Raw genomic sequence first — 288358 nt, 5'->3', positions numbered from 1 at the left:
AGATGAATATTCAGGTTTGTGATACTCCAATGCAGAAACAATGTAAGTAATAGAATCACAATTTTTTATTTTTTGACAAAAACACACCTGAAAACTTATTTGAGCTGACCTGAAGCCTTGACAAATTTTAGAAGACTTTAGCTAGCTGAATTCTCCTCTACAAAACTTGTCCATTTTACAAATGACTATTTAGGAAAGAAGTAACTCCTGTCTGACTCTGATGATACTCACTGAACATAATTTCATTGCAAAACCTACATCATGCACTTCTAACGGTCTGAGTGCTTATATATATACATACACACACATTTCATATATATATATAAATATAAACAGAAGAACCATATTCAAGAACAATATTTGTCACACAGAAAAAGCAACAAGCATTAACTTTTGGGCCTGACTAGTTTTCAAACATGCACGTACCACCAAGAGCACGTGTCAGAACATGCTCTGCTCTATATATGACCGATTCAAAGTAAAGACTCTTGGCATCTGACCCAATGTTGTCAGTCTAATCCAAAGTCTATTAAAAGCACGCTGCCCACCTTGAGCGGTGCTTAGCATTTTTGGAAAGCCTCACCAAGTACCTTCAGCTCCCAAAGGAACAACTGGGCTCTAAGAATAAGACTGCTCCCACTCCTACTACTTTAGTAGTTTCTTAATTTAGGTTTATTTTTTGCTTCTCAAAGAAGAAAAGCTCTTCTGTTCTTTTTACGTTCTATGCTTTTGCTCTAACATACATGTCTTTACAACACCTTCTCAGTATCAGTAGTTTTCCTGGTAAGAATTATTGTATCAGCTCCTTCAGTCTGTGGACAAATTATCATTCTAGATCAGGAAGGGAAAAAAAAGGTTAAAAAAAAAAAAAAAGGTGGCATTTTGTCAGAAAATGCATCTTTTATTACTTTCTCATTTTTCCCCTTTGCTATTACAGTTAGGATTGAATATACATTAAGAATTAAAAATGAAATGAACCCAGTAAAACATTCAGCAATGAACAGAGAGCAAGCTCAGACAAAAAGAAAGCTTCACTAGTTCTTTCTCTGTCTTGCTTCCTTTTTCAATTTTTTAATAAGTGAAATCTCCTGGAATAGTTTTTATGACTCTTGTAAGGCTTCTTTAATGGTCCTTTTGCATGATAAAAATGTACAGTTAAAAACTCTAAGTTCATTCATATTTTCTTCTCTGGTACTGGCACAATCAGCTTTATAATCCAGATGATACCTTTTCTGTGGACCATAATTAGCTGCTTAAAAATTTCCTAAGCTGTTAATTTCATTTCTTGTATCAAAGATTATTTGCAGAAGACATGCCTTGTCTCTTCCAGGTAGGAATACTGAAAGAGACTACCCGCTGTTTCAGTTATTAAATTCACAGAAAATTGCTTATATTTGAACACTCGGTTATAGACAACTCGCACAGCCATTCTCCTCATCTGGAGGTAGCTGCTTCCCCAGCATCACATCTCACGTGGGTTTTGCCACACCATTTCACAGCTGTTTTTTGTACAACCTTCCAAATGCTAATGGTCCCAGAGGTGAAAAAGCTGTTTTAAGACTCTATTTTAAGGAGAGAGGGGAGAAATAAATAAATAAATAAATAAATCCCTACAGCACAGCAGCGTAGGTCTACATCGGAAACTGAAAGAGAAGGTATTTAGACAAAGGCTGGCTGCTCCCCTACTGTTGAGGGGCTCTCTCTGTTACAGGGAGTTGCACACAAGACAAAAGATGCAAAACTACACAAATTTAAGTTAGGGAATAACAAGATCAAAGTAATTGACTTAAGTCACTAACCATCCTTCCATAACAAGGCTCTGACCAGGCCAGGGCCATAGTCACATCTAGATAGAGTTGTACTTGCCTCCTATCAGACTGGGGAAGGCAATGCTTGCACCTGATGTTTTTGCTCAAAACTCAAAAAATCTTTTGCTTACTTAGTTGGAAGTTGAGGGGCTTGGCTTTGCTTTAAGAACAGAATTGAAATGCTTTTGGTAGGCCTTGGAGAGCTCCACAGATTGCTACTAGATGCAGAATGAGTTTCTTAGAATAACAAATAGTGTTATTTCAGCACCTTACTTGGACTTTTATCTTTTCCTTGCATTGCACTCACTGTACCTTCACCGTCTTTCTCATTAGAGCCCATTTCTTTTTTTTTCATTCTTGTCTTTCCTTACACTGTTTGCACTTCTTTATTCTTGTTCCCTATCCATGTATCAAAACTATTCTGTTGAAGAGCAAACGTCAGAGTGAAGTTTTCTGGGCATCGAATGTGCTTTTTGATGCTCAAAGTGCAGCACAAAGAATTAAGATTAAAAGCACTGAGTGATACAGTAGAGATTAGAGAGACCAGAGAATGCTAAAGACACACAAAGAGTGCAGGAAAGCTAAAATCACTTCAAACATTAATAGACTTTTGTGCCATATTCTACAAAAAATGTTCCGTAACTTAAGCTTGAATCTTTTATTCTTTTTTTTTTTTTTATTCTATTTCAAGCAGTTCTCTGATAAGATGAACATCCAAACTTGTTAAAAATTAATGTTGTTATAGAGATATGGATAACACACACATAGATATGTATGTATATATATTTTCAGGAATATAATACACTGTGAAGACTTCTGTTAAACCAATAGTTAGTGCCTGAAAAACACAATCATGAAAGTCTTCGTGCACAGGACTATTGCGGAGGGACACAGAGATCATCCTGGAAACATGATGGGACTATAAATATCCTTTTCCCTCACATTTCTTTTCCAAATAGAAGAAATTTTATACACTATAACCACTAGTAGATGATATAACACAAAGGGATACACAGTAAGATGTCTCCTTAAGGAAGATAAAGCAGAAGATTCCCCCCCACCCCACCCTTTTGGGTGGGGATTTCTTTATAAGCTTTGTTTAGAAACACCTGGAGAACACCTAATTGTGAGCTATCTCCATTAAGTATATTGTAACTAGGAAGTACCTCATGGGCAGTGCTTGGAACTCAAAATCCAAGTAAAGGAAGAGGAAAAGAAAACTTAGATTATACTTTATTATTATTATTATTATTATAAATAGCTTGAAGTTCTTAATTTTCTAGGTAAACCAATGCTCTACCCTCACAGTGCAATTATCATTCACTGGAGTTTTAAAACAATTCCTCTTTTTGTTGCAGATGCCACAGGATCTAAGAAATAACCAGGACAGTACCATAATATTCATTGGTATGGCTTATAAATCTTAGCATTTTTTAAGAAAAAAAAGGGGGGGGAAGAGATATACTTTACAGGTGAACACTGATCTATGCTCTCAATGAGTTTAAAAAGAATAACTAGAAATAATACAGAGGTTGTTTGGATCACCAGGCTACCTAGCAAAATGTACCTTTCCACCCCAACCCACTGCAGCAGGCTAACTCCCTTTGAGCAAGTGCCGTCATTAATCCCACACAGTTCTCATAATATATACAACCTTGCCACTACTAAGAGTTGCTCCCAGATTTCCTTTGCTTAGATACAAAGAGAGACAGCTGTTCTCACCAGGCGAATATCAAGGTGGCAGTTTCCCTAGCAACAATAGCTTAAGAACGCCCCCCTTAATCATGCAAATTCTCAGCAATTCAGAACAAGTGCAGGAGAATAGGTTTAGTCTGAGCTGCATCACTAGAAGAACATAGCTCATATAGTTGCATGAATTCAGTAGTTCACTACCCTTACTGTGGGGAGGGGATAGGGGTTAACTGAGAGCCCAGTCCTCCAGCTTGACTGATGCCTTTTGTTTTCTTTTTAAATAGCCTACAAGAAACCCCACTTAGTAATGATCAGCATTCAGGAGATTAGTTCATTAGACTATCTGTCAAATGTTTGACCTTTGGTCAATGAAAAAAATAATACACTGAAGAATTTGCAAGATTCAGATAAAAACAAGTTTTCATAAAGCACTAAGCATGTATGAATTGAAACTGATTCATGAGGTTAAATACACCTACTGAGACTGTTTCACATGTGGCTGTACTCTGTTGATTTATTTGCAAGAGTTATTTGATAGTTCTTTCAAAAATGAATGATGTGGCAATGAGAATCTTGATGTTATGATGAAATCAAATATAGAACACGCTAAAGTTCAACCACCATCAGCTTTCTTTGCCAACTGAAACTTGATTTAGTGGCATAGGAAGGACACAGTTTCCACAGACTTGTTAGCAAATTTAGACTAAGTTTGGAGCAAACACAGCAGTTTACCCCATGTCAGGGCAACCTCTGACGACCTAAGAGAGGACAGAACCTAGCTGAATGCTCTGGAGGAACTCCTATAAGCTCAGTTCTTCTGGCAGCCTTCTGGTTCACCAGAGGCTTCATACTGAGACCACCAATTCGGGACAAGAGTGACCTTCCTCTGACCAATTCACAGCCATTTTGTGATAAGATCAGAAAAATCTTTGATCTTTCCTAGAAGCAAGGGTAAAATCCCTTCTAATCACTTTTGCTTTACAATGCCACTCACACCCAGACACCATGGAGGAAAGAAATAATATGAAATCAGAAAACAAGGTGAAAGTTCTCATGACAAAATCAATAAATAAATAAATAAAGTACCACAGTTCTCCTTCTTAAACCAAGCACAGCAAGGCAGAAAGCAAACAGTTGCCAAATACAAGCAAGTCCTCATAGCACCAAAATTTGCAGCTCCCCTCCTAATCAACAGAAATTTACATCCAAGAGAATCACACACACAAAGGTGTTTTCAGGCCTTGGTAAGTCAAAGAAAACACCTTAGCAAGGATCTCATTTTTGAGTAGAGGCCTCCCATGGTCTTCTATGCTTGTGTCAGCTAGGTGGGGTAGTATCTGGTAGTCACAGAAGGCAGAGATAACAAGCAACATATTCCAGTTTGCTTAAACATGCAGGGAGTATGAGGCAGTGAAGAATTCACTTAATTATGTCATTTTGCACTTGTGAATATGTTACAAATAAAATTTGGATTATATAACAAAAACATTAGGGATGACACGTAAGAAAGTAATGGCAGGGAAGGCATGTAAATGCAACCCAAGGTTTCATTGCTTATGCAGTTCTAACCGTCGTCTGCCTTGTTTTTCCAGTTATTTTCATCAGGACCATTAATCCAAACAGAAAATAACACAGGATGCTGCTTCCTGTGGCTACATTTTCTCTCATTACCTTAAGAAGGAGAACTGTATAGTTTTTAACCTCAGGGGAATCAGAATTGTTATACAATCATTTTGAGAACAGCACATGAATAATGGGCTGAAATAGAAAACATCATACAGTCTCCCATTTAACAACAAGCAGGCCTACTAGTCCAAAGCCAAAAGTCTTAATGCAGTTCCCTAGCAGTTTTAAAATGAACAAAAAAGAGACAACCTACTCACCCACCAGAACACCTCTCCCCAGCATGAGACCCAAAGCCACTTCTATTTTTTTTTCCTCCCTACATCCCTTTTTTGTCTTATTTTTTTCTCTTCTCATACTCAACAGTAACTGCAAACGAGAACAAACACTTAAAAAACCAACCCCTGCCTCTTTTCCAACTTTTAAATGAGTTGAACTTCCTCTTTGCCATTAATGCCAGCTGCACTAATGCTGTGGGATGAAGCATGGTTTTCTTTCCAGGGAGTTGGATAATCCTCTTTGTCCCTGCAGAGATCTCAACCTGCTGTTGCAAATGGCTATAAAACACACCTTTGTGCAATTACACCGTTAGGTGCCTTCCTACTACCATCATTGTCTTCTAAGGCTGGAGGAAAGTTCAAGAACCCTGCCTGTTTCAAGTTTTCACATCCCTTAAGGAAGTCTTATCTTCAAGAGAGCAAGCTGTGGAGGATACATTTTTTCACCCTTCTTGAAACTAAAATAAAAATAGATCAGTTTTATTATTTTTTTAAATGAAGTCTAGGGCCACTGCTCAGGCATATTCCTTGAGCTGCAGGTGAGAGGTGGGAAGGCACAAGATAATACAGAGGGTTGAGCCACAGGGTACTGAAAGAAATTATGAGGACAGCTACTTCGTATACAACACTCCTCAGGCAGAGATGGGTTAGCGGGATGGCTGGTTACAATAGAAACATTGTTCTTTTTTTGTTTTTCTTCTGAAGTATGCACAACCCCTCCAGTCTTTGAGTTCACCCACACACCTGGGAGCTCACTGGGAAAGTTTCTGCTTTGCTCTGAAGAGGAAGGCAAGTGAGGGCTGCCTGGCTCCAGCTCTCACAATGCAGATGAGGCTTTGTACCCCTCCAAGTCCAGCAGCATCTACATGATGAACATCTCCTCCAGCAATCAGTGATCTCCCTCCAAAGCTCCATGAAGTAACCTAAAATGTATATGTGTGCAAATACAAGTCAGCAGCAAGTTGTCCTCAAAGCCTCCACAAACAGCATGGCGTCTTCAGCCATCAGCTCTCCCATCATGCACAGAAACAAACGGCAAATCGCACGGCTTCGGAAGAAGAAAAATAGCAAGGGCTCCCTTGGCAGCAATAACTAACTAAATAAATAAATGTTTTGTGATTTAGTTCTAATGCCTGGGTTATTAATTAGTATTTCACTGCAGTCAGAGACATGAGGTATCCAGTGAGGGGGTGTTGCTGCTGAGATGCCATGGGCTGCAGGCTGGCAGCAGCTCTCCTGGGGGGGGCTGAAATGGGGACAGAAAGAGGGGGGGTCCTGCTACAGGGGTGCCCTGCCACAGCCACTGCTATCCAAAATCACGCTGTCCAAAAGCACAGCCTGCTTGGTGGAGAAGTCCTGCAGGCCTCAGCACTGCTCCACAGCACGCAGGCCCTGCCCACGATGGCTTGCCCAGGTGACTGGGCTGGGCCTGGTGCCTGCCACCATTCCCTCAGCCACAGCACACCGCAAATGGCCTCAGTTCTCTGAAACCTGCCCTTTCACCCTATTCAGAGGCAGGTTTAGCTGAGGGAGAATATTTGCGAGAACCTCCTTTATGAACATAGGAGCAGGAAGGTTTTATTGCATGTGTGCTAAATGGGAGCCCTGGCCCACCCCTGTGATCACTGCAGTCGCAGGGTTCCTGTCATGAACCAGGTATTTTGGAGCATGACCATATCAAAGAAGGTGGCTGCTTTCATTTAAATAGCAGACAATGTTTATATCTTCAATTTACAGAACTCCTAAGTATTTTAAAAAGTTTATTTGCCTTGAAAAGATTCAAATACTTCTTTTCCAGATCACATCCTAATGAAGAATGTAATAGGTATACAAAGGTGCTGTTAATAGTAACCTTACTTCTCCACTTCTTTTCTGTGTAAAAGAACAGAAATTCTGGAAGGCTGGGCAAGGAAAATGCCCTTTGCCTGCAGTAAGGACACTTAACCTCTCTGCGGATTATTTCTAAACTTGTGTCTAGTGATCTGCTCTGAAAATGAGCATTACTTAATACAATTTTGCAGGTAATTGGAGGAGACAAACCTTTCCCATTTTTTGCTTTTCCTTCTCCAAGAGCTGAGCATGTGTCTGCTTTTATCAGCCACCTCACCCCAACAAGCAGCCCACAGAGACGTGGCTAGGCCGAAGGTGAAGCCTCTGGGGAAACTCATACCTGCTCTTTCCCTTCCTCTAACAACTTGTATTTCTTTTGCTATTGAGCTCTTCACTTTCAGTGTCTCTTTCTTCATCAGATCTACCTTCATAAGCTTTTATATCCTATCAGGATGGAAGGAAAGAAAATACAACAAAATCAGCTTTTCAGGCTCATCTAAGCCTATGTTCAAGTGCGTGCCTTTCCGCTAAGTGCTACGTGCTGTATTTTTGAATATCTGACTGGAGTTTGGCCTGAAGCTGGGTTAAGCTTCTAGGGAGAGAGTGCAAATGAGTAAGAACACTTTTCTGGAAAGGAAAAATGAAAAAAAAAAAAAAAACTCCCAATAGGAAGAGAGGTGGGCAGACTGCTATGGCAGGGCTGTCCCTGGCATGGACATTTGCAGCAGGGCCCTCCCAAGGACAGATCCAGAAATCACCCAATCACCCTCGGTCAGTAATGTATAATATATCAGGGCAGACGTGACATGACTAGTGTTAACTCAGGCCACTAAAAGGAGAAAATATATATATTCACTTTTTTTTTTTTTTTTTTTTTTTTTTTTTCCCCAAATCTGTTGGAGCTAGAGGTTCTACCTAATTTTAATTAATAAATTTTCTAAATAGTTAAAAACAGAGCACAGAAATGAGATTACCTGAAACATGGCTGGCATTCTGTTGCAATCATTTCTTAAGTGATATGTGGAATACTCAAGGTCCAATCTCTTCTACCGTAACGGAGCCTGTATTTGAATCTGGTTCTTCAGCAATCTTTTGTTCCTGAATATTTTGGGAGGATTCACCCTTTCTGACCAGAGGTTCCACTCCATACTGATGAATGCCCAGAAAAATAGCTGCAGGAAAGGAGTGTTCTTCCTTCAGAAATTGTTCACACCAAGAGAATTGCTGTCTTTCTCTTTACTTCTCACTGCCTCTAACAAGGTGAATAAGGGATAACAAAAGTTTAAATATCTGGAGATCAGCCTCTGATGTTCTCATTTTATTTTCACAATATTCTTTGATTTAAAAAAAAAATAATAAATTAGAAAGGTGGGAAAAAAAAAAAAAAAAAAGAATGGAAAAAACTTCACCTATCTCAGCTCTTCAAATTTCATGCGTCAATAGAAGCTTCACAGAAGACCTTTCATTTTCAGAAAAATACAAATTAATGTTCAAATCTTTCATTTCCTTTGTTGGGACAGATGAAATGACATTTTGTCAGTTACATATGCAAATAGGTGCAATGAATTGTTTGAATTCGTGATCATCTTGAGAGTAAGTGCTACTGACATTGAACTTGCAATACGGTATTAAAAAAAAAAAAAAACAAAAAAAAAACTCTGGGGTAGCAAAAGCATTTTTTTTTTTCCTTCACGTACAAGCTGTGCCTTTGATCCCAGCAGACAACCTAATAGTATATAGAAAAAGGAAAAAAAAAGCTTTAAAATTTTTTACTCAGACCAATGGTGTTAAGACAGAAAGAAAAGGGCTCACTTAGAAACTTGTGTATTAAATTCACAAGTCTAAAGGCAAACATGCCTTTAGCTTCATACTGAGCAGAACGTGCTCTTGGTTCTTTGGCATTTATCACACATTTGACAGTGAAAGAACTACTGAATCACAATTAGGGAGAAGATTTCCCAAGGTCCAGACATTTTAAGCATTTTTTTCTCAACTCAATGCTTATTCAAACTTTATTAAGAATTTTAGATAGGGCTTTTCCTCTAAAGTGGGTCACAGAATGTCTGAGGGTCTGAAAACCTCTTGGTACCAGAATACCAAAGGTTAGAGCCAACTCTTCTATTTCCCTGAGCATTTCCGTTGTCCCCTAATCATAAACCTGTCATTCAACACACGGATATTAGAGTGTGGAAAAACTGAAGCTAAAGGTCAGATCTAGCAGATGAAATGTCTGCTAGCAAGGTGCATTTTGTGGAATTGGATTCCTTCTCAAGTGTCATGATGTAGATTAGGAGTAAACCCCTTGAAATCAAGAGACTAAGAGCAGCCTCCAGTTGATGTTGGTAGGATTTGGTTCCACTGCCTCTGTGCATGGAGACAGGACCACGGTGAGCAATTCAAAGGTTGAAAAAATAGATTATTTTATTATTCAACAAGATGTAAACATTAATTCCTGCCTGAATGCTTTAATCTTTCTCTATAAAAGCCTCTTTGTAGGACTTTCATGACTCAGTTACTTGCTTATAGTGTTAACTAGGCAATGTATTTTCACCAGTGGCATAGCTGAAGCAATATATTTAACACCTTCCATGTAGACTTGTGATACCGTGATTGGTAACATTTCTAGAATGTGATATTGCATAGTCTTTAGATTTCATCCTTCACTGCATATGCTACTTCTCAAACTGAGTAAAGGAAAAATGCTCAGATCAAGCTAGTGAGATCTGTGATTCACATAAATTCGCTTTTATGGGCATTCTGCCAAAGATGTATCTGCAGTCGGGTGATGCAAATAGCTGACTCAGTACAAACTGAAACTTTGCGAAGTTTTTCTTAGAATTAAAATATTGTGGGAACAAAGAAGTAACAGATACTGGACTGAAGACTGGGTTTAGCTTCATTTAACCTAACTTCATCAATTTGCAAGTTTTGAGCTTAAATTACTCATACTTGCTTCCTTTATAGTCAATGTGAAAGACTTCTCCCAGGAATAAGATAGAAATAAACCATAAAGAGTTGTTATAAGATAGAAAAGTGATCTGTTAAAATGCTTGACTACCTGCCTCCTGAGCAGGGTAAGGCTTGGACAATGAGTCCCCATCTAATGAATTCAGTGTATTATGTTCTTTTACAGTGATTTACAACAGGAGTTGTTTTTTCTTTCACCTTTCCTGGCATAAATCTGGATTAAGTTCATTTAAATCATTGACAGAACAGCAATTGCTACAATTGAGTACTTTTTGATAGTTAATAAATAATTTTCAAAATGAAAATACGTTAAATGGCACCACATCTAACACAAGAGAACTTACAACTTTAGATTTTGAATACTTAACTGTTTTACCTGGGGGAAAACAACAACAACAACAAACAAACAAACACGTTTCAGATAAATTTAAGTATGTTTAGTATATGCAAATATTGATTAGAGATGAAAATCAGAATTTCTATTCAGCAGGGAATTATGAAAAGCTAGTATTTTTTCACATTCTAGTCAAAACTGCTGAAGCAGCAGCATACTTTCACAGATGCCACATCTTTATTAAGAATTTAATTTAATTAACAGTTTTAATTAAAAATTCCACTGTTTGGCTAACTGAATGTGAGATAGCTGGAATTATGAAAAATGATACCAATAAATAATTTTAGAAGGCAATAAGGCTTCCATGGAACATGCACCGAGAAATTTCTAGGCAATCTCTGTAATTGGGGCACTCTTTCCCAGTGCATTATAGCGACTGTTATTACACATCCTCCTAGGTACCCTCTTCCACAGGAGATAGATCTACAAAATTCCCAGGGAAAAAAAAAAAAAAAAAAAAAAAAAAAAAAAAAAAAAGTTAATTACAACAATTACAACTTTGGCACGGAGAAATAGTGATCATTTTTTTTTTAATGCATTTAGACAATTATAATTGGGGGTAGTTTCGAGACTGATTTTTGATAAGTGAGGCTCTGTCTAACCCTGTCAAACTTGTGACATACTCAGCATGCCAATGACCAGCTTAACCTTCCAAATTTATTCATAGCATTACATCGTACATCAAAATACTTCTTCCTAGAAGTATTTTTCCCACTCATTTCTTGCACAAAATTCTCCGTGGATAAAATTCCTTTTCCAACAATGTGTATAGTGTGGTTTCAACAAATGAAAAACAAACAAAAAACTTTTTTTTTCTGCTATTGGCATCACACTTCTCTCTCACCTCCTATGCTCTTGAACTCATGGCTTGACTGACTACTAATTTATTTATTTTTTTTACATTATACACAGTCTATACTTTTCTCAATGAAATGTGACCTACTTATTGAGTGTCCCATCTTATCCATCTAACAGTGAGTTATGTTTGTTGTGACAGATAGTGCAGTTTGGAACTGTCAGTCATGTGTGTAGTGGGAGAAAGAATTTTGGAGGAAAGTCTTCACCTGCATTTACCAGTGGTAAAACTCAAACTGCTTATGGAAGCATAAGTAGAGTTTGATCACAGCATGTCATTTGGGTCAAATTCCATTACCAATATTCATATAGAAGATTATTCCTCTGCAAGAAGCTCCTGTGAGATCAAATTAGATCTTTTAATATTGATATTACAAGTTTGAATATAACTATTTCTTTGAGGTAATGCACAGAAGAGTGAAAGACAGAAACTTTCCTCTTCCGTAGGCAGGTACCTTCTAGGATGGGAAGAAAAGCTTTGTTTTGATTAATCCAGGTGGATGGAGACCAGTAGTAGGAGCCGTGAAGAAAGGTTATGTTATCTCCAGTATTGCCAACTCTTTGATTGCAGGTTTCAAGCTTCTGAAATCACAATATATGTTTCAAAATTGCATATGCTGATTTCAGTATTTGTTTTGTTGTATTTCAGATTCACTTGCTTTACACGTTGAAAATTCTGTTCATAGGATAAGATTAAAAACCTACAGCTTTTAAATTGTCCAAAATTGTCCTATCTGTTATCTTCAGCATATGCTGCAGAAGCTTTCTTATCATTGGAAAGAGTGAGGAAAATAAACTGGCACTGTGAAACAGTGAGGGAGAATTAGTATATCCTGCAGGGTCATTTTCTTCAGTTAATATCTTTTATTATGCCAGCAGAGTGATTCTTTTGCATACTTTACTTTCATTAAAGCTGGGCAATCTACAGTGCAATGCTGCAACACTGGTTTTCTTACAATTAAGAACAAAACCACTGTCACTCTGCATAAGGGATTGGAGCTGTCCCAGAGGCTCCCTGACTGTGTCCTTGTAGGGTCTGGGTGTGCTGGCCACGATAGCACAGGAGCCTGGAGTCTCAGCTGCAAAGGAGTCACAAACTTGCAAGTCTTCAATAGAGTTTACAGAAACTTCAGTAAAAGTATACCTGTATAAACAGTTGAAGTTTGTCCAATTAATAAATTACTCCCTAAAACAATAAAAAATAAAAATAAAGTAAAATAAAATAAAATAAAATAAAATAAAATAAAATAAAATAAAATAAAATAAAATAAAATAAAATATTAAAATATTACAGTATTTTTGTTTTCAAAATAAAATAACATCAAATAAAATTACCTCACTGTAATTTGTACTGGCAAAGACCTCTGCACTGATCTCTACTCCCTGGTAGAGAATATGTGCTATTTGTCTACATGGTGATGTAGGTGGACAAACAAAAGTAGAGTGTGATTAACTGTGTTCTGAGTAGATCTTGAAGACCCTTAATGATAAAATGAAAGTACTGGGTTGGAAACTTCTGAAATTTGAAGATCTTCACAATTTACCCTGAGACTGAATCTAAATTTAGCAGCATTGCTTTGAGAAAAATTATGTCATTACCTGTATTTCTCCTTCAAAGGTATACTTGTCTTGCTAATGTAAATGAATCCCTCATGCCCTGTTTCTTGGAAAACATATTCTCCTGAGTTACAGAACTCTGTCTGCCTCCCAAAATAGTTATTTTCTTTCTTTTTTACACTGAATAGATAATATACATCATCAAAGCAAATTGCCTTTTCATTGAATAAGAATACTGAATCATCAAAATGAGGCACCATAGTGATGTGTGTCATTAAAACAAAGGCTGTTGACAGACAAGGTCAAAGAAAAGCTTCCATATTAAAAGTCAGCTGCCTTTACGAGAAGCTACTTTTCATATTTGGCCATATATACACATTATATCTCCTGGTAGAACTTTTGGACAGACAGGAAAAATGTAGGGTAAATTCTCAGTAAGAGGATAAGAAATATGTAGAGGTAACTCATATTCCTATGATGTGTATTTTTCCACTTCCAAAAGTGCAACCTACACTCATGTAGTATAGATGTTGGTGGCTATGCTTATTATATTTTCATTGACATCCTATTTGTAATGAGACCACGTATTTTTTTTTTCATAGAATTTGATTCAGCTTAGCTTCCAAATACATTTTGTCAATATTAATGTTCAGAGTATATTGCCATCGTTACTTAATGTATTACAAGCTCTTGAAAGAAAACCTATTATTCTTCATGAAGAAAAATTTCCAATGGGGAAATTGTATCCCAACTCTAAATATGGGAGATGGACAGTCATATGATATGGGAAATACATCCTCCCATAATTGTCCCATAATTTCAGTAATGATTCTGTTTCATTTTCTTTCCGATATTTTTCTTTTTCTTTACCCGAATTTATTTTTGATTTCAGTCTATGTTTCTATGTTAATATGTACATGTATGTGCTTGTAAAAGGCAACTGTTGATTCAATAAATATTCACATAGATGAACAAACATGTCAAACAATAAACTGTCATTTGTAATTCAAAATTGTATTGAAATTAAGAATAGATGCATCAGTAGCATGTTCAATTTTGATGTAACATTTCTTTAAAATGTTTTTAAAATCTTATCATGGTAAAAAAAAAAAAATAAAAATGTGGGGGTTTAGAACAGATTTGTTTCTTATTAACTGGACTATAATTTATTATTATTATTATTATTGACCACTGTTCAATTTGAATGGAATTTATCAAGCCAGGGATAATATGCTTTGGCTTCTGCACAAGACTTAAGGTTGTCTATGTACAGCCATGGTGCAAATGGGGTAACAAAAGACAATCAACTTTTGAAGCTGGAAAGGTCTGAAAATTGTGTTTCAAATACATCTCAAGAATCTCTCTGAAGCAAGCACCATACAACTACGTTATGAGAAGCAATTTTGAAAATGTATCCTCGTTGATTAGTAGTGTTACAGAACATGAGAATTCATTATAAAAGAATCTCTTTACCTTGCATATGCAGATCTTTGTCAGTACTGAAAATTTGTGAAGACATACAGAAAAATCTAAAGGTGATTAAAGCCTGACTAGAAGCAATATAAGTAGCCCTTCTTGAAAATGATTTTCTTTTACTACAAATCATTCATATCAGAATGGAGAAGATGGCTTATGAGAAATCTTGACATGAAAAGTCATGCTACTCTGCACATTTCTCCATAAAGAAAATAAAGATCAAGCAATGCAATTAACTCTCTTGCGAATGCAGTTAAATCATTTGATTTAAAGGTGGAATCCTCTGCTGGTTCCTGATGGATCGATAGTTAACAACATGACACCAGTATGATTTAGAAAGATTATGCTTCCAAATAATTATGTCCCGTGTACTAGTGAATGGTTAAAAAAAGGATCAAGATATAGTAGTGTGCTTGATGTTTATAAATATTTCAAATGAGAACAAAACAGATTGTGGTCCTGAATCTTCAAAATAAAGATACTTATTAACCTTTAAGTAACTGGCAATGTTTTTGTTTTGTTTTGTTTTGTTTTGTTTTTTCAAAGCTTTGTTGCTGATTTTTTATTTTTATTTTGTTTTTACTTTACCACTTTCATATCAAAGCTTTTAAAGACTATCAGACTATTATTACCCCCTTCAGGAACTGAACTCTAAGACCACCATGTAGCTATTTACTGTCATTCAAAATCTCAGGTGCTACAATCTACAAAAGCTTCATAACGAAGGTTGAATCCCATTTCTGTAACAGTCATGATTAGAAAATTGAAGGATGATTTACACAGGTGGCCCAGCATGCCACTCTCGTCAGGTCTGATCTGAAAGATTTGGGCTGTATGAGCAGCTTCCTGTCCTTGGGCTTATGAGGAATCCTTCACTCCATTGACATTAGGACATGATTTTGAGACGGGAACTGTGTGATGCCTAATCAGCTTGGAATGAAGTGCTGAGGTTTGACTGTACCCATCTGGGTATATATGCAGCCTTGAAACTCCTGTTGAATCTGGCACAGGAAAGACTGTCTGGTTTATAAATGTAAATGGCATGGTAATGTTAATCAGTCAAGAAAAAGCTTGGGTGTTTCTAGTGTTCTGTGTTTTAATAGGGTAAGATATTTCATTCACTGCAGAAAGAAAGAAACAGGCAGCAAGAACATATGGAATTAATCTGAATTTTTGCAGCATCATTCACCATATAGATGTTAGTTTGTCACAAGTCAAGTCTCTCTCATCAGTGCACGTGCACTCAGAAAAGCCTCCTGGCAGCTTCCTGGGGCACTGTTAGCCTCAGTTATAGGGGAAACCACTACTCTTCACCACTGTTTATTTCCTAATAAAGTAAAACTGTAGTTTTATCATTTCCTCTTTCTCCCCTGGTCAATTTTAATTCCAGATTGTATTCACTGTCTGTTTGTTTTCATGTATTATTAATATCTTCTTTCATTTGCCATCACAAAGATAGACAAGTATATATGGTACATTAATCAAAACAAATAAACAGAAAGAAGTACCCAAGCTCATCTTTGTTTACTTATTAAAAATACAGAATGAGAACTGACTGTGAATGAGATTTGCCTGTTGGTATAAGAGTAGTGACAAAAATAAATAAATAAATAAGAAGAAAAAAAAAAAAAAGAGACAAGAAAAGGATTTGCTGCATGTGCAGAAAGTAACACTCCTGTGAATCACAGAGGCTGTGTAGGACTGCACCTGAGGAGATTTTATATCACAATCTTTGATCGTTTGATTTCTGAGCTTTCGTTTTCTTCAAGGATTTCTACAGAAAGCAAAACAAAACTCTAAAATTTGCCAAAGGCCATTTTCTTTTATTATTCATAAGTGGTAGATATTACTAACGATGGCTTCATAAAGTGAAAAAGTTTTCTGAGTCCCATCTGTGTAGTAACGTTTTATGAGAGATATATTACACGCATTTACCTGGTATTGAAAAAACTGCAACATAACCTTAAAATTCACTTATCAGCGGTGCGGTGGGTGGGGAGGGGGGAGAGAGAGAGAAAAAAAAAAAAAAATAGCCATAATAAGCAGCATTTGGGAGGAAGGGAAAAGGGAGGCTGGGAGGAAATGTATAGACATCCCTGTCAAGGGGATACTCATTATACACATGCTCCATCTTAATTCAAGTCATCTAGCACAACTCCATCACATATATCCACAAGGGCCAAGAAATACGTATTCTGCTCGCCTTGGTTTATATCCAGAACAAATCTATTTCACAGAGCTAAGTGTTGCTGGCTGGTCTGGGAATATTTGTTAAATGACTATAATGTGATACAGTTAAGTTATTTACCACTTGTGACTGGTGAGAAAATTGAGGCTTTTCATAATATTACGTTTCTACAGAAAAAGAAAAAAATATATATGAAAATAAATTCTTTAGGTCTTCTTTGACGTTCTGTATTTTTCATAGGGTAAAAAAGATGCATTAGCATACCTTTAATGTCATCCGGAAGGGTATGAAGGCTAAGTTACTCATGTGGGAGTGGCTATACAAATATTGATAGCTGCCAATGACCAGCTAACAACACTGGTAAACCATCCATGACCAAATCTTTCCAGAAGGGTCAGAAAACCTGCTTGTTCATGTAATTTATAGCAAAATGTTTTGCTTTCCCTTCAGCTAATCTTCTGTGTCAGAATCTGATCCAGTCTTTATTAATGCAAGATCTCTCCTCAGCCTTACTATTTGTTGGCCTCTACATTTCACCAGAAAAAAAATAAGGTAAACAAATAAACAACAATAAAAATAATTTAACTCCCCATAGACATGAGAGTACTAAACCACATTATTTCACAGGATACTGCCAGACCCTAAGCATCCACTGCATACCGTCATGAACATTTAACACCATATTAGTACCTCACCTTTCCAGCTAGTAATATTTTTAGGCCTGATGTGTACACTTAGTGCTTTACTGGTATTGTTACGTGAATAAAGGCATGCATCAATACACCAATGTCTGCTTAGGCCTTACCACCCCCGTTTTACCCTCGCTCAATGCCTGCTCACATAGTTTGTTTCAATTCACCAAAGCAGAAGAGGTGGTAGCAGGTTAAACACTTCTCTAACAAAATGGTTTCCTCTCCTGCAGAATATTGTCTTCGACAATATTGCTGTAGTTATGCAGCTTACCCCAGGCAACTGTTAGTATGGTTTTATGCAAATGTCAAAAAATCAAAAATCACACTTAATCCCACAGTCATCATGCCACATTGGGAAACAGCAGCCTTTTTTTTTTTTTTTTCTTGTTTTTAATGGAAGATTTAAAAGTACTGAATATTTTATCTTATTTATCTGATAATTCACATTTCATCCAGAGAATTTAAGCAGCCGAGATGAAACCAGGGATGTGTCATAAAACAGAATGACATTTTCCCCACTTGCTTCATTTAGGACAGTATATCTGGTACCTCCAACTGCTGCAGCGATCACAGAAGTACTGAAAGCCAGCTTTTACCATCTGTAGGTTGCTGTCACCTTCCCCTTCAGGACACGGGACTGAGCCCAGACCGCAGCAAGGCTGCTGCAGGTGGAGGGGAGCAGTGGTGCCTGGCTCACCCCGACCTGCGAAACCTTCAGGGAAGAGATGTGCAAGATCACTGTGAGGTTTGAAAGGCCACTTTAAAACATTTGAGGCATGCCGAGTACCTGGGTACAAAAAGTGGAATTACTCGTTGTGTTTGGTTAATCAAGCAAAAGCTTTGCTGCAATCTAACACTGTCAGAGGCAGGAATAGTGGTCGGCAAAGGCAGATGGGCAGGAAGAAATCACAGGTTTCACCTTTTGAGATAAATTGATTTAGAACAGCAGCAGGCTTAAACTATGATGTTAGTTGTTATGGAGAACTACAGCTAAGCAACCTTTTAATAGAAGATACTGGTATTTTTGACAGAGATCTCCTAGGCTGGTTTGCTCTTACAAAACTACGTGTGATGGCTTCACACGAGTTGACCAAAGCAGGAGAGTAAAGTCAAAAACTGAGAGAATAAAACAGGTCAAGTGTTCGTGCCTTGACTGAGAAACAGTGCTTTAATGAGAGAGAACTTTACCAAAGCTCCTGTTTTCTCAATCTGACACTGAAAACAACAGCAGCCTGGCAGCCTGGAAAAGCTTTGAGAGCCAAGTGGAGAAAGCTTAAGGGTCATTTCAAGTCTTCTCTGCAGGGAGTGCCAAGGGAATGATTGAATTGCATAACTGGCTGAGCTGAAATGAAAGACGGTTCTTTTGATGAAGAATGCTTTCTGTTGGTTCCCCTATGGGTGACTTGCCCTGCAGAAGTAAGTTGTACATTCTCCGTTCTCTGCTGAAAGTCATTGACGTGAAAAATCAGCTTTATGTCAGTGATATTCAGAACAAAACTTTTTTTTTTCTTTCCGCAAATTGGTGAAAAAATTAAGTAGATGTTGCAACATGAGGCTCCAAAAGGCTAGAAAATACATGGACCACAAACAAGCTTTATGAATGATCCATTTCTTCTATTTTGGAGCTTCATACAAGTGAGCTAATCTTGAAGACTTTTTATGCCAGGAATCTGTTTGCAAAATGGATAAGAGAAAATCATTGTCTTCAGCTTGAGCAGTTTACCGTGTCCCAATTTAATATCTTCAATCTATTGGTTAAAAACAGTTCTATCCATCTAGACCTCTCACCTATTTACATTCTAAAGATTCCTTCTAAAAGTTAATGTTTCTGCTTCAATTTACCTTTGGCTGTGCGAAAGAACTGAAATGCTCACAGTGATGGAGTTCAAGCATGAAGAGAGCGAAGGGAAACAAATAGATGAGACATGGGAACATAGAGCAAATACCTAGATTCACATGATATCTTGCATTTTCACCAAAAAAAAATAAAAAATAAATGCACACAGAGGCTAGCCATAACATGATTAAAAGTTCAGCACAAAAAACAAACAAACAAACAAACAAAAAAAAAAAAAAAAAAAAAAAAAACACCATCCTCGGAAGACAGAAACACCAAGATTCAGGTAGCCAGCCCACCCTCACTTTGGTAGCCATGCTGGACACACAGCGATACCATCGGTAATGATATTCTTGTCTTTCTTTTCTACCGAGTCTTCAAGCACACACATAAAGGAGCCACAAAACTCACTTCAGGCTGTGTAGTGAAGGCCTAGAGCGCTTTGCTGATGTTTCAGTGAAGTTTGCAGAAATGGAAAAGAGGAGGATTTTAGGAGGGAGGTTGTTTCTGTGAGGAAGGCAGCTGAAGGAGCACAAAATAACTGTGCAAAGATGAGTAAATCACTGAAACTAAGTTTTGAAAGATGGCCTCCGATTACATATTCTATATTGCATGTGTTCCCAGCTTGATCTCTCTGGTCATATTTCAGAAAAACGGAGCAAGTGAAGCAGATTAAAATTATTCCCAGAGCCCTTGGAAACGCTAAGCACTCTCAAAAATCTTGCCATAGACCTTCTGAGCTGGCAATTTGAATTAGAGCATATTTTTGCCATTGATGTCCAAATATTGTGCCTGAGACTCTAACAGCAAAAGTGAATAATGCAACATGCCCCCGCCCACTGCACCTTTCCTGAATGATATGAGGGATGGTGCCATCCCAAATTGCTGTAAAACTGTCAGAAAGATGATGAAAAAAATAACAATTCTGCATTTGGAGTTAGATTACAAATTGCACAAGGTCTGCAGCCACAGATTAGAGTGAGTAGCTGTTAATTTTATGAGCCCTGTCCCTTGTGTTCACTGACTGAAGCAGAAGCCCGCATGAAATACAGTGTGTGCACAAGGCACCAGGTATTTACTGCTGACAGTAATGCTGACAGGAAAGACTTCGGAAACTTTGCAGGCTCTGAGTGCTTCTCTGAAACATTAAACTACTTCAGTAGAAAGTAATACATAATATACCCCAAGGAATTTCTCTTGATATGAACACTGGTAGCTTCAAATTTTTGTTTCAGTAAAACTGTTGGTTAAGTCAAACGTAACTAGTTGTATTTGCTTTGGCTTTTTTACGTAAGAGGATGCTGCTAAACCTTAGTTAATACTAACTGATTGACCAGCTAATGCTGTTAATACAGCTGGCAGCTGGGATGCAGGTCTGCTATGATTTGGGGTTTAGTATAAAACACTGAACAAGGTTGGAAATGAACTAGATGATTAATGCTGTTTCTCTGGACTGAACATTATAGAAAAAAAAAAAAAAAGGGGGGGGGTAATAGAAAGAGAAAATGGAAAAAGAAAGGAAAAAGGAGAAGAGAAAAAGCGAAGGGAGAAAAGGGGAAAGGAGAAAGGGGAAGGGGAAAGTGGAAAATAAAAAAAAAATAAAAAAGAAAAAGAAAAAGAAGAAAAAAGGGTCAAGGGGTAAAGGGGAAAGAAGGAAAAGGGGAAAAAGTTAAAGGGAAAAGGAAAAAAGGAAAAGGGGAAAGGGAAAAGAAAAAAAGGAAAATCGGAAAGGGAAAAGGAAACAAAGGAAATGGGGAAAGGGAAAAGGAAAAAGAGGAAAGTGAGAAAGGGGAAAATGAATTGTGAAAAATGAAAAAAAAAAAAAAAAAAAAAAAAGAGAGAGAGAGGGAGAGAAGGGAAAAAGGAAAAGAGGAAAAGGAAAGGGAAAAAAAAATAAAAAGAAAAGGGGAAAAGGAAAAAAAATGAAAATGAAAACGAAAAGGAAAAGGGAAAAAGGAAAAGGGAAGAAGGACACAACAACGCCCCCCAGTAATTCACAGGAAGGCCCCGGTTGTCACCCGCTTCGTCCCCCCGGGGCTCTCCCCGCAGCCCGCCCAGCCCCGGCCCCTCCCGGCGGCCGCCAGGGGGCGGCGCAGCCCCGGCAAGCGGTGGCTTGGGGCGGGCGGCGGGGGCGGCTCCGGCTCCGGCTCCGGGCCCGACCCCGCTCGGGACTTCCCCCGGGCCTTGGCTCGGGCGTCTCCCTTTCGGCCAGGCCCAGAGCCGCGGTCGCTAATCCTATTAGCAGCCTCCGCCTTTATTACCTGTAATTAACTGCGGCCGTTTACGGCGTGAAGCGTGTGAGACAATAAGAGCTGGAAACTGGTTAAATCCTGCCTTACATCTACTGCCTTTGACAAGGGGGAAAGCATTTGTGCTTTGCGTGTGTTTTTTTTCCCCTTTTCATACATTTCAGACTCATTTCAGACTCTTAAATGTATTTAACAAAGCGTTACATAAACATGCTGAGAACCCCCTGAGCCCCAGGCCAGACAGCTAATGAGGACGGTTTTGTTTCTTACTTCCTTTGACTTCACGAGGGACTTGGAGATGAATCCAAACAGCACGGGCAGACACCACATCTATCAGAAATTTCTCAATATTCATGAGCGTTTGCTTACATGGCTCCAGCCTGCAGATTGCTTATTAGCTTTGCTGACATAAATACAGTTATGGTGGGGTTTGTTTTTGTTGGTGGTTTTCTGATTTTTTTTTTTTTTTTTTTTTTTAAAGTGAATAGCCTGGGTGGAAAAACAACAGTATAATTAAAACAAAACAGGACATGTAAGTGTTGTAAACAAAAGGACTGGTGATCTTCTTCATACAAATCTTCACTGAGCTGCCATCTGTTCATTATAACAAGCTTATACTTCTTGAGTATCCACCGTCATTTTAATTTCTGTGTAACACTGAATAAAACAAAGGGAAATTAATTTCTGCATCTCCATGAAGTTCTTTCCTCACAGAAATATCTTTCTACCCCCATTCTGCCTGTCTCAGCCCCCATGGGGTTGAGGTGCAGACTTCCAGTGGGACAGCCTCCTCCAAGCCTGAGTTGTCCCCATCCCCTAAACTCACCACAGCTCTACCCAGCATCAGCACTAAGCAAAACCCTAACTCAGAGCAGCTTCATCCCCTTCCATGCCAAATATTGCCTTGCTCCTCCTGTTCGTACCCTTGGTCTAGACTCAGAGAAGCTTTCACTGAACTGTCTCAGACCGTCCTCTGTCTTCGGCCTCAGTTGAGTAGCCAAACTGTCTCGCCTCCTCTTTCTGTTCTATGTCTGGGATTTTGGTTCCACACCTAGGTGTCGTCCTAATCCTACCTTGTAGTCCCTGTCACTCACTACAGCTCTGCCTGGCTCTGCAGCTGCCGTGCGACTACAGCCCAAGATCACCTCAACCACATCTCTGATCACAGGACTGCTGCCTGCTTCCAAAGGAATACAGCCGTGGTGCAGTCTGAAACTGGACCTCAGCTCTTAATGCTGTCCCAATTTAGTCACCCAGAAGCATCACCCAGCCTCACCCCGTTTCCACCTGGATCCCCAACTTCACCCGCTAACTGCAGCCAAAACAACCATCCTTATAACTGCAGCCTTTTTTATCATCCACTTTGCTTTCACATTACCAAAGCCTTTGGGTCATAGCCAAATGCTTTAATGTTATGCTTTAATTTAAGGCTTTAATTCCAGCATTACTGTGGAACAATATTCTGTAATCTCTATATTTCTCTGACCTCAGTTACTTACAGGAGTTAAAGCTTATAAAATGTGATACAATTTCTTTTTAGCTGATGATCTCTGACTGGAGCAGGTGGGAGGTCATGGTCTGAGTCTTTTTTCACATGGTTTACTGTTGATAAAATTGGATGCTTTTTAAATCAGAAGCAGCAGTTAATAGACACAGGCACTGTATTACATCCCTAGTACTGTGCCTATATACCTATATTATCTGTAGGTAAGATAAAAGGCTAGTATCTGAGAGTTGTTCAACAGCCATGAGATCTCTTTTATCCCTAGAAAAATAGGATGCAGACTGAATTAGAATAATCATGGTTAAAGGACTCTTCTACTTTTTAAGACAAGGTCAAGATACAACTTGTCAATGCAAGGAGTGCACAATAGGCTTGACTGCAAATCGGAAATTTACTAATAAACAGATAATTACAATGAAAATTCCTTGAAGATCAGGTTAAGACTCCCCATGACAGTAACTGTTCCTAATTAAATTGAACAAGTTGAATGCATTTTACAATGACAGTAAGAAAAATAAGAATCTTATCTTATATCCAGGAACTATCCCGGGCTGTGCAAGATGTCAGAGAAAGGAAAGCACAAGGTTTGCTGCATAGCAAACAAGAGGGTTCCTCGTCCTTCAGTTTTGGTGTGGGTCATTCTGCTCCCGTTGAAAAAATATTACATAGAAAGATTCCTCTGGGCAGTGGGTCAACACTGCAGGCCTGTCTTTGCTCTCAACAACCCAGAAGAAAGGATTTATTTGATGTTTGGAAGCCAAGGATTGAGAAAACCTGCTGCCCGAGGTCTTCTTTCTTCCATAGGCACTGAATAACCTTTTGGATATCTTCAGCTGAATGAATCTTGCTTGAAGTAACAATTAAATTATGCAGCTGCTGTCCCGTTGGAGGCTGGCTTTATATCTCGTGTCCCTTGTGCAGATTTGCAGTGAATGTCTTACCGCAGGTGTTTTTCCAGGCTGAGAAGACGTTAGAGGCAGCCAACCTCCCGTGACCCAGCCTCAGAGGCCCCGTGTTTTTGCACTGTTTTCAAAGGGCTTTGTAGTAGGGAACCACATGGAAATGTTTGGCTTACCAGTCTACTTCCAGTTCCTCCCTAAGGAGCTCAGTGGAAGGATAGAAATTCTCCTCAGCAAGCCAGGAGAAAATAACTGAAAAGCAAAAGACTCCGAGGAATAAGAGGTTGCTTTCTGTGAACTAAAACTTCTTTGGAAATTTTGGAAAGTGTGGGTAGACTTGGCTCAGGCTGCTTTTTTCTTTGGAGAACAAGAAATTCAGCCACTTCCACACCTGGGAAATTGAGCTGTTGGTGTCTGGCTGAAGAGGCCAGAGGGGAATTTGCTTAGTGGCAAAACCTGGTGACTACTGACTGTTAACGTTCCTCTAAAATGAGCCCACAGTACAGTTCCTAAGGCTCACACATTAAATAACAGAGCTTACACCACATTATACTGCAGAAATTGGAGGAAGGAGATTTTTTTTTTTTTTTTCTTAACAAGATAGACTCCTTCACAAGCAAACGACCATCAGATATATAAAAGAGACAAGGGGTACAGAAACATAGGTGACAAAGTGCAGAAGGTGACTGACTCTTTGGGAACAAGGTGCACCGGCTGTGATAACGTATCCCATCAGAGAGACAGGCTTCAGGTTGAACACGTCGCCCAGTTTGATATAGATGTGGTGAAGGGCACACTACCGACTGCCTTCTAAAAGGAGAGCATGTGCTTGGAAGAGCCAGGCTCTAACGGCAGGTCTAAAGACAAATCCTTGCTAAGCACAAGAAGCTTCTGTTAAGTTGATCACAGACGCATTTGCCACGTGATGTAAAATTTCCTGGACAGTAAATATAATTCTAAAAGTTTCACACGTCACTGTGAGAGTGGGGAAGCGATGATAAGCGTTTGGGCCTCTGCTAAGGGGCCCTGCTTTCCCTGAAAGCCCCGATTCCCGACCATCTGTGGATCTCTGTCCACTGAATATCTTGGAGGAAAATGGAGAGTGTTCTATGCTCCTGGTGCAAAGTCCTGCTTGGAACTAGGCAAAAGAGAACATGAAGAAAAGATGTGTAAATTATCAAGTAAATGCATCGACACTAAAAACCATTCTGCCAATGCCGTTTGTCACTTTACACTGAATTTAATTACAGTTAAGAATTTAATTACGATTTTTCTGTTATCCCACTATCTGGTTTTCCCACTTCTTATTTTTTTACTTGACTGATCGTTTTGTTGTTGCACTGATGTTCTCTTTATACTCTGGACTTCAAACAGCTTCATGCCCTAGGGATGATAAATACTTTTAGGCTTGATTACATGTAATGATGGATGCCTCCGTTGCAGGTAGAGGAGGTGGGGAGGGCGATCTCTTACTGTGCCCGTTGCCTTCCTCTGCCAAGCAGGTTTCCTAATGGCAGCTGCCTGACCAGCGCTCACACCTACCTGATCCTTGAACAGTGAAATGTTATTAATTAATGACTTGTTTTCCGATAGTGACTTCTACCATATATTTTGCACACCACAGAGATCTGGCGCGAGTGGATTAACTATCATTTCAGAAGAGACCTGAGTGCCATCTGTTTTTCCTGGCACCAGTGTTACTTGGGAGGTTAGAAAGGTTGAGTACCAAATATTTTCTGGTCCACTTTTCTCTAAATCATTGTCAAAGAAAAAATGATAAGTTTTGAAACACTCTGCTGCCTTATTTCTCTCTTAGAGCACACACGCAGAGGTTACATGTACTTTTCCACACCATGATCTTACGCATTTTTTTCTGTTGTCTGACAAAATCCGTATGTTCCAGGCTCAGACCATCTGTCATTCTCGATTCTTTTGCACAAAAGTTTTTGATGCATTTCTCTCCTGATTGATTTCTTCTATAATTTCACAAGGGGGCATTTGACAGAAGGAGTTTTCACACCCCACCACTCCAAGGTAATGTGCATTCACAAGGCTCCTCTGCAACAAAAGACTGGATGAATAGCTAGCCTTCAGGTCTTAAGCAGAGCTCTTTTCTTTTCACTTTTCTTCTCTTTTCCCCCTCAAGAACTCCAATAAAAGTATTTGTTTGCACCCCTGGAAAGCAGTACAGCAGCAAAGGAGTTGTTTGCTACAACTCAGAATTAGTAGTCCCTTGCCGAAACCAAGTTAAAGTTAAATTAAAATTTTAATTAAAAGTTAAACAACAGTGTTTAAAACTACAACCCTCATCTTCACAAGGCTTTGAAAGGACTAGACTCAAGTGGACTAGCTAACAAATATTGTAGATGCTGGAGACCTTTTACAACAGAGCCGTGGGATGCATGATGGCATAAGCCTTTAAGTACCAAGTCTCATGTTTGCTCTTACTCCTTGAACAGAGACTTATTAATGACTTTCTCTTTGCTGGCTGACAAGCAACAGCAATGGAAGTTCAGGGCATGTTTCAAATGGGAAGAAGATTGTAGAAGTTTGTTTTGTTTTCTAGTAAGTGTTATGGTTTAAAATAACTATTTCTTTTTCTGTATGTTGGTAAAATCATAAAAAGGTTCCAGCACTCGAAGTTAATTGATTGTATTAAAAATTAATGAACTGTGTTGCTGCTAACTTTACCAGCTACTTATGACACAGTCCTTCATCAAAGTTGTTCTCTGCAGAATGTTGCAGAATGTTCTAAGGCTAGAACAAGGAAGGGTTGAAGGGTTTGCATTTCTGTAGAACACAACAATGACAAAATCAAACCCAAGATGATATTTCCAGGGAAAAAGAATGATTATTGGGAAAAAAAATTAAAAATAAAAAAAGATATTAACAAAATGTTCCATAAAGAAAGACACCACCAGTACTGGGGATCTTGAAATCCAAGTGCTTCTCTATGGAAACTTCTTGGTTAGGCTTTCTCCCATGTTCCAGCATACAGAGAAAAGAGTTTGCAATAAAAGTCTAATGGGTGAAATGAAGCATGGCAGGTGCAGGGCAGCCAGCCCTAATCTGCATTGGAAGTGGAGACTTAGGAACACATAACCAGGATTTCCAAAATCTGCAATTTCATGCCTAAACTAAAACTCTCTGCTGGAATAGTCATTCATGGAGGGAGAACAGGACTTTTTTTTTTCCTTCTTGTTTTCCAAATCATACTTTTTTCCCCACCACAATTTTTCTGTGATTTTCAGTTAGTCAGAATCTAAGATATGAATCTAATTTGGAGGGAAAACATTTAACAAACCCTTCAGTCAGGGTTTTATCATAGGAAACACACTCATAAAAACACCCGAGAGTATGCATTCCTTTCCTGCTGACTACCAGAAAAAGAAGAACCCTGCCTCTAATGCTATAAAAACCAACACCAAGCCTAAATCCTAAAACTAAAACCTTTTTCAAAAGAGGTGTTTTTGAAAAGGAAGTTGAAGTCATATTATGATCCAAATCCAAACTTCTCCAAAGTCAGAACTTAATGTCTACCTTCAGGTCCATTACACAGCAGTAGCGTGTGAAGCCAAGATGTGGAAATCCATCTGCAACTCGCTGAAACAGAAGCCATGAATATGGACAAAGTGGATCTGATGTTTCCATGCAAGCCTACCTCTAGTTTCCATGGGTAGCAATTTTGCAGACCCAAGTAATGGAGAGCCTGATTGTACCTCTCCAGAGCAATTGCTGCTAAGAGCAATTGACTGAACCCCACTGTCTCCACATTGTCGTATTTTGCTCTGATTTTCTGCAGCTGCTCTGTAAAAAGTGTGTTTCAGTGTCATCAGCCTCTGAAAAAGGCTGGGCTCTGTGCAGTGCTTGCCAATACTGTCTGACAGCTGCTGTTCACGGGTCTTCAAGTAAACAATGCTCCATATCTGTAATTCTTGACAGCCTGCTCTGCTGCCTTGTACAAAGAGTTGGTCTTTTTTCTCTTGACTGTAATATATATATATACACACACACGCACACACACTATTAAACAAATAATTCTCTTGTGTATTCTGCTTCACATTATTCACATTTTGAGGGAATCCAATTCTGTATTTGTTTTCTTGAGCTGTAGCTTCTCTAACTAAAAGGGATTCGTGGTGTCCCTGGGAAGCTTCAGTATTCAGCATTGCTGGACACATATTTTAGGTAAAAGCAACATTTTATTCAATATTGTTTTTCCCTATTAGGACATTTAAACAGTGGGGGTTTTGTTTGTTTCTTCTTAATTTTCAGGCAAGTGTTTCCTAAATGTTTGTCCCATTACAGGAGTAATTGCTCTATAAACACACATTTGGGGAGAACTTGGTACCTGGCATCAGGTCAAGCAGCAGGGAAGAAATTGATTTATTAGAAGTTTGAAAATTATAATGATTTCATACTTTTATCTCACCAAGATTTCTTAGGGAGAGGAAAATCCATTCTGCTAATCCACTTTTAGTTGCTCGCAGCATTTAACATGCACAGCTTGCAGAGTCTATGGCACACATTAGGAACACCAGCTCATAACTGACATCCCGGATGGGTGCAATTTCTGTTTCTTCATCATTCCAGCATTATTTATTTTTTAAACCATTAATAAATGTGTTCAGTTTTTCTTTCAAGAATTATGATCTTGTTTTTCTTCACTGGAGGCTTACCCTTGGTTTCTGCTGTGTTGTCTTAGATGGCTCACTGTGATCTGCACCCAAAACTGGTGCTGGTGTAATGGATAGGCAGAACATGAACTATACCTCACCCAGGTCTCCACTTTCTATTGCAAAAAGAAAATCTATCAGAAAGAGATATGAGGAGTTCTAGGAAAGAATGAGGGTAAGGCAAAAACTTTTTTTTCCTCTCTCTCTTTTTTTTTTTTTTTTTCCCCAAATATGATATGATACTCTTAAATCAGGACTATTCTCACTACTTGCAGAAATCGCTCTAAGCTTGCCCTCAGACCCATTTGCAGAGGTTCTGAGAAGTCATGATTTTACTGATCTCAGCGAAAGCTGTATTTTTCATCTAAAACCAAAACAAAATATACACACAGTCCTTAACTTACTGTGATAGTGTATTAAAGGTCATGGGCAGTTAAAGAATTGTTCCAGGAAAAATATTATGGATGCTACTTTGTAAGGAGACAGGGAGACTTTCCATAGATTTAGTTTCTGATAATGCCAGAGATGATCTGCATTTACTTGGACAAACCACTTAGAACAAATTTCATGAGTTATTAGGCATGTTAAGATGCTGATAAGTGCCTAATGGGATTTTTGAAGGAACCCAAGTGAGACAAAAATATATCCTGCCATGGTCTAATTTCCTAATTTTTCAAAGTAGTGAAAAAAAGAGGTTAGGAGTACCATCAACTACGCACTGTTCAGCCTGTCTGTGCAAATTTACCTAACAACATTTATTAATAAATAAATAAATGCATTTCTGAGCTGTTTTAATGCTGATAACTGAGAAGTGTTGCTTCAGTGCATAGTTTGCATTGCTCCTAACCTCATGTAGCCTTATGTATCATCTGAGTCTTGGTATTTTCTTGCAGTGAATATGCATGGGATTTTTCATGCAATAGCAATAATCAAATAACAGCCTCTTATAAAATAAATTATATTGTATTTGTTCATTACTCATCTTAGCTTCAGTCTCTGCAGAAGAGAAATTCTTGACTCTGAAAGATGATCTCCAAAAGAGAATTAATAGTCCTTAAATCTTTCATTTTGACCTTCTGTGATTTCTAGCAAGAAAGAACATGGAATATGAACACAGCATAAACCTTCCCAGACCAAAAAGAAATAACATGTGACTAATTAAGGAACACTAAAAATTATGTTAGTAACATTTCAAAATTACAGTCCATTAATTTCTGTTAGAACTACGTATTTCCATGTTAAATAAATGAAATCCTCATAATTAACATTATTTCAGTACAGGAGGACTTATAATATATCATGCATGATTATATGTCTGATTAGTTCTGTGTGACATTAACAGTTCAGAGGATAATTTATGATTTTCTCTATCAAAAAGGAAACCAAACTAGTATATATAGGGAATTGTTGAAAGTAAACTCATGATCTGAATTTGAAACAATCTACATTATTTATTGGGAATAATGAAGGAAGGAAGGAAGTTTTTGGTTGTTTCTCTACTAGCAGTTGAATTTCCATTGGTTTATCTCTATGTCCCCCAAACTAAAGCTGGCTGGATCTCTCTCTGAACCTAACTTATTATTCCTAAATTCCTCCAGTTGTATGCCAGTGATATGCTGTTCATTTTAATGCAGCAGAATGGAAAATCCTGTTATTTTTAGGTACATTTCTCTAGTGCTACCACCACCAAGATATCCAAGTTCCTCAGTAGTCCCAGAGATGTTAAAATTAAAACATAAAATAAATTATGGACTTTATATACCAGGAAGTTTGTACCATACATAGGATGATTGTTATGCACTGTGAGAGCTCAGGAACAGCCAGATGCAACTCTTCAGTGAAGTGTAGAAGACTTAACTAATGTCAGATAGGAGGTACCTTGACTGTACAACTTTGAGGTTTTCTTCTAAATCAAAGAGAATTTTTGAAAAAGGTTCATCACTAACAAATCAGTAATACAACACACACACAGAAAGTCCCAGTGAAAGAACTAGGCTGACTATTTGCTGAAGGAAGTACTTCTCCAAGGCCATCCTTCTCTCCTCAGTTGCTCTCTTATACGTGGGTCCCATCTCACAGTAACCAGTTTTCTGATATGGACAGACCTGCTCTGTAAGTTGCTAGCACTGATTCATTTTTTTTTTTTGTTCATCTTCATTAAAATTAATAAAAAAACATGCGCTAACAATATTATCTCCACTTCAGACATGGGCTTTAGCTTTGCAGCTCTAACTGGAGCTAATAGGGTTTGTACTGTTTTAGCCTTCCTGTACTGGAGGGTCAAATAGTGGCATGTACACAGGGAACAGACCTGAGTTCAAGTTTAATCATAAGTATTTACCTCTGGTTTAATTAACAGGGTCCAGTTCTGGGCTCCCAGAAATGCCTTCAGCAAAATTATTTTCTCTGACATCAAATTCTGCTGTTGATCCCTGTGAACTGACTTTTTAGTATGTTCACCACATGCGGAGCCATACCCAAGCCAGAGCAGCAGGACACAGCAGAGGAAAGATTTGTAAATGCCCGAAGAAAGTATCTGGTCTTCCTATTATTTTTATCCACTAACATTTTGCTTATTACTTCTGTTTGTTGCAGACTGAATGGCTTTAAACAACTTTAAGGGGATTTTATAGTGTTCCATGAATGTACAGTGACATATTTAAGACCCACTAATTCCCTTTTATATAACCTGCACCGTGCAAACAATGGAACTGCACTTCAGTATAAAATCTTTGAATAGGACCAAGATGCCATTTCTGTGCTGAGAGCTTCCTTTCCTATGGTTATGGGCATTTATACTTTTTTTTTTTTTTTTTTTTTTTTTTTTATTAAGCTTCAGACTAAGCTCTAACCAGCCTATCTCAAAGATATTAAATCAGATAATTCAGCTTTGCAATTTATGCTCAATTACGTGGGTACCCAAAGAACATCCACATCTGTGTTCTCTCTCTCAAAGAGAATTCCAGAGAAGCTGGAGACCTAAAAGCTCCAGAATTTTATTCAGGTAATATAAAATCTATCTGGAAAAACTACATAAGTTGTATTTTGCTCTAAATTGTCTGAAGGTTTAAGGCCAGTGCTTTTGAAGAAAATATATCAGAAAGCGTTGTTAAGGAAGTCTTGAAATTTTTACCTGGTGTCCTCCCAGAGGAATAAGATACAAGTACATGCAGAATTTCAAGACAACGTATTGGGAACATGGAGAAGAATAGAATGTAATAAAATCTTAAAATTCAGTATACAGTCAAAGAGTCTGTGCTTCAAGTAATATTCAAGTAATCATCATTACCTAATGGTTCCACCAGAACAGCAAAGCATCCACAAGGTTTGAAATTGCAAAGTCATGAGAAAAAGATTTTAACCTAAAAGTGTACACATTTCTGCATCTTCAAGTCAGCAGGAAGAACAAAACTAATTTATGTTTACAATCACTCAGTTTGATTAAAAAGTCATACTTCAACAACTCTAAAGATGCATTTTCTGAACATCCTCCTTTCCATTCAATTAATTCCAAATGATATTTGTCCAGAAAATGTAGAGCATGTTTAACGGCAATAGAGATAATGCTAAAGCAAGCAATCCGTGGTTAAAACTTGGTCTCACTTCTGTCAGCATTCTTGCAAGAACATTACACCTTGGTTTCCTCATTAATATTGTTCTGCATTAGCCTAATGTAAAACTAAGTAATGTGTCAGGCAGCAGAAATGAGCATGCAAACATAAAGCATTTTACATATGGTAGATTTGAAATGACCTTCTGCGTTTCACTTACCATAAAATCAGTGATTTTCAGCACTAAGACTTAGCCGTGTTCTTAAATGGTGAGCATCATCTGGAAAAATGACTGTTCTTAGAGTCAGAACACACAGGAACAGGGACTGGGGCTGAGAGTAAGGACACTAGGACACTGGTTCTATTTCCACTCGTGCCAGTGATTTATTTCGTGGTTAAATCACATCAACTCAGCCATGACCAACATCACATTTTGCCACTAATGCTAGGAGAACAGGTGTGGATCTCTTCTGTCTCAGTTTCCCAGGCTGCTAAAACAGAGTAAATGGTACTTAAGCTTTATTTGAAAAAATGGGGGTTAAAACTATATGAAGTTCTGTGCAAAGTTATTGAGAAGTGGGTATTCTCAGCAAAACCAAAGGGCAGCACTGTACTGGGTCCACCACAAGCACATGAATGTGTTGGATTGCCTTCACGCTAAAAATGTATGCTTCATGTCTGTGACTCTCTGACAAAGAACCAAGACCAATAAGACTTGAAGGATGTAGATGGGTGATTCTGATCCATTTTCCATATTTTCCTCAGGACATTCTGTTGGCCATAAGACAGTCAAAAGGCTGTCCTCAAATTTCAAGCACTGCTAGCACAGAGTACTTCAGTCTGGGGAGCATCCTCCATGAACACTTCCCAGGTCGACAGTCAGTCGGGGTGAGGACAGCCCCTGACAAGGAAGAAGCTGTGATAGCACTTCAGAAAGGAAAACATGGAGAGGAAGAGGGTGTCTGTAGCTGCTGAGAGTAGTTCTACCACCTCTCAACAATGCAGGAGATGAACAGAGAGTTTAGCCTAAGGAGTGGCTCTTAACACCTATTTATTCCAGTGCTTCACCACCCTTCCCCTTAGAAAGGGTTTCTTGACATCCTGCAGAGTATTGATCGCCTTTCCAACATTTCCAGGGTTTAGCTAAAAATGGAACACCATAAAAAAATACCCATTTTAATTTAAACTGCACCCTTGAGCCTTTTTCCTGGGCAAGGGCTAGGCAGGACTTTTACTGCCCACATGAGCAGTTTCCAGTCTCCTACAAGGATGCTAAAAAACATGCAAATAATTAAACAGTGCAATTGAGCATTTAATATCACACCTGCAAAGTTTGTTAGCCATGAAAATTTATAGTTTAATAATGTAATATGGGTTCAGTCTAATGTGTAAAATACAGCACTGCAATGGAAACAACTGTAAATTTTCGTAGGCAACAAACTTTGCAGGTGGGGTATTTCATGCTCAGTTGCACCAGTTAATTATTTCCATGATTGTTGTGATCCCAACAGAAGATCATGAAACAGACCATCTCTAAAAATGAAATTATTATGTTTAAGATCATGAAACTGTAACCTCTAGTGGTCCCATTACGGCTAACAATGTACTTTAGGAATATGACAGAAATCCCAGTAGAATCGAAGTAAATTGCTTTCAGATTTTGATGTCAACAAAAAATATGAATTCATGTCCAGAAGGAAGATTGTAAAAGGAGGAAAAGGATACTCGAGGTTGATGTTCAGCTCAATTTACATGATTCCAGGTCATAAATCACTGTATCTACCGGCTTCATCTTATTAAGCTTTGTTTCCCTCTTTAATTTTGGTGAAACCTCTTATTCTGGTGTAGACTTACTAGGGGTTTTAGCTCTAGCCTCTCCTCTGACAAACCCCAAGTACACCCAGCATGCCATAAAATAGTTTGTATAAGAAAGAAAATGATTGATTCAAAGGCCATTGAAATCAATAGAAGTTTTTCCATTGGCTTGAATCATTTTTGGATCAGGCCTCACTATTTTCAGGATCAGAATCTGGCTTCTTCCACAGTGAAAACATTTATCAGAGTGCAATTTTTCATCTCTGTGTTCAAGCGGCGACTGGTCTGGAATCTGAACTTTGATATCTGCTCCGACAGAAGAGCAAGCCCTGCCAACACCTTCGGTTTACAAATCACTGTCAAGCTGTCAAACCAATCAGGAATTCAAAACACCTAAGACCTTTTAAATGCTGCCAGTGTTCTGTCATGAAATATATTTAAATATTATGAAGCTTTCAGATTCAATGTCATTTCTCATAGTGAAGTGTTACAAGGAATTTCTAATTAGTGTATTCTATTATTCTTCATTTACTGAAACTACAAAAGCCACCATCTTTTAAACCCAACTCTATTATTCTGATTCTAGCTAGAAAAGAAAGGCTTTTACCATGGTGACCATGACAGTTTGCAGACCTTTAGATAAGACCTGATGCCAGGGCTTTCCCTTATGGACTGAAAAGCTAACTAGCTTTCTCAAATGGGTCTTTGAAGTGGATGAGAGAATATTAGCAAGCCACAAAAATGTACCTGCTTCTGTACCTAAGGATAAACACAGATGAGAGGAAATCCATATCACTTAGGATCAAGGATCCTGGTAAAACAGATTTTGGTCTGATCCTGCTAGAGACTGTGCAAAGCTTCTGTACACCTGCACTGCCCAAAGCTCTCGGAAGGATGCAGAAACCCGTAACAGTGATCAGAGCCACCTAACCACGAGCACAAATAAAAACTAAGGCGAGCTTTGTAATGGGGGGGGGGGGGAGGTTTCTGTGCACCCACGGCTCTGTGAGGAAGCATTTGGTTGCTGAATCCTCACAGAGCAGTTGGAGAAAGGATCTATATTTATGAAGAAGGACATTGGGGCCTCTGCTATCATGGATGGTAAGGTGCTGAAAGGGCGTGAGAGTCAACAAAGAAAAGGAGTTTGAAACCATGATACTGGTGACAGAGAGGTATTCCTGATTTAGACAAGAGTCAACAAAATGCCAGTCCACAGGGGAACCAGGTGGGGGAACAGTGTCACTTAAATGACATGCAGAGCTGATCGCTTCTGGCCTTCTGGTTTCTGTAAGAACAGAATTAAGCTCACGTTCTGCTACAAGTAAATATGAACGGCAAGTCCAGGCATACTAGAACATACTATTTTACATGGATAATGAACACTTGGGTAACCTAAGCAAATCTTATCTCAATACATTTCATGTAGACAAAAGTGAAGCCCTAACTCAAATTTTACTTTTAGTTAGTCGTGTTCTCATCAGCTTCAACATTTGAAGAGGTATTTGTCTGAGTAGCAACTAAGCAAAAGCCAGCAGGAGCTAAGGAAATAGAAAATAAAACAAATTGCCTTAGTAAAGTCAAGGTGAATGTTTGCCCCTTAGAGCTGTCCACTGGTGTCTATTTGTCTAACATAGTGTGTAGTGTTAGCCATTATATTTGCTGCCACATTCAGCTCCAATGGTAATTGCATTTCAGGGTTTGGTGATATAGTATGATCCATGATGTATCCTTGGTGATATACTGTGATCCAGGATTATAGATGAAACACCTTGTAGAAAGCACTTCGGCAAGTGCTCAACTTTAAAACCTGGAGGTTTTTCATCAGGAAGTTGGGCTGGAGTTTACAGCTGTGTAGTACACATGGACATGCAGTGGTACATAGCTTCGGGAAGGTCTACAAAAATCCAGAGGTAGGTAAGTCTGATACTTCAGAGATGAAACACTAACACCACTGAAGTCATTAGGAATTTTACGATTGGTTATACTTGGACCAAGACTGCACCCCTAACTCTTTTGCAGCTTTTGAAAATATCAGAAATGAGGGTATCACAGGATATTATGAAAGGAGATTTATGAGAGTCACAAAATAATCATCCATGTCAATTAAGTCGTTTCCCCTGGAAATTTCTTGACTGATTCTGCAATAATAAATCTTGCATATGGAGGGAAATTGGCACTCTCTCCAGCAGAACTATCCTGATGTGTCATTGCTGGACCTCAAAGAAACAAAGGACGTGTAAAATATCTGCCTGGTGATCCATGCTGATGTCATTTTTCTAGGTTATGTCAGAGGTCAGCGTTTCACAGGCTCTGTTATGTTCATCAAAGACATTTCTGAGGATTGAACTTTTTTTTTTTTTTTTTTTTTTAAGAAAAATGGGAAAAGCTGTTTCTCAGTTGTTCTCATTCCCTCTCTTCACTCTGAACTTTTGAAGTTCTAATAATGGAACAAAATTTGTAATTACCATCAAGTTAGTTAGTACGTGCTGATTTCTGAAAAGCTACTGGGATGGCCTGACAGCAGCAGAGCACTGATCAGTGGTTCACACCAGAATTAAACTGAGGTCTCCCAGCACCAACTATGCTGTAATTACTCCAGCCATCAAGCCTGTCAATGCTTTTAATGTCCTGAATTGAGAAAGACAATCAAGTCTCATTGTCACCTCTATTTTAGTTAAGGTTAAGACTGTAGAGAAGTTTTTTTTTTTTAATTATTTTTTTCCCTCTGGTTTGTCAAAAAAAGTCTGTTTTTAACATTTCTAACTGTGCTAAAGCAAGGAAGATTTTCTGTTCACTCTCATTCGGGGATTAGAGTAAGGATAGATTTTTCTAGAAACCCATCAAAACACTCAGTTGCCCAAAACTGTATGAGATAAAATAAGTCATCCTATTCACTTTTTCTTGAATCGCAGGCTGGAGGTTTTAATTCAGTTAAAACTTCCATTATCTCCTCCTGGCTGTACCTCCTGCTGTCTTGTGTTGTTCCACTTTTACTATGGATTTTCTCCAATACAAAAAAAAAATAAAAATAAAAAAATAAAAAATTGATACAAAATGCAATATTTTTTTTAAAGTAGAAGACTTTGCCTCTACCACCAAAGCAGCAAATGGAAGAAAGTCACAGTAATGTCTATACTTGACAGGAAAAGTTTGTCAATATTTTTTTGTACTGAACTTTAGTGGAAGAAAGTATTACCAAAGTTTTACAGAAACACGTCCCAAAATATCCTTAAAACCTCTTAGAAAAAAAATCGTTATTCTTTGTTTTCTTTGTGCTAATTTCTTCCTTCCCTCCCCCCTCCCCCCCCCCCCCCGCCCCCCCTTTTTTAACAATTTCTGACATGGCATAGTTGCAACAATACAAAATGTAATAGGGATATATGCAAATCATTTCACTGTGGCACAACACATCAGAGAGGACATAATTGCCGTTCCTTAGTTTTATAAAAATAATGAAAAGATAATAATAATAAAGTCACCAATGGGCTGTTCCTACTTGGTGGAAATGTTTATCTTTTATCCAGGTCTGCACTTCCCAGCCATATTGCTATGAAACAGCTTGACATTACAATTGGAGATGGGGAAAAATCAATCAATCAATCAATAAAGCTAAATACTTAATGCAGCAATAGTTTACAATATTTTTCATTAGTCCACCACCTCTTCTCTGTTGCTTGCATTCGTCTGATCCCCCAGTAACAGACACAGGCTGCTCATCTTACTTTGAGGTAGACTCTTCCAAAATGTCAAGCTGCTCAATTTTAATAAAGTAGCCCATCATAGCTTTTTTTCCACTATCCTAGGGTGTATGGAAAAGGAAAAGTAGGGTAACTACTTGAACATGGCTGCCAAGATCTAAAGGGGATATTGTAATCACTGAGTTATTCATTGAGCTCCAGCAAAGATCTGTTTCTGAATGTTGTTTCAGGACCTTAAAGTTATTTCTGAAGAAAAGCTTAGAGTGCTGTACTATGAGCCTTTTTTTTTTTTTTTCCTGCTTTAATAAATTACTATTTTACACACATACATGGAAACAAAACACATTTGAGCAAAAAGTCCATGATTGATTTTAACAGCTGTGCCCCATAGCAGTGAACTGAACCCGGTGATTTTATTAGTGGAGATACTGGACAATCATTTTTTATATGATGTGATCATGTCTACAGCCTTCCTGCATTATTTGAATATCAAACACATTCTGAGAAACCAGGCCCTGCAGAGCCTAATTATAAATGAATCCCGGCTCCACAAGAGATGCTCTATGCCCTGTACAGATAAATAGGGAGCTGCCTTTCTGCAGTAGCAGAGTGCACAACCTGAGGATGACACTTGCTGCTAATGAAACAGAATATGCTGGCTCCAAGCCTTCCTCCTGCTACGCAAGTGAACAAAGACATAATAAGGCACAAGGAAATTCTGCGCTCATTGCAAGATGCCAGGGGCACTTCTAGCTGGGATAAGGAGTGTATCGTAAATAAAGATGCCCAGTGGGACTACCTATTTCCACTTTTCTGTCAATGGGCATGCCTGTATTCTTCCTGCCTCTTCTTATGGTTTCCACACCAAAAATTGCCAACTAAGCTGAGGATACTGAAGAGCTGACCTTAAAATTTGCTAGAGATTGAAAGGTTAAATTTTACGTCCTTTTTCATATTTGGAACTGCATTTCATAGCAGCTGAGTGAGGAGAAAATGCAAGCATGATGTAATTTTAATTATTTCTGGTAATTAGAAAGAGAGAGCACAAATGAAGCTACATAACATCCTTTATTTAATGTCTTCGAAGACAAAGACTGTGCTTCTGGTCTCTTTCTAGTACTGTAGCATCTGTGCTTCAGATGAGAAATCCTTAAAATAGCTTATCACATTATGCTCCCCCCAATTCAGAGTGATGAAGGGCATGATTATACTGTATGCAACAAAACTGCGTATTTCAGATATACATCCCACTCCTCCTTAACCTGCAACATGTCTCTCTGAAATCAATGGAACCGGCTAGCAGTTCCTGCAGGGCCATCCCTGGGGGGGAGATCATTCAGTCCCCACCACATTTTGGGCTACTGGGATTAATTCTTCCAAAGTTACCTTTCCAAGTAAGGAGATGAAATCCTGATTAAGACACTGCAACACATTATGAGAGAGCGAATTAGACAGACGTCTGTAGTTCTGGGTATATTAAAATTTGTACCATCTCAATTAATTTGATCAAAACACTTAAGAAGTTACTAATGCAGAAACTACAAGTTTAAAACGGGGGTGATTGATTGTCCCAAAGCTTCCCACTTACTACGAGGTTTTGGCAAAAGTATTTTTGTTCCAGAATCGCAACAGTTACATTGGAGACAGCTAAACAGAAGGTGAAGATTACCTTAAGCAAGTATTACGTAGATTAAAAGGGGGGGAGTTATTTGCTTTAGATTAATAGCATGAGTCATTGTCCTTCTTAGCTATTCAGTTTTGACTCATTGCAGAGCAGAGGTCAGCTGAGGCAGCCAGTGAGCAGCAAACAAACCAACATCCGCTGTTTATGTAATAATTAATCTGAAAAGTGACAAAGCAGGCTAACAGGCTTACAATATGATGCTGGTTTCATTTGAAAAAAAAAAAGAAAAAAAAAAAAAAAAAAAAAAGTATTTTTAAGCAGGATTTATTCACCACCCCCCAAAGACTCATCTTAAAATAAACACTGTGAGTGAACAACGTAAGCAGTCTTACACTGTGATGGGAAAGTCTGTGGCTATCAGAGACCACATTCCCACCTTGCTGCAGAGCCACCCAGCACAATTTTGGCTTTCAGTGAGGACAGGAGACCTCTTCACATCCGCTTGCAGAGCACAAGTGGGAAACCTACCACAGTTGACCCTTGCAAAGCCATTCATGCTGAAAGCCAATTATAACCATTTAGATATTGCATTGCTATGACAGCTGATGAATTAAAAAGGACTTCCTTTACTGCCTCACCAGTAATTAGCTTGTGCCAAAGGAAAAAAAAAAAAAGAAAAAAAAAAAGGAAAGAAAGAAAAAAAAAAAAAAAGATGAAAAAGCTGGTACCAGGGTATGCTGAGCAGTTGCTTACAGGAGGATGATAGTGAAGGCAGACTTATCCTTGCCTCAGTATCTTCCCAGAAGTACTATCAGTAGCCACACCAGCTTTTCTCTACCAAAAACTTTAACTTCTCCTTCTGTAAAGCAGGTCTGCACCCAGCCCATATTATGCAAATCATCAGCATTGCAAAACTTAATAAATTGAAACAATATATTCTAAGTAGCTAAAAAAAAAAAAAAAAAAAAAAAAGACATACATGACACATTTTGTTAGCTATTCTATCTTTTTTAATTAAAAAACTTAATTGTCAAAACTATTGAACTTGCATTCTGCAGGATGCACTCAGTGATACTCAGATTTATGATGCCTTTCACACAGCATTTAGCTTTGCACCTATTGCAGAGGATAGGTGGCTTTGGCTGTAAAGCATCTTCCATCCTGAAAGACTCGCACTTAATCAGCTACTTAAATATCACCGCCTCTCAGATGAAATGAAGTCTGTGCTCAACAAGCATAAAGCAACACAACAATTTACAGCCCAGTTCTACAACAGATTTACACATAAATAAAATAAATGGGATCTGCAGGAGTGCAACCCTGGCTTCTCAAGATGATTTGGAAGCTTAGAGGGTCTTTACGTACATTCTAATATAATTTTTTTTGTGAAATAAAACAGATTATTTTTTAACTTCCACGTTGCTAAACAAACAAGATGGGGGACAGATGCAGTATTGACTTTACCATAGGCATGAAGGTAAAAAATGCAGATACATCCATCCATTAGGATTTTATATTGCAGTACCTATTTCAAGTTAGCCATTTTGCAGTCTTCGGTCATAGCCATCAAACCTGGCAAAAAAGTTACAGCCTTCAGAATTTCAGATGTTCCTCAGAGATGTTGCACATAAGAGAAGATAAGACTACAGCCTAACTAGCTCAGGAAACACAAGCAAGTATCTGAGAGAAAGTGGTGTGGGCAGACCTGGCTAGGGCAGCCCTCACAGGATGGATCCAGGAGCAAGGGGAGCAGCAGGGGCCACTGACTGTAAATTTTTCCTTGCATTAAATTACAAGTAAAGGTCCCAAAAGGATCAGACACACTTTTTTTTCTCCCCTTCCCAGGTACCTCTTTCGTGCCTGGTTGCTCCTAAACTCGCATTGCTGATCTTGTTGTGTAGTTCTTTTTAAAAGTTCTTCAGCATCCGCCATCTGACTCAGGCAATGCAACTTCTTGAGAAGAAAGAGAAAGCTGGATAGTTTAAGCAAAGGAAATCACTGGGGATAACCCCATCTCCTGCCAGCACAGACAGTACCAGAGCCAAGTACTCCTTCAGAAAAAGAAAAAAAAAAAAAAAATAGGGGTTAGAGGAGAGTGAAAATCCAATCACATCTTAAAGAAGCCTCACTCCTGCTGAGGATGTTACAGCTATGAAGACCAAGAGTCTTGAATTTTATTTTTTAAAAAACAGTTTGAGTTTTGCAGGATAAAATCCACAATTCTGAAGGAAATAAGTGAAGTACTATGGAAGGTTTTGTGTTTTTTTAATATATTATTTTTATTAATAAAAAGAAAAAAGCACAGGAATTGGTGCTAGACAGAGAAGCAACTTTGGGTGAGTCCTCTCACTGAATTGTGGGAGTAGCAATTGGACAGTAATTGCTAATGCTGCTAATTAATGTTTGCAACGGTTTTATCAGTATCTGAAACAAAAACAATAATGAGGTTAAAAGTTTTATTTACCAGGATTTTATTATTTCTGAACATAAAACATGAGACATTAGACCAAATTGGTTGTTAGCAGTTTATAGGGCCATGTAAGGATTTCAGGTGCTCATATAATCAAGACTTAAAATGGTAGCATCTTTTTTTTTTTTTTTTTTTTTTTTTTTTTTTTTTTTTTTTTTTTTCCAGCAGGATGTGAGCAATTAAATAGAAGAATTAATGTTCTTTTTGTGATTGCCAACAAAATTGCCTTCAGCCTGGTGGAATTCAGCCTCCTGCTGCCTTGTGAGGCAGGCTGCAGCCCCAGCCACCTCCACCCCAAGGAAGAAGCCATGAAGTGGGCACCCAATGCCTCATCAAGCTTCCCAAGGACCTTCTTCAGAAGCTGTTAATTAAACATTTGAAGAGTCTGACCTTCAGGGCTGAATCAGGGAGCAATCTGCATGCATCAAATACAAATCAGCTGAGGTTCTGATCTCTGCAAAGCTGGTGGCAGGTTTATGATGTATAGACGTGCCACATGTGCTTGTAGCATGGTATAGTTTTATTCATAATTTTTGTATGTGTTAGTGCCAATAGTAAGACAATAACCCTTATGTACTGTGTAGTATTCATGTTCTCTTTGAACAGATGAGAAAAATAAATATTTCTAGTTGTCACTGTATGCTTCTTAAAACCTCTGCACACAGCAGAAATGGTCACAGAGTTTCTGTACAGACTTCTTCCCAAACTCACACTTCTTTTACTATTCTTAACTTTTTTTACTGTTTACTCTTTATCATTTTTCCAAGTCTTTAAAGTACTAATTAATTTATTTATTTGTTTTCCCAGTAGAAGGTGTAATGCTGCAATGCACCTAGAGGGCTGTTCCAGCATTACAGTTCTCTGCCTCAAACTCCACATCGAGCCAGTGCCAGGGTCCAGCAATAACCTGCTAGAGTGACCAAGAAGGTCAGTCTGGTGGACACAACTTCAGTTATAATGAAAAACAAACAAACAAACAAAACAAAACAAAACAAAAAAAAAAACTTTTTTTTTTTTTTTGTGAAGCAGCAAGGCAAGCCAGCTGTTTCCAGAAAGGACCCTGTGATTCAGACCATAGTGGTGGGATTGCTGCCATTGCCTCCTGTGGACTTTTATGCAGATTCCCCAGTTTATGTCAAACAAAAGTCAGGGTGTTCTTCCATCTGCAAACAGTGTGATCATTGCCTGGAGCAATGCGATGATAAACAATGCAAAACTTTGTGTTTCTGTCACAACCTAGTCCCCAGGGGATAGATTGCCATCTCATACATCCAGGTGGCTCCACTGAAGCTGGCTTTACCTCCTCCACGGCCAGCCAGAAGACTGGCAGGAGCGCACCTCACCTGGAGGGTACAAATCCTGCCTGATTGTGTATCTTATCTCTCCAGAGCAGATGCTTTTCTTTATCTCTGTTTGCACAATTTTCAGTATGACAGGGACCTGTTCCTGGTCAGGACCTTGAAGCACAACAACAATAGTCCAAGTATAGCACAGGATGGAAAGAAAGAGAATATATACAACCAACTTTGGGGTCTTAGACCAAGGTATATGGGAAACAAAGGTTTAGCATCAAGGAAAATGTAACTGTGGGTCAAGGAAATCCTTCTAATAAATAAAAATCATAGATTTTAATAACAAATACAATGAGAGATGTGAGGCCTTCCTTTGCAGTAGCACCAAAGACATCAGAGCTCTTCCTAAAATGATGTTTTACAAAAAGTAAGATTTAGAGATGCATCATCTTAAGAGCAGCCAGCAAATCACTAAATAGCACTGACCTCCTGCCACCCACGCCTGCACTGGCCTTTGAAAAGGAAAAACCTGGATCTGCCTTTTGAGAGATTGCTGCTCTTTAAATGGCTGCTAAATTATGTGATTAAGTTCAGACAATATGCTAAAATGTTTAATTTAGCAGTCATCTCACAGCATATTAATTAAGGCTTTTGGTCAGTTTTTCTCCCTCTAAGAGCCTGAGTTGTAAGACAGGTAAATTAAGTCCATCGTGAAACTCAACTTTCAGTGACCTGTTCTGGCAAGCCTCCCCACTGACAATGCTCCTGAAGGCCTACCACAACCTTAGAGATAGCAAACACTGGGTATCAGCACGTGGCCTGCTTGATTAACATCTCCACACGCCCCGAACCCTCGTGCCATGCATGACCAACGTCAGAGTGCTGAGATATTTCACAAGCACATGGGGGGGCTGATAGCAAGGGCGGCTCCCAGCAGGTGCCACCTGATGGCACAGGGTAGGCCAGGCTCCTGTCACAGGAGCTGAGTCACTGTGTCCTGGGCTGGACTGCCTTCTTCCCTGACCAGAAATCATATTATCCAACTGCTCCCGAGCACCAGTGTCACATCGAAAAGTGCAGGAGGCACATAGGGGCCCAGAGCTGGAAGATGGCTCCAGTTGTAAAACCCCTCACTTATTTTGTTGAACCTCACAGCTGTCTCTGCTCTCCATGTATCTGTGCCCTGTACCACAGCACCAGAGGGCAGGGCGTTGCAAAACACACACAAAAAAAACAAATATTACAAAGCTGTTTTTTATATTATATATATATTTTTATTTCTTGTTAAATCTCACAGGTATAGTTGTAGGCATCATCCCCCATCAGGGTGCAGGTGACCAGGTGGGGCTGGAGAAGGTTGGTGGCCCCACACAGACCTGAAAACCAAGGTGCCCATTTGCCTTCAAGTTTCCAGGATGCTCTTGCAAGTATTGCAAAGTAAAGTTGCTAAATAGTTGAGACGTCTTCCCCTCTTCTCCTCATTTTAAAAATTCAGTGATATTTGTATTAAATTCATCTTTGCGGGGTGTTACACTAGTCTTTTACTCAGCATATCAACAGTGGGTTTTCTTGCATCTTATCATTTCCATATGACAAGCAGAGTCTTTCAGAATATGTTTCAGTCTTTGATTAAATTTGTCAGACTACCTGCCACCAGGGAAGAGGCTGGCTAGGAGGACTGGATCAACTAATTCACCATCATCTGCTCCACTATGCCTGAAGCTGCTTGGCCACAAAGGGATGAGCAACCCAGGAAGCACTAGTTTGCAGTCAGAGACTGCTCTGATGGAGATCAGGAGTTGGAAACTTCACAAAGTGAGAATCTGGAATTCAGTAAACAGGCTAAATTCCCAACTAACTGGGAATTCTGGGTTCTTTAGGTTGGCTTTAACAGATTTGTGCATTTACAGCTGTGCTTTTTGAAACAAGAAATCTGCCAGTGATTTCTCCTAGGTAGCAGAGCTTGTCCCTGACTCATTTGTACTTCTGTTTGGAAATCCTCTGCTCATTGTGTGAGACTCCCTGGGTCTCCACCAAGGCTGATTAATTACCCCACTCTGGGGAGCAGGCAGCGATAAGCTTTTTTGAAGATGAGTGTTAATGTGTTTTCTTGGTTTCAACCACCCTTAGTCAGCCTGGGTCACTAAATTAATCTGCATTAAACATTCACTCTTATGGTCACAATTTCATCATCCATTTAAAGAAAGAGAGCCCTAATAACAAAGCAGTTAATCCTACAGTTCTTCACCTACTCAGACCTCTCCCAGACAATTCGGCAGAATCCTTATTAGTGCAGTATGTGTCTGCTGGGAGGTGGCTTAATTCATATATCTGCATTGCCACACCGAGTGAGGTAACTGTGGGGGTTTTCTCCCTCTCCAGGAAGATGTGAGGAAGTGAGAAATAATATTGTGAAAAATAATTCCCTTCTCTTTTTTTGTTCATGTCCACTTCATTGCCACAAAGAGGATTGCTGGTTAATATACAGAATAATATATATATATAAAATCAAATATTTTGTTTTTTTAAAAAATAACAAAAAACAGAATGTTCACTTTATATCTCTGTAGCTGTTCTTTGGAGTGTGTTTCCATGGAGTAAGTGGTTGTAAATACTGGGTTTTCAGCCTAGAGTATAATAAAAAGCATCTTGCCGTGGTAGACTGGGTGCTAGGTGCTATAAAATAAGGATTAGCTAAAATGAGATCTTTGGGTGTGAATACAATCACCGTGTTGCTCTAGAGTCGCATATTAAAATATTTTAATTTTGAAATTATTCTGTGTGAGACACTGACATTGTCAAAGTCAGGTGTCCTATTTCAGGAGGATTGAGAGGTTTCAGCTTGGAAGGCTGTTGCCTAATAAACTGTTGAGTCTTCTGTCATTTTATAAGAATAGGGGGAAATGGGTGCAAGCAAGAATTCAAAGCCTGAATGTGTTATCTTGTCTGTTAACAGGCCCTTCTTGCTTCAGTGTTTTGGCAATTTTATACATTCATAAAGGGTTTCATTCAACAAAACCGGAAGGAAAAATAAAGCTAAACATTATATTTTGTTTCCAAAATACATTTTGGTTTAAATCCTGGATTAAGCCTACTTCAGGGACTGAACAAAAATGAAGTTCAGAATTCATAATCAGCGTGGAATGCAACTGATGGGGACCAAATAAAAGAAACTTATTTAAGAAACATTAAAATCCCATACTTCATCCCTGTGAGGCAAGAGGTACTATGAGTGCCACTCCTGACCCTGCTGACAGGCATTGCCTGTTGTGCTCCTTCCCATTTCTTACCTGCAAATCAATATTGCATCCTCACTTCTGCCAGTGCAAGCACACACGTGGAACAGAACTTTTTTCCATGCCTTTAGTTGCCCACCTGCTCTATTTACCAATATAACGTCTGCATCCTTGATTTTCAGTAAGTGGATATTCCTCTTTCTAAAGCTAATAGCAGGGTTAGTTCAGTAGGCAGACTCTGGGTGCTGCAGCATTCATCTGCAGCATTTGTTTAGTTCAGTAATTGTCCCAGTGGGTGCCAACCAGAGTAGGGGCTTATGCCTACCTTCCACTCTCAAACACTCTCTGTTCAGATGCCCTTGCTGTCCACATGCTGCAGCTATCTGGAGGAAAGCCTTTCTATCTGGTTGTTTTTCCTAGGAATGCAGAGGTGAAGGACTCACTGGCTTGAATAAACTCTTGCTTATGCTGTGATTTTTACTAAAAATACTACCGAGAAATACAGCTTTATGAGTTGCAAAAATGCCCAATACAATCAATAATTTGTATCTACAGATTTGCACTATTAATGCAAATCCGATGCATTGTCCAAATATGCCGTACCCCATGCACGAATTTCCTCCAGGCAAGAAATAACAACTGAGCCTGAGGCTGAGGACAGCAGCTTCTAGATCGCTACTGCAAAACCCATCTCAGGGGACTTTTAGTTCTTCACAAAGTGCTTCAGGTGTTACAAGACCAGAGCATCTCTCCAAGGGCTTGAGCTCAGTGGTGTGTGCTGTTGTGGATGTCGTAGAGTTTTCCTCCTTGCTCCCTTGTTCCTGTAAGATGGCCAAGAAATAAAACCCTGTCACAGCAGCTGCAGAGAGCTGATATGGGGCATTCTCTTCTCAGGGATGGTAGTGGTGGTGAGACTAATCATCTTTTTATTAATTGCTCTCTTATCTAGCCTGAGTACCTGTTACAAAGAGCAGGTGGCGGGGGTGAGCTCAGCCATGTTCCTCCATGAACGGTGCTGCTTGCGAGACTGCACCATCCTCTTCCAACGGCAGCAGCTGCCACTGGCCCTGGGCCAAACAGCACAGCAGCCATAAATTGATCTGAGGGCTGGATAACAATTTGTCAGTCTTCATGCATCCCGCAGGATTGCTATCCAAGATACAGCACATCCCCCAAAGCTCTACAAACTTCACTCAGGACATGATGGTCACTTCATCTCATGGGCACCAGCTTTGTAGTGGGTAACAGAGATGTAATGCCACCTTCCCTTTATCACACAGTTGTCCTGCTCACAAAAGTGACAGACCTGTGTGTTTTTCTCTCCTGATTCTCCATCCAAATTCGTTATGGATGTAGTTCCTTTTTTTGTTTAATCCAACAACAATATACAACAGCTTTTGGGGCAGGAACAATGGCAATCCACAGTGTACAACATGGTACAACAGTTTAGAAATTAAAATTTATCCAGCTGGATCTGTCAGCAGCTTAAATTTCATGCAAACTAGGCAAACAAAGGTTTATGACGACATCAGATCTAGAAATTGTATTTTTGATACATAAATCTTCCAGGATTAATTCTTTTTGTGAACTACATGATCTGGGTGTCCAATTCTGATGGCCCCAGTATCTGTTTCATAGGTTTTCTTATAATTTTGATATGAAAAATTAATGGATTCCTTGCAGAGCATGCAGCAGCTCTCTTGCAGCATTCCCTGTCTTTGGCTGACTGCAGAAGTGCTGCCCAGCCCTTGATTCAGTGTTTTCTTTGATCACTGACTGCACAGTGATTGATCACAGCAATTTCTCTCACATGAGCAGAATCCTTTGGCTAAACTTGTTTCAGACACTAAGGGCTATGAATGTACTACAGACTAAACATTAATGCTTTGCTTGTAGTGTTTAAACTCTCATTCAACAGGGTTCAAAACCACTCATATAGAAGCAAGCAAACTGTTTTAAGACTTCTGACTTAATCAGTTTCTGAGAAAGAGAGCGCTGTCTCGGTGTTAGCTACGGGAGGACATTTCACTACACAATATATCTGAAATCTTATAAAAGTAGTACAGGAAGAAAGAGGTAACGCATAAGAAAGGTCAGTGTATGTATATATACAAGTGTGCATTTGTATCCACGTACAGGCATCCAACAAACATCTATGCCATACAGCAATCCAGATGTTGCTGTGTTGATCTGGTTTTCTTCCCAAAATACAATACCCAGAGTTTCATGCACATGCAATTTTTCCTGTATGTATTTTAAGAGATCAGTTGTGGTCCCATGCCTGACATAGCTAAAGAATCATACAGCCATTAGTACATGAATTCATATGCCTTTGTGTCTTCTTTTAAAATGTATTATCTAACCCTTCATTTATTTTGCAGTAATCTGCACCCCCAGAGCCTATCTAGAGGTGAATTTCATTCACATTCAAATGCAGCTGGGACCTCCACCTGGAAGGGACTGCCCATGTCTTTAATCTGAGTTGTGATTTGGAATTTCTTTGAGATGTTCAGATCTCCTCCTGTACCGTAATTCACACTTTTTTGATTCCATTATGGTAATTTCTTTCATGAGAAAAGGATTGATTCAAATTTTGAATGGAAAGTGTCATGGGAAAGCTACATGCAGTTACTCATGCACAGGGAATGGAGAAGGCATCTAAATTCTGAGCTGGTTTCAGCCATAAGATTTCCCATCTTCCTTTCCTAACCTTAACTTACCTATTAGCATATTCATTAAATGTTTTATGGTGTGCATGCCAATTGCAGTGATCTCATGCTGGGTATGGAATCATGAAGCTGCTGTTTCTCTGAGTTTGGATTAGATTATAAATTAAAACCTCAGGGCACTCTGAAAAATGCATGGAGTTTCAAATATCTCTGGGGTGAACCTGGGTTAATTTACTATTATTTTGTATTGCAGGTGTGTGAAAGATACCGTTGTTCAATAGTTTATGTGCAGAACAAGGGATCTCTCTTTTTCCAATAAAATTGCAACATGAATTATATACACTGACATCCCACTGATCTCTTCAATAGCAGATCAGCAAGTGGAAGGTAATTTCTGGTGGATCAGGTAGGAAAAAGTATTAAAAACTCACAGAGAACCAAGGCTGCCAGGCTTCAGGCACCTCTGCAGTGATGAAGTTTGTATGTAAATTGCAATAGTGGATCTCAGCAGGTTCCTGAATCGATGATTTTACCTTCTGAGCTCAGAGCACAATATTGATATTTGGTACTTGGGTACTTGTATTCTATTTGTTAATTCTTTTGGTAGCATCAAAGTTTTCAGATATTTTAGGTCCTGATAGAAAACATTTGATAAGAAACTTGAATAATGGAGCAGAATAAGCAAACCTTTCTAAATCTTATGAGTCCATTGGCTTTGGGTTACCATGAAGGGCACGGAGCCACATGAGTGATGACTCTCCTGAGTGTGCTGACGAGTAGGATTATATCTTTTCTCTATTTATCCAACTCTTAAACATGTGAAAATATAGACATTATGGTCTCTCAGATCTGGAATGTTTTTCTTGGTGTTACAAAATGGAGCGTGGTGCAGGAGCAAGCCTGCACCTGCTGTATGTCAGCATTTCACAGCTACTCCTGCAGCACTGTGACACCATGGACATCTCTCTGAGATGGTGTCCATTTGGGTCCACCTCATCCTGTTGGAAAGGCCTTTTGGGTTGGTTCTGTCCTTTGAGACAAAGGAACCAGCCTGCCTACAGGAGATGCCACAGCCCACGAATGGGCAGAGTTAGTTTGCATGTTGGATTAAATGATTCATTTGCCACTCTTGTTGTCTCCGGAGTGCCAACAAACGTGCTTGACCAAATGTAGTTGCTTTATGAAGAAACACAAACTAATCCAATTTTAAAATCAAACAGAACAATTTGAAATCATGCTCATTTACTGTGTAAACACTGACCACAATTAACTAGGCATTCTTCACTTTGGGGAAATACAAAGTTATGGATAGATGGGGAGATATTCTGCTCGGTTCGGCAGTTGCAGGCAAGCATCGTGGTGGTAAGTAACTTTCATTTGTAGAGTGATACTGGATTAGTGGCCTTTAGAGAACCGCTGGAGAAATTTAAATTAGAAAATAATCAAGAGCCTTGGTAATGTGTACATATGGTAATATATAATGTGTTACACAATTAAGTCAATGTTAGTTCAAGGAAAATCTTTGAAAATCATTCACTGCTAATTCAGCGCCAGATTGTGGTACCACATAGCCCCCAATTCAGCCATGGACCTTAATGGCACAATATTAATTTGAACTCACACAACTTGGTGCTAGATATGAAAGGGGAAAGCTTCCCTTTTTTTTTTTTTTTTTTTTTTTTTTTTTCACACAGAAAAATGCTAAAAATACTATCTTTTTCTTAACTCAAAGCAGTAGCAAATGCCCCAGCTCTCAGGTGAATACCTAAATAAAAGCTGGATACAACCACAGTGGAATCTGGAGGGGAACTCACGCTGCTGGATGCAGTCATGGTGGGTGCAGGTCCTTAGTGTGACCCCAGGTGGGAGAGGTGGCAGAGGGACCCCATCGGCAAACCAGGCAGTGTCCCAGCTTTGCATCTCATGTCCCAACTGCCCACTGCAGATAGACAGTCTGAAAGGAAAATACGCACATTTGGGGTCAAGAATAGCACTTCAGGCAATGATGAGGACCAAGTCTCTGAGAGGATGTTATTTTGCAGGATGGTGTAATACAGCAGCAATCTTCCCCTGGGCCAAAGGAAAATATTCAATCATATCTTAAAATTTGTCCAGTTTGATTTGAAAAATAAGTTTCATTCCAGAGCTGTGCTCTTTTTCTCTCTTTCAGTTGCAGAGGTTTTGTGATTTGTACTAACCTTGAAGATACAACACAAAATATGTGCTAATGATATTCCAATCTCCCAGCTGGTGTTGGCAACTCTTTTACCGCTCTGCAGGACAAGTGCAAGTACAAATGCAAGTACCAGAACCTTGTTGAGAGCAGAGTGTCCCACATTTCAGTCTAACCATTCGAACTACAAGACATGTAATAAAACAGTTTCTGCTCTGAATGAATAATTGAGCTGCTTCTGTGGGGAGGCCTCTAAAGAGCCATGTGGCAGAATGTTTTTTAAGGCACTTATGAAAGCTATCCCACCTGGAAACCATCCCACACACAGAGCCCACATTGCTCTTCCTCTCAGCTTGGTTTAATTGCTCGTTCTATGTCTGTACATAATCCGAATGGTGAAGAAATATGCAGGATACATGAAATGCTGTAATTATTTTTAATGTAAAGCAAGATTTCCAAAATCATGAGATTCCATGAATGTCACTGGGCATCTTTTGTCTGAAAATTCCTTCAATTAATGCAATAATGCTCAACATTATCAAAAAGAATTTAAGAACACTTTGATGCTTGGTTGTTGAAACAATTATGTAGAACATAAAAATTTCACTGCCTTATCCTCCACCATGCAGCAGGTGCTGCACAGCCCTGCAGAGGGGCCCCACTGCTGGTACACCCATCCCAGGCAGTTCCTCCTTACTCAGGCAAACCCCTGTTGGCCATCTGCTCCAAGCCATAGAGACAGAGCTCAACAGAAAATAATTTTCACATTCTGAAAAATACTTTGAGATGAAAAAGAATTCCTTCTTCCTCCTTGAGATGTAATAGTGAGTAACAATACTAACAGTAATAATGATGATGATGATAATAGTAATAATGACAGCACTTCACAGAATCACAGAATCACAGAATTTCTAGGTTGGAAGAGACCTCAAGATCATCGAGTCCAACCTCTGACCTAACGCTAACAGTCCCCACTAAACCATATCCCTAAGCTATACATCTAAATGTCTTTTAAAGACTTCCAGGGATGGTTGTGACAAATCAACATTTCCTAGTGCAATATGTGTTGCCAGAAATATCCAGTAAACTTGAAGTTTACCACCAAAATCATGACAGTAGTTGGCTGTCTCTTAGAGGTTCATTAGACAGCTTGAATAACATATGGCCTCCTGTTCTTGCTTCAGCACATAAACTGGGAGTAAGGTCCAGTCTACCTAACTCTGAACCTTATTTATGCCAAAGTTAGAGTCAGAGGAGAGAGAGAGTTCCCACTGAAAGCATCCAAAGATGTTCTTTCCTGAAGTATAGGCACTTAAATTAGGTAAACAGGGATCTTTCACTGTATCCTTGGAGAACAGCTCTGTTTCCAAGGACTACCTGGAAAACTGAAGCAATCAAGTCAGGGGAACAAATTCCACTATTGTTCTGAAATGCATATATAATATGTCCTACCTGATATGTGCAGTATTGCTTTTTAATCAAAGTTTTTTATCAATATGTTTATGTTTTGCTAGATTAAATGTTCCATATCTAGACTGAAGGTAAGGAGTGTCACACAATAAAGGAAATTAAGTAAAAATAGAGTTTCACTACTCATGTTATGTGCCATTATTCTATATCACTTTGTTCTGGGGACTTTTAAAACTGGTTTTGTATGGTTGTTTGGGAAAAACAAAACAAAACAACGACAACAAAGCCACATGTACAAGATAAGGCTGAACTAAACAACACACGCTGGAGGTAGAAAGAATACCCACTACTATGATTCAGCTGTTCTGTGCTTGAAGAAGTTGTCTCATTCTCATTCCTACTTTTCTAATGGGCGTACTTAGGTATTTTTGACATAATTTGTGCAGAGGCCACATCCAAAGCAGAGAGCTCTGAAAGGAGTGTTACCGTCTTGTAGAGGAGATGCTAGTTTGTTGGCACTGGGCACAGTCTGCCAGGACTGTACCTTCTGGGAGTGATGTTAGCTCAAGGATGGGGGAGTGCCTGAGTTACTGCCATGCTTGTGGTTATTTGAGAATACAGTAACCATCCATCATGGATAGATGAACCATTTCTGAACTGAAAAGGAAAGCAAACATTCCTAGGAACAACGCATGAAGCAAATACACTCTTTCTCACCCTCAGTGCTGTTACTTGATTTAGATGAGGCAGTTCCTTGCTTTCTATAGGGATCACTAGATATTATAGAATTTTCCCCCTGCAAAATTCCTATTGAGCTTCTTTTTTGCATTTCAGTTTGATTCAAAGTTCAAAAATTTCGTAAAAATCTCTCCATTAGCTTCAACAGCCTTCTGTCAAGCTCTTATGTCTTTATTTGGTCCTTAAGCATCCTCTGTTTCAAAGTGCTAGACAAGCTTCCTGCAAAGTTTTTAATTCTGACTCACCAACAGACAGCTAGCCTTTTTACACTTAATTCGAGTTACTAATTCAGAGCCTGGAGAAACTGGAGATGGACCATTAACAGTGCTGCACAAACCGTCAGATTTCCTTGCTGAATGGTAAGTCACTATTTGATGGTCTTAGACATTGTATAATTGGCATTTCCACCTACCTGTTCTATTATTGCTCTGCTTTCAGTGCAAGATGGAGGTTTTCATTACATTGCAACACAGGGAGATAATGAGAGTGTTTGTGCATCTACCACTGCTCCTAAAAGGTGCAAAATTAGAGAACAGATCCGGCTGACACCAGTGGTCTTACGAAAGATCTCTCTGTTGCCATACAGAAGGTTTGTGTTCAGTGACAACAACAAGCAAAAAATGGTGTTGAGGGAAAGTTAACATATTAAGAGAGTGGGGAAGGTTGGAAGAAAAAATCATACTACGCTATTTATTTTAAGAATGTTGTCACTTTTTTGGCTAACAAATTGCCCATGAACAGATTATGATGTTTCTTGATGAACATAATGATCTTGGTGAATAATTTATCAGAAGCTTATCCACATGAAGATGACTTGAGTAGAAATTTGGACATTGGGGCACATGGCCAGCAGTCCAGGTATAAGGAAGGTATAAGGAAGTCCAGGTATAAGTCCAGGTATAAGGAGGTCAAAGACTCATACTTAAGCAGGAATTCCAGCACTTTGGAATTAGTACAGTGAGATTTTGAGTATGTTATAGAGAAGATGTGTTTCCTGCATGCTCATTAATATCAGTTGGTATCAGAAGCTGCAGCAGCTGCAGATCTGGCTTTGTGTCAACATGCTGTGAGCCTTTGTCCAAGACACATAGACATGCAGATGTACATCTAATGAGATTTGCAAAAAGACCTAAGCGACTAGATGCTTTTGATGCAACTAGGTACTTCTGTGCTTTGTGCAGACCTTTGAAAGCTATCCTGTTTGTACATTAATGGAATGTTCTCAGTGCTGCTATGGAAAGACATGATGTTTCATGGGACAGTCAAAACAGATCAAAAGAGAAGGAAAAGCCTATTGTGCATTCTCTATATTTCTGGCTATCCTTGCAAATTCCTGAAACTTGTGGAAAAAAAAAAAAAAAGAATAAACCCTCATCCCTTACACTGTCACCGCATGGGACAGAATGTCCTCCATCACATCCCATCTCAGGGACATGGTGAAGAGACTGCAGCGGTGCATCCAGGACAAGATGCATCACCTGCTGCTCCTAGATGTGTAGGATCTTTTGACAAATCTTACCCAAGAGCCCAGTACATTGGACAAGTAAGCCAGAGAAAAATCACTAAAGCTGCTGACACATCCATTGTTCCCTGTGTATCCTTGCCTGCCATATCTCAGATATTTTAGCTGAAATTTTATCTTTTTTTTTTTTTTTTTTTTTTTTTTTTTTTTTTTTTTTAATTGAAATATGTTTTTTCTTGGCTTGAGGAACTGAGATCTTGTTCTCTCACAACAGTGGGACCCTCATCAAGGTCTCATCCTTCCCATCCCTAGCTCAGCAAGAGTAATCACATTGAAAATACTTCACAGAGGAGAAAATTATGTCAATGACAGGATTCTGTTCTTAGGAAGCTTTATGTGAATGCACAAAACATGCTGTGCTTTTGATTTCTGCATTTTATTTGGTTTATTAATTGCTTTATTACTAAAAAGTCTAATTAACAATAAAAATGCTTCATTATCTTTTAGTTTGTATGACTTGTGAACTCTCTGTTTAACACTACATTTCTCATCTCAAAGTAACACTGTGATGCGATCTGACATCTGTTATTTACTTCAGCATTATTTCTTTTTTATTTGTGGAGAAAAGACTGCAGACACCAGACTGTAAATTTTCTTCCTTTGCTAAGGCATACAGTGGAGAACAGAGCATAAAGAAGCCCCAGAATATATACAGGAATCAGGATATAACATTGTGCCAAAGGAAAAATTGTGCAGAAGAGGATATATTACAGAGAATCTTATTGTATTAAAGTAAATAGAAAGTTTCAACAGATTTCAGCACTGGGAACTGAAATACTCAGTTTCAGGAAGTGAACAATTTAATTCTGTGTTGCACAAGATCTGCAGTATCTATTTGAAACAGAGCAGGGATTCAATTAAGTGCACAGAAATGCAGCCAAACTAGGGGATGATTAGAGGTTTTCCAAAAGCCCATTGCTGATTTGTGTTTTGGTTTGTTTTAGTCTTTTAGAATAAACAAAGCTTGAAGTCTTTTGCCTCTTACAACAACTGGATTTTTCACATTCATCCAGACTTGTATTACTGCTTCTGATTTTCTGCATCCTGTGCTGTGGTTCCATTTTGGAGGCACTACCAATTTGATTTTCAGCAGCAGCATACTTTACAGGTAGATCCTTCAGGAAGGCCTCACGCTGAGTACAGTGCTTCTCAATGTGAATACCAGTACCTGGATGTGACCTGGTACCTGGGCACCACTACAGAATTGAGCCTTTCTGCTGACCCTGTTACAGGTTAATAATTCAACTATACAAGATAGAAGTAGACTGTAACTGCAGAAATGTGCTCCACAAAGACTACATCAAGAAACAAAAACAAAAGCAAACAGCAGCATGGGAAAAGACTACCTCTTAATAAGCATATTTTGTAGGATCCTTTCTTTCCTCCAGCACAGACACAAAAACAATACAGACCTCGTGTCTTGTTAACAGTTCTGCCTGCAGGGGAGTGAAAACGAAATTTCCTAGAGAAGAATAAGCCTCATGGCAAGTTCCTTTCAGGCATATGGACTCAGGAGATTGAAGTGTTGTTTTTTTTGTCCTCAAATATTTTGTTAAGTATTTACATAAAGGATTGTCAGATCAGCACTGTACACCCTCTTTTATAGGCAGTGACACCAGAAAAAAAGCTATATGCTGCCAGAACATGGATACCCTTCCCTTCCACCACTGAATCGATCTCCTGTATCTGCCTTTCTATTTACCTGTCTTCTCAGCACTTTTAGTTGGACCAATATAACACATCTGTTTATTACCACCTCTACTTCATGTCAGAAACTATTTATGAGGATATGTCTTCTCATAAGAGAAGAATAAATGCATTAGACTGACGTGACTCAGTAGTCACAAGCCGTATCTCCGAAGTCATCTGGAGAAAACACAGTCAGCTTTTACTGAGTTTGTGCCCGATGACACTCACAGGTGTGTTTTGCAAGTGACTGACAAAGTGCTGTGTTATAAAGGCTGGAATACAGGCAGGCTTTGTGTAATCCTAGCTATTTATACCATGTCTGGAAATGATTCCTTTGTTGTACTAATGAGCGTAGGGGTATTGCTGAGGCAGGCTGAAGGCGTTATTTTAGAAGCCGCGTGCTTACACTGCTGTGGCTGGCAGCCCTCCCCAGGGCCTCGCAGAGGAGCTGCCTCTGCTGACCACTGCCTCCCCTACCTCCATGCAAAAGAACACCATAAAGATGACCTCTTTTGAGAAAAAAAAAAAAAAAAAAAAAAGGTCTACTTGCACATTATGTCCCATATGTACCAAATTATGGACACCACCATCTGATCTAAATGTATTACCATTTTATTCCAAGAGGTATGTTGTTACTCTGAGGGCTACAGAGGCATTTATGAATTGACAGTTTCCCAGGTGTAATTTTAACAAAATATTAAATTTTGTCTGTGATAACAAAGCGATTAATTAGTGGCAAAATGAAATAATTTGTTTTCTTATCAGATGCGGCATGTAATGAAAGTACATAATCTTACCCTTTTAGAGCAAATAAACTTTAAAACCATAAAGCTAATGGAAAAAATGAGTTTTCAGAGAAAAAGTTAGGAAGAAATTGAAGCATTTGTGCTTTTGCAGAAGCAGATCTGATCCTGGGAGAAGGAAGAAAACAGGGAGTGCTTCTGGTAGCGAGGAACTGAGGGACCAATTCCCTGCTTGGTGGATTCCAGCCCTCTTGTGCAGACTTGTTTGTGTTATTCATCCCCGTGGTGCCTCTGCACCCCATAATACCAAATTAATATGGTGCTGTGAAACAAACGACAGATTTATGAGGTGCTGAGATGCTTAGGTAACAGGGACCACAGAAGCATCTATCTTACATAAAAGAGAAATACAGCTTGTCCCCGCTGGCATTTTGCTTCTGTGTGGGAGTGTATGAAGAGCAAAGATATGTCTTTAAAAAGATGCATCTCTGCGCTCACTCCTTTGAGCTGTGTGATGGCTGTGCACAGCTTATCGCCCTACCTAACGGCGGGGTGTATCCGTCACCCTCCTTACAAGCTGAGGAATTGCCTTCTGCAGCTTATGATGCCTTCCTCACTCCAGCCCTAGATATATCAGGTAAGAAAGCATCCAGTGTTTTGCCACCCTGGAGCCTGGCCTTGGTAAGGAAAGGTTTCCCTAGACAGGAGACCAGAACGTTAAAGTTCAGTGCTCTGCCCTGAAGCACTGCCCTCGGGGCCCAGGGCCTGGCTCCCCGCATGGCAGCGGACGAAGTCCCTGCTGTTCCTCAATAAAGAGCCATTATAGACAGATATTTTCTTACTCATTTCTTCTTCCCAGTGCCAGGCAGGCAGCTGCTGACCTGAGAGGCTCAGCAGTGAGCCCGGCACATGCTCACAGCAGCGGCAGGAGCCTGGGATGAAGCCCTACCACCCACCAGCACTTGAAGAAAGGCTTCAGCTCGCAGGAGCCACTGCGCTGCAGGCCCGAGCGAGCCGCAGAAGGGCCGCGGATTGAACTGTGCTGATCTGCTCTGATTTCTCTACGGGCCTGCTGAGCCTGTTTATTTTATGAATTTTCCTGCTCAGCAGTCAGACTCAAAATCCTCTGCCTGTGCTGCAAGCTGATATTCACATATTACTTCTGTCTAAACAATGCAGGGCATACCTGACCTTCAGGTGCCCGCTATTTTTTCATGTATCGTAGGAAGAGCCGGCACAGTCGCTTCTGCGGTCTTCTTCAAGGCAGAGATACCTGGAAGGCAGGAGTAATGAGAGCCACTGCTCAGCTGCCTGCATCTTGTACCAGATCTAGTCCAATTTACAATATAGTTTTTTACGTGTCCATTTTTCAACTACCTCCCACCATGTATAATCAAATTACTTTTCTTTCCCTCATTTGATTTCCTCGGGTAAAAATGCACACACTTCTGCCTGTCAAATGCTAAGGAGGGCTTATTAGGATCAGTCATAAAAAATCTATATACTACCTGCAAATAATTGAAATCCTATTTTCAGCTTTCTAGATGCATAATTCACTGTGCTGCTCGGCAATCCAAATCGCAGCCATTAAAACCTTTGATCCTGAAGGACAACAAAGGAGAAAGCATACTTTCTTATCTCTCACATTGGTCTAGTGGGAAATACGAGGAGATGACACTGGGGTCTTTACAGCCTCAAATAGATAGGTATAAAGCACTCTGACCCACGTAAAGAGTGGGAATGAAATTGAAATTGTTGGAGAACAGCGATTCTCTCATGTCAAATGCTTTCTCAGCACCTAACAATCACGCTGCCATAACCAGAGGAGTCTCTGCAGGAAAGCACATAGAGATGTTACCCACTGAGTTTTCTTCAGCATCCTACATAATGTGGAAGTATTAAAAGATCTTTATATATATATTTATACCTGCAGGTAAGGAATTAGCAATCTGAACTCTCACTGGATTGTGGTTCTTGCAAGGCAAGGGAAATTGCATCTTACTGCACTGGAAAATTGTGGTTTCGTTTATAATTTCCATGAAGCAAAGTGAGAATGCGTTCCAAACCTGGATTTAAATTCTGAACAATCTTAAGTGTAGTGTCTGCTTACAAAGCCAGTCTGTCCCTGCTGAAAATCAGGCTTCCTGATTAATCTACATTTATTTGTTTATTTGTTTGTCTGTTTGCTTATTGCAAGGGTAACTTTCCAGCAGCTCTTGCAAGATGTTGCAGCAAATATTGTTTTACCCCTATCTAGGCTAATACAAAAAGAAATACTTGAATGTAAATTCAATAAATTATTTATTGTACAAAGGATAATCTAACCCAATTTGACAAAGAAATATAAAAAATATTTACTTCTGTCAAATTGATATCTGAACCTGAGCTTATCATCACTGAGATTCGTAAATATCCCCAGTGCTTATTTTTGCATTTCTCTAAACTTATTATCCCCAATTTCTCCACCTTCTGTACTTATCTTTCAGAAAGCTGTCAGAACTTGGTCCCCGTGGGCTGAGAGGTGGCTTCAGTCACCTCTGAAGGACAGTTAGTGATTGTAGGCACAAAACACCACTGGAGTTTGGGCTGTAGACCTGTGCTATCCAGAGCAGAGTTCAGGGGTCTCTGTATGAGCTACTGGGGTCTCTCTGTGGACTGGGAGGGATGTGAACCACCCTCCACTCAAAAACTATTAACATTGGATAATAAAACTTTTTCATAACATTTTTCTGGAGAATGGCACATCTTTGGTCTGCACCCTGGGTCTGCAATGCTGTTCATAACCTGCCCTTTTTGAACGCTGCCTGTGCCTTTCTTAGCATGGGTGTAGGTCCCAGGGAACAAATGCTGAGCGTGTGATCGCAGCAAGCAGCACTTCATTTTGTGAGCAGGTTCTGCTCAGCTTTGCCCGAGCTGTGATAATGTGCAGCGATGGAAATGGGGTGAGAACTAGCCTCCCTCTGTCACACCTACCCTCCCATGCACATTTACACTGGTTCTTGTTTCCAACAGAAAAGTTACAGGTGCAGCTTTGGAAAAAAAATTTGCAGTTTATTTTTGTCCTTCTTAAGAAAAGTTTTGGTGACCCTGACCTGAAAATTTACCTCAGCTTTTTACAGACTTAAAAATAGCAATTAAGCAATCTTTATGAGTTGTACAAAATGTTCCATTCGAATCCAAAATTACACACCCTTTCCTACTTTAGGACATACTTAAATGACTTTACAAACAAGATAAAAATACATTCAGAATGTAAACACTGGAGCTAACAATTAAACAGCCATGTGGAATTCATTGCAAAAGGTATGGACACACCTGGTGCTTTACTGTTTTCAGTTTCTTTTCACTGAATCACTCTGGCATAATTTGATAGTTTAATAAAAGCTTTGGACTTTGAAATAGCCTGTGGGATTTCAGAAACAGTCCATAAGAAAGGTTATACTGCAATTTGATGCTCAGGGTAGAGAAGTTAATACAAAAAAAAAGCATTTCTGAGAATGCCCTTAAAATATAAAATGGTAGATAAAGCCTGGCAGTTATGAAGGACATGTGCTGAGTCCTTCATCACCTGTATCCAAAGTGCCCAGCTGACTTCTTCTTGCTTGGGAGCCGTACGCACAGCCCCAGATATTCTCATGTGCCACTCAGCCCTTACGGGGCGTCAGGAGTGAGTAAACCCCAGGCAGAAAATGAAGCCACCCGAATCCCTCAGCCAGGAGCTGAGCGTGGCCCAGAGCTGGAAAGGCAGATTATAGCACTTGTGGATTTCATTGGAAGCAAGTCACTCTGAAGAGATATTGAAGACAGAAAAATCCTCTGTTTGTTACAGGTGGCAGGCTTAGCAGCGTTAGAAATAGGCAGTACATTACAGTGGGATTATGAAGAAAATGGCAAACTGCAAGACAAGATCGTTCTGAAATTTGACGGAAAAAAAAAAAATAAAAAAATCTGTACCTCTTTCAGCAGCTTGGAAAAGGCCCTTTCCTCTGCGAGCAAATATCTGCCAAGTGAGAGCACTGATCGCGGTGAGCCAGAGCTACATAATGCAGCTAAGTCAAGTGAATTTGAACAGTTAACAGCTGGACTAATTAGAGAGCGCAGTATTATTGGTATAACTGATAACCAGGACTAAGCAAGGTTATTTTGCAAGTAATAGATTTGACTTTGCAAAGAACAGTGGATATTTGCAGAGCTAATGAAAACTGCGCTTCCCAAATTAAAGTGTGAGCAAGCAGGGAAAGGACTGGAGTGCGTCTAATTAAAAATGTATGCCGAGGCAGGAAGGCAGAATACAAGGGTAAACAAGAGGCAGAGACCAGGCTTATTTGTGATGACTTGGGGTGCCCAGCCCCAGGGGTGCAGCAGTGCCCATGAGGCTGCAGGACACATCCTGCACCACGTCCTGTGCTGCTGCAGCATCCCCTGGCTGAGCAAACAGCTCTGCAGACTCCAGGGCTGTCAGCCCAGTGTCTTTTCCTGAAACCAAACACATTACCGGTGTCTCCAAGAGGTTATTGTACAGCTTACAGAGCTAATACTTAAAGAGTTTGCTTTTTTTTTCATGCAAATAAGCTTTGATTTAAACTCATTAGCATTTCCCTCTCTCAGCTCTAGGTTGAGTTATTCTTAGACTCCTTTCTCTTAGAGGAATTATGACTTATTTATCTGACAAAGCGACTACCATCTCCCATCTCATTTTCGTAATCTAACATAACCTTCACAATTCTCCGCAGCCTTGTTTGACAGCTACCTACAACAGGAAGCATGCCAGGGGCACCTGCCTTTGCTGGCCAGGACTTTGCCCCAACTTTCCTATGTGCTTTGGTCCTCCAGGTTTGCACAGCATGAGCCCAGCTCTGGTACCAGCTCTGGCAGAAATGCCAAAGGGTTTGGCTGCTCCCAGCTGTGCGCAGCTAGCTATGTCTGGGGTTGCTGCTTCCCCACCTTGGAGTTCAAAGTGTTATTCATTCCTTGAGCCTCCCTGAGGCTTTCAGTATTATTATTTTGCTAGGAGAGGATCCCTCCTCATCTGTCCAACAGAATATTTACAGGCATCCCCAATGGGAATCATATGCAGTGCATTTTTAGAAGGATATGTAAGATAAGCCACAACATACATTTGTGTTATAGACAAATCCTGGGAAAAGTTGCTAACTAGTCTAGAAGGTGTACAGAATAAAGGTTTGCTGAGCACTTGCTGATATTTTCTTATGTAAACAACTTCTGTGCAGTGATAGGAATTAGTAAGGCATTTGAAAATGCAAGGCTATCCACTTTATGTCAAATAATGAGTGACAACAAAAATGTTCTCATTGTCTCAGATTTTACAAACAGGAGATCATTGAAAATTGACACAATCTAAATGGATAAAGAGGAATTTTCTATATATGCTGAATAATTAGTGAAATTAATTACCATGAATATTATTGATGCCAGAAACAATATGTAGAAGCCAGAAGCTGGATTCTAAAACCTGGTCATCAACGAGGTTAACAAAAGCATTCAGGATATATAATGATAAATTCTGTCTTTTTAGATTTCAATAAAGAGAAGTACATATATTTAGAGCATATTTAGCTAGAAAATTTGACAAGAGATGTGAAGCCTCATGCATCTGGGTTTAGAGCCACGTATTTAACAATTATGAATGAAGATGGAGTGGATACCATCCCAAACTGGCATATTGCAGACATCGACTTCCATCCAAAGCATATGGTGCCAGCTCCTTGTCAAAGAAAAAATATGGAAACAAAAGGCTACGAGTCTGAAGCAAACGACTTCCTATATCTAGACCAGGAAAAAGTTGGCGATATCCCCAGAGCAAACTCATGCACTGTAATACATGCCATTTGTCAGGTGTGGAAAGTACTAAATGAGCACATTACATGTTTGCTGGGGGATTGACTGATAACACTAATGTTGCTGGACTGAAATGCCTGTAAAATCATTAAGTATATCTTGTTTTACTTAACCTAAACTCATTTAAATTGTAAGACTTCTGGAGAATGATAGTGAGACTACAATTCCCTGATGTGATACAGGAGTCTTTAATGCAAAATGAAGTCTTATCTTATTAAGCATAATTTTTATCATATCAGTTACTTACTTAACAGATTAGTAAATGTTGCCAAAACTGTGTTGCCATATATTTTGTCCAAAGAGTAAATCAGCAAGGCAATATATTAAAGGCAACTCCTCTTATGCTGATGTAAACTGGACTGGTTTTCACCCAGAAGAGCTACCACTGTCTTATTTATGCATATTATTTTAAAGACATATCCTCAGGAAACAACAGGTGCCACATAATGGTTGAACCTGATGATCTTACAGGTCTTTTCCAACCTCAATGATTCCAAGCTTCTATACGTGCCCCTCTCTCCCTGCTCTAACATGTGCCATCAGTGGAGGGAACCAGTCCTTGAACTGCGAACCATAATTAAGTGAAATAATCTTTATTTACTGCATCTTTCAATTCTCGACTCTCTGCTCTGGCTTTACTCTTCCCTGGAGAGCTTCTTTTTACTGCTAACACTACCTTGTCTAGAAGGCTTTATAAATCACCTGCCGAAGAACCAAGGCATCACCTGTAGCTGTTCCCCGCCATTCCTCTTTAGCAGCAATACAGTGATCCACAACAGTATCTCAGATGCAAACTAGAAAAGAGAAATCAAATAATTAATCACAAGAGTTTATAATCTCATCATACAGTTCATTTGAAAGCCAGAGTTAAAAATTAATAACTGTTAAAATGGAGAAGAAATGTCTTATTTCTGATGTTGTCAATCTTCAGCGATATTAAGAACATAAGAACTGCTACAGCTGGTCAGACTAAGGATATATTTAGTACGCTTCTGCTCTGTGGCAGTGATGATTATGAAAGAATTTAATAACATGGCAGGTAACGAATAATCCTTTCTCCTCTTGGAAATCATCACTAGCAAATTTTATACATTTTGAACTGTCATAGAAAAAGCATCAAGACTATGACCCGGGAGACTTGAAGTTGATTCATGCTGCTAACACATTTTCCTCTATTCTCTCTGCACTTATTTCTGTGTCTCTATCTGTAGAAAGGTGATAACAACACTTCCTATACTCCACATGCTTTTTCTATTTCAAACCCTATTCTCAGGATACAGAAGGTGCATGTGAATGGAGAGCACTTCACTCGGTTGGTCCGAGGTCATAGCAGGATAGCAGTCTTATCATAACACGGTATAATAATAGCAACAATAATAATAATAGCTCTTTAAAAAGAGAAATTAAATAGTAGGGTATCGAGGGAACCTATTTTCCTTCCCCCTTTATCACCGCTCTGTTTCCCTTTGCTTGCTCCTTCTCACCCCTTTCCTCCCTGGCAGCCCTGCAGGAGATGAAATGGGTTTTCCCACTGCAGACGCAAGCCTTCACCGGCTGCGCCTGTCCCTGGGCAGTGCTCTTATCTTGAGGTGTTGGCAGGGATTGTAAGACAGAACTGAGGAACCAGGTGAATTCCAGACTGCAGAAATTACGTGCCCACATCACATCACATGGTTAATAAAATGGAAAAATTGAAGCCTGGGTCCCATTAGTTTTCTCTTTTAAAGCACAGACACCTTCAGTTTATGAATTAGTAAGCCTTTTTCATTTCACAGCCCATAGGGAATTGCTGCTTCCTGCGCTGTTCCTTGTCTTGCTGTGCTTTCTTGTGACTTTTATTTTAACCTCCTGTTTCTCTTCGCTGCATTTGAAGAAAAGTTCTACAGAGGAAAATACTGTCTTCCTCACGCTCACTGCCAGCAGTTGGCTTTGGAACAGACAGAAACATCATTAAAAATTGGAATTATTTTCAGTTCCCACATTGCTCACTTATAATATTTAAACCTTGCTGCATACCCCCTGAGATGTGCAAGCAGGAGTGGGAAAATGCAATGTTTCTGCCGATCTACATTTTTTTGTTTTGTTTTTAAGCTTGCAGAGAGACCACATAAGGAGACTCTGGCAACATCTCTGGATGTGTGCCGTTTATGCATTTTATGCCATTATTGAAATTTGGTATATGCAAGCATAACCAATATATTTTAAGACCTTTCAAAATGACTGGTAATTGAAAAGGACCTTTTAGTCCAACTGGGATCCAACGCATTTCTCATATATAGACAGCATCTGTATCAGAAGTCCACTTTGGACCAGAGTGAGACTGAATGTCCTAAACTGAATAGCTAAAATACAGCTGTACCTGGTGTTAGTCTGCATGCATTAAACGTATTGCAAATACAATCACTGGCTCAAAACCTGTCATCCAACGTGTAGACAAATGTTGCCTAATATTAGAGGTTTTACTGAGCATAGCAGTGCTAATTCTGTTCCATCGTGCACTTCCATTCCTGAGTAAGTGGCTGGATAAGTAATATCTCTAATCATTCTAGTAAGAGCCTCTATCAGTACTTTCAAAATGACTAATAGCATTTAATTCTCAGATTATATTTATAAATGGTTTCCACTTAATACATTGTATAGTTGACTTTAATAAGTACTTATTGCAGGCTTGTGTAGTACAAATACATTGCTTAGGCTGTGATAAAATGGTACTCCCAGGAATACTTACAACAATGAGTGGTTTGGCTAACGATAGAAAACATACATTTGTGAATGCTTTATTTACACAACTCTCTGATTTATGTTTCTTTTTGTTTCTGGAGTTGGGTAAAAGACTCCATTCAAAATAGGAAAACCCTGTGGGGAAAGTGTATTGAACTTTTCTTTTTTGGTCCATTATTGAAGTGCATTTTTGACTTTAAGTGTTTTAGATACAAACCACATCCACAATTCTTTCCTAAGCAAATGAGGCTTAATCTCTCAGTACTGATCTCATTTGTGCTAAGAAGCATCTCAGCTGCTAACGCAGGTAAGGTGTTTAACATGTTCTGCGTGTCAGATTCTCTGCAGAGCACCAGATTCACCTCCCTTCTTGACATTTGTTTCTTATCTCTGACAATTAGTTGTGCTGAAATCACCTTGTTTGTTTTATTATCATGGAACAAAGACAGCTTTGTACTCAGAGCACTGTCTTCAATCTTGTTTGCTGCCTCTATATTGTAACATATTTTATTAACCCTTTGGTCATGCAGATCTTGTATGTTCAGACATTTCTGCGTTCAGACTTTTTTGATGTAAAGGCATTTATTTATTTATTTTTTTCCTCAGGATGAGCTCAGGGACAGTGGTGATAGCCCAGGCAAATATAATTTGAATAATGATTCATTTATTTATGGCTTATAGAGTTGAAGAACCTCTTGAGAATCCATCAGAATTAGAGTCTATATAGATGGAAGACATTATCTCTGTTATTACTAAGGGCTAGGCTATTCAGTATTTCTTCAGATAATTGAAATTATTAAATGGGGAGTTGAGATTACTAAGAGGAAACCCACCTAAAAATGGGAATAAATATAAAATGCTTTGAATAAGTTAGCAGTGACAGTTTCACTAGCAAACTACAGTTGCTTTTCATACTGATTATATTTTTTCTCTGTCTGTCACACCTGCTTTTTGTGCTGAATTGTAACTGGTGCCCTACTTGCACAAGCTCTGCTGCAGTGACGTGCATTGGGGATTTGGAGTGGTTCATTTTTAAAGGAGTTGTGTGAAAACCGTCTTTACATATTTTGATTCAAAAGTACCCTTGCAAGGAAAAACAAAACATAATCTAGACAGATCAGTTATAATTGTTCTGATTTCTGAGTTTCCCTGGTAGAAATGAATAACTCCATCCATTAATAACTTCAGCAGAATAACTCCCAGACACTTCCCAGTTTCTGCATTATATAATACTTTATTATATAAATCTGTTACGCTTTGAGCTGCCGTCTGGGTTTATTCTTCCCTAGATAGGATGCAGTTCCACATACATTCAAGATTTAAGCTTTTTCACTCTGTTCAGGCTAAAAGGTTTTATTTCTGAAGCAGCCATTATCTTGAGAGAATTGATCAGTCTTCAAGACCTCGTTCATTAATGCCTGCTTATTAAAGTATATGTTATATAAGACATTTATGTAGTGGTACCATTGAGCTCAAACTGAATATTTGCTCTTTCTTTAAAAAGGCTTTTTTTTTTTTTTTTTTTTTTTTTTTTTTCTCTAGTGAATTATATATGTTCCTCGGAGTGTTGTGGTTTGAACTCCATACTGCTGGTCCCTATAATCAAAATAGCCCCAGAGGACTCCTCTGAAGAATAACTTAATTTCTTAACACTTGAGAAGAATATAATGAGTCCAGCATTGAGCCATGGTGAGGCTACGTGACTTTTTGGATGCCTTTCTCTATATATGAATATGTAGACATATACAGATATGTATTTACATACTTATTTATACAAGACCTGCTAGACCTTAAGGTCCTGATCCCAAATACCTTTACTTATCATATGGCAAAAACTTTCCTAAAGGAGATGTGAAGGTTCAGCTCAGAAAGTTGTGCTAGCTTACGTGTGGCAGCCACCAGTGGAGCAAGACGTTTAGATGTAGAGCTTAGGGATATGGTTTAGTGGGGACTGTTAGCGTTAGGTCAGAGGTTGGACTCGATGATCTTGAGGTCTCTTCCAACCTAGAAATTCTGTGATTCTGTGATTCTGTGAAGTCCTACAATTGCTTCCAGCCTTTCAGCCCTGCAGATTCCAGCTCCATTGACTTTAAACAACAGCATTACATGTAATTTTATTACTAGAGAAGCTAAAACTTTCTAACACTTAATATCTTCCTTTTTTTCTTTTGTGTAATAGTTATTTGACAATAAGGTTTTTTGTTTTGTTTTCCTGATGAGATTTCAGAAAGATGAAATACCAGAAGGTGGAAAGACCTAAAACATTGGCTTGGGGACAAACTGCAAAAGAGAGGCTTCCTCCAAAGCAGAGGAAAGCTCAGAGGAGATGAGGGAGCATAATTCAGCATGTGCCAAGGCAGTGCAGTGGCTGGTGGGGCAGGAGATGAGAGCCCCCAGCCTGATGGCCACAGTGCTCACAGGAGAGACCCTAAGGCCTTGTCTTGCCTGTGGAGAACAAGTACCCCTGAAATCAGAAGAAATCATTCTACTGACTGAAAAAAAAGCTTCAGATCAGGCTCGGTGTACAAAGGAGATATCCAGAAGAAAATAACCTTTAAAATGAGTTTGTGTTGTTTGTTTGTTTGTTTTTAAGTGATGCTAGATGAGAAGAGTTTAAAGATGACACCTGTGATCCATCCTTTTATGGAGCTCTTCAGAAAAAAGGATCCTTCATCTGTCCAAAAGTTTCATCTCGAGAAAGTTTCTAAGACAATCACCACACAGCAACAAAGCGATTGCCACAGCTGAACGTTTCCCTCTGACACTGTTTTGAAAACAATTAACCTAAATCTCTCAAAACTTGACAATTAATTCAAATTTGGTTCATTACAATCACTGGAATTACAGCAAAAGGGGGAAAAGTATATCAAGGCAATGCTAGAAATAAAAAAAAATAAATAAAAACTTTCTTCTGAGTGCTTTGGAGTTGATACACCTTTTTTGTATGCAAGTGCCAAATGTCCCCAGAAACAGGGAACACAAATACCATGACTGAATCAGATCCCTGGGAATGGTGATTTCACCTAGTTCATTTCATGAGGGACCATCCCCGCCAGCTGTATCACACTGCATGTTGCTCCCAGCACCACACGCTGAATTTCCTGAATTTCCATATGCTGACTGATGGCATTTCAGGTGGTAATTTTTCATATGTTTTGTCATCTCAGGTATTAATCTCTGCAGCAGGGAGAGGGATGGGACATTGTTGTGCACTGCCTGTGCCTTGCACATTGCTGACTGCACACCTGGGAATGAAGGTGACATCTGAAGTTTTTGAAATGTGGTGTGGAAAAACAAATATCCAAGAAGTTAAGAATTTCTAAAGGATTTCTAAGACTGAAATTTTGCTGTCAGGCTTAAATGGCCCCTGAATTTGCCTTGCAGAAGGATAGAAATTTTAATTTATAGACAGGAAAAAGTGATTGTGGGAAAATAATTCCTTTATACTTTTAGATAAATCAAAGGGAAAATTCTGAGAGTTTTGTTTAAATAAAGCCAGGGACATTTCAAGTTAGAAAACAGAGGAACACTAAAATTCTAAAACAAACTTCAAAATGAAAGAAAATTGTGGTGTCATTCACTTATTACAAAGTACATTGCAACAATGAAGAACAAGCTAGCAAATATTTTGTGGGTTTGCTTCTCAGTTCAAAGCCAGTTTAAGAGTGGCCTGTGGACAGACCTGCTTTGAAATCCCTGGGGACCATCTAATGGTTGAACATTGGTTTTCACAGCCATTCCCTACTCCTCTCCCTGCATCTGTGATGGGGCAACTGGAAAAGCATGGCTCAGATCACTCATTGGGCTCCAATAAGAGAAATGTAACTTGGAAAACCCCTGTTTTTTTTTTCTTCTTAAGACTTTGAGCAACTAGCTGCGGAAATAAAACAAAACATGTTAAAGGCAAGCATTACTCGTTGAATAAGGCAAACACACAATGATTAATTTACTTTCTTGTTAAGTTGACAGCAGAGGTCAAGGAAGAAGACAACAGAAAATACTATTTTCTCAGCTTGGTTGCAGATTGTTTGGGGAGGCCACTCTGAGCAGTGCAAAGGTAATCACCCATCTGGGCAATGAAATGTTACCTCCAATTACTTGCAGCCCCTGGTCACTCTTTGTATAGGTTCTTCATTGTCATGTCAAGGAAACCATTATGTACATTTTCACCTTTGCAAATATTTCTCCTGAGACGCTGGATTTTATACATTTCTTTTTCCTGAATGTCTTCTCATTCCACTATAATTGCATTCCTCCCAACAGAAATTTTCTTTCAAGTGTTTTGCCTTTTCTCCTTTTCTTTTCCATTATTACTGCAAAGTGAAAAAAGAAAAAAAAATAAAATAGAAGTGGGAAAAATGCCAGAGCTGCCATTTATTTTAAATGGCTTCTCTAATCCATGCTTTTTTTTTTCCTTTGCCTTTACATTCAGTATAACCTTGTTGTTTAAATACTGTATCCTTTGTAAAGCTCGTCACTCTTACACTACAACACTCTTACAATAACAATTAATGTGAAGTACTAGCTGTCTCAGCAGTTCTTAAGCCTGCTCTTCAGCCTTAATCTTCCATCTCTTTCTTCAACTCTACCTGTTCTCCACACTCCATAAAACCTAAAGACGAGAAATAGCATTAAAGTCACACATACATTTTTACATTGAAAATATGAATGTAATATAGGTATTGGATCATATCATCATGATTTTCATACAGGGGAATGAATTCAACAACATGTTGTAAGAGCACAAGAAAAATCAAAATATCTATGAACTTTACATCTTTTATGTATACATAAAAAGGAGATGGGTGCTGCTGATTTGATTTTCATTGTCTAACTGGCTTTTATTCAAAAAGAAATGTTTTTTTTAGACAATAAGAAAATACGCTTTTGTGTGTGTGAGATTTGGTATTGTAATTGTCAATATGAAATACCAGGAAAAAAATATTTATTTCATCATAATGAGCTATGGAACTGGGTAGATTATTTTTGTCACTTCTGCAGTGCAGTGGTAAGGTCTATTTGTAGAGAACCAGAACACTTCTTTGATGTGGGTGATTTTAAATAACTTAATTGCAAGGCAGATGGTAAGAAACAAACAACAAAAAAACCCTCATGAAACAAAACAAAAAACCCTGCATAAAGGTGGAAAATTGCTTGAGGAATGCTGTGGTCTCACAGGGAGAAATCTTTCTATTTGTAGCTGGTAACTGCAGACTCCAAGTCTGTGATTAGCCTTTAATGTAGAAGAGGTAATACGATGTAGCTGATGAAAACATGTCAACACAGCATGAGGAAAAGAACAAGAAGGCAACTTTTTCCTCAAATGAAAAGTTTCAGATCTTCAAACACACTCTGTTTTCAGAAGCAACAATTGGAGGGAGGGAAAAAAAAAAAAAAAAAAAAAAAAAAAAAAAAAGCACAACCCAGCAGCTTTAGTATTCACACTAAAGCCTCTAAATTATTATTATTATTTTTTTTAAATCAAATTTCCTCAGGCTTGTTAACATTATGGGTTGCATCAAAAGTAGTTTTTCACTGGGTTCCTAATTTTACATGCAGTGTGATAACATGGGTGAATCTGGTCACTGGACCAAACACAACTAAAAGGTTTGCTTGTCTTGAAGAAATTAGTGACGCTGTTAGCACATCCTTCCAGATGGAGCATGGCCACAGAGGTGAAATATGTGGTAGTCTTACAGGGAATTTGGCTGCTGGAGGGGTCTCCTGAAACATATGAAAGCTGCCAGAGGACCTCAACTCCAGTTATGCTTCCTATTTTAACCAAGTTAGTGATAATTATATTATGTACATACATAGAACGCTTCAAGACAGAAGAAGCCCAGCTATACCAGCAAAACAATGTCATCCACTACCTACAGAAGACCCATCTCTTCTCAACATGCCAAAGCTAGAATTAAAATGCTGGTTGTAATAACTCCTATCCATAGAAAACAAATATTCTGAGGGGAAAAAAAAAAAAAAAAATCAGGTCGTGGTCCATTGCAACCAAGAACCACAAACCTGAGGGACTTCATGTCAGCCTGGGCAGGACATTATGGGCATGTTACCCAGAACACATAAAATTGACTGAATATGTAATCAACAGAAAAGACAAGGTAGCGTGTTTTTTTGACAGATCATGACAATAAGCACTCCAAGAAAACTAGTTTTCTATGTAATGATTGTAAGAGTGGAAAAAAATTGAACTGAAAATGTAAATTCAAATGTATGCCCACAAATCTTTCCAGTGACTCCTAAGTTATTACACTATTAACTGGGCAGTGGGAAGCCAGATATTCTGTTTTTGAGGAATCACAATTATAATTTTAAGGACTTTTGCTATGAGCACTGTTTCCCCTCAGATTCCTCAAGCCCATCTCTGTGTGTGCTGCAGCCTGGAAAAGCCTGAGGGTGACCCTAAGCCCTGCACTAGGAAGAAAACAAAAGCTGCTTGCGCGTAAGGCAGTTCTGCTATGTGACCTTTGGCAAGTCAGTTGTGTTCTCCATGCCTCAGCTCTCCCATGATACTGGGATATTGCTACCGCCTCCCATGCCCCATATTTCCCATCTCCTGGGGGGTTCAGCTCATGGTAGTGAGAGGCATCCTTTGCTAGTAAACAGAAACAGCAGGACAAACTCTCACTGATGCAGTCATGCCCAAGCAATTTTTGGCTTCTGAGGATGGCTAAGTTCAAGTAAATGGGAAAAAAAAAATGATTGGTGGTATTAAAACATCCTCTCTCAGAATTACAGATACAGGCACTTTTGTGGATTTTGTTATAATGTATCACAGTACCACAAAGGTCATAAAAAAAAAAATCCTGGCCACTAATTTCCTGCTTTATTCAAATGTAGGTGGTGTCATGGCATTGTGCAAGCACTGGGACTCATGTTGCTCTGTGAGAAAAGGATAATAATTTTCCACTTTATGAGGGAGGAAGAAAAGTATACACATACTTTTACACTCCCAAGTGTAAAACCTGTACTTAAATGTGGAAGTGTTTACAGATCCCTGAATAGAAATATTAAAGAAGCACAATTATTATTTGGGAGATTATGACCAACGGCAGTGAAATTAGTAACAGCTCTCTGTGGGGTTTTCCCTCTAAATTTCACAACTGCCAGATCCTAATCTCTGGTACGTGTCATGCATTGTTTGTTACACGGAAAATGCTGCAATTCTGCCTGCATACACATTAGCAACTTTTTTTTTTTTCTTCTTCTGAGATTCTCTGAGATATATTGCCCTTCTGAGATTAAAATCTAGCCTTAAATCTTCAAAGCAATTACATAGACAAAAAGCAGCAATCTCTTCCTGCCATACAACTTCCAAGGAGTAGAAATCACCAGATCAGAAAACGATGGTAGATTATCAGCCCACAGAAAAGGCATGATATCCCGCAGGAGTGATCAATACATGAACAAATATGCCTACCTTGATCTTGGTCCTCTATAAAGCTGTACGAGTTTGTTTCAGATTTTAATGGAAAGACAATTGGACAATATAGATTTTTTTCCCCCCCAGGAAAAAGTGCATTTAAAGAGCTAAAGCAAAACAAAGGAAGAATGAAAGCAGAAGGAAATCCACACTTGCAGTCTGTTTTTGTTTTCTTCCTTTGTATGAAACAAAATGTTACTGATTTTTTGGTCTCTTTGAATACTTTTTTTTTTTTTTGAAAGGTGTATTTGAAAAGAAATGAGCAAGCAGGAAAAATGAAGCAGCTCTTGAGATCCTTAAGAATTGGATTTTTGGAATGTATTGTACCTATTTCTGATTACCGGGAATAATATAAAAAGGAATCAAACATTTTTATAAAGAAAAGAATATAAATAAATCAATCCCAAATCACAATATTCTGTCTTTGTTCCCCCATGCACTCAAACTACTAATGACATCTGTAATCACTACATCGGTATATTGGTGTTTATTACTTATTTTAAAAGACAGGAAACAAGATCTTTAAAATCATTGGCAACATCATGATTGCACAATTCCAAAACAGTCAATAAGTGAGGGCATTGCCTTTTTCTTTCTTTCTTTCTTTCTTTTTTTTTTTTTTTTCTTTTTTTTTCTTCTCTCATTAGCCATCACAAGGAGAGAATTTCAACTTAGGTATACAGAGGGAGAAACTTTGCCTTCAATGTCAACAGAACTAGGATTTCACTGAAAGCAATCAATGAACTCTTAGTTTTCCAGGGTGGACATTCAATTATGACAGTAGAAATCATCATATGCTCAAGCCAATTTCGTGCATAAATTGTTTAATGAATTTGAATATTTTTTAGTTATCATTGCCCAAAGTAAATGATGGATAAACTATGCTCTGCATAATGCGTTGCATGTAATCTAATAGAAAATGGTCTATATCTTCCAATGTCTTGTTACTACTGCCATAAACAGCAACCAGAAACCTAGTACCTATGAGAATATGGTTCAAATTCCTTGTAACCTGAGTAAAATTTAATCTTTGCTATATTACAGAAGAAACTGAAGGAATGCTTTGGAAAGGTTTCCAAAATATTACAGAAGATAAGCTGGTCAAAAAAGGGTTGAAATGGAAGAATTTTAGATTCTTATCATGATCCACACTTCCTTTATGCTATTAAAAGTAAATCCACTGAGGTTAGCAAAAAAAATGTTGTCTATGAAGTTTGCTTGATTTTAAACAGAAATAATTAAGTACTGCTGTAGTTCTCTCAAGAAGTAAATCCTTCTAAAGATCAAACATCTCCTTTAAGATATAGAGGGGATTGAATGCTACTGCAAAATTCTTCAGTAACTACATTCAGACCCATGAATTATTTATTTAGAAAAAGACCCGTAACAGAAATAAATTTAAAACAAACAACAACAAAACCCACCAACCACAAACACAGGTGCCATTTATAATTTCAGGTAAAGAAGAAAGCATCCCTTAGTGCATACCATAGCACTTAGTGGCAAGTGACAAAGTTACACGATACTACAACATTAGAAAGAGAAATTTAGATTTGCATTTGGATAAAAGAATTGAAATGAATTTTAATCTACCAGGGTCCTCAAAAATCAGCACTGTGCACCATTTACACTAACAAGATGATTATTCCACATTAGAATAGACATTTTGATGTGCATATACATTATTTAACATTATTGAGAGGGAAATGATGCTTAGCTAGACTAAAAACAAGATTATACCTAAATCATCTCTTGAATGTCTACAGGAATGTGTTTGCTGGTAACCTCTCATAACTTTTACTCTGTATTGTGTTCAATATTCATCAAGTATTTTAAAGTAGCTCCTAATCTTTATGTAGAAGGAAATAATCACTTGGCTCACAGCAGACATATGAAATATATACTGTGACTGTAGCTCTACCAAAACATTATGGGAAAGCATTCAACAGGCAGCTGAAGGTTGACAGTTCAAGGAACAAGCCATTTTCCTGAAGATTCAGATTTGTGCTTTTTTTTTTTCCTCCCATAGATTTCTTCTCCAAGTACCAGATCCCTATTTCTTAGGATGTTGTGAAGATAAATACATTTACAAGGTGTTTTGATATACTCATGTATAAAGACCATGAAATGTTCTCAGTAACTTCATTGGAATTAAAATTGGTGCTTAATTTCTTTTCCTAAGATTTATATTTTCTTGCAGTTCTTTTTAAGGTTTCCAGAGAGAAAAAGAATTGAAGCTTATAAATCAAAAAGAAAGTGTCTTTAATCCTTTGATTAAACTTTGGTTATAATGGTGAGGACTAACACCTGAAAGGAAGGGTTTATTACTGAAATATCATTAGATACTATAACTGAGATACTTAGTGTGTGCTATAAATGTCTTTTAACTGCTACTGCTGCTTATATGTAATCCACATCTAAATCTCACATCTAATCAGCCAACTAATCAATTTATTAATCAGCATTTCACAAGTGGTCTTGACCTCTCTAAGACCACAGCATTTTCAACAATCCTGAAAGGCAATGATCTGAGATTTGGAAAACGTAGGCAATATAGGAGAGTTACAATTTTCCCTTGCTATTTTGACCTTGATACCTCCTGATTTGTCAGTAACATAAGTTGGGTCAAGTCCTGACAATCCAGGGACCCTCTGGCAGTCTTGTTTCATGCTCAGAAGTCACTGGTGTGCAAATGCACAGCTGGCAGCTCTCCATCAGTGGACAGACCCTAAGGCCAGCAGACATGGTTTTCCATCATGGCTGATGACCACCTCTGTTCAGCCAGCACCTCTCTAGTACTCAGTGGCAGAGGAAAACAAGCACTGCTGGGACAGGGATACATCTGATGTCCTACAACCAGGTTACTCCCCCAGACCCAGAGACAGATGGGCCTACAGCAAAGTACTGCAAGAGTGGTCTATTTTATTTTGGGGCTAGGCCAGCTTCAGACAACCTGAGCCTGGAAACTCATGAAAGGGGAAGAGCCATCCTTGTCAAGTCCTGTGAGAGACATAACTCAGCTGGCTGGAAATCAAGCCAAATGGATTTGATTTCAAACACCACGCTTTTCACACCAGTGTCAATAGACACATTTGGAGGCTTTTTTTTTTTTCCTCTGGGATTGAGAATGATAAAACCTATTCATGACGAGCACTTCTCGAACAATGTGATTCCATATGTAAACGTCCTCTTTGTTTAGCTGCAGCTGCAGCTCTGTCACACACTGTACTCACAAAAGACTGTATTGCGCATCCTTAATGGGATGCTTTACCATCTTTCAGTCCTGCACCGTGCTAATTGCTGACCTGGACACAGGTCTGATATTTAAACAGACTTGCTCCTCAGAAACCAGTAAAGGATAATGAGTCTAATTCCATGAACACAACAATAACACCAACACATTTCCTTCCTTCTTCTGTTATTTCATATTCTAGGTTGTGGTGAATAGCCAATAACTTCTACACCAGCATTGAGTTCTCACAAAACAGCTAATTGTACTCTAGCTCATCATTACTATCATTCTGGGCTTTTAACTTTGTCCATTCCCCCCCCCCCCCCCCCCCCCCAACATTAAATAGCAGCATTACTATTCCTGTCTTCAGCAGTATTGAGAATAACAGATTGAATGCCACTTCCAGTTATTCGGTTTTAATTTTCTACTAGTGTCAATGGAAGTTGTGTCTGAGTAGCTGAGAGATGAACAACTTCCAGTGACTGAAAGGGTGTGCTGCTTGGTGCCCATGTGTGGCAATTCTGTGGCATCCATCATGGCAACAGAGGACACTCATCAATATTGCTGGCTGAAGACTCCGGACTTATGGGACTCCCTTTGTTGTGACAGTAATGACCTCCACAGTACTGACCTTTTCCAGGACAAGGTTTCAACCACAGATCTAAATTACAGACGTTTATTACTAGAGATAAAAGAGTAAACCCAGTACTGGTAGTAACAACAAGCTTTTCTCTCTTACGCACATGCGGCTTTGTAAGGGGATGTGGCCTACCCTGCCCGTGGCCCAGCTGGGGCGCTGCTGGAGCGGGGCAGGATGCACGAGGCTGCCCAAGATGTTGCTGGGCAAGGCCTCGCATGTTACCACCAGGGCAACATTGGAGAATTATGACCTGTAAATGCTTTTCTTTTGAAATCTTTGTTCCTCTTTCTGTGTGTACAAGTACTGCTACCATTAATAACATCTCTACCCTTCTCAAACCATGCCTGAAAACATGCAGCTAATCACTTTGCCTGGAGACTGGGTTGCTAGTGAAAGGCCACAGTAACCACACTCTTTCCTGAGATAGTTTTACTTCTACGCTTCCTAATTTCATTCTTCACCAGACATCAGAAAGTACAAATAAAGATCAAGAGTTTAAGTAAGGAAATTTACCCAATGATAGCCTGAGTGATCATTTTCCCCTGAGTTCAATTATAGGAGTCTGATGTGTTCTTAATGAGGGATTTTTGTACACAGGCTGCACACTGCACTTTCTTGTTTTACCTTTTTCTGGTACCTTTAGACATCTCCTGTTGCTTCAACAAGGACAGTATTAGTAAATTAATTATTAGAAGAATATACATAGCCTCAAGGATTATGTACAAGCTATTAACAGCAATATGTAGTGGATAATATATGCTGTTTACTAGCTGAAATAGCAATCAGGCTGATTTAGGTTATCAGCCCTCTCACAGCACAAGACAAAATTAAAATGAGCTACAGGGAAGTTAATTTGAGATGTTTGCTTTTTCAATACAGTTTATGCACCAAGATGAGAAAAAATGGTGCAACAATTGCCATAAGCAAGTTGAAACAAATAGCATTAAGGAGATGGGAACAACTAAATGTGATATGTTGATCTTTATGTGAAAAGTGAAAAAAAAAAAAGTGAAATTGTTAAATCATTCCCGTGTTTTCTTATGGAGGGTGACTGAGGAACTGAGAGGGTTTATCAAGGATTAGTTGCATTGGTATAAGCCAAATCAAGACGGTTGTATTTAAGAGCGGGCGATACTCTGTGTGACTTCACACTGAAGTTGCAATTTTTTATATACCAGGTAAAGGGCTGACTCTCCCAAAATGTATACTTTTGGGAAATCGTGTAAAAATACGGGGAAAATTTGTTTTATTTTTAGAATAACAGTGACATAGATTAAAGACATACTATTAAAGGATATGAATCTCTGTATTTTAGTACTCAACATTGAAACCAAAAGGAGATGTCTAGAATCAAGCCCAAGAATGTAAAACAGCCTATAAAAGGGACAAATGCCTCTCATCAACTCGCACATGCTCTGCCTAGCAGTTGCACGTGCACCTGTTATGGAAAAAGCATCACAATCTGAGTGGATGTTTCATCTAATTGTTTTATTCTAAGCCGTCCTGTATCAGGTAAAACTACACAACAGCCCACAAGACAAGCTCTTATTTCATGCAGGTAACACAGCTAGGCTATAACCTTTTTGACATTTAAGAGGCTTGATCACTGACAGTAAATGCTTAACAAGCAGAGATTTGATTGTGTGGCATGAAGCCTGCATAATTTATTTTTAATAGTCTGATATGATCCATTGCACAATGGAAAGATGCAGAAAGATTTGGATGGTGGAGAGGACTATCCATTCAAAGACTTACACAAATGGCTGTGTGTAGTGATATGCTTTAAACTTGAATAAAAACATATTTTGGGAATGGACTAAATATTCTTATTGTAAGGAATCCATGAAAATCAGACAATTCAATCCCTTTTTAAAAATATAATAGTGTCTGACCCCAGTAAAGCAAAACTGTCTTATTGTACAGTTTTTTGTAACGTTTGCTGTTTGTATCAGACCTGCTGAGTCTGTAAACATCTCTAAGCAGTAGAACAAACACATTGCTGGTTGACATCCATACCAAACTTCCTGTAGATTTTCCTTACCATTTTGATTAAGGCCATAAATGAAAAAAATAAAAAGAATCCACCTTCCCAAGCTGAGACTAGTCTTTCACTAAGACACCACCTTTGCAAGTTTTATCCTTGAAGGCTTATATGCACCCCTGAAATATATTAGGGGTTTAAAATGGAAAGCCAGACTGATCCTTGATTACAATACCTCTTATTACAATTCTACAAGCAACAGCAATGAGAAATTATCATGTGTGATACAAAAACTAACCTGCACAATTTCATTCTAATCATAAGCGATGGTCTGTTTTAAGAGAGTAGTTTTAATTAAGCTGATCTTTGAGGGGGAAGTTGATGGGATTATATAAAGATCTCTCTTTTTCCCCATAATGAAGGTTGGTATAACTTTACAAAATTCAATTATTTCTATCCAATGCTGCATAAGAAATATTTGGGAAGTGACTGAAACAATTCTTAAAGCAAATTATACCGCTGTCAGAAAACAAGAAATCAGTGTGTCAAAACACAAGGGTATTTCTATACAAAGCATCTAGCAAGTGACTTTACACAGACAATCCCTGTCTGACTATGATATTCCTCTTATTAATTTTATCTACAAATAGGGAGACGTATGTTTTGCGCTTGCCATTTGAAATTAAAAGAAAAAGATGTTTTCAAATGTTATACAAGGAAGGATGCAGAAAAAAAGTGTTTTAATTCATCCATGCTTAATCAGCACTGTAAAATCATATGTACAGATTTACAGCTTTTGAGATCTCCAAGTAACTGTATTTTCTGCAGTAAAATCAGACCTATAAAAGTCCATCCACTACTCTCACATGTATGTTTTTAACAAGTGGACTTTATATACCAGCTACCTAAAGGAAGACCTAATATAAAAGCAAGTGTTATACCAAGGACTCCCTACTGTTTCTATTTCAAATTAGATCAATTGGTGATAAAGTTAGAGGTGCTCAAACATTGGTCTCGTGAATCCTATGGAAACTAGCTGGATGGATAAACATACAGAACCAGTTTAATTATTTCTTTACACTGATCTAGTATAAATGACATCAATGCCAAGCTTAAAATGAAAGAAGAATAATAAGGAAATACTGCAAGGATAGTGGTACTTGAAGGGTTTTTGGTATATTTTTATAACAGCAAACAGAGTTCAATCTAATCTGGCTGTAGTTTATATTAACACTATACATGTCTTCTTAAAAAGAAGTCTGTTTTCTCCTCTTAGATGAAAATGGATGTATGTTAAAGCTTAGGGCCTGCATTTTCTTCAAGTGCTGAAATGTGCTGAAAAGGGAGACTAAAGTCTTTAAAGGATCTGAAGATGACATAGAAAAAGTGAATACATTTTCTGTTCCTAATCTACTTTTATCTACTCCTGTCTCTGCAGGAATTGGGATTATTTTGTACCATATACAGGTTTTAATTTCCAAGTACTTTAATATTAGCTATAATACTAAGTCATTTACCTGGTCAAGCGAATATGCGTTATTGTCCCTATTTGATTCATTTTTAGCATTCTCCAACCTGTGTCTCCCTAATCAACAATTATCTGCTTCCTTGCACTTGTGCTCCAGATGGAGAGAAGGTAAGCAGATGCTTGGGTGAATGTCTTACTGGTGACGGATCTTTCCTTGCTGCAATTCATGCATATCATTACAGATCATTTTCACTTCTTAGGCAAATGTTAGCCTTTAAATTACGAAGAATTGAAAACTCATTATCTTCCTTCATATTGTTTATGCAAATTATTATTATTTTAGTATATAGTCTTCCAAATACAGAAATACATAGGAAACCAGAGTCTGGATACGTCTGGCCAACTGAATTGGGTTCCTTTGTTGGCATAGCAGACAGCTAAGAAACAGTTTTCTAAAAAGGTTCAACTGCCAGAACTTGCAAGGGACACGCAAAAGCGAGTAGCAGTCACCAAGTCACAACATGGTAGGCAACGTGTTTCCAGGCTGGTAATGTTTGAAAGTTTTCTCTGAACCTGGCTCCAAACAGGGCTGTTACAGACACACACAGCTGCACCCAAACTGTCTTACCATCTATAACTACTTCCCACCCTGTTACACTCCAGATATTTGGGCAAGTTAGAGCATGGCAAAAGTAATAATTCTATGATAATACTGCCTATAAAAATAAACAAAGGTGCAAACACATCCGTAAGTGGTTATTATGGGTTTGATGCTTTACTGCAGAAATTGAAGAAGAAACCCACTGGCCTTTACGGGGTCATTAGTATTTAGATATTCAAATGTAAATATAGGTGACAAGCTTTAAAGTAATTCACTGTTTCCACTAGCTTTAATATTTGCAAATGTGAGTTCAATTTTCTTGTACTCTAGGCAAAAGTTACCCCCCAACACAGGTATATAATTAAAAATGAAAATAAAAATGAAAATGAAATAATGGATTTTCAAGCTATTCAAATGTAACTGCCACCTTATGCAGCAACATTTTGTTTTTCTCAGGGGATGTGAAAGTCTAAGAATTATAGAATGGCTTGGTTTGGAAGGGACCTTAAAGATTGTCTACTTTCAACCCCCTGCCATACAGACTTGATCTGAGGCCACATGAAGTCAACAGAAAATCTAAGAGTTCTCAGCTTCACCACACTATTTTTTTTTTTTTTGTTGTTAATTTTAATGTAGAGAGGTGGCCAATTAGTGTTTTGATGTAGAATGGACAGCTAGGGGTTTTGGGTTAGTTAGACAGGGCTGGTTATATCACACAAATGAAATTACAGAAGTATTATGTACTACAATGGCAATTTTAGCAAAAAGCCAAGAAATTAAACGTGGAATTATGTCTGGAACAGCTTTTTTCTCCCACCTTCCCTTAGCCACCCAGAAAAGGGAGGTTTGTTTTCATCTATGAATGTAAAATTGGTGCAAAACTGAAAAAGACTGGGGAAGAAATATCCGGAAAAAACTGTGTAATAAGTTTTGTAGCCTGACATAAGAAATAACTGTGTGGTCTGAGGTAGAAGTGGAGTAGGATACAGAATAACTGCTGAGGAAGGAATGGAGCAGGGCTTCCTAATCAATGCAAGTTGGCAGGAATCAGGTATTCTTCCCCTGTTCTTCATTAATTCAAGAAGTAACATTCAATATTAGAGAAAAAATTCCTTAAAGACACCGTGATAATGATGTGTAATATAGGAAATGCAAAATATATGATGTAGAAATGGTAAGAAGATCTACTAGAAGGGCCAAAAGTGATTTTATAAGACTCCATTGAATAGCATGGACTGTTACCTACTGGCATTTGGTTTGGCAGAGATATGGGAAAAACTCTGCATTCACTGCAGAAATAAAGTAACGATAGAGTCACTGGGGAACTGTAGAAACAAGAACAGATGAGGAGAGACAAATGCATTTAAAATAATCAGTATTAGCTAGTTGGATAGAAGCTGCAAAAACTTCCCATCATGAAAGTGAAGGAAAACCTGGGTCACAAGGAGTGGTAGCGACACCAGGAGATGGCTTCCTGCTTGCACCAGCCTGTTAGTCCAAAGACACGTGTCTGCAGAGGGAATAGGTAGCATCTGTAAGCACTTTTGCAAAACATGATCTCTGAACAATAAGCCAAGTGTTAGATACCAGAAAGCCATGTTTGAAAGGAGTAACCTAGTGTGCAGCTACACTAAGATCTGTAAATTGAGAGTTTTTGTAAATTATTCTATTTTAGCTGGTTTTCTGAGCTCTGTCACAGCTGAATGAGTACTTCCAGCTGTGACAGTACTTCCATTATGAGACATCTAGTAGCCTATACTTACAACCACTGATGTCTTTGTAGGCTTCTCCTCCATATAACACAGATGGTGGACATTGATTCACTGACTATTTAGCAGAATTGTGAGGTGCAGTAATGAAAGTTCATTGTAATTCCTGGACCCCATTCTTCTAGTTCTCTCTCCCTTAAAGAAAATCAATGTGAAAACTAACCCACTTATCTGATACTTCACATCCAGGAAGCCACAACCACAAACTCAACTCTAAAAAATCTTGAAACGCACAACTGGTGTATTCTCAGACAGTTGTTTTCTAAAAACAAACCAAAAGCAAAACAAACACACAGAAGCCTAAAGAGGAAAAAAAAAAAAAAAAAAAAAAAAAAAAAAAAAAAGATAAATAACCCCAAAAATGCTAGAATACGTACTATGAATAAAAGGTCATATGAGGCTTAGCCACAAATCCATTCTGAGGGCATTAAAAAGTATCACAAAGAATATTGCAACCATCTTGAGAGCTAAGGCTGTTCATCAGTGGTTGCACTTGGCTATGCTTTCAAAACAGAAACTACACGATAACACTACTAGCTGTATCAAAAATGACTTTAATAAAAGCCTTCGTGTTTAGTTTTGCTTATACTTTTAGAATTTCCTTGTCCAATTATCTCCAATCAGGCCTGACAGTTCAGTCCTGGGGTGAAAGAGCTCCCAGTTCCATTATAGATAAGCTCACAGGTATTGATTTGAGCATTTCCCACCCCCAGTCAGAACCAGATATCTGCAGAGGACAGAAAGTTTTCAAATCCCTTGCCATGTAGCAAAAGTGAAACAGCATCGGAGAATAATGCAGATCAAATGAAAGCATAGGAACCATTTAGGCTCTACTCAGAGCATTATTCATAGCTCCAGAGGTCACCTTTGCTGGAAGGATCATTAAGAAGCAGTGCATTCTGTGAGGATTAACACCCACTAAACCTTCACATTTATTCTGGAGACTGAGATCAATGTAGTACTTTAACACGAGAACTAACAGCATCACTGCGCAGTTTCTTTCCCTCTCATTTTCTTCACAGTGAATTAGAGACAAGTTCAGGGGGCTTTTTTTTTTTTTTTCCTGGGTTGCTTCTGTGTGCATGTGTGTGTGCATATGTATGCATAGGCATCTGGGAACCACCTTCTCCCCCCGCATTAACAAAGCATTACCAAGTGCAGAGCCCATGGAACGAGGTCATCTACAGCCCTCCTCAGTCGCTGCCTTGCCAGCAGTAAAATGGGGGCCTTAAAACAACAGATACAGGAGGCAGAGACTGCAGCTCCAACAAAGCAAAGAGTTTTCTAGAATACAAACAAGGGCTGAAGCAGCCTATTTTGATTCTTCAATAAGTCTGGTATGAAAAAGGCCAATAAGCTCAATATTTTTAATTGTGGTTCTTTACACACAGCAGAAAGGCAGCTAAATGTACACCCTACTCAAAATGCTTACATTAAACCTGCAGATCCCTTTTCCTTTATTCCCCCCAGCACCCCTTAAAAAAAATTAAAAATGAGAAGGAATGCAGAAAAAATACCTATTCTGTATCAAAGTATACTGTCTATAGATTATATATTTTGTCTGTATTAGAGTAATTCTATCAGCAATGCCCTGGACTTATAATTACTGCTCTCTAGCCACTTGCAAAATTAATTTCTGGAGTGACTATCATCTCCCACTTTGATATCAGTCTCTTGCCCTAAAACATTCTAAAATTTTTTGGTAGTTTTTGGTTTTGTTCAACTGTTCTACCAACACCTCTGTCGGAGGGAATGAGCACAGCTCCAGGAACACAAGTTTTGAGGACCTCAGGTTATGGTAGTCCAGAATTTGGGGTGATTTCAAGGCCTCTGTATGCAAGATCAGACTGCTAACCCATGTCTGTACTATGTACTGTTCAACCAGCCAGCTTGTCCAGCATCTCCATTAACCTCACAGTGCACTTTCAACTTTTATTAAAATGCAAATGAATATTATAAATTTTGGCTCTGAGGTTTCCACTGTCCAACTTTTCCACTGTCCATCTCAGGAAAGATTTTCAGAAATATCACAGGACAAATGCCATATAACTGCTGAAATCTGAAGTTACGCACTCTACTGCTGTGCCAAAAACAAACAAACAAAAACTACAAAGGTGCATTCATCCAGCCTTTAGCCTGAAATTACTGTGCATTGCTATTTATTTCTGAGTACATCTAACAGGACTGAAGGAACATTAAGCTGATGATTTTAAAAGTAACTAACTCTCGGCAGTACACAAAAAAGCTGTGAAGTCTTACAAAAACACAGTGAGCAGTAGCTTTAGGTAGGGACTTTCTACAACACCACAAGGAATGCCTGTAGTAGAGCCACTAATTATATGCAAACCTTTATAGTTAGCAACTCAGGCCCAGGAGTTTTGTCTCTACAACGATTACCAGAGAAGCCCTGCAGAACTCACCCTCAATCTTGCTTGAGGAGTGCCTATGGATTCATAAAGATGATCAAAGATTTTACAGCAACCAAAATCCAATGCACAGCGTAAATGCCAAACAGCCATTTAGGTTGTTTAATAGATGAGTTTCAAAGCAGTAGATGGCACTGCCTGAATAAAGCACCTCATGGGATGCAATCACATTCCTTTGTTCAAGAGAGTTTCATCTTGGTCCTTAAATTTTGCTTCTGTGATCGTAGGGACTAGCTCAAGGACAAGTTGCTGTTTGAGCATAGCAGAAAGAGTCTAGATCATATTAGTCCTTGATCTAATTCACTTTAAAATGTTGCTGAAGACATCTTGGATTTATCTACTCTGTCTAAAGTAGAGATAGAAAAACTGACACAGTCACAAGAAGTCAGCAGTAAGCTGGAAACCTCTATCTCCTTCTGAAGGCACAGTGACAGCTCTTACAAAAAAACGCATGTATCATCTGAAGGCATCTCCAATTTTTACAGAGAAAATGGAGGAGAAAGTGTCTTCTAGGCCATTTCTCAGCAGAGTTTTTGCAAGAGACACCTTGGTCCAACTCCTACTAATTCACTTCTGTCTTCTAGCCTATGCTCCAGATTCTATCTGCTGTCTGGTTTATAGACCAGATTCTATCTCTATTATTTTTAGCCTAAAACAATGTCCTGAAAGGTACACAAGGACTTTGTGCACTTCGTATTGCGCTCTGAAATCTTTGGGCTCATTATTAGGTAGCATCAACTTCTGGGTTGACTGCAGCCCAGCCAGGGACAGCCAGGATTGCTTGAGCCTCTCCCTAGGCTGGTTTACAATACAGCAGCAATTGCCCTGCTCTGACACTATCAAAACCACAACAGAAGTAGCAAGAAGGTTTAATGGCTGAAGGGATTTGTCTAAGTGGCTTCTGACTGCTGGAAACATGGTAATGTTATGCATGTTAAATAGGGCTTTTTGATCTGTATTTAAAAATAAAAATAGTAAAAAAAGAACAACAAAAGCCTGTTGGACAGGTTTTTTTTTTTTTTTTTTTTTTTTTTTTTTTTTTTTAAACAGAATATGGCAATTCTTCAAAACCATTTGGAAAAAAAAGTCAATGCCAATGAAATTTTATTTTGGAAAAATAATAGGCAAAAATGCAACATTTTGGTAACATTTAAGTGTTCTATCTTGACCTTTAGGAACAGTCTGTTCTGATATTCAATTTTATCATCACTTTGTGTCATTTCTAAAAGATATACTTATATCTGTAATTGAGGATACTATACTTCAGAAAATGTAATTCAGAACTTCACAAGTTTTAATAACAAAACACACACACACAAAGAGGTTCAGAAGTTCAAAATTCACACAATATTTAAGTGTTAGCCTTTCCTGATTGAAAGTATTAGAACTTGAAATTAATGATCTACCTTTAGAAGGGTCATTTCTGTTTGTTTCCATTGCCAGTCAGAAATTGGAAAGATTTAACAGCATTAGTTTCCCCAGTTACTGAGAAGTCCTGTTCCTGGTCTTATTAAATAGTGAATGCATAAGCAAAATAGTTTTTTTTTTTTTTTTTAATGTATATAGAAAAGATTAGACCTTTAATAAACTTTTAAAATTAGCAAGAAAAAGCTTGGGTTAGCCAGTTTAAACCAACTTCTTGTCTATTTACTCTTGATGCAGCTTAGAAAATGCATTCCTATTATTTAAAATAAAAATTTAATGAGGAAATACCTAAAATTCCATTTCAAATTTTATTCCTAATTAAAAATAGGACTAATTATAATGTCTGTCTACTTTGGAAGGTGCTGCGAGGCTTAATTAATTGTCAGTAAAGCTTATTTGAGATGCTCATGCAATGGAAGTGTAAAATTGTTTATGTTAATCAGGACAGCTATGTCAGCCCTGATTCTGGAGGGGGATACACACCGTAACATCCCCACAGGAACAGTGTAGGATGCCCTGCACTTGGACACACATCCCACCAGTTCCTGTAGTGTCCTGCCACCTCCATCTTACAAGCAAAAAAAAAAAAAAAAAAGAAGACTAGGACAGCTGTTGCACTTCCTAGGTTCCTAGGTCATGGGGGAATTCCTCCACAGAGGTTGGGTTGGACCCAGCTCTCTTAACTCAGGTGCAAAGAACCATCCTCCTCTTCAAACAGAAACTTTTCCTAACCCTCTGCTTTTAGAAGGGATAACGTCTTCACCTTCTCTTCTACATCTACCATAATTTTATCTGTCCTCTAAGCTGCCTTGTCTCCACAGCCACCTCCAGTAAGAGCAACCTGACTGCAACACAGCAATGCTTTTGCATGGGCTGACAAGTACAGCAGCTCAGCCATGGGGCAATGAGCCACAGCACCTCAACACATCCAAATTACACTGATGGGAAGGAAGGAGCAGCCTGAAATGACTGGCGTGGTGGCAGAGGGGAGAGCACCCAGGTGTAGGTGGGACGAATTGCACCCAAGCAACGAAGCAATGAACTGTCCGTGTGCCACTGTGGGTTTTTGCCACCTAGTTTCCACTTCCTCTCCACTTGCCATTGCTCAGACAGGCATGCAATTAATCCCATTACAAACTAATGGATTTACACCAAGATTACATTAAAATGTGGTGAAGCAACGCCTGTGACACAATTGCACTTTTCTTGGCAGAAACATTCTGAAAACTGCTCTTTCCACTTCCTTCCCCTGTGAATACAAATAACTTTTGCTTACTAACAGAAAGGCATTCCCCTGTCTGAGCTTTACATTTGATCTCTGCTGAAGCAGTCTCAAGAGGAAAAATGGGAATCTAAGAAGGTTTGAAGTTTGTGTGTAATCAGGATTTATGTCTGTACTACTTCAAACAAGTCTTTTTTTTTTTTTTTTTTTTTTGAATATGCAAAATACGATGGGGTAGTAAAACGTTCTGGGAGGACAGTCAGTGCTGGGATGCAGTGACTGTCAGCTAGCTCACATCCTATGGGCTTCCTCCTATGGAACTCAAGAAGCAATTGTGGGACCCAGCACTAAACAAAATTATTTCCATTCCTATTTTAAACACAATACTGAGTAGTGACCCAGTTATCAGGGAGAGAGGTTTTCTGATTACCTGACAGGAGCTCATATTTGTACAAAAAGAATAGCAAGAGAACATTTAATCTTTTATGCTACTAGTACGACAGCTGTGCTTTCACTCTCTCAGCTTGCTTGAAGGATGATCAGTGCAGAGCTAATTTTTATACGTTCAAGATTTCCAGATAGGAATATGCATAAACTATAGTAGCTGTTTATCTGCTTCAAGCACTAATTGTGTGGGTCCTAGCACGAGTGCAGCAGGAAAGCAGTGTATTTCACGGTTAATACCAGTGAAGAGACACGCAATGCTCAGTGGATAAAAGGCTTGTAGTCCCAGCTGGGAAAATAGTTCCATTATCTCCCAGCTGCATAGACCTTCCATACGGCTCCGTTCTGCCTCGATGAACACTGTGCCTTGCTGAGAGCTTGAAACAGTTCTGCAGAAAATTGTAAAGATCCTGAGACATTTCACTGTTAAGATCTGTAAGTACAGAATTGTGCTGTCTACTGCAATGTGAATAATGCTGGGGGAAAGCTGCCTTTAAGAAAAAAAAAAAATCAGTAATTTTCATTAGCATGAGGGGGTAGAGAAATAAAGAAGTGAATTTTCTTCATTATGTTATGTGTCTCTAAATGGCTGATGATTTAAATGTATACATTCTTGGAAGAGAAAAATGTATATAATGAATTTGTATGCATGTGAGGTCTGAGTCAGAGCGGGAGACTGCTAGTAACAGACACCACAGGTATATTTTTTGAGAATATCACAGCTCTGTGCTGCAGTAGAACGGACAACACAGAGGATGACAGTGCTAATTTTGGCACTTTCATATGACTTTCTACAGCATATTAAAAATGAGGTGGGTAATGAATGATCAATCTAGTTTTTACCAGCTGAAAGTGTAAAAGCAATAAATATAAATCTTTTGGAAATTTAACCAAGTCTTTATAACAAAGTTTTTTCCTGTTGCTCATTAAAAAAAATAATAATCAAGGTTACAGCATATACTGAACTTTGGTTTTGCATTCAAAGACCTGCAAGAGTTTTAGTTTTGGTGTTGTCATTTACTTATTTTGTATGACACAGCCTTAGAAGAAATGTGATACTTCATAAAAAGTTTTGAAAGTCCACGGCTACAGAAGCAAGAAGCTGCTTGACTAGGGCTTTATGTTAAATTGTATACTCCCATAGTGCTTTCTGGGTGAACACCTTGAGTCAGACAGTTGCTGCATGTCTGACAGGTCTCCTCCAGCAGCCTTTGCACAATCAGGCTGAACGCTAACAATTTCCTGCAGCACTTCTGCACCTGAATGATTAAACAAGAGGCAAACACTCTGCAGCCTATTTAAATAAGTTAGCTGTCCTTTTCTCAAAACTGCAGTCATTTTCAAGTAACTATTATGAGTTAAAAATCAGATTATTTATGTTTCTGAAGCAGTACTTCCTCCATCCCTTTATTCCCCGCCCCATCTCCCCAAAGAGAGGGGAATTACCAGACCAGTACTTTCCACATCCAGTATTTGGAAAGTTCTGCAAGTTCACTGAATTGGGGTGTGTGTGTTTGCGCATGTGTGTAACTAAAGCCTGCAGTGTTTGTAATTCTGAGCATCACCCCACCACAAATAACCCATCTTCATCAGCCAGCTTTTGCTTTGGTGCTCCAGAGGCACTATGTCAGTGTTTCACATTCCATGAGTCTCTGCTTCAGAGGTTTTATGACACTAAAAAGTCCCAAATCAGTACCTATATGAAGTTAGCAACTATCGTATATCAAATTTTACTGTGTAAAAAAGAAAAATAAAACACACCAATGTATGCAGCTATAGTTTTTAAATGCTGGTGAGGTACTGATTGCCATGTATTAGGAGTGTTACTTTCCATGCTGGGGATAAAATTATAAATAATATATAACGACTTAAGTGCTTTAAATCAAAGTTGAGACATGTCTCTTTTCTAATTCTGATCATAAAGCTGGAAGAAAAGGAAAGGTTTGTGGTGCATAGCGGGCTACCCTAAAATTAATTTCTTGCTGTTGAAGCAAATATTTCCATCACAAAACAAGGTGCCAGCATCCCCAAGGGGACTTGAAACACAAAGTTGTATGTTTGCATTATGTGGGCATGAAACACTATTTGTATTTGAACAGAAAATTTTCATTAGAAGGATGTTTGTCTCTGTCTTGTGAGTACATAGAAATATATCAGCTCTTCAAAATGACATTCAAAGATTTTCCTTTCCTTTCCTCCCCTCCCCAAACCGTATTAGCTGTGTGCTGCTACAAGACAATATTCCTTTTGTTTAAAATTGTGACTGAGTTTATTCCAGACGATTGCTTCTACCAGCCCCTGCCCAGAGCTCAGCCAGATGCTGCTTGCAGCCCTGGTGCCAGGCTCACCCAGGGCCCAGGACCCCAAACCCACCCCAGCTGGCCCCACATCCTTGCCCAGTCTGCTGCAGAGGTCCAGGCTTGCAGCAAACGTTCTTATGGAGAGTGAACTCCAGAGGAAGAGGGGTCAAAGAGTCCTTATTCCTTCTTAAGGAAGGCTGTACTCAACATGGATTACAACTAGGTATACATGCACCTTTATAGCTTAGCCCTCCAGGTATGAACCAGTCTCTAAAAAGGAAAGGCACAAGTCACTTCTGATGTGGTTTTTCAACTACAGTTGCCTGCGCTGGCAGTTATCTTTGGGATACCAAAAAACCTGCATTGTGACGCACCAGTATGTAGATGGCCTTATTTCTACTCAAGCTAAGAGCTCTTTGCAAGCCTCTCTTACTTACGCAGTCTTTCTACAAATGCAGAACATGTAAGTTAAAAATCACTACATCATTAAAAAGAGAACCAAATAACTTGGAGTAGCTTACCTATAGGAAACAAAGAAAACCCTACTACAGTAGAACAGGACACAGTACTTACAGTTCTCCAACTTGGTGGCAGAACAACCACATGCAACTGGTGTGAAGCAAAGCACCTGAGCTATTGAAGACCCTATCTTAATGCTAGGAGGCTGCTGAACAGGCCAGCTCAGTGCACATTAAAGGATTAGAAAGAGATTTTTACATAAAAACACAGAGAAGAACTTGGATATATCAATTTTAAAAGTTTTAGGATCTTTAGGCTGAGAGGAAAAGCTTGAGTTCTGCCATCCCTCCAAGCTCTCACCTCCAACTCCTCTGTCCCAAGAAGCTCTGGGCAGGTGGACCAGACCCCACCCTAGGGCACTTGCAGCTCCTTAGCACTTGCTTCTGCTTTGCCTCTTGAGGACAAAAGGTGTTCTCACACATGTGCTCAGGGAGTGTTAAATTAATTGTCCCAGTGTAGTCAAAAAGATAATTAAAGATTCTTAACAGCCCACTACATTTTCAGTAATTTGCTTTACAAAACTACTTCTTTGATGTTGTTGGTGTTTGTTTTTTTTTTTTTTTTTTTTGTTTTTCTGTTTTTGTTTTTGCTTTTTTGTTTGTTTGTTTTGTTTTGGTGGTGGTAATGGTGGGGTTTTGTTTTGTTTCAGTATGAAATGCTTCACCAAGATCTCACTGCTAGGTTAGCTTGTGTAACCTACATCTGCCCAAGCCTAAAGCGAGGGTGTCTCTCTATCAGACAGGCCTGTAGGTGTTATCATCTCTGTACTGACACTTGCCCACATGAGTTTCTTTGCATAGCTAGATGCTGAAATCTTTTTAGGATTATCTCCCAGGAAATTTGATCAGCTTCAGAAATTTTAGGAAGAGTGGCCTAGTTGTCACTGCTCCTCCACACCCTCTTAACTCCATCTGGAAGGGCCCAGAGACAGGCACTGTCACCAGCCTGGGCCCTTTTTGGAGCTCAGCACAGGAGGTAGCAAAGGGGATCGACTGACAGACAGTGTGAGTAGCTCTCCAGGTTGCCCTGAGGCTATTGGGCTGGGGCTCTTTGTGGTGGTTTGGGTTTTCTGCAAGGGAGAAACTCCCCAGAATATAGGAGAGCAACTGAGAGACAGGGACAGGGAGGAGGGAGAGTAATTTTCCTCACTTAGACCCTCTAATATGTTTCTAGCCTATAAAGACAAGAAGAAATGGATAAAGACGGTCAGAAACGCAGTTTGTTTTATTAAAATTCTTGACAGCATCTGCTGTAATGCTCTTGTTAAAAGAGATAGAAAACAGCAGAAAGATGAGAGAAACAGTGTTATGTCCTTGCTGTTTACACAATGTAATAATACAGGAACTGATATAATTGGCTTCCAGATAACTGTTTTTATTAGCTATAAACAAACGCGAGTGACCCAGCCACCCAGGTACACAATAACCTTCTTGGGCTCCCATCACAGCTCCCAGATGCCTCTCAAGGAATTAAAGATGCTACCTAATTTTTCTAAACTAAGTACCCACCTGGCTTCAGGACAGCTTGATGTGACTACCAATAGGATCCATTTTATAAATAAGATTCCTCAGATGAAATCTGAAGACTGTTTCATATTTTTTCAAAAACTGTGCTGTCCCATGGCCATAACCAAAGCATGAAGATCCCAGGTCCCTATCTGCGGCGAAGCCTGCAAGGAAACTCTAATTAAACTTGTGATGTGGGAAAGGGTTGGCTGGAAAACAGTGGCTAATTTGCTAACCTGGATTGGGTGGATTACACTCTGCTGTTCTTGCTCAGCCTTTCTCAGGAAGGTTTTTCTAGGGTCAAGATGACCAAACCCTGGGAGAGGTGGGCCCACAGCAGCCAGCAGTCTGGGGTTAGGACCCTCTCAGGCCTACAGGAGATCACTCTTTAGGCAGAGAAGAAATTTCATCATTGTTGATGACCTAAACTCCTGCTATTGTGAAACCTTGCTCCGGCAGTTTTCCCATATATTTAAGAAATCTTCCCATAGAAAATATTGTCAGAGCTGGTACTGTATGTGAGTTGCTGCTGTCACACTGAGCTATTGAACACCTCACAGTGCTCAGACTTCACTGCTAACTGACTTGGGGAGGAACAGATTTTAGAGAAATGCCAGGGTTCAGCTAATGAGGAAACCCCTGAAAGCCTGGTGCACCATATACTTCACCAACGTAAACCCATTTCTCCCAGGCACTGTGTTCAGCACTGTGTGGTGCCTTTGGTGAGAGAAATGGGGATTAAAAGCACTGAAGTTTCTGCAACTTCATCTCTTCAAACACTTTCTGGTAATCCTACCATGAAATTACAAAAACAGCAGGACCAGGGCAAGCCTCACTATAAACTGTGCTTCCTCCATTTGTAAAGAAATCCAGATAAAATGTGGATTTGTGTCCACTGAAATAGACCCCTGTTCCACATGGGCTCCCCAGCATCCTGCATGGGCTCAGTTTCCCATCACTCTGCTCCGTTGTTGTGGTTGTCAGACTTTGGGCTTGTTTGCAGAATCCATCCCTGCCTTTCTAGCATCTTATGGGTCCCAATAAGTCTGTCCTTGAACAGGGTAAATGAATAAAACCAAGCATGTTATTTGCTCTGTGGGACTGTCCTCTGCAGGGAAGGCATACGCAGCCTTTGGGGAGCCATGCTGTGTGTCTGGGCTCATCTCCAGCGCTGTTGCTGATCGTCCTTGGTGCCTCAGTTGCCCTTCTTTGGCCTGTCTGGTAGCCACTGCTGTTACAGAAACTGTTTGTAATGATTGCTTTAGAGTCAGATCAGCCCTGTATGGTAACTGGTGAGCACTGCGTGGTTTGCTGTACCGTGCTGTAGCTGGTCCCTGGTACTGCAGCATTTAAGCTCCCCTCAAACTGGTGATGTTCTGTTAATTTCCTTAATTCAGGCACTTATCCCCAAATGGTTTCACTTTCCTTTGGATGATAATAGCAGGGAGGCTCTGTAACCAGCAGCAGAGCTGGGGGCTGAGGAAATTCTACAAAATCACCTCTCTCCCAGAAATTGTTTTGTCTGCCGGCTTAACAGGAGCACTCGGGCTGCACAGCAGGTTAGAGGTTTTACCCCTATTATACTCACTTAAACTGCCACCTTTTTCTCAGCACTGACATCATTAGCTATGACATGTTGCTGAAGCCTCTCCACAGAGGTGACCCAGTCCTTGCTGGAGCTATCAGGCAAAGCTAAAAGCCATATATGTATATATACATTTAACTCTCTTCTTTCCAATATTGCTCACCCTGAAGCTGTCAGAGGTTCTGGTCTAACCTCTCCTAACCCACTGCCCTAACCTCTCTCTCATCCCTCTGTTCCACTATATCCACGAGCTAGGTCTGGGTTTCCAGTCCTGGCTCAATTTCCTCACTCAAAGATCCATATTAAATAACAATATTTACCAACTGCATATGTATGGCTGTATGACAGCCATGTAGCTGTCTGTTTGGTGGGAGCATAGCCACAGGGGAAAGCCCTGCCAGAGGGATGTCTTCTGCTGAAAAGGAAAATCTTCACCTCAGATAGAAGCACTTACTCATTTATTTCTATGCACAATTTTATGTTAACCAAACAAAGCAAAGCAAAGACTCTTTCCACAGTGAGAGAATTCTCATAGGAGTGAATTTACTGTGAGCACAGGTTGCTTGTGCTGTACTGAGCAGGATGAGGCCACCCCCGGATCCCTGAAAACACCTTCCTCAGACAAGGCTGGAGATGTGGTATGAATGGGGGATCTTGCACCCTGCACAGGTCCAGCTGGCTGAAGTGCAGACCCCAGAGCTGCTGCGGGGTCCATGCCGTGTCCCCCACCTGCTTCCCACTGCTCCTTCAGGGCTCCTGGCTCTGGCTGCACCCACTGTCACACCTTTCTTTTCATCTTTCTTGATGAGGGGGGAGCTGAGCAGAGGGCTATGAGGATTTGTCTCCTTTTTCCCCCCTGTTTCTATCTGTTAATGGCATCATTCCTGCCCTGTGCTGCCACCATGCCCCAAGCACCATCCGTGCTGCAGCGGCAGGGGTTTTTTGTGCCCTGTCACTGCACACCTCCCTGCTTCTGTCTCCATCCGAGACATCACCTGGACTGTTAGTAGCCGCCTGCAGCACAGGAGAATCCTGGCTTATGAACCTGCTTTCAGTTGCTGCAGTTCTAGCCAGGAATAAACTGCTCTTAACCTAAATACTCCTCTGAGGACACTGAGCTTGGGGGAAGAAACATAACTGTGTTGTATCTAGTACAAGTAGGAATAAGAAAGCCCAGTACATACTGTGTAACTCCAGGAAGACATCAGCAAAGGGGTTGGCAGGGGGAAGACCAGCTTTGAAGACAGCGAAGCAATAATGGCCTCTTTATATTGCAGTAAATGTAATGCTTTCAAATAAAACATATACTACTGCAGCTACGGAGACTGTAAAGGCATCCAAAGCAAAAGCCTTGTCCAAGTGTGGGCTGTGGCCTAAAACCACACAGAAAAGTGAAATTCCAGCAAGTGGAAGCCCCCTTCATCCCAACTCAGGGGAAGCGAGAGCAGGTGGGAGCTACAGTGCTGTGGGGAGCCACATGGCACAAAAATCATGGGGTCATTTACATGGTAAATGAAAAATGATAAAAACAACAGAATGAACTAGTTTGGGTAAAGCTCACCAGCGTGCTAAGCAGCCTTGGGAGGACATTTTGATCACTGAAACCTGGCATAAAATGGGTAAACTGTGAGCAGGTAGAGAGTCTGTGGTTAAATTTGCGGGGAAAATATTCTGCATTTTAAGCAAATCTACTTAGGTGAGCCGGAGTCTACCACTAAATCTCAAAGAATGTTTGATAACTAGAGACTTCAGGAAGACTATTGGTATTTTGGGATGCTCTGAGGTAGGCTATAGGGAGTGCTACTTGGTATTATTCTGTACTTCAGGTATTTCAGCATTAATTGCACAGCTTTACTGAGAGATTACTAGTTTTAAAGTTAGCCTTATTGTTAGGCTAGGTGTTGAATAATGGATGATATTAAACTTTGGGTTAGGGATTCAGAAGACTGATTCAGAAGACATAGGGAAGAGATACTCTAACTTCTGTCAAAAAACGGTAGGATAAAAGTTATGTGTGAAGCATACGAACTGACAAAAGGCACCTTAATCAGTGATTCAGGTAAAATATAAATAACTAACCATGTCACGATTATACCTCTTTGTCTGGCTGACTTTCTCAGCCAGATTGATTCAGAATCCACCTAAGCCCTGTAAGGAATTAGCAGGAAAACGCTTTGTTTGACAGTGCTGAGGTTGTTCTGGCAGCCACCAGCAGTACCCAAAAATAAGCCCCATACACAGCCTAACCAGGGGCGTATGGTCTGTGCAATCATTGAATCACAGTGAACAGCTCACTTGTACCCACAGATGCAAACATAATGTTTTGAGACCAAAACACAAACCAGAACAAAATAAAACAAAAAAAAAACTCTCAAAAACAAATGAACAAACCCCATGAAAACTTTAGAAACAGACTGTGAGAGACTCAAGCATTTTTTTCTTTTTTTCCAAAGATGCTCCTAATCCCCACTTACTCTGTAATATGATGTTGAAAATTAACAAGCAATAATTTTCTTGGAATTGATTTGCGTAAGAAATTAATTGTGGTAAGGAATATGATTTGGGTAAGAAATTAGTTGTGTATATGCTGAGAGGCAAAAGCAGTGCCAGCTTGATTTGGAAAATATCAGGCACCTCAGCTGTAGCTATGTAGGCACCAATGGGCCTCACTGCCCAAATTGCTGCTGTTGCAGCACTGGCCACAGATGAGGTCAGCGCGCTGAACTGAGTTCAGATAAAAAGGAAAAACTAAAAATTGCAAGAAAGGATGAAAAAAGGAAAATCCCAAAGATGTCAGTTACTGGGGATTTTCAACTCTGTCCTGCAGAACGCTATACTACAAATTACTGCCATTTGTTTATACATAAGGCAAAATCAAACCCAAATTGTTGCTATGTATACCATGTGTGCCCATGTGCTGACTGCTACCTTTGGATGTGTTAAAAGTATCAAGGACACATAAGTACAAATGTCATTGAAATAAAACCAGGTGGGATCCTTATTAGCTTTCCTTAAAGTTCACATTTCAAAGCTGTATTGGCCAAAGGTACCTGGAGGTAGAAAATAGAAAATTAATTTATGAAAAGACATCAGTAAAAGTACAGTTTTAATTTTTATACATATTTCAGTGGCCCTTTTATGCATTAGGTTTAATGGCTGTATACACTATTACCAATGCATTATTGCCTGTCACAACTTTTATACCATCTCATTTATTCTGAACAATAGAGCAGCCCGTGCTGTAGTTCATCAGACCCACTGGTTATTGAAGTGGCTAATTGCACAGGCTGTCCCTGGTGATCAGCTCTCGGCAAGGCACAGCCCAATGGACAGGATCAAATACAATGAATGTGATCGCACTGAAGGCGTTTGCAGTTGAGAGGTTGCATTCTGCCATTGAATATCACTGAAAAAGGTTTGTAAAATATCTTAGTCTTATCCTCCAAAAGGTGTGTGAAGTAATTCTGGCTCAAACACACAGCCACTAGTGTCCTCTGGATTGAGTGATAGTAGTTAACACCAGTGATACCGGACTCGTTTGTGCATCACCTCCTTTCTTTATGGATCAGTAGATCTTATTGCATGTCTATGTAAAGAAAGTACATCTCCAGTCCTTCTTCTTCATACATATATAAATATATATTTATTTCCCGTGGTTCTTAGGTGCAAATGGCCAAGGGAAAACATCTCTCCAGTTTCACCATGACCCACGTTTACTTTCTTTCCCAGAGAACTCCACATTTCATAAAACAGATACTCGTGTAAAATGAAGAGCATGACCTCTGATATTTCCTCCACAATTTCGTGCAGCTGTATCACTCATACAAACAGTAATCCACTAACACCTCACAGTGAAATGTGGCAATGTAACTTCACAGAATTGTCTTGCAATTACAGCTGGGTGTCAGAAGCTGTTTCTTGGCTTTGTGGTGAACCTTGGTGCTAAATTCCTTGCTGGAGCTGATTTGCAAGGCTTTCTCGATCATGCAAGGAAGAGTTCTAAGGTGAACTCTAGGCTATTTCCAGGAGTTTGATTGTATTGTTCAGAGTTGTTTCTGTTGGCTACACTTTTGAAAGACTATAATGGAGATTTCTGTTTCCCTTTTATTTTAGTGTTTTGGACAAACAGTAATGCTTTGCTTTTGGGTAAAATTCAAATCAATGCAAACCTCATAAACCAATAAAATTTTATAGATTGTTATCCAATATGTAATTTGTTACACAATATCTATGTGGCTTCTGTTTATTGAGACATAAAGACTTTACTTTTTTAAGGTAGACTTTATGTGAGAAGGGCATAAGAAGGAATAACCTTTCATGCCTATTGTGCCATAAACTAAATTACCCTTAACCTAAATCATTTATCATGTTGTGGCATCCTAATGAGGCCAAAATAAACCAACACAAACTGCCTGAAGTTTTCTGCAAGGGACAACTTTTATTTATTCATCACCATTGTTAGCTTGTACCCTCACAGGTTGGCCACGTGGATTTTACAGAGGGTAGCATGAGATGCTCTGAGCAATAACTGAAGAAAACTTATGAGGCTATAAACCTTGTGAAAGGGACTTTTTCACCCTTGCATCACATATCACAGGATGTGAGTGTAGAATAAATGTTATAGGATAGTTACGTACTTTATGTTTATTTTCTAGTAGTACCTTTCAGCTGGATGTGACTAATACCAGGAAGACAAGGTGGTGCTCATTTCCCCAGCACTTCTGCATGTCAGGGGGACTCAGGTACAGGTCAGCATGGCTTTTGTGAATTGGATCAGGAGGGCTGGAAAACCCTCCAAAAAGAATGAAACCTACCACACTAGCGAAATATACTGTAATGTTTTGTATTTAGTACTAAAATGTTATTTTCTAATATAAAATTTCTCTTTGCAATGTACATTGACCTGTAGGCAACGTAGGCAACGTTGTTGTTTTTTTTTTTGAGACAGATGCACAAACATACAAACATAAAAGAAGGCTTTGCTCAGTAGGTCCTACCTGAAGTATGAGTATGCCTACAGGTACACACACACAGAGCATAAACCTATTTGCTGCAGTATGTGATTGTATCATAAGCTAAGTGAAGATCCTAATCTTTAGAAAGCTGATCCAAATCTTCCTGAAGTCAGTGGGATGTATTTCCCTGACTTTCCTAAGGCTGAATCAGACCTTGTATGATGCTTACTGGCCACTTTAAGTACGTGATTTACCCTCTGCATGATGTAGTTATGGTTTTGTTACATTCAACTGTGTACAGAAATGGAAATATGTGTTGATGATCTTGCACACTGATGAGGACTGATTTGCTTATTAAGGAAATAAAAGTTAAAGATAGTGGATCAATTCAGACCTAAAACTTGCACTTTACCCTAACAGATGATCATTTTTTTTCAAAGAGGAATGGACCAAAAGGGGGGTGCAATTCATCTATTTGTTGCTCTTAGCCTAGAACTGGTGAAAAAATAGTTTGCTGTTACTATGTAGTAATAACATTCTTTTAGATGTCAAGAAAAAAAAAATAATTCACTGTTTAAATCATCACCAATAAATGTATGTATTCAGGAATGAAATGAAAGCCCATCATCTTCTCCTTATTGTCTCTATTCAATCTCCTAAACTCCTGCTGAACCTAAAACATATGCTACTAGAGAAAACCCAGGACTGTGAGATGAGGCTGAGTCAACGATCAGAGTGGCATGCAGTGTAACCTCAGCAGAAGTTATTAGTGCCCACATGCAATTTATGAAGGCAATCAAACATGTGGATGACAAGAAGTTGCGGAGGAGCTGCAGTATCCCAGGAAACAATCTGCATTTCTAAGGACATAACTCTGGTGAAAGTATGATTAGCATACAGAACTGCAGACACTTCACTTCAAGATCCTCCTCAATGTCTTTTCTTCAAAACAGGAAGTGCATTTAAGTCCATTAGAGGCTGAACTCCAGTTAGAGGTTTTACAAATACAACTCCAAGGAAATGTGCAGAAATGTATTGACAGAGCAGCTTTGCAAGTATGCAAAGCTGAAAGCGATACTCATACAATAATTTGTCTGCAGTCATTGAGATGGATTTGATGGGCTTGGAAAAGCATCAGATTGTGGCTTTCCTGGTTTGTTTATTATATAGTAGTTCTAGAGGTTCGTCCATACATGTAGTTTTGAACGGCACAGAAACAACTATCTTCAAGCTAGGCTGCTACTGTTTTCAATGATGCTTTACAACCAAACCCATCAAGCTTTCTTAAAAGTTGCAGGAAAAAAAAAAAAAAAAAAAAAAAAAAAAAAAAAAAAAAAAAGTTTCCTAAGTCTCTTGAGCCTTAGGAAAAGGATGCAGAAATACTTCAAAATGGGACTTTATTTATTGTAGGTTTTGGATTCCTGTTACATGGAAAAACCTGAGATGCGGAGGGGAGGGGAGAGTGGAATGTGTCCATGGAATGTCAACTGTTCAGATTTACCAATCAAGCTACTCCTTCAGAGAAAGAATCTTCTAATATACAATTCCAGGAAAATACCTAAATACATAATTGCATTTTACATGCAATTGGTCCTGCAGTGGTCCTGCAACTACAGCAAAGAATGCACACAAGGATCTGGAACTGCGCTAAGTAGTAACCTCTACTGTTAAGAAACAACCACTCTATGAGCTTAGCACTAGACAGACCCTGAAGTAGTAAGTTTACAGTCTAAAGATTCTTTAAATTCTCTGTTTTCATTGAATAAGTCCTTGTGCTTCTCTTGATGTCCTCTGGACAGAAATATTAGCTGTATTAAAAAGTCAGCCTATGCTTTTGCAGATAACTTGCCTTTTGGCACCTCTACAAAACGCAGGAAAAATTTTGGTTGTTGACTTGATTTATTTTTATTGATGTGGAAAATGTAAATGTGATTCATTATTAAGAAATGCACTCAAGGATTTACTGTGACAGGATGTATTTTCAGGTTCTAAACATACTTGCAGTTGTGGCTTAAAGCAAAAGACAACGTTTCTAAGAGATCTGCAGAAATAACATACTTTAGTAGTAACTAAAGCATACTTAAAATAATGTACTTTAGTAGTAACATCCAAAAGCAACCTTTGCTTTTGGTAAGGGTTAAGGAAGTGATACTGGGATAAGGAAATATCCTCTTCACTATTTTTTGATATTCTTGAAGTCTGTTAAAACAACAATAGGGACAGTTTACAACAAACAGTTTGATGCAAGTATGAAAGCAGAGAAAAGAGGTCCCTTTTATATCATTGTCAAAAGGAAAAGATTGCTTCTTGATTTAGGGTCCTATATAACTGTATACAGCTGTGAGAGCTTGAAGAGCTGCATGAGAGTTATTATATGCAGGCATGGATTATTCTGACATCTAGGAGAGGATTTTGGAGCATCTTCAGTTGTTTCTACTACTCTACCTCTATAGCTGAGTTTATACTGCAGAGAATGTTGATCCATATTTTTGAGGGTTGAAACGTGATTAACGTGTGCGTATAGACATCGGTACTTGGGGTTTTGCTTGACAAGCGATATGTTCTTGACAGGGTTGTCAGTGTTTTTCAGAGATTCTAGAAGTCTCTATTGTATGGAGAAGGGTACTCAGCTAATTCTGGGTGTTGCCTGAGAGCAGCTGGTGAGGAGGGGCTGGGAGAGGAGCTGAGCAGTGGCCCTGCACTCTGTGATTGAAAAACTGGGCCAACATGAAGGGAGAGGGATCATGCAGTCACCTAAGAACAGTACAGAGAACAAGATCAAAGTGAGAAACTAAGTTTCCTTAGATCGTTGCGAATTAATTCATAATAGACTATATTTGCAGTCTGCTCTTTAGCACTTAAAAGAAAAAAAGAGTGTAAGTCTGCTCTTAGATCCACATGGAGGACTTTGCCTGCAGTATTCCATTCTCCTTGCATGAGAGTAATCCTGAGAAACAAACAAATACAATCCCATCCCCATCAGCTGAATGTCATGAGTCACAGCAGCACTACCTACTCCTGTCTGAAAACAAAGCTGGGAAACTGCGATCAGCCACATAAATCTTGGAAGAAAAATTGTCCTAGTGCATTTCACTTATTCTGCAACAACAAAAATACAACCATGTACAGATTAAGATAGTAGTAACTGGTTAAGAGGTATGCAGAAATATTTAGGATAGAAAAGAGACAACAGGAGAATGAAAAAGGAATGTAGAACAGCTAATAACGCAGGTGGATTCTGACCATTACCATTCAATTACACAACAGTAATATTCAAAACATTAGGATTTCTTCATTAAAGTTATTTTTCTTGTTAATTTGTGAGTGCAGTGCAGGTTACCTAGATGCTTGGGACTATATGGAGGGGTGTGTATAGTTCCCTAGCACCTAGTTATATTTTGGGGTACTTAATCAGAAGAATTATTTGTATATATGCATTGCAAAAGAAATGCTCCTCAAAATGGCGTAGAGTAATATAGCTGTGTATTTAAATCACTATTTATTTATTTATTTATTTATTTATTGTATTATAACAGGACATTTGGCATTGTGCAGTTTCCTCTCAGTTATTCTCTCTGATTCAAACAACATATTTTGGTGTCTAAAGAGAGTCTAAATGAAAGTACTGAACAAAAGAGTAAAAAAGAGGCTTCTCAGAGCATTGATGTTACAAGAAAACAGGTTAAAGTCCTATTAGCTTTCAATGTACAATCTAATACAGGGGAAAACAAAGCAGAAATGGAAAGGAGAGCCTGCCTAAAAATAAATAAATAAATAAATAATAAAAATAAAAATAGCTCTATGCCAGTCAAAATCTCTTGCTAAATATTTATATGCAGTCATGGCCAGGTTTGATGCAGATAGTTTTCATGGGCTTTCACAGTTCACAATTTTAGAGTGATACATTTTAAATAAGTGCATACATTAAGGCTAAAGTTATCCTAAATATTATCTCTCTCGATACTAGAAAATCCGGAATAAAATCATTACCTTTATCATACAGCAGATAAATGTAAAAGCTTTTATTTTTATTTATTTATTTTTTTATTTATTCTGAAAGTGTCTTTAGTTCTCATTCCTGGCTGGCGTAAATTAACAGTTCCCCATAAATCTCAAAGCTATTCCTACTTACACCACTGGAGTATCCAAACCTGTTTACCTGTCAAAAAAAATGAGAACACCTCCAGAATAGTAAGCTCAAGCTCAAATCTCTTTAGTGTATCCAGGAAGAGAAAACATGTATAAATACTTATTACTATTCAAGCTAACATTTTGCTTTTCTAACATATTCTGAATCTATATAAATTGACTGCTGCATATCCAGCAGATGCAAATGTACTGATACTTATATGTGTGACTCATTTGGAGTGCAGTATAATTACCAAGACATAAAATCAGTTTCTAAAAAAATCATCTGTTATGTGCAAAACAGGAGTCCAGTAGTAATTAATGTAATCAAATGTATTAATGTTTCTCTTTTTCTCTTACTCGCTTGCTGACACTTGGTAAGGTCTGCTTTCTGAATGAGCAAATCGCTCATACATGAACCCTAGGAAACAGGATGGATTGCAGAAGAAATTCATTAATAAACAAACAAGAATCAATTAATCTTAGGCGTAGAAGAACATCATATTTTTTAAGCAACATGGTACAATTGGTATATATGGTGTGAACTGACTTTGAAGTAACTTTGAAGGAAACTAGATGTGCCAATGGAATTCCCAGAAAAAAAAAAAAAAAAAAAAAAAAAGCATATTTAATTGTATGAAAAGGGAAAATAGGCTGGTCTTATTTTAAATGTGCCAAGTGATTCTTTAAAATAAAAAGAGCCTCTAACCTTGTGCTTATATTTAGATCACATTAACATGTGCTTCTCCTTATATATTCAGCCACACAGCTCATGTTTTCTTTACAAATTGCTAATTTAAATAGAAAAATAAAGTCTATAAGCTGTACTGTGCTTTGAAACATGATCATCATCTTCTAAAAATCAAAACAGTGCTTAATGTCTGATATGTGGCAAGTTGTTAAAGAAAGACATGGCTATTTATATTTCATTAAATCCTAATAAATCATTTATCTTCTGAGCCTTAATTGAGAATGGCAGGCCTTCTGTTCACCCAGATCAGGCTTGGTTGAACAGGGAAACATCACCCAGTTTCCATCTATTTGCCCTTCCTCCTCTCTGGCTTATCCAGTGCATGGACTACAGCTCTTGCATGGGCATTGCCCTTTACATGTTCTTACTTGTCTCACAGTCATTGAGACAAAATACTACAAAGCAACTATCTCTGGTAATTTTTTTCAGGACTGAACATACAATCTAGGACAAATCAGCCAGATTTATGATATTAAAACCATAAGCATAGCTGAAATAGAAGACCTGTGACATTATTTCACTGGGGAAAGGCTTAGGACTCTGCTTCCTGCTGCTGTGTGGTTTGTTCCCCCCAAAATTCAGATGAATAATAAAATAAAATAAAATAAAATAAAATAAAATAAAATAAAATAAAATAAAATAAAATAAAATAAAATAAAATAAAAGTAATAAAAAGTCACAACTTTAAGGTGGTAGGAATAATTAAAAGCATAATTACCAGCATCTCTGTTCCTGGAGTCATGGAGTCACTTTTAATCATTAAATGATTAAAACCAGGACAATAAACTTCATTGCAGCTAAATGATAACTGGGCTCAGTTGGCCCGATATTGGCATGGCTATTACGATTTTTTCCTTAGGTTTGTTTAAAAGACTTCCCCCTTCTTTCCATTTTCTGAATTCCATCAGCATCCAGATCTGTTGCTCAAGCAGAACAGGTGAACAAGCATGTTTCTTCCCTGTCTAGACACTAGTACAATCACTCTGCTGTTCTTAAAAAACGTAGATTATGATGAATTAAGTCCGATTTCACATAGAATCCAGCTTGATTATGTTCTTCTTTTCCTCATTATCAAGGAGATTCTAAATAATAGCAATAAACAGAAATAACATCAGCAAGGAGGAAGGGAATGGTAAGGATCATCATTTCATGCTGAATCATTTACTTGTTAAACAATAAGCCCTGAAATTAACTGTCCCTCCTGACACATATGCATGCATATATGCATGCAAATAAAATGATTAGAGACTTCATCTTAGGCAAAAATAATGGCCATGTATGGTTCAGCTAATCTTACAGTCACCCTGGCATTACTGTCCTGCCTGGTTCCTATTTATATTATTTATTATTCAACATAGTCTCATTGCCAGCTGGTTTAAATTCATCTAACCTGTAAGTATTTGTGTTCTCCGAGGTCAGCACAGAAATAGTCCCAGCCTCCTTATTTGTTGCTGCAGAGAAATGCATGGCTATTACAAAATCTAAATATTTCCTGACAGCTCTCTGGGGAAATCTGAGGTTAATAATTTACATTCATGGTGTCGTTAATACCTTGTGCCAGGCTGAAGACCACTTGTTAATAACTTGGCAGATTTCCAGGTTCCTGTCCAAAATTAGCTCTGTTTTCACTTTGGGCTTTGTTTACAAATATGAACACTAATCCATGAATTGCCAAGGCAGCAGTGACAGGCACACTCCCTGCTCTCCTTCTGAAGGAATTTCTCCAGGCCCCTGGTCCAAAAGAGTGTTTCTCCAGCTCTTCAAAAAGGAACTGACTCCACCAATGTTCTGCTCGACCACACGCTGACTTTGGGAGGAGCTTTTGGTGGGTTGGTGGGTGTCTGTGCACAGCATGCAACCACACTACGTTGCACACGGGAAACCGTGGGTTCTTGCCTTGAGACTGGCTTCCACAAAGTTTTAGCTTTCTTTCCTTTTCCTACAGCTTTTCTGTGGTATTTTGTTTAGCTGGGAAAGTCTGATTTTTAATTTTTATTTTTTCCTGACAAGTTGTCCCAGGATGTCAGTAACCCCAGAAGGAAGCCCAGGGAGCGGCCAGGGGACACTCAATGCACCATATCTTTCCAAGTGTCACATTTGATACTGAGTCAGAACCACTCATGATACATGTCATGTCTTGCTTTCTTTCATACCTTGTGCCTGACATACTGTGCATGCAAAGTATTTAATTCCTCCCTTCTCCAAAATAGGGAATATGAAAATGAATAGTTTCTTAATAAACTGTCTGCAGCAGTATTTTTTTACGTAGAAATAGCTGCTAGCCAGGTGCTGCAATGACGAGCAACTGGCGCTCGTTCTGGGCTTGGGAGCCCAGCGTCTGAAGCTGGCTGGCTGTAATTGGGAGGAATAACAAACAATGAGCAACAATGAAATGCAAGAGAGAGAGATCATTTCAGATGTTAGAGCAATAAACTGCAAATGAGATTCTGTGCCAGTAAATGTATGATCCATCAACAAGCCAAGAACAATAAAAAGGGGACTCTCCCAGTGAAGAGTAAATTCCTGCTGCATGCTGATCAGAGGAGATCTGTGAGCTGTTGCAGGGAAATCCCCTTGCCCTTTAGCTCAAGGACTCGGTGCCAGAGAAAGGCATCGCTGGGTGTTGGAGCCTCATAACTATGCTTCTGTGTAATGCAGTAGTTTGTCCTCAGCAGGAGCGGTAGGAACCAAATGAGCTGACCTGAACCTCCACACACTGTGTTTCCCTCCACGGCCAGCAGCTGGAGGTATAGAGGTATAAGGAATGCAGGAGGAAGAGTTTTTCTACTGAAGGCTATTATTTTGTTTGAAAGGAGAGCCCCATAAAGATATCATGATACCTCTAATATGGATTTTAATAAAAAGATCTGTGATATTAAATATGAAGCAAGCAAAAGATTACAATGAAAACTCTGAATAGCAGACTTTACGGTGGCACAAATTAAAGTGTTCCTGTGATATAAGGCTCATATTGAAACAACTGCTGCCTGCATGAGATCTTGAAAGAGGTGAAGTCTTCGAGATATCATTGTAAAGGTTTATCAGCAGTTCCTTTATTAATATCCCCATCCTTGAAGAAACCTACACAGTATCTTTTGAAGACATTCTAATTTTGATCCCATTTTACTGAAGAAATGGGAATTTTGCTTCTAACTTCAATTGGAATAGAATCAAGGTTCTTATTATTATTAAACTGATAATATTTGGAAGGCTGTTTTCCAGAGTTCTTAAGCTTTTACTCACAGGTATTATGTAGATATTAAACTTTGTATGCATGAAGAATATTGCATGCTTTTAGCATTTGCATAACATTTAGACATTTAGTTTTAGTGTTTTTGAACATGTTAAAATAAATACGATAATTAGTTCACAAGATATATTTTCAAGTTTGGTAAATTTAATACTTTCAGATCTATTCAGGTATTTCATAATGTATTGTATTGAAATTTGGTCCACACACTTCGACCAAATTTCTACAGTCTTTCTTATCAGACTTTTTCTATCTCAATGTTTGTTCAGTAATTACTATAGACTGTATTGAGTGATCAGCAGAGAATCTTCTAATTGCTGGAAACTATCTATATGATAAAAACTTCTCAACTCTAACTTACATGGGCATTGTTCTCTTCTGTAGTTTGCAGAGATGTCTGAAGATTAGTTTGAAGCTCCCGTGTCATTGAAACTTATAGGACAGGTTTCATACATGTGTGAATGTCCACTCCTACATATATAGAAGTTAAATGATAGCAGCACTATTTTATCTGAAGAATGTGTACAGCCATCATATGTCCCTTGTAGTTCTGTCAGTTACAAGAAAAAGAGATGGAAAGTCCTACACCAAGATGGATAACCTGAATGACACCTGAATTTCGAAGTCATAATCCAAGCCCTTATATAAAGCTCATGTATGGCTTAAATTTACACCATGTTGTAGTAGATGTTAAAATCCTTCTATAATGTCTTTATTTAACTATTCTGATTAGTAGGTTCTGCATGGAAACTTGGACTTTCAACAGGTCTGATAATGAATACTTCTTTGGTATATACAGCATTATTTAAATGCTTAATAATTATGATTGTTTCTGGTTTTCATCTAGAAGATTTTGATGGCAGATGATAGTCCTCATGCTGATACAGGGGCACAGCAAGGGATGAAACTAAAAGAGCAAGAGCTCTGTCTTGATAAATGTAAAAAATAGCTAGGTGACTAAACCACTGTGCCGAAACTAAAATGGCATTAGATCTTGTTCCTGTCATTGTGAGGTCTTGCAGTCATCCAGATGGGGGAATGACTGAAACGTTTGTAGGTCAGTCCACCCTCTTTTAGTGAAAGCCTTCTATGAAAGGTTGGGGAATACCTGGATCTTGACTCCATCTGGAGATGACTGAGGCTATGACTGCATTACACAGCTGGGCCAGGAACTTAATGTATTCTCAAGTCTAGTAACTTATGTAATATATATATATATATATATATATTTCTGTTTTCATACATACTGCATGCTATACAACACAAGACTTAAGCTGCAAACAGAAATGTAAAAGAAATGGAAAATTGTATTTGAGTTTAATTCTTCCAGCACGCATCCAAGACTGGTGTATCTGCACGAGCAAAGAGATCGCAGGTCAATAGCACATAAGCTTTTGGCAAAGCACTGTAAATATTGCCTACAGAAACTTCTAAGCTTGAATTAGTTTTGCCTTCCCTCAGTTGCTGGAAACATGGCAGTCATTGCTAAATACTGCTACCACTGCTACAAATCTTTCTTTAAGGTTATCCATTTTGCCCCAGGAAGCTTTTGTGGCTGACATTTTTCTTTCTATCAAACAACGTAAGATAAATAATTACTCTGCTTTGCCTCACTCTGCTTCTTCCTCACTTCTGTTTAGTTTATGAAAAGAGTTGCAGGCTACCAATCCACAGTCAAAGACACCTAGGCTTATCCTCATTACAAATTTACTGTAGCAAACACATTTTCCTGAAATCAGAAGCAATAATTTCTGCTAGAAGCAGAGGATACTTAGCACTGAGACACATGTAGTTGAAACTGAAGTGCAATTGTAGTGGGGTATGAGTTCTTGTGTTTCTTGATATCACATTTTAGGATCTTAAAGCTGAGCAGCTTACTCACTGTAAATGGATGCTGATCCTTGCTACCACCTCCAGTGATGAATACTAATCTTCATGATATATATTTCTAAACTACTTTAGCCGATACAATTGCTTTTTACATTACATAGGGTAATGTGGGGTGACTAACTAGCAGAAAACAATCATTCACTGAATAATTTAAAAGATGCATACAATGACTTGCCTCAATTAAGTGTCAAATATTTTTTACTATCCTCAATTTGGGCAGTCTTACATATAAGTAGCATTCCAATAGGTAATCCTCCTTGTGCTGGAGACTACAGAATAGAAATTGCTATAAACTAAAGGGTCGACTCTGAAACCATACATTTTCTTTAACTGACTTGAGCCACAACATGTTTATATACAAAGCCAGGCACGATAAGTGGCTACAGATATCATGCAAAATGAAATAAATAAATAGGAATAAAATTTCTGGTATTTTATTTGTAATGAAATCAGGGGCTGTGGTTCTGGTAATGGGCTAAGCAGTTCATTTGAATGCCATTTACTGTTCTGGGCAGTGTTAACCTGAATTGGAAGAATATTTTAGTTTTATCATTTCCCTGAAAGATTTCTGGAGATGAGTCTGGACTCAAGCCAACACTTGGCACAGCTCAGCATTGTTCTTGAAAGGCTGCAGGTGTGAAGACATACCCTGAAGGGAGGTATATTGGCTGCACAAGGGCACCCTAACATTCCCCATGCAGATTAATGCATCTCAGAGTAAGAAACCAATAGACCAGACAGGGTTTGTAATGGATAGAAAACCCTTCACCACTCTTCAGATTAAAACAATTTCTGTGTTAGTTTTATCCTATTACACCACAATTAAATATTTTTGTCTTTATTTATCATACATATCACTGCAAAGAGTAGAAATAACACTGTAATTTCATGTTAAAAAAGTTACTAAAATTGAGATGATTGAATCAAATTATACCTTTGTTTGTACTATGTATATATATACAGACTTGAATACATATAGACACATACATATGTAAAAAGCTAATATGTCTACATCTCCTAAGTTACAGGGAAACACTACCAACAGTGCTGAAGTGTGAGTAGCAAAATTTTATACTGCCCAAGAGAAAACCTTTTCAGAATGATTGCTGGCATTGCATACAGTGTGTAAACTGAAATAAAATAAAATAAAATCATAATAAAAGTACTAGTAAAAATACTTCAAACAACATGGACCATATGCAATAACTGTACCTTTACTGTGCTTTCCTAAGGATTGGTTAAGCACAAGGGCTGTGATTGTATTACAAAGCTAAATTCATTACAACTTAAGCATGCTACTGTTGAAAGACATTTTTATGCTGATATGTCAACAGCTCAATACACTCGGGTTTGTATCTTTCAGTCTTTATGTTTGGGTTAAATAATAGCAAATCCTCTCATTGCCTCTTTCCTATTGAGACTCAGTTACCTACAGTTGTGAATGCCCATGCAAATGGTTGTGCTGTTGCATGACATAGGTGCATATATTCACAATGTCTTGATGAAAGTGTATTGCTCCAACGTCTTCCCAGGGCACTGCCACAGCAATGCTAGCAGGATGCTAACTGCACACAGAGCACATGGGTACTTTCTGCAGTGCATTGTTAGGACAGGAGGGCTTCTGTTTCCAAGCAGATCCAGACAGTTTATGCTTCCATTGCAATCCTCATTGGACAATATTCAAAGACATGGTATAAAGCCTTATAAATGCTGCTTTCAGTGAAAACGAATCTATATGAAAAATCAAAATGATTTTAAAAATGTGAAAATTCTGTTACCTTTTGTACTCATAAGAAAAAGGAGTAAATCCTCAGAAGAATCCTTCATCATGGGATGAGTAGGTTCAACTGACGGAGGGGTGGTGGATCCTTTTTGACAGCTTGCTCAATGCAAACCTTTTGCCTTGTCCCGTTATTATTCAGTAAGCCAGTTATGCCCATCATACATGCTTATTTCAATATCATTGAATCCATCTGTGGAGATGAAATTACCCATCTCAGACACAAAAGTAGAGTCCAGTCCATTACCCCTCATACACCAATGTGGTGCCTTAAAGTGGGGAGTTTAAGGAATAAAAGCATCCATATTGTCCTATGCTACATTGATCACAATGTCACCTGAAACACAACGAACTGTTAGGATTTTGGAAAATGTTTTGAAGAGATGAGACTTGACCCCCCCCCCAAAAAAAAAAAAAAAAATTAAATTACAAATAAGCGACAGTATTTTCTGTTTCTCTAGCAAAAGTAAGCTATAGGAGTCAGGAATTAAAAACAAATGACAATTCAAGTCCTTTTGTGAAAAAGGGAATATGAGTAATAAGTAATAAGTAATAAGTATCAGACACCTTAGTTAAATAAGTCAGGTACTTTTCTCCTTTGAAATATGGTTCAATAATTTTAAATAAGCAGTAAGTACTACAACAGCATAGGTAAATCTTGCTGGAACCTGTAAAGCTGGTCTTTTCTGCTTCTGCTCTGGTAGTTACAAGTATTTGCTATTCAGTCTGTTATGGATATCTGGAAAATAGTTTGAGTGCAGAAAGCGCCTCAGGGATAAAAAGTTTGAAAAGAAAAATGTAGCTGTATATCATTGGCATTCATGAGAAAATTCACATTAGATGCCTTCAAATCAGGTGCTCAGGAGACAATATAGAGATCAGGAGCTATGGTGTGCCAAGAATGCAAGCCTAGCTGGGACAGACTCAGCTTATTTCCTGGCAGACGAAGAATACAAAAGTATGTAAGGCCAAATTCAAAAGAAAATATAGATGTGTGGAAGCTGGTGGGAGGGAAAGCTGAGGCTGCAGAATAAAAAGGCTATGCATGCACTCCCTGGATTATAGCCTCTTATCTCCACATTTTTATCCTTTTCCTCCTACATGCGCTCCACAGATCTCGTTCTATAGGTAGTTACACCAATATACGGGCTCCGGATTGAAGATCCTCTGCCAGCATCACTGTGGAATTTTGCCCCCAAATCCCTGTTGTTAGCCACTGCTTCTTTCACCAGGTCAAAAAGTTACTCCTTCTGCAAACATAGCTACATTTTGCCATGGGTAAAAATGTCAATTTGCTTGAATTTAGCTAAGAGCAAAATCTCATCATTCCCACTGCCTGACAACTTTTACCTTGGAAAGATGTCAGTTTGCCACCTGAACTGACTCCTTTTTGCTTTTACAATGATAACAGACAGTTGTGGCAGAAATGTGAAATGTTGCATATTTTCATGAAAGCTCAGATGACACTAGAATTGCATTTTATTCTTTGTCAAAGACTTGATCTTGTAAATGTTTTGTTACTCAAAAAAATAAGCAGTAGAAGAAAGTATAGGTCTCAAAACCTGAAACCAAGACAATACAATACTTTAAACCTCTGTTCAAACTATGAACTAATGAACAAAATATTAGTATTTATGTTACTGCATTAAATATATGCCAGACCACTTTCATTAATAAATGAATCTATATCTTATCACTTCCAGATCTAATTTTCAGGAGAAAAAAAGAAGAAAAAAAAAAAAAAAAAAAAAAAAAAGCAGTATAATTGTATAATTGCAAGCTTAGGAATTAGGAGAATTAGGACATATGCTAAAATAGCTTTCCCTTTATGTGTTAAGTGCAATGCAAAATGCAGTGCAAGATAAGTGCAGTAAAAAAAAAAAAAAAAAAAAAAAAAGTTATTTATCTCGTGTTTATATCTCCTGCCCAAATACCATGTTTAGATTGAAATTATCAATATTCCAGATATCCCAAAATAAATGTTGTGATGAAAGAAATGATTTTGTACCTTTTCTCTCCAGTAACGTTACCTGGAGCATTTGCAATGGGAAGCAGGTGATGCACGGCTTGGCCAGGCAGTGCCATAGTTGGCCAGTGGGTTTCCCGCAAACTCATAGCAGCCACTTTATTTCCACTGCAGAATTTCTGTCTGTTCATCTCAGGTTTGCACCTGTATGTCCCACACATCACATTTGGAAGTCTCAGCATTATATAGGTTTCCTTCCCTGACACATGAAAAGAAAAAGTGGCAGCTAAAAAACATCTGTGGATTGAGTCCTTTCCTAGTGACTTGTTTTCTCTCATGAAAAAAAATAAAAATAAAAAAAAATAATGATGCTGACTACTTCTGTAACAAATATATTTGTATAAATTACACCCTGTTGACAAATGGATGTGCAATCAGTATTTTTAGGGGAAAATGTAATGTTTCCCCCATGATCATATTTACCATACTTTGTTTTCCATCTATCTATCTAGACTGATGGTTCAAACTGTGACATAACAATTATAATAAGTGATAGTGTTACATCCAGAAAACAAAGAGTATGATGGCACGATTTATCTTGTTACATTTCTTGATTTAATGCCAGTTTGGGGTTTCTAGTCTGAACCAGATTTTTCTTATGTCATAAATATTTCATTTTTTTCATTTATTCTTGATTTAGTTTGACAGTAAATAATCCCATGGAAGCTGCTGTTGGAAAGACGTAAAAATTATTAAGTGCCTGCTTGCCAGTTAGGTCCTTGTGTTTGTCAGTGAAATAAGTAAAACAGTTGGGTTACTTACAGGAAATGTATATATATATACATACATATATATATATGTGTGTATATCTGCAGTAATGCCCCAGATTTGCAGCCTCAAAAGGAGCTACAGTTCTGGAGATTAATCAATAGCCTACAGAAATATGAATAGTTTTGGAAATATATTCTGGATACTGTCAGCAGGAGGTATTTGCTTCTTGGTTTCAAAAGACTTACATATAATTGAAAGAGGAGACGACAAAACAGATTTATTTTTTTGGAAGGAATTGTCCTTGTAGGAAAGGGTGAGTATCTTGGAAGAGGAGGCATGTGATCAGTTAATTGGGTTGTATTGGTGATTTTCTGTGACTCAAAATATCCCCCCCTGGAAAGCACATGAGTAATATTGGAGTGTTTAAATTCTATTTCTTTTGAGCCATAATTAGTGCCTTTGGCAACAGTTGCACCTTTAAAAGGGATTTCAGCAGGTGTGTGCAAAATAACTTGCATGGTAAATACTTAATGACCAGAAACAGAACGTGTTTGCGAAAACCTGAGGAAAGGAAGTTGGGTGGGAGCAGAGTGGGAAGCACTGGGAAATGCTCACTGCCCATATCCAGGAAAACAACAAAAGAAAAACATGCAGCACAGGAGATGAATGCAAATAGAAATGCCAAGGAAACACAGCTCATGGGAATGTGCAAAATTCATTGCAATAACTTCAGCAAAACAAGGGTAAAGCATTGACAAATACTGCTTCTTATCTGCTGATGCTGAGAGCCCATTCACATCCAACAAGGTGCTCTGTCAGTAAATGGGCACTTTGAGCCTCCTCTCCCAGAGGTGCTGCTGGACACACAGGTCACGGTCATTTGAGGAACCTTCCTGCAGACAACAGATCCCTCCTGTGAACCTAGCATTAGAAAAAGGATAAAACTGGGAAACAGGAAGGCAGGGACATAAGGAAAAGTCAAAGTCACAAAATTAATATAAGACATGGGAGGAATTAACATGAAACCTTAGTAAATAAGAAAAACTCTCCCTTAACTGACAAACAAAACCAGATAACAATTGCCATGTCTGCAGTATTGATCTGGAAGGGTACATTCTGTTTAGGAAGGACAAGTAAAAAAAGATAAGATTTTTTTTTGGTCTTAAATATCTGTGATGTGTACACCAGCTTTGAGACAAATATTGACAAACAGAAGAAAGTGTGTGAAATAAATATGATCCAATTCAATAAGGAAAAGTACAAGGTTTCACACTTAGGTAGAAATAATCGATGCACACGTTCAGTATAGGCAGAAGGTTTAAAGAAGGAGTTAGAGTGGAGCCTGAACTGAATGCAAGTTTTTTTTTTTTGTTTTTTTTTTTTTTTTTTTTAAAGAGCAATCTTCATTTGGGGATGTGAAAACAGAAAATGGCTGTTTGGCACTGGTTCCTCAGGTGAGCGACTGTGCCCAGCTCTGGGCAGTGTGCTTAAAGAAAAGTGCCTGCTATGCTGAAATAATCCAGAAGAGACAAGGTAAAATAATGATTTAGGATAAACAAAGTAGGAATACTCTAATATAAGATAAAATAATACTTTCCAAACATGCAAAAGCTATAGAGAGAAATCCATATCTATTGAGAATAGACAAATAAAAAAAAATAGGAATAGTTTTTAAACTGACAACATTATCAGTTTCCCAAGGAAGTTACGGACAGTCTTGTATCATTGTAAATCTCTGAAGGATGATAAATATTTGCTAAGTACATTTTAGGTGCATTTAATATTGCTTGGAGCAGGATTGCCTGATTGCTAAAACTATCTTTCTCGTTCACATCAGTACTAAATTCTAGGATAACCCTGTATGATTTTTTTCACACTGGTATGAAAAATGAGACAAATGAGAAGAGGCTATGGATCCCTAAACATGGCTCATAAATGCAATTTCTCAGGGGAAATTTTTTAGCACTTAAAGGGTTTAGAATGATTTTATGATTTTGTAAACCCATTTTATTAAGTAATTTCTCTTTTCAGCTCTTTTATGAACTGATTCCCAACAGTAAATTACAAGTTTACCCTTTGGGAGTTAAGGCCAAACACATATTTTTTTTTCCTGGTTTAATACATCATATGTTGACTGAAATGTCAAAGGAAATTAAAGCAAATTATTATGTAAATCCTTGTGGGTTCATGTTTTATATCTGAAGAATAAACCTGACGACAAAAAAAAAAAAAAAAAAAAAAAAAAGTGTTTTTGTTGTTGTTGTTTGGTTTTGTGTAGTACATCTAAAATATTATATTACTTTTTCCTCCAATATGAGAGCTCCCATTCTGCACCAGTAACTGCTTATGTTACATTACATTCACCAAAGGATCCTCTCCTGGATTAGAAGGCAGACTACTGTAAGGCAAGAAACTTCATAAAGTGTGACTACCATTTAGCAGGCAAGAAGAGTACTTGCGAATACCCTGTCTCCTAACCCAGCCGTGTTTGGTGAATGCACCAAGCACAGATTTTGCTTTCTCACTTGGAGAAACTTGGTCCTGTGCTCATGTTCTCTGTGCCATAAGGAGAGGATGGATGGGCCTCAGACATTACATATGCTTTTCATGGAGCTCATTTCCAGCTTTGTATCTTTTTTGGAATTAGTTTTGTGTTGGGATGATCCTGATTTATTGTGTTATACATGTCTGAATCTTCAGTGGTGCAGAAGAACAGGATTTTACACAGGGAAATTGGGGCATTTGTTCTGAATCTCTACTTCAATTACCCAATATCTCTTCCTGTTTTTACAGAATATCAAGGTAGTCACAGGAAGACACACTTTACTTTCTGCTGATTGGATGGGAGGAATTTTTGACCTTGGAAAGTGGAGATGGTGTTGCTATGGAAACTAATAATTCTGCTGCCATTCATGAGCTGCAGCACAGGTAAAATGTTCCACTATTAGTGTTTGTGATTGATAAATCTGTATCAGTATCATAATTCTTCTAGAAAGGAAGCAATTACCAAAACTAACAGTACTTATTTGCATGAACAAGCGACTAAGGAGCTTTTCATTAGAACATCTTTTAATTTAAAAAACCACCAGTTGCTGTCTTTGAACCAGGAAAGCATGTTTCAAGATCATAAGAAACTGTACTTCAGCAAATAGCTTTAAAAAATATTCTAAGCTGTAGCATTGAGAAAAAAATACAATTTTCACTTTGCTAACAGCAAGCACATGCATGCGCATGCATTTCTTAGCCATAGTGTAAGAAACTCCCAAGCCAGCAAGTTTAAAAACCAGAATACCTTAGTGAGTATTGTGTGGATGGTTTAGTGCTCACACTTAAAGGAATATCATACCCTCAGAATGCCTCTGTACTGGTAAAGTATCTTTAAATCACATTTAAATTAAAGACAATTGTAAATATTCATTGATGAAATCCAGAACCTGTAAGAATCCTAAGGACTTTCAAAGCAGAAATGCCAAAAGTGAAAGGAAATCTTGCTTCATGCCCAAAGCAAACGGAAATATTTCTTCTGCCCTTGTCTCCAGTTGGCATGGTGATGGACCCTTACACAACCCCTGCTGTCACTGCTCCAAGCCCTGGGCATCCCCTCTGTTGTCAGATGGCATTCAGGGGAGAAAGTGTGGTTGGGCTTTCTCCCATTCTCCTCCTTGAATATCCCTTGTGCTTAATTAGTCCATCAACTGGTAGCTGAAATATTGTGAGGTAAAATGTTCTTTTCTGCCTGCCTGGGCTTTGTTCACCATAAGGGTTTGGTGTTCTGAGTTCATTTGTTTTTTGAACCTTTCTTTTAATTCAAAAGGTATAACTTGATAATCCTGCTTCATAAAATCATATAAATGGAATTAACTCATGTGACTCAATACAGACTCATCTGAGACCAGAGACCAATGGTAACTGAACTCTTTGAGGTTATAATGAATTTGGGGATGTACTGACCTTTCACACAGTCTGTGATAGAAACCATGACAACTGTCTTTTGTCTGTAATTAATGTATTGAACTCTAAATATCTGGTATGTTACTTGTGTACTTATGAAGAAATTGTATTAAAGCAACCTCAAATGATACTTAAATTAATTATGTACAGTGTGAGTCAGCAGCTGTTTGAAATGAAGAAACTACAGAAGCAGATTGCAGACTGCAGTAGTATTTTAAAATACAATTCAAATTAAAACTGATAGCATTTTGTTTAATAGATTCCAGGTGAAAATGTAAATCTCGGGAGCTGACATTCTGTGAAATCAATACTAAGTGGCTGTTTCAGTAACAAACAGCCGACATGTTAAGGACTTCATATTAAAATACTTGTATATATTTCAAATAAGCAGTCACTTGGTTATGCCTAAATGTGCTGAACTAAACATAACATCAAGTTTAGGAACCCAGTCTTCCCTTTAATTATCTTCAACTATAATCATGTTGGGTGCCCGCTGCACCGCCATAGTGTTTATCAGCCCTGCTTGCATACTTCTCATACGTCATTTCTTTATTCACCTAAGTAAAGGACTTTTATAGGATGCCTTTATGAGTTCTTAATTGCTTTTAGCAGTTTGTGTGCGATCCTGATGGCGATCCTGAAATTTGAGTCACTGGAGGACCAGTACAGTTTAGTGATGAACAAGATATTCTTACACCCGTGTTTTATATTTCCATATATAACCTTTTCCTTCACTTCTTTTCACTAAGCTTTCATTTAAAAAAAATTTCTGTCATCTTCATCTTTTTTGTCAGAGGATCATCTTTTAATGAGACAAGTGTCCTGGGCCAACTGAGTTAAAATATACTAGGAGCTCACTTTTATATTAATTTTTTCATTTTTTTAAGACTTAATAGATAAAATTTAAATGTTCCATATTCCTAAGCACCAAGGGTAGACCACAACAGTACCTTTGTCCTGATCCTGCCATCAATTAAGGTGCCCACTGACTTCACCTAGATAAGTTAATTTATACCTCAATATAAATTATCTTCCCTGATTTCAGTGGAGGTATGCTGATTTTTACTATACACCGTTCTGAAATATGCTTGATGGTAATAGTCAAACTTGCACTTACGGGTAAAACTTCTTTGATTTACTATATGGACGACTTGCATCAATATGGTGGTTGATAGAACTGAGTGGGAAAATTAAAAACTATGCTGTGGAGAACAATCTTGTGAGCTGAGACCTGAAAAATAACTCAGGTTGTTGGTCAGCCATTTCTTCCTTGTCTCTATCTCAGTTATACCAGCCATGTAGAATAAAAATGATATTGACCTATAAATTAATTTTAAATCTAAGGATTAAATTTGCTGCATAGCAGAGCTAGATATTATTGCCCCCCAAAATGGCAGTTCAATTACTCAAAAATCAAATTACTCTCTATATTCCAAATCTATGGAAAGCTCATGTATAGAGCATTACTCCCTACAACTCTTATTTTCCAGCAGTCGTGGTTTTTTTTGTTGTTGTTTTTGTTTTGTTTTGTTTTATGTGACTTAAAAGGGTCTTTGGGGGTTTTCTTGCAAGTGCCTTAAGGGATGAAATAAAACAAAGTAATGTATGCATGCACAGTGACACAGTGAGGGAACAGATTAGACTTTTTTTCATAACCCATTGCTATTTAAATGAGATAATCTGATCTAAGCAGAGCACCAGAGGCGAGAAGGCTGATGAAGATAAACACAGAGATCATTACTTTAAATTCTGTGTATTTGTTATAAGGATGCATGACAGCCTCCTCCTTACAATATAGTTGAAATTTAAACATTGCTTGATATTAACATGCTAAGAAAGAACACTCACTTTCTGGATTAAAGATTTAGACGAAATATTGAGAAGCTGATATCAACAGAAAAATGGCCTGAGCACTCAGGAAAGAAAATAAAGAAAATAAATGTTTCTTCACAAAAAAAAGGTGTCTCAAGCTTTCTTCCCATGGCTGCCCTTAGCTCACATTCTGTCCTCTGGAGCTACTGTGCAAGGCTTGTTGCCAGCAGTATCACTGCAAGAGAGAAAGCCATTTTAAGCATAGCCCAGATGCACATTAGGCTGTTATTTAGAAATGGGAGCTATGCCTGGATCTGCTGCAGGTTGCCCATGCAACTGTGTGTGACTCATCTGTCTGTCTCTCTGGTTCTTCCATTCCCTCCTTTGTCTACAGGGCTATGTTCAATGTTGCAATGCAAATAATAATTTGATCATATATATGTTACAAAAGCCTTTCACCCATCCCTTTCCATTACCCAAGTTAGGAACATAGGATCTTATATAAGTATGGATTGGAGATCTTCAGGGAGAAGAGAAACAAATGCTATTTGATTTTCCCGGTGGCTGATCTAAATATATGATGCTGGGGGAACAAATAAGTCTGTTGGTAACTCCCTTCACAGCATCATAGCTACAGTCCCACTCTGGCATCGATTTCATTGCTTCAATCTCAGCTTCCCTGTTTCCTTTTGTCACTTCTTCTAGGCTTCTTCCCTAGGAAGAGGAGGAGAGCTATCTCTTAAACATTTCTGCAATTTCGCTCTTCTTCCTGGAATGCTTATCCAAATTTTGTGTCTTTCCCATTCCCAAAGGCTGTTGTGATTTCCCTCTTCTCTGATTCTTGGTGACTTCTGTGCTTCAAAAGTATATAATCTTCAATACAGATATGGCCTTTGCAACTGTCCTTTGCTCTACTAGTGATCTCAGAAGGAAGCAATTGGAATTTCCAGTGTTAAAGCTAATGAAAAAGGAAAGTGTCAGTAAAAACTGTCAGGCACTTAAAATTAGCTATAGACAAGATAAGTATTAAAAGGCAAACCAGTTAGTCTGAACTTTCATTTTGGAAATGAGGCAGTAATTATATTTTTACAATCTTTTGGCTTATTGGATGAAATTCAATTGAAGATGCAACTGCAACCTCCCGGGCTGTATTTTGGCCCATCATTTTGAAACTGCTAAATTAGAGAGAGAAATTTCCTGATGTAAAGTGTCCTGATACTCCTTTGGGTCACAGCATGATGAATATTGAATACATCACATCCCACGCTCTGCCTGCAGTCTCTTGCAGATTTATTGTTAGCATAACAGCACCTTTAGGAATGAAACAGCAGACCATATATTTTAAGACAAGTGACATCTTTGCTATTTCTAACAGCAAACTGTGGAGATGAACTAGTCCAGCCTGGAAATGTTAAGGCACTTCTAAACAACCAGAGGCATTCAGAGACCCACTGATGAGTCAGAGAAAGAAAATAATTAGGTTTCCCTTGCACAACATGGAAGTTCTCATGACTTTGGGAAACAGTGACCCTGAAAGTTCTATTTCTGTAAATGAATCCCAAGCCTCAAGCAAGAAAGGATGACTGGTAATGTAGTGAGGTCCTGGCAAAGGTTAATGTGGGCTTTGGCAGATGGGAGAGAAGGTGTCTCAGGTGTGACCTTCATTCTCATCTTCCTGTGGTACTTCATTTGCCTTTCCCCTTACATGCAGCAGATCAGTTGTCTGGGTCTGAGGTGGGCCAGTGAAATCCCAGCTAACAGCCAGTACTCTGAGAACTGCCATACGTGCACAGATACAAAACCAGAGCCTTTAATTAATACTGAATTAACAGGAAAAATATTAGTATCCAAAAAAGGATGTGAAAATGTGCAAGATAAAGGAAAAACTTGACATATGGTAAAGGGAAAATAAGTTACTTTTCTAATCCATCACCCAGTTTTGCAGACACAACATTTAGAAAATATTAGTATCCAAATGTTGCCTTAAGCTGGAAACCAGGTGAGTTGTAGACAGCAAGCTGCTCTGTTCCTGCTCATTTCTAGAAGGGCTTACACAGAGCTGGTCTTTAATTTTAGGAAGGAAAATGAAGAATTATTTTCTTTTCCCATCTCTTATCAGAACCACAAACTGCTGCTAACTCAAGGGTAAAAAGGAGACAAAGTAAACCAGTATGTGAGAAATGTGAATCTCTGACTTCAGCACAAGACTATGTAAAGGATGGATCCTCTTGTGACTGGTGCTCAGGAAGCCTGTAGGCAACTTCTGGCTCTGCCACTTGCTGGCTGCAAAGCAGGAGGATGTTACAATGCAACATGGAATTTAAGATAGCTATTTCCTTCATTGCTCAATTCCAAGAGGGATATATTCACAACAGTTTGTGGTTTCAACTGCTATGGTAATGAAGCACATGTAGAATGGAACGACAATGCAGCAGTGATGATAACATCAGTAAAGAGGTGACAAGTGACATTAGCAGCAGTGAGAAGGACTCAGCGTTAGTATTGGTATCTCCACAGATTTCAATGGCAGTCTTATCATTTGTTTTGAGAAAGGAAGAATTAGGGCAAGGCTGAGCATTTTTGAAAGCCTCACCTATCATATTTAAGGATTGTAAGGGTTTTTGCAGCTTTGCAGTAAAAAACAGAAGCCCACCTCCCAGGCAGTCTTTATTCAGTCAGACGTATATCACTGCGATGTTTCCCAAGTATGCCATATCACGTCAAACTGACCTGCTGGATATGTCAATCATATAACGTTATATAATGTTGGCTAGATTCAAGTTATAGAAGCATCTTCCTTATTATACTTCCTTTCCAAGAAAAAAAATGTCTTTTTTGAATTCCCTCAAGTGCATGGACATATGGTGAAAAAGAGGATAGAGCTCAGATGCTTCTTTGAGGGTCAATACACTTTCAAATTTCAGGTTGCATTGATTTAGCTGTCAGAAAGATGTTATTTACAGTTCCTGAAGTTAAGTGGAGCATGCTAGAATTCATGGAAGTCATTACTGGAACTTTATATTTTCTGTGTGGCTCCAGAGTAGAAGTCTTTTCTACAGTCTGAAAGGCCTAACCCATTTTTATAGTAGTTTACATAATTACTGCTTCTTAATCTCTTTGATTAGTTACTTCACATGAAAGGAAATAAGTTCTTTTTCTATATTGTGAATTTTACATGGTTTCTTTCTGTTTCATATCAAGTCATTTAATCTCTTTGTATGAAATGCTCATTAACTTCGTAAAATAACATCCTGGTGCTCTCTCTCTCTCTCTTTATATATATATATAGAGATAAACTTGTGTGTGTTTGTGTGTGTGTATGCAACAGCTTCAAAGAAAATTCAATTGCACTTTATTATCAGTGCCAAGAAGTTGAAATTAACAGGTGATTAAACATGGAAAATATTTTGAGCATTTCCTTTTGCCGGGAGTAGAAAATTTAAGTAGAAAATAAAAATAAAAGCACAGCCTTAAGATGGCATAATAATGTATCACTGACACAGTTGACTTAAATTAGACACATCATTGTTTTCAAGGCCAATTTAACTGAATATAATTCCTACATTTAATGTATATAATAATCTCACCATTAAGCTGACATTAAAGACATTGTTTTGCAGAGGTCACTATGAGATGAGGATACTTCATTAATGAATGTGAAAGTAAAACCCCAAAGCTGGATTTTGAGATCCCCTGTGACAGAGCTGAGGCTGTGTCATCTTGGTCGGGTGTATTGTTACACTAATCAAATAATGGATTCTCCTGAAGTTTAACAATCAATTCCTTTCTCTTTCTAACATCACAACCCATGCCTCAAGAAAAGCACTAGCATGTGAAAGGTTAGGTTTTAGTGTGGCAAGAGTGGCAGACGTCCTACATGAAATGAAGAGAAACCCAGCTGTAAACTGTAAATTTCCACTAGCAGAAAAGGGATGCAAATGGATAAACAGTACAAATGATAGGGATTTAACCTGTTTCTGGAAAACAAGCCTTGGAAATGCGCAAAATGGTTAAATCTGCTTTACTTAGAAATGGAAACCCAGATCTAATTTCCATATGGCTTAATATTCCCACCCAGCAGATCTGCACACACTTACATTGGGTGAAGACCTTGCTCACTAACTTTTAAGAGCTGTAACCATATCTGCTACTTCCACGTAATCACAGGCTGATCATCCCTTCCATTGTTTGCAGAAGCTTGAAAATAAAATGTCTCTAGTTATTGATTTGCTACTTCTTTTTCATTTAGCAACTATTGATTGCTGTTTATGTGTGTGTGTTTCTTGTTGAGCAGAAATTAACACTGAAAACTTCTTGGAATTCACTGCATTCATACCTACTTGGCATTCCTGGGGGAAATTTGCTATCACAATCATTGTACCTGGGCTTTTTTTAAAAAAAGTATATATATATATATATACATATATATATTTATATATATATAAATCTCCAATCCTCCAATCTCCTAGCAGCAAAGAATTTATAAATTCAGAATCTTTTTTTTTTTTTTTTTTTTTTTTTAACAGTTTTTAATTTATTGTTATTGTTGGCATTTGTCTGGGACAGGAAAAGGCTTTGTCACAGAGCTGAGTTCGCAGATTTATTTCAGATAATACCACTTTTTTCAGCTTGGGGTTCTAATGCCTACTTTATAAACAGAAAACTCATAGGGATGTGGGGCATTTCTTTTTTCTTATGACTATGTGGAAGAGAAACTCTTTGGATTATCACTAAAATTGCTTGCTGTGTGTGCATGGGAAGCCAACTCTGAGACATACGCTGATCTGTAATTTGAGAAAAATATGGATGGATTAGTCTACTGGGGCCATGTGTAGGGACTGGATGAATGAAAATTTCTGAGGTAGAGATGAGACATTTTTTGAACCATATTATATCCAGATCCCATGGTTTTCCTATTTTGGTGCTATCAGCTCCAACAGCAATCGAAATCACAAGCTAAGTACACATTTTCCATGAGACTAGATTATAGTTCTGAACTTTCAAATAATGAAAATAGATTCTTATTATTTACCTTGTGTTCGTTTTTCATCCTTCAGAATTCCCCTTTTCTATATTCTGTCATCAAATATTAGGGTTAGACTTCAAACAAACAAACAAAACAAAAAATCAAAGTGAAAAGCAACTTTTAATTCACATGGAATTACATGACTTCAGAAACTGCAGAGAAAAACACACCTAATATTTCCAGATTTGTGTTAATAATTGTACTAGTTGACAATATACTTATCACAGTTACCATTCAAACAGAAATAAAGCTGTCTTCTTCTGCAGTAGGTAAGAGGGGAGTAAGAGAGTGATTTCTGAATATGGAGGTAGACTTCAGACCAACAGGAGACCAGCAGCCCACATTTCTCTGGGTCTTTCTGCTTCCTTAGATCTGTGTAAGGTCTGTCTGGAGGTGACAATCCTTGTCCTCATAGGGCAGCTTAAAGCCGAAACTGTCTAACGTCCTATGAGCTTTGCATCAGGAGGTAAATCTATAGAAGTTAATCTTAACCTCTACACTTTTATGAGTTTGATTTTTAGATCCTTTTAGGATTTTAGCAGTAGGATTTTTTTTTCCTTCTCCTGTGTAGCATAATACTATGGTATTGTGTTCTTTGTTCAATATTAATATATGTTTTATTGTTCTACTCTAATTACATTCTCATTATTAAAGGGGCAATATATTTTTCTCTGACAGATCCTGCATCTTGTTGTTACTGGATCTTGGTTATTCTCCGCCATTGTTATTAATAATTTGTAGCAATTGAATTGGTATTAGAATATTACTCTGCTAAATCACTTTTGCTGCTAATTAAGGCACTATCTGTGATATTGTTTGGCTCTAAACACCATGCTCCTGCTATAATTACCTGAAAGTCATTTGTTTCTACTTATGTAAGTCAGGTCTTTTAATCAAGCCTCCTGTGAGCTTTGCCATGGTGTAAGCTGCCGTCAGTAGGAATGAAACGTTCTCATGGACAAAGATATTTTTGTAATGACAAATGCACCTTTCACTGTACTCCTGGAAGGCCTTAGAAATGGAATAATTGTACTTGATGGCTCCAAACTGGGCACAAAAGAAGAAGGAGGGTTTTGAGGGAAAAGTGAAAGATTGCTGAAGCAATCCAGCTATTCAATATATGAGCAAAGAAAGTCACCATAGCTTTAAAATGTCTTCTCTTCACAATATACTTGTATGTAAGATCAGATCTATCGTACTGTGTTCTCGGGATAATATTTTCTCTGAATAGGCAACATCACTTCATTATTTCCCTGTGGACTTCATTCACTTTTGCTCCCAAGCAGAAGACACAAAATGGCTGCCCTTAGGCCATTAGTGGGAGCTCACATTAATGGCTAGGGGACTTACTGATGTATGTCTAAAGCAAGCATAACTCCCTTTTAGTGACAGCACATCTGGCATAATCTGTATATTTTAAACATTTTAAACAGATCCTTGAAAGTCAAAACCACTGTTTGTTAGTGTGTAGTTCATCCTGAAGTCATTTGCCTGAGTATAAAATGATAGCAGATAGTCAATGTGCCAGGGCTGTTCCTCACCGCCCCCCCACACACACACTTTACATGTGAAGACCAGTGCCATAGTTAGGTAGAATTTGATTTCTGCATCTTCATTAGTTCATTTCTATTTCCGACATGAGCAGACAGAACCAAGAAGGCTGCAGTACTGGCGTTTTTTCAAGCAGTGACAGGCTGGACTGAAGTCACATCTCACCTGCTGGCAGTGTCACCCTGAGCACCCTTGTCTTGCTGCCAGCACCTGCTCAAAGGAGCGTTCAAAGGCAAAGGATGGCTCGTGCTGTTAGCAGCTTCACCTTTCTTTTATTCAGCCCATATGGGGACTTTTGTGAGAGATGTTCTGTCCCCTTTCCCCTCCCAGCTCTAGCAGCCACCTCGTGTCTTGCAGAGGAAGGCTGAAGCAGGCAGGGGCACGTCATTACAAAGCTTTGGTTCATGGTAGGTTGTTTTCACACATCAATCTCTTGCCTATGGGTATATTGTTTATAACTTGATTTCCTTAAAAACTGATGCAAAGCTCATTATCATTTGAGATAAAAAAGAAAACAGGAGCATGTTGTAAAATCAGAGAACAAACCTTGTCCTTTGGCTTCCTCTTTGCTGAATTGCTGTGTGCTCTTGGACAGATTTTTGTTTATATTGCTTCACTGCCTCAGCCAGGCTGCCATTCCTCCCAAACTGTAGCTTTGTCTCCATCTAATAGACCATGGACCAAACTCACCCTGGAAAATGGCTTTGCATTTTAGAGTAAAATCTATCCAAACTTTGACTCACGTGCTTAAATGGCCTTCCCCCCAACACAGGAATGGTTAACGGAACACAATTGCTTCATCCTCTAAGCGTCTCATTTCATACACTTACACCAAATAGATTTTGATGATTGATTACTGCTCTTATAGCTTATATATATAAAACAAAATTATACTGGAACAGACAATGTGAAAAAACCTGCAGGGGTTAATCTCTGCTAACATCTTGTTGAGCACTAATCAGATTCATAGTTCACTCATATTAGTCTAAAGCTACTGAAATCACTGACAGTATAGTGCACCAAATCAGAATATAACATTATAACTTCAACTGCTGTTTCTAATTAGATTTATTATGCTTTACACTGAATGTAGTAGAAATAAAAGAGTTTTCTCAACATCTTTCTTGTAAACATTTGTGGTATTCCAAAAGAGAAATTGTTTGCTCCAGGCCAGAGAAAATGTAGTTGTCTATGCAATAGATATTGAATTCATATTTGTCTGACAAGTGACCTTATCAGCTATGACTTGTCATCTTCTAATTAGTGTACATTTATTTTTTTCACTAAATTAACCCCCAGCCTCTCCTAAAGATAAACGGATGTTATACAAAATTGTGTGCAGTGTTGCAATTAAAATGGTGGTGTACATGTACTTCACAAATTTGCCTTAAAGAAAGGTACATCTCTGTAATATATCAATCTGCCTATGAAGCTGATAGGCAGTCTAAGACTAACCGCAGAATGCTGAAATTTTACTGTGAGAGCCAAGGACTAGGAACAACTCCATATTATTAAAAATATTCCAAAGTATAGAAAGCAAACAACAAACTGGGTTTTCTTATTAATCCTGGATGTTTGCTTTTAAAATAAATCAAAAATAAATACTCCTCATAAAATGTGAATCCACATGAAGTTCATCTGGATGGCAAGTTCATTTTTGTTTCCATATGTATTTTCAAGATTTTCTGTGACAATGTTTAAATTCCCAGATGTTGAAGGATTTATCCTCACAAGATCTCTGAGTGTGTTTTGTAGTGATATTTACTTTTACAAAGCCTCCTCAATTCAAAAGCATTAAATTGGCTAAAGTAGGTAAGAAACAAAGGATGAAACTCAGCTATTTGTCAGCTACACGACAGTATCAAAAAGACCTTTTCTCTGCCAAAACAAACCTTTACATATTAAATGCAATGTAGAATTGCATCAACTGTCAATGCTTACCCCTCCTGTCACCTCCAAAATACCTTTCAGGCACTGGCTTCCAAGGAGCTGGAGCATTTTGGGAGAGAGTTGAGCTCAGATTTTCAGTCTGACAAAGCAGCACTGGTGCCTCTGAGCTACTCCAGGTGACCGGGGAAAGCTAAGATCTCTGCTTGGTCAGCACTGCCAAAATCAATAATTTCTGGAGATGTACAGAAATAAAACTTGTGGAGCTGGGTAAGCTTTCATATAGATAACCTGCATGTCTACAATTTTTAATCACTTCCAGAAACAGATAGTTGCAGATTAAAAGATTTGAAAATTTGAATTTAATTCCTTTGCAAGTTAAATGACCATGTCCTTAGACACCTTTAAATGTTACAAATTAACCACGTTTTACAAGATAAAGAAACTGACCTGAAAGTTAAGCATCTAACACCTGTATGACAAAAAAAACTGAAACTCTGGAAAGAGAATCCAGCTTGATTCACATTTTTTTCCCTTAAGACAACTTGTCCCTATTCTTTTAACTAAAAAACATTAAGACACACAATTTGAAAAATCAACTGAAATTCTTTTTTTTTTTTTTTTAAGAAAACTTAACCTGAGTTAAGATTTCTTGTCGCAGTCTGATATATATAAAATACTGTACTGTGCATAAACATGGCTAATTTATGGGGAGAAGATGAGTAAAGAGCATTTTGTCAGCCCAAAATTGGATGTTCACTGCAGGCCAAAATAATAAACCAACAATATTTTATAATGCACTGACATTTAACTAAAATGTCTACACAGTTTTCGAGATAATGGAGACATGAAAACACTACCAAGCAGGCAATAAGTCCTTTGAAACAAAATGTTTTACATTCCACGGGTAGCAAATATTAAGGAGAGGAAATCTGTAGCACTCCACTTTCTCCCTTTAAAACTCTGCACTCCAAACCTACCTAAATTAGACCAGGATCTGTCATTGATTATGTCATTCCCCAGAAATATGGCCTTCAGACTGTTTGTCATAACTCCATTGGTGATACTACACCGCAGACGTATTAAGTATCAGCCCAGATGATACAATTTTCCAGCTCCTACAAGCCAAACAAATATGTTCTCTGCCTTCTGGGACAAACGTGCCTGCAGATGGATGACACCAGGCTGTGATGTATGGGCTAAAGCTTTGCAACCCCTCACAGACTTTGAAGGTGCTTTTCCACCAGTACAATCAAGGCCCTTACATTTACAGGACACACAGTCATTCAAATACCTAAACCCCACTGAAATCAGGGGATCAATTCGAGTTTGTCTTTGCAGCCTGAAACTCTCCACTCTCTCTATCTCTTCTGATATTTTGTCTGATAATATTTTAACTCCGTGTTACCTAATGCTGTTTGGTTTTCTGTCTCTGTGTTTCATAGACTCTGTGATTCCGTGATTCTATGAAATGCAGAGACAGAAATACAAAATGCATTTTGTCTTTTCATTTATGACATGTAAATGCTCGCAGTACCCCTGTACTGTAAGCCCTACCTGCCCCTGCACCACAGAGCTGTGAGGAGCAGAGGAGTGCTCTCCTTCCTTTGGCATGTTACAGAATCAAACCACTTTCCCTTTTTTTCACATCTGCTTCAGTTTGAATTTCACCACTGGCACAGATGAGATGACTAATCCAATTTCTGTCTATGCAGAGAGTCCTCTTGCAGTCCTTTCTGCACATCTACTTTTTCCCTGAATAGTTGTCATTTAATGCCCCGTTATCTTAGATGGCACTCATTTAGTGGTTTATTAAGCAGTAATTTAGCAGCCTGTTATCAATTCCTGCTGTAGCTAGGAAAAATACGCAATCCAAGTATGCAAGATTTGTGCAGAATTACAGCATTTTTGTGATTTTTGGATTAGAGAAAAATTACAGAGAAGTAATACATATGAAATGTTTTGCCTGCATTTCATTATTGTCCCTCTGTGAAAGCTCCCATCAGGCTGCTCAGAATGGAGATTGCCCTATCTCTATTTCTGCCTCCAGCCCAAGCAGTGACATTGTACAAAATTGTGCAGGACTCCATGGAGTGAGTTAAGCTAAAGGAGGTCCTAAGCCTGGACTGGGTTTTCTGCTTGTGTTCTGACCTTTCTGGAAGGTTTACAGGTGGGGAGAATGCACGAGGCTTAGATTAGTTTTTGTGAGCTTCTTGAAAGGAGAGGGAAAATGGGGCGTTTAAATGAAAGTATAGGCAAGGGTAGAAACCAAAATGTGCCTTAGGCATTAATTACAGTAGTGTCGAGGGATCTGTGTAAATCACAGCAGGAAAAAAATTGGTTTTGCAAAACAATGTTGATGATAACAAAGACAAAGTCTTGATTTGAAATTACAGCTTTCAAGTTCTGGATAAAGTAGAAACATTTTCTTTAGTAAATCATTCCTGTTTCTTCAAATTGCCAGATTACGACAAGTATTTAAAATAGAGGTAAAAGAAGGCAAGAATGAAGATAAAGAGATGCCAACCAGCTAAACTATCAATGACAATCAAATAGATACCAGAGAAGTGTAGATATAAATGTATTTTTTTTATAGAAAAGCTGTTCTGGTTCTGTTTTCCCTCTGGAAACATAAGCATTGGAGACACCAGAGGACAAATCATACAAACTCTCCCCAAGTGGCAATTCATCCCATGCTTCACAGGCTCTTCTGTGGAGTGAGTACCTTGGGAAGAATGAACAAGGACCCCAAGAAAAACTCAGTGTTGGATTCTTCTCTTTGTAACATTGTAGCATTGGAATGAAGACTAAGCCATCAGAAAGGGAAACGGACTGCCTGAATGGTGTAACGTAAAGGCTCTCCACCTTACCATTTTTCCCTAGGTTTTTCAGCCTGCCGGTATCATCAGTGACATTTCCACCCACCCACTCCTGGACCCCAAGCTTAGCTGTGGTCGACTTGGCCCTGCCTGCTGAGCCCTTCCCCTCCAAAGGAGAGTTCAGTGCAGCCCTATCAGCCCGCATACTTTTTCTCCATTCAGTTGTGTTTTGTTTTGCTATTTATGCTGTCATTTTGCTGAGAATAGATTGGAAAAAAAGGTCATTTTTTACTTGAGTGGAAAAGAACAGTAATTTGACAGTAAGACATTCCTGGCTTGCCATACATCAGAAATGTTGATATTAGCCCCTTTAAAACAGACACTAGGGACAAAAATTGTCTGAGAACTCAATTGCTAGCTATTACTTTCCAAAACGTAAACATTTACAAAGTTTACAATGTTTCTTGCTTCTGCTAAATTTTAGGATGCCGTTACTGAAATGGCTTTAACTTCATTTGTGTTTGCTCAGAGAAAGATCATCATGAAGATATTAAATAGTCACAAAAGATGATGGCTTCAAATAGTGTCTTTTGGCTGATCTATAATCATTTGCTTTGGCAATTTTATTCAAGAACATTAGCACTGATCGCTTATGCTGTGTTCCTAATTATTTCTGAAATATTGTGCTGTTGTTCATGCTGAAATGCATAACGAGCAAAGCGGTAGGTTAGTTTGAAATGCAATGTTCTAACTGGTTTTTAATCAATGAGTGATAATGATAGCTTGTGTTTTGACTTTTACTGTTTAATTGCCAGTAATAAAGCAGAACTTTGTTGATGATATTTAACAGAGTTCAGTTTCATTTATCTCCATTTATTCTATTTATTGTAAAAGTGCCTGAGAGCTTTCAGTACTTGGCACAATAACAAAGTATACAGTGCAAATTATTTTTAGGTTGTCCAATATTTTCCACAATGGAAGGTTATAATACCCTTTTGTGGGCAGCTATTGCACTTCACTTTTTTTTCAGCAGGTGTTCAAAATTCAGTACGTCTAATGGTGGAGGGATGTTCCATGAAATCCCAATAAGATTTTTTCTGAGGTACAGACTTTTTACACCACTATTTACCTTCTGCTGCTTATGATAAGTGTTCATGGAAATACAAAGGACTAGGAAGGAAAGCAAGGAGATATTTCTGCTTGACCTGTGACTTTCTTGACTGGCTAATAATCAATTTTGCAATAGACAGTACCTGATATTTAGTCAGGAAAGACCATTTTTTAAGTTTAATTTTAAGTTCAAAATTTAGTTTCAGTCTACTAAAGGAGTGTCAATACTGTGACAACAAGCATATGAAAATCAGTCAGTCAACCCAATATATATGAAAATAATACACTGTTTGATTAATCTAATTTAAATCAGGATCGTCCTTTGGTTAAAAAAAAAAAAAAAAAAAAAAAAAAAAAAAAGTTATAAATATCTCTTGCATTCCTCTTCAATTATATGTAAGAAAATAAAGATCCTTTTAATCTTGTCTGGCCTGACATTATCTTAATTGCTTAAGATGATTTTTTCCTAGGATTTGATTCCCAAATTATCAATCATCTGTGAACAAGAAGGGAGTGGCAGTCTGGGATTTCATTATTAAATCTTCCTATGACCTAAAGATTTTTGCCATGGTGGTAATATCAGGTACAAAAATAAATTCTCTCAACATGATTTTCTTTTATTATCTTCATGATCTCTATTATTTTTAAGTATTATTCCGGAAGATAAACCTTTCTATCTACATACAAAATCATTTCTGATGTCAAGTTATTACAGCTAGTTTCTGCTTTATTCATGCCTGTTATTTAAGCCTTAGTGGGAAAAGCTAACATCTATGAAGCAGCCATTTCATTCCAGTTATTCAAAGTAAATAAGCAAAATTTAAATAGCATGTACACACAGCTTAAACATCCACCTACAATTTAAGACCCCTATAATGGTGATTGTATCAAGCTTTCTACAAGGTCTGGGACTCATAATAATGAAAAAAAATACTACTTCACATTACAACATGTTTCCTATTGAACGTAAATGGGAATTACAAAGCATGCCCTCTGGAAACAAAAGAGGAATCGTTGTTTGCTTTAGTACATTCAAACTATTTGCAAACTAGCCCTTTTCATCATTTCTTTTTCACTGCAATAAGGCTGGATTTTTGCTACTAAGTATCTGCCTGAAAATAATGCAGCTGTCATTGATATCCAATAGCTATTGTACATAGTTTTTGAACACCAAAGTATTTAGTAAACCAACTATCATTTACTATACATTATACAGCCAATATGAATAGAAGAGCAAATAGATGTTCTTAACAGTTCTCTTCCCTCTTTCCCTACAGTATAAATGTTGTGTGCACGTATTTCCTTGTAAGGATGTATATGTACTATACATCTACTTATGCAAATAAATATGAATAAATATATGTTACATAGCACAGTCTTAGAAGACTAAGAACAAATGGGGATTCTGTTGCTTATATTCTGTTCATTAGGGGTTGATCCAATGCTCACTGAAGTTTATGAAAGGCTTTCACTGACTTCAAAGCACTTTGGCTCATAAGTTGACTCTCTAAACAGGGAAAAGACGAAACTTGATGAGGCATGAAAATATATCTATCTACTGCCAGCTATAAAAATGTTAGCCAAACTTAACACCCTTCAGGATGCTGAATATTTTCTATACTGAAATTACAGTCTTGCTGGGGAAAAAAAAAAAAAAAAAAAAAAAAAAAAAAAAAAAAAAAAGTCCTTATAAATTCAATTGTACTTGATTTGTATTTTTCCAACAGATTACCCAAGTTTTCTGCCATCAAGTGGGAAGAGGGGTGCCACAAAAAGATTTATGTAAATGTTGTTGGAGGTTTAAAGGCTCAGTTCTCCCAGAAATTTCAGGCTAGCCAAGAATGTGGAGGGGGCAGCAAGCAGGGTAATAAAGCATTTCATCCTAAGTCCTTGAAACCACTCATACAGTTTATCCTAACATAGAAAAAAAAAAAAAAAAAAAGAGAAAAGAGATACAGGGCTATTCCTTCTCTGAGGCTTGCTCAGGATCTAGAGGAAGAAGGTGGTGGAGCAATTTCTTTTTGTCTCTATCTGTCTCCAGACACTGGATGGGAGCATAGGGGTGTAATGCAAGGTGCATAATGAAAAGACTGAAATGAGTCTGAAATACAGCTTAAAGGTAGGAAGAATTTTACACAAAGCTTTTTTTTTTTTTTTTTTAATTTTCCTTTCCCCATTTTAAGTAGCTTAAATTCTGTAGCTTGCCAAGTTGTTATGTACTCTTCCAAGTTACTACTTCACTCTGTCCCTGTTTCTACTGTGCATCTATTAAAAGTTGCAAATGGTATTTTGGAGTCATCACATAAAAAAACAGAGCTGACCAACACCAGCAGTGGTAAAAATTATCTGAGCTTGATTAAACACTGTCCTCTTAAGACAGTAAAACAAAAGCACAGTTACATTTTACACACACACACAAACACATACAAAGTTACAGAAGAACAAAGTGCTGGATTTATTTAACTGGCAGGATATTAAATGATATAGCTGTTATCTTTTCCTGTATTGTAAATTATTGAATTAAGCCTTCAGTCAGTTTGGCAACAGTGCCAAATGAATATTACAGCAGTACAATGCAGCAAACAGTATCTGTCATCAAATCTAGGCCTCACTTATAACTGAAATTACAGTGAACAAAATGCTTGTGCAGTAGATTGGAAAAGGTTCATTATTATTTATTCATTTTGCCTAGTAACACAAAAACTAATGAAATTTCATTGAGAAGAGTGCACGTCAAGATTACTATATATCATAAAGACACATCCCTCTAACTTTACTGTGGATATTTGTCTCTGTAATTAGATGTCTGTTCCACAATAGTTCTGAATCTGAAGGACATGGCCAAGTTCATGACATAAAACAAATCACCTGCACAAATGAAAAGGCTTCCTTTATCTTGTCTATATCCTGCACAACAGCACAAAAGCCTTTAGAAAATCTTTCCATAAAGACCATGAAGTCATGCACAGTTAGTGATTTTAACATTGTTACTTAAACATTTTTTAAAAAATAAAATATCACATTATTAATATAGTTCACACATTGGTATATTTATAGTCTCTATACCTATTCAAGGCATGGTATTTTTACACATAGCTTCACAATGAATTGTTTGTAAATCTGTGTTCATCTTTAGCCAAAAGTGTAAATTAGTGAAGCTCCATTGAATGCTATCCAGCGTGCACAACTTATGAGCAATTTTCTGACACTGTAGTTTGAAATTTGGGACTGGAGTCCTTCGGGAATATTTTGATTTTGTACTGAATTAAATTAATATCAGATAAATCCAAGGTTAGTTTGATTGTAATATTCAATATAATAATATGAGAGACATCAAATTTTGGCATTTAGAGATCTATCATTAATTATTTTGTAATTAGGATGTGTGTATCAGTTAGACCAAAATACAGATGTATAGTAAATTCACTGATACCCAATTATATTCACAGAAAGTTAGCTTAAAGAATTGGAGTAACACTTGTTATTATAATAGAAAAAATGTTTACTATTATAAATAGTAAAAAATGCTTGAAGCATTTGATTGTGACAAAAAACTTTTGTCAGTATGCATATTTAATTGAAAAAGGCTCATAATTCAAGAATATGATCATTTTTGCATAATAGTTATTACCTGTGAAATATTACACCTAATTTTACATATAAGGTTCAGGTAATCTTAACATTTGTGTATAGTAGTAATTAATACCATATTTTACACATTTATTCTTTGTTTTTACACCAAAGCACCTCAGGAAAATGTACAGTGTATAGCCTGTGTGTTGACATATTAGTCTCTGATCACCCTACCTACAACACGATACAGGCTACCATATATAAGGAAGTATATTGGAATATTTGAATATTTTTTCAAAAAATAAAGTTGAGAGGATACAGAATCATTCTTCTTGAAGATATTTAACTTTTCTCTGCCATTCACCAGGGCTGTGTTTCTCATATCACTTGCTTACACTCACTATTTTTTGAATGCACCACTAGCCTACTGAGGCTGTATCCCAGATGAAAGGACTGCCTTGCACTGTTGACTGTCATTTTATAGACAGCTTTATATATAACGTCTGGGCTCAAGCACCAAGCTTCAATTCATTACCAAGAGTTTTTCAGACTTCAGTAGGGCCAGGACTTCACCCCATGTGCCACCCTGACGCCTACCTTTCTCACCACTTCAGAGAAAGCTAAGTGTCTTTCTGGTTTGGGTGTCTGATGACAGAGACAATGTGGAATTTCACCACTACTCCCAATTTGACTTTTTCAATAGAAGCTGAAACTTGAAAGGAGCCCAGTGTCTCTAGAGCTCTGTACATCAGTGTCTGAAGGGAGAAAACACATGAAAGTTGAAGGCCCTTTGGGAAAATCCTAAAGGTTTTAGGTTGCTTCTGCCTGCTCAAACCTATAACATCTCTTCTAATCTCCCTTTCTCTGTGTGTAAGTCTCCTGGTTCACTCTCTGATTAAGAACTGAATGAGAGGGTGAGGAGGGATGCCTGCCTCCCATTGCCGATAAAACTGACAGCCTTCTGTCCTTTTTCCAGAATGCTTTCATGGACCTTTTCTCTTTCTCACTTTTTTTTTTTTTTTTTTTTTTTTTTTTTCCCATCTTCTCTTTCACTGTTAATATCTTATTCATCGCACTGATGTGTGTTACTCTAAGTTCATACTTTCCCGCTAGCAAACAGCATTGCATCCATTACCTCTCATTCTGTACCAGTCATGCTCCTTAAAGTCCTTGAGCTAGCTGGTCCAGGCTTTGGGTGAGGAAAATAATCATTCCATTCAGCTTCTGTCAAGATTCAATCAAAAGCCCCAGTGTTATTCGCAGAGAAAGACAATCACATTTAAAAATCTGTGGGCTCTATAAATTTCCCTCTCTTCAAATTAAAATTTACTGGTGTCTTAAGTTGTGAAGAAAACTAGATGGATTTTGAAGTCATTTGTATTTTTCATATTTTTTTCTACTTATGCTGTCACTACAAGGAGGAAGTCTCTAACTCACCTGCCCCATCCTTTTTGCTAGAACTGACAGGTGTTTTACTATGAAGCTGATTTAAAAGAGGCCTCTTAATCAGGTGTCAGCTTTGGCCCATAAAGTCATATTAATGTTTTGGATCAGATATGAGGCTCTATCTAAGGCACATTAAGAAAGATTCATTAGAAACTCACTACCCCTGGAATTTACAGCCTTCCTGGAACTTAATAGCCTGGATAAATTTATCCTTATCTGGTTTGCTTATGTGAATTATAGCAGTTTTGCATTTAGAATCTTTTTAGAGTGCAGGTTTTATCATTATTCTCATCTCTTTTTTCTTATGAAAGAACACACTAATATGCTAGATATATATCTGCCTAGGCAGCAGCAAACCCCTTTGTGCCTATTGCATGACTCCAAGTGAAGAAAGAACAGCCCTGGTCCATCACTTTCTTGGAATTCTTCTGGCTGTCTCTTCTACAGCACTCAGAACAAAGGACTCCTAATCTCTGATTAGCTCCAGAGAATCATGGCAACTGAAATAATCACAGGAACTGAAAATGCTGCATGCTTTGGAGATCTAAGACCAACAGAACTGGACATTTCTGGTCCTTAAACAATAAATACTCTTGAGTTTGTCTACTTGGAGCAGATTCAATCAGAAAAATAATAATAATAATAATAAAGTCCAACATGGTCTATTTTTATTATTTATTTTACAAATGCAGCATAATGTCTTCCGAGACACTTTCAGTTTCACCAAGAAAAAGCTGTCCAATATTACTGGGCAGTTCTGGACAAGAAAAATGGTCCACTTCAATGGTTTGCAATGTTGGTCTACCAAGTTATTTATATGTATCCTACAGAGTGGGATACAGCCTGAGCTGCACTCTGGCTGTATTGCCTGGTATTTCCAGTGGAGCAAATGCATCATAAGAAACTAATTATGAAGCCAGTCAGTGTCATACAGCAGGAAAGAACAGTGAATACGATTTGGGTAAAATTAAATTGATTAAGTGTAGGCTCCAGATGTGTATTCCATTCTCCATGTCTGGGAGAGACAGTGCATAAGCACTTTAATATTTATTGTGACTGACGGAAAATTCTTTGATTACATTTGATATAACTATTAGAGCCCAGTATAACTAACCACTGCCCATAACGCAGTGAGAGGAAAGCACTATGATATCCTTTGTTGATACATAATTATGAAAAAATAGGCTCCCTCCTCTTCTGCTGGCTGTGTTAATCCCCACATTGGCCAAAGACAATATCATATAATGAATAAAGGAATGTTGTTTCATTTTCATACTTTAGATTTGAATTCAGACTGGCATAATTATGGTCTTTATGGAGATCAAACTGATTGGATATCATAAAGAAATACATTTCATAATAAGAGTTTATATTTGCCTTCAGTCACCATGCTGAGGACACAGGCACAAGTTTTATGTATGGAAATGATACATTTAATCAAATATTCATATTCTAATTGATTTTTTAAAATATATGAATTATTTAATTCCTAACAAAAGCAAAGAGTACTAAGATTTATTTGTCATACATATCTCTGGATAAATCGTGGTGACTTGTTGTGAATCTGGAGAATGAGGGAGAAATATATGGCCTTTCTCTACACCAAATGCAAAAGGATGCATCAGGAAATTAGAAATGACCAGTCTGACCTTTCATATAAATAAGAGATGGACTCACAGTATACCATTGGCTGTAAAGTGCACATCATTTCTCACAAACATGATGGTATTCTCTGTTGCAGATCAGGCAGCAAGAAAAGGATATTAAAGAAAAAAAACAAAATGATAGCATGACACCCCTTTTACGAAAAGTAATGGACAATATTTTTTGTGATAGTGGCTGAAACATATCTACCATAGAGGAGCTGCTAGGATACATGTAAACAACTATGTCCTTATTCCACACTGTTCTGTATGAAGGACTCTGAAAGGGATACAAGAACTAAGACTTTCAAAACTCTGCAAGTGACAAATGACCCTAAATTCCATTTAGTACTCATAATGAGAATTTAATCCAGATTTATCATTTTTTTTTTACACTTTTATCAACTAAAATAGGGATTTTCACATATACCAGGTAACTTGCCACAGTTAATCTCAGTCCCACATAGCTAGATCAATTTTGAAAATGGAACAAAGATCCCAAAGTCATTTCATTGTTTTATAAAAGCTTTTCACTGGTTGTTGTGGGAATGTAACAAGAACAGGCTAAGTAAATTAATTCAGAAGGGAAGAAAACTCATACAAGAGAAAAGACAAGTCAAAGGATCATTTGTAGAAACAGCAAAAAAGATCCCTCAAAATTTGTCAAGTGAATAAAAATAAAAGAGACCTTTAACTACATCCAGCCACCATCTCTGAGAGTAGCTCTGCTTCACACCTCATGGTTTGCTGAAGAAATTGTATTCTTCTTCCCATAGTAAGACTCCCATGAGAAGTATAAGAAATTCTGGTTTGCTTTATTTATATCATTTGATTGTGAAAGAGAGGAAAAATAATTTGGGGTCCGGAGTCAATTCTGGGAGATGTCTCATCTTTCTGATTAAACTGTTGGCGCTATAAGATATGAGCTATTTATTCTTCCTACAGTATCTCGCTCTATGACTAAAGTCCCCTGGCAGAACAAGAATATAAAGAATAAAACAATTATGAATTTAAACTTTAGATTGAGCTAAGGGGTGAAATGCGTGCTTATCTTTAGGTATTTCAACAAGCCCACCAAAAGCAAACAGTTAAGGCAATATCGTCTTGAATATAGTTGAGTTACAGCTTCTTTTATTGGGTTTCTTTTATATTTTCTGAGATTTTCACCTGTCTGCAGAAGTTATGGATAAGTCAGGAAATATTTGGAGCTTACTCAAAGTTTGCATATAGCCTGCAAAGTTCAGCAGAATGAAAAAGTTATGGAAATTGATACTTTTTATGTGATTTACTGTATTTTATGCTCTGTTATGTCACTTATAACATCACATATAATATTCAGCCAGGTTTAATATTGTACCTTCAAGCCACTAGCTCATCTCAGCTGTTTTACTAGCCTGACTTTATATCCTAAACTGAAAGGATGTATTTTCTTTTTCTAGTATGCCCACGTTATTTCCTCTATAACACAAGATATTCTTAAAATGAGATGTGTCTATCCAAACAGCTATTGTGGTATAAAACAAATCAATCTTTTTGGACTGCTACTTTGAATTTTACTCCAATTCCCTTGAAGGCTATTTCTCACTGGTATCGTTCATGAAATCACACAACTGGGCTGACTTTCTGAGTTTCTGAAGGATACACAGTGTAAGCTGGGTAATAGATATGTAGGAGTAGGCATCTCCATTAAGATACACACAAAACATTACAGTTATAAGGTGCCATCTTTAAAAAGGATTCTGGTCAAAAAAAGCCAAAATATATTAAATATATATATATATATTTGATCATCTATATCTAAAGTTTTACCAGATGTTTTTTGCTTTAGATCCAGCAAAATACATTCATCAGTAGAAAACAATTTTACTAATAGAAAGATGGGTTCCGATTTTTTCAGGTTTAGCTGAAAATATTTCAGAAATGAAATGGATATTAAAATAAATAAATAAATAAATAAAATATTATATTTTTATGATTATATATTCTTATTCTTATTCTCACTTCAGATGAGTCAAATTATTCATATAGTTCCACGAAAAACATCAGAAAAACATCAAGTGTCAAAAAAGATGGGAGCAGACAATGGTGCTGACCTGGCTTTTTTTTCAAATTTAGAAGAAGTAGATTGAAGTGGTTGAAAAGTACAAAAGCACATGAATATGTATACAGCTGACAGCCAATACAAAGGATCTGAGTTTTGAAGTGCATTGTGTGCAGTCACTTATGGCCCTGAAGAAGGCACTCGGGTTGATGTGGTGCCAGTGGCTGGAGCTGATCTGGCTGGGGTGAAGCTGGGGGAACTGCCTGGGGGCACAAGCTGAGTTAATGCATCAGGATGGCTGATTCTCTTTAGGGATGCAGGAAGACACTCTGCTGGTGTCAGCTGAACAAGACCTATTTGCAGCAGCTGAGAAAATCCTCTAGGAGTTACAGAGCTATAGAGCAAGAAGGTTGCACTTGGCGATCCATGTCTGAAATGAAGACAGAAAAGGTGGGGTGAAATAGTGACCCGCAGGAAGTGTGTTGTACCTTCCTTCTCTCATTACTGATGAGCAGATAAAATAGGTGAATAAAACCAGACACAATTACTGCCACCATTTATGTTTCTTCTAGAACATAACTGTATAGCTACTAATTTTTGGGTTCAGCTCTCTTCTTCCCAGCTACCTGTGTCACTACTGCAAACTTGCTGGATCTCTTGAATTTGTGCATGATATGTGAGAAATTGAGTATGGTCCAGTTGCTAAGCTTTATTGAAAGCTTTGAGAGCATTTATTTGTTCTGTCACTACTATTCTGTGACAAATCATTTCATCTCCATGAAAGTTTTTCTGCAAGAACCTCTGAGACTGAGGAAAGAAATCGGTCTTGCCCCAGCCCACGTGTCTGTTGTGCCTTTGTGTTTTCAAGCTCTAATTAGACTCTGTGCATTGCCAGGGGGAAAATGCTCTAGTGAAAATACTTGATGAATTTTCAACCTTTATTTTATGCTACCACTCTTTAAATAGAGAGAGAAGAAAAAATGTAAACCTGAAACCAAGCCAGCTAAAGTATACAAAAACAATATTAAACCAAAGGAGAGGCCAAATGGCCTAAATAAAAGGCCAAAGAAGAAGGAAATGATCAATTTCCTTAGCTTTTGATGTGACCTTCTGGACCCACCACCAGAAAGAGAGGCCAACTGGCAAAGGAAAGGAAAGCCTAGGACCAGAAAGCTGCCACAATGTGCCTCCTGGTCTAGAAGCTATTTGCTTGTCAGCAGGAAGTGCTCACTATCCCTCATGCTATTTGCTCTCACAGGCCATAGGGCTGTTTTGCCAGACTTTTAAAAGACAAACAGTCTGTCTTTCAAAGGATGGCATGAGAATGACATAGCCACTTCACCAGGTGATCAGGGAGGTACAATCTCCAAACACACAAAGCCACACCATTCTTTTCTGCTTCCAGTCACAATCTAAACAATAAGTATGAGGTAGATGGGGGAGATTTAATAGATGTCCATATAATTTCCATAGAAGACATGCAAAGAAGCTAGTCTTCACTGTCACTTGCTTAATAAATCACCAACACCTGGGATATGTGATTTTATTATCATTCGGGTTTGAAATATTTCCTACTTAACAGCAAAATGTCTGGAGGTGGACTCTGTGCTGAATATACAAGCAGACCTTAACATCTGACCAAAAGAAAAAGACACCAAAGGACACTTCTATGTATAAGGACACACTAAAGATGCCTAATATCTTAAATTATTGTTTTTCTTTTTCAGGGGAAGAAAGTCTACATGGTCCTATTTTTATTCAAGAGCCACATGATATCACTTATTCCATGGGCTCAGCGAATCCAGAAATCCTACTGAACTGTACAGCTAAAGGATATCCACTCCCTTACTACAGGTGAAGTCAACTTTTGAAAAGTCCCATCTGGCTTTAAATCTTTTAACAGTTTTATTTAGTCATAGAAGGTCAGGTGTACCTCAGTGTGTGGCAAGTGCTCATGGCAAGAGTGACAGTAGCTAGAAAGCATGGTTGCACTTCTAGGCTTTGGGGCTGGGTTTGTTTCTTTTCCTCATTGATTCCCCACATCGAGAAACATTTAGCCAGCAGCCCAGGGAAAAAATTGTGGCTCCAGTTTTCTGAAGTTACTAAGATAGGAGTATAGTACTTACTAGGACCTCAACTTTGTTACTTCCAGGAGAGAGAGAGAATCTTTTGACAGCCTGCAGGCCAGATGTAATAGGTGATGTAATGAGAAGAAGATCCTGCAGCTGAGGTTGCATATAGTACTGGTCACTTGCACATAAAACTGAAATAAGTTCACATTCATTGTTTTTATTTCAAAAATAAAATCTCTCCCTATACAGTAAACTACATAGGTATGGCATTACATCATTTCAAGCCTGCTTGTTAGAAATCTGAGAAGAGGAAGAAAATAGTGAAACGTTAAAAGCTACATGAGTATAGAAAATTTGAGGAATGAAGGAAAAATATTTTTGCTAGTCTATAGTTAAGAAAATTGACACAGTAGAAGAAAGCACATCACTGAAAATTGTCCCCATAGTATTTTAAAACCTACAAAATTACTTCTGAATCCACAGAACAGCTGTGACAAATGGAAAAATGGAGATGCTGTGCATCTGTATTTGCTAAAACTTTCTGTACATCTATAAATGCTAGGAAAGCAAAAGAGCAACATCCTTGCCCATTTCTAATTCTAAGATTTCATGTATATATTTATAGTGTTTATCTAAAGAAACAGCAAGGCACAACTCTGATAACTAGCTTACAACACTCTGCAGGCTCACTTAATAAAACCTCAGTACACAGGAATGTTTGCTTATTGAATAACTATGGAGTCATCTTTTAAAATGCAGCTTGTTGTGCCAAGGATTTGGAAACCTGAGTCTAATAAGAGGAAAAGCTGTATATCTAGGGAAAAAAATAAAATAAAATAAAATATATAAAAAAAATAATAATAAAAAAGTCTGGGAAAAGGAAAGTAAAAAACAAGAAGTAATTCATTCAAGATATGAAAAAAAATATATATATATATCCTACCAAGTACTTAGACAGCATTTCTTCAGTAGCTTTTAATTGTTCACACAATTCCTCTGTACTGTACCACTGCTAATTATGAACTTGGCTTTTGTGCTTCATGTATTATGAACTTGGCTTTTGTGCTTCATGTATTAATATTTTTCCAAATATTCTGCCAGTAGAGAAATGCTTTATCTTTTTTTCACAATGTAACGTCTATTTATATAAGTAGAAATCCTCACCCAGATCCCATCCCATTCATTCTTGCAGTTTTCAACATGAACATCCATGGTTTCATGTCATCCATCTGTTTCATATCCAGTTATATAGGCAGCTTCCTCAATGACCTGTAAAAGTTATTAATTCACTTATTCCACCCATGAACTCCACACATCCAAAACGAGTAGTAACAGTAGATTTCATTAGGCATGTGAGCTATGAAATCTCCTCCCATCAGGCATCAAATAGTCCTATCTTCCCTTCCACTTTCTTATGCTTTCTTACTGTCCATTAACTAGATTCACTTTTTCTTTGCCCTATAAGGACATTTTGCAACACCTCAGTTACTCTAGTAAGACCAGATCAACATCTGGGGATGTATCCTGAACCCTCTAGGTCAATTAGAAGTTACCATACCATCGCTGCTGCTGTTACAAGTTGGGAGTTTTTCACCATTATTTGAAAGGAACAGGAAGCCTTCAGCATATTTCTTTGATTTCAGTAGTCAGTTTTATCAGATAAGAATCAAGCCCATATATTTAAAGTTCCAACAATTTTAGATAAATCAAGCGCAGTATGAAATTTTAATAATATCCTTTGCTGAGTGATGGAAAAGAACTGCAAGGATTATAGCAAGGCATTTCTTTGATTCATAACTACAGAACTGCTACAATAGGAATAAGGTTATACCCAAGCTAATTTGCTATTTAGCACCTTTTTGCATAAATAAATATGCTGATTAGAACCTTTAATTTAAAGAAAAATGCTTAGCATTTTCTGGATAATCTTATTATTTTTTTTTTAATGTACTGTATTACATTCTTCTTAAAGACTCGTTAAAGATAGTAGTGACCTTTTGCAACTTGATTTCAAAATCTTGTGTGTCTGGCAAGCATAATACAAGAATTGTATAGGATTGAAACAGGCATAATGATGAAGTGACAAAAAATGAGAGACTCTGATTTCCTCTGCTGGAAGTAACAGAGAACATAGATCTGATTACAATGGAAACAAAAATAAAGATAGAGAAATGTCTCTAAAATCTGTGCATATGTTGGGAAATCTAGATAAATATCCTGTTAAATACCATCATAATAATCTACATTCTCATCTTCTTTACAGTCAATTTTTTTTTTTTTTTTGTAATATCAGGTACATTATTTCTACTCTTTCACTGTGCAATAGTGGTAGTAAATACAACTTTTCAAACTAGATTTATAAGTAATAAATTTTAGTTATTTTTTTACATGCTATTCATGAGCATATCACTGTTCCACATTTTCTTTCCATTAAGTCATTCTAAATCATTCAGTTTAATAGTTAAATTAGCTAGCCTTCCTCCGCACTGGGGGGGAAAATAAATAAATAAATAAATAAATATGTCACGTGGAGCTTGTCAAGCAAGTGTTTTCTGCAGTATTTTGACATTTCTCATTCAGTCTCATTCAGTCCCAGGTGTTAGTTCTAATTCATTACATTTTTTTCTGAACTTAGGTTCAGTATTCTGTATAATCATGTAAGCTAACACTTTTATGCAAGTTTGAAATCAATGTTTTAGGTTTTTTTCCCTCTCAAAATCTACAGAGAGAAGTCAGTTGCACAAATGAAGAAATCCAGGGACAGCATAAGTGCCATTCATTAGAGAGCAATCTTAATATTTCAGCATAACTTAGAAAGATGCAGTAAAATATGACAAAGAGATATAAATTTAATCCAAATCAAAGTACCATTCAACATAACTGTAACAATCAAATAAAAGTGAAGGGAGCAGAGGCACAAAATCTACATTAATTTCTAATGTAATAAAATATGTTTATAAAAATTGTATACAATTTTAGAGTAATTCCCCATAACTCCAAAAATACTTTTATCTTATTCATACCCTTGAAAAAACAGTGACAATCCTTCTATACCAAGTACACCAAGAATGGTATACTTGTTCACTAAAATACTATCCCTTGACTCATTGCAGATTCTGCTTCAAAAATGAAGTAAAACTAAAAACCCCTCCAGCCTCTGTTGTCTTGTTCAGTCAATAGTTTTAAAACTTTCTATTTTCAGGCTTTTCAGGCTTCTATGCAAATAGTAAAAAAATAAAATAAAAAATCAACTGTGTCTCAGAAGACTTGGCAGGACATGTTCTTTTAGAATGTAAATAACTTAAGAAACATGGAACATGGAACATTTAATGAAATCTTAAAAAATAAATAAACGAATAAATAAGTATTTTATAGCAGCACCCTGAGAAGATAATTCACAGAAGATAATTCATAGAATCATGTGTGCATATAATCATGCTATACATGCCTTTTTAATTTATTTCTATATGATTTTATGCAAACTAAGATTGGGTACAGTCTATTTATTTTTACATTTATGACTTATTTTTTCATATTAGTTCTCTAAGATACACAATTGAAAAATACACATAAAATCCAGTTAGTAATGAGTTATGTGGAATTAGGAGTAAGTGTGGGAATAAATAAGAAGTGCCAAACACCTTTATGACTCGGGGTCATAGATGCTGCTAAGATGTTGTTTAGATGCTATTATAGTTTCGTGATAGGCAAAGAACAAGGTAGTTGGAGGAGAAGGAGATCACAACCTTACCCAAAACTCATTGAAGTACATTGAAAGTACAGTTGATTCTAAAAATCAGTTATGGTGGAAGTCTATAAGAAAACAGGGCAGTGTAAGTGAGACAGTCAGTCTGGAGATTGGTCCTACCTCACTTCATATGTGCCTTTCAAAGTCAAGACTCTTGAGATCCTCATACTCCAGGGAACTTGGTCATTGCTTGCTTATTGTAGAAACTCTCTTTAGTTGGAAAACTGAAGGAAAACAGCAAGCAGAGTCTTTTAAGCCCATGTAGAGGGATTTTCCTTTATTAAGTTCTATTCTTGATGATCCTTTTCAATTTCCAAAAACCCCTGCTGTGCTTGCCTCTCCCTTATTTGTACTAGAGAGAATTCTACTTGAAATGGGCAGGTTGGAAATTATCATTCCATTGTTCTTAAGGAGAGAATGAGCTATGCCTCCCAAGTGTCAATCAGCCTTAGGTAAATATTTCTTCTTTTAAGTAGAGCTCCACTAAGCATTAAAATAATAATTTGAAGGATCTAAATTAACAATCTCCATAGAGATTACTCTATCAAAAGGGGATTTCCGCCTCAATAAAAATCTGATTTAGATATCAGTTTTTATTGATTTTCTCAAAACAACCATGCAGAATGATCAGAATAAATTTATGGGGTGGTTCAAAACAATCAAACATTGTTTATTTTATTTTGTTTGTTTTGCTTTGATGAAAGCAACCTTTCTTCCTTCTGGTGGCTTACATTTGCTGGGATATTGTGAGAAAGGAAAAACTCCTCTCCTCTGTATCATACAAAAAGTAGTTCAAAATTAGGGAAGGAATCAAGTAAGAACTTCCAGCTATGATGACTTTGGTACAGAATCATGACACAGCCATGCGTTCTTTGTCATACTTCCAGAATTTTACACGTAGAGTTGGAGAAAGTACTTTTCTTTCAGCAGGAAATTCTATTAGTCCTAAATGTATCTTTATCTAAAGGCAAGCAGAAAAGATTAATGAAATATTGCATTTGAATTTTTGCATGTTGTATCAGTGGAATCTTTTACTAAATTCCTTAATTTCTTCAACATGTCTAGTTTTCTTTATATATATATATACTAAAACTGATATTTCATTTTTTTTTATTTCATAAAACTTGATATTTCATTTCCAAAACAGTCACATCTTCTGAAATAAAAGGCTTCCTTTTTCTAAAGAGTTTCTATGGAACATTACTCTTTTCCAGATTCATTAATCATAAAAATGGGACTCACTTAATTGTAGCTACTTGGCCATTCCATAGCATTGTATAGTATTCTTACAGACATGATTACAAATTTCCTGGTTAATTATTGATTTCTCAGAAAACATAATCTTACATCAAAAAAAAATAAATATTTCCTACTGAAATGTCAGAGATCACAGATAACCAAATTTATCTCATTGAAACAAATTCATACTCTGAAGTTCAGTATTAGCCCTATGTTCACCTGTTATTTTGTAGTGAAGCACTGGATTGCAAGTTGGATGTCTTGTGCCGACACATTTTTCCCATAAGGCAGCATTCCAGGCTGAGGACTCTCTTCAGCTCTGATGCATTTACTTGAACACGGGTCAGTATGTAGGTGGTAGCACCTAGATCATGGCCTAGAAGAAATTCTACTCAGAGAGAACAAGGAAAGTTTAAACACCACAGATATCTCTGGGCATAGAGCTTGATAAACAATATATGTGAAATTAAGCATATTGACATTTCTCATACAAGTCTCAAGAATATTTGTTATCTGCAAATATTTCTAATATTTCACCATTTTTATGAGTGTGATGTGCTGTTGCCTTCTTTGAACGTTTTTAGCTAGTAAACAAATTCTCCTTTTCTGCTTGGAGACAAAGATGGTTTGAATAGCAAATCATAATGATATAAATATTAGAAAATCATATTTATTTTTACATAAGTGGAGCTGAAATGATTTGACTGCAGTGTTCGCTAGAAGTAAGTTCCCAATAAGTCCAGTATCAAATATTTAACATAATCCAGTGGCTTGGAAGAATGTTTTTATACCGTTATATTCAAATATATAGGCAAAGTATAATGTAATAAATTGGCAGTGAAAATTTTAAGAAGAGAGGACAAGAGAAAACAGACCACCTATTGCTTGAGATCTTTAAATCTCAATAGGATTGTGGAGTTCCCACGTATAAGCTTCCAAAGCTTTTAACTCAATGAGGAATTTATTAGGAATACTTTATGACTGGTGTTCTATAGAAAAAGATTTTAAAGCAAAAAGATAAACTATTCTATTAATGTATAGAACATAATTTGGGGTTTTGTTTGTTTGTTTGTTTGTTTTGCTTTTAATGTTTAGACATTTTAATGTGATTTGAGAAGTGTTACATTTATTGGGAACTATTGAATTCATCATCAGAATCAATGGTTGAATGAAGAATTTCAAGTAAATATGTAGGCAATCCAAGCTTTAACATGTTAAAATTTTCTCTATAGAGCTCTTCAAAGATTTCTATGTTTTAGACAGCATACTGCAGAACACACAGTCATTAAATCATTGTCTATCACATGAATTCATTAATTCTATTCTTTTAGCGACGTAAACATATTAATTAGGAAAAAGCCCACACCAGGAGATGAACCCCTGATCTATATGCACAGTTTAATAATCATTGCACCGTGGTGATTAGAATGATTACGGGGATACTGTGAAGAATTCATTTGCAGCAACTAAGCCAACAACTTTACATTTGTTTTGAAAAACAATTATAGAGCTTAATTGGGAGCCTTGTAATGATGACAGTAGTTATTTCAGTGATTGATTCTGAAATTAAAGAGAAATGGCAAATTAAATACCAGAATATCCTATATTAGAAAATTGAAAGGTCTAGAGAGTATGCACTGTATGTAAGTTCTGAAATATAGCAAAATGCTGGCACTGACACAGAACAGCGCTTCATAGGAAAGGCTCATTGAGGGGCGCTGGCTATGATTTTTCTTACCTTGGGGAGAAAAAAAAAAAAAAAAAAAAAAAAAAGTGAAAGCAACCAAAAAAAAAAAAAGGAAACTATGACAAAGGAATAGAACTGAGGTGCACAAAGGTCAAAAATCAGCTGCAATGGGTAGGAAGGGAGAATTAGTGATGGTCTACTGCTGCTTCTAAATTTCTTAATGTTAATGCATTCATGAAAAAGGAGGCAGAGATTAGCTAAACCAGATAAATTATTTAATCTTACTAGAATTTGTTCACAGAATTCAATTGATTTCATATTTTAATCAGTCATTTTTCATCCTTGAAAACAAGCATCCCTTAAAAGGTCAGGATCTTTGTTTCCTCTGTACAAATTTGTCAAGATTTCCCTTGGAACACGGAGTTGCATTTCACAGCACTATTTGAAAATCTCCTTCTGACCATGTAAGAGAAATGTCTCAGGGTGTCAGAAGTAAAAAGCATTGTGCTGTATATCCAGGTCCAATCTTCCAGGACTGTAGTTATGGTGCAAGTTTGCCTCAAGTTTTTATCTGTTCAAAGTAGTCTGCTACACTTCCAACCCTGTCAGTAAGTTCATAGTTCATCTCTACATATAAGAAGAAATACATTTTTTTTTTTTTTTTTATATATATATAATACTATGATCCTTCAGTTAGCTAACATGGAGACAATTCTCCTCTTTAGAGGACTCGTCAGCATCATGCTCATTTAGGTCAACAGAAGAAATTATACAGCCTGAAGAGATGGTGATGGTATGAAATTAGGAGAAGAAAAAAAAAATCTTGGTTATGTAGTTTTACGATTTCTAGCAGTGTAATTTGTGGCATAAACATGCCCAAAGCTTGTAGATGTCAGTGTCTGAAGACCTTCGTTTTTCCTTTGGGCCTCATGTGGGCAATGAAAATTCCACCCTTATGTGACTAAAGGTAAAGCCACAAAATTTTCCTAATCAAAACAGATAATAATTATTTTATTTGAAATAGAAACTTTATTTTGACATTTGTAAATAGCTGTGTAATGCTGCAGATACAATCTGTTTTCTACCTAACAGACTAACAGAGACAAATCATGCTTTAAAAAGGCAGCATTTTCATCATTAAACTATCAGGCTTAAAATTGCTGTACAAAAACTTCTTTCCCTGCTTTCTTCTGTCCTTTGAAGTATAATCCTTCTTGGTTTATATTGCCACATCATTTCTGTAACTAAATTTCTGACATCATTTGTAAGGACTGTAAAACACATTTGGATACCATCTATATTATAAAAAATAAGGTAGCTTCAGTCAAGAAATATGCTGTAATCCCAGTTGGATGGATAACTTAGTTTGTATGAATAAGTTATAATTACTTTTTCTAGACATTTGGTGAACACTGGTGACTAGCATAAAAGCAGTAAAGATTTTTCAAAGAACAGAATTATTGATATCATCAAAATTGATATAAGAAGCAATCTTGTGTGAAAAATGATATAATTTTGTGATATTTAACTACATTTTTATCGTTACAGGTATGTTACAGCACGCTACTTAAGATAAATATGAATAGGATCTGTAAATTATAAGCATAATTTGATTTTTTTCCCCTCAAAGGTGGAAGCAAAATGGCACAGATATTGATCTTACCATGAGTTATCACTACAGGTTGGTTGGAGGCAGCTTGGCAATCAATAACCCACATAAAAAACAGGATATGGGAACATACCAGTGTTTGGCCACAAATTCATTTGGAACAATTCTGAGCAGGAAGGCAAAGCTTCAATTTGCATGTAAGTTGGGAAGATCATATTTATTAGTACATTATTTTCTGATTAATTCTGCAAATGAATGGTAATATACTGAATAATTAAAGCACCATTAAAGATTCTGTTCAAAAGGTTTGGCTAACTTCAGCAGTGCTTTTTTTTTTTTTTTTTTTCTTAAAAAATATAAAAAAATCTAGTAAATATTAATAAAATAACCAGACATCTGAAAATTGCTAGCCCTCAGGAACAGGAATAACTTTCTGAAAACTGAAAGGTAAAGGAAGATGAATGTAATTATTTTCACTTAATAAAGGTGTTTCTTTTTAAGGCAGTGTTTTCTTTGCTACATAGCAGGTAGTTACAATTGTGGAAAGGAACATGTCAAAAAATTAGTCTTTCCATTTTCTATAACATAATAATATCCAGCAGGGTCATAAAAGTTTTGTACCTCCAATCGCCACATTGACATTTTGTTACATTAACAGAGCAAAAAACAGTCTCTTTCCTTACAGAGTGCAAAATGATGCTTCTATGGCTCTAAAGTGTTTTGTATTTCAGCTCAATTGGATAAAGCCCATTTGTTGTCTTGAGCCAGTTTAAATCTTGTTTTAGGTTTGCTCTCCATTTCACTTATTCACAGCTTCACAACCTTCTTCACAATATTTGTATGTGGTGACTGAGTTGTGTGGATGTCCCGAGGAAACAAACAAACAAAAATAAATAAAAAAGAAAGAGAGAAGAGAAGAGAAGAGAAGAGAAGAGAAGAGAAGAGAAGAGAAGAGAAGAGAAGAGAAGAGAAGAGAAGAGAAGAGAAGAGAAGAGAAGAGAAGAGAAGAGAAGAGAAGAGAAGAGAAGAGAAGAGAAGAGAAGAGAAGAGAAGAGAAGAGAAGAGAAGAGAAGAGAAAAGAGAAAGAGAAAAGAAGAGAAGAGAAGAGAAGAGAAGAGAAGAGAAGAGAAGAGAAGAGAAGAGAAGAGAAGAGAAGAGAAGAGAAGAGAAGAGAAGAGAAGAGAAGAGAAGAGAAGAGAAGAGAAGAGAAGAGACCTACCACTTAAAAAAAAAAAAAAAAAAAAAAAAAAAAAAAAAAAAAAGTGTTATTTCCATTCCATTTTCTTTGATATAAAAGTCTGAGCTGTCTGTTGCTGGGAGAAAGCAATTGTTTTCAACCTCATTAATAAAACATATGTCTAAAGCCAACCTTGTGTCGCTATTTCAGACACCAGCAAATGTATTAATTATTAATCTTGTTCCATTTCTCATAGCAAATCTCATGTCACAGGGGTTATACAAAGGAGACGTTAGAGGTCACAATGGTTCACAGACTCTCTTTTAGTGGAGCAGATCAAATGGTATATCACTAGTATCTCATTTAATAATGTTTTATTCTGAATTTCTCAAAGAGTGTTTGATTCCCAGGAGTGGGTCAAATGGAAACTAAAATTTTGATTAATTATTTTTTCACTTTTTCTGAAACATTTCTGCAAGCCACTTTTTCTATATGGGATTTTTTTTTCAGGACTTGGAGATAAAAAAAATATTCAGTTAAAGAACAAATGCCATTTTAGAAAGAAGCAAGAATAGATGGACTCATAATTATCTGTGGAATCTGTAATCCACAAGGAAGCAAAATAGGCCAAGATGGGATTTGGGAAAAGACTTAATAGAAAAGGAACACCTTCAAATGAAGACTCAAAGGAGGTATAAGAAAAGTAAAAGCAAAAATTTTTAAAGGATTATCTGTGAAAGATAGAAGATGAAAAAGCTTCAGTGATTGTTCAGCATGTCAGATTACTCTATAATTTCATCTTTTTCTGAACAAGTCTAACCCTGAGTCAAGATCCTGGAAGCACTTTGGTTTACCACTCATATCTCTCCCAGCCAAGAGAGAACCACCAAGGTGCACCAGCTCTTAGGGTCATAAACAGCTCTTCTAGCCAGCGGTCCTTTGAGTAATACCTAATTTCCCTTCCTTCCCATGGTTCACGCATGTTTACTTCTGCCTATAAGTGGTTCATAAATGGAAAATTATGGAAAATTGTCTTCTTTTAACTCTGTAAGGATAAAGGTTTGGAGAAAGCTGAAAGAGTAAAAGAAGGGAAAGAAAGGTTACATGGGAAAGCCTCAGTGGTGTGGACATTCCTCTGTCAGGATGCTGGTTCGTGTTTGCCTGTACAGCCACAAATGCATACCTGATAGCCTTTTTTTTTTTTTTTTTTCCAAAGAGAAACTAATCAAGCTTTTTAAATTATTTTTATGTATTTATTTATTATTTTTGTACAATTGGACCAGCAGATTTACAGCCTTTAAAAAGCTTTGTGAGACTGAGGTTATTAAGGCTCTAAACATGGGGGTGCATCTTTCCATGGAGAGCAAGGAGGTTCTCCAAGGCCTTCTGGCAACAGCCAGATCCCTGTGGACAGGGATCTCCACTAAGACATGCAAATCTGAAAGAAATCACGTATGATTTCTGGTCATCCTGAGGCAAAGCATATTCCAATGTCATTCAGTTGATGACTCTTAGCAACTACAGAAACTGTTTGCCAGGAAATGGACTTTGTCAATGGCATTAAGTATTTTCAGATGTTAAAGCTAGGTCTTCAATACTCTGTGCTGGTAAAGTATTCCCTCTGAAACACTTAACTCCCTAATAGCTCAATGTCTCATGCCAATATAGAACAATCAAAACAGGCTAAATATCAAACAGTTCCTTTACGTAGGCTTCACATCCCCACAAAGACACTTCGCAAAGTTACACAGGGAAGTGTTCGCAGGGAACACTTCACAATAACGTCAAGTCTCATTTGTCCACAACAGCAGAAAAACCTATAGCTATCATCTTGCTTTAATCCTTTAGCTCTTAACAGCAACCATATAGTGGTAAATATATTCCATTTTACAAAAAGTGTATTATTTTTTCCATTGCCAGTGACATGAGTTTACATCCTTTCCTATATAAAAGAGACAGGACAGACAAATTGAAACTTGTCATTTGCATTTGCAAACAAAAATCCAAAGGAAAATGCTTCAGCTCAATGGTATTACTGTGAAACTATGAGTCTTAACTTACCGAAAAAAAAAAAAAAAAAAAAAAAAAAAAAAAACCAGTGCATGGGAAATTCTATAATGACCTGATAAGGACAATGGAACAAATTACCCTGAAACAGTTATTTCACAGTTAACATTTTATTGTTTCTTATTTTCATGTTGCCACCTAATTTACTACTTTAACCCCATACTTCAAGCTATATCTTAAAATCCAGGCAGGCAGGCATGTTGAGGTTATGACACTTCCATTCAATACCTAACAAAATGGGACTCTTCCTTGAATAGGTTTGGCATGTTATTGCAGTCACTGTGATAAATAATTGAATCAAGCCTATTATCTGAGTAACAGGGTGCATGTGTATTTGTCTTCTTACTACAGGGTAACTTTGAGTTGGAATTTGAATTAATTATACCTATGAAAACCTACCGTACATCTCAATATGTGAAAAATACTTTTTCCTTTGTTCAAGATAGTGAGTTCTCGGAGTAGCAAAATAAATGCTGTATGAGATTAGAAATATGTCTTCAGATTCTGCTGGAGTTTCATGCTTATCCTCTATTAAAAACAGAGCTGTCAAATGAAAGCTGCAGGAGGAATATTGTACAGAAGGATGTGGCATAGATTATTAAAGCTACAGGCTGAAAATGAGAGACAGCATCAGTGAGAGAGAGAGCAGAGCAAGAGCACATAAAATGCATTAGCAGGAAACATAGGATGGCAGCCCTATGTTATTCGTACTTCCCGGTGAAGGTTTGTTTTGTCATAAATAAAGTTGAAAGCTCCCTATAAATTCTGTGCGTCTCTGGCTACTCAGCAAGCAGTACATTTTGAAAAGCTAACACGTGTTCTGCAAGAACTTGAGCTGCTGATCTGGATCTTCAGCCTGGGTAAAAAGCAGTGGTGTCAGATCGCAGCTGGTGAAGCCAGAGCCTGTCACAGAAGTGGGGTCCTGCCCCAGGCATGACCACTGAGCTTTGCTCCCAAGTCACAGCCCAGCACCCACACAATGCTTCCCCCATCTCTACGTTTGTTATCAACAGCACTAACCCATGGTAGTCCTTCAACTCTACGTAGAAGAAAGGTCAAAAACAACTCCCCACGTCACCAGACATGAACACAGTGGCTCTGGGCCAGAGGCAGAGACAGCAGGATCACAGCTGCATTCAAAACTCATGGAAGAAAAATAAATAAATCAGGTTTAAAGCAGCATTTGGATACATAAAACTGGGATTTCTCCTATTCCATGACACCAAGATGTATATACATGCATTTTGATGAGGTTTTCTGCATAAATCTATTTTTATTAATGCAGATCATCTAAATTGCATTTCATGCCTTAAAAAAAGACAAAAAAAAAAAAAAAAAAAAAAAGCTGTTATAGAAAACTGCTTAAATACTGCTTCAGACAGAACACTATCCCGGGCACACAAGGGATTTGTTTTAATTATTTAATCAGTTTTAAGTAAAAGTAACTGTATGTAAACAATGGGTCTTGAGGGAAATCCCCATAACTAGCTGCAGTAAAACAGACTGTCCAGGCTGGTTACTAACTCTTGTAGTTCTCATACATGTCTATAGTAGAGACATTAACTAGAGACATTAACAAATACATAGCAGCAATAAGAAGTGCAATTAAACAAACTGGAAAAAAAAAAAAAAAAAAGTACTCCACCATGAAAAAGAATAGTATGTGAACCTAATCCATAACTATTCCAGGCACAACCCCAGACAATTGAGTATTTATTGAAAATATTTTGGTGGCTGGGGATCTTAAATGAGATTCTTAGCCCAACTGTTCTACCTTTATTGGTCGTCAGCTGTCGTGGTTGCAGCTTCTCAGATCTTGGGTCCCCTTAATGGATTCTGAGAAACAATGATAACAAATTAAATTCATTAATAGAATTAGTTAATTTGTTCTGAACCACACAGGACATGAGACCACTTTTATTTAAAAGTTTTCCACAGTGTTACAGGCTAACCACAAGGAAGGATTTTTCCTTGGCATTTTTGGGCTGCAACCATATTCTCATAGTCTCCATTGGGGAGGGATTTGTGCTTGGTGTTTTTTCACAGTGGCATTTTTGAAACATGTACATCCTCTCTCCTCTTGGCAAGTGACAAGGTGCTCAGAACAGTGTGCATAAGACTGATGGTGCTGGAGCACTTGGAAGAAATCTGAAGTTCCCAAGTTCTCTCAAGTGCTTTTTGTCAGATAGACAAAAGACATGGTTTTGCTGAAATAACAACTTGAAGAGGCAATAATTCCTCCTGGACAGAGTTATTCCATTGTGAAAGGAAAAATAATAATCCATCGTTAGCATTTAACCATTTTAGAAGAAAGATTAAAAGCAATCAAGTCCATTTAGTCTTTACTAGATCATGACAGTCAGGGGCATTTGCAAAGTCCTTTTAGAGTGACTGTCTGCGAGATGCTCAGCTACCATGAAAGCCCACTTTTCATCTGATTACTTCATCATGTTATTTACCTTTGACTGCACACAAATTACACAAACATCACAAAGCAATACAGCATGCCTCAAAATGTCATAACCCTTTTTACTTGTAGCATATGCTTTGAAACAGAAAATGGAAGAATCAATACACTTAAATCAGATCAGATAGTCTGAATTTGCAAAGTCTGGGCAAGCATGAATTTTAGTCTAAATGGCACATACTCTTCTGCATTGGTTGTATTGTGGCACTGCGTGTGTCCAGAAATCCCCCTGTAACAATTGTATTTGATTAAAAGGTATGCAAGATGTTGTAACTACCACCTTGAGTAAAGTTCTCTCGGTCTTTAAACTGATTGTTAATTCATCACTGCATGCAGGCCAGCATACCGAGCAGGCTGGCTAGCAGCTTGTATTGAAAGAGTGAACACTGCAACTTCTGTCTTTTCCAAAAGGGAAGCTTCTCAATTTAGTACTGACAAATGATGCAGGGATGGCAAACTGCTAACTGAAGAGCAAGTTTTCCCTGACGGAGTGTGTTCCCTTATCCTCTATAGGGACACCTCACTTAAAGTCACAGACCTGCTTTAATTTAATAGCCTACAATTACAATGTAATAGTTTAAGCCTACCTTCTTTCCTGAGAGGGTTTCCTTACACATAATGCAGAAGCACATCACAACTTGCAGATAGATGTGTGGAGCATCAGGCAGAGAAGAGCGCAGGCCCTGTGCAGCCCTCCTGATGATCTTGGCAACACCTTGCAGCCTGTGTCTTTCTGTGAGCCAGTGAGAACAAAATGCAACTTGTCTGGAGGATGGAAATGCTATTGTCACCTCTTCTTGTGTCACTAAATAGGCTTAGAGATCAAAATTACCTTCTGAGCTCTTTACCACAGTTAAACAATCCAACATAGCTGCAGCAACAGCACCTACCTCTCTCTGCATATGGGCAGGTTGAGTGCAAGTTTCTGAATAAAATGAATTATAGCAAATATATCAATAATTCAGTTTACTACTTGGAAATAAAGCCCATATTTTGTCAGAGCTCAGCCTGGAGTAAAAAGATACTGAACTTTCATTTATCAGCTCTGATTGCTATGGACACATTCTGCTAGTGCTCCAGCACTTTCCAGCAGCTCCCCATGGTCTACATCAAGAGCCTTAATGGATGCTCTCCCTGGAGCAGACCTGGAAGCCTCAGGCTTTTTATTTTTTTATTTTCTTCCCTCCATCTGCATCCCACCACACACCTTCACAATTCTTCTGCACAAAATTAGGAAAAAAACATTATGAGATCCTGCTTTGCTGTAAAGTGTCAGCCACCTTGAATTTAGGCATTGTGTTTCCTTCAAGGCTTCTTGAAGTAAAATATTTACAGGGAATCTACTCTAAGTGGTGCAGCTTACTTGCACAGAGACCACAATGATGCAAGAGCTCACTATGTTCAACTCATCTGTTTGTCTGCCTGTTGAAATTTCTACTATTTACTTCTTCACAGAAGTCTGTGCACACACAAACTCTCACAGGCTCAAAGAAAAGTGGGAGCCATCAACCAGCATCCAGCAGTGATGAAGCAGGAACCTTGGACAGGTTCCGCCGCTTGCTGACAGTACGAGGCAGCATGACAATAGCATTTCTATTTTAAAGCTACTACAAGAATAGGATTATGCAAACATCCAGATGTTCCTGAAGACAGAAAGAACAGCTTGAAATCTTAAACCCAGAAGATATGGCTATGTCTACATAACAGGCATGACAGGGGGTTAGAATTAGGTGATCTTTAAGTTCCCTTCCAACACAAACTATTCCATGATTCTATAAAGGGGTTTTATTTTCTCCATCATTCCCTAAAAGTTTGAGTCCTCTCCATTCTCAGATCTTATCTAATGAGAATCGACATCAAATGCAGTCACAGCCTTCTCTTTCTGGTTAAGCATATGAACTAGACCTGATGGCTGCAACATTATGCTTTTATTTAATGTCACACCAGACCAAGCAGCACCAGAGACCCACGCTCTTTTTTTTTTTTTTTCTCTCTCCGAGAATTTAACCACCATAAAATGGTTCAAGCCAGTTCAAGGCTATGCTGTATCTGCACACTTTGTTAAAGCTCTTTCATTCCATCAGGTTGAGTTGCACTAGTGTCGAATTTTTAGTTGCTTAAGCTGTTATGCTTAGACTATACCAGGCTTTCACTCTTTTCAGGCAAGAATTCTTCATCTATAAAATGGAGACATACATTACAGAGATGTTGTCAGGGGCATCGCAGGTAGTAAGATAGTCAGATAAAGTAGTAATAAGGAATGCATAAGTATTTGAAGATTATCTTTTAGTTATATTACTATTCTGTAGTTCCTATAAAAGTGTTTATCCTAAATCAACACTCTGCAAGTTGTATTGGAAAAGCAATATATGTGATTGAGATATGGTAGGTAACAAAGCATCTATAGGTCTCAAAGCTGCTAGATTCTGATTCATAAAACTTAATATTTTTGAAGGATAAAACTAGGTGTAGTTTCAGTCTAGGTGATTTTCTTTTTATCTGCCATACTTTCATGAAAGACAATATGACTTAAATTTCAATAAGTTATTGAATGAAACGTCCTTAACATGCACATCAGCTTCCTTATTCTTTGGTCTGACAAAAATAAACAAATAAATAAAAATTAGAGATGGAAACTTGTGAGGGAAAAAAAGAAAATGAGTTAAATTATTTGGAATAAATGACTCACTCCTTTGAATGAAAAGTAATTAAATTAATTTATTTTTGTTCTGTGAATTCATTTTTGCAGTGAATGTTGATCCTGTTTAGCTCAAAAGCTTTAAGGCATAAGGCAAACTTCTCTATTCTGTAGCTTGTGCTCAAGGAGAAGGAACAGTCTGTGTCACCGGTACTTTACATGGTGTGAAGGAATAAGGCCACAGACACCTTGCTCAATAGACAAACTACATCTGGTACTGAGAAAGCACTGAGCTGTAAATCTTCATTTCTAAATGCTACTGGGAAAAAAAAAATAATAATAATAATGTATACCACACCTGAAAACCCACTTAGAAGGTTCACATTCTCACATTCAAATATCCTTTACATCAACCACTCAGGTAAATCTTGAAATTCCTGTTCAGAGGAGGTCTTTGCAGCAGGAATGATCAAGATAAAGCAGTGCTGTTTGGGGACAGCAAAGTAAATCTGTGACCCAAAGTAATTCTGCAAGAAGTAATTCTGTGCTGGATCAAGGTCTCTGAGGGGCTGGGCAGGAATTTGGGAAGGGCTGAAGTATGAATGGGCATGCTTGTCACACTCTTTCAGCAGTGCATAAAGCCCTCTTTCTTGCCATTTTTTTCTTATTGTATGTATTATGAACATAGATTTTTATCTTGCTATTAGAAATGTTACAAAATATATGAAAATCCCGAAGCAGGACTGTGGGGTGCTAGGGTGGAAGCACCCAGCAGGACCCTAGGACTCCCCGCAGGCTTGGAGCTTGGTGCTGGCCCAAGGGAAGGGGCAAGGTAACGAGTTGAAACCAGGTCTGTATGGGAGCAGGGGCAAGCACAAATAAAAGAAGCCAATTTTGGATAAGAATTAGCACCTCTGCCAAGAGGTGGTTTGACCAAGGCCATCTCCAGGGTAAATCAGTCAAATCCGTGCAGCTCTGGTAGGGATAAATCTGGCCTGTGAAATTTAGACAGGAGAGAGAAATCTGCTTTTAAGAACACTCCAATCTGGAGAAAACTCATGCAGACGGTGAAGTGACTCTGTGATGACAGGTGACAAATGAACTCTGCCGTGACAAGTGAGTAAACTGTTCAGGAATAAAATATTAAAAATGTATTTCTTTTGTCCCCCTCCCTTTAAGAGGGTCAGATCCTCAGATCTGCCTCTGGTCTGCAGATGGAGTTTAGGCTAAGAACCCTAAGGCTGCATTAACACTTAATGCTTGGTGCAATTCCTGCGTTCAGTTCAAAACAAATCTTTAATATTTTATGCTGCTAACTCTCTAAGAGGGGAAGAATAACAAAAAACAGATGTAGACCAGCAATACAACTTCATAGCATATGTTTCTTTGCACTGGTTTCTTGGTACATGAACAAAAACCAAGTCAGGATTCCACCTCGCCTCTCTTTAATTTAATTGTGACCTTCCATTTTTTCCTCTAGAGAAGCTTGATATTACTTTGTAAAGGGCATTTTCACTCTTTAATTGAAAAAGACAATCAGGCCGTGGCAGAAATTATTGTTCCCCACCTTGAAAATTAGTGCCTGGATTGGCTATTCATACCATTTAAGCTGAACTGAAGACCTGGGGATAGCGTGCATCCTAATGTGTAAATTACAGGTCAGCTCCCCTTAGAAGCTCCGAAGCAATTTAACTAAATAAAGGAGCCCTGATTAAGGTCTTTAGTTGATTATGCAGCTTTGGAAAAGGACAAGACATGGATTTTGTGCATTTCGTTTGGGGTTTTGCAGGCTCTGTCAGGGAAGCCAGGCTCTCCTGACCTCCTTTGGGGGAAAGGAGAGGACAACTTTCTCTTTTAACCAGGATAGGATGCAGTGTTCACTACAGGTACTCCACTAGAACAAAACGAGAAGCACAGCTGATTTTTAACCTTTCCTGGTCAAAGGAGACATTCAAGTGTCTACAAGGCTCACACAACTGAAATACCTTCAAGTCCTACAGCCCCTGAGATGCTACTAGCAAAGCAGAGGCTGATGCACATGTCAAACAGGGAAGGGGCACAAGAACTTGTTAGGTGTTTAGTGGAAAATGAAAGTATTTAAAAACCAGGAAATGGGAAATGCTAAGCAGCTTTCAGACACCTTAATTAGAGATAACACCGCTCTTAATCTTAGAATTGAATTCATAGAAAATCAATTAGAACGTTTTAAAAATTGAGATTAGATGGTAAAGGGAAATGATTAATAGTATTGACACTATTATCAAGACAAAGGAACTGTTAGAGGATTTGTTTAGCAAGTTTGGTACAGTTCTGAAAGCTGACAAAAGAGTTTACTTACTAAGGAAAGTTGAAGAAAGTGAGATTAGCCATTCCTTTGGGAGGTATTTGGAGAAATATATTTCCATAGCACACCTTATTGGTAACCAAGCTAAAAGAGATTTATACTAATCTCCTAACAAGCAGTTCAGTACAATACTGAGTAGAGACAAGAGACATGGCTGGATTCACAGGGGGTCTTCCACGGTGATCTGAAACAGACAATCACAAACTGTTAGCCATGTGCACAGTCTGTATCTAAAACTGTTTTAAATGAATGTACTTAAAAGGAAAAAATCCTAGAATTTTTAGATAATTTAAAGGATCCAATTAGGATCTAGTGTTTCTATTTGTATCTGTAGCACACCTTATACCCCTCAATCAGGCATGGAGTTCGAGCCAAGAACTACCAAAGGATCCCTTAATTCATTACAGACAAGTGAAAGTGAAGGTAACTAATTGTCAGCCCATAACACAGGTGTTAGAAATGCTCATAGCAAATCATAACAATGAGGTGCTTTTAAAAACTGCTGAGGTTGTATTTTTTATCACATTGTGCTGCAAGAGAATTTCTGTTGTGATATATCACATCCAGTAACACTGATCATATTGCAATATATCATATTCAATAAGAGAAGCAAAAGAAACAGGAGCAAATGTGATATATCACAATTTGACATAGCCCCACAGAAATTTGAAGAGGTTTATTGATTTGTCCTCAGGAGCATAGCTAATTTCTAAAGTGCTCTTACATCTAGTGCCTTCGCATTCATTGCACATTTCAATAACAAGTAATTACAATTATAATATTTGGGATTATGTAATGACAAAACATTTATGAAAAAAATCGAAAGTTCAAGAAACCATGAAATTACATTAATTCAGATGAACTGTTAGTAATTATGCAAGGTGACAAATTAGACTTTCTCTAATTGTCTGTAACAATTTCATATATTAAAATACCCCAGCTTCCTTGTTTGCTGTTCAGTAATGCAGACATGTCCTATGCTCATTCTTAAAGCAAACTGGTTTGGAAATGCTACAGCTATTCTTGAGCAGATTAAGGAATTTGAAACACATGATCAGGAGGTTGAAATGAATGAGTTGTTACTTATGATTACTTTTTTTGCTCTGTTGGTACATTTTCATTTTTAAAAAGTAATTCCTTAATCCCAGAAAACTGTTCATGTTTTCACACATGCTGTTGTGCAAGTTGAATATACCCCTCCAACATTTTTAAGGCACCTTTATGTTTAGAAGTAAAAACAAAACAAAACAAACAAACAAACAAAAGCCTACATGTGTAGATAATAGCTGGGGGGGCAGAGGGAGGAGAGAAATTAGAAAAGTTATACATTTGTTATATAAGCAACAATAATCTCAGTGTATGTCAGTGGTAAGCTTTAAAAAAAAAAACAAACTCATACTTTTCAGGTGTGGCTGAACCTCTGAACCTATTAATTAACAGAAGTAATTTGACAAGAAATATTTATGTATATCTGTAACATTGGTACATGTTTCTAGAGATCGGCATCCATCACTTCAGGTAAACACCACACCCATATCAATGTTTGCTTGTCTTCTTTCATTGGCGGCTCAGTACTCGCTACAGTGATGGTCATCCTCACCCAAGTGATGCTCTTGCCACCTTCTGTTTTTATTGTAATTAAATACCTACATCGAAGACTTGCAAGCCATACCCTCCGTTTGCATAGATCAGCATAATTTCCTCAACCTCAGTGGGGTACTTACACCACTGAAGGGGACTTACACCAGCTGAAAAAAAGCTTTGGCCCATTACTCCTTCCCATTCCTGCATTCAGAGGTGGAGCTGCACGCCTCCACCTCAAATATTCTCACATCAGAGAAAGCCTTGTCATTCTCTGATTCAGTTTCCACAAAATACCAGATGTTTTGCTTGCTTTGAGCACATATCTTTCTTGCTTAGGTCTGCAAATGTTCCCAGCTGCAGAGGATGACTTCTTGCCACACACAGCTGAGTCCATACATTTTCACTCTTCACTGTGAAGAGTCACTTTTTCACCTGTGCATTTTTCTTAGCCTACATGACCTCATTATCACATCCAGCTGATTAATTGTGCTGTATCAACAGTAACCTGACAACACCTATGATGTTGAAAATATTTTTTTTTGTTAAAACTTGTAGCTGATAGAGCAGGGCAGCATGAGGACACTCATAAAGTGGGATAAATACAGACAAAGAATAGGGGAAAATATGGAGGAACTAGGTGATAATTTATTTATAGATCTCTGCAGAAACACTGAAGTTAGCAAATATACCATCTGTTAAATAGTCATACTATTCCTAAATGCATATTAGCAATCTAACTGTGTGCCAAACACCTGATCTAAGCTATCTTTTGAAACTCTTTTTGACAAGCAACATTATGCTTTATTAGGTTATGTCATGTTATGTTATGAAGTTATGCCAGGAAACAGGAACAGGGTGGATGGACTGGGTTTGCTCTGTTGGTGTAAATGCCTTCTCAGGACAAAAAGATGTGGTTTTGAGAAGCAGCCAGATATTCAGAGTAACAAGAGCAGAGTAAGCTATTACATTTATATTCATCTTCAAGTTCTTTTTTACACTTAACACATTTTAGGTTGCAATTAATCACTGGAAATACAGACACACACTGAGGAGGAAAAATGGAAGCAAAATTCTTTTGGGCAGAAAAGACTGCTTCCAGCCAAAAGAAACATTATTCTTGATGGTCCACACCATTCCTCTGTTTATCATCCTGGGCTACATACTGAAGACAGACAATTCTGTTACTCATTATTGAATCTCTTCTGAATGAGTTGTCATAGTATTTTATGGGAGATGTAGCCTGCCTGAAAAAGGGTCCCTTATAGATGAAGAACAAAATAAGAATGATTCCCATAATGATTTTACTCATTTTATGTTGTTTTGTTCTTTCAGAGATTTTTTATTATTATTATGCAATTAATCTTTATTCAAGAGATACTTAATACATTCATTTTATACAATTATCTATCAAATCCAACTTCACTTAAATGAAGAAAGATCATTCCTGTTGAGATCTATTAAATCTCAGGAGGTGGGAGTTGCTTAAAGATGCAGTATGAAGTCCAGAGTCAAGCACTAGAATGGTCTGTCTAAAGGAAATGTCTGTCCCTGGGGGTCTTTAAAAACAGGTTAAATAAGTATCTCTTAGGAAGGATATATGTACACTCATACCTGTCATAGACCAGATGAATAGATTAAATGATCAGCCTCCGTATCTATTTTTCTATACCTGTGATTCACTAGTAAGCACAACAGGATGAAAATCTCTCCAGCACTAGGAAAAGCTGAGCTGCTTTGTTTAACTGAGCCATAAATGTGCTATGAAAGCAGGCTCCTGAATACAGAATTTGATACTGTGCAGATTAGAAAGACAATGCCCAAATTTTTCCCACGTGTGATCAAAAATAGTCCTACTAACTATAAAATAATGCAACCCATAAGACATCAAGTACTTCTAGTTTTTCAGTATTTAAACCAGGAATAATAATAATAATAATAATTTTAATGGAGGAACATGGACAGGTGACAAAGTTTCTTAAGTGAATAAAATGGTACGATGACATATTGTGACATTAAACTAAGAATTGCTACCAGCTACTTATTACTTTCCAGAATCTGTCCCAATTTCATTGTAAAGCTTTCTATAGCAAATTCTGAACTGTCATGAAAATATTTGCTACTGTGGCACTGGACTTCCTTTTCTTCCTCCACCCTCCCACCCCCTCCGTTTTTTTTTCCTTTCTTAGGAACTGCACAATCTGTGTTGTATTAGCAAATCAATGACAGGAAAGTGTTAGGAATGGGAAGTATGAATATTTTTGTTGCTGAAATCTGAATAAAAAGGTCTGCACATTTTTTATTTTTACAATCTTTTTTTTCTACTTAATATAACTTTTCCTTCTTAGAAACCATTTAACCAAAAGGAAAGAAAAAAAGGAAAGTTGATTAATTTTCTCAGACTGAATTTTCAGAGCAGGTAATAAATCCACACATAGATAGGATAAGTAAGGACCTTTTACATATGAATCAAAACTCTGGCTAATAAGTCATATTACATCCATCCACCATTGCTCTTCCCCCCTTCTTCTGCCCATCAGTATTAAAGAATGGAATAAAACTAATATATATATATATATTTTTTTTTTTTTTAATTTTTTTCCCTCTCGGACTATCCAGACTGCAAGGCAGAGATCTAGCTGGCAGGCAATTAAAAGAACATCAGAGTTTAAAACACTTTCCCTGTGTATCGACAGGTACCATCTATTGTGGCTATGACAGTGTGAGGAGGTGCTACAGCTGCCTAATTCAATTCAGTCACCTCTGAGTAGACAATGTCTTCATAGGAGACCAATATAGAGGAGATGAAGAGGAGGAAAAGAAAAATTAGCTCTGTAAAGTTCAACTAAGGGGGAGAAAATTGATATATTGACATAAATAGCTGAGCCTGTACAGGTAGTAATCATTATTGCTTTGACCAACGAGAACTGTTTCTTTCTATTGAACTCTGGATCAGGTAGTTGCTCAGCTGATGAAAAGTGGAACAATTGCATGAAACAAGAATCTGTAGCAAGGTAAATAAAACAGGCTTAAGGCAGGCAGCACACCAGACTGATATCAAGAGTTCTAAAATGAAGCTGATATTGTTTATTTTATTAAAACATATTTTGAATGTATTTCCCAACGTGCTCTGACAAAGTAATAAGTTTTCTCATTAATGTGAGAACTGGATCAAAAAATAATTAAAGCATATTATGGTATGTCTTGTAACTGAAATATTATTTAAAAGAAATGAGACTTATAAAGACATCTACATTTTAGTGAAATGTGAGAAAGCAAAAAAGACTGTGTTAGATTCAGTAAAAAATAAATAAAAAATTATAGCCATAAAAATCACCTATGGGAGACAAGGCATCAACATTTTACACAGATCCCCTAAGCCATAACACAATTTTCTATTGAAAGCATTCTCATTCTCCCCTTTAAAACCAGTGCTAAAAATGATTTGAGTCAATTAAAACATGCCAAGTTACTGCAGACAGCTTTAGGACAGAACAGACTCATTAAAAATATGACATACTTTTATCATCATTGAAACACTGTGAGAGTCCTGATAATGTTTAATTATCATTTGTGTACATAGAAGTGCACACCTGCTCTTAATTGCTATAAAAAAGGAAACAACACATTTTTTTCCCTATTCCTGCAGATTAAGACTAATAAAATCTGATGCTAGAAAAAGACAAACTAATATGCTACCTTTGCAATGGGGGATTGTAATACAAACTCATTTGTGGGGTGTAAGTGCTTTATAAATAGGTATTTAATTTATTTTGCCAAAGGACAAGATACTAGGCTGGATAAGCTATTTTTCCATACAGTATGTCAATTCACATACTGAGATTTTATTATACTATTGAATATATATGCTCTTGAGTTATCTAGAAGTGTAGCATAGATTGGACTATAGTTTGGAATAAATCTGACAGGTCATAACGCAGTTGTTTTCTTCTTCTCTTGCAAGATCTTGAAAATTTTGAAACGAAGACGAGAAGTACAGTGTCAGTCAGAGAAGGACAAGGAGTGGTTCTGCTCTGTGGTCCTCCACCGCACTACGGAGGTATGATGAATAACTAAATTGTGTGCAATCTGAATAAAGATCGGTTCTTACAGCTCAAGAGAAGAAGCCTACACACTTCCCCACCTGATTAGCACTAGAATTTATTTGTGAATGAAGTGTACAGGTTTATAACAAATTTAGATTTCATTTTTTTAAAGGAACATTGGAGTTTAAACTTCTTAAGGGGCCTTTTTTTTTCTACAGTTACTTGACGTACTAGAACGTGCCATTGCTTTGTGTGTGACAAGCAAAGAAAGTACCAAGGTCTGTCATGAGTAGCATTAGATTGACATGAAAATTGGTATTGTTCTTAAATATTGATTCTCTTCTTCCTGATATCTTAAAGTCATAGAAAAATTTAGTTTGGAAGGGACTTCTGGAGAGGTAAGCTTTTTGAACAAAGGAGGTCTAATTGGTTAAGGTGCCTGAGAGTCTTCAGGTCCCACTCAAAGCTTCAGAAGAAGGAAAACGGGTTTTCTGGAAAATTGATTTGGGTATGTCTTGCTTCTGTTACTACTGCTGCTCAACTGTAAGGCTATTTGAGGCCTATATGTAACATCCTACATGCTTCAGACTTTTTTCCATGTAAGACATCCCTAAGCATAGGGTACAGCAGTCATCTACCCCTCCTGTATTATCACTCCCTGTCTGTATTATCACCTCCAATATCTTTTTTTTTTTTTTGAGCAACACATGTACACTATGTTGCAACATTGTCATTTTTTAACCATTTTTCCACCTCCTGTAAGCAAGAAGCTCTTGAGAATGATCTTTTGAGATTTCCTACCACCACCAACAACTCTTGCAAGTTCAACACGTTCAAAAATATCTTTTGTGAGTGTTTGGGACCCAGATTCAAACTGCTTCTTATCCTTTGAGTTGGGAGCAAGAACTACGGTTTCGTAATAACTAGCTAAAGATGATTGTGAATTTCACCCTGAAAAAGCAAATGTACATTAAATGGGAAAATATCAACAGCAGCGTTATGAAATTGTCTTACTCTGGACTGAAAGAATCAGCAGTTCTGAGATGAAGAATGTCCTGTTTTCAGTGGGAGTGACTACATATCCACAGTAGCTGCAATATTCTTTGTGCTAGCACAGTGTTTCCTCAATTCTTCTTAAAGAAACAGTTATAAGACAAATTCCCATGAGAAGAAGGTAAATTGTGATCTATAAAGAAGATGCAGTATATCAAAGAGGTAGAGAAACCCATCAATCAATTTAAAGCCCGCAGGTCTTGAACAGAAAGGAAATGTCAGTTCACTTACTGTTTACAGCTGTATGAAAGGGGTATATAATCAAGGAGATAAAGTGAAATCTGGTCCTTAAGGGCACAAAGAGCTTGAAAGAGTTCCTGAAATGTATCAATGGGACAAAGACAATACATCCATCCTTGAGTCAGTAAGCTATATGTCTTCCTCTTGCTGACAGGTAAAATTATGATTTGACAAACAGGAATGAGAAGAAAACATTCAGAACAAATAAATAGTTAACAAGTGAGCTCATTCCAGATTAATTGAACTGACAAAATTATATCTATGAACAAATCCTCTGACACCATGTTTAAGCTGAAGATGTGAGCTGTTGACCAATAGGCATGAAAAATAAATTATCTGAAATAAGTCTCTAGAGAACAGAAACTGAGCTCTTTTGTCATCCATAAACACTGTATTTGTGATCCAAAATTATATGCCATGGGAATGAAGTCCACGGTATGAACAATGATAAGTTGTATACTACCCCAGAATGCTTAGGAAATTTCTACAGAGTTGTATAAAGGATTGTGTGTATATATATATACATACATATATTATTGAAACCCTTGCCTCTGACTCAATTTCTACAGGAAAAGGACCATTAACAGTAGCTACAGCTTCTACTGAATACATTGGAAGAGTTCTGTAAAGCACTTCAAATGCAAGAATTAGTAATTAAAAATTTGAAATATGTACTGTACCAACAAGAAAAGAGTTACCTTTCCTGTAATACTGACATTAGTAAAATACAAGCTGTATACTCTTCTATCAAGGAGGAAAAAAATATGCTTAGAGTTTCTCACCCAACCTAAGAAATACAGTCTATAACCAGTGCAGACTTTTCACTGGTACAAACACTTATGTGGAATCTGAGGTTAACTGACTGGGCAGAAAAACACCCAAGGGCCATGGAAGATGGCTGCAGGCCTTCAGACATTTCTCTCTGACACCGGCTGCTTGTCTGCTCAGCTTGACAGACCCAGCTCTAACCATGTACTCCATACAGGAAACAGTAATGTGTCTCTAACAGTTGGGTCTACAGGACTTTTTTCCACTCTTTTAAAGAAGAAAAAAGAAAAACTCTGTGGGGCAGTTGTTTGGTACAGTTACTATAGCATTGCAGGAACAGAAAGGGATAGCTGAAGTCTCTCCCCTTCCTCTTAACCTAGGAAGTTGGGTACCTGTTTCTTCTAGAAACAGGAAGAGAGACAGAAAGACAAGGGCCTAAGAAAGCCAAAAGTTTTTATCTTAAGTCTCTTCCCCTGTGACATCCCCAATTTGGAATAGGCAAATGGAATGAGAGTTCACAAAATATTTCTACCACCCGTGGTAGCCGCAGAGAAGCAGCCCACCTCTTGCTGCAGAAAGCAACATAGCTCTAGGAGCCCAAGCTCTCCAGCCACTTCCTAAACACAGACAGAAGTAAAGCTTCCTGCAGGCTTCACAGATATCATTAGACTAGTCAGCTTTTTGTATTACATTGTTAATACTTAAATATCCTGATTGTGAAGAAACTATTTAAAACTCAAAATTTATTTGATATCTTTTGCATATTAAGATACAATTACTGTATTAAAAAACCTTGCAATTAGCTAACTAAAAGCACTCACAAAGCTCCCTCCCACTGCCTGACCCAGCCTAGTGCAGCCCCTCTATTTTCTCCCTCAGCCCCTCCTTGCCTATTTATGCACCAGCTGCTCCTCAGCCTCCGCTGTTGTTATTTATGAGGCTCATTAACACACCTTATAAAGTTCAGCATCTGAATTTCCTCTGCTTGTTAGTGAGGCTCTGGAGTGTAAGGGTGGGGAGGTAAGCACTATTTCTCTCACCAGGAAATGTCTCTTCTCTAGCTGAGGTTCCTTAGGTCAGTGTTTTTTTATTATTATTATTTTTAATATAGGTACACACACATTGCATAGTCAGTATATAAAATTTCTTTATTACTTAAAAGAAAAAGGTGCTTTGTATAGAGTTAAGAAGTAGAGAAAAGCATCTAGGAGGAGCAGAAAAGTCTGGAGAAGGTCTTACTGCTGTAGCAGTGCATGAGCTTGACCTGACCGTGATTAAGAAATTGGTGCCTAAATAGTAATGCTTGACACAAGGCTGTGGGGTAGTCTGTTATTCATTTATTTTGTTAGAAGTGAAGTCTGATATAATGCCTATTTCCTTCAAGCTGGCTCCCTGCAGAGCTTTAAGAAAGTTGCTAATCTTGTTAGGAGCAGCAGGATCGCTCATATATTTGCATTTACTTGTGCCTAAGAGCTGCCAGGGCTTGAAGTGGGGATGCTGACTCTGTAGGCTTTTTTGTATTGCTGTTACTACAGTGATGCTGAAATAAAAAGAAACAAATCAACTCTGAAGGAAGTCAGAACTGTACAGCCATCCTCAGTGGAGGAATACACCAAGTCCTTAGCCAGCAGAAGAGCATAGGAAACTGGTATAGGGAGAGGATAGGAGGAGACAAGCAGGGCTATGTGATGTGAAAGGGTCTTTGACTCCTTCATGTTGCTTCTGCATTTTATATTAAACTGTCATCTGATAACATGCATAATATGAAAGCAATAGTTTGAAGCGTATTTCCCTTCATGAAGCTGAGTTCCTTGGTCATTAGTTTAGAGTCTCTTTCTGTTCCTCTTTCTCCATGCTCCTATGAATCTTTAATCCTTCCCTGCCAGATCATGCAGGAGGGGGAGCATCTCCTCCCTGACACCAGCCTGAATGAGCTTTTCTCCTGCAGAACCAGCAATATTGATTTGAATTTGCTTGGGCTGAGAAAAGCACTGAAATGTTGTATTCCCTAAACTAGTATGTAAGCTGTGATTATCAGCTGCTGTTCTTTCCCAGCTGTGCTTGGAGAAAGGGCTCACAGCTGCCAGGCGTGGGCAATGCGCTTCTTCTGCCTGCTGGAGCCCAGGACTTGCCCAGTATTTGGCTGGAAACTGAGGTGGGGTTAGTATCTTGGGGCCCCTGAGAAGTGGAGGGAGATGGACACCATACAGTCACTTGTTTTGCATTTAAAATAAATAAATAAAATAAAAAATAAAAATAATAAGTAGGATAGCAGCACAAATAAAAAAAAAAAAAAAAAAAAGCAAAACACCACAAACCTAGGCTCTGTCATATGCATAATGAAGTCTATGTTGGTGTAATTATCCCTTCAGTGACATGTAGACCTTTTGAAGTAAAGGCAGTGCTGTGCACTCCAAGGCATCCTCTTCCACAGAGTCAATAATAGCACTGGGATCACTGTCTAGAGAGAGTAAATATTTTCCAGTGTTCAAAGCTTAAATATGTTAATTTGGGCTGAGACCAATCAGCTATACATGTGAAAAGGAGCTACAGCATAATATTTATTAGGCAGTAGCTGGACAGAATTAAAAAATTAATTGCCTGAAGGTGATTAATGTTTTCTAAGCTCATCTCTGAGGCTAACATAGGTGTTAAATTAAAAAATTGAAGGTAGAAACTATAGCAATAATACTTTATTCTCTCTTCCATTTGAGTTTTTATGAACAAAATCCTGAAATTTTGTGGTGCTGTGAACATTATATTCTGTCATTATCTGTAGGCCTAGGAAATGGGGGGTTCTCAGAGTATAATGCTGCCATAAGGCTAGCAGAATTTTTTGTAACCTAAGGGTGTCATACTCTGTTCTCTTTCTACCTTTGGAACAAGTTTAAAAAAAGGGGAGAAGAGGGAAATTCTGCTTATTTGGCCCTTATTTAAAGTACTGCTGAGCAGGGACTGACCTTAAATTGCTCCAACATGTCTCTCATTGTGTGCAGTGGCACCTGTGATCAGGGAACCTTTACACTAATTTTGGCACAAATAAGTCTTAGATGAGGCATAACCAGGAGTAACAATGTTTGCCAACTGTCTTTTTGCATAATCTAACCTAAGCTTTGGAGTATATGTATTTGTTTCAGGGTAGCAAAAGCCATTTTCTAAGACACTTATATAAAGGATGAATGATGTCATAAGAGCTCATTTTCATTCCTTTCAAGCACAGTGGGGTATAGGTAAATATACTTACACAGTTTTAGCACATGAGGAAAGGACTGGCTATTTGTATGGTCCAGTGAAATGTTTTCTGCTTTATTTGTGAAGGGGGAAAATATAAACCACATGTGTTGCATAAGAAACTAATCTTAGGCAAGAGCCCCTAGAAGGCCTTCCTTCCCTAAGCGTTTTTTTCCCTTCTACACATCTACATAGTCTATCTTTCTGAAACTTCACAGGTTAACTATAGTGAAAAGAACAATTGCACTAATTGGTCTTTTATAGAAAAACCTCTATTCCCTTACTTCAGGCTTGTTGATTCATTTTCAAAGTCATATAAGAAGCAGTTACCCCAGAGGAAAAGTTGCAGATGTCCAGGGCAATGCACAAAGGAAAAACAAAATGGAAAAAGAAAAACAAATCATTGGTGCTGATAATGGCTAAGATTTGTGCAAGACTTTTGCTGAAGCCTTTTCATAGTGGCCTCTAAAATTCAACAGTTCTGGGACTGATGAGGACATTGAATGTGAACTCAACAGTACTGTTTTTCAAAAATCCTGTGGCTAAATGGAAAGCAAAATAAGCTTTAAAAAGGTAACATTTTGTTCTTCACCAAAATAGCTGGTGGCAGTAATTTTCAAGTTCATTTTAGCTAGACTTCATTAGCAGGCAACTATCTCCTTTTAAAAATTTCTCTTCTATGCCTCTGCTACCTTCTGTTGAGCATTACCTTCACCAGACTCTTCCCAGCTGCTGATTTACTTATGCAAATGAATGTGACCCCACAAGTGATGGCATGGGCCTTGTACTCCTTTTTTTTGCTCATTTAGAAGGTCTGCTACAAATCTGATTTATTCAACTTCAAACTGAGCTGAACTCATTTTCACCCATTAATTCATAGACTAACCTCATAAAGAAGCTCTATCTAGCATAAAGCTGGCTTCGGTGGATTTTATTAGGGTTCATATACCTTATCCTACATGAAGAATACAGCTGTACCACCAGGTCCTATGGCAGGAATCTAGATTTGGATTGCATAGTGTGGGATGACTTAGAAGTCTTTCATGGTGCCCTGTTGCAGTGGGTCAGTGATTCCTCTGCCCTGTAAGTGCCAGCACCAGAACAGGACTTTGGGAAGGAAACTGTCAAATTCGTTTTTCCTATTTTTTCCCCGCTTTTTAGTTACCTTCAGTTTTGAATTACTTGGGCTACCCTGTCATGAAAGTCCAATGGGTGTCCAGCTATCAGTGGTTCAATCACTCAGAGCAGTTTTGTTGCATGGAAGTGTTTCCAGTATATAATGCAATATGTCTCTGGAAGACCTGTCAGGATGTAGCTACATCACTTGTCTCTGTAGGCTGATTGACCCTATGGCAAGCCCCCCTGGTCTCCAGAACTTGATATATATAAAGAATAGATGCTTTATTCAGGTATCTTGGGCATGTGAACACAAAAACATGGTGCTTTTCTTTTCTATGCCTAAACACATGTACACACATGGATTGTATTACACTGCTTTAGGAACAGTTGCATCTTCTGGATTTACAGTACATCAAAAAAGCTTTGCATTAGGCTGTAGTAAAACAAGGCCTATTACAGGATTTAGCCAAGTACAGAGAGTGTCATTGATTGCTCCCTGGAGACATGTCATTTCTAATGAGGGACCTAAAATGTTAGAAGATAACATAAAACTCCACAAAACTACTGGAGTTTGCAGACTTATTACCATACTGTACCCATGTCACAACTGAGGGAGGGGAAAGAAATGTAAATAATCTTTTTCAAATGGTATTGTTGATGGGGGAAATGTGTAAAAATGAAGCTGTTGGCGGAGTGCTGTTAGCTTATGAATTATACATTTAATTAAGGGGAGCTAAACTGGTAGATTTTGAAACTTCTGATTTACTGTGCCTTGCTAAGACACAACTTCAGTCGTGCAGCCTGCTGAATGCCACACTGGGTGCTGGCAGCAACTTGGAGCAGCTGGGGAGTGGGGTATGCAGGAAGCCTGGGGTACCCCTGGCAGCACAGCAGGCTTGGCCCTTCTGAGAAGCAGTGTCCTTGGATGGTAAACTCAGAGTTCTGCCCTGTCAGGGTGGTTTAGTCAAATAAAATAAAATAAGCTGGCTAGATTATAGAGGTACCTATTAAGGTATGCAGCGTGAAACACTATGGAAAAAGGTGGCATAAAAGGGCTAGTTAAGAAGCGCAGAGCAGCTGCAAGTGTGGAAGATGAGAAAGCTAGAGAAGAAGGAACAAATGTGCAATAGGAGCAAATATTAATCTCCAAAATATTCATCTGCAGCTGAGTTCTTCCCCTCCCTGAGAATCTGATGATAAAGCTCTTTTACCTGTTTCTTTTTTTCCTATATGCAGAGTGGAAAATGGAGCCGTAACACTGTGTGATCAGCACTTGGCTCCTGATGTTCAGAGGGAAAGTGCTATAAATAGAAATTATTTACTAAACCAGCCTTCTTATGGCATTGCAGCACTGCCATTCCTACTTAAAAATAGGCTGAAGCAGGCAAATGGAAAGTAGCAGGGGACAAAAACTTCAGTGACCTTCTGAAGTGGCTTGAAATGAGTTTAAAACTGAAGCAATGCTTATCTTGCCTGTGCTAATTTGTGCATCCCCTGTGGTCTAGTCTGTAACTGACTCGCTCTATCAGCTGGCAATATTGCACTTAAATGCTAAGAGGAAGCAAGCAGTGCTGGAAAGGATGTGTAATGTGTATCTGGTGTTTTCCAGGCTTGTCCTACGCATGGATCTTCAACAATAATCCCTTGTATGTTCAGGAGGATAGTCGACGCTTTGTTTCACAAGAGACAGGAAATCTGTACATCGCTAAAGTAGAGCCCTCGGATGTGGGCAATTACACCTGCGTTGTGACCAACCCTGATGCAGAGCAAAGTGTGCAGGGGCCACCCACTCCTCTCATTCTCCGCAGTGATGGTAAGCTATCCTGGCATGCCTGGCTGAAAGCATGCAGCACAAGGCTGTAACCAGTCCACCTCTAGTTAGCTGTAATCGCTGCCTGTATTGAGGCTTAAATGTGGTAAAGCTTTCTGAATTTATAATCTAGGTTTTGCTCAAATCTCACTTCTAGAAAGCTGTTTCAAAGTGAGTTGTTAAGGTGAGAAACTCACCTGCACATACACAAATACCTTTAGCAATGCTTTGAATTAAATGCTCACATTGAGAAGCATGTACACAAAGTTGGAAAGCATTACACAAAGTTGGGAAAGCATTACACAAAGTTGGATTTATAAGTTTGCTCACCTCAATTTCAATATACTTGCACTGTTTGCAAACCATTGGTGACAAACAGTAAAAAAAAAAAAAAAGTCTGTTCAGCGTTATGTTTGTAATACTCAATAATGCACAGTTTTATAAACAAAACTTTTGCCAAGAGACTGCTGTTTTATTCAGTCAGGTCACCTGCAACAAAGTATAATTTCCAAAGCTCAAAAGTTAATTATTTTGTACAAACAGATCATAAATGCTTCAGATCTCTTCTGTGTGTTTTCTTCCTTATCATACTTCTTTACTCCTTTTCTAACTTGTTAGTCTTAATCTTCTCCTGTTCACTCTGCTAGCCCCTGGATTGGGTACTAAACATGCAGTCTCCAGGAAACTGAAAAATAGCGTGGAATATTAGCTGGGTCCCTGTTAATATAAAATAGGAATCATTCATTTTCTGTGTGGGATCTCGCATAGGACACTGAGGGAGAATCTCATTTGTATTCATCATTCTTGTTTCAATCTAAAAGATTCATACACATTTAAGAATTTTGGCTGAAAAAAAAAAATCGACTAAAAAAAAAAAAAAAGTTTTAAAGCAATCCCATACCTGTTGCAAGATCAAATGCCCTAAACTGATACTAGCTAATCTGTGGTGTATCAAATGTTTGATGTTTTTGAATGTGATCATTACATCCAATTACATCAGCCTTTCTGAAGCCTGAAGTTCGCACTTGGCTATGTTAAGGAACTTTATGCTCCATAATTATTTTGGACATGGAACCCAGAATTTTCTCTTGTACTCAGAACTTCCTGGCATCCTGAGAAGTGACCACTTAGTTACCAGAGTCATAGGCACTGGTTATTAACAGCTAACAAGAGGTCTGAACCCTAAATTCTCACTGAAATGTTAATGCACAAATATCAAAATTGCACATCCAGAACTTATATAAAGTTACGTGCTTCAATTCTCAAATGCAAAGAGCTTACACATTTCATGTAAGCTTTCAGCATGGGGCTGGATACCAGCCAGAAACCCTAAGGCTACTCCGCAGACATGGTGTTGATTTCCATGGGTGGAACATAAGGCTCTAACAGTATTAATGATGTCCTTTCTTTTACACTGAAATTCTGTTGTACTAGACAGGTCTGAGGCTCAACTGGAGTGCTAGCTGTTTTGATGTTCAACAGGTGTGATGGGGGAGTATGAACCAAAGATTGAAGTACGTTTTCCAGAAACAACATATGCAGCGAAGGGTTCATCTGTTAAACTGGAATGCTTTGCCCTTGGAAAGTAAGATTCTTGGTTTTCATTAAAATGTGGGTTCTAACACTGTTGTACAGTGAGAAACAACATTTCTAACTGGCAGGTAGAGTTTTTTGGTCAGCATATGAATGTGAAATGTTTTTAAACTTATTTTGGTTTGTTTCCACGCAATGTGTTCCCAAGGAAATAAGAAGGCAATAGCAGAACTGAAGCTCACTTGGCTGTAGTTGAGCTGGGGTGAGGAGAACAAAGGCTCTATCCCCCGAGTTTTCTCTGGGGTGAGAACAAGACTGAAGTTCACAGCGTTCATTGATCTAGCTGCACAGGTACATCAGGTCTGCATCACAATATGAGTATGATTTTCTGTGGTACCTCTAAGATTGAAATTTCAGAAAATGGGCTTCTTCAGGAGCACAAACTGTCTGGAATGGGTCTAATGTGTCTCTCAGCACTCTTTTCTCAAAAGAGATGCTGAGGGGCCTTGGGATGCCCTAACAGTAGTCCTTCTGACTAAAACCTGTTGTACATTGTGCCTGGGCTGCACAAAAAAAAAAAAAAAAAAAAAAAAAAAAGTGCAACTAGCCTATGAAAACTAGTTTTTCCAATAAGTGTCTGTTTTTCCATCAAAAATCTAAAATAACCTTTGGATGTTGACCTCTGTTTAGTTTAAGTTCACTTTGACAATTCTTTTTAAGGCTGTAAGCTTTTAAAGTGTTTAGAGCTTTCCCAGAGGTTAAAAGCCTGACTTGTAGACAGCACAAATTAATCAAATGTTCCTCTGGAACCTATGCTGAGAAGTAAATAAATAAATAAATAAATAAAAATAAAGTAAATAAAGTTAAAAAGATGGGGAATGGCCTTTCTGTATGATGATAGATGAGATTTGTGTATAAATTAATCTCAGGGTTAATTTTTATTTTAGGAGGGAGAATATTTCTACAGTCATATTCAAAGGAATATGATATTTTTTGGCCCCAAACAAATACCACCCTGAAACAGTCCTGCTAAAACTGATTTTCCTTTCCAAATACTGTCAAGCTACTTCTCTTTAAATACCTCTTTAATTGTGTGTGAGTCAGTGCAGGCTTTACATCTCAAGTTGTCATTTCATATTTCCATCTGTTGCATGGAAAGCATTTAACAGTGGTATATTGACTATATAAAAGCATTTCAAAACCAGTAAATATGTACAAAACACTGCCTCCTTAATGAAGGGGTAAAGACAGGTCATGTCAAAGCTTGTGTGATGCATTAACATTTTAAGAACCTTTGGGGGGGGGGAGGAGGAAGGTGGTCTGAAAGGACGTGGATAATGAAATATCTCAGCAAGCACAGTATGTACTGTATGTGTAGGTACACAGTACCTACTAATGCTGTGCCTGGAAAATGGAAGGGCTGAGAGGGTTAACGCAGCTTTAATATACACTTTAATATACATTTCTCCATGTGTAACATGGCAGCTGAAACAAGTGCTGGTATACTTCCCTGGAGTTTTCACTAAGTAAATACTAGCAATCCAAGAGCAGAAATTTTTTCCACATTTTTTTGATATCATTCTGTTCCTATGTACATAGTCTAATGTATACGTTCTGGAGGGGTGCTGTGTGTAAGTAAAGGCTCTTGAGAGGAGTGTTTAAATTTCTCCTCTCCAGATTTTTTGGATAGGTTAGATGTCTCATACTGTACAGGACTGTTTCCAGTCTCTTGGCTCTGAACAGAACCTTGAACCACATTTTAAATCGGTGAGTGAGTATTGTAGAGCTGACATTTGTGTGTGAATAAACCAAGAGAAACAGATTACAGGTGAAATACTCTTCACTTATTAGATAAGACTGGCTTTTTAAAGGTATGTAGGTGATTAGTGGTATTGTTAAATCTGTTTCCTACCTCCAGCTGTTTACAACTGCTGCACATATAAGTGCAGCAGTGTGGCCATCTGCACCTTTAGATGCCTAAATTCCACTAAAACTCTAGCCTCTACTATTGTCTGTTTATGTTAAAATCAATTCAGCTCAACATTTGTTGAGCTATACCTCTGATCTGCCACAAGCACTAACGGTTATTATCTCTCTTGGATTTCAGAACTGCTTTCCCATTATCCATAATTTTCTATATTCATAGTGTTAGTCCACTGGTTCAGACAATGCTGTCAGCTGCTACCGCTTCTGCACCATGAATAACAAAAATCTTTCACATCTGAGGCAGATTATAGGCAACCTGCTGTGGTTTTGGTCTCCAGAAGTCTTAAATGAAAGTACTTTCATGGTATTTAGAGAAATAGCATCTCTCTTCTATATGGAACAGCAAATCATACCTCTTGGACGTTGCTCAGAAAATCACTTCCACATTTAAACACATGTACAAGAGGCCAGTCTAGGGGCTGAGTTTTAAGACCTTTTACCTGGGGGAACTCAAAGCCACTTAACTGAGAAGTACCTTCCAGCCAGACTACAGAACGCACAGAGGTAGTTGTGTTCCATGTACCTCCTGTGGAAGCTTTTTGAGAGCTCGAGGGTTACTGGACTCTTGCTATCGAGAAGCATTTATGGTCCCTCCCATTGCAATCTGTTGCAAAGCTCTCTTCATGCATTTTACATGAAAATGTCATAACTGATTCACGCAAATTGTCTTCTAGTATAGTTATAAACCCTTTTTTATTTATTTATTTTTTGAAAATAAATGGGAGGCGGGGGGGGAGAGACATGACATGACAGGGCAAAGAGTCGGTGTTTATGCCTGGGAGGAAGAGGGTTTGAAGGCACGGATCCCACAGAGCTTGGGCCAGTTCTCCTCTAAATCCTGCAAAACAGACCACAAATAATGGAGAAGCTTTTGAAAAGCAAGTTAGTCCTCACTGTGATGGAAATATGACTGGGCAAAAAGGAGGGTAAGTAGCATGCATCTATATGGTGATTGGCATGGAAAATCCCTGGAAGTTTCTTCCAGTCATTGGGAAGTGCCCAAGGCCAGGCTGGATGGGGCTCTGAGCAACCTGGTCTGGTGGGAGGTGTCCTGTCCATGGCAGGGGTTGGAACTGGATGATCTTTAAGGTCCCTTCCAATCCAAACTGTTCTATGAATTTAGACCAAAAATACACAATTTAATTCTTTGAAAATGGAAAACTGAAAAATGAAATACTAATGTGGCTATTTCAAATACTGCAGCCTGTGGCAATTTAATAGAAGAGATGAGACTGTGTTCTGCACTAATTTCATTATGTTGGCAGTGTTTAATACTATGCTAGTATTAAGTCATGTTTTGGATCAAGCTATATTAATCATGCAATATATCTAAATTATTGTTTGCTGTGTCTTAGGGGACTGAGTATGATGGAAGGAGTTGCTTACAGATACATTCAGTTGAGTTACTGTACTTTTCTATTGATTTCTTCCAAAATAACCTTTCTGTTGTGCAAATAGGAATAGTTTCTGAAGTGAAAGTAAGTGAAGTAGTTTCCATATCTGATGCACATATTTATAAGCTGTGCTTGTGTTTTACTTCTAAGATAGGGAGATAATCTGTTCGGAATCCCTGGAGATGTGATTTTGCCAACTGAGGCTGTAAAGGGCACATATAAATAATATAAACCAGAATTTCTTTTAACCTAGAATATACATTTTTTTTTTTTTCTAGGGGAAGATGTTAATTCTTCCTTCTGTAAATGTATTCAGAGAAGTTTTTCTAGAGTTAGTGAACGTAGGTAATTACACAGCCACGAGAGGGTTCCAAATAACCATCTGTACTGAAGTTGCATAAAAGCACCAGGCTTCACTTCTTCATTAGATGGTTACTCTAGTATATTCTTCAAGATTTTATGCAGGAGGCTGTAGAAGTATCAATTACAGAATTCTAAATGATATGTATGATTCAGTTTTTCTGCCTTAAGTGGTTTGCTACTTTCAGCCCACGTTTCTGATAGAACAAGTATCTTAGTATTTGTACCTTAAGGGATGAGCAAGCAGCTCTTGCAAGATCCTCTTACATTAACGTGAATGGCATGTGACCAGAGCAGAACGAAAGGCAATATCAGGTTTCAGAGAATTTTATCTCTCTGGTGTTTCTCAAGTAATACATCAGAATGATTAGGAGTCTGAGTACTTTAATTATTAGGCCCCTTGGTTCCTAACTCTTCCTTGCGTCAGTAGTTGATGCCGACACGATAGCAGTTTTCATACCTCAGCTCTGTGACAGTTGTTTAACTAGGCATAGCCTTCATTATTGAAGCTGGGATTTAATTTTATTGTGAGGTGTCCTCAGATTCACAGGGCGAAGAGGTGGCCCAGGTGCGATGCATCAGCTGAGTGTTTGCTGCAAAAGGGTGGGACCTTCATCTCTGTGTGGGGTGTAGTGCTGTAGATGAATTAATTTGATGTTCGGTGTGACAAGACTTGTCACCAACCAAAAAATATTTTCCATCTCCTTTTCTTTCCAAGTTAGTAACTTATGGTTTTGTGATTCTGCTGCCTGTATGGTAGAGTATAAATTAAATTAGTAGCTGAGCTAGGTACTTCTAGGTGCTCTGAAGGTTTCAAATAAACTACAGATTTATGTACAAAGACACTCATATTTATGCACTGTTTTATTTACTCAGGTGAAAGCAAGACTTGTCTGTGAAATGTAATAAATTTGAGAAGTATTCTCATTGTTTAGATATTCAAAAACTTCTTAGCCCCAAGCAATTATCTATTCTAATTTGGTTATTTTAGTAACTAGAAAGACGCCCAAGTTTCAGGAGAGCCCCAAATCTGTATGGGAAGATATTATTCTGTGTAAAAATGTCAGGTGCTGGCCTTCAATAGGATGATTATGCAGCATAGTTCACAAGGCTGTAGTTATTAAACTATACTTTGCATACATTTACCTACAAGAATACAAATACCTAAAGCATCAATTTGTTCATTTAAAAAAAAAAAAAAATCATTACAGTAAATTCTATGTTCAGTCTTTTTAAAGCCATTCATTTATTTTATTTTATTTTATTTTATTTTATTTTATTTTATTTTATTTTATTTTATTTTATTTTATTTTATTTTATTTTATTTTATTTTATTTTATTTTATTTTATTTTATTTTATTTTATTTTATTTTATTTTATTTTATTTTATTTTTTACTGTGAAAGATTTTGTATGGCCTGCGGCGATAGTTGTGTTAAGAGATTTTGTTATAAAAATGTAAACTAACATTGGAATGTTAGTTTCTGCCAAAAAACTGCCTTCTGCAAAACAATGATTAAAGATGTTGAGAAGCCTAAGGTGAGGAGGTATTAGCAAAGGCAATGAAGTGCAGACCTCTTAAACTCCCTCATGATATCAGAGGCCCTGCTGTGGGCGGTGGCATGCAGCTGAGCTCTGGCTCCTCCTGCAGCCTGCTCATTGAACCCATACCTCAGGCTGGTGAGGAGCTGCTCTCTTGACAAATGAATTCCCTCTTTTGATAAAATGAGGCCACTTGGTGCAAGCATCCCCAGAAGAGCAAAGTGCTGTTAAGTATTTATTGCAAGTATGCATCTAAATACAGTAAAGCTGATAACCCAGACTCAGTTTTGTCATCTTGCTGCAGTTAGCGTCAGAGGCAGTGCATTTCCTTCGCTCTTGTTAGGAAGGATGGGGCAAACAAGGAGGAGAGTTTGCCTTGAAACATCCCCAAGGATATCATTATAAGTATCTGGTGAGGAGAAGAAAAACAGGACAGCGGTTTCAATGCCAACCTTGGTAAACTTGACAAGTTGACAGAAGGGGCCCTTTTCCATAGAGCCCTGCCTCTGGCCTTGGTGTCAGTCAGGCTTCCTGCATGCAGAGTCAGTGCTAAGAAATAAACCTAATAGAATAGGAAACATTTAGATGAAACAATTTAAGGTAGCAGGGCATAACTGAATGCATCTAATTGTCTGTCTTCTCCCACGTGATGTTGGCTTCCTTTAATCTGTTTCTTATTTAAAAAGAAAACAAAAAAAAAAAAAAAAAAAAAAAAAAAAAAAAAGAGGTGCCTTTAAAGTAAGCAGTCAAATGCTCCTGGCATTCAGGGTGCTGCAGGATTCCCTTATACAGTAACTATACACCAATTATTTAATATGCTATAGAATTTTAAAGCCAGCCACACTCTTCCTGCATGTCATCAATGGTCTGTGTCAATCTATCGCAAGACTGCAAAATACTTCTGGCTGTTTTCCTGACTTGATCACAGCAGCAGTGGGACAGACCTGTTCTGCACAAGAGCTATGTTTCTTTTAAATGACTATAAAGTAACTTGGTTTGGAGAAATTCTGCATGAGTAATGTCACATAAGGTTTGGTGGGAATAGGCAATGCCTTAATAGGTAGACCAGTGCCTTTGACAAAGTCTAGTCCCCCTAAAGTTCCTAGTAGGAGACTAATATTAAATAAGTTTGCATCTCATATAAGTTCTAGTCTCATAGTGAAGGACAAATAGTGGTGGTGATGGCAACTACTGCTGTCCAAAAAGTTTGGGGATTTAAACTACCATCTGTAGATCTTGAACCAAAATGGGAAACAGAAGAATAAAATCTGTTCTTTCCAGCTCCTCCGCTGGTTAATGCTGTCTGACACATCCCAGTCTCTCAGGTGTGTAAATTGCTCAGCTGTGTTGGAGGGGTCATATGAGAGTCAGAATTTGTGTGTATATGAATATATACACACACACATCCGTGCAGAGCTAACTCCAGAGTCTAAAACATATTGCAGATGGTTACAAACCACTTTCACAGGCAGCTCAGTTATGATGGAAAATGAGGTAGCTGGAGAAATTATTATGCTGTGTAAATAGCTGCTAGACATCCCTTGGTTAAATCTGTGGCCTCAGGACTGATTTTTTATTTTATTTTTTTCATTTTAAGGAGCACAGGAAGGACTGCTGGGGGCTCTCTTGCCCAGCTGAGCTTCTGTGGCAGAGTCTCCCATGTGCAGCCGTTCTGTCTATGAGCTTAAATGCACAACTAGGCACACTTTATGGCATTGCTGTTCCTTGTACATCAGAGTGGTCCAGCTGTGAATTGCCCTGCACTTAGTCTTTTTCTGGTGGCTCTGTATTTGTAGCTGGTTAACATCTGGCCAGTTGTTCAATCCACATAATTTGCACAGTGCCTGTGCTTCTGGACCGGGCCCTTCTGGTTTTGGGTGGTCTTATAACTATCCTCGGCACAGGGCCTCAAAATGTGGGAGCTACACCTGAACTGACAGCCGTTATTGTCTCTGCTAAAAAGGAGTAAATGCTTTGTACATCAGCGCTGCAGGCCAGAGACCTTAGGGACCAGCAGGCAAGGGCAACACACGCTTCTGCTTTCCATGAAAGTTATCTTTGAAGTTTAGTACCAAATGTTTGCTATTGATGTTACTTCCAATGGGAAAGTGGGCAGCATACAGAAGCCTCTGTAAGAAGCTGTTCGAAGTGTAACTGCTCGCCTGCTTAGAAAAAGCAGCTTACTGTAGTTTTCAGTAACAGAAAGCAACTGTGAAATCCAAGACTATTAATATTTCAAAGTGTTCTGGTGACATAATAGATCATGAAAGCGAGGTTTGTATGGTTTGCGATATTACCAGAAATCCAAGAAGTATTTATAACCTTCTTCACACTTGACTATTTTTTATCATATAGAATACATTGATCCAAATATAAATGAAAATGATAGAAAGCTACAAAAACATGAAACAAGAAATATTCTTTTGTCTCTATCTCCTTTCAGCCTCAACGTCTCATACTTTCCATTTCCTTGCTCAGCTGTCTTCCTGCCCTCTTCTACCCTGGATCCCATTTTTTATACCTAGATTTATTGTTCTTTTTAGCTCCTTTGAATTCTTGTCCAATGTTTCCTATTTTGAGGTGTGAGAATACCTTTATTGCCAGAGGGAACTTGTTTGCTCTGAAAACCAGTCAATAATTCAGTGCTTCTGTGGTGTTTATTTGGACTTCCAGAGTTGTCCCTTCACTGTAAGTGTTAAAAGGCAGGATTGGACCCTCAGAGTTACTGTGGGCAAAATCCAAATTGGCTTTACGAGCAATCAAAGTTGATTGAGGACTTCACCCCACAGTTGGACTTGTGCCCCTAAATAAGTTAGGTGAGTTATAAAACCTCAGTCTTATGAACCTCTATATGTCACTCCTAGAAAGTGAAGTGATTTCTTTTTTAAAATATTCTGTAAAAAGGATTTCACGTCATCTTTTCTGCTATAAAAAATGCTCTCTTTTTCTCTAATGAAATATAATTATTTAGTCCAGTCCCTAGTATTAGCTGGAAGAGGTCTGATGGAAAGTCACTGACAAAGAAAATCAAACATGACCAAACTAAAGGAGTTCTTGAAATCCTGGATGTTCAGCAAGAAGATGAAGGTTTTTATGAATGCGTTGCAGGAAACATTCGAGGAAGAAACATTGCAAGAGGTCAATTATTTGTCTATGGTAAGCAGATTGATTAATTTCTTCATTTATTTTTTTCAGAGCTTGATAGTGTTCAGATATATTTTGTATATCAAGTCTATTAGCCCCTTACTGGAAATATGAAATGTAGTTCAGGTTAAGCTGATTAAAAAATGATTGGAGGTCTGCAGTGACCTTCACTGAATTACATCCTCAGCAAATAAAGATATTTTGCATTAAAACTCAGATTGAAAATGTGGGCTGTGCCGTGATGAAGTTGTAAAGGTTAATACATGGCAGAAAAATCCCTGGTACATTTACATGAAACATTAACGGCGGGCAGCGATTTACTCTCAGCAGCTCACAGCAGTATAAAGCTGGCCTAGATGCAGATTAGGGAAGGATTCATGAGATTTTGGTTCATATATGTAAAAGATTTTCACCTTTTATTCACCTTTTATTCTAGCTGAACCTTGTTGCTCCATAAACAAATGAGGGCAAAACTGGGGAAAATCATCTTCCTGCCTCACTTTCCTTCTTCCTCTCCCAAAATGGGCAATAATACTTCTGTGAAACTGTTCTCTCATTTGTCTTCCCTTCCTACACATTAATTTCCTGTGATCCATGGTACACATGATGCTCCATTATAGCCAAGGTGAATTATATTCTGTTTGGTCCCATTTTTAATACCCACAGAAAGTAACATATTTGGACGTAAGAGATCTGGAGATCTTTTTGTTGCCTTATGAATCTTTCAAAATAAGGGAAAATAAAATATAGCAGTAAGATGACAAGTACAAAGAGCTAGACTATAAGCCTATAATTAATATCTGTTCAGACCTTGGCAAGTTTTTGTTTTTAAGGAAATCTCTTCTCACGAAATAATATAGGCTTTGCTAAACTCCTGCAGTCCTGACTAAGATCAAGATCTATGCCAGGAAGAGAGCAGTCTGCTGTTGCTTTGAATGTTTATTTCTTTGCTTTTATGGGGGTTGTTTTTTTTTTTTTCATTGCCCACTAATTTTCACAGAATGTCAATCAAGCAGTTCCATTAAAATTAAGTTCAGTAGATTACCTGTGCATGATTGATAACAGCATAGGCAATTACAAAGTAATGATCAGTTAATGTAATTTGAAATAAAGTGCTTATTTATTGTGCTTTGTAAATTAATTAATAGTTGTTCATAGTGAAATATATAAACAGCACTTGTGAAGCATTTGCACAAGGTTTTATCATATTAGGAGTGTGTTGGGATATTACCTATTTAATTTACTTCCTCTTAATTTCTGTGCTGCTGTGGTTTTGTTTGCTGTGTAGGCAGCTCGTCTCTAGGAAGTAGAGTTTCTTGGGCACTGGCTGCTGCTTTGTTTGGTATTTATATCTGTGTCTTAGGCTCAGAGAACAATGAAGATGACACATAATTAGAATAACTTAAGCATGGGGGGTTTATCCCATATACATGTACTTTCCTGTTGTTTGAAACAGGTGTTTGGCATTGTTGTAATCTAATGCTGAACCACTTCAGGGTGCTTTGTTGGGGCACAGTCGTGACCTATCCCCTAGGGTCATGCTATGGAGGGAGGTTTTTTTTAGTACCTTGTTCTGCTGCCTCAAAGGGTAACAATTCTCTTCCTAAAATAAAATTATTGTATATGAGAACAGTGTGTGTTTATACATGCTCATACATGGAGTCTGCAGAGTTGACTTAATAACCCAGTGAAGAATCTGTAAAGGGATTCTGAGACACCAACCACATATCCTAGACACGGAGGGATGCAAGCTTGCAAGTGGCTTTGGTGTATCCCAAAGCCAAGTGGTTGTTGGTCTTTTTGCCTAGGTCTCATTCACCTACATATTGGCAACTGTTTGAAGTGTTGGTCTGCTTCATGCTAATTCCTGCTCAACTCCATCATTCAGTGCTTAGTTGCGTGTTTACAGAACTTGTGTGGGATTTTTTGCAAATTTTGCTTTTATGCAGCAATGAATTTGTTAATGTGCCACAAACATTCAAAAGCTGTTCTGAATAACACTAATTCCTTTGTGTAGTATTTGTTGTAAGTTACATCTTGCTTTCAGCATGTGCTAGGAAACCCTGGTCTCAGGTGTGTGAGTAAAACAGAGGGGTAGCACTTGATATCTGTGAGTTTCATTAACTACCGACTAATAATTTGGATATTTCTCCTTTTGGTACAGAAATCAAAGAACACGGAGAAGATGGCTGGCTTTCAGAAAGTAGGGGTCTTATTGCTTTCAGAAAGCATGCCCAGAATTTCAGGCATCTAAAATAACTGCTTGTGCAAATCTTGGCCATAAAACTGAATAATATCTAAACTGAATTTCCTGACCGCTTCCCAAGTTAGTCTTGAAGTTCTGTGCTAGAAGATTTGTTATGTGGAATTCACTTGCAATATATTATGAATGTGTTGGTCAACTACTAATTAGCTTTTGTCAGTTCATTAATTAATGGTAGTGTAACTCCAGCAAAATCATTTCTCCTGCTTAAAATGGCTTGCGTATTCTTTTCAGCACTCCCTGAATGGGATAAAAAAATCCAAAATGCCTTTCTGTCTCTCTATGACAGTTTGTTTTGGGAATGTAAGGCAAAAGGAAAACCAAGCCCTTCCTACAGCTGGTTAAAAAATGGCCAGCCTCTCACATCAGAGGTAAGGTTCCTGTCTTGTTAGCTTTCTTGTTCATCTTGGTTTTACAAGGTTTAGTCACAGTATTCACTTTACAACAGTACCTTTTTCATAAATTTATTATGCTTAACATATGAAAATAAATAGCACAACCTCTCTGCAGCACAAAGCTTCTACTTTGAATTCATATACATTGAAATGTATAGTATTGTCAGTTATAATTTCTTACAGGGCATCTGAGTGCTACAAGACATGACAATAACATGGATGGGTTTAAAAATAGCTATTACAGGTAGTGAAAGAGGACTCCGTCCAGAAATAGAGAGCACATCTGTAGACAGTCTGTAGTTTGGGAAGTCAGTAGGATGCCAATTGACAATGGAGGAGTATTTCAGAGCAATCTGGTCAGCCTGTTAACCTGCACTTTTCTGTGGTTTCTGCTCTTAACCTGTAGGCAGAATTGACCTTTGGTCTGATGCAGTATGGCCATTTTTATGCTATGTTAGTCCTTTAACTGAATTAGCTCTGAAAATCAGTTAATATTGAGTTTAATATTTATATGGTACTATGTAGAGGAATAATAGACCTAAGGAAACCATATAAAGTTATAAGGAAATGGAGAACAAGTGGAAAAATCTCACTTAAAGGACAAAGAAGGATGACAGTGGAGAGAAGTAATGTAGTGGTAGGAGTGGGGTACAAGAGGGGAAGTCAAATGGAGTTCAAACAATTAAGCAAGCAGATCAGCTACTTATGCCATTAAGTTTTTGAGAACTTGGCTTTGGTTCTTTCAGGGCAGTATAAGTATTCTTTTGTGATGGCCAAGCTTTGGCACATTAGTCTTCTAAATATCTGTGGCAAGATTCAATGTTTATGTACTGCTAAAGCCAACTTTCCCTTTTAATTAAGCACCTATTCAGTATCTATTGGGTGTAAAGTGGCATGGCTTATCCGTAATGCACTTTTACTTGGTATGAAAAAAATAATCCTGTGATTAATTTCTATCTAGCAAGAACATACAGAAGTACTTTCAAAACATATAGGTTAAATTAACACCTACTGGGTTGCAAAACCAGCACTTGTTTGATTTACTAGTGTATGTTTGAAACAATGGGAGAAAGGTCCAATCTTCCTTATGATTTTCTTCAGGATTAGTCCTCTACAGAGTTCAACTAGCATCTGAGAAGGCTAGCTAGAATTTACTTCGATTGCAATTTTTCAAAACCCAAGAGTTTTACTCATATTGTCACCTGTCCCTAAGCAAGATTATCTGGTTTCTCTTTTTGAAGACAGTGATATTTAGAGTCTGTTGCTTTTCAATTGCATCGTTTCAATAAAAAAAGGATAAAACACTCTACAGAAACATTTTCAACCAACACTTTCACAGTACTTACAGTGTATTGTAAATGGAATACTTCAGGCAACAAAATGCAGAATGTCATTGCTCAGTGGACAAAATGGATATTTTGGAGGTGAAAGTACAAGGAAGGTATAATAAAATATTAAGTCTGTCACAGCACCCTGCTTGTTGGAAATATCATGGGAAGAATACCTCCCAGACACTTTCCACCTTGGGACTTTGTCTAAGGATATTGTTTGCTCTCTGTCAAACCTTTTCTCCCTGGCCACCTAGTTGGTCATCTCTGCATTATTCCTGTGTGTGTACATGGTGTGCTTTATTCTTCTCTTTGTCTATGTAGCTCAAAAGAGCCAGCTGAGAATCGTGGGGAATTTAGCATGTGTATGAAGTGTGAGTGTTGCTTCAGAAGGGGGTTTTGTATTCAAAGGAAGTTTGTAAAAAATAAATAAATAAATAAATAAATAAATAAAATAGAATGCACCAAGAGGATAGCAAACAGCCTGAAGGTAAAACTAAGTATGCAGAATATATCTGTAGCAAGAGCCTCAAAAAATTAACAGTAGATAAGTAATGTAATGTTGTTAATTAGTTTGCAGTGCACCAGCCATATAACCGCAGGCTGTGCTCATCATATTTCCAAGCTAAACAAGGTTGGACTGGGTCAGTTTTTGGTTGAGAGACCTCCAAGGAAAAGCCAGAGTACTAAAAAACAGTTCCTTGGCTCAATAGGCAACTCTCTCCCCTCTGAAGTACAGCAAGAGAAATTCCCTGACAGGGATGCAAAGAGCTTACCTGTGGCAGCTTAGCAAGTTAGGCTGTACGCATTCAGCAAATCACAAATCTTTTAGGTGCTTATAGGTGTTCTGCAAGGGACTGTACTATTTAATGTAAAAACATATGTTCCTCTTACTGTTTCAGAGGCAGTAGAGTCACACTAAAATAGTAGCATAATAATAATAGTGATATCCCTTCTCTGATGTGTGCTTGGTGATGGAATTCCCTGTTGTTCTTTTCTTCCACGCCAATATGTTTTGGAGAACATATTCTCTCTTACTTCTCAGTATTATGTTTTGCTGTGGAGCTATGATTGTCTCCAGAAGTTAGCAATGGTTATTTTGCAAAATATTTAGATTAAAGTTATGTTTGCATCATGAAACGTTCTTTATTTCTTAAGATAAAGCAAACAAAACTCCTTTTAATGCACCCAGAAAAAAAGCTGTGGTCCAAATTTACATACTGTGCAGTTTCCTCTATTTCAGCAGAATTACATCAAAGCAATATATGGTGAATACAAATTCAAGCCATGAAGAACATGTTTTTTTTCTGACTTGAATAGTTACCTGTGGGTTTTCAATAGGATTTTAAGTGTTGGTTTCAGCAGAACTTTCAGTGGATCATTTTTCTGTGACTTGGAGGTGATGACATTTTAAACTTCAGTTATTTGAACACCTCTGTCTCCCACAGATTCTTTCTGATTATCTTCAATTATCATTGTTAGATTTGTCTAATAGAAAAGGAGGGTAAATCATCCCTCACCATGCCCCTGGAGAGGGATGTAGGTGCTGTTTCTCAGGAGCCATATGGAAGATGCTCCAGGTTTCCAGCATGGTGCAGCCGTGCCTGCCCTCCAGTAGCTGCTTCTGTCTTTTTCGTGGTGAAGCATGCCCAGGTTCACAGCTCGGCAAAGCAGGCAAACACATGTCACAGCTGGAACATCTGGGGAAACCTGCCCAAGGCAATGACTCTGCAACATGTGCCTTGAAAAGCTTTGAAGAGTTAGGGTCTGAAAATACATCCATCATAATTGATGTATGCATTGTAATTCTGATGAGTCTGTCTAACGTGATTTCCAAAAATATCTCCACTTTGAATTATCAGCATGATACCAAAAATCTTTGGGATTGTACATTTATTGGCTCTGTCAATGTTTTTTGCTTGTTTTTCTTTTATCAGGAGAGAATCCAAATATACAATGGAACTCTTACCATACCGATGCTGAATATGTCAGACTCTGGCCTGTATCAGTGTGTAGCAGAAAACAAGTATGATACTATATATGCCAATGCTGAATTGCGGGTGATAGGTGAGTAAATGTCATTAAAATGAAGACACTGAGTATAATAGGACATTGCTTTCAAAAATCAGAAATTAAGAAATAACTAGATTAAATTCCACCTGGCAGTTCAAGCACGTTCATGTTTCCTTGCTTGTGCTTCAAGAACTATATGGGAATGTTTTTGGATTTCGTGGCTGGTTTAAGGGCAAAATCCTAATCTCATTTGTAGTCTGTTTTTCACATGCACTCAACTTTAAAGAATACTATTTTTCGCTTAATATTTTGAGATATTAATAGCTATTCTGAAGTTTTAAAAATCATTTCAGGAAGTGGGAAAAATAGTTCTAACATTAAATAACATGGCAAATGTTTATATAAAAGTAAATAACATACAACAAATAATCTAAATGATTACCAGAGAACCACATAAAATATATGTTTTTCACGTTATAAGTGTTCCGCTATCAATATGAAAATATAAAGGTTGTTCTACAGCCAAGTACTGCTGAAAGTGGTAAAACACTGACTTCAGGAGTAATTAACTGTTGTAGGTCTTAAGGAGAATTTTCCCATAAAATACTGCACGTCTGTGCATACACTTTGAGTCAGTTAATAAAGAGAAAATTATTGATAAATTGTAAATGCATGTTCTAAACTCTGCAGATGAATACCTGTGGCTAGGATCAGGAAAAGTATTTATGCTGCTGATGAAGCTTTGCTCAGGAACCTCCTCTGCAGACAGACCTCTTCTCCCAGTCTGCGCAGAATCCTGAGGAAGGATTGTGTGACTGGAGACTTTAGAAACAGCAACATAAATGAGACTCAATGAATTCTGTGCTTTGGTATTTAAATATATTTTTCACGTTTGATACAACTACTCTTGCAGAAAGCTTAAAAGCAAAGCAATTATTGGATTCACCTACTACGTTACTCAGAAATTAGCTAGTTCATTTAATAACTTGTCAACTGCATACCATTGTGATCTTTATTTTTAGCTGCGGCCCCTGATTTTTCAAAAAATCCTGTGAAAAAAATCTCCATTGTTCAAGTTGGAGGTGAAGTTACAATTGGTTGTAAACCAAGTGCTTCTCCCAGAGCAGTTATTAACTGGAGAAAAGGCTCAGAGGTGCTGCGGCAGAACAAAAGGTACTGTAATAAACTAGTTACTGGATTGTTGGGTGTTCTGTTTTAATATAATTTAAACATCACTGAAACACAGCTGACTTAGTATTGCTTTTGACAGCTCATTGACAGAAAACTTTGATGCCAGAGGCCTACTCTTCTTTAGCAGTGGCCATACAGTTCTGCAGCTATAAAGCTGATTGAGAACAAAGACAAACCGAATACACCCGGGTAATTGTATGATACATAAGCTCAAGTTCATCAACAGTTAATTCACTGGAATACTATCAGAGCTGACTGTTTACCACATGCAAAGCCTGAGTGAATCAGCTTCATGTAGGAGACATCAGTGGAGGCTTCAGAGAAGTGGAATATACCCTCAGGCTGCAGCATAATTGCTTAGCAGCTGTACAGGTTGTACAATAACCCATATCGAAATCACCCTACAGATCCCCTGTCTTTTCTGTTTAGGCAGGATTTAGCCACTGGACCAACATGCCAGTACGCTCCCTAGCCAACTGATATGTAGTTGCATGGTCTTAGCAGAACATTACTGACATTGGGTCTAAAATGGCTGATAGTTTATTTGTGGGTTGCCACAAACTATGCTTAGTACTGTATACTGTATGCCAATGCTAGTTACACAGTAAAGCATTAACTCAAGTCAATAAGTTGCTTTTAATGCAAGACACAGTGTGTAACCATGATTCTATTTCCATGTGGAAATGTAGGTAGATGAGTGAAATGGACAAGTGTCTAAGAACTATAATCTTTATCTCTTTCAGTTCATGAATATAACAGCAATATAGCAAATAGTATACGTTGTTAATAAAAGTAAATTTGAGTAGACGTGAAAAATGCAAAGCTGAGAAGAGGTATTTCATGTAGGTAGTTGCAATAAAACAAAGCTATGGGTAAGCAATCTGTGCCAGAGTCTGTAGAGAACTTTCCATTGATTTTTTTTTTTTTTTTCCATCCTGTCAATAATGCCAGTTTTATTTTCTATTTAACTGCTCAGTTATTAACTGAAAATATTTTCCTAACCAGTGCTCAGTCAAATCTTTTATTTGCATTTTTGTATGGTCTATTCCACAAAAAAAGCCTATTCATTCCTACTGTATGGAGACTCAGTCTACCCCTGTAGGACACAAAACATTCCCATTATGCAGTTTACAATGGGTAAACCCTGACACTGAGTACAGGAGCAAGAAGGGCACCATCTAGAACTTGCATTGTAAATCACTGAATTAAGCCTAGACCTTGCTACTTCCAGCACCATGGTATTCCCCATCTGATCTGCTTATAAAAAAAAAATAAAATATTTACATACTGCGTGCCATATTTACTTGTACTTCTGTATTAATTTACTAACAATTATAAGCATGCTGCAATTTTTGAGCATCCCAGAAGGCCTTCTGCTGCTGAGCAAAAGTAAACAAAAGGAGCAAGATTTGCACTGAGGCAAATGCAAGGGATTTTAAACACTCCGTGTGCAAAACAATATTACCAGGGTGTCCACTGGTGTGAAGTAGAATTTTAGGCTTTTTTTATTATTGAATGACAAAATAGATAATGCCACAGTTTTAAAGAAGATAAAATAAATCGTCTATATGGTATTTTTTTTTTTCCAGAGATCTTTGATAGAAAGCAGAAATGAAATGAGGATCTGTGTAGCTGTAATTTCTCTTCACAGCTAATTAAAGTACTAAAATCACACATCTTTCCTCATAAAAAAGAAAGAACCTGCTCTGTCTTTCTGTATGTATGATTAAATCCTGACATGTACCATACAGATGCGCTGTTTTAACTAAAGCTTTCCTTATATCTGCTCACATTTCATTATGCAGTGTTTATAGTCTACGTGGATTTCTCTTCTAGGTTTTTAAAATCTGTTTGGGCTATATATGCTGGGGGGGAGAAATACCAGTCCCTTATGGTTCTGACAGCAAAACTGTGATGGACGTACTGAAAAATAAGTCAAACCACATAGCTTCCTGAGAATGATTTGGACAAATTCAATCTTTTGTTACAGAAATAGTGCAACTAGACCTATTTCACCCTAAGGGAAAAAGGATGTTCGTTCTTTTTCACCTTCTTCCTTTCACTTGTGATAATAGGTTATGATGGTCATGCATGCATAGTTACTGCTGTCCCTGAACCTCTGAGCTATTAATATCACACAACACTGCTTTATATTAATGTCAGTTTAAGTGTGTAAATATAGATGTGCTAAATAGGAAAAGTTAATTAATAGACTATGCATCTTATTAATAAAGGCACCATGAAATACTTTATACTTGATTTCCTCTGGGGTTCTTCTGTCAAGCCTTTTTATATTTACAAAGCTGCAGTACTTGGGTGAAGGTCCTCAGCCTTTGAAGATGTTTTCTTCCTGCCCCATTCCTCTCTCCCGTCTTCTCTGTAGTTCAAAAACACCTTTACCTGAATCTTCACTTATTTTTATACTCTAGCTGATGTAGAATGGTTTATTACATTTGAATCATACACAAGTCCTTCACAAAAATTTCCCAATCAATTTTTTACATTAAATGGGAAAGCAAATATACATATATCAGGTCTGCTTACTGTTCTTCTTAGTGTTCCTTCTACACTGAGTATTCTATTTCATAGCTCTCAAAAATAATTGATTTTCACCCTAATTCATATGGGTCACCTTTTGTGTAGTGGGCTTTATCTTTGGCTAGTGCAGCTGGCCACTTCGGAGTGGCAATGTGAGATTATCAGCTACAGGAATCAAAAGAAATCCCATGGTTGGCGAATCCTTGTTTATGTAATCCTTGTTTATGTCTTCTCTGTCTTCATGTGATTCCTCTAGTCAGCTTCTACGTATTGTCTAGTACAGCTTCAAGATTTCTTTTGGGAAACTGACCTCCTCCTTTGAATCCAATTTTTGTGAAATAGGCTTTTGGGAGCAATGCCACTTGTCCAATGGGCTGCTGTCAAAGTTGAAGAGATTTATTTGCCCTTTGCCAAATGCAAGACCTTTCCTTGGCATGTGCTGTGGATTTTAGCTAATGTGGAGATTAAATGCGGCAGAGAAAAAGAACAAACGTAACGCTATGAACTCCCAAGCTGGGGATTTTGACACAGATAGGAGCTATTTTTCTGTTATGTATTCTCAATAAATCCAGAGGGAGTTTTCTTCATCTCACACCTCACTTTTATCATCTTATGCACCCACTGAGGAAAAGTGGAAAAGAAAGAGTGGAAAGAAACAATTCATATATTAAAGCAAATTTGCAAGTTTAGACTCTGATTTTATCATGAATGTATGTCATATCATCTTCAGTGGATTCAGGACGTTTTGTTTTTATTTTTTTTAAATTGATATAAACATTTTAATAAATGGGAATTAGAACCCTATTTACTTACCAGGGAGAGGTGCTGTTCCCTCAGCATGAACCAAGGATCCCCAAACACTGTAGTGAATGCATATAAACATATGTGATTCACTCCACTCAGAATTTTAATGAAGATAGCTGAGGGAAAACAAAGAAATGAGGTAGGCTGAAAAAATGCATTAGTCATATGCAGCACTTTCCATGCATTAATAATCAGTAAAAAGCAAATATTCATAATTTAAGTTCTTTTCTGGGGACTGGACAAGAAGTATGTTTAGGGGTTAATAAGATATGCTCAATATGTGTTGGCTCCTGGTCTTGCCTGTAGGACGGTCTTCAACCCCATCTCAGTGAAGGATGGTAATTGATTCTCTGCCATAAACAAAGCTGCTCTACCTGGTAAGTGTGGCATGGGAGAGAGAATTTATTTTTTGTATTTTACATTCAAGTTACTGCCATTTCTCAAAGGAAATATGGCAGAGTGATTGAGCACTGAAATGAAAAGCTGTCTTTCAACAACCTTATACAAAGAAAACTGAGCAGATGTTGTGATTGGAGACTACCACTAAGGGTTAGAAGAATTATCTGGTAATTGCTGAGGTCTCACAGCTGCCCCTTGGAGGCTCAGGGGGATTTTCTTGCTACCAGGAGAGATGCAACAACCCAACAGGTTTCGATAACCAAAAGGTCACAGCTGTATGTTGCATCTGGGCAGTCTCCTGGGCAGGACCACTCTTCTACAACCTTCTGAGATTGCACAACTGCTGTCCACTTCTGTTTTTCTTCTGCTGCTCCACTGTTTGGAATCAGGTCTCTTCCCTGCTCCATACACACCCCCCACCACTGAAAAAAAAAAAAAAAAAGTTTTTAAAATGTCTGTCTTCTTGCGGACTGCTGTTGGAATTAGAAAAGGAGGAGATTTTAAAAAAGCAGTTAATTGGTAAACATGAGAGGTCCTCGATCTACCCATCAAATAAAACATATAAAGCATATTGCACTGTGAAATAGCATTTCAGCTTGAACCAATTTGAAAAGAAATGTGTCAGGGCAGTTCAACAAACTGCAGTGAAACATTTCAATTACCAGAATGTCAGCATTGTTTGTTTAGCTTGTACTGAAACCTTCCAGAATATCCATTATTTTAAATAAATAAAAAAAATAAAAGTCCTGCTTGGGGAGGAATCATGACAAAATGGATTGAAAATCCCAAATTTTGTAGTAGTCTACTAACAAAGGAGAAGATTGATGTCACTTAAGTTTTATTTAGCTGAAGTCAATATGCAGTCTAAGGTAGTTATTTACTTTTTCTTGGCAGGCACCTCTATCTCAAATGAGATGCCTAACTTTTAGATGAACAAAGCAGGGGGAATGAAACACCTACAGTGTTTGAAAAAAAGAAACCTGTACTGAAGTCACGCTAGTTGAGTCGCACAGGCAAAGAGAAGCTTTGCTTGTCATGCTGGTTTGTGCCACAAACCACCCTGATTTATGCACCCACTGTTTGCAGATAAAGATAGTATAGACATTTGTATGCTGGTAGCAAGTTTCATATGTGAAGTATTTTCTTATGCTATTCCAACATTTACCATCCTATTCCCAGCTTTCTACAGCAATGTGGTGAAGTGAATAGGAATGGGATATTAATATTACTATTATTTTATATTTTAAGTCCAGTTTTCGAAGCCTGGATTAAGTGTATTTCCATTTTATTCTTTTGCTTTTCTACCACAAGAAGCTTTGCATAGCTTTGATGATATGCCTTAACCCTTCTATCTTATCAATGTCTTTGTGCTTGTAAAGAAGTTCATTTCCTATTTTAGTTTTTAAATAGAGCACTTGAAGTGTGGGCATCAGCAATCAGAGCAATTCCAGATATCTTAGACACCATCGCTGTAAGTCAACATGAATACAAATTAAGCTTCTCCCTTGATGAATTTCTAATTTTGCTTAGGGAACCAATGGAATTGATTCCACATCTGCTAAATTTGATTAATCACTTCAGTTCCATTCCTTGCTAACAACTAAACTGACAGAAATCAAAGACATGGATTTACCCGTCTGCTTTCTGTGTTTGGTCTGAGTTTGCATACTAAGATATGAAAACTCCCGCAAAACCTGAGCCTACTGTGTAGAATTGCTTTGTTTTTTCATCTCTCTGGCCATGCTAGTACAATGTATTTGTTGCTAACTGGATAAAACCCATCCTTACCTTCCCAATGGAATGCTGAGAGCTGCAAGGAGCATTCTGTATTCTGGCTAAAAGTATCTCACATTCAGATTAAAATGGTCTTCCTTTTTTTTTATGAATGATAACAGAAAAGATATTGCAAAAGACCTGTAAGGGTGGAGATAATATACTTCCTGAACATTTATTTGCCAACAGCAGTTCTATTTTTCTGTTTTCACTGTTGCGTGTAAGTATAAGTATACAAGCATTTTCCCAGGCTTACTTCTCGATAATGTCATTGAATCTAGCACGATCATAAACCATGACAATACTCACTGAAGAGTGAGTAAAAATGAGCAGGAATGTTTGGTGATCCAGCAAAACTGCTAAAATTGGCATTACAAAAAAAAAAAAAAAAAAAAAAAAAAAGCTTTACAATCAAAGGAATGCAAGAAAATGCCTCAGACTGACCTGAAGTACCTCCAGTCTTTCCTTCTTTGTGTTTTTCATGCTTCTAGTTAATTCTGTCTTTTCCCCCAAGAGGAGACGGAAGGCAGGGGAGGAGAAAGCTTATAACTGTGTGAAAGATGAGGAAGGAGATACAGGGGGAAGGAAGAACGAGAACAGAGGAGGGGAAGAAAAAGAATATTTTATTTTTCTTAATCTTATTTTCCTTTGTTTTCCCCCTTTCTTCTTCTTCTGTTATCTTTCCATTTGAACTCAATCCACTGTAAAGTAATGAGAAGGCAGGAGGGGCCCCCCATTGCTACTTGACCCTATGAAACTCTGGCAGGCAGAAGACAGAATATTAGTGCAGAGGAAGACATAAGAAAAGGGCTTTTCTTCTATTTTTTTTTTTTTTTTCTCTCTCCTTAGAGAGTTTCATAATGGAACAAGCCAATAAACTTAATTTCATTGTGTATTACTGACTACTTAATGTAATACTGTTTAGCACATCAGATAGCGTGAGCATCAAGTAAGCAAATGAACCATATGTTCTCATGTTTAAGGAAGAGTGACAACCTGCATGATACTGGATTTATTACAGTTTCCCTTCTGTATGACATCTCTGTAATACAATTTTAAATTGTTCCTAGTCAACTCCTGGGAACCTTGTTAAGGTGAGCCTTTCCGAGGGGCTGTCCTACATGCTGAGATGTCCCAAGCAATCTGTCACTCTTCCATGTCATATGGAGTTGTAATAAACTAAGCCCCAGTGAGTGTCAGTGTTGTGCCCTCTCTCCCTTTTAGTTCATGTTCTGTCCCTGCTTCATGCACATATTCTGATTGATGTTTAGGATTTGATCCAAAGCCAGCTAATCTCACTGGAGCTTTTCCATTGACTTCAACAGGCTTTGAATCAAGGTTCCTAATTAGGAGTTCACGCAAAAAATAATGAGAGAATGCAACCTTCTGTGATCCTCTTCTAGTCCAAGTTGTACTGCCATGCACATCATTACTGTTGCACTTATTCTTGTGTGTATTGCCATAGCATACAGAATTATGAGCAGTGGATGAAAAGCATGCTGTGCTGCACTGCACAAACAACAAATAAAAGATTCCTGATGGAAAAAATTCTGACCTAAAAGTGATGTGAGAGGAAATGGCTAGATCAGGGTGTGTTGGGGATGTGATGTAAAAAGACGCAATAGGATGTTATTGATTGGCATGATAGGTAAATGGGTATCTCTTGCCAGTTATGCTCTAGATGTGGTGAATGAAAAGACAAAGAATTTCTGGGATTTTTCTTAGTGTGAAGAACTACATGAGACTGAGTACAGGAAACAGCACCTTGAAAATGTGGCTAGTGCTTGGTCAACATGAAGGATTTGTAAGAGGATACTAACACCTCTGCTTTAGCATGTGCTGGAGCTTGAATACATGGGAAGTTATTGGAAATCAAAATTTTTTACAAAGAAATACCAATATTTTACTATGTCTTTTCTATGAATACTAAATATATTTTCAAATTTTCTATGAATGGCAGAGTTGTTTAAGAGACTCATACAAGAGGTAGCATATTAGTCATACATAAAAATGACAAAATATCTATGTTCTGTGTTACTTCAAGAAAGGCTGTGGGTCTAAGGCTTCAGTGTCCAACCATTATAGGTCAAGTTAAGCGCAAATTCTGCAGACAATCTGGGGATTGTCCCAGAGTTTCCTGCAAACCAATAAATAGCCAAGTCAAGGGGTACAGAAAGCTGGAAGTAATGAGACCTAAAGACACAAGAGCAAGGAAATGTACAGAGATAAGAGTGGTCAGTGTGGAAGCTGAAATGATCAAAGATGAATGAAGTCAGGCTAAGGAGAAGAGCAGAGGAATTCAGGGGATGAGCTCAGAGAGAACATCGATGGCAAAGCAGCAGTGAGAGCTTCTCACTGAAGAACGGGGATTTTGGTCCTTCCTTTTTTGTTCTCTTAGGAATTGTTTGCCCAAGCTTGGGAATTTGGACTACTCATTCCAAAATCCCTTTCCTGGTTTGATTGTTAAAAATTAATCACTTTGACATTAGAATACGCCTACACCAAGAGCATTTCCAGTGCTGCACATCTAGTATGTGTATGCATGCACGCGAACGTGCTGGTTCAGGGTTTCTAAAAACAAATCAGCACCACGCTGTGTACCTGGTGTCACTTGCTGCTAGTATATATGGAATAATTTAAAGTTAACTGCAGGTTTTATTGTACTTTTATTTTTGAAATACGTTCTGACAAGCAGATAGGGAAGAAGATTTCTCTAAGTGAATTAAACTCCCACACACAGGGTAATTCAGGGCCTTAAGTACTGTTTAAATTCCACTTAAGTCCCATATTAAGGTCTTAGTTTTACATCTGGAGTGAATTTGGTTGTATGAATGGCTGCCTCTGAACTTCTGATAATATCTGAATCATAAAAATAATGATTAATAGTGGGATTTGGTTGAATAGTAGTAGTGTGGGCACACCAACTTGTGCTGGAAGAACTTTTCTCTGATGTACCAGAGCTGTAAAGATCTTATAAAAGCAACAGAATTTGTTGGCAAATAGAAAATATGGCAACCTTTTTCTCTCACAATTCAGGTTATTTTCTACTTGGATTCTCACCACAGAATTTTGCAGTCTGGCTCATGATCCTTTCCTTCTTAGTGTATTACTTTACCACTATATTTTTTTTCTACTATGAATGTTCACATTGATTGGTGTACAGCTAGATAAGTGCCATGTTTTTTTTATGCCCTGTCCACAAAGTAGACTTGTAACTAAGAGATACCTTTTTGGCTGGACTTGCTAAGGTATGGCTCTTGTCTCAGTCTAGTTTATATGAAATCTCATGACATCAACTGTTTAGATTTCAGATAGGATGAGGACAGACACATGGGAGAGAAGAGCCATAAGTGGGCCATATCTGTGAAATACGACATGAGAACAAGTTACTATGGGAAAAGGCAGGGTAGTGTTTTCTTTTTAAAAATTATTGCAATGATTTAGAAAGCTGAAGAGATTAAAACATTTGGGGGGTGTTATCTTTTGTTTTGGTCCATTATCAAACTAGCTGTTTGTTTGGCATGTCTTTCTTTCCTGTATGCATAGAGGTGCTGCTGCCCAGTATTCCACAGCTGCAAGTTTTGAGAAATAATACTACAGTAGGTCTAGGCACATATCTACAAACATGGCGTTTTTCCTACTTTTTGCTTTGGCCATCATGTAAAGACATTTGCCTGCCTCACATTTATCATGAGTATATTAAAGACAGCATAGCAATTATTGCAGTTTTATGTTAATGAGAGTACAGTCTCCTGAAAATATTGTAATTTGTCTCGAAGCTTCACAATGGAGTAAAACTCAATTCGGATATTTGTAGATATTTGCATAAAATAAATATTTGTAGTTCCAAATTGCAAAGATTCTATGCAAAAATAACATTCATTTTTAGGAACATTTAGAAATTTGGGGAAAAAGGAATAGTGTTTCATTGACACCTTTTACCATTGCTAATGGTATTCTAAGATGTTATTTCTAAGATGTTTTAATAAGACTATTCAGATAGATTGTGTAATTTTGTTTTGATCTAAATAGTTAACACAGAGTTTAATGGCATTTATTTTATTTCCAGTTAATTGTCAATCAACTCTGAAGCTCATTTATACCAGCATGCAGATAAGGAAAATCTTCATTTAAGCATAGTTTATTAAATGGCAATAGTATTAGCATACAAATTACACTCAGAATAGGATAAACAGGTACAAAGATCATTAACATATAATACAGACAGTTGGATCTCAGATGGGACTCAGTGGGACCTTTTCAAAAATACCAGAGCTGTCATCAGCAGGTACAATTCATTCACTCAGTCAAACTTTACTCGCATTTACATCTGCATAAATCAGTAGGAATACTGAGTCACTTGAGATCTGTGCTCAAGTGGCTGTCCCTTGCTTGCTTCTCCTTGTGCTTTTTAATTCAGCCTCTCTCATGCTTACCAATCTTCGCAAAATTAGAAAAGTCAGTTATTGTCTCAGCGTCTGCTAGCATACCTGAAGACATTTATAAACAATGGCTTTTCATAGCCTGTGAAAGCAACGGTGGTTTTGCTCTTGAGCACTAAAGTGAGACTGCAAAGACATGGTTTCAAATAGGATTTCTCAGATAATAAAAATTACTTTCCCTCTGATTTCATCAGATCCAGCATACTCCCTTTTTATCTGCACAGTGCCGTGATGATGACTTCAATAACATTATGAGGTGTCAGACACTTGATGTTAGAGGCAGACAGGAGAAAAGAAGGGTGAATCTTTATATCAAGTATCAGGGTTACTTTATTTTGAAAGGAATTATTTTATGCCCTTGAAAAGATAACTGTACTACTGGAAGTACTGAAATCTGCAGACATAGGTTTGAATCACCCCTAGTATTACACCAGTGCAGCTCAGCTGATTTTGATGGAGATTTCAAAGGCATTTGCTGTATTGAATTAATGTAATTGACATCCATGAATTAAAATTGTACATCTCTAAAACAGATAGGCTGAACAATACAGCAGTGCACAAAACACTTCAAAATCTAATGAGTTGACACCTCTTTCTTTTCTCAGATTTTATTTTTCTATCGGCCTTGCTAAATACATATTATTCTTTCATGCTCTTAAGATCAAAGCAAATAGCCATCAACAATCTTTTGTTCACATGAGACAACACTTTCAGAGATGGTTTGTTTGGCCTGGTTAATTAAAAGCTGTACCTATCATCCCTGCTTGATTTCTCAAGTTCTTTACTTAAAAAGTATGTGTGACAATTTTAATGAGCTCTCACTTCTTCCCAGTTTCATGTCTTCTGCAGAAACATTGCAAACTATTCTTTTGAACATTATGCAGAGTTTTGACTCCAGCAGATCTTGGGTAGCCTGTTTTCCCTTCTCACATAGCACTTATCTTCCACATTAATGCAGTGATTCAGAGAGGACAAGGACACCGATCAATCCCATGAAATTACCAAGTTAAAAGCAAACAAAAGGACATCACTTACACTGTTCCTAAATGGGGAAAAACTTCTCCCAAGCTGGTATGTGACTGATAGTTTATGGAGACTCAAATTTCTTTGGATCAATTCCTGAAATCGGTCATCATCCTGCTCAGAAAGGCACCACCTCTGGAGCCAAACCCTGGACTGGGGCTCCATTGGCTCTCCTGGATATGTCCTCAAACTGGGCTTTGACAGCTGTCTTATACCTGCATGATCCACTTGAAGTGAACTTCATCCACCATACCCAGCTCTTTGTGGGGCTGGTTCCCAGGCTGGTTACATATGGAATAGTATTTCAGAGCATTTCCAATCAGCTCGTGTGTGCTGGAACGTTGTATGAGTTTATTTCACCGGATTTTCATCTCTTCATTTCCTCATGGTGTCTTTACTTAATTGAGCTATTTACCCAGAGGTAGCACCTGCATAATTCAGGCAGGAACATCAGCATCAGCATGAGCCTGAAAAGCACTGAAGCATTTTGTAAGTTGGAGATGCCTACGCAATCCCTTGCTGCAACAGGACTTCATGAACAGCTGTGTCCCAAGTAGCTCCTTTCATTCTTCTTTCTCCTCCTTTACCAGCGACATATTTATCAGCTCGACTACTGCAGATCTTTTGATGTTTGTCCCTTGACAAACACTCATTTACTTATGGAATAAAGTCCTTTTTTTTTTTTCTGGCAGAGAAAACATTCTACTTGCGCTATACTGGGCAAGTTAACTTTTCTGTCTTGTCACAGTACTTGAAGTTACCTTGTCTCCTGATGCAAATGGTAAGAATTGTTATCTATAGCCTTTGTGCAGTCTAAAATGTTGTGAAAAGTAACGGTTTTCAGTGAGCCTTTCAGCAGGTGAGACATGCATTTCACAGCTTCTTTTTAAATCGTTTGTAAGAGCTTGATCTGAAGCCCATTAAAGCAAATATTCCCATCGCCGTCAGAATCGCAGTATTTGGAAGATAAATGGAAGAGGACAGAGTGCAGCCCCTCCGAACCCACCCATGGCACAAAGTCACAGCTGTGAGGAAGTTTATGTCAACTTTGCCGTTCCTGGCAACTGGGTCAGTATTTCGCACAGCTTTTTTTCCATGCATTTGAAATGCATTATGTTGATTTTCTGCTGTGTTCCGCCTTCTCATCCCTCTCCTGACACAGACCTTGGTACATCTGGAAATCACTTTTTTTTTTTCCCCTTTAATTCTCTTTTCTGCTAGCTAATTACTCCGGATCTCATTGTGTTTTTACATAAATTCTGCCCGAGTATTGTATTTACAGCTAGCTCCCTAATTGTCTTTAGGTAATGTGACCTCTGTTTCAAGCAGCTCTGAAGCTTTTGTTAGCTCATGGCTTGTCTTTGCTGAGCTCTGTTTTGATCTGCTGAAAGAGCCGGTCCAGCCCCAGCCTGCCCAGTTGTGGAAGTATTACTTCAGAACAGCATTTCTAAAGATCAAACATTACCTCATCAGCCCTTGAGTGGGTACAAACCCCTCTTAGTAAATAAATCATGAAGCTGTGAATTATTCAGATCTCAATTCCTAGCAAAGAATACATAAGAAAAAAAAAAAAAAAAAAAAAATGTCTAAGCTAGATATCACTAAACTTCAGTGAAAAAGCCATAACCAGTAATCCTTAGAGGGCTAAGCACAGAGCTTGTGCATTCAAAGATTCTTCCCTTTATTACTGTGTATCTTTAAAGACTCTTTTTTTTTCCTGGATATTTACTTATAGTGGAAGCTTCTGGGGACCAGGATTGTCTGGTTTTGTCTCATGCCCACTTCTAGATTCCAGTCTGTACGTGGAGCTTTTAGGTACAACTGCAGGAAAAATAATAGGGCATCAATATTTGATGGTGAGAGAGACACTAAGTTGTCTCATTATATCTTATAATTCAGGTATACAATTTATGAGCATTTGCTGATCCACACTTGAGAATCTGTTGGCACCATAATAAAGCCAGCATACATTAGCTAACCAGTCAATTGAATCAAGTATTTTATCACCAGCAGTTTCTGATGACAGTGTTTTCTTGCGGCTGGTACAAACTGGTGTGAAGAAATGCATCATTAATGCAAAGAACATTGCAAAGGCAGAAGTGAAAAACCTGTAAGTGTTTCCTCATATTTAAACCCACCTTTGAAATATTGTCCTCGGGTGTCTCCCCACACCAAGGAGATGCACTTATAACCTCTGGTTTCTTGCTTATTCATCCTTCCTTGTCTGAAAATGTTGTATGGTTGATACATCATTATATTAAAAAGTGTAGTTTGTTGATTTCTATTTTGCTCCTCTCCGATATATTTGAATATATGATATTAATATATGGATATATTAATGTGGATATATGATAGATTATTAAACCCCAACTTATTTTCTCATCATACTACAAATTGCAGGCAAGCAACTACTGCAGTACCTGGTGATTATTGCCAAGGTAACAAAGATTTTTCATTCAAACCTGAATCCCTTCCCCTCTCAGCTCCACAGCCCAGTGAGAGACACTGAGGGGAGCAGGGGCCACATGGGCACACTGGAGGAGCTGGAAGGGCAGGAAAGTGTCCTCGCTGCCATGCAGACATCCCAGCTCAGGGCTCCTTGCTCCTAAATCTGCCCCTGAGCAGGGGCAAGTCTTCTACACAGTCAGAAGAAGAAGCAGCATGCATCGCAGCTGGTGACAAATGGACATTGCAAGGTGAATTCAATCAGGACTGAGGCACAGTAAGAGCATCCTGCTGGTTCAGCAGTGGGAGCAAATGGAGGGGGGATGGAGCACACGACCTCCAGAACAGCACATGCCCACTGTCCTGCCCCCATGGTTGTGCTCCCCTCCATCCAGCATCAGCTGGACACCTTGTGTCTCTGCTGCAGCCCCTGCTTTGCAGCTCCCTGGCAGGGCTGCAGGCCAGGTTGGCTTCTGTGTTTCGATACAGGGTCAGAAATCTGAGTCTGGCGCTTCCCTCTGTCAGCTGCGAGGCTCGGAGAGGGTAATGGGAAGCAGAACAAGGCCTGATGTGTGTTACGCTTATAGCTACAAGCATATAAATACAAGAGTGGAATACAGCAAGATGCTGTGATGGTTTTTGTGATTTAACAGCTATGATAGTACTGCCAGCTTCAACTTCTGCTCTTGTTATTGTTCGTTTCCTTTAATAATTCATTACATCATCCAATCTTATGTTGTCAGTAATAAATATTAAATACCCAAGCTGTGATGCATGAATTAGATATTTTCTTTTTATAAAAGGATTCTTGTATTAGATTTAAATGTCAATTAAAAGAAGAAAATAAAAGAATAATGCAGTGCTTCTGTGAGCACTGGAATGAATGAAGCCTCTTTTCTCTTGGATTTATGACTTACATCTGGATTTTGACAGATCTAGGAAAACGTGGTGTCTGAGCACTGCTTTTCCCTGTTAGGTGCAGATTCTCTGATGCCTACTAAGCAGCGTGCTCACACGGTGGCCACACTGGTAGGAGGGGCTCTACATGGAAACCCTAATCCCATTTTCTTGAGACTTCAAGGAACTTCATGACTTTTGGCCCACTGTCCTTCTGAGCTCAGAAAAAAATAACCAAAACATCTACCAGAGGCAACAGGTGGATGGAGGAACTGACACAAAATAAAGAAAATCTTATCAGATAATATTATTTTCTGTCCTAAAGTTCATTGCCCAGATAAATCACTTTTCATTTTGAGACTCTCTACCTTTGATAGATGCCCGTTCTGTGTATTTGTGAAGGAAATCCCCAAACCCTGAAGCTCTGTCCTTGTGTGTAAAAGCAAAAAGGTTCCTGGCATGCCACGAAAGCCTACCTAAAGAAAACTTAAGCTGAACACTGCACTGGCTTATATCCTAATGTATCTCATTGACAAGAAGAAGCATGTAAACAAGCTTAGAAATTAATTTTGTCCATAAAACCCAGGAGTGGTTCTGAAATTACTATTAAATGCAATTTACCCAATCCTCAGCAAACTGGTGTGAACAGCATAGTGACTAACAAGGTGATTTGAGGGCCCTGTGAGACAGCGGTGTATTTGATTTGGCTCCTTGGCTTGTGAGATGGCATTTCAGCATCTCAGCTAGTCTGCTAATGTCTTTTAATAATCCTGACAAAATTGCACAGGCAGCTGGCCTCAGACATAACATTAGTATAGCATCAGAACATTGAGATCTGGAAAAAAAGCTCCCTATGGTAAAATATAGCACAATTAGGTAACAAGTTGGGTCTTCCTTCATTCTCTTGAGACTCCTAATTTTACTGCAAGTGAACTAGATAAGTTAATGGTCAATTCCAGTATGTCAATACAACTTTCCCAATATAGAAATCAATAACAAGGAGAGGTGAAAATTAGTTGATACATATTCCCCATGCTGTAGAAGAGAAAAAAACATACTGGAGGCATTTAAATATTAGAAAAAGACATTCAAATTTTGTAAAAATTCCTGTAACAGAAGTATTTTTTTTCTTCTTTTTTTTTTTTTTTTTTTTTTTTGTGTGTTTGCTTGTTTGTTTTCCCAGGATCGTCTTCCTGGAGGATGGCAGTCTCAGGCTCTACAACATCACCAAGTCAGATGCTGGGGTGTACACTTGTATAGCAACAAATCAGTTTGGAATTGCCAGAAATTCAGGGAGCCTGACTGTGAAAGGTACTTCAGTATTTTTCTTTGGGTTATGAATATTAGAAAGCATTTTTGCTGTTGTTGTTTTTTATTTTTATTTCACTGGGATGCCCAAAACTGTGCCAGTCAGTATTCCAATCAATAGTGACAGGTTTTTACTTGCAGTTTACAGCTTAAAATGCTTGCAGCAAGGGAAACCTCATGACCACACCAGCTTGATGATCAATTTGTTTATCAGCAAGGTCTCCCAAGATATCAACAGAAATGTACAGTAGCATTAATAATGATATTTGCACTGCAATACCATGTTGATGTCGCAGACATGGGCTGCACTGTTGCAGTTTGGTGGCCCCTGTGCAGTGTGTTTACATGAATTTATTCAGCTCATTTATTATTTCTATCCTATCTGAGATTCAGAAGAGACTTTAAAGCTGGGGTGTAAAAAAGAAATAAGACACTATGAATTAATCTGAAAATCAGGTGGATTTATTTTCTTCAGCACAGATACATGTTGCACAGATATACATTGCATATGTTGCATCCCCACAGATCTGAAAGCCACCCACTCCTCCTCTGCGTCCCAGCTGCTGCATGCTACTTTGGCAAAAAAACTCTAAAACAAATCAGAGCCAAGTGAAAACTATTCTTTATGTCTTCGCTTGGCTTTTGACTCTGAGTATTAAAATGTCCATCTTCCACAGCCCTTCCCCAGTCTAATTGCTGCATTAACAATAAAGTAAAGAATCTTTTAGAATATCTTCTCTGCTTTTAGACTATTTTGTTTTCCTGGATATAGTCTGAAAGTATTTGATTTTTTGTTTACATTTCCCTACATTTTATTTTTGCTTCACTTAAACCATTTTGACAGTTAGCTATAGAACCGTGTAACTAAGCAAGTCTTTTTCTGAAGGAAGAATGAGGAACATCCTCTTTGCACATTATCATTATTTTCTTCTTCATAATGAATATGGACTAAAATTTAAATTCTCTCCTTCCAAAGAAAACAACTTGTCTCTTTGAAAGTCTTTAAAAGTGAGCTCTTCTCAGTATGGGTGGTTATAAAAAGCCAAACTGTAAGTCCTCTAAGACAAAATGACTGGTGGGAACTCATGAGGTACTGGATAGTGTAACTACAAACTTAGTACATAATCCAGGAAGGTGGGCACTGGCAGAAAAGGAACTTTTGTGCAAGGTCCCACGTGGGTGGCAGTCCCTGCTTGCTGCAGTGGGCATCATTTGGGCACACGGCTTTGCTCAGCTTCACCTGGCCTGGTTCCAGCACAGTGATGCTCTGGAGGGTGTGCCTTCCCTGCATTGTTTTCACACATTTTTGAAACACAGATAAATGCATCATGGAAGACATTAAAGTCTATTACATCCAAAGCAGTCCTTTGCTTCAAGTTTTTGCTACGCTGATGGATGGTCTATCTCCGTTAGTAAAAAAGTGTTAGAACCAACTTATATCTCAGGTGGGCTAGTCCAGAGCTGGAGGACATAAAAAGAGATACTGATACTGTTTGTGTAGCTGTAACTGTGAGCAGCATGTGAAATGAATGTGCTCTATATCCTCTGATGTTTTATCAATGAGGGGAAAAAAAAAGAAGGAAAACAGAGACAAACTTAACATGTTTTCTTTCTCTTTGTTCCTGCATGATCTTTTCAATGCAGATGTTTTCTTATACATGTATTCATATTTGTTGATTTTAAATGAGAAGAACAAGTTAAAATATGGAACTTGTGAGATTATAATAAACATATTTATCAGTTTTGCAAAAGAGCTAACATTAATAATGGTTGCAGTTACAAGAAGAGCATGTTATTAAATACAATTTGTAATTCTGTCTTTTTTTTTTTTTTTCCCTGTGACTTCAGAATGTTTACTGTAGCCTGCAGGAATGTCCTTCTTCCTAACCTACTGCAGCTGTCTAAAACTGCTTCATACTCATACTATGAAAGAGCAATTAGCATTGATGCAGTGCAATGTGTAATCCGAGATGATGTTACAGCACAGCTAGCAGTGAATAAACCAAGAAGTTTAGGGTTTAGGCAGCTCTGACTTCATTAAAGTTAGATACCATTTCACATACCACATATATACATCCTAATGAAGCAATATGGGAAAATCACATTAAAAAAAAATGAAAAAAATATTTTGTTTGGCATTTACAAAGTTTATTAAAACACTCAGTAACAACATGGTATAAAAATGATCTTGTTTGCAGGGAACATTTGTTTTTGTTTCCCCTCTGGAGAAGTTTTGGCTGTTCAATTATAGGCCTCATTGCTTCAGCATTATTTTCAACTGAAATGTCAGAACTTCGAAAAGCATATCTAATGTGCAAATTAAGTTTATTGCTGCTCATTGAGTTGTTTATTCTTTGTGCGAGAAGTCTTTATTATACCTCAAGCACTCACAACATCTTTTCTATTTTCTCCTCTGGAATGGGATTTGCCATATAATACATGTCTGAAGTTGCTAAGCAAGATAGATAGATAATGTAGATCCAAGAGCTTTTAAGAAGCTTTTAAAAGTATTTGAGGTAGTAGTCTTAAAGACAACTTCATAAAAGAAGCAGAAATTATCACACAAGTGAACCACTCTGCATCAGTAGTATTACTGGATATCAGTAGGCTAGAACAGGAGATACAAGAGGATGATAATCTCATAATAAAATGGATTTTTTTTTTTTCTAACACTGCTAAAAAGCACACATCACATACAAACTCAGTATAATTCCCAAAAGATCAGTCTTCAACATTTATTTGGTGGAGGCAAATAGGTTCCTAATAATAAGGAAATACAGTTCTTATGAAATTAGAAGCATGTCATTATTAGGATTTGTCATGTTAGAAGAAGAAACCTTTATGTTCTGTTATTCCAAAATATCAGTTCAGTAGTGAGTTCCATTGAATGCATTTCTACAAAATATTTATACTAAGGTTCTCATTCATCTCTGGAATTTTTAATCTGTCCAATAACATTACATAACAGGATTGCATTTCTATTATTCTTATCTTTTCTATTATTCTGATCTATATTTCTGATCATTTCTATTATTTCTGATCTCGATCCTCTCTTTGGAGGTGTGATCAAATAATGGCACAAAAATATTACTGACCTTATGAGGCAACCATAATAATATTGGAACTTTCTGTTGGAGAAAACTCCAAAAATTCTCAACCAGTTTAATCACAAGAAACTAATGGCCCCTTCCCATACAACAGACAACGGACTCTGATAGAGTCTTAAAAACTTCACAATTAAAAAAAATTTACATCATTTGTTATTTTTATTCTATGGGTTTCAGAATGTAACTATTGAATGTGATTACAAATGATGTGCAATCCTAATTGTATCATTCTTAGTTTTTCTTCAACTTTTCCATAGAAATAAATGGATTTTTCTACCAAAAAAAAAAAATAAATAAATAAATCCATCATTGCTACAAGTAATATAATTTCATAGAATCATGTTATTCATGTTGATCTATTTCAGTTGTGAGAAGAGTAATGGAAGAAAAAGAGTAAGAAAAGAAAACTTTGTAGAAGTGTTCTGTAGTTCCCAGATACTTTTCAACATTTATTCTATAAAAGTTACCTGTTCTTCACAATGGAATTACTTCACTTGAGATTTATGGAGTCAAGCTCTTTGCCAATGTGTGCTGAAATCAGTGGAGTTGTGCCAACAGAGAATATGGCCCTTGAATCATCTGGAATTTATTGTATGTGACACTCTGCTTCCAGGGAGAAGAAGAGATTGCTTTAATTTAATGATCAAGTATCTTCCAGACAGTCATCTGAGTCCTTCACATCTCTGCAGTCCTTGACTTCAGACAAACTGATGGTGCTGCCATGATGACAGTTTTACATAGTCATGAGAAGCAATCAGAGTAGACAGAGAAATTTGAGAAAGTGTTCCAAGACTGAGCTCTAGAACCTCTGATGCTCTCTCTAGACAGACAGCTTCTTAATGATTCTGGAACAAGAAAATAATAAATAAATAAATAAATAAACAAACACTAAAAAAAAAAAAAAAACACTTTATGTACCTATAACAGTAGAAATCACACAAACTCTTTGTTCACTTTCCTTGGATAATGGTACATGATGTCTGCAGCAGGTATAACACTGAAACCAGTATTTTTTATTTTATTTTATTTTATTTTTATAACTTTTTAAAATACTGTCAGAAAATGTAACATTCTAATTTGTTGCTACTTGACCAGTGCTATAACCATCACTGACCTAGCATAGCTCAGATGCCAGGAAGAAGCTGGTCAGGTTATTGCCTGTGTGTACATGTATATTAATCAGTTACCACAATGATGGTAACAGTTTGAACAAAAATGTCTTTGAAGGTGAGGCGTTAGATGCACTGCCATGCATGAACATTTTGGAACCATGACCTTGGTAACCAAAATCCCAAATTTTCAAATACATTTCTAACACACAGGGTTAAGCCAGAATGAACACAAAACTAATACAGCTCCTGCAAATTTTCTTCTCCTCCTCTCACATTATTTTCAGAACGCATTAATATTGTTGAATAGATTCTGCTCTCATTTTATTCATATGCCTCTCAGTTCTCACCATTTTATAACACTTTCATGCACAAAAGCTTTATTCAAGGGAATTGCTTACAACAAAGTGGTTGTTATCTCTAATCTATCTGCCAGTCATAACAACAAAAGTGAAGTCATATAAATCCATTTCTTTCCCCTTCAGCAAACTACTAGTTCCTTTAATAAGATCTGCAACTTTGTTTCCCAGTGTAAGGGGTTAAAAAAGATTACACAGATAGTTTTTCTGTCTGTTGTGGTATTTTCTCTGAAGCTGTAATGTAAACACCACAGTGAGGTACAGCTAACATTAATATAGATTAAGGATCTCAATGCATATAGTACACAGAGACAGATACTGCTTTTGCTTTTGCTGCAGTTTCCTGCAAGGAGGGATTTTCAAGTCTGAAGAACTGTGGGCATATTTCTAACAGTCTTACTAATGAATTCTGCACTTTTAAAGCCAAAATCATATCTATCGACTGTGGGTTTTACAAAGTAACATATGACTAATTTAGCATGTTGCCTCTGACATCTGCTTGCTCTCAGAGCACACAGAGTGCTCATTGTATTGATACTGCAAAAGTAATAGGCTACACATGGGTAAGAGTGTTCTCAAATCATCATCATATTAGAGATAATCTTCTTTATTATGGAACATTTGGGCCAATTTTACATCATTTCACAAATGGCACAAAACTCATTCAAGATCTACTATTTTTATAAGCATTTTAATAAAAATGATTTTTTTTTTGTCTCCACAGAAAAGACTGTAATTACTATTCCACCTTCTAATACGGATGTAACAGTTGGAGAAAGCATAGTCCTTCCATGCCAGGTGTCTCATGACCCTTCCCTTGATGTGGTGTTCACATGGTCATTCAATGGAAATAGTATTGATTTTAAAAGAGGAATACATCATTTTGAAAGAATTGGAGGGGTAAGTTTTTAAAACTCTTTAGTGCTTAATGAAACTACTTGCCACAGTCTTTAGACCACGTATGCATTTTTCATAATTCTTCCATCGCTATTGATATGCATGGCAAATCATTGTTTCTTTACAAGAGCTGCAGCCATTTATTTTTCTTTCTTAAATTTCATAAAGTCACTTGAGTTATTTGTGAAGCCATAATAAAAATGTCCGCATGAAAGAAACTGATGATAGCTATGAATATTTTAATTTAAAAGCTGAATTTTTTATTAATATTGAGCAATTTATAAAAATGTCCAGTATGGAAAGCATGTTGTGAGTGATTAGTTTACTTTCTTTGCATCTCCAGGAATCTGTTGGGGATTTGATGATAAGAAATATTCAGCTACATCATTCTGGGAAATATGTGTGCATGGTACAAACAACTTTAGACAGTCAATCTGCAGCAGTAGATATAATTGTAAGAGGTATGTCTCCTAATGTAGATTTTATATCCCCTGAAGGAATTAGTATTTCTTAACATCAGTTGTTGTTTAAAAAGTCCTAGGATGACAATGCAACATTTCAGTAACACCATGGGAGATCTGTACAATTGTGCCATAGCCTTTTTTGAAGGTAAGTTTTTCTTGCCTTGGAGTTCAACATAGTGGGACATAGGGAAGGCCTCTTCTTTCAACAGAATGGCGTCACCTACCATTGCTGGGCATCTCCGGGTCACAGTACAGGCTGGAAAAATCAAAAGAACAGACCCCTTTCCACTCTTTGGAGATAATATGAAAGATCATTATCTAGATCAACTAAGTGATAAGATTGAGGTTTTAGCTAATCCTTTTACTGCCAGCAGCAAGAGAAGTGCTGTGATGGGAGCAGATCCTGTTACCCCTAACAGATATCAGAAATCTGTCTAAAGCACCATCTTGCATTTTTGCTGAATGTCTGTTCCTTGTTTTTCACTAAATTTCATAGGAACTCTATAGATGTTGTATGGTTCAATGAAAGACATACTGGGAAACTTTCTTTGTCAGTCTCTCTCTCTATATAAATTATTATTATTATATCTATAATTCCTTTGTATTTTTCTTATTGGTAACATGGAAACATTCATTTTTCTGACTTAAAACCCCTTATTAATTAAAAAATGGAATACAGACGTGAAGCCATTATTTAGAGATTGTGCTAATTTTATGAAAATGCACCTTCATGAGTAATGCCACTGCCTTGAGTAAGAGCTGCACAACTCTGTCTATCAGTCTTTTTTTTTTTTTTTTAAATACATTTGTCTTAAAATTATTTTCAAATTAGGCCCCCCAGGCCCACCAGAAGATGTTAAAGTTGAACATATTTCTAGCACTACTGCTGTGTTATCCTGGAAGTCTGGAATAGATAATAATAGTCCAGTACAAATCTACAGTGTTCAGACAAGGACTCCTTTTTCAGTTGGATGGCAGTCAGTTCCGACAGGTGAGCAATTTGAGAGTTGTCTTGTATTGTTTGCATATACCATTAATTAATCCAAAAATACATTTTCATTGACATATTCATCTTACTTGTAGTTCCTGAAGTCCTTAATGGCAGGACTCACAAAGCAACAGTGGTTGACTTAAGCCCTTGGGTTGAGTATGAGTTTCGTGTGGTTGCCAGTAACAGCGTTGGAATCGGGGAGCCAAGCAGACCATCAGCTCTACTGAAAACCAAAGCAGCAGGTAGGTCCCTGGTTTCTCCTAATTTATTCTTTTTTCTACACAAACACACTGCCAGTTCTCCAGTGTGAGAGGTCTGTGGCAGAAGAGTCTCTCTCTTGCAGAGTTGCTTCTATATTTGCCTGGCATTGTAACGTATGGCTCCTATGTCTTCTTGACAGCACACCTGCAGTACTTGATGCGAGGGATGGTTGGACATGACTTAGAATTACCCCATGCTTTTCTCTCCAGTTCAAGATCACCTGGGCCAGCAATAAAGGCTGGAGCTGGCCCATACTTTGTTATGTCCCCAAAAATCCTCATGCCTGAACACAAACTTTCATTCAAGCAATTGTGGATCAACATTTGTTTTCTTCCAATTATAACTACATTTATATACTGCTCCAGGACTTGAATAGAAAATGATAAAGCCAGCTCTCTGGCATTTTCTAGCACAAGCACATAAAGCTTTGCTGCAGAGGTTGTTTGATATCTGAGCGTTGGTAGGGACAGGATATTGGCTTTAACTGGAGGAAATAAATTACAACATCCAAAGCCCAGTGAAGCTAATAGCTTCCACTGACTCCAGGACAGGATCCTTGCTATCAGTCTGTCTAACCTTTACACATTTATCTTCCGGGACTTGGAACCTCATGGGAAGAAGGCTCATTCTTGGATGACCAACACTGTCAGTCCTTTGACCTTATCTGTTTGGTACAATTTATTTGAAGTCCAAACCTTTGCTTTGTTTTTATGTTTCTCTCAGCCCCCTGTTCATCAACTCTCTCCCCCCTATAAAATAAGCAGTTACAGGATGGAAGGCACTGAAAGGGAAGCAGGTTTTACAGTTTTTTACACTTTCTCCTCTTCTTTTATCTCATTTGCCATGCTCTGAAGTTTGGCAAACTACATTTCAAGACAGAACTCAAAATACAGTATTGGGGGGATTCACAAGGCTACAGCTAGAAAGAAACAATAAAATTAATAATATTTACCATGGCAATAGCATAAGGAACATTATTTCCTTACAGTTCTGCCCAATTTTTGTTCACCAAAACAAACAGAAAGACTGACGTTAGGTTTTAGTAACTTAACCCCTTCACTGCTGTCAGTCATTCTGCTTCAAAGCATTGCTATGTGGTGGGAGGAATAAAGGCTTGTCTTTAATTTTTATCAGGATAGGAAACTGAATGCAACATTGAAGTAAGGAGAGCAAAGACTGGCAGTGAAGGGTGAATGTGAACTTAGCTGTTTTAATAGCTATTTTGCCAGCTAAAATCTGAGCATTAGTAGATTTGCGGATGCAAATGAGCCACTGTTCATTTCATTAAAATAGAGCTGAGAATTAATTGAGCCTCTGTTGGTGCAGTCAACTGTAAATTTTTGTCTGTTTCTCAACTATGACCTGGATGAGGCTCTGCTGAGCAGTAGGACATTTTTTTTTCCCATGCAAACGTATTAAGTACTGAACACATTTAACACATGAACTAATTGAGCATCAACTGGTTCATGAAACAGTGAAGTAGTAGGCTTGAAAATCTGCTTTGTTATTTTTTATTTCTTTAATGTTCTTTCCAGTCTTCAATTATTTACCTCTGATGTACACAAAGACATGGATTGTGAGTGACAAAACTAAATACCTATACTAAACTCTCTCTCTCTCAAAAAAAAAAAAAAAAAAAAAAAAAAAAAAAAAAGCTTAGTCTATTTGTACTTGCATTTACTTTTCTCACTGCAAAACAAAATTATCTTTAAATTTCTACATTTCTAGAGAGAACGCAGTTAGGTAAAGATTTAAATGTGAATTTGAATGTAGAAGTGACAGCTGATTCACATAAGTTTCTGTGAGCATGGAGGGCTGTTGCCTTTATTGTTACTCCTGCAGCTGTACCAACACTGGGAGAAAAATATGGGGAAGGGCAGGCAGTCATGGCAAAACTTGCCAAAATCTCTGAAAAAACTTCTGAGATATAACTGTCTTGTCCAATCTTCAAACTTGAAGAAATAGTAGCAAATGTTTGGAGATGGTAAAGAGAACAAATGCCCTCATATATATTTTTGGTCTCTGTATGTAAGTTAAAGAATTGTCTTCGTTACTTGTTCATGTCCCTGCAGCAACAGAAAAAAAAAAAAAAACAAAAAAAAACAAAAAAAAACACCACCACCACCACCACCACCAACAACAACAACAAAAACATGACATCATCCTTGCAAGTAAATTTATAGCAAATTATATAATAGGAATAAAACTTCTTTAAATCCCACCCATTATACCACAACCCATTTCCCCAAAAGTATAAATATTTATAGAGTAATTGGGGTGACCGTGTTTACTGAAATATGGAGTAAAAAGCAAGAAATACTGCTATTTTCCTTGCCTCTCCACCAAGAGCCATTTGACAGGTGAGAAGCCCCTTCAGCTTGCAACACCAGCATGTTATTTGACCTTGACCATGGACCTATGGGGCCATACACCTGGAGCAATGCTGGGGAAATCAGGTTCTAATCAATGCACTCCTGGCCACTTAGAGTCTTGGGAGAAGGAGAAAAATTACAAGTTTTGAATTTCCTAAGCAAAGCATACAGCCAATTAAAAAAAATTAATATATTGCTCCAACAACATGTTTACTGAACAAATGCATAATTAGTAAATCAGTAGTGTTGCAGCTACAGTCTGAATGGAACATCATTTTGCCAATTAGTTGATGAGGCATAATAATGTCAGATACTTGATGCTACTAGCTTCTTTAATTAATTTTTTGAACCAGGGTACTCATGTATCAAATACATCTGTGGCTTCAGCCTTAGAAACTTGAAAATGTGTAAACATAATTTCAGTTCATTTAAAATGCACCGTTATATAATGTAGTCCCTGTTCTACGTGTTGAAAGGCAGAGTAGCTGCATGTGAGAGGAGCTGGGAGGAAACCCTTTAATCTTGCAGTGGACGAGGCCCCTGGCAGCAGCAGGGGGTTGCTGCAGGCACCGATGTCTCTTGTTCTCCAGTTCCCGTGGTGGCACCAACGAACATCAGTGGAGGAGGAGGGAGCCGTTCTGAGCTGGTCATCACATGGGAGGTAATTGTTAGCTCAATTAACCTAAGCTGTTTAGTGGGGAAAAGTCTATGGGTGAAATCACAGCCCTGCTGAAATCCAGAGGCTTTCAGTCACTGGCTCAGGCTGAGCCGGGATTTCATCCTGCATCTGGAGAGAAAGCAGTCTGTAAGATGCACAGCAAGTTTTCTGTGTTATAGCAAACCATTTATAAAAATAAACAGTTTAAGAGGCATGTTATAAAGATGTTTAGAAGTCTGTATAACCCTCTTATCTCCATTGTACAGGATGTGCTTAACACACTAATCTGCTTGGCCATTTTCTGCATTAACATTTTTCATACTTTTGTTTACATGTTTTTCATTCTGGAACTCTGTGCTGACAAGACATATCCTATTATGCATTAAAGGAGATGAGCCCTTTAATTCTCCAACACTCCAGCAAGAGGAGAGAATACGCAATTTCAGAACTATTAATACCACACTAGAAGTTGCAATGAGTGAGCACGGGTCATTGCAGAGAGCAGAAAGCAAGCATGGTGAGAAGTAGCCTTCCTTCTCCAGCTACCCACCTGTATCTCTGCAGGCACCATGACAAAGGCAGGCGGCCTCGTGCAAAGCCTCTGCAGTGATGGGCAGCTGCTCCAGCCCTCGTGGAAAAACTGACCAAAACACAGTGTCCACCTGTGCTGGACAGTGGAAAAAAATGTTTTTTTTTTTTTGTTTTTTTTTTTTTGTTTTTTTCATTGCTGCTGAAAAATGCATGTGGTTCAGGTAGGTAAACATCTCACCTGGCTCTGAAGACAACTGTCTACAGCAGGAGCTGTCCCAGGCTGTCAGCATCACCCAGCCTGCAGGACAGAGCCCAGACAGCCTTACCCATCCTATGGACAGGTGTGAATGTCTCAGAGCCTGCAGACAATCTCTGGTTAATTCTTAATTTGGACCAGGGCTTCAGAAGCACAGTGGTCCATTCATAAGTCATGGAAAATATTTATTTGATTAAATAATAATGATAAAAAAATACTTCTAGTTCAGCTTATGCAAGGAAAGCAGTCTGCTCTTTCCCCTGACTTCATTCTTTTTCCAGAGGAATAGCCAAGCTCCTGTACATGGTTTAAAAGAAAGGAAAAGAAATTAATTTAAACTACAAGTAATGTTATTTATCAGCTAAGTGAGTTACCTGTGTTGTCCTGTATGCTGATAACTTTGCCATTTAACCAACCTTTTGAGGGAGGAAGGGAAGTGACAGAAAAAAATGAGATCAAAAGAAAAAGTCCCCACAAGATAAATAATACTGCCAATGCTTTTCCCCTTGCATGCTCCAAATAGAGTGAAACTTCACTTTTACTGAACTGAATTTTCCTCCATATGCATCTTTCACTGTTTTCTTTCATTTTCTCCTCTACTGATCTACTCTTTGGGAGCAGAACATGAAAATTGAAAAACAACCTGAGAGATCTCAATCAAATTATCCTGTTGGACTTCATAGTGTGTCCTGAAAAATAGTCAGAAGAAATACTAATTATGCCAAGCTAACAACACTGAACTAGGCTCTCCAGCTCTCTGTGATGAACTCACTAAACATCTTGATTAAATCTGAGGTCACAGAAGCCTCAAAAACAAATTAAATGCTCTAGAAAGTAGCTTGAACTCTTATAAATCCCTGATGCACCCTCATCTCTCACACTTAAATCTCTCGGGACTGGATAAGAAAAAGATTGGGTAGATTGGGGAATTAATGTTTGTGAAATACTTAGAGAATGACAACATTTGTTATATATGTCAGATCAGAGTTATAATTTGACAAATATCTTACTAATAAATTAGAAGGAATTTATGAAAGGAAGAATACATTCAGTGCCCTGAAATCTGCTGATGTATTCCTTGATTTATTTTTCATTTTTTTACCTCCCACCTTCTCAGACTGTTAGTGCTCCTGATAGTTTCTCTACAGGGGAGAAGTTTGGAGCCAGGAACCATTGCGGGAGCTGCAGTTCTGCCCCTTTGATTTTCCCTCTATTTCTGCGCCATTTTTCATAGCTGTTTTTCCTTGCACCTGGCTTTGATGCAAACATCTAATATAAATGAAGTTTTACTGATAAAAGCTTCCTTTTTCTACGTACTACTGATCTTTTCTTATTTCACAAATGTTCTCTTGCTTTGAGAAACCAATGTAGAAGTGTTGTTTTTCCCAAGAAAAAAAATATAGTGTTGATGTAATTGCCTGTTCGGTATGAGTCATTAATAAATATCTTGACATGAGATTTTATTAATAGAAGCCTTAATTTTGCCATGTTGACTTGCAATAACATTTCTGTTCTAAACAAACTTAAATAAGAAAATGTTCATGCACTCAAGACTCTCACTTGTGCTAAAAAATATGTAAGTGCTGTACACATACACAGGCAATTATACAGCTGACATGCACTTCTATATATACACTTTTGCTCCTTTTCCAACTCCTTCTTTCTTTTAAAATAATTTCTTTAAAATTAGCATTCCTACACCCCTTGGGGGGGAAAAAAAAATCAGTTACAACCTGTGCTGAGTGAAATGCTTTTAATTTTGAAAACTTCATGCCTGGAAGAGAATAACTTTAATGGAGCTGATCAGATCTTTTGTTTCTAAATTGATTGCCTCAATAGATTTATTATTTTGATTTTTATTTCAATATTACATTGACTGATGGAACAAACATTATTATCTTCTCTAAGGCACAGTCAACTGAATCAATACTACTAAAATATACTGAGAGAATGAAGATTCAATTAAAAGAGTGTATACTTGCAAATGCTTATTGACTGACTGCCTTGTCACTACAGCCAGTTCCAGAAGAACTGCAGAATGGGGAAGGTTTTGGCTACATCATTATGTTCCGTCCCCTTGGCTCAACAACCTGGACAAAAGCAGTGGTGGCTTCAGTAGAAGCAAGCAAATACATTTATAGGAATGAAAGCATTACACCTCTGTCTCCTTTTGAAGTGAAAGTTGGTGTCTACAACAATGAAGGAGAAGGAACCCTGAGCTCCATATCCATTGTCTACTCAGGAGAAGATGGTAAAGCACATTACTCCTATTGCTGACTGTGTAGAGTCTATAGGTCCCAGGTATGATAATACAGATCTCTATAAGAATAGCCAGAAGTTAGCTCAAAGCTGCTTATTGCAGGTTTTCAAGAGACGCAAGACAGAGGATGGGAAAATGAAGTGAACAAAAGCAAGGGACAGTTTTTCATAACTGCTTTAAGTAGATGGCAAGTTTCAACAGACTTGTCCCCAGGGAGCTCCCACTGAGTGGGCTAGGAAAAAACAGGGGACATCGAAAACAGTTTACCCGTTAGAGGGCTCAGATCACTCCGTGCAGCTGACCTCCTCTAAATATCTGTCCCATATCACAGGTTATGATCGATTTTGAAAAATTACAATTTTGCTGGTGCTCCACGGTAAACAGGCAGCAAAGCTAGGGATTCACACCAGGGTTCTTGAGCTGCTGCCTGATGCTTCCACCAAAAAACTTGTCTTTTTTTCTTGAATCTCTTTAAGTTTCTGAGACAACACCCTTTTAATACCACAAATTTTCTGCTGGCTGTGTTTTCTCCCATGACCCAGAACCACAGATAGCACCAGCAGGGACTTCGGCACTGAGCATTTCGGCAGCAGAGGTGGAGGTCTCCTGGCAGCCCATCGCATGGAACAGGCTCACAGGCAGGGTGTTGGGCTACGAGGTAAGGCAGCTGGTGCTGGGCACCTTACAGACATCCCATCCCATCCCCAGCCACTTTCATATTCTGATTCCTCTTCCCTCACTGCCAAGTCAGCAGTTGATGGAGCTTTTCACCTGACTTTTCACCTAATCACAAGCATTTGTAGACCCAGACTATAGTTCTATCCCAGCTTTTTTTGTAATATAAATTAAAACTTCAAGATTAATCATATGTGAAGGCCACAATAAAAGGACTTGTGCTTGATTCCATAAAACAAAGGTGATCCTCCCTCCTCAGACAGCTGTCTGAGCGCAATGGGGCAGTTGATCTTTAGGGGACACGCACATGACCCACAGCAACACTTACAGAAGAACATGCACATCATTACCATCCAAAGCTTCTGCTGTGGCATATTTGAAAGGCTTTGGGCTTCTCAATTCTGTTCGTAGTGAGCAGCTGCTCATGTACTAGTAAGTGACAGGCTGCATGCCCTGTGCACTGGGGTATGCCGCCGGCATAATGGCATGAGCCCAGGGCCAGATCCAGCAACAGGCATTTCAGGGGCTGAGACAGGGGAGCTGCAGGGGCATGTGGATGCTGCCAGACCCCAGTGGCACTCACCCTGCCTCTGGCTTCTCTCAGGTCTCCAGCACAGGGTGGGAGCAGAGCCCCAGTGTCAGCTGCATCTGACATCCCCAGGACAGAGCAGCAGTGCCTTCGGGGCATGGGAGTGTGGTGAAGGGTTTATATTTCTAGCTGGAGTACTTCAAAGTAATCTCAAATATGATTCCTGGGCATTTTATTTGCACAGTGAATTTTCTGTAGATAAAATAAAGCAAGGGTAAACAAAGTCAGAAATACTTTAATTTCTGTGCTTTCATTACAAATGTCTAAAGCAAGGTAGTAGGAGACACATACAACACACAAACCTTCCAAAAACAAATGCTAAAAGTCAAAATTAGAAGCAGGATACAAAATAATTAAAATCCTCTTAGATGATTGAGATAAATAATTCTTTGTATCATTTAAGTATTTTTCATGAATGTTCAAACCATAAAACCAAGCAAGCTTTTAAAATTTCTCACATCATCAAAGTTTTCCTTTTGGACATCTATAAAGCTAAGGATTTGATTTGCTTTTTTAATTGGTATTCTGTTTCTCAAATTTTATTTCTTCTCTATAAATATTCATGCTTGGTTTTCTTTCCTGCGAGTTTTGAATATGAAAAATCCTGTATTCCTTGAAATCTTCATTATCAGTTTGTCTGCTTCCCAGCCAATTCCTTAACTGATTTAAAACAATTAATTGCCTTTTCTTTGTTTTGGCTTTTCAGGTTTTATATTGGACCGATGATCCCAAGGAAAGCACAGCTGGTAAAGTCAGAGTCAATGGGAATGTAACAGCCAAAAATATCACAGGACTAAAGGCTAACACGGTGTATTTTGCAACAGTTCGGGCTTACAACACAGCAGGGACAGGGCCCTCCAGCACCCCAGTAAATGTCACTACTAAAAAGTCACGTGAGTATTCAATTTTGTACAACAAATGTTGCAAGCTCCCTGGTGGGATAGTGACATTTCAGCTTACTGTGACTAGCTCTGCTAAATGTTGCAATATCAATGAGATCCCAAATTTCTTCATCAAATGAAGCAATGAAATCTGTGACTAGGAAACTTCTTCTTCTCTTCCCTGATAACAATTTTGTGGTCACCACTGAGTTTACTCAGACTGTGAGCCCCCTCTAGGTACTGGAACGCCACTGTAGGGTCTCTCCAGAGCCATCTCTTCTCCAGACTGAACAACCCCAACCCCCTCAGCCTGTCTTCATAGGAGAGGTTCTAGGTTTGTTATGTGTATGTGCTAAGGTAATTCTCTATGCTTGCAAAACTGGATAACAGAGGTATTTGTGTTCCTCCAGTGTAGCAACCATTAGGAAGGATTTCCTTTTGAATTGCAGCAGTGTGGTACTTGCTTTCAGGAGATTTCAAATGAGATGCAGAGTCAATAAGGGAAAGATATTCCACAGGTCAAACCACAGATTTGGGTATGGGAATATGGCTTTTTTTTTTTTTTTTTTAAAAAAAAAAAAAAAAAAAGAAAAGAAAAGAAAAGAAAAGAAAAGAAAAAAAACTTAAATTCTCAAAATGCTTTTCTGAAATCTCTAAATTGTGCAGTACAGACGGTAGCGTATGTGATACATTCTCATAAATATATATTTAGTCAGTAATTGTTTAAATTTCCTGCAGTTAGAAGTAAAAACATATGCTACTCTACTCGTGAGAAACAACTTCACGAAACCTATGCTTTCAAGGGGCCATACTCCAAGATAATAGGGAAGTGCTGAGCACTGTTCTACATGATTGAACCTGTAAAGTAAATGCTCACTAAGAGCAAAATAATCATAAAATAGAAAATTCTGGTAATCCGTTATGTACCCATATGCCCTAAGTTCTTCTCACAGACAACTTTCTAATGGAAAAGGAACTAATCTCTGGAAATCATTCTCTATATTTGTATGTATATTTGTATGACAGAAAAAATAAAGACACAGCAGTCAAGAGACAGGACATATAGGGAATGAATTTGCTTTTGCTTTACATTGTCTTCATCTTCTGTCAAACTCAGGATGGTGCTAATGGTTCATTTAAAAATTAAAGTCCAAATAACCCATTTAATATTTTAAAACATATATTAAATTTTTAAGCTCTCATTTCTGAAAGATGCAGGCACTTTCAATATGGGAAGAGGTAATACATCAAGAGAATATAAACAATGTATATCTACAGTGGGAGCTTTAGCTTCAAGCTAATAGATCTGTCTTTGTACTCATTGCCAAAGATTCCTAAAATATTCTGTACATGGCATTATTGTAAAGACTAAGCAAAACTCAAAACTAAAATAGGCCTTCTGCCAAATAGGAGCAATTCTGATTGAAGCTTACTTGTCTAAGATCAATTTAAGGTCTAAGTTGATATTCTGGTTTGAGTTTACTACTTAGGAAAGTAGAAATGATGTCTTCCTTCCCTGAGCATACTGCTCCCACTAAAAACAGTTATGAGGCTCAGCTCTTCTGTTTCTTTATTTATATGTCATGGTTTTCAGAGATTTCATCACTTTTTCTTTTTCTTTACAAATATATATCTCAACAGAAGAAATTTGAAATAAGTTACAAGTATAAACTTAGACTCAGTAGAACAAAAATATTTGCTGAAAGCAGCAAGGAAGTTGTTTTTTTTTTTTTTTTTTTTTTTTAAAAAAAAAAAAAGTAAACCTGTGGTTTTAGGCATATGAATATATTTAAACACCTTCAAAAATGAATATTTATCCAGCACTGACTTATGGCTCCTGGAAGGATACCTGCTTAGGTTCACCTGGGTGGCCCACTAACACCTCCTTTCCCTACCAGCTGGATGGATTAAGCTTCTCCACAGTCAGGAAGCAGACAAATATAAGAGACACAATCAATTTATTCTCTGTCTGTGGGAAATTAAATAGATTATGCTGTATTACCAAATCAACAGTGCCTTCTTAGCTATGTATGCTAATCATCAATATATAGAAACTGCAGGGAGAAATGAAGTATCCCAGAAGTTTAACATTTTAAAGTCAGGTCTGGGATACTCACAACCCAGAAGCCCTATTTCTCCAGATATCTCCCGTCTTTTCTTAATTCTATTCAAGTCCCTATTTCCTTTAATACCTCCAGCACTGTCCTCCCAGGCAGGGTCCAGTAGGACACACCATGGAGATGAAGATAATGTGTTGTTCTAAATATGAGACAGCATTAGCTCAAAGGCACAGTTTCAACTTCACATGTTCTCACAGGATTCAATTTCTGTCACTTGTAGGCAAATTTTCAAAGTCCTGGCACTTAGGCATAAAAAGCCTTTGAAAATCTACTCGCGGCCTATTATGCTGAGAATTTATAAAATCCTGCAATGTTTCATGATGGATCACATGGAGACTTTAATGTGTAACTCTTTGTAACCTGCACTCATGGCTGATGAAAATATAGCCTTTTGTATTCTACTCTTAGTTTTAGCTTTTTTTTTTTTTTTTTTCCCCTGAAATCCATGCAGCAAAACATTCTCTAGTCCATTACAATATAGATAGAAACAACACAGTGCTTAAGCAAAATCTATCAAATGTAACTTGAACTGTCAGACATTGTCAGGCTTTTCCTAATTTCCAAAATGAACTCTCACAGTAAGTGGTTTTGTGCTATGAATAGATCTTTATTCTGACTAATATGAGAGCAATGATGGACTGAAAAATATTTTTTACTCTTTTAGACTTGAATCAGCCATGCATTTGTTACTTCCATGTCAGCGGCTCATTCAATTACACTATGCAAATTAATATTTAGTTGTATCTTGTGATTATCATCATCTGTTTTTTAAAGCACCGAGTCAACCCCCGGCAAATATCGCCTGGAAACTGACAAATTCCAAAATCTGCTTGAACTGGGAGCACGTAAAAACAATGGAGAATGAATCAGAAGTGCTAGGCTACAAAGTAAGTCATTGCTTTATCTCATTAATCATGCACATTGTTTATAATAAAAGGGGAAAAAGTGACTTGTTGAAATGTGACTATTCATTACCTGGAAAAAGGTGACTTTTCTGGAGTTATTGGGACAGTTGGCTGACATTTACACAAAACATGGAAGAATATCTCATTCAGAGTAGGATGCCTTTATCCTAACACAGGGGTATCCTGTCCCTAGCACTGGAACTCCTGTCCCATTTCCCTTGTAATCTTACTTGTATCAGATTCTTGCATTCACATCTTTTTTGACAAGAGCTTCACACATTTGTAAGAAATAGAGAACAGTCTCTTAAGAATTAAAGAGGCATAAAATACATTTGAAAGTCCTCACTCTCTGACAATTCATAAATGTATCTTTGAAACTAGATAGGAAGACACTCACATAAAGATCAATGTGAGTGAAGTAAAAAGCGCTTCTATAAATCCATTTTTTAAGGAAAGTAAAATTTAGTTTAAAGTTTGTTTGCAGTGCCTCTGACCCCAACAGACTTCAGGAGAGACTTTATTCCTGAAGGATGGTAAAAATGGTTGTGGAGAGCACTTACATGAGGAAAGGTTCCTAGGATCAAGATCCTTGCATTGCTCAGCATTTTAGTGTCTATGCAGTGTTATTTATGCCCAGGGAGGAAAAGGACAGAAAAAAAAATATTAAAATATCCACCTTGCAATCTTTCTTGAGATCATATCCTTTTAGATTCTAGTGAGTGTGCTTGAGTAGCTCCACACACTGGGAAAAACATTAAAACTAGTCTATTAAGCTCTTTTCCTTTGTGTCTAACATACCTGCTTCCAGGCTACACTTTCCTATTACATTTTGATGTGGAAAGAGTGCTTTAAGTGCTCACTGCGTATTTATTGTATGATCCCTGTTAACTCTCTTTCTGCTTTGCTCTTCAGTTGCTCTTTTTAGCATAAATATATTAAAAGTTTGTTTTCACAAGATTGCTAGCAAGGAAGAAAGGCTTCTTGGAGGACAAAGCCGTAGTCTGCAGGATCCCCACCCAGACTCCCCAGAGCACTTGGGCGTGGGGCCAGAGTGGCCAGTCCACACTATGACCCAGAGATACTTTAGTGAAAAGACCCATACACAAGCAGTTCCTGAATCCCTCAAATTTAGTTGCAGAAATGTGCTTCCTAAGTGGAAACCCAGGTGCTACTATCCAAATTTCTGTCCTTTCTTCAACTTGTAAAAATGTTTTTCTAATGGTATTTAATACTCTGCAGGGTGCTGATAGAATTATGAAAAGTTTGGGACATGACAGAAAGTATTCTCAGCCATTTAAAAAAATCCATTAAAACTTAAATAAATGAAGTAACTCTTGTTTCCTAACCCCTTTTTATTTAGATTTTGTACAGACAAAACAGACACAGCAAAACTCATATACTGGAGACAAACAACACTTCAGCTGAACTTCTGGTGCCATTTGAAGAAGATTATCTCATCGAAATAAGAACAGTCAGTGATGGTGGGGATGGCAGCAGCAGTGAGGAAATTAGGATTCCAAAAATATCAAGTATGTGAGAATTTTTATCCTTCTCTGAATATTATTGCGTAATAAGAAATGCGTGTGCCTCTAAGAAGTACAAAGGATTAACAGATGTTTTGTTACCGTAGGTGACTTCCCTCTCATTGCTTTGTAATACTGGATGAAAGTAGATTAGTCTCTGGTTTTATCATGTTCATTAGTGGGGAAACAATTTCCCAACACCCATGTGTGATCTTAATCTTTAATGTATGTCTCCATGAGCCCTGGCCTGGAATGCTTTGGGAAGGACAGAGAAATAAGCTTTCTAGCTGAAGTTAAACCTGCAGCTTTCAGATTCACCACAAATTTTAATCAGATCTGGAGCTGCTGCATATGCCAAGACAGAACCTCTCAGCTCTGCTCCATGGCTGAGGAGTGGGTACCCAGGGTCTGGTCTCTGCTTGCATGAATACCTTATTATTCATGCAAAATGCAGCACAGTTTTGTAACAAACTAACCAAAACCCTCCTGAAAGCAGCTATTCATGTAGAGACTGAGAACATGATTCAAAACCGTACTCCCTGGGATTGCTGCTGCAACTTGAAAATGAATAAATAGAAATAACCTTTGTGGATAATGTTTCATTTTGAAAGTTTAACAAAGTATACTGTTATGCTAGACTGCATAGAAATACATATTTGGACAGACATTTACTTATGTCAGAGATTTTTTTATGCTTATGTCTTTACAGGTTTAAGCTCTGGAGAAATAAATTTGTCCCAAAGAGTGCACTATACATTGACATCTGGGATCCTGCTGTTGAGTTTTGTCCTTAAGTACTCTCTCCCTTGATGATTAAAGCAATGTTCAGCCACGGACTTTTAAAAGTAAACTGTCTGTAGATTTTATCTTAATACTTTACCAGAATGAACATTTCCAATATAGAAAAATAGTGGGCACTGGGGACTTGGGGGAGGGGGGGAGAGAGAGATTGTACACTACTAAGAAAACATAAATCTCAATACTGCTGAGAAAATGTAAATATCAATACTACATAAATTTAAAAAAAGCTTTGAAATTCATGGATAAATGTATATGCATTAATTAAATGGGGTGGTGCCAAATATAACTTGAGATTGTTAGGAGACTGATCTCAATTTTTTAAAAACAGTAATTCTTATTGAAACTCCAGTGTAATGGTATGACAGATGTGAAAGACCTGTGCCAAGATGTTGTAACTGAGAAAAGACTTGAGATTAGTTGGGATGTGGACATTATTTATCTCATGTTCTTCATTGTAACCTGTTCAAAACAACAACAACAACAACAACAAACTTTCAATTAAATAAAAGCTATTTGTTTATTTTTTTCACTTTTTTTCCTTTTTTTTTTGTATTACAGGGAACAACATAGAATGCATTATATGAAATGTACTACACTATTTTCTTCTGAAAAGGGAAACCTAAATAAAAGGAGTCATGTGGACCAACCCAAAGCCATTGAATTCAATAGAGAAGCATTCAGTGGCATCAGCAAGCCTTGAACCAGATCTAAATGGGACAGTACCTTTTATAATTTGAGATACATATTCTCAAATACATTTTAAAGGAACAGTCTTGTGAAGACTGTTCTGATTAACAAAGATAGCAGAGATGCTGAATACCTTTTTTAAGGGGAGATTGAAATATATCTGTCTTCCAGCAGGTTCAGTTACTCTCTCAGCTGGTATTGTTATTCTTTGCTGTAGCCTGGAAGTGTAGATTCATCTTTGGGCTAGGTGTGAAGGTAAATGAGAAGACCATTGATTTTCATCATCTTGAAATATAAATAAAAGCATCTAATTAAATCCTTCAATCTATTGAGTTATTAGAATGTTAAATGAAACACCAGAGTGAGCATGGCTTTCAAGTCAATAGATATAGCTCAAAATGTGAAGTCACACTGCTGTGTATTTTAACAGCATCCTATAAAGGGTATTTGTTGTCTCATATCATACTAGGGGATGAAAAGATCCCCTAGTAGTGATGTGATCTTTTTCATTCCCACTTTATTCTGAAGTAAATTTTCTTTTCAACACTGTCAAAGATGTGTTATCTCACCTTTGTAACCATTTGGTACCACAATCTAATGAAGTTCCTCCCCTTCTCTCCATTTGAGAAGGGCTCGAATGGAGATGGCATTGTGTAAGCACACCAATAAGCAAAGTAGTTTCATCTATGCATGATAATTCTCCAAAGAGTGTAATAAAACACATTTCTTGTCCATGGCTATAGGACCCAAGTAGGCAACAAGAGTCTTAGAATGGGAAGTTATATAGGAAGTTACCAATACTTCAATACCTGAGGTTACTGACAGGACTCATATGCTTGCCTTCCTGGGAGAACTCCACACACTCAGATATAAAATGAAATCATAAATAATAAAAACATAGCAAGAGCATGCTTTATGAAACAATGTTCAATTTTGATTTAAGCACTCCAGAGAATGAAAAGGATATTGAATCCCTAGGACAACGTGTTTCACTAGGAATTGTACCCACTGTTAAACGTTTGCTTTTTCTTTTGATGCTATCAAAGCCAAAAGAGTATGTGTTTCATATTCTTGTGGCTACAGAGACTAAAGAAATTATTGTAGAAACTTGGGCAAATATTACTCACATCTGGTGATATTTAATAATCCTTATACTGAATTCAACAATGTTTTTCAAAGAGATGACCCCTCTGGTGGAGCTCTAACAGAGGTTTTTGCATCATTGCATCCCAGCAGGTCTCTAAGAGCAACTTGTCGCTGCCATTGCAATTCACTTACAGAATTTTTGTATCCAGTACGCAATGGGTACATTTTGTTTCAGTTAAACTGAATCTAATATTCTTATATTTTATAACATAAATGTGATCCTTTCACTAAGTTTAAACAAAACAGCTCTTTTCATTCCAGCAAAGAAAGATTTTCTTGTGAGCAGTCATATGCAGCTGAATAGAAGGCCTGATAGATGCTTAATTACAGGGAGGCTCTAGAAATATAATGCCACTTTTAGAAGCCTGTCCTCTGGGATTTCTACAAAGATGCTAATCACAAGAGTTATTAGGAAGAGGTTTAACATAGCTTTCAACAGAAGAGAACAGTTTAGAAAGAAGTGGATATGGTATTTAAAATCTTGATAATGCCCTAATGAAGTAAAAACATTTTTCCTTGCAGTGACAATAAACAATGAAATATTTCTTCACATTTGTTTTCATTTCTGTATACATGACTAATGTTCATTACAAGGTGCTTTTCTCTCTGTAGAAGATATTTTTTCAGATTAGTCTCTTCAATTCTCCCGTGTTTAACTTCATAATTTCTACCTTACCTTTGTTCTGTCATTCCCATGGGAGAAACCCTTTTTAAGTAAGGGAAAATCCTAAGAATAGGATGGTTGCTAATTGAGCAAAGCTATTCTCTCCTTGAACTTCCTTAGAGCTGAAGCACAAGTGGATTTCCAAGTGACTACTTTGCCTTGGGTCTGCCGGTCGAGGTATATGTGCAGGCACACACACAGGATGGACCAACATCAGGGTGATAATCAATGGTCATTATATGTCACTATATGTTTCCTCTGCCTCGTGCCACCAGGTGGACAGGGTTCATCATTCAGCTTTGCTCCTCCATTGTGGCCAAGAGCTCTCCTCTCCTCTGCATGCAGGAGTCAAATGTTTGGCACCATAGCTACTAAAACCAAGTGAGACGTGCAACTTTAGCAAACAATCTTTTCATTCTTTCCCTTAGGAGATGTTTACTTCAGCAAACAGAACTTAAATTGATCTAATTCACTATTTTGTTCTGCTGCTGTGCTTCTTAAAGTAGATTTGTCTAGCATTGAAAAACTCAAACCAGAGTAGAATGCCTTAAATCACAACTTCTAAGGAGTCTTAAGAATAATACATTTAAACAAAGATATGATGATAACCCCCTACTCTCCCTAAATAAATTAAGTTATCTAAATTGTGGAGACCTCTCCTCCTCCTCTTTAACACCCCCATATTTTTTTGATGTTTCACGAAGTCAAAATGATGTCTAAGTCAAGCTGGAGTAGTCAAACTGCAGAATGCTGTAGGAAAGGCCAGGTGGCCAACTCTAATCATTTAATTTAATGTCTTTAGAAAATATTATTAAAAAATCTGGTGCTGAAATAGCAAGGGTTCAGATGACTGACAGCTTTCATGAAAAAAAGAAAATGCAAAAACAATTTTGTCACTCATTGCAGGAAAAAAAAAAAAAAAAAAAAAAAAGGAAAATAACCTTGCTCCCAAAACCAGAATTCAAAGTGAAAACAATGAAAAATGGAAAGGAAAGACAAAAAAACAACCCCACCTAGAGGTGCCTAGTACTGGGAACCTCGTTTCAGAGCACGGGACCAAATCACAGGCAAGGCTAAGTTTTCCAACAGCTGGAAAACTGGAAGAGTAATGCCTATTTTATTTTGATGACCTAAGCAAAGTAGAAAAATCTAAAACCAGTCACAGTCAGAGATTTTCATTTTAAATTTAATACATCAACAAAATATTTCTCCCTGAAAAAAAGCAATTTTTAGTCTATCCAAATGTTTCATTTAGTTCCAAATGCAATGTTTCATTGTGACTTAAGATCATTTAAGCTTTCTTTAATACCTCCCCCCTCTTTATAGAGCAATTTTTGAATATGAATGCCAAAAAAAATAAATAAAATAGCCCGCATGTGCTATTGCACCAGCCCCTAAATCAGCATTACCCTGAAGTGCAGAAGCACCCTGTGTTTTGTGCAGGTCATTGGTATGCAGCACGAGCGAGGACTTGACACAGAGCTCTAAATCACACTTACGTATAAATACATTGCAAAAGCAAAGAAAGATTTTTATTAATATCTGACTATACTGCAGTCACAGAGAATTTCCCACAATGATTTGCTGTGTGAAAGCAAGAATTAATCTGCTCAGAGAGGCTTTGGCAGGCGTGGGGCTGCTGTGGGCCGATGGCTGGGAGCGCTGCCTCCCTCCTTCCGCCCCCACAGGTTTCATCCATTCAGCTTTCAATTCACACATCCAGCTGCTCTCTGCTCTTCCCTGGGCAAAAGCAGGAGCAGATCTTGCCTTACCCTGAATATCTCTGATGCCTTTCCTCCACTCCTACATTTCCAAGGCACCATTACTGGCATCTCATCACTACTGAATGTCAGTTACCTTGAACTTTGGATAGCTTGCAAGGGTCTGTGTGGATGCAGCCATGCTATAGCCTTTGGGTGTATGTGGTTTGAGGTATGGAAATATTCGCAGTGGACTACTGAAATTCTGCTACAAGGATGGTGAGAACTTCCGAGCACAGGCAGTATGGAAATGAGCAGAGCCTCGTAGTCTTTGCATTATTTATCCCAAGGAGTGGCTCAGCCTACCCCAGCCATCAGGCTGAGATGATGTCTGTGTGCTGTCTTCTGCCACTGCAAGTGGATTACTGGAGTGCTGCCACTTACCCAGGGATTCATGCGGATGAAAAATATCAAAGAATGTCATTCTTTTGCATTTGCATTTGCACATTCATACATAGGCATTCAGAAATATCCCTCTACCTAAAAAAAAAAATGTACACAAGATTGCAAAGGCTTGGTATATAATGCCTCTGGTCATCTTCAGCGTGTGTATAAGGATCTGGCATTTCTCTTGCTCTGACTATTATCTAAACAAAAACTATTAGTTTTTTTCTTTTTTGGGGGGGCGGGGAGGAAAAGGAAGGGGAGGCAGAGGAACAGTGCTATTTAAATAGCTTGTATAAAATCTTTCTTGGAAAAATTTACCATGTAGAAAAGGTCACTTGGACATTTTGACAGCATGGTATAATAAAGGCCTCTAAATGGCTTCAATCTTTTAGTTTTACTTTTTTATTTATTTAATATGAACTTCCCTTTATCAGTTTCTAGCACTTAGTACTTGAAAATATGTCTAATGTAGCAATTATAATGCCATATTAATAATGCTGTTATGTATCATTTCTTTGCTTAACCTATTCTATGTACGACAATATTTTTCAGTACTGAAAAATGTCTCCAAACATTTATCCTTAGAGAATGAACTGGAATAATTCTGACACACAAAGGGCGACCAGAAGAGCCCCTTGCAAGTTTGTCACAAGGCATGTTCAAGTCCCTAGACATTTTGCACTTACAGAGTTCCACAGTGTGGATGGGCCAGGATAGGCAAGGCACTGGCTCATCACTGTGCTGCCTGGCTCCAGCTCATGCTCTGCTAGAGGCTGTTGGTGTGACCCACGTTTTCCCTTCTGAGCAACGTGTCCATGGTCTCTGCCAGTGGTCTCACATGGGATACTACTATGATAGCATGTAAAAGAAAATAAAATTAAAAAAAAAAAAAGAAAAAACAAAAGAGAGAGAGAGAGAGAGAGAGAGATGTTTGGGTTTGTTTGTTTGTTTGTTTTTAAAAAATAAAAATAAAAAAATGAGTGCCTGCTGGGGGAGCAAACGTCCTACAGCTGTGGGGCTGTAAAAGAATCAAGCTGCAGCTCAGTGTCCCTCCTCTGCACACCCCTGACACCCAGCCCAGCCTTCCCTCTTGGGGTAATGCCTGATGAGGAGTCCCCTGGGGCTGGCAGGTCTGAGCTGAGGGACATTTCCTGCAGCTCTCCATGCGCCATGGAGTGAATTTTGTGTGAGATTGTGTGAGCACTGCTAGCGTGGTTTAATTGCATTATTCTGCAGCCCTGCTCTCCCAGAGATTTTAAAGAGAAAAAACACAAATCTTTCACTTGTCCCACTGCCCTTAGTAGATTTAAAGCCTATGCAGTTTGAGTGGGTTTGGAATTTATTTGAAAGCCTTCTTACACAGGTACAATTTATCCACAGAGATCAGCAGTTTACATCGTATTGATTAATGTGGTTATTGATTTATTCTGCGATTGTACTGGCCTGGTATATACAGGCCTGGAATGTGCTATTTTCCAAGAGTGATTGACTTCTTTCTTTATTGACTAAAATGAGCTGATAAAAATCTAGCTCTGGCTGAGCTAGAACTACTTTTTTGTGTTCCTGCTTCTAGCAGAGAGAAGTAGGAGACAGATGTTGATGCAGAGTGGAGGAAAGAAGTTACAAGGTTTAACTCCTACTACATTACCCTGTCTGAGCTAAAATCCAGCCCACAACCTTAGCAAGGTGACAAGCTGGAAGATTTGGATGGTAAAAAGACAGGCAGAATTTGAATTTTCAAGTAGTGTCTTAAACTGCTTGTCACTCTGCTAACTTCAGCAGGTGAACATAGTTTTTGGAGCTTATTGCTGTTCGCCGATGCTAATAGCTCTGTTCTATTAATCCAGCAAATTCTGGGGGCTTCAGATGGACTGCTAATGAGGAAAGGCTTGAGGCTTGCCAAGGTCCCTCCAAAGGGGTGAAATTAGTCTATTTTTTTTTCTTGCTATATTAGGAAATGTGTAGATTGCAGCAAATAACGTTAGAGCACCTCGGAGCTGTTTGTGCCTGGCTCTGGGTGCTGCATTACAGCGCCATAAAGTGGGTCTCGCTGCCATTCATCACACCTGCTGTGAAGCCTTCCCAAATTGGGGTAAAAAGGTTGCTGTGACCCTGCAATGCATGGCCAGCCACACCACAGCAGTTCTTGGCCTTTTCCCTGTCAGAGCTGCCCTCTGGGCCACCCTGGCTGAGGAAAGCCACAAGCGGACCCCTCCAAATGAGCACCTGGGTCACCACAGCAGGGCCACCCCACTGCTCCTGCAAAGCATCCTGGCTTGCTGCAGTTTTTCTATTTAATTAAGAGCTTGGAAGACCAAATTGACTTCAAAGGCAGATATTCTCATAGGTAAATTCTCTCTGTTTTGAGGCTCTTTGTCAATCTGGGCAAAAACTTTCTCTCCAACTGTGCAGTGAAAGACCCACCGTAAATACTGTCAGCTCCCCTGCCACACACACACCCTAGCCATCAAGGTGTGCCAATGACCGTTTCTCTCTGATGTCACATGAGCCCCACAAAGCCAGAAGCATCTTCATACAGTATCCTGATATAGCTAAATTACAGCAAACATACAGAAGTGCCAGTGGGATGGATCAATTCTTAAAACACTACGGAAAAAAAAAAATCAAGTGGGCAGCTGTAGCAAAGTTCTGCTCTAGCTGGCAGTTGCTAGTGTTTTTCCCACTTGTTATGAATAAATAAATAAATAAAATGAGAAAGCAATTATCAGCTCTGATCATGCAGAAACTTGGCAGTTTAATCATTATTTGATGTTATGAGTTTGTCTGTAAAAAACAAACAAGGAAAAGGAAAAGGAAAGGAAAAGGAAAAGGAAAAAAGGAAAAGGAAAGGAAAAGGAAAAGGAAAAAAGAAAAAGAAAAAGAAAAGAAAAGAAAAAAAAAAACTGCAACCATTTGACTGAGTGGGATTTCATAACAGCACTTTTGCTCACTCAAGGTCAGGAGCAGGGCAGGCGCCCATCAGGGCTTATGTCCCATTAAGGGCAATGTTCCTCACCGCCACTCCTTCGACTCAAAGACTTCGATTAAAGAGGCCACTTTCCTTTACACTGCTGGAATTGAACCTAAAATAAAGTATATTCTTCACTTTCCCGCACAATGACAATTGGCTGTATTTGTGCTAGAGCTGGTTGGAAAATGTTTCATGAAACAGTTTCCCATCAGCAAATACCGCTTCTTCTGAGCAATACGTTGCTACAGGAACATGTTGATTTTTGATGTTTCCAGAAGATATATTTTCCAGTGACTCAGAATTAAACTGAGTATCTTTTTTTCTTCAGTGTCTCTGCTTCCCTGCTTTCTCTTTCTTTTGATGCATACATTGTTTTGCTTCATATGAAGATTTTACTTAGTAGTTTTGCTGGTTTTATAACGAGTGATGTATTTGGTTCACTGCACCCTCTCCCACTACAGATGTGCACAAGCACAGACATCCACATTTTGTGTTACATTAGAAAATAATAACATTTCTTCACCATTACTGGATGTAAAGCTGACTTTCCTATACTTTCAAAAAGAATAATTCTGAATAACTTTTGAACCATTCCAGTTTTTATTCTCATTTACAGTTGTAAGTAGTTACAGAATTATCTATAAGATGGAACATCTTTAATCTTATTTCATGTAATTTGTTCTGCATGAGGTTTACAAGGCAGTATTATTCTCTATATGTATATATGCATTGAGTAGCGAAATACAAAAAGTAGAATGATTATAGCTTGAGACATAGCTTCTGTAAAGAATGTCTATAAACACCCACACTGTTCCAGTTCAGAGATGCTCTCTAATAGAGATATTCTCCCAAGCTTCTGAGTCACACAAGGCTTTTGAAATTTTTTCCCAAAGTCTAAACCACAAAGTAATCCTGGTTAATACACACACCTTTTTCCCCATTTCTAAGTATCTCAGTCATCTTTTAGAAAAGAAATACTGTATTCTGTGCCTATTGTGTTGGTTGGCAAAAGATGAACTTTATACCTTTAAATAATGGAGTTGAAGAGAAGAATTAAGTATTGAAGAGAATAGGTTGGTTTTATGGATTTACATTAGGTTTCACTCTTTTCCTCTGAGCGAATATATAGCTCCAAAATTACTCCAAAATTGGGCTGCCTGGTGGCAGGTGCATCCAGCACCAGCATCTCCTGATGCATGAAGGAGCTGAGTGCAGTTGGTAAAGGTAAAATTAGAAAAAAAAAAAGGTTAGTAACTGTGTTTATATAAATAGACATGTATACATAAATGTATGTATATAAGGAACAGAAAATAGAGAGCTGTATTATGAAAAGAGTAATACATTTTTCGTTTTACCTCTTTCCCTGAGAAGAAAAATCAAAAGAGTGATTCTGCAATAGCAGGCAGTGTATAGCAGCACACATTGGTATCTAGGGCCTATAATAATTTATCTAATTTAACTATGGCACTACATTCATAAGTATAAGCTCCCAGTCATTTCTCTACATTAGGGGATGTATGTGCCTCCCCATTTCTCCCCTCCCCCCCCCAGTCACTGGGAGATTTCTTCTGTAAATACATCCCTCTATAAATACAAAGCTGGCTCTCCAGCCTATTAGCTGTTCTGAGGAAATAAAATGATAACATGCCTTGCACTTTAAAACTTTGTTTATAAAATATCTTAATAAAACCACTAAAAGGCACATGTAAGTTACAGTCATGGCCATTGCTTACCATCACACCCGCCCAACAATGTATTTATTTATTCTAAATAAAAGATTTCAACTACAGTATGGTCACTTTGTTGCAGTTCACAACTTTAAATGAAATGAGCACTTATTGATGCATAAGCACTCCAGGCAATGCTGGTACATATCTTGACATTTAATAAAATTAAATATCCCTGGTTGAATTACGCCATTGGTTTTTAATCAGTATAATCTGCAGTTCTTAATAGGGCTTTCAGCAGCACTCACGGTGGCCAGGACCCATGCGCCTCTCCCAGCCAAGAAGAAGCTGGCAGGAAGGCAGCCATCCACCAAGGAAGGGAGATTTCAACTTGGGAAACACATCCCACATCCTCTACTGCTTTATCAGAGAGATACTTGATTTGTGTGACATTCCTTTTGAGGCCTAAATACAATAAAATACCCACATAATTTCTGAGCAAAGTTTTCATGAAAGCAATTTGCTGCTAACCAGATATCTGCAGGTAGCTCACAGAGGCTCTCAGATGGAATTGTGGATGCCTGCAAGTTTTTAAAGAGCTGTCAGAAATGTAGGTCCCAGTTGGGGATGCAACAAAATGTTTTTGGTGTTATCCAGGTTTTTTTTTTTTTTTCTGCTTTGATGCAAAAAACAAATATTTCTATATTTTCTAGCAAATAAAGTTTGTTTTCAAGTGTGTTAATGCTTACATAATATTTTGCATTTAGGCAATGCAAGATCAAATAGACATTTTAAACAAAAAAATAATTTTTAAAAGGACAGTGGGAGCATTTCTTTGCCTGAGTACTGAAGTATGCTTTGTCCTTTTTCAACCAGTAACACATTTTCTTCCACTTTATTCATTTGATACAATTCTATTTTTGCAGGGAAAAGGCACTGCCAAATCCTCCTAACCAGATTTTTGTAGATCTGTGTACACTAAAGCATTTTCAGCCAAAAAAAAAAAAAAAAAAAAAAAAAGGCAGACGAGGCTCTCCAATGTACTTTCAAGGCTCTCCAATGTACTTTGTGGCAGTGCTTGGCCCATGCAGGAGCATTCCTGGGTGGCCAGAAGAGAAGTGTCCGGCCTCCCTCCAGAGCAACATTTGTTCCCTGAGCTGTGCTTTGGCTGCTTACACTCAGTTTTTGTTTCTACCATCCACATGACAACTGTTGAGTGGAAATAGTTTTAAATTAGAGGATTCATTTACCCAAACATAGCTAGAAAAATATCCACAAATATCTCCTACATATTTTTTATTCTGCAGAGATTAATGTATGAGAAGAAGTGATTAATTCAAGCTTTACTTCACAGATGATCTCTCAGGCCTAACAGCGTACGCACGCAGTCAATATTTTGCAAATGTTTTGATTAATAAATCTTTATATAGCCCACTGCAACTTTGTAGATTTAAATTGATGCTTGCATTGCTCGGAAAGCATACTGATTTTCCCTGCTTGCTTTCCTGACTCAGGGTTGTTGGCCTGAAGTGAAGAAAACGAAGCAAACATTAGCGAACACAAACCCTGTTACTTTTAACCACAGAACCCCTCTGAGGAAGAGGAGTGTGTGGAGGCAGCCGTGCTCTCAGTAGGAGCTGACGCCACCACCCCAGGCCGCCCTGCCTTCTCTGTGTCCCCCCAGCGGGACATCTGCTGCTCACAGCCCAAACACATCTGCAGGTGCCCAGCCTCTGAAGCATTAGCAACTTCCATTCCTTTCACTGTATCTGCAAAATACACCACAAGGCCAGCAGCACTGCATCAGCACCCCTCAGTAAGGGCCTGGCCTAGGGGGGTGGACGGCCCTTGAGCATCCGTGGCAGTAGGACAGGCTTCTCTGCAAGTCCTCAAGTTAAAGATCTTTAATCCTGGAGAATAAGTTCCTTCTTGCTTTGCTATTTGCTTTGACTTTTGTTTAATGCCACAAGCACAGAGTGATTCACCTCCTGTTTGTGAGGGTTTTCAAGTAACCTTTGAGCATGCAGGAGGCACAGGTGGGCTGAGCTCACTGCAGAGGTCTGGGTTTGGCATGGGCCTACCAACCCCATCTCCTCTTCTGGGTTTGCACAGGGGTCAGCACCACCCTACCAGACTTGGACACTTCTGTTGAACACAGTCATCATACCTATATTTAGACCAACACTGTTATAGTCTTGTTTTTTATGTAATATTCCTTTCTTGATAAACTTGGTCTGGGTCATGGACAGGGAAAGTCTTGTGGGTTGCTTCTGTTAGGGAGGGAAAACGAGCAATTGCTTTCTTCAGCAATACCCTATTACTTAGTGAAATAAATAAAAAATAAAAATGAAAAACAGAGCTGCTCTCTGACGCACAACAGGTTCAAACACTGGCAGCTACTTTTTCTCTTGGCTCCATCTGTTCCTCCCATAGGTCTAAGCCTCTAATCCTCTTCACTTCCTTCTTGATCATATTTTTACCTCATGAATGCCTTTGGGCTGCATCTTGTCTCTTCTCTTGCCACTTCTGTAAGTATATACACAAACATAGACTTGGATATATATAAGTCCTCAACCTATAATTGAAGAAACTTCCCATTTTGGACAGGGCAGTACCAATTCATTGTGTTTTCCTTGAACCATTTATGTTTTCCTGGAACATCACTGTGGCCTCATTGTTGATCCCTGTTTTTTCCATTTTTTACTGACTAAAAGAAGGTCTTAGCAACCTCTTCCACCTATCCAGACTGAAGCCTGGCTATCACATCCAGTGCTTTGTCTAAGGTTTTACCTTAGTCTGTTCCTTAGTCTGTTATATTATATAAATATAACAGATACCATAACTGCATTTAATACATCCCTGAGAAAAAGAAGTATATTTAGGCTATACAAATACTGCAAAAGGTGCCATTTGTTGTAAAGGAGACACCAGGAAAGCACTCAAGTGTCAGATAGAAAGCTCAGTATCATTTTTTAATAGTAATGGATTATATTAATGAGAAAAATTTGGATCCCAGCATAACTCTTCCAGCAGATATTATCATTATGTGCATTTCACATTATTACTAATTTTGTATTCAGCATATCAGGACCATTAATTCAGATTTAGTCTGCAGCTGAATAAGCCAGATTGCTTAAGAAAATAAACGTCTCTATTACTTTTTATAGTGTTGAAATTAATTTACAGTTCCAGATTGTGATAACTAAAATTGAGAATTAAAACTATATTTGCTACCTGAGATTTCCCAGAGATTAGCATTCACAAGGCTGTAAAAATATTAACTGCTTTAAATAATGCTTGCAATATTTCTAGGGTTATAAAGCATCTTCCCGTATCTCATTTTAATTTATTTAGCATCTATCTCTTTAAGCCTTCCTTTTAGCATATTCACACTGCTGGAAGATTAGACTGAGATTATTGCATTAAGAGAAATGCTATTTACAATGATGGCATGTAATACAATATGTATTTCCAGGGGCTTTGAAAGGCATGGAAATAAAATTTTTAATGATGTCTTTAAGGGCTCTCAGGCTGCCTTTGTGCTACCAGGAAAGTCGAGGTTGAGTAGAATTTCTGAAGCAGAATGGCATCAAGTCAACAGTAGATAAAACCTTTATAGAAAACAGGGAACTCAATAAAAACTCACAAAAAGGCAATGTAATTTCCAGATTAATCTCTGAGAACCATAAGGAGTGCAGAAGAGTGAGCTAGGGGGAATCAGGAGCAGCAAAGCTGCTGTGGTTGCTCAGAGCTGGAGTCTTCAAACATCGTGAGATGTTTCTCTCTTTCATTCCCCTCTGAAATACTCAATACCTTCTCTGTCAATGGCATTCAAAAATCACAATTTCTCCACCACACTGTCAACAACTTTAACAGTTATATATGTAGGGCTTTTTGAGCCTTCTGCATGTACACAAGCCAAGTGCTGACTTGAACACTGCCTGTCAGCGATGGACCTCTTCAAAGGAATAAAAGGCTGAGCTCCTTATGCAACTGGTTGATGCAAGCAGCTGGAGCTTAAAGAAAACCATCAAACTTCGTAAAAAAATTGGGTGAGTTGGACACAGTGTCATTGCAGGATTAGGTTCTGAGTCAATAACATCTGTTCTAATACCTCCCTTGTAGAAAGAGGAAAATAGGATTTAAATTTTAATCCATAGATTGAACGAGAAACAGAGTAGCAGATTCATAGCTAGCGAGGTACAGTACTGCCTTGGAGGATTGAGTAAATTCTTACTTGGTTGTGATATTTACTGATTTAATGAAATATCTGCTTAATTGTATCAGTCTCCAAAAAGTCCAGAACCAAACAGTCATGTAACAGTTGATCTAACCTTTTGCTAGATTGTTTAAACTTTAATTTTTATTTGAGTGGCATAGAAGCAGTAATTGGAAGGATATTTTGTCAAGGGAGCTGCTCGGAAAAGCTCTCAAGCACTATTAGAACTATGTGTGATGGTAAATCATTTTGCAGAACTCCTGCAGTAACAATTTTTTAAAAGTTCTTCACTTGACCATCCTTCCAGATAGAGATCATTTCCTTTGGCTACCACTGGGGAAGCTGAGTTCATACTCTGAAACCACAGAAACAGAACTTCCTTCAGCTGTTTTTGTTTTGTTGTTAGTTTTTTAAAGAAAATATTGTTCTAGTCTTCCGAAGACTAGACGCCAAATGCCTGAGTATCATTTTATGAAAATTGCCCTTATATCATGTGTTATATCTCCAATATATATCTTATATCTCCAGTGTTCCATGGCTCTGCCTTTGCAATAATGGTTTAAAATGGAAACATTTATTTTTCCCCAGTTTTTAGTAGCTACAGAAGAAGCAGGGGGCTAATTGCCAACACTGAGCTGCGAGGGCCAGATCAAGAGGAAAAAATGAAACTAAATGTTTCAGAAAATAGGTGAAGGATCCTGCTGTGGCAAATTTGGATGATTTAGTCTAGTGCTGTGTTGTTCCTCCTCCCCATCTATAAGTTATAGTAGACTCAGTGCTTTTAGAGCATTGAGTTGGAACTAGCAACTGCACATAAACAGCCATAATCAAAGCCAGACAAAAAAAAAAAAAAAAAAAAAAAAAAAAGCCTTTAAAAGTTTGAAGGGTTATTTTCTCATTAAAATCAATACATATTTACATTTAAGTATGTATAAAATCCAAAGATGCAAATACAGAGATATGTTCACAATAGAAATGTATTTCTAAGCAGTAGAGATACAACTTCAATTCCTATTGCTCTTTCATCACAGGTAGGATATCTGTTTAAAGAGAAGTACCCAAAATAGGACACTGAAAGAGGAAAGGACTGAGTTCAAAATTATTTTATTATTCAGTTATGCCTCCACATCATCCTAAGATCTTGGTATGTGAAACTACATGGAATACATCATTTGAGAAGAATTCGTTTTCATGTTATGGTCTAGTACAAAGCTCAGACAGAAACTAATTACCCAAATCTTCAGGTGAGTCAGAGGAGAGAAACCTAGACCTTGAAAACCATGAAATGTTCAAGGCACAGTGGGACTGGTTGAGTTCCCATGCATCAAAAATCACCCAGCGCTGCTGCCCCATGAACTCTGCATCACTCCCACCTCAGCACTGCAGCCAGTGCAGAGCTGCCTCCTGCTGACTTGAGTGGAAAACCCTGAATTGCCTTCTTGCATCAATTTTAATAGAGCCTAGAGCCGTAGGAGAAGACCAGCACAGTGCTGCAGGACAGCCAAAGGTCTGTTTACCCCCTTTGTGTTGAGCAGCCTGTTAGGATGCAGGAACAGATGGAATTTGGCTCAAACGCTCAACGCAGCATACACACCCTCATACTGCTGAGGTATGTTCTCAACACTGGCACAGTGGAAGATAGCCAGAAATGGTTTAGTTTTGTCATCTAGCAGAAAGCACTAGGATCATTCCAGACTCAAAAATTACATAGATAAGACTATGCAGTAGCACCCTCCTTCCCCCTTGCTGGGAATTGTGCTTTTCCATGGGTGTCATAGCAAGATCCATTTAATCAGATACCAGAAAGCAATGGGCAATTACTGAGCATAGCATTGGTGGCATAAATGAGATTAAACACCCACACACATCAACAAATTTAAAGCAAATGGAAAAGTGGGAGAGATCAGTCCTCAGGGCACACTGGAATCTGGGTTATTTTATGCTTTTCCTTTTGCCTTTCCAGAAAACACTGAGTAAAAGGTCCCCTTCATTATGGTCGGTTTGAATGTAGCATCTCACTGCAGTCATAGAAAAAGGCAGGCACTAAGAAGTTCTCAGAAGAAATAAAGAAGTTGAGAAAATCATTTTATTGCCTGACAGAAGGGGAGGCTGCCTTAATTTTGTTGTCACTGGGAGTCTAAATGTATAAGGACAGCTGCTGTGCTCAAGCAACAATGCAATCAGTTAATGCTTTCAGCAGGGAGACATTAGCTGCTTCTCCCTCCTGCCAGGCAGGGAGAAACAAAGTTTACAAAAAAAAAAAAAAAAAAAAAAAAAAAAAAAAAAAAAAAAAAAAAAAAAAAACTTAAAGACATTTTTTCTTTTTTCCTGTGTTTCTTTGAATGAAGGGAGGACAAGGACCACACCAGAAAAGAAAAAAAATATTTCAGGATGCTCACATTGCCACATCTTGGCATTACTGTTCTGATATGTGTTTTGGCCATGGCACATTTTCTAATATAACTACAGGAAAGCCACATAAAGACAACCATTTAATAGCATACAGTAAGGATCAGATAGTTTGTCACCAAAGCTACTTTTATTATTGACCAAAAAAGAGATCAAACAATAAAATGTTGAATCAGATATGAAATGAAGCCATGAAACCAGGAGGAAGTTTGCCCTACATAGTGATCAAATTAGCATAAACCAAACGAAGACGTTTGCTATTTTTACATTCCCATTTTGAAATGAAAGCAAAACAGAACAAACAAGAAACTAAAACTGCTTGTAAACTCTACAATGCTTTTCTGCCTCTGAGCTGCAATAATGAAGGCTCCTTCTTCTAAAAGAACAACCTTCAGTAGCTACATATTTTTGACCCTTACAATGTTTTGAAGTGATGAAAAGAAGAATCAGAGCCTCAGCCTTACCTTGGCATAATGATCTATTTTCAGGCATTTCATGAACATCTAGAACCACCGACAGCACAATAAGAAAAGGGAAGAGAGGGGAAGAGAGGAAAGATATTATAGAAAAGAGATGAAACAGTTATGTTAGGTACAACCACCAATCCATTTCACGTTAGTGCAATGGACCAGTTTAAGAGAGGGATGCACTGGGATTTTAAGGAACTTAGTTATATTTTCAGATCTGCTACAAAATTTACTGCACTCTTTTTCACTTCACTTAGAATTGCAAGTTTCATACTTCCATCTACATGGACCTGGGCACTATCAGCACCATGGTAGAGGGTACTGTTGGGGTCATCAAAGATGTCACACTAATTTCTTCCACTGCTTTCACTCCCACACTCACACACTTTCATGCTTCTACTCATATCATGCATATCTGTCCTATATTGTGTAATATTATTCCAGAGAGAAAAGAGTGAACTGAAAATGAATACTGGTAATGTTAGAAACTTTTATGATTTTGCAACATTAAAATATGTTTAAAAGATTGAGATGAGAGAAGTATATGTGATAGACACTTCAGTTTTCCCCATATTCAACTGTATTGAACAGTTGATCCCTGTTGCTCAACCCTTCTCTTTTTAATAACCTCATCAGGGAAGCCTGCATAGGGCTTGCAGGCAGGACCTGGCTTCTGTCCTCTGCTGAACTGGCGAGCCAAAAGATCTGATATTGCTCCTAAACCCAGATCTCCCAAAAAGCGACCTGAAGACCAATGTTTTATACACAGTTTGACAATGCAATGCTAGGATCTTTTGGTCAGCAAGACTGAAATGCAGTAAGAGTATGATAAGAAGGACAGTAAAGAAAACAAGGTATAAATGGATAGCAACAAAACCATCTCAAAGGAAGCAGGAGAATGTTCATTTTAGAACTTTAATGCTCTTCGTCCACTACCAACTGAAATAAAATAATTTTTCTTAAACTGCTGTAAGCTTCAGTCTTGGTCTTGTTCATCATTATTAAATGCTGAAAGTTTAAATATTTCATATAGATGAGATGAAAAGATTGTAAGAGAAACTGAATAACCTCCACAGGCTTCAGAAAGCAGAGAGACCAAAACCATCCTGAAAGGAAATGAATACTAAAGCTACGTTGTTGATTAAATCCCATATTTATAGCGTTTGTCTTAATTTCAAAGATTTATTGAAAAGGGATTTAAAGAAGATGAATTAATTGTAAGAAATGACAGACTAATCCTTTCTTTGGGACCAGTGATTATATGAAGGTGTATTGAAAACAGCAGAGAGAATGGTAGGTACTCTTGCTGGACAGATACTGCAGTTCAGTTTAGACATTAATCTGCAAAAGTGGATTAACAAAGTCAGATGTTTAGGCATTTTCACAAGGGTTTTATTCAGTCTAGGGAACAACATCTACAAAGAATACACTTTATAGCTCTGAGAAGCCACCAGGGAAGGGGGATGGAAAATAGATTTCAATTCATTTAAAAAGATTAAACATTGCTATAAAGTAATCTAATTAGTTTTATTCATTGTTCTTTTTGGGATGTCTTTAGAGCTGGCTGTTTTATTCTGCTGCTGCTGTGCTCCCTTTGCCCCCTTGGAAAAGGCTCTTCTCTGCACCGGTGAGGCTCCAAAATGCAGCTTTGAGGGCATTAGAAAAGGTCACTATAGAGATCAAATGAAGCCATATAATGAGACTCATCTTTAAAACCTCTCATTAATTAAAAGACAAAAATCTGAGCCTGGTCATGTTTCCAGTCAAAATGAAGAAGGTTTTGCAGTCATTTCAATGTCTGCCTGATCAGGTTTCTGATAATATTGATCAAACATCAAATGCAAGAGGGCAAAATGGTAAGTACAAGAGTCAGAAAGTCAGTAAGCAGTGAATGTGCTCTTTGGGTATTGGTATGCTGGTATGATTAGGTAAGCTAATTAAAGATGATCTTCAGAAACTTATCATTCTTAATTCGCTATTACAATGATAATAATAAATTACTGCGTGTTTGTCAAAGACACTTCATAGCATAGTTGCCTTTCAAGGACAGGCTTTATCCAGGCAGTTAGAGAAAAGGTATAGAGGAGCACCAGTCTTGTGTGCAAACTGGAAGGGATTAGTTTAGAGAGGACTAAAATGAGCAGTTTTTTAAGCATTCTGGAGAGGATTCTTAAGTCACTGAACTCTAAATACCTTTTTTTTTTTTTTTTTTTTTTTTTTTAAAAAAAAAGGAGCTAGATGAAGATGCAAATAAATGAAATTGAGAGCATTTTGAAATAGAATGTGAGTTTATAGACAATATAACACAGAGTATTTTTTATGAAAATCAGGAAAATATGTCAAAAACAGAAAGAAAATTAACTATGACCAAGCAGAAAATACAGTCATTTACTGTGAACAGCAGATATTAGATCTGAAGGAAAAATAATCTATACAATTCTCTTTTCTCCTGAATAAAGCTGACACACCATTTTGTCTGATAATCTGCTTTCCCATGATGCAACTGTATTCCAAATTAGATAATATAATCACTTTATCCTGTTTGAAATTATTGTGTCACATTCCTGTGAACAGCTCAGGAGGTGCCTCAGATCAGAAAAAAATGAAAGCATGCCAAAGGCAAATGAAAGGCTACCAATCTATTTCTTTTAATTAATTAAAGTTTTTTCTCATCTTTGTGTGTTCAATATAACATAGCAATTTAAGATAATTTTTTAAGCAGAAATGACCAAACTGTGTATAAAGCCTCTGGCTGTGTTCAGGTTTTGTTTTTCTGTGGACAAATACAAGAAACATTTTTCAATAAAGGTGTAGCATTTTTGCAGTATCTTTCTTTCAACTGAGCTCTGAAGAGAAGCAGCACTCTTAAAGTGTCTGTTTCAAAGACCAAGTGATTCCTATTGAAGGGGATTGTGGAAGGCTCTTTTTTACTTCTGATACAGAAACATTATTTGTACTTACATAAACCAAGTTACACCTAGAAATTATCCTCCAGTTCTATAAAATCTCCTAGATGGGGTTTGGCACTACCATCAGCTTCAAAAAAGGCTAATAGTGACAGAATGGTTCTTTGAACACAGATGGTACTTTATAGTTAAAACTCATAAAAAGGGAACAAAAGAACAACGTTTTCACCATTTTTTTCTTAATCAATCTAGTGTTTCTGAAGCTTTCTAAAGAGATTTTATTTAAATGCCTTGCCTTGTATAGCATCTTTAATAGAGCATTGCTAAGGCTAAGACTGGAGAGGTTTAATCATTATATCCTGCCATTAACCTATGTTTACAACTCTATTTGCATTATCTATGTCCAGATCCAGTTCTGAAATGAAGTAATGGCAACATTCTATTGACTTCAGCAGGTGATAGAGCTTTCATTCCTTTGGAGCTGATTCAAATTTTGGCATTTTCTATCTCAGTTCTTCTGTCTATACAAAACAACAAGAATTTTTCTTCTTTCAAATAAGAGCTAAGGAATATACAAATGAGAAGATATGCCAACTTCGGTTTCTCTCTTCTGAGGTTCTTTGAAATTATTTCCCTTGAACTTCCATCCTTAAAAGAGCAGATGACTTTAAACAACCCTTAGAACTCTATAGAGGCATCTGTAAAATATTTTCTCCCAGGCAATCAAAGGCAGAAGACTTTTGTTTCTCAAATCCTATGATAAATAAAGAACTCTGACTTAATATATATATATACATAAACATAGAATCATGTTAAACTCTTGTCATCTTGTAGAAAGTCACACTTGACTTACAGTTTGGAAAGACTTTCAGGGCATACATCAAAGCCTGTTTATTTTCCCAGTCTTGCCAGAAAACAAGGCTCCGAGGGGAGCTTTCATGTACAGGGGAGCAGTGTTTTACAGTGGTGGTTTAAGTATTGAAGGCTAAGAGCGTATGAGATGTTGATATGATGCTGGCTGCTGATAACCATAGCCATGATAACTGATGGTAATTGTCCTGAGGAAGTCAATGAATCATGCATTGGTGAATTAAGGTATCAGTCAGACTTGTAGCAAAAGCAAGATCTTGGTCTACTGAAAGTATTCTGTGGATTCGCACCCTCAGTTAGTGTTCACTGGTGTTGCTAAAGACCTGACCTTGAAACATATTTCAGTAAGGATTTCTAGCAAAGTATTGAAGGTGGCTTCTTTACATCACATTTGAGAAAATTAGAAAACAAGCAATTTAGAATTCCTAAAAAAGCATCATCTGGACCCCTAAAGGGGACACTGCAAAGGACTGTGCTTTATCTTCATAGATGAGTTCAAATTACTTGTAGATTTATGTTGATTTGTTTATCCCTTACCCTTGGTAAGAATCCTTGCCCTGCAGAACCCTGCATTAAAAACTAAATGAATGCTACTTAAAGTTTAGTCATATTGATTTGCATTTTATATGAGACAGTAAATTAAATTTATGCTAATATGATACATATATTCTTCCCTGAACCATTAAAGGGGAGGTGGGACTACACAGTGCAATAGTTTAAATAATTATGGCTATCAGTCACAATTACTTGAACCATTGTGCTGATCAAAATTCTTAAGATCTTGCATATAAGACCCTCAAAGTTACCCAGAAGTAGCTTGGAATAATATCAGAAGAAACTAAAAGTAAAATCTTTTAGTTTTAAAGGGTTTTGACAGGTTCAAGTCAATTTCATACTTTCCAGAAAAAGTGCAGGAAAGAAGTGACAGAAGATTTCTTTCATTTAATTTCATTTCATCATCCTATAAATACGATCTCATAAAATCATACATTAAAATCTAGGAAACCTTTGTGAAATAATGGTGCTTTCTCCATGAGCACAAAGACCTGTGTGCAAATCCGAGAAAAGTCCAAAATGCTCGAAGAGAAACAGATGCCCTGGAAAGTGGTTAGTGAAGGAAATCTGTCAGAGACCTCGCATAAGAAATCTGGACATACCTGACCAGAAAGCTGCTTCAGGGCTTGAGATGATCTCCACTTGTATGTTTCTATGAGGGATCCTGGCTTCACATCCTCCATGTGAGTCATTCAAACCAGGGGACCGTCTGAGAGAAGCAAGAGGCTGAAGCACATCTCCTCCTCGACCCGCGAGCCTCTCTGCAGAAAGGCTGTCAGTTCATGACACTTGTGATGACAGATCTGTGATGGAAACAGGTCTCCATCAAGCGCAGAGGAAAGCAGCCAACTCATTTCACATTGGGCACTCAACACCCGGGTAGAAGTGCTTCTCTGCAGACTTGGCTGTACACTTTTATATAAATACTATATAAATACATACATTTTAAAAATAAATTACCTAGAACTGGAGGATCCTACAGCACATTACTGGAATTGAGAGTATATAGTTCACTTGTATTTACACCTGAGTTCAGTTAAGGAATCAATAATTTTTGGTATGAATAAACTAGTGCCTCTAGTTTAGTTGGCATTATCTTTCAAAACATGTGGTTCATAGAATGATGTGATAGATCCTTTGAAATGCAAAGGTAGGACCAAGTTATTAAAGCTCCTTTTTTTTTTGCTCACAGTATTTTTAGTCTGCAATTGCCTTTGATTTCCAGCACCAAAGCAACAATACAAGCACAACAATAGAGGTCACAGGGAAGAACAGCCAAAAACTGCACACAGGCAGGTACAGTGGTTCATGGTTCATCAACCCAAAGCAGTGACCTCTGCAGAGTGACAGGCAGAGATATCTGCATCCTAATTCCTCCATCCCATTCACTGCAGCGAGGATACTTTTTTGTGGTGACAATTACTTGTGTGAATAAGGGTCTTGTCTCAGCATGTTGCAGTACAGATTTCTGTAGTACTTTGCATCCTTATCTTACTGCATCAATTTTGAAAAATAACAAGGGAGAAGGAATGGAATGGGACAGATGCCAGTGCAGAATTCCCAGGTCTGAAGTGCTTCCAGTTGGTGCCTCTGCTCTCCCCTTGGGCAACTCTAATGATGGTGTGGGTAGACAAATGCAGCCTTAAGCCAAACCTTTAGTTTGATTCCATCTGGGGCTAATGGACTAATGTAAAAGGAAAGAATATCCTGAAATGGCAATGAGTAGACACAATTCCAAGTAGTCAGAAGGCTGAAGAACAGTCTGCAAAGCACTGCTGAGCATTGCATTAGATGGTGCAGACCTGCAGTGCTGCTGGAAGAGATCTCTGCCTTAAAGAAATGGAGTTTTGGAGAAGGAGGAAGTAATAAACTATCTGGGTATAATATCACAGACTTTATACATTTTAACCAAGACTCTGAACTCTACTTTGTACACTTTTTGCATGTCAGCTCTCTAAATTGCATCTAAATCTTTGTTCTCTGACATTTAGCATCACTCTGCTCTTGCAAAGGTTGTTGCATTTTTTTTTTCCCCCAATGCCTTTCTGACCTGTCTTTAAAGTCAGCACTCCCATCAGTCTCAGTTGACATACAGAAAATAGTGACATATTGACTTTTACAAGAGGTGACACAACATGAATGGATGAAAACTTGGCACTGGATTTTCCATATGAAAGGAAGTGTCAACAAAACAAACAAAAGTCCCCACATTCATCCAGTTAATGAATCGCCATTGTCTGTGAACACGCATATATTCGATGCTCCATGGAATATATCTCCTGAGAGAAACTTAAGAATCACGTTTGAAAAAACACAGATTGAACTTCTATAAATGTGAAAGCTAATTTCTTAATGCATCCTTAAAAATAAGAAGGAATTGAGTTAATTGATTTGTGTCGTGTGCTGCTCTGGAGAGGAAGAGTTGAGATGAAAAAAACACAGCTTGCTTTATGTTGAAGACTCAGCCCAACATTTCTTCTTCTTAGTTACAAAAGCCATAAAGTGTCCTTCTCCTCCCACCTTTTTAGGAGCATAGGATAACTGAGGCTACTTTTGGAAGGCTAAATAAAATGGCTGACCAGGACTGGCTGAAGCATTCAGTTTACAAATTATGGTGAAAAGGTGCAGAAGTGTCCTGAATTTCAAGCACAAAACCAAGGCACGTCTAGAAAATTTTTTTCCCCCTGTCTTAGCTGCTTTCTAGTCCCAAAGAGCCACCCAGTGCTGTCATACAGTGAACAAATCCACAGCAAGAACACTAATTGACTTCAGCTGATTAACAACTGACAACTGCTCAGTGGCACGCTGACCAGAAACTCTTAGCTGGCTCTGAAATTACAAATGCTAAAATCTACCAGAACTGTCATTAACTAGAATTTTTTTCTGGCAGTCCCAGAGCAGGGGTCAAAAAGCCTGCCTCTCCCTGGATGAGGGAAGCAGTAAACTATCATGAGGAGCCACTCAATTTTACTGCACAGTTGATATCTGGCCTCTGGGAATAGACGTAAATGCGGTCAGAATAGACAAATTTCTGTAAGAACACACTCTCTTTCAATACTTGATAAGAGCCATACCATATACATGTTATTTCCATTCAAAAGTTATCATGCATAGAATTATTTGTTATTGTATAGTAATGTTATAATGAAATAATGGCTGCTGCAATGCCCTGAAGCAATAGGGTCATTTAAATGCAACTGTCAGATTAAATGAAAAGCTACATGGTGCTTCTAAAACTGCAGGACTTGTTAGATTAACATTGCAATCTTCTGAACTGAATAAGTAGATTTGAGAAATGAATTGAATATAGAAAATTGGATGAGAATAGCAGTTGAGTATTTATGAAATATCATTTTCCCCTTAGAAATATAGCCACTCAGAACTGAACGTTTACTTTCCTCTCCCATTTCTAAGGGTGGGCACAGCAGAAGGACTCCAGCTCAGTGGCCTGGTGGCATCTGGAAAAGCTCCGGGACATTTCTGTGGCATTTAACCATCACATCGCAGCAACAGAAACTGCAGTCTGCAGCTGGGGACAGCAAATGTGACAAGTTTTATGCAAGGTCTGCAAACCTGCTCACACTTTTTGCCCATCATTTCCTGGAAGCAGGGCAACCAGCTGCTTGCGCAGTTCACTGCTTGCAATGACTGTGGTTGTGCATCTCTGTGGGCACTGCCATGGGGACAGAGGGAAGGTGAGGACACCTCACCTCTAAATATATATATATATATTTTTTTTTTCCTCCCCCGTCACAATGCTCTTTTGCTTGCTGCTTTGTTTTCAGCACAGGGGATGAACGGGGCTAGCATTTGTCCCCCAGAGGTTATCACCAAGACTAGATTTTGTCATTTATCTACCTTCCAGTTTTAATGAATCACATTTGTTAAAGCTGGAGCAGAAAGGGTAGAAAGAAACCCTGAACAACATCCCGCTTATTATTCTTTTGATCAGCCTGGCCCTTTAGGCTCATTGGCATGGATTTGTTTCCTACAAGATCAATAGCAAAGTCACTTATTCTGCAAGGAGAGCCCTTCCCTCTGCAGGCGGGGAGGAGAGGCATGCTCCTGACTGTCCGTGCACCACAGAGCAAAACCAGCGCCAGCAGCACCCCTGCCACATGTACACCCTGCAACATGGCTTCCAGACAAATTTAACAACTAAAAGAAGAATGTTAACTGTTTAATATTTGAAGAGGTGTTTAATATTTTAGACAGTAAAATTCTTCCTATTGCTAAAACCAATATTGAAGCAGGATGGAAGCTACCTGCCAGGACTCTCTGTCAAAGAAATCATTGAAAACTGGTGGGGAAAAAAAAAAAAAAACATATAAGCTGTCCATCCAGCTATGCTGCAGGTCTTCAAGGGCACTGTGCATGATGTATCCCTGGGAAGATGCTCTGTACCACTGAAGTTTTCCTCCAGGGACTTTGTACATCTTCCAAGCATTGGAGAGCATCACCCTGACAGGACAGCCAGCTACAGGCTGCAGTTTCCTTCTGTTTTACATCTTCTCCTTCTCAGGATGATAAAATGAATTCAGCATTGAATGTTCCCTGTGATATCAAGAGCTGAGATGAAAATAATTCCTCTGGTCTTTTACACTTAAATATTATCTTCAGCAGTTTTCCTGATAGAGGAGTAAACACTAGTGTTAAAGGAACATGCATTTAAGCTGATTTTGGCTCTGGCATTGAGCACAGCTGCCTTCAGGTAGGAACCAGGCAAGAAGAAAACATTTCCTACATCAGCAACATGACATATTCTGTTCCTGCTAATTCTCTGCAATATTCCACCCTCTTTAAATTTTTAAACCACTCAAACAGTCATTCTGATTTCTCTTTCATACTTTTCTGCAATTTCTTTACCTGTTGAGTGTTGTTTTATGTTGCATGAACCCATCCCAAGGCTCCAGCAATATCTTGGCAGCCAACATGCGCCTGCTGTGAATGTTTCAAGAAGCTGGCCTTTTCTAGTTACAAATCAGCCCAGATGAGCAGGGACTGCAGTGCTTCACAGCAGCACAGGACACAGTTCTTTATGCTTTCCTCCCATTGCATTCTTCTATGAGCTTGTTATATATATGGCATCAAAGTCCATTTCGCTTCTCCATTCACAATCTACAGACAAAAGAGCAATTTGAAAATGAGTATGTATAGCTTGTTCTTTGCAAACTGTATGCTTTCCTCTAATTCAGTTAGCTACAAAACCTAGGGAAATGCTTTTAAGTCTCTGGACTCATTAATTGACTAGAAAAGTCCAAACATTCATGAAAGAATAGTAGTAGCTTGTGATAGCCAATTCACTTGTCAATACGTGTTCAAATCTGCTGAGATTAATTCTGCTTCTGCAGTTAAATACAACTGCTTAATTCTGTTTCTTCAGTTCTACATAAAATTTTGGTTCTCTCTGAACACAAGTTTTATTTTTACTTTTCTTTTGTAGCTATTTTTTAACTATTTCACACACTAGAAAATCTACTACATGTTGTGAAGGTTTAAAAGCTCTTTGGCCACAAATATCACATTATGAAGAGTAAATACATTTTCTGAAGGATTTAGTTCCCTTAGTTCCTAGGGAACCACCCAGAAAATAAAACCAAAAACAAACACACACGCACACAAAATAATAAATAAATAAAAGCAAAAACATTTTGGAAGTTATTGAAGTACATCACTCTTTTGAAAGGAAGAAGCAAAAGCGAGAGAAGAGATGGAGGCCCTCCATTAGCAGCCTGAGGCCCTGGCAGGCACTCATGGCTGAAGAACCAATTGGGACATACACTCGGCCAGTGTAGATCCACCAATTTTAATTCAGGGAAAAAAGTGTTCCCAGTATCAAAACTTAGGAAAATACTGAAACATACTGAAAAAGGAGTTTATAACTACCAGCTTGAAACTTAAGCTCAGTGCTCTAATTAGTTGCCTGAAGTTAGATGGCATTAAGCCTAGTCCAAAATCTTGGAAACAAGAATATGTTCTCAACTCTGGTAACCCTGAGTGGTCATTCTTAGAACCAAGTCACAACGTAGCTTTCCACTTAAAAAATCATTATCTGTTTTGTTCTTTTAATTGCATGAACCCAAAAACATCTGAAAATGAGTGGTTACCTTCTAGCATTACAGTTTAGTGGAAACCTAACTGTTGGATGCTTGCAAGCTTCATTTCTATATAAAAGCAAAACGAGAACAGCAGTAAGTGGTTTCATGTTAATAAACAAATACACAAGACAAGATCAATTAGTCAAAATGATGTGACTCATTTGTCATTTACACAGTGCTGCAGAGAAACTCATCCACACAAGGATTCTGTTCAACATCTGAAGATTTGGCCTTGTTTTGTTCACTGCTCTTGAAAAGATACGTTTAAAATCAAACAACTTAACAATCTGTGTATCCACTCAGCCCTGTTAGAAAGAATCAAGGGTAAGGTTGCTCCCTGTCTACTGAATGTATTTTCTTAACATCTGAAATAGCTGCATTAGTCATCTTCACTTTGTCCAAATCCCTCTAAGTGAAATACTAAATTGTCCTTCAGTGAAACTCCTCTTTCTGATCTCTATGGTATCTTTAGAAAAAGAAAAGCAACAAAAATAAAAACCCTGAAGTGGAGGCAGAACAGCAATGGATATTCAAGTATCTAACTAAACTGCATCCTCAATGTTATGCTCCAGTAGATTTTCGTCTAATTAATCCATGTCAATAAGTAAGATCTCTCTTTGGACTTTCTTCCCAATACCTGCAAATAATGAAGGCATCATAAAGCTTTATAGTATGTACAACACATTCTTTCATTTGTCCAAATCAGCTATTTCTTTTCATTAAATAAGACACCTGAGAGCTAGATGGTTTCGGCCTTGCTCTGCTGTGTAACCTTCCTTTCCAGAAGTGGCTCCATGAGCTGAATCAATTTGTTTTCAAAGGGGCAAAAGTGATAACCGTGAGCCCAATTCCTTCCAAACCTTTCTTGTTCCTTTCAAAAAGATGAGCTTACTCATCATGTAACCACACTGTAGTCACCACAAGATTAGCATCTTTGTGGTATCCCACTATACTTTTATGGAGACTGAGATACTGCCTTTAGCTCGTGTAACTTCATTTCTACATAAACACTGAACAGGAGCAGAAGCAAGCTGTTTAGCTTAATAAACAGATACACAAGGCATGATCGGTTAGTCTAAATGATATGACTCACTCATCATTAACTCAGTCCTACAGGGATGCTCATCCACACAAGGGCTTTGCTCATCATCTGAATATTTATTTAATCACACATGGTCTGCTAAGCATCAAACCTGTGACCCCCAGGCAATGCTCTAAATCAGGGACTCGCCGTGCTTCAGCCAGCAGCATCCATACTGATTTTGCTGAAGGACGAGATTTAAACTCATACTAATGAAGCTGAAGAAGAGCAAGAGCATGAACAGGAGGCTGCTCTGGTGGTGTACAAACTCTGAAATGAGAACAAATTTATTTATTGGGATGCATGGCAGCACAGCCACAGATTTCACAGAGCAAATTGCCAAAAGTAAAATTGCCTCGGGTGTCTTTCAGATCTTCCTGGGGATTTGCCCTGGAAGTTTATGTACACAAATGTCTGCCACCATGTCATGTCACCCACTTGTACCCTTCATGAGGACAGCTGACATGATGACATCAACAAATTGCCAAGTATCTGCACTTCAGAGGAAGCTCCCTTTTGTGCTCCAAGCCCAGGCAGGAGACCTCCGGGTACTGGGGTAGGAGAGGGGAAATTCCATGTAGGACCATGAGGACCTGCAGCACCAAAGCACTGGCCCTGGAGTACATGGCACGTGTCCTGTCTGTGGGACTGCAGCCACCCCAGCAGTTGTGCCTTAGCAGAAGGAGGTTCAGATCATCCTTTTTTTCTGTAAACCTGCTGTCAAAATATGGGCCTTAATGAGCAGACAGATGAAAGCCAGGAACAGCTATTGTCACCTATATGAGTCTTGGCCCACAGAGCTAAATGACAGGTGTGATTGCAGTAAAACTCAGTGGGAGGTTTGCCTGAACAGAGAGTGAGGGGAAACCACAGGGTCACAACCTTATTAGTTAATGTGCTGGTTCAATTTTTTTTTTTTTCTTTTTCTTTTTTTTTTTTCTTTTTTCATTTTTTTTTTTTTTTTATTCCTGAGAAATGAACTTTTTTTTCAATCACGCCAAGTCATACAGTCCAAAAACATCCATTTTAACTTTCAAGCCTGTTTCCCAAGACTGGAGGCAGAACAGGAAATTTCATTTTTTAAAAGTGATAATTTTATATGCTGGAAAATATGACACTTATTTTTTTAAGGAAATCTTTATGAGTACGCCAAATCCTGTGAAAATCTTAAATGCAGAGAATCCACATGTCCCTGGATTTCTGTTGCCCCAGGCTATCACTCTGACATGTCATTAACACACAGGATAACAGTACGTCTTGCATAGGAGCCTCAGCATCTAGCACACAATTCCCTCAAAGCCTGTAAAGCTAAATGCCATTCCCAGGAGGCTCACTGCTAATTGCACAAGTGGCATTGCAAACAGAGTGCAGCTTAATGGAAAGGGAGTTTGCTTGGAAGTTGATGTCTCCAAAGGCTTCAGAGCTGTCCTGGGAATCCAAGCAGGTAGCCGTTTTTCCATGGGACCACAGGTCTGTTTTCATCATCTCACTGCAGGTGAAAATGGCTTGCCAATAATGACACGGAGGCTTTACTTTTATGATTCTCCATGCTCTAAAACATAATGTGTTAACTGGGATGAGGTGCAAGTAGCATTACTCATTGTTTGTAGGATATCTGCTACCTTTTGTTTCATCCATATGAATTCACTATTTGTATTATACCAGCAGTCAGGCATGCAAATTTTAAGATTGACCTGCATCCTGACAAGGCTCCCTTGATACTCTACCAAGAAGCGACTTGACAATGCTGTAGAAATGTGTTTTAAGATACCTTTAAGTATGGCATGACCTGTAGTCACCTATACATATCCACAGGACTCTTTGCCTACTTTATTTCCTTCACTCACTGAACGTGTTCAGTTCAAATCCCACACCAAGCTGGGTGAGGAGGCCACACATCATCTCCCTTTAGAGGTGTTTGGCTGTGCCGCATGCAGGCATCCAGCAGCATGCCCAGCTGGCTTTCTGGAAGAGTGATAGTGCAACCCTGCAGGTAATGACCAGCACAGCTGAGCAGGTGCTACTGACCTCTCCTAGTTTGGACATACAGTCTGCAACTCCTCCAGACAACAGCCCTGGACAGACACGTGCTATCTAATGCTAGGTAGGAGTGCTTAAAACTGCCCAGCTGACACCTCTTGGAAATAAAATCACAGTTGTGTTACTGTGAAGGAGTTAAGAGAAAATCTCAGGCTGGTGTTTACAGACAAAAGCAGTAACAGAAAATAATTATAGACTACAGCCTGACTAAGGGCATTATATAATAAGAGAGATTTATATAGAACATCTTATTGCTATTCCAACAATAAGAAAAAGAACATGATTGATAGGGAAAATTTAAAAGACCAGAAAATGCTTTAGGAAGATGAAAAAAAAAAAAAAGAAAAAAAAAAAAAGTGAAAAATCAATACAGTAAAATGTCCTCTTCCACTCCCTTTATGCTCTCAAAACAACACGAACATGGTTCTCCTGCTTTGACATCTAGAGCAGAGATGACAGCAAACAAGGCAGAAACTACAATACTCTTTGGGACCCACCTTGAATTACAGTACTAATAAAAAAAATCATTTTGACTATCTCCCTAGCAACACACTTGCCAACTGCATTGAGCCATTAATTGCATAATTGCACAAGCACCACAGCCTATTTTTCTGGCTTTGAGACTATCAAAGGAAGAATAAGAAGTCCTGCTAACAGCATCATATAGTTTTATTTTAATTAAACACAAATGCAAGGAGAAAAAAGCGTAGCTGAACCCACATGGGGTAAGCTGTTGGGATGTGATATTTGTTGTGATTATTCCCATGCCCCTTTTAGTCATTGCTTTGTCTGGACTGGTATTCCAGGTAGAGGTACTTGCTGGAGAAATTCCTGACCTTACCTAACAAAGTTTTAACCTTGTGCCCAATAACACAGAGAGATTTTCTAGGGTCAGACATTTTGTGAATAAAGAAGAAAGGATCAATCAGTAATTAGGGTGGGATTACACATTCTGGTAATTCAATATAGTGGGTAACATAGCCTAGGGAAAAAGGATAAAAATATATATATATAAACTCCCAGACAAAAAAGATAATTGAAATATTATCCATTATATTATCATTTTTGTCTCCCTTTAATACAATCAAATTAATTTTGCCAGGTTTAGAAGAGCTCTGCTGGCTGCAGGAAATTATGGTTTTGTGACTACGTCAATGAATGTAGAAATGAGTTCAGTCCTCAGTCTTGTTACAGGTTCATTTTGTGACCCTACACAATCTCTGCAGGCTAGATCCGGTCAGCAGCACCTGCCTCACTGCAGTCACCAGGAACAGAGTTTAGGTCCAGGCCACAGAAAGACTACGTAAGGCTTGTATCCTGGCATTACCTTGGAGATCATTTTGTCATACACCAGAATAACAGGAAAGCTAACTGGACTTAAGAGTTTTCAGGGATCTGTCATACATACTGCATTGGGAAAAGAAAGAAAAAAAAAAAAAAAAAAAAAAAAAGTGTATTCTGACAGATTATAATTCTGTCAAATATTCTCTACACAGGCCAGCAATGGTCTAATTATTAGATAACTGGCAACCTGTTGAATTCACCTCAGAGAAATCTCACTTGTTATTCTTCTGTGCTTCAGTCCCCTTTGTAAAAGTGGGAAAACAGCATTTCCTTCTAACCCTTTGTTGTTTCCTTGGGTTGCATGCACTTCATGCCACACAATTTGTTATACTGTGTGTCTGTACTCTCCAGTGAGCAGTGCTGAGCTCTGACTTAAGGAGAAGAACAAGATGGCCCCAACTCCTCTGCAGCGGAGATCAACCAATATTTGGCAAAGTGTGAAAAAGGATGAGGAACATCAGAGACTCTTCTGGTTTTACCACCCAGAGGTGACAGAATTGACTGCTCCTCAGAGGGGAGCTGGGCTGGAGCCCCTTATTATTTATATCTAAATTTATAATTATCTCTCAAGAGCAGCCAAAGTAGTCATAAACCTCTGGAATCTCCTGAGACCCACCATGAGCTCCTGTCCTTATTGGGGTTTCCCTACAGGATCTAGACTAAATTCTTGCTTGTGGTGCTGAGGGAGATGTGTCACTTCACATATGCAGACCCAACTTCTCCCCCTCTTGGATATTTTGTCTTACAGGGCAGCAAGTTTTTTCCAGGATAGGATTAATTTCCATCTCCGTTCACATAGCACCTACTGCAGTAGAGCTGTGAGCACCGTCGGGTTTATCACAGTACGGCAGCACCACCACAGAAGCAGCAATAGCACCGTGCATTAAAGGACCATCTGTCCAAGTGCAATCCATTCCCCTGCCCACTCAGCTCCACAGTCTGTCAAAATCATCCAGGTTGAAAAAGGAAACCAAAAGCCTCTACTATTAAAAGTGCTCAAATTAGCTGGATCATTTTGACAGAACTGGGTTGAGGAACGATTACGTCTGCAGGGTGGAAGATCCAGAGGGGCAGTGACTTCAGCCGAACGGCACCATCAGATCTTTGGGCCAATGTGGAGCTGGTAAGCCAGTGTCACAGCAAACAGCCCCAGGACTCCCAGCACATGTGGGAGCTGGGAGGAGAGCACTGTTTTGCTCAGGAGCTGAGGTGGAGAAACTTCTTTTCACTTTGTCCAACTCCTCCATTTTCCTGTTGTTTCATAGAAGGGAAAAAGCATCTTTGATTTTCTACGACGCTAGATTCATACCCTGTACAAGCTAAAGCAACTTGTTCGTTTTACTTTGAGGCTTTTTTTTTTTTAATTTATGTTTTTCCTGAAAAAAATAATATATATACATATGCATATATATATATTTAAAAGGCTGTTAAATGTGAAAAGGAAAACAAAGCAATGAAACAGACAGATCCCTCATCAGTGAGCACAGATCAGGAAATTCAGTGAGCCAGCTTATCAGTTCTGTTTTGGGGACAAACATTCTGGATTCTGGACTTTCATTACTTTCTGCCACAATGGGTATTCTCTTTTTTTTTTTTTTTTTTTTCCTTTGGAGGGACATGCAGCATTTTTAGCTTTCATTTCCAATTTTATTAAAAACAATTTATCTTTACCTTTTCTGTTGAACAATGTCAATCATGTTTTGCAGTGCACCGGCCAGTGCTGCTACCTTGTCCCCATAGTATGCGCAGAGGCAGAGTTCTGAGAGGTGCCTAAGCCCCATTGACAGTTCCTGGCAATAATATTTGATCTCTTCAGATGGACTGCAAACTCATTTGTAATCAAAAAGCAAGAGACACCTGGAACAGTAACTTATTAATTCTGAGCTATTTGAAGCAATCCTCTAGTGGTTTTGAATAAACTGGAAACAGAAGAATCGGGGAAGTCCAAAGCTGCTTTTCATCTCCTGTGAGCCACATGAAAGGATTGCTCTGAAAAGAAGGACATTTTCACAGGACCAGTTCGGGTTTAACACAGACTGTGGTGCTCAGTGCTGGTGGCCACAACTCCACATTGCAACTCCTGCTGCTGCTGGGCTGGGAAATGCTCCCCAGTTCCTCCATCGCTCCCCATCCAGTCCTGCCAGATGTCGCTGCTTCGACGGAGGTAGAGGTTTGCCTCTAAAAATCAATGCACACAGGTCTGTCGAAAGGCTTAGCTAGAAACAAAAACCCACTTTGCATTTTAAAGAGAGACCTGGTTCATGCTGTTTGAGGAATTTTGCTCTTTTCAAGACAATTTAAATCCACTTGCACAAAAGGGAATATTATCCCTAGTACTAATGTCTGAATGACAGTGATGGAGAAAGGTTTCAGGTGGCACCCAGCAATGCACTATGCAACCACTAAAGGCAGAAGGGCATTTTCTCAGGCAGAAACATCTATGGTCTTGGCACTTCTCTTTTACCCTCTCCGCTATCTTGGCTTCTTGTTCTTTTCATAATGCAAGGGCTGTGCTGCAAATTGGATCAGAGAATGATCCAAGTTAAAAAAATATAACCTGAAGGTTTGTTGTGCTTTGAGTTTCTTAATCCGGATAATTACATCTGTCCTGTTTGCAGCACAGCCCCCAAAACAAGTGCAATCTGCACCATGGAGACTGCAAGCTGCTTAAAGCAGCTTTGCTAATGGAGAGGAGGAGTGTTTGTGCAACTTCACCCTGCATTTTGAAGCTACATTAAAACTCTGTGATCAGTGCAATTCTTAATTATTTGCACTTCAGTGCATTATGTATATACACTCATCAGCACTTGAGACGTTTCCGTCATCTGCTCACTTGTCAATTTGAGATTTCTGAAACTGAAGTAATCTTCCCACACCAAAGCCAGTGACTTGTTAGCAAGGGGGAAATTTGGTCTCCTCTTAAGGAAATCAGTCATGACTGTGGTCTGGAAAAAGGGAGACTCACATGATCCTGAAGTATAACTTTCACCTATATATACAGATTTCAAATTCCATACAGTCTGCAGAAGTACTGCTTCCCCCCCCCCTCTCCATACTATCCCACAACAACTGTAGTTTATCAAACTGTTTCTGAGATACCGTAGCATCTCAGGTTATAGACGGCCTTTCCTTTTTACCATGAGCAATGTCACATCAGCCATAATCCCTCTCTGGAAAGAATCTCTGGTCCCTCCTGCCACCTCCTACCTGGCACTGGAGGAACTAAGCCTGCTGAAGAGACGTGACTATCTTACAGGGTAAGGCATGGTCACGAACTACATGAAAACAGCATCTTTTAGGTTTTCTTCTATTAATAGTGCCTGACATGTTGCCAAGACTTCTCTCTACCATGTAATTGTTTTGGAGAGCCTTTTTCTGAATATGCATACTGAGGGGGAGAACAGAAAAATTCAATTTAATTCTGTCATCATAAAGATTTTTTTTTTTTTTTTTTTACATCCCAATTCAGGCAAACTCTTTGCCAAATATGAGTTTTCCTATTAACATATGGGAAGGTTCCCATTCTGGAAACATCGCTTAAATGTAGCTAGACAGAAAAGAAAATCTATCCTAATGGTGATCCACCAGCATCGATCTGTTGTATGACATGTAGGGTAAGTCGCTTTGTATGAGGACAATTATTTGCAATTACAAATTAAAAAAAATTAAAAAAGCAAGACCTATCCTGTACTGTGCTTGCCTCTCTCATTTAGCTTGTAATTGCTTTTATTGACAATTTCTTCTTACTTCCCTGGAGTAGTGAAGTTATTAAGCAAATCTGTCTTTTTTGTACAAAATGATAATTTAACTGATTAAAACAGTTTCAGTGTCAATACACTTTCATATGAGATTCTAATCCTGCACACCACACTGGGAATTTTTTCTATGTAAAGACATCTCAGACTGCATAATGACAAATAGGACACTATTGGCTTTTTTTTTTCTTTCTCAGATTTTGCAGCCATCTCTTTAGAAAATTACAGCTGTTGTCATTAAAAATGTAATACATCTCCCTACAATAACTGCTGTCATAATATTAATTTTTCTGAACAAGCATTATCAGTTTTACAGTATCGCTTGCAGATTGCACAAACACCTAGTGGCACACACAGATGGTTCAAGCTCTCTACCTCCAGCCCCGTGTTTAGGACTTTCCACCAGCTGCCTGGGAGCCCTTGGAGGCACCTCTCCAACAAGGAGCACTCTGTGCAGGGACTGTGGCCACCTGAATCCAACTTCCCTGGCAGTCTTACACTAATAGAGGGAGTAAGGCTGGGGAACAAAGACTTTCAGAAACATGGTGATTTGCCTAAGGCCATGCAACAGCAGAACAAATGATTCCAACAGCTTCTGCACTGCACAACTGCCAAAATGATGGGTAGCAGGGAAGAAAAAACGGTTCATGGCAATCCTGCTACCCTCCTTCTTAATTTTAGCATGCCTTACTGTGAGAAGGTCCAGAGATGGTCAGAGCATGGAGTTGCCCAGTTTTTCCACCCCCTGAGCAAGAATGCCCAAAGCAGTGATAGGGCACCCAGCCATGTATTTAGCCACCCAAAACAGAGCAGTATTGCCCCTAGCTCTGCACAGCAGAGACTCCAGACCATGGCAGCAAACTACAGCTTTTCTTCTGTGTTTGCTGGTCCTCTGAAGGCAAAGAGAAGCAGAAGTGACAATGCACTTTGAAAGGAGGCAGCTACCAGAGCCCCTCCAGCAAAGGTGTTGCTAAGAGCTTCTCACACCATCACATGATGTGGTTCTCTAAGATCTGAGGTGGCATGTCAATCAAGCTCTACTAAAAAACTTAGAGCATTATTAATTCCCAAAGCCCCTATTTGCTCCCTAGAAGTAGGGTTCCTGACTGCTCAGGTTTAGGTCACACTGACATCAGTACTCTTATCTCCATGGTTGCACCACTGCTGAACTTCAACCTGACAATGCCAACCAAGCACACCTGGCAAAGCAAGTGCTGGTGGTCTTTGATGAGCCACAGCACTTAGAAGCAGGATCAGGACAGGTGTAGAAGTCTGCCCAAGAAAAACACAAACAGATGTCAAGGTTTTTCTCTGTGTATGACAGTCAGTGTAGTGTCCTTCCAACAGAGGCTGAGCCATATCCACAATTCCTGTTTGGAAGTTGCAGTAGTTTGATGATGTCTTTCCAAATGCTGGAAAGAGCATTTGGAAAGTATTTTGCAAAGAGAAGGAGTGATTGCCTACGTGGTTACTCCAGTTCTAGCAAAGTTCACAAACAAAGGAAGGTGCATTAGGTATGCTCAATGAGTTTCATTCCAAATTGAAAACATTTCATGTCTGGCTGTTTTAATTCAAGTCATTACCTTACTTATGAATTATCTGAATTTAATTTATATACATTTTCCTGAATTTCTGAAGTGTTTTTAAACACTCTTTCAAATTCCTTTTTCTTTATCTAAGTGTATCTCATGTCCCATTTGTAATGGTCTGCTGTATTCATTAGATACTGGGAACCATCTGTTAAAAATTTGCCCAGAACAAATCCAGTTTGAGAAAGATAAGGAGGCATAACTGTGACTTTCTCTGAGCTAACAGCTAAAATTTTTGTGAAAGGGTTTGAATCAGATGCACTTGAGATTTTCACCTTATTTTGAGAAGACAGAAGCTCTGGTTAATTAAAATAAGAAGATATTTCCTTAGTCTCCAAAGAATATTTATAAATCACATATGAAATTGGAAGTAATTTATCATTGATGCTCTATGAAATTCAGCTGTATATCCATCTGGCCATGGTGCTTTAGTAGGTAATATTGCTTGCAGGGCACTTTTTATTGCTTATCTCTCATGGGGGTTATCTAAGTATTGCCTCGATAATGCTGGCAGCTCTATTTCATCCAAAAAATAATAAATGGATCACTTCTGTTTCTGCGGTATGTAATTCGGAATGAGGAAAAAAAAAATCTTTATTCATTTGTTTCTCTTAACTTTTTGCATATAACCTCTTATAAACTAAAATCCACTGATTTTGTTATCCTCCTTTACAGAAGCACATGGCTGTGGAGGGCTGCTGGGACCTTGAGATGCTTTTAGTGCAGAGCCCAAAATAAAATAACAGAAGAGTGGGGCTCACTTAAAACAAATAAATAGATAAATAAGAACTAGACAAAATTTTAGACCAATACAACCCTGAACTACATTCCTTAAGCTCAAATTTGAATGAAAGAATTGATTTAAAATATATTGATTTTAGCACATTCAAATGCATTCAAGAACAGAGGTCTTATTTAGTGTTTTTGATGAATACAAATATGAAACCCACAAACATTCAGGGTTACATTAAAAAAAAAAAATGGAAAAAGAAAAACAAAAAAAACCCCTCATCTTTTCAGATAAGGTTGAAGTCCAATTAGGGGTTGTATGGATGTGGTAGTTTAGATAAAGACCAGTTATCAGATTAAACGTTGCTTTGTTGTCAAACAAGCCTGAAACCAATTAAGCATTTAGCAGAATGGTACTGGAAGTAGGTAGTATTGCAATGGGCATACAGCTACAAGAAGTAGCCCAATTTTGCCCATTTTTTATTCCCTTTCTTTTCCTCTGATTCTCCTCAGGACACATACTGTAGAAAATGTCATAAAGGAAGAACTGTGTAGTAATGGGTGGTCTTGAGAGGAGATATGGATAAAAAAGCCCTGATGAGGTCTGGGCACAGATTTATTGAAGTGTATGTCACATCCATGGTGACAGACTCTTCTGGGTCTGTCCCTGCAATCACACCTGGCTTCAGGCACTTTATGGGTCTGGGCTCAGCCATTCAGAGGTGTGCTCGTGGTGTTCACCTATTGGTTTCCATTGGTTTCCATGGAAAACTAGCTTTGAGACATAGCTCAAGTAAAGATTTTTCCCCTATCTTCTGTTCATGGGAAGGAATTGTTCCCAGAGGTCCTGCATGCTGTTTGCTTTCTTTTTTCCTTTTTTTTTTTTCTTTTTTTTTTTTTTTTTCTCTCCTGCTTTTAGATTAGATGTATCTGACAACTTCAGTTGCTAGGGTTATATCCCTGTATGTGCCAGATACCACTGTTATTCATTGGGGGTACAAAATAGTTTTTTCAGGACTAGACTCTGACCTGATGCTGTCAGTGAGAACTTTCAGTAAACCTCAGGAAAATTCAGCCCCTCAATTTCAAAGGATGTTATTTGATTTCTAATTTTTAGCAACTTTCAAATATTACTATAATAATCGCTCACTTGCTTCTTTACTACCCCCCAAAAGAGGAAAACAAATCCCAGCCAAATCTGTTTTTCAAGTATTAATGCAGTGTAACTGTATTGAAGTCCCAGAACAATCATAGGAGAAAATACCAGCAGAGCTGAGGTCAGATTTGCTCCTTTCCAGGCTATACACTTCCAGCTCAGTGCTGTAGTACTAGATAAAAATAGATGTGCAATTTCTATGTTCAACCTAAAAACAAAATACAGGGATACTATGGAATCTTAAAGTCTAGAGGCCAGATGCCATTTGCACAGCACTGATGCTGATTTACTCCAGCTGAGGGAACAAGTGAAGGACAACTCAGGAAGGAGCTTGCAAGTGGGTGGGAAAGCACTGAGACTGCTCGTGGGTGCCACTGTTTGTACCAGTACGTTGGTTGCTGATAAAGTGACATTCCTGTAACAAAAGTCACAGAATGGTAAATCAGAGAATTAGAGGTATTAGCTTAGGATTCAGTCTCTCCTTTGGATGCACATGAGCACACTTAAGCAGTAACTAATTTTACAGGGGATGATACACACCGAAGAAACCTCAAATGGTTTCTTAATGCAGGTCTTTGATTCCTGCAAACAAATTCTGAATATGTTCCTGTGAGTTCACGGGAACAATTTGGTTCTCACTATATTCAAGGCATTTAATAATTCAATATTCATAAACACCTTTGTGAATAGTTTTTTGTACATCTTTGGGGTGTGAGTGGTTTTCCTTTGGACACCTCTAATTCTATATCGACAAGTGTATTTCCTACAATTTAGTTGTTTTCCTGTAACATCTGTCATTGGACGACAAGAGGACCGTATAATCAGGTGACCGAGTTTCATGTTTCAAACAGTGAGTATTCAATAATCAATGCAATTGGACTGCAAATAACCACATGCAGAGGGAGGTCTAGCCCTAATTCTTCATTGAGTAGCTGTTAATAATGAGTACATCTGCAGCAATCCTGATCAGATCACAGCAGTTCATAAGCAGAAAAAGAGCTCAGCTACCTGAATAAATGATTGGCAAAGATTCAGTCCATGAGATCTAATCACAAGCATTTATGATTTAGATAAGAAAAGAAACTAAAAGATTTGGACATTGAGCAGATCCTGCAGATGGGTTCAAGTACCATCTTATCAAAAGATTGCTGTGAGTCTATAAATAGTATCTGCTGTTGTAATGTTGCCACAGCTTTAATGATTTCCAGTGATTTTTTTTCCTTTAAAGACTGAACTGATGATTTTTCATGTGAATCTCAGTTTTGGATTAGAAAACAAAAAGCTATTTTACTATCTCCCATATGTGGAAAAGAAAAATTGCAATGTATAGCAGAAGAAATCTCATCTAGAGAACCAGAAAGCAAATCAAAGGAATCAAGAATGTATTATTTTTTAAAAATCAGATTTATTATCCAATCTTAAGATGTTATTATGTAGGATGGAGAGATGTAAGATTATTATGTTTTGCAGTACTGTACTGGAAAACTTGAAATCTACAGCTATGCAGAAATGGAAAAGCACACAAGAGGAATAGGCACTTGAAATAATTCAGTGAAATAGGAAAGAACTTGATCGCATAGGAGTTTCATGTTATCAGCAGTTCTGGGAATTGACTGGTTTTCCTGCAGCATAGGAAAAAGACTAGGGAAAGGCTTGAATAATATGTTCATTTTTTTGTTTAGTACAATTTACAGATTTCCACTGCATCTTTTATGGTTCACTGGGTGAGGGTGAAAGCAGAAACCAAAGTGCCCATTGATTGCTGGGTCAGATGAGGATGTATACAGCTGGTGCTCCTTCATTGACACATGGTACTTGTCAAAGTAAATCTGCCGTGACAGATCCCACAACAGGAGAGGCAGCAAAAATGTCTAGGGGAAAGGTTCTCCTACAAATGGAGGACATGAAGATATGCTAGTAGGTGTTATTTGGGCTCTTGGCAATCCCATTAAATTTATTAATGTGATTTTGGTATGATGTGAGCATCAAACCACATGCACTGTTTAAATGCAAGATATTTTCTACTTTCTACTCAATTCTGTACTAGCAGAACAAAGAAAATGAATGGAGATGGGTGGAGGCTGGTATAGTTCGTACTAGCTTTCGGAAATCTAAAAAATACTACCCAAGCACTACCTTTTTGGCAAGGACGTGTTAAATCAGAAGTATGACTAATGACAATACTAATGACCTTGTTGATTGCTTACCAGGTTCCTTGGACTATTGTACTTCTTGCCCATACAACTTCAGTGCCCTAAATGATTATTTTAGTGTGTTTTAAGGACAGATTCACCTACTGTAAGCAGATTTACTTGCCTAAAGTGTTCTTGAAGATAAATATTCTTCCTCAGGCAGACATGAGAGCCCAGTTCTCCAAGCACCATGCTTGCACACCGTGTGATTTGCAAGCTTCTCACAGACATACTTCATTTCATACCGATTATCGTTCATGCAAAAATGGACCATACTACAAATGGGAGATTTAATTACAATGTTTATTTTCATAAGATCAATTATCTAGCAAAAATATATTACTTTCCATTGATATAACTGATTTTCAACTCATTTAAAGCAAGTTGTGAATTACACTTTCTAACATATTTCCTCCCCCAAACACCCCAAAAGCAAATTTCACCTGCTGGCAGCCTTTGATTCCTCTCACATGTAATCTAGAATAATTTAACAGATATGTTAGAAAACAGCACAAAATAGCATAGTCAGGCACAGTTACATATCTTAAATTTTGAAAGGGTGGACAAAATGTTTTTAAGCATTTAACTCATTTAGTAAAGCTCAACTGCCGTAGAATAAACTGTGGGCATTTTGATCTCTGTAGGGTTTGATCCAGAACTCTCAAATCTCAGCAGAAATAACTTGATACTTGATAAAGTAACTTTGAATTTATATTCTGCGTTTATGTCAAGAAATTAAATCAATAATCTGGAAGCAATTCTACACAATCGGGTGGAAACAATGTAATGAAAATCTGTCAGATGATTTTAATCAAAATCCATGAGACATACTACCTGAGTACTTTCTGTCTGAACAGAAAACTGCTAGCATGATGGCATTTTATTTATTTAGATTTTGATAATACTATATCCCAAAAGATTTTATTTTTTAAAACCCCAGAATTAATACAAAGTCTTCTGTAAATGTTCTAAACTCAGAATGTTTGAATGTCTCTGGGACTGGGCAAGTCCAGATCTGGACTGTGAACACCCTGGCAGTCAATTTCCATGAATAAAACCCTGGCTTTATGTAAATTCACAGTGAAATTCTGTCAATTCAGATGTGTAAGGATTTAATCTACAAATTCTGCCAAGATGCTTATTACATTTTTCAATATTTGTTTTGTTTTTCATTATGAAAAATAAGTATTACATACTTAATGCTTGAGAGTATTTCTCATTCTGAGAGTAAAGAAAAGGGCTAGAAATAATGTTTATCATACACAGCTGTTTCAGTTAGTGTTTCTGTAGTGATTACTCCTTGTATTTGCCTTTGAGAAACATGGAGGTTTGGCCTGGGTATCTGCTCAAGATAGGAGAGTCTCACTATTGTCATCTGCCTTGTGAATACTTCAAACGTGAAGAATGTTTGGGCTTCACTGCATTTGAATTGAGCTCCATTCATTTGAAACTTGCAGCTGAATTTCACCCTGTGCCACACTATGCGGGTTTGTACTTCAGATTACAACTTAGGGCCTCTGCATGTCTCTTGCAAATCTGTGCTCTCTTTCTGATTTATGCACCTAAAAATCATAAGAAGGTAGGAGGTAGTCTGAGATGATGAAGTTATTCCAAAGGTATTATGATGATCCACAATCAAAATATTTCAGTTAACTACAAAGCTGATTTTTTTTTCTTTTCTTTAAACTCTGATGCATAAAAAAATAAAAAATAAATAAAAAAATAAAGGTGAATAGCACAACAATCTACTATTGCAAGTCTCCACATTGTTACTTTAATGACGCACAATCTGTTAGCTATCTGAAGACTGTAAACAGACTAATATTTCGAGAAGTATGGGATAAATCACCCATTTAGAAGCAGTGAAGAGAAAATGATGAAGCTCCAAGTGAGTTGTGAAGCAGTGAATAAGGATGTATTACACCACAGGAAACCATCAATATTTGTTTATTATGTCAGTGTAAGAAATAAATCTGTTAGCTAATTTGTATTCTCTTCAGTTAATTCCACTGTTTCAGCATGAGTTTTTGTGTTTCAGTTTCAGTGCTACACAGCTGCTTAATGGTGCTATCAAATATTCTGAAGTCATGGTCTCCTGGAGATAGGGAGACACTGCAATGCATCATATCATTCCAAAGATTAAGAAATAGCATTTCTTTAGGTGTCACTCCAACGCTTTGTACCTCTTTGTCTTCTTGTGGATGGTATTTATGTGATATAGTCAATATTCCTGACTCATTATGGGCCAACATCTTTATAAGGCAATGCCAGAATTTTGTTATGTTGCAGTTAACAAAATGGCTTAATACGTGTCCAAACTGCCCTTGTTTGAACTGCTTCCTTTCAATGATCTGTTGCTTTGACTCATAAAGGCTATCGTTTTCAGAAGTGGCCCCTGATTATAGTAATATTAATTTGATTTACAGACATGACATTCCCATAAATCATCTGTCTGATGGGGGTGCAGCTACCAGCACCAACACAACTGAACTTTGCAGGGTGAGCACTCTGACACTGAAAGAACAGTTGTTGTTGCTCTTTGATCCTTTTTATTTTCCTTTTAATTCTTTTTCTTTTTTTTTTCCTCTCCTTTCTGATGAGATTTCCATTTCAATTTTTGAACCACTAAGTGATCTGCATAAATGCTTTTGGCTCGCATTCTGTTGGCAGCCAGAATTCAAAATCTAGATGGCTGTGTTTATGCATATCTGTATGCTTCCATTAAAAGAAGGGAAACGGAAAAGGTAGTATTTTTTTCTTTAGAAGTTGTACAGCTCTTGCTGTTGAATAAGCTGAAATGGAAAGGTTGCTACAGGTTTTCATGAGCCCAAGTTTAATTCAGTTTGGTTTTCTATCTGGAAGTTGTCCTGGAGAACAAAGTTAATTTTTCTGCTGGTTTTTAGGCCAACTGACCATTTCATGAAACTGGATCAGGCCTCAGATAGCTCATTTAGTTTTTTGCTTCTCTCAAATTCCTCTGCCAACAAATATTATCTGAATTGTTTGTTCATGAAAGATTTTATAAAGGTCTTTTTAAAAAACTCATTTCAAAATCCTGCTGTAAAGGACTGCAAAGGTTATGAGGGTTTGCTTTGACTCCCACTACCATTTCTTCATTGATCATCTAATTTTTGCCATTTAATAAATGTCTGTATAACTGCAAAACAAAAGTTGGATTGATTCTAACCAACTTGGACTGAAAGCACTTCAGCAAAGGGAAGAAAACAAACATTGGTGTGATGTGAAATAAGCATGGTAGGAATAATAATCTACATAAAAATACATTTTAGGAGTCCATGGAATAAATGGGGAAAAAAAAAAAAAAAAAAAAAAAAAAAAAAAAAAAAAGGAGGAAAAAAAATATTCTAGGAAAACATAAAGTATTAGTTGTAATAGACATTCAGTAAATGGTAAATTTCTTATTTAATGACATTCAGCTGTGACTAAAGTCTCCTAAGCTCATATCCAAAATCCTCCTACTCCAAACTGAAAAATGCTTCTTTTTGAGTCCATATGCAGATAATTAAGAAGGAGTGAAGAATTAGAAGTAAATTAAATGAATTAAGTGCCAGCTACTAATGGTTGTTGGAGGTGAAGCCAGTGCCAGCTCCTGGAGACAGGCCAGGGGTGTAGGCCCACAGCCTGTGGTGCCAGCTCCTGGAGCGAGTGAGCATCAGCCCGTGGGGGGGCATAGTTCTCTGAATCTAGAAATGGTCCTGAAGACTTTGTGCCTGAAAAACTAGCTAGTGGGGAACCAACATAAGCAAACTGCGTGCCAGCCACTGGGATCTTTCCAGCCTGGTGTGCGGGGGCTGCATGTGCGCGTTCCCTGCTGAGCTTTGGGCCGGATCAGTGGGCCTCAGGCCCAGGCCAGGTTTCAGGCAGGCAGGGGCCCATGCAGTGCACGCAGGGGGACTTGTTTATTCAGTGTGCACGAGGGATGAGTGTGTGAATACTGTGAGTGTGCAGTGACCTTCGCACTGGCCCAGCCAGTCAGTAGTAGTCATGAAGCAGGTGCGAGGGCCCAGCATGTGGGCAGGTGGATAGACAGAGGAGCCATGCCAGCTGCTCAAAGGATCCATGAATGTGTGTATGTGACTTCACTACTGAACTTCTTATCTCAGCCAGCTGGAGAGAGATAACGAAGGGGTCTCAGCTGACTGTGTTTTATGTGAGTCCTGCTGAAGGCAGCTCTTGGCCAGGGTGCCTTGTGTGGCTGGTTGTTTCAGTGCCCTGTCTCTGACTGTGTGTGTGTGTGTGTGTCTGGGATACGTGCTCAGCTTTGCTGCAGGTTGAACCTGAAGTGACCTACACTGCAAACAGAATGGCTTGTGCCTGTGCTCCCATGTGGACTGTCATCAATAGCTCCATCCAGAATCAAAACTGACTGATGTTAAAAGAAGTTTCTAACAGTTCCGATACATGAGTGCCACACAGATACAAAGTGGGGGATTGAAAGTTGTTTTTCAGAGTCTGATTTGTGAAGTGTTCCCTAAAACAGTAAACGTTGCTACCGTTTGGTTATCCTTCATTTTAGAAAGATTGACAAGAATTAAGTAAAATTCAGTACCTACAAATATCTGTCCTTTCCATGGCATTCAGCAGAGCTGATGAGAGGACACCCGTGACCTCCTCATCAGACAGAGTAGCAGATGCAGCATGGCGTGGTCTGAATCACACACTTTGCACAGAAAAGTGACAACAGCTTCTCTTATTCTCTGGCCTCCTGCACTCTAAACAACGAAGTGCCAAGGATGCTTCCTGTGCAATATTGCCTAGAGACTATAAGGAACAGTGTAAGAATCATGCCCCCAACTTCCCCAAACCCCCAGCCAGATTTTTGGCCACCAGCTTTTTTATTTTCTTCTCAGCAGGGAAGAGCACTGCTGTCACAAGGATTGCACACTCTTCAAAGAGATTTGTATTGTGCTGAACTGAGCTTGTTCATACTGCTGGGGCTATACAATGTAGTGTGTACAGGCATCTCTGCTCTTCTTCTTTCTATATTGTACTAAGAGTCAATGTATTGAAATAATGGAGTTAAAATGACAAAGACTTTCTCTCTCTCTCTCTCCTTTTTTTTTTTTTTTTTTTTTTTTAATTGCATTTCGACATGAAAGGAAGAAATCACACAGCCCTTCAGAACTTGGAATATCCTTGACCTCTAGATGTCTTTCCAAATAAAATCATTTTAAATTTCATTACTTGTTTTCATATTATCAGGTGCATTATGCTTTCATTGGTTCATTTAAATCTGTACATTCCACAGAGTCATTTTAATGTCAGTTGATTTACTAGCTGTTAAATTTCAAATAAAGAGAGGAAGACAAGGACAGCTATGTTTGCTATACCTGCAATATAAAAGTAGCTATAGAGTAGTTAAACAATAATTCAAACTTATATCTAAACAAACAAAAGCAAAATCTCAAGGTCTTACCGCAACTCATGGAAATCTCTACAGTGCTGAGTAAAAAATTTGAAGCAGAAGTAAACAGTGCAACACAAGGCAAATTATGATGGGGCAAAGGAAGCTGCCATCATAGCATAGCCTGCAAACAAAGAGATTAGGACATTGACAAGACAATATGTAACTTTATCAAATATCTTTCAATCACATCTTAGTTGAGAAGAACACCAAATACCAAATAAAACCAAATAAATTGATTCCAAGATTTACTATTTTAACTGAAAAGAAATGAACAAATGACACTGTCATACAATCTATTAATTATGCTCCACAGCTGAAGAATGGCTACAAATACTCTTTATCCCCCGTATCCCTTGGGACATATTAATGTAATCCTTTTAGGATAGATAGGATACAAAGAAATAAATCCTGTTCGGTCTTCTAGAAATGCAGGAAAGGCCCTGATAGGAGAACAGATACAATTCCACTTTATGTGGATGAGACCATATACCGATTGTTGTACTAATATTTGGCACAATGACAAGTCTCCAGTCCAGTTCACTACAAAGCCACTGCATGAACCACCCTACAAACCTACTGACTCTGTAGCTCTCCTAATCCACAAAATACTATAGGTTTTCTGTAGCACCTCCTGCAAAACAAAAATAAAATTAAAAAATAATAATAATAATAATTTAAAAGGACAGTTGTTAACAATTGCTAATGCACAGACTAACCAAAAATGAAATGGATCTCAATAGATATACATAGAACCAGCATGCCCTCGAGGGAAGCATTTGATCAGAAAAATGCCTAAACTTATCGTTGGGATAATAAAATTTGTTTAAGAGAAATCTGTTATTTTGATTCTTTCTCAGTCAAGAAAACTTCATCAGCAGTATCTGGAAGGAATAGCCATGTTTTCTGCAAAAGAAACTCATGAAAATCCATAGCTGCTCTTCTGTAATACAGTGTTTCCTTATCAGCTAATTTAAATAAAGTAATCAAGACATTAACTCCATATTTTGATACTTTTGGGGAAGTATTAATTTGGTTTGGCACCCACTAAAACTGAATATAGATGTATTTCATATTTTTGATGCAGGAACAGTCCCTAAGAGTCTAATCCAGGCATTTCATTGTGTAACTAGAGGTCCAGGTTCATAGCTATAGACACCCAAGCTGGAAAATTAGATCATTAGGTTTTTAGGCTCTGCAGCAGAGAACCAATATAGAGTCCTGCTAAATAAATATATTATGGATCTGAGAAACTGCTTTGTGGGTTCACTCACTGAGACTAATCTGACTCTTGGCTGAAAGTAAGCCTTGGAGTAAAGGCAGATTTGGAAGGAAGGTGAGCAAATACCAAAGCACTGTGCGCAGCAATTCCATAATCTTTTAACATTGGTCTTTGAAGTATACGTGGTACAACAAAAGGACTTCTAGCTAAAATTTAGTCTTAAAAGGTCATTTTAAAATAATCTATTAATGAATTACTTAGGCCATTCTGTTCAAATTGGTAAAAAAGAAAAAAAAAAAAAAGTATAGATCTGCAGTCTGCCTCATCAGTCAGTGTGGCAAGCAATGCAGATAGTTTTTCAACCTTCAACCATCTTTAATTAATATTAGCAAATCATTCATTCATTTGCTGAGTGTGCAATGAAACTCATTCTGAGTGTGATAATCATGACATGCATAATACTGTGCCACTGGAGTTTGACAGACAGGGGATGCTTTGTGAAAATTAAAAGTGGTATTTCTCTAAGGGAATCATTACTAAGATAAGTGTTTGTGGTTTTTCTTTATGTAGGGACAATATTTTTTTAAAGATTGGAAATCCACACCCAATTTTCATATGCATCAATACTGTGTGTATCAAAAGCTTTATTCTATAGAGAACAGGTTTTTTTTATATGATCTCACATAAAATCACCCTTCAAGGACATTCAGCCACAGTATTTCAACAAGAATCTTTGGACCTAAAATCTGCAAAGCAGTTGTGTGCTCCGATCTATTTTTATGTATAGTATTAAATATGTCTTTAAGTGCTGTTTGTAACTCTTGGGTCCTCACAGATATCTCACTGAGTTACTTTTTCAGGATCAACAGTAGAGAAAAAATAATGTGAGTACAATATAATTGCCTGAGTATATATAACAATGTCTCTCTGTAGTTGCTTGATGTGGTGACTATTACAATTTACCACTTAGCTAGAGAGTTTTCTTTAAGACCAAATGATAAAGGCTTATCTGCTTATAACTGACGCTTAGTTTGGTCTGAATGCATCCATTCTCTTCCAATCTTTGTGTAACAACTAGTTTTCTCCTTTCCATAATAACATTGACAATTATATAGATTTTAGTCTCATGATAAGCTTGTACATAGGTTATAATAACTGGATTAAGTGTGTAACAGCTTCCTTCTGCCACCTAAAGAAGTTGCTGTAACCATTTTCTTTTCCAATAGCATTGGCTTTTTTGTTTGGTGTTGGTAATTGCAGGTTTGGCTTCAATAGATACTTCTGGTTTTCACAGACATACAATGAAATATTTCTTGTACATCCACAGGGAATCATGTTTCTAAAAACACTGACCATGTCTCCAAGCTCCCTCAAGGTCAGATTTTGCTGTTGTTGGGTTTTGGAGGATTAAGTTTTGTTTTGGTTTTAGGAGTCTGCAGAATAGGAATATTAGAGACAGAGTAGTGGACAGAGTAGTCTTTGTAGGCCCAATTGTGAACTCTTTTTCATTATTATGAATTGAGAGCAACTCCAAAGCTATTTTCATTTTAATGGGTTTTCATCCATCTTATTTCAACCACCAAGTCCTGAACCTGCCTTGCTTTCTTACTTCTGTGTTTTGTTCAGGGCAGAAACATTGCTAAGGCTCACTCTGGGTAAGTCATGTTGCACTGACAAATACCTTGTCTTCCCTGTAGTGAAGCTGAGAATATCTTAAGCTTCTTTATTTTTTATGAAACAGAAGTTCAAAAGTTCATTTTACATAGACTTCAGCTGTGCTGAGGAAGAAAAGGGAAAGTCCTTAAGAGATAAATAGTGTAACAATGAGAAAATGAAAAACAGACTTGGCAAGGATGACTTCTTTTAATTATGCCAAGATTAAAGCTTTTCTTCTCTCCCTCTTTGGGAGTGTGGATATACATGCCTTTTGAGTAATCTTAAAAGACAGAGCATGGAGGAGACAGATCTGAAGTCTGTATTTTTTGTTGGGAAGTTTGTTTCAGCCCAAATAGTAGTGGCCTTTTTGGTGTAAAAATGTGTTCTATATTGCTGATAGAGCCTTAGAATAGATTCTAAGAAAGTATTATTTGGAATTAATATAGAAGAAAAATTTTGCATTCAGTTCACCTACACTCCAAAATCTTTATACTTTCATATCAATTGACTTTTTGTTTGAAGTCATCTTTGAATCTATGCATCTATTATGAGGGGCAGCACTTACTCTCTTCTGAACTTAGAGCTCTTAATTGCCAGGAAAGCTCCAGGGCTCCTATTGATTAGCTCAACAAGTCTGTATTGTTAAGGGAAAAGTTGGATCCATCTAGTTTTGACCTCACCTAGATCCCATATTCAATTATCCTTCATTCATAGCACTCCCCTCACCATGACACAAGCCTTCTTCATTCCTTTCCAACTTCCTTTCTTTGAACTTTTTCCTTACAGCAAATACCGATCACTTAAGACCAGAATGAAACACAACGGTGATGATCTGTAACAGTACAAACCATGTTCTTTTTCAGGTGGAGTGTTTCCCCTTGTTCAATGAAAGGTCAGATTAAATGACGATGATAAGCTCTTCTATCCCCAAAATCTCTAAGTTAAGACACGTACTTACTGTCAGAATAGCGTGCTGTGGAGAACGACCTTGTAACTGAGAGCTCTTCCTTAAATAACAGATTAAATAATTACATGGAGAACCAAAAGTCTGTTATTTGGGCAACCAATGAGAGCCCTGAGTTATTTTGTATGTCATTTATAGTCCTCTTTTTGTTTGTTGCACTTAGGAGTGCAATATGTGGTATGATTATACATAATTGAACCATTTCATTTTGCTGACCTCGTATTGTTGACAAATTCTGACATTGGCATAGCAGATATTTCCTCTTGCCCATACATGATTAAGACAGCTATTTCTGATTTCAGTTCAGTCTTATCTGCACAATAGAACTGCATGCTCTGTCTCAATTACCTGGGCTGTTTAGCCTGGATTCATTCAGACGAAATTCTAAAGCCCCAAATCTGTGTCCTTATGCTTCTTGTACTTCTTATTTCTTTCGAACTCAATAGAAAAAGGTGTATATTCAGGAGAGATGAATCTTGATGTGTCGTGTCTCTAGTGTTGGTAGAATATAACAAACACATCAAGAAATTACAAAGTCATAATTTTTTTACATACTATTAACTATAGAAGGTTGACTGGCAAACCATCCTGCCCCATAAGCTTGTGCCCATAGCTAACAACTCTTCATTTGAAGTAATAGGCATTGCACATGTATCAAAGCCAACATTTTACCTTGGTTAAGTGAACAAATACATAGGAAGAAAAAACATATTTTTTACATAAATTTCCCAATAAGTTGCTTAGCTTTAAAAGAGTAGTTTGCAAAAACATGCATTTTTTTCCACACATTTTATTACTGTGAGTCATCTCATGGTCTCTCACACATTAAAGATCTAATGATAAGACATTAATTTCTCACTGATTACAGTGCAGAAATACAGTTTGAACCATGTTTTGATTACATAGACACAACACACATGAATCCTCATGCTAAGCAACAAATTAAGTTTTAAGTAATCCCAAATGTATCAATAAAACTACCCTGGCAATTGTATATTATGGAAAGAGGAAGACAGTGATAATACAGTTAATTAGGAAATATGGTTCTGTATTGAGAAAACACTACAAGCAAGGCTTTTATTTACTATTTATGTCATTTTAGAACAGAGGTACAATCTATTCATCATTACCCACTTGGCAATTGATTGTGTAATTCACACAGTCTAATTCCTCCTTTTCTTGAGGATGCCAGATTTCCTATTTTCCCTGAAAACCCACAAGTAGATTAGTAATTGTCCCTGAGATTGGAAGGGACTGGTGACTCCAGTCTCGGTGATGGGCCATGTAGTTTCACTAAACTGTTTTGGAATCTTCTGTAATTAAAGTAATTATCTTCTCTGTTTTTCCTCTCCGAAGGTATCATTATTTGGCATTTCTTGCTCTTCAAGTATCTTCTGGTGCTTATTACTTCTGTCCAGAGCAAATTGTGCCAAATTTCATCCTTAGTCACATCAGAGTGGTTTTGTTCTCTAATGATTTTAATAGAGTGACACTACTATAGAGGGAAAAGCATCTAGACCTAAGCTACTGGTCTTTTCCCGTCCAAATGTGACAATATGTAAATATCTGAGGGCAAATGAGCAAGTGAGAAAGAAAATTATCAAAAATAGCAGATTTTAGGAGCAAAGTGGAAATCTGTGCAGAAGAAATGAGGGAAAGAAAACAAAAATCTGTTTGTAGGGAGAGAAGATTAGTTGTTCTTTTCTTTACCCAACTTAAAGGAATCTTTTGTAGGCATCATTTGTGCTGTACATCTTTCTTATCTTGCTATATTCAGCTTTGTTTGTCTAATATCTGCTCGGCAGCTGACTGACTTTATTCATCTTCATTCCCCTATATCGTCTGTGTAATAATCCTCTGATATTATTTATCTTTGTTTGACTTACATTTCCTCAGCATTTTTCCTCTGACGTTGTTCATCTTCATTCCCCAAATATCCACTAAGCAGTAGTTGTCTGACATTGCTCAGCCTGGATCTTCTCACTCGCTGTCAGCAAGAGTTGCCTGAAGCCATCCTTCTTCATTTGCCTATCGCCCAACCAGCCGTCACATAACATCGCTTATGAACATTAGAAACGATCATCTAACGGAGTTCAATTTCTTTTCACTTCCCAGCACATCTAGCAGTCATCATCTGGCACCATTTGCTTCGCTCTTCTGGAGTACTCCAGGATTATTTGTCTTTATCCCGGACCATTCAGTGGGCAATCTCACACATCTCTGCCACGCCAGGGCTGTTCTTGCTCTGACTGTGCCACATTGGGCACTGCTGCCTATGTGCAACAATTGAGGGGTTTGAGATAAAAGTATGAAATGTATTTAAGAGACTTCAGATCTTTGTTAGATTTCTCCCATAGTCTGAATTAAAGGAAAAGGAAAATGGGCAGAAATCTTCACCATCTCAAAAGAGACCTGGCCAAGCTCCTTCACAGCTAGAAATTGCTGTGACATCTTCCAAGGGAAAGTTCTACCACAAAGCCCAGCACCAGAGCTTGGCCAAAAAAAAAGTCAGAAATGCATGGAAAGCACCAAATTGGCTTTGCTATGATTATGAGAATGAAATTTTGACCTTTGTTTCCACGTGTCACTAGAAACTGGAAATGCTGAAGCTGCACAAAGGATTTTTAAGGATCAAAAACCCAGTTGCAAGGAATTGTGAACTCTCAGATTGAAAAATCAATATAAGGAAGAGGAATTGTTTTCAGATAGTAATTTTCCTGATAACAAAATCATTTTGGAGAGGTATTACAAACAGATGTGTTGTTAATAAGATCTCACATCAGCATGTACTTCTATTTTTTTAATATTTTCATTGCTGTTATTGAACTCCAACTAAAAATTGGTAGTAAGACTCAAACATTACTACATGTATTTTTAAAACTAAAAACATAAATAACTCAAAGTTTAGCTGAATTTTTCTGCAATCTCTATGTACATTTGGACAAATATATATATATATATTTTTTTTTCTAACTCATTATATTAAAAGTCAACTAATACTTTTAATGAGGAAAAAGAGGCCCTTCTGGAAAACAGATGCTGTCCTTTCTGCTTTATTTAGCAAAAAGTAGGATTTTCTGTCTGAGCCTCTGGTGGCCCTGTTTGGACTGACACAACTAAAACACCATGCATCTTTGGAAAATTTTAAGGTTTATGTCATATTGTAGCTGAGAGCACAGTTTCACACTTCAAACTTCTCTAAGTCAAAACTTGTTTTTTATTTTTTATTTTTTTTCTTCTTCTTTTAGACAAGCCTAACACATTGTTTCTAAATTAAACAAGCTTGGGAAAAGAGAAGGTTCATCCAGTAGTAACAAAAGGTGACTGTGAGTTGGAGAACGTGTGGAAACATACTGACTCCTTCTACAAAACCAAGTTGGGCTCCTGTGAAACTTCTGCTATCATGGAGGTGACCAAGCAGCCAGGCTGACCCTGGGGAAAATTAAGGGGAGCACCCACTGCACCGTGTTGGATCCCCCTTCCCAGCTCAGGGCTGCAGAGTTTTGTAACGGGAAGGACTCAGATAAATATGTGTGTCAGGGACAGCAAGGAAATTGCAGTTTTTGTTAACTGGGGGGAAATGTGCTGCACTGAAAGCCTGCAAATGGGCACTTGAGTCTGTGCACCTAACTGTGTGCTTTCTCATTATGCAAGATCAAGGTAAACAGTTTTTTTGTTTGTTTGTTTTGTTTTGTTTTGTTTTGTTTTTTAATGAGTATTGTAAGGCTTAAAAGGATCTCAGCTAAACTCAACCTTAAAGACTACTAAATCAACGTAAAATTAATAACAATTCCATGTGAAACAGGATCTAGAATCTGAATTTCATAAGAAATTGGGTCTTGAGGAGGATGCTTAAAGTCAAATCAAACTTTGGATCCAGGTTTCATAAATGTTCTGCTTTTTGCATGGCACAGAGTGTATCGTCTATATTTGGAACAATTACTTCAGTGAGAAAAGACACAGAGTAGTGCACATGGTCCTCTCCACTCACACAAGCAGAAAAAGGTTTCAGTCCTGTCCATATATTTCCTTGAAGAATTGTGCCTGTTAATTAGTTGCATAGAAATACAATACAAGTACCATGTGTCAAACACCATAGTAATCAAAATTTAAAAGGTGGTCCTTAAAACCTATTACTAGCCACAAATAATCAATAATGGTAGTAACACAGGTCACAGGACTAGGAAGCCCTTTGCAGGTCATCAAATTAGGTTGTCTGCTAGCACAGTCAATCATATCATACAGTCTTGTTCATAAGCAACTCAAGAGTTACAGTTAGGGCTTTTTGTTGTTGCTGAGGTCATTTTAGAGGGTCTTTACATATTTTATGCCTGTAAGACTGCTTCACCCCTTACCTCCACCTCCCCACTTCTGAAGAAATATATTAAACTTTTTCCAAATAAGTTTATAAATGGGTAAATAAGATATAAACGAGCAAATAAATAGTTTACATGTGAACTTACTGAAAGTTTGCTTAGAGGAATGCACTCACACTGGCAAAAATAAATATACTCTGATTACAATAGTGAAATAAAACTTGACGTTTCAAGACCACTGTAGTTTACTAAATGCCAGCATGTTGTTATAAACTTTTAACTTGATTGGAATATTTGTAAAATAGTTACATAGTTACTGTAAATAGTTACAGCCAAAAAAAAAAAAAAAAAAAGTGTTTTTCTCCAAGATTCTCCCTGTGAGAAGATTTTTTTTATTGTCTTATATTGCACCACAATCACATGTATTCAAATATATTTTATTAAAGCTACCAAAAATTCCTATAACTTTTTACGTGCTGCATAAATACAGGATGTGTGGCGGTCTTCAATACATCACCTGCTTTTATTTTGCCATAAAAATTTCCATAGAAGGACTGGAAAGTTTTGGAGTTGCTCTGCGTGCATTGTATGATGCTCTGCGGCATCGGGGACAGCCGCATCCGGGGGTACAGCTCCACCAGAGCAGACTGTGCTAGCCAGGAGACTAAAAGCCCTCCCAAGGAGTTGTGGAGCTAAAAGTAGATGGTAGCAGATGGAAAATGAAGGCGACTCCATGCCCCCTTCCATCTGCTTCTAGTCATCTCGAGGACAACATGGCAAAACTGCCTGCTGCTGGTTGAGGTAAGAGGTAGATATCAGAAAAAGAAAACGTCTGTAGTTCTCCTGTAGGTACACAAAATTACACGCCTGCAAGAGTTTTGAAGGTAGAAGTGTGATGTATGAGTTAGCCCTGCTTCTGGCTCGAGCCAGGTATGGAACACCATGAGAGTGCAGCCACAGGTCTGATGGGTGAGGCCCAGGCAAACGTGGATGTGACTGCAGGCCTCAGTGAGGGTGGCTGCCCTGCTGCTAGCTCATGACAGTTGCCTCTGCTTGCAGGCATGGAGACCCCAAGGGATGGCCCAAGAAGTTCGGAAGCTCACAGGGAAGGAGAGATCTGAATCAGACCAGGGGTGAGGGCCCTGAGTCCCCTAGACTGACTGAAGGAGGCATTTGGCTCCAGTTGAAACAGATACTACAGAAAGGCAGCTTTTAGACACAAACAGAAGAGCTCCAAGAGCCAGGGCCAGAATTACAAAAACAAAAAGGGCCTTGCTGTAGTGTTCCCGGCCTGTATGTAAATAGCTGCTCTATGGCCCATGTCTCTTCTTCCATCCCCCCCGAGGCACAGCAGTGTACAGTCATAAACCCCTGCCACATCTGTGCCCTGATACAAGCTCAGCAGCCTGAGAAAAATCTGCCAGTGCTGCTTGGGCTGTGCAGGTTGTCTGGTAGCTTATGGACATGCATACACCAGGGGCTGTGAGCATCCCCATCCTTCCCAGCTTCTCAGTGCTTGGCTCTCCTCCCATGCTAAGCATTGCCCATGCCATGGATGGGGGCGCCCAGCAGCCAGCAGGCAGCACTACACCATCTGTCTGGAGATTTCCATTCCTGCTAGCCCTCACTCCTTGTGGATGGGACACAATAAGTTCCTTTACCTGTGAGGGCATGAATTTGAGTCCTGCAAATAGGTTCCTCTCTACTTGCTAATGCTGACGTGTCTGAAAGGCACCAAGCCTGCTCTGGCCAGGGCAGCAGCAAAACTCAAAATAGCTCAAGTCAATGAGGAGGCAGCAAAGTTCTTTGATCGCCTGCATTTATCTATGTGCATTTCTTACCAGTTCCAGCTTCACAGGGACTTTGCTGGTAAGTTTTATTTTGCAAGATTCACTTTATTTTATTTCTCTTAAGGAAAAGACAGGTTAAGGGGTCACCCGCTGGGATCTTTTGAACTGATGCTTCTCAAACTGCAAATGCCTTGGAAATGATTCTCAAAATATTTTCTACACTTCTTTCTACCAAGATAAATATTTGCACTGAAAAGATATGAAACATAAACGAGAGTCCTTTTTAGATACAGACAAGGTTTTTTTTTGTCATCGTTGTTGTTGTTGTTTCCAATGGTCTGTTTTATTATGATAATTAAATATTCTTTAGTCCTTGTTCAAGGAGCACATCATTATCTGAAATTTTCTCACTTAGTGTTGCCATCTGTGAATCTCAGCATTTAAAAACACTATTTAGCATTCAGAAAGCACGTTTCTATTCCTTACACTCTGTTGACCTCAGCTGGGCAGTGATTTAGCGGGTGGAAGACCATCTCTGCCTGGAAATCTTCACCTTTCCTGCCTTTCTCCCACTGCCCACGGCATTCATGGCTGATTGTAGCTTCCTATGGCATGACAAACACCATGCCATGACTTCTGAAGAATTTTAACAAGTTTGTAGTGACTCTGGATGCCACATCTTGGGGTAGCTAGGGGCTTAGGGGCAAACTGAGCCACCTCTGTGCTGCTTCATGGGCACATCCCATGGGTCAGGGAAATCCCTCAGCAGCTCACCCAGGTACCCAAGTGGGGGAAAGGTGCCAGGGAAAATAGGGGGATCATCATACTCCAAATTACTGCATCTTTCTTGGCAAGGGACCTGTTTTAATCCCAGAGTTTTGACTTCCATTGGGTTTATTCCTCCTTTTGATCAAACATTCCTCTCTCAACTTGGCATTTCTACATGTGTCTGGAAATCTAGAAGCAAATCTCTGTCAAAGGCTAGGCTCTAATAATGGATGCCATGACTGCCACCCATATCAGGAGGCTTTCATGAATTTTTGTGTATAGAACAGATTGAGAATTCACTTTTTTATTATTATTATTTTAATAAAATTCAAAAATAATCAAAAATCTCTACAAGGAAGAAGGAAAAAAAAAAAAAAAAGAAAAAAAAAAGGAAAAAAGAGTAAAAATCTCCCAGTTCTTGAAAAAAATGGTTTTGAAGTTGTTGAAACATCCCACTCCACACTCTGTGTGAGATTTTTCATATTTTAATTTGAAATTGCCTTTTCTTTTGAAATTTGAAATTTGACATGATCCAATTTTGTTTCAAGGTCATTATGTAATTAGAATTTGTTACTGCCACAATCCAGTGTAGAAGGAAAATAAAAAAAATAAAAAATAAAAAATAAAAAAAAAAAAAAAAAAAAAAAAAAAACAAGTGAATGAACACAGCTCTTACAATCTAGGTCTGATTTTCTATATGATAAACATTGATCACTGTGCTCATGATCAATAGGGGAACATAGGTCTTCAAAAATTTATACCAAATCCCATAGCCTGTCAAATGCCATTAAAAAATGAATTCACTGATTTTTCTGCCATCTAGATGAACACACCTTGTACTGCTAAGTTATTTGTTTGCCGGTGTATTTGGGCTTTGGAGGGTTCATCTTCCCACTTCCATGTCTCTTGCCATTTGTCTGTCTGCTGAAAGCAGTAACTACTTCTTCCCCCAGTTTAGAGGAAAGCACTGTAAAATGGCATCTGCTTCAGATTTTTCTGACTCTATGGTTTCACACTTTAGACATATACTCCCAGGATATGCCTTTGGTAATGTCTTTATGAAAACTTGAACATTTGGTCCTTGCAACCCCCAGGGCAATTCATGCTTTTGAAGAATTTGCAAAACTTATTGAGGCCTGACCTTTCTTTTCTGAAATCTTGTTGACTGTGTTTAATTCTGTACACTTTCCTCTGTATTTTTTTCTATTTGATCTTCAAAAACCTTGCAGTGACTTGCTCTATAAAGTGATGCTAAGTTTTCTGATCTTTTTTTTCTTTTCTTTTTTTTTTTTTTTTTTTTTTTTAGCATGCACCTAAGACTTTTCTTAAATAATGGGGTAAGCTAGCTACTTTAGCTACTTTCCAGTCCACAGGGAGTAATCTCTTCAGTGAATTTATATATCTGACCGCCCAGGTTTTGTTCTTACTTAATGTCTAATTATTGCCTTTTAGGTTATTCGTTTTCATGGAAGCTCCTAGTCAGAATCTGAGCTTCAATGGGCAGTCAGCCCACACACTCTTTGTGAAGTGTCCTATTGCACTGACTGTTCCCTGCTTTGCAGAGACATTGGTGAACATCCATGTTCTTCATTCAGGAGAGCAGATGCTTTGGTTCTATATCAATTTATTGTAGAGTCCAAAGAGAAATTGTTTCTTTCAGAGAAGTTCTGACAAATGGGTAGCAGTAACGTATATCTTCCAGAATTGGGGAGAAAAGGTGCGTTATGAGATACTCCATTTCAAGTCATGAAAATCTCCTCATTCACCTGATTTTTGGTCCATCTTGCCCCAAAACTCACAGCTGATACTAGAAATATCACATCTTTTCATTCAGAAGGTCTAGAAAGTGAGCGTTGGTACCTTTCAGCACTGAAAAAAGGCCTCTTTCTGGCATTTGTCTGACACTTTGAGACAGCTCTTGACTTTTCCCGGGAACAAACATCTTCTGTGAAATCATTCTGTTCCATTTCATAAGTGTCAAAATAATTGAAATCCTCCCCAGTCAGCATTCAAGATTTTTTTTTTTTCAATCCTGCATCTGCTTTCGCATGCTGTCCCAGAGGTCTGTCAAATTTCCCACTATATAACACGTGTGTGTGTGGCTTTGTGCACATGCATTTGCCACCATTACTTCCACCAAGCCACCCACACCTTGGTAGTCTGCATATAAAATCCCTTTGCTTTCTATTTATCTAGGCTATTTTGCTGGACTGTGGGACATAGCCGTAAAGGTCCCTAGCATTGCTTTTGAGGAGTTATTTTTGTTAAGTTCTCATCTTTTCTGCCACCTGCATATCTTTCTAAATTTGCATATTTGTGACTGGCAAGAGCAGGAATATGTAATAAATTATGCTGCTGGGCACAGGTCTGACAACATCATATATTTCACGTTTTATTATCTTCCTCCCTATATACTTCTACTCTTCTATAGAACTTCTGGAACAGAGGGTATG

At 38.0% G+C, this 288358-nt stretch overlaps 1 protein-coding gene and 3 long non-coding RNA genes across 13 annotated transcripts; 1 reads left to right on the top strand and 3 right to left on the bottom strand.

The window, feature by feature from the left end:
- Positions 1 to 23335: 23335 nt before the first annotated feature.
- Positions 23336 to 41745, bottom strand: LOC311442388. The gene is made up of 4 exons (XR_014696605.1): positions 41678 to 41745; positions 41063 to 41264; positions 40739 to 40785; positions 23336 to 24987 (listed from the first exon to the last, which is right to left on the bottom strand). It is a non-coding gene; the product is annotated as an uncharacterized lncRNA (long non-coding RNA).
- A 46740-nt stretch (positions 41746 to 88485) lies between these two features.
- On the top strand, positions 88486 to 231809 carry LOC311442087 (contactin-6-like). 10 transcript variants are annotated; one of them, XM_084530858.1, is made up of 25 exons: positions 88490 to 88816; positions 116575 to 116709; positions 142368 to 142494; positions 151017 to 151192; positions 167234 to 167329; positions 175336 to 175539; positions 177019 to 177121; positions 185322 to 185506; positions 187992 to 188128; positions 191418 to 191547; positions 192516 to 192666; positions 208189 to 208316; positions 213613 to 213788; positions 214129 to 214246; positions 215082 to 215240; positions 215333 to 215482; positions 218464 to 218534; positions 221335 to 221569; positions 222121 to 222236; positions 223549 to 223588; positions 223667 to 223735; positions 226618 to 226730; positions 228109 to 228277; positions 228981 to 229116; positions 229631 to 231809. In XM_084530858.1, exons 2-24 carry the CDS (start codon positions 116655 to 116657, stop codon positions 229079 to 229081), a joined length of 3009 nt encoding a protein of 1002 aa, XP_084386984.1. In that variant the 5' UTR covers positions 88490 to 88816; positions 116575 to 116654; the 3' UTR covers positions 229082 to 229116; positions 229631 to 231809. The 10 variants fall into 10 exon arrangements, with proteins under 10 accessions (XP_084386990.1, XP_084386984.1, XP_084386983.1 ...); XM_084530857.1 differs by having other exon boundaries at positions 151068 to 151192; positions 223549 to 223735; XM_084530855.1 differs by having other exon boundaries at positions 223549 to 223735.
- Positions 157302 to 162786, bottom strand: LOC311442408. The gene is made up of 3 exons (XR_014696632.1): positions 162536 to 162786; positions 161683 to 161872; positions 157302 to 157439 (listed from the first exon to the last, which is right to left on the bottom strand). It is a non-coding gene; the product is annotated as an uncharacterized lncRNA (long non-coding RNA).
- On the bottom strand, positions 210083 to 250563 carry LOC311442088. The gene is made up of 2 exons (XR_014696441.1): positions 250383 to 250563; positions 210083 to 212265 (listed from the first exon to the last, which is right to left on the bottom strand). It is a non-coding gene; the product is annotated as an uncharacterized lncRNA (long non-coding RNA).
- Positions 250564 to 288358: the final 37795 nt, after the last annotated feature.

This window comes from Aythya ferina, assembly GCF_964211825.1.
Source record: "Aythya ferina genome assembly, chromosome: 10".
In the NCBI taxonomy this organism is placed as follows: Eukaryota; Metazoa; Chordata; class Aves; order Anseriformes; family Anatidae; genus Aythya; species Aythya ferina.
The sequence above is the reverse complement of the archived record's forward strand: the minus strand, read 5'-3'. Positions and strand labels throughout refer to the sequence as shown.

Excerpts from the sequence above, each read along its gene's own strand:
- LOC311442087 (XM_084530855.1), top strand. The coding sequence starts at position 116,655 with ATGGTGTTGCTATGGAAACTAATAATTCTGCTGCCATTCATGAGCTGC. Across the intron at positions 215,241-215,332 it reads ATGGCAGTCAGTTCCGACAG|TTCCTGAAGTCCTTAATGGC; the intron begins GTGAGCAATTTG and ends TCTTACTTGTAG. Across the intron at positions 222,237-223,548 it reads GCAGGGTGTTGGGCTACGAG|GTTTTATATTGGACCGATGA; the intron begins GTAAGGCAGCTG and ends TTGGCTTTTCAG.